The following is a 288,358-nucleotide window of genomic DNA, read 5'->3' as shown; positions in this document are numbered from 1 at the left end:
AAGCAGCCGCCAGGGCAGGACCCCAATGGCCCCACCCTTCTTAGATTATTTATTGCATTTTTTTTGTGAGCAGTGATAAGACAAGTCTGTTCTCATGGCATTCTGCTTGTGAAAACAGGCTGCATAGTTTCCATGCAGGCCCACTGACAGACAAGTCACAGTCAGTGATGGTATAGCAAAATATATTTTATTATTGTGAGAGAGAGCCCCTCGTCCTCACCCAAGTGTGTGTGTGTGTGTGTGTGTGTGTGTGTGTGTGTGTGTGTGTGTGTGTGTGTGTGTGTGTGTGTGTGTGTGTGTGTGTGTGTGTGTGCATGAGTGTTTGAGATGGTGCAGAAGCCCTCTTGTAGGTGCCTGCTTGTTTATTGCATAATCTTTTGTTTGTGTGTTTATCAGTGTCCGTGTGTTTGGGCATGAGTGTGTGTTTTGTTCATGTGTGTGTTTGTGAGCCTGTGTGTTTATGTAAGTGTGTGTGTGTGTGAGACGGTGTAGAAGGCCTGTTGGAGGCGCCTGCTTATTTATAGTGTAATCTGTGTTTGTTTGGAGCCCTGTGATCGACTCCAGGCCTCTGATAAAAGGCCAAGTATCTGCTGCTGCATTCTACTCTTTTCTCGCTTTCTTTCTCTTCAGCCTTTTCCTCTACACTAGACTCAGACTTCAGCCTTTTCTTCTTAATCAGACTTTCCCCATGATCTCTAAGTATTACTCAAAATATTGTGTAAACCTCTTGGAGTAGCGTATTAAATTGGTGTTGGGTTGATGTTTGCTGCACCCGGGTTCCAGTACTGGTCGGACCACCTCCCGAATACGCCCCCTGAAGTTGCTGCAGGATTATGTTATATATGGTAAAATAACAACCCCTCTCTCTCTCTCTCCAGGGGCAGTACCAGCCTTCAGACCTCCTGTGCCCAGAGACGTATGTCTTTGTGCCCATAGAGAGCTGCATCCCAAGCCTGGAGCAGACCCACTACGCCCGCTTCAACCAGGAACCTGACGCAGGTAATGAACACAGCTCCCTACTGTACACTAGGAACACTACCCTACAGCAATCAGCACACTGACCTATCAGTCATTCTTGGTCGGCAATAGCCTCAAGATTAGAGAAGTGGGACAGTAATCGGAGGGTTGTTGATTCGGATCCCCGGGGGAAATATGGCTGGAGTGAGCCGGCAACCGGAGGGTTGCTTTCATCAGAATCTCAGGTGCCATCTACTGCCGTTGTGCCCGTAAGCAAGGCACTAAACCTCTACAACTGGTTGGGGTTGGGAATATCATAAGACATAATAAAAAGCACATTTCCAATTCACGTTGGACAATGTTGCATTCCACACACTGAAAACTGACAACCCACTCATCCAATCATCCCCTTAGACCACGGGTTCCCCAACTTTTTCACTCAGGCCCCCCAGCTATTTTGCGCCCTATAGGCAATATCAAAATGCGTAAAAACGACCTAAGAAATGTGTTAAATTACCAGAGCTTTTCACTTGGCCCATTATATTAGGCTATTGGTTTCTGCCTACAGACAGAATCTAAAACAAGAAGCTCCCACGCTCAGGTCTGTTCAACGCTGGTCCGACCAATCTGATTCCACGCTTCAAGACTGCTTTGATCATGTGGATTGGGATATGTTCCGTACTGCGTCAAACAACAACATTGACGAATACGCTGATTCGGTGAGCGAGTTCATTAGAAAGTGCATTGACGATGTCGTACCCATAGCAAAGATTAAAACATTCCCAAACCAGAAACCGTGGATTGATGGCAGCATTCTTGTGAAACTGAAAGCTTGAACCACTTCTTTTAACTAGGGCAAGGTAACCGGAAACATGACCGAATAAAAACAGTGTAGCTATTCCCTCCGCAAGGCAATGAAACAAGCTAAGCGCCAGTATAGAGTCAAAGTAGAGTCACAATTCAACTGCTCAGACACAAGAGGTACAGTGGGGCAAACAAGTATTTAGTCAGCCACCAATTGTGCAAGTTCTCCCACTTAAAAAGATGAGAGAGGCCTGTAATTTTCATCATAGGTACACTTCAACTATGACAGACAAAATGAGAAAAAAAATCCAGAAAATCACATTGAAGGAGTTTTAATGAATTTATTTGCAAATTATGGTGGAAAATAAGTATTTGGTCAATAACAAAAGTTTCTCAATACTTTGTTATAAACCCTTTGTTGGCAATGACAGAGGTCAAACGTTTTCTGTAAGTCTTCACAAGGTTTTCACACACTGTTGCTGGTATTTTGGCCCATTCCTCCATGCAGATCTCCTCTAGAGCAGTGATGTTGCTGGGGCTGTTGCTGGGCAACACAGACTTTCAACTCCCTCCAAAGATTTTCTATGGGGTTGAGATCTGGAGACTGGCTAGGCCACTCCAGGATCTTGAAATGCTTCTTCCGAAGCCACTCCTTTGTTGCCCGGGCGGTGTGTTTGGGATCATTGTCATGCTGAAAGACCCAGCCACGTTTAATCTTCAATGCCCTTGCTGATGGAAGGAAGTTTTCACTCAAAATCTCACAATACATGGCCCCATTCGCTTCACATTAGGTATGGTGTTCTTTGGATGCAACTCAACATTCTTTGTCCTCCAAACACAACGAGTTGAGTTTTTACCAAAAAGTTATATTTTGATTTCATCTGACCATATGACATTCTCCCAATCTTCTTCTGGATCATCCAAATGCTCTCTAGCAAACTTCAGACGGGCCTGGACATGTACTGGCTTAAGCAGGGGGACACGTCTGGCACTGCAGGATATGAGTCCCTGGCGGCGTAGTGTGTTACTGATGGTAGGCTTTGTTACTTTGGTCCCAGCTGTCTGCAGGTCATTCACTAGGTCCCCCTGTGTGGTTCTGGGATTTTTGATCACCGTTCTTGTGATCATCTTGACCCCACGGAGTGAGATTTTGCGTGGAGCCCCAGATCGAGGGAGATTATCAGTGGTCTTGTATGTCTTCCATTTCCTAATAATTGCTCCCACAGTTGATTTCTTCAAACCAAGCTGCTTACCTATTGCAGATTCAGTCTTTCCAGCCTGGTGCAGGTCTACAATGTTGTTTCTGGTGTCCTTTGACAGCTCTTTGGTCTTGGCCATAGTGGAGTTTGGAATGTGACTGTTTGAGGTTGTGGACAGGTGTATTTTATACTGATAACAAGTTCAAACCGGTGCCATTAATACAGGTAACGAGTGGAGGACAGAGGAGCCTCTTAAAGAAGAAGTTACAGCTCTGTGAGAGCCAGATATCTTGCTTGTTTGTAGGTGACCAAATACTTATTTTCCACCATAATTTGCAAATAAATTCATTAAAAATCCTACAATGTGATTTTCTGGATTTTTTTTCTCATTTTGTCTGTCATAGTTGAAGTGTACCTATAATGAAAATTACAGGAACTCTCTCATCTTTTTAAGTGGGAGAACTTGCACAATTGGTGGCTGACTAAATACTTTTTGCCCCACTGTGTATCACTAGCCACTTTAAACAATGCTACTTAATAATGCTACTTAATATAATGTTTACATACCCTACATTACTCATCTCATATGTATATACTGTACTCTATATCATCTAATGCATCTTTATGTAATACATGTATCACTAGCCACTAACTATGCCACTTTGTTTACATACCCTACATTTCTCATATGTATATACTGTACTCGATACCATCTACAGCATCTTGCCTATGCCGTTCTGTACCATCACTCATTCATATATCTTTATGTAAATATTCTTTATCCCTTTACATGTGTGTGTATAAAGTAGTAGTTTTGGAATTGTTAGGGTAGATTACTCGTTGGTTATTACTGCATTGTCGGAACTAGAAGCACAAGCATTTCGCTACACTCGCATTAACATCTGCTAACCATGTCTATGTGACAAATAAATTCGATTTTGATTTGATTAGGATAGACATTGTTTGAAGAGAGCAGAGTTGGAGAGAGAGCAGACACCTGCACTTTCTCTTGAGCTGCGTTTTGCAGATAGGCTACCTTTTAGGAGAGGAATGATTTTCAGACAGAGATATATGGGTGATGAATATTTATTTCCAGGCAATCTAGAAGTTAATTTCCTTGGAAAGATACCTGTCCCGTACTTCTCCACCCATGCATATAGACTACATGCACGCGCCCCTGATCTCGCATGCCCAAGAGGAGAGGTAGGCCAAAGGCAACTGAACTTGAAGAAGCAAAAAAAAAATGTGCGGACACTTGCACTTGCTCTTTTGGTTTTGCATATAGGACGAAGCCTACCTTTAGGAGCGGGACCATTTGCAGTGCAAACATATAGGCCATTTGATCTCGCATTTACAACTAGGAGATGTAGGCTACTGAACTTGAAGTTGCGAATGCTGAGTGTGTGAATAATGCGAGAAAGAGGTGCTTTTAATACAATAGGTAGTAAGCTAATGCATGCAAAGCAGAAAGATTTAGTTTCCAAATAATCCCAAAGTTGTCTGTCTCACCACCTGCTCCCACCTGCAGCATGTAAAATGCTGACCACACAGTAATCTCTGTCAGGACCCGCAGATCACATGGATATCCCGTGGTAATGCAGCCCACCACATTGGTCCTACTTTAAAAATTAAAAATAAAATACAATTTCAAGCTGTTTTGGATGCGTATGTGCTCGGATGAACCGTGTGTGAACCGAACTGATCCAAGTCTGATCATGCAGTATGTTGAAACCTCTGGGATGGCTCCAGACACGGAGCGGTCCCTGAACCCAGGTCAGTTTGTGTGCTAGCTCAACTGGCTCCACTGTGGTCTGAGAGCTGACACTGTCATTAATGAGGACTCAGGGCTGCGTCCCAAATGGCACCCTGACCTGGGGCCCTGGTAAGAAGTATTGTACTATGTAGGGAAAAGGGTGACATTTGGGATGCAGCCTCAGTGTTATTATTTCCAGAATAATGATATCAGTGATAAAAGCTGGGCCGACCAGGAGGCGTCACGGATGGAAGAGAGCGGTTGGAGAGGAGGAGAAGGAGAGAGAGGGTTCACTGCAGGTAACTGGCTAGTGGGGTACTTAAAAGTACTCTTTCTCTCTCTCACACACACACAGTCCCCTCTCTCTCCCTCTCCAATCTATGTCCTGCTCTGCTGACTGTGCAGTTCTCTACTCTCCTCTGAGTTGTTAGAGTTCTATATCAGCACACACACTTACCCCCACTGCAGTGGCTATAGATATCCTCTCCAAAGCCGTTTAGCTCTTTCATGATGAGCCTGGCTGTGTCTATGAGAATCTCAACTCTACTCACTGATCTGGCTAAGGAAACAAAAATATAGGTGAGATGTTAATCTGTACAGCTAGCAGATCTTTGAGTTTGAGTTTGTCTCCTGTGTGTATAGTAGCCTGCAAGCGGAGAGAAAGAAAAAATAGTTGTTAACCTGTTAAAATCTGATGCCCTTTGGTGGAATTATATTGCAACATATATTGTAAACTACCTTCATTAGATACAGTTGAAGTCGAAAGTTTACATACACTTAGGTTGGAGTCATTAAAACTTGTTTTTCAACCACTCCACACATTTCTTGTTAACAAACTATAGTTTTGGCAAGTCGGTTAGGACATCTACTTTGTGCCTAACACAATTATTTTTTCCAACAATTGTTTACAGACAGATGATTTCACTTATAACTCACTGTATCACAATTCCAGTGGGTCAGAAGTTTACATACACTAAATTGACTGTGCCTTTAAACAGGAACATTCCAGAAAATTATGCCATGGCTTTAGAAGCTTCTGATAGGCTAATTGACATCATTTGAGTCAATTGGAGGTGTACCTGTGGATGTATTTCAAGGCCTACCTTGACATCATGGGAAAATCTAAAGAAATCAGCCAAGACTTCAGAAAAGAAATTGTGGACCTCCACAAGTCTGGTTAATCCCTGGGAGCAATTTCCAAGTGCCTAAAGGTACAATGTTCATGTGTACAAACAATAGCGCACAAGTATAAACACCATGGGACCACGCAGTCGTCATACCGCTCAGGAAGGAGACACGTTCTGTTTAGTTATTTTTGTACCTTTATTTAACTAGGCAAGTCAGTTAAGAACAAATACTTGACAGCCTTGTGGGTTAACTGCCTTGTTCAGGGGCAAAATGAATTATTTTTACCTTGTCAGCTCAGGGATTCAATCTTGCAACATTTTGGTTACTAGTTCAACCAGTAGGTTACTTGCCGCACCAGCATCTTCACAAGGTCCTTTGCTGGTCCATCTCTGTCTCCTAGAGATGAACGTACTTTGTTGTGAAAAGTGCAAATCAATCCCAGAACAACAGCAAAGGACCTTGTGAGGATGCTGGAAGGAAACAGGTACAAAAGTATCTATATCCACAGTTAATATGAGGGTGCTCAGCAAGGAAGAAGCCACTGCTCCAAAACCGCCATAAAAAAGCCAGACTACGGTTTGCAACTGCACATGGGGACAAAGACCGTACTTTTTGGAGAAATGTCCTCTGGTCTGATTAAACAAAAATAGAACTGTTTGGCCATAATGAACATCATTATGTTTGGAGGAAAAAGGGGGAGGCTTGCAAGCTGAAGAACACCATCCCAACCGTGAAACACGGGGGTGGCAGCATCATGTTGTGGGGGTTTTTTTCTGCAGGAGGGACAGGTGCACTTCACAAAATAGATGGCATTATGAGGAAAGGAAAATTATGTGGATAAATTGAAGCAACATCTCAAGAAATCAGTCAGGAAGTTAAAGCTTGGTCGCAAATGGGTCTTCCAAATGGACAATGACCCCAAGCATACTTCCAAAGTTGTGGCAAAATGGCTTAAGGACAACAAAGTCAAGGTATTAGAATGGCCATCACAAAGCCCTGACCTCAACCTTTATAGAAAATAAGTGGGCAGAACTGAAAAAGCATGCGCGAGAAAAGAGGCCTTACAAACCTCACTCAGTTACACCAGCTCTGTCAGGAGGAATGGGCCAAAGTTCACCCAACTTATTGTGGGAAGCTTGTGGAAGGCTACCTCAAACGTTTGTCCCAAGTTCAACAATTTAAAGGCAATGCTACCAAATACTAATTGAGTGTATCTAAATTTCTGACCCACTGGGAATTTGATGAAAGAAATAAAAGCTGAAATAAATCATTCTCTCTACTATTATTCTCTACTATTATTCTTATTTCACATTCTTAGAATAGAGTGGTGATCCTAACTGACCTAAGACATGGCATTTTTACTAGGATTAAATGTCAGCAATTGTGAAAAACCTAGTTTAAATGTATTTGGCTAAGGTGTATGTAAACTTCCAACTTCAACTGTACACTCCATTACCAAAAGTAAGTGGACACCTGCTTGTCTAACATTTTCTGCGGGGACTTGTTTCCATTCAGCCGCAAGAGCATTAGTGAGGTTGGGTACTGATGTTGGGAGATTAGGACTGGCTCGCAGTCTGCTTTCCAATTTATCCCAAAGATGCGTGATGGAGTTGAGGACAGGGCTCTGTGCAGGACAGTCACGTTCTTCTACACCAATCTTAACAAACCATTTTTGTGTGAAACTCACTTTGTGCACGGGGGCATTGTCATGCTGAAACAGGAATGGGCCTTCCCCAAACTGTTGCCACAAAGTTGGAAGCACAGAATCGTCTAGAATGTCATTTTATTCTGTAGCATTAAGAACTAAGGGGCCTAGCCCAAACCACGAAAAACAGCCCCAGACCATTATTCTGCCAAACCCAGATTTGTCCATCGGACTGCCAGATGGTGAAGCGTGATTCATCACTCCAGAGAACGCATTTCCGCTGCTCCAGAGTCCAATGGCGGCGAGCTTTACACCACTCAAGTCGACGCTTGGCATTGTGCTTTGTAATCTTAGTCTTGTGTGTGGCTGCTCGGTCATGGAAACCCATTTTATGAAACTCCCAACGAACAGCTATTGTGCTACGTTGTTTAGAGAGGCAGTTTGGAACTCGGTAGGGAGTGTTGCATCCGAGGACAGACGATTTTTACGCGCTCCAGCACTCGGCGGTCCCATTCTGTGCACTTGTGTGTCCTACCACTTCGCAGCTGAGCTGTTACTCCTAGACATTCAAAACAACAGCACTTACATTTGACGGGGGCAGCTCTAGCCAGACCGAAATTTGACGAACTGACTTGTTGGAAAGGTGGCATCCGATGACAGTGCCACGTTGAAATTCACTGAGCTCTTCAAGTAAGGCCATTCTACTGCCAATGTTTGTCTATGGAGATTGCATGGCTGTGTGCACGATTTTATACACCTGCCAGCAAGTGATGTGGCTGAAAGAGCTGAATCCACTCATTTGAAAGGGTGTCCAATACTTTTGTATACATGGTGTACATTTCGAATGCCAGGTTTCCCGGGAGACAAGTGATTATTCTCTGGATGGAACATTTGTTAAAACACAAGGAAAATATTCAACCCTAGTCTGTAGCTTATTCTTTAGATGCTTGGGGCTACTGGTGAACCATGATGTGCAGACATAATCAAAGTGCCACTGAACTTTAGGGTGCCTGTAGGTTTCCATCCAAGTGGTGACAGATTTTATGTGAACATTATCAAATCTGTATAAAAACAATATGCACATTTCAGGGTTTCCATTAGGAAGATTTGGTGCTCGACAACGTGACCGGGAATATTTTAATTTAGATTCAGATTTAACTTGGCGCAGGCAGCGCCATCATTAAGAAAGGGATATTGACCAAATGAGCCACATTTACTCGTCCTTAAAAACGGCCTATAACAAATTACAAAAACACTATTCCTTGTGTTTCAATCTGTAACATATGCAAAACTTTATATAATATTTTTAGGCTACTTTCCTAAAACAACAATTGAACCTCATGGTTCAGCTGTCTGAGATTTGAGCACTAAATGCATCAGGGCATTGCATGCATAGACCTATAGGCTTGTGTCCACTATATGATTCAGATTCAGAAAACTTTTAAAGTCCTCAGAGACAATTAATCTTGCAGCAGTCATAAAACATATCACATCAAAAAATGTCAAATAAATAGCAAAGGATGTTTACAAACAAATAGGCAGGGTAAGTGCAATTAGTCCAACATTTTAAGTTGCAGAATGGCATTCGAAGTAAAATACTCCTTAACCCTATTTTTTTTAACCTAAGGTAGTCTGTACCTGCAACCAGAGGGAAGGAGCTGGAATTCAGGGTGGAGTGGATGGGAAGAGTCAACCACTATTTTATTCGCCTTATGGAAGGCTCTACTCAGGTCAGTTCTTGCTGTTGCTGCCCCATGATTTTTTCCGCAAGTCCTGACTATCTTGCCCAACCTATTTTTCTGTGCAACCTTGATATTCCAAGCAGTAGGACAGAATGCTCTCAATTCATGATTTATAAAAGAGAACCTTGATGGTTAGATCAACATAAAAAAAAGTGAAGTTTCCATAGGTATAACATTCTCTGATTGGCCTTTCTTAAAAATAGTGTCAGTACACCGATCCCAGGACAGCTTGTTATCAATGACTAGCCCAAAGTATTTGTACTACACTATTTCAATGGGCTCACCTTTATCAGTGATGGTGTGTGCATGGTAGTGTTCCTTCAAAAGTCAATCACCATGTCCTTAGTTTTTGATGTATTCAATATTCGATGGGATGGCTCACACCAGAGAGTAAAATCATTCAGAGCCGTTCTGTGCTCCGTCTCATCCCCTTCGAGAAGACTGACCAAAGCAGTATCATCAGCATATTTGATCAGGTGGGGCCCAGGGAATTGGCTTTGGCAGCTGTCTGGATACAGTAGGTATAGTACTGTTGAAAGAACACTGCCCTGTGGGGTTCCAACCGAAGTAGTACGCACCTCAGAGAGTGTGTTGCCAACTTGTACCTACTGAGATATATAAGTTACGAAGTTGGTGATCCATGTGATAAGCATAGCATCAAGTCCGAAGTCTCCTCTCACTATCTGGGAGGACCAACGGATTGATTGTGTTGAATGCTGATGAGAAATCTGCGAACATGATATGCACATGGGTTGTATGCATGTACACCAGATGTAAGAGCGAGAGGATTGCATCATCTGTCCCTCTCTCTGACCGGTATGCAAATTGGAGGGGTCAAGGGGGTGTCTGGTGGTGTTAATTTATATATGCCTTGATGATCTTTTCAAGAAATTTAATCAAGAGAGGTAAGAGCAACAGGTCTGTAATCATTTGATGCAGATGGATGAGAGGTTTTTGGGACAGGTACAACAATAGGGAAAAAGAGAGCAGAAGACACTGCTCAGCTGGGTAGAACAGTGTTTCAAGACATGACCACTTATGTTGTCAGGCCCTGGACTCTTTCGTGCTCCGGTGCTTTTGAACACTTGTTGTATGACTTCCTCATTGATGACAAGCGTGCTCTCGGTTGCCATGCCATCCTCCGACAGACAGGCCAGGGAACCGGGGGTCGCCCCCTGTTTCAAAGCGGGTGAAGTTGTTTAGTTCATTGGCGGTAGAGGCACAATCTCTCGTCCAGGCAGGGATTGATACGTCGCTTACCTTTGAAGGGGGTGTTTACCATATTCTTAATGCCCAACCAGGCAGAATGAGAGTCTCCATGTGACATTATCTGTTGCACCTTATCCTTGAACTGGCATCTCACCTTTTTTATCTCTTTGTTCACCTTTCTCTGTACCTCTTTTCTTTTGAGTGGATTCCCGGAGGCAAACAGTTGTTTCATCTTGTTAAAAGCACCACTTTCAATTATTTGGTCACCCATGGTTTGTTGTTAAGAAATATACAGTGCATTTGGAAAGTATGGTTTTTAGTTGCTTCTATGCGTGCAGAACAAATTCTCTACTTCCTGTTTTCGTACAGTCTTTCTAAGTACCAGAAAGCTCCACTAGGGGGCTATAAACACCATGGAACACAATGAAAATCGATCTTAACCACCGTAATAAAATAATCTGTTACCTTCTAACAGGATGGCAGCACACTCCCCGCATGGTATAATGAAATTGTGCCACTATGAAATAAAACATGTATTAACAAATAACGTGCTTTTTATTCTCATCTTTTGTCTCTAGGATGCTTCAGAAAGAAGAACAACTATCTCTGAGATTGGTCTCAGAAACAGCTTAGCAGCTCCTTACTTGACAATTTTTAGTTCTACCTTCCTAACCTTTTTGTCAGTACTGGGAAAGGTTTTGACCACAAGCCCGACTGGCCAGTCATTTCTGTGTGCCTGACTGTCTTTCAATAAGACAACATCTCCTACTTTTACATTAGGCTTTTCTGCTGTCCATTTCTGCTTCTCTGCAGCTGGTGTTGTCCGCACCTTCATGGAAGGATCTGGCAACATGAATGAGTCATGCTGTGGCTCGATTGAGAGCTTTCCAGCTTGAGAACCTCTCAAAGCGATGATGAGATGAGCTCCAGAAACCCTAGTGGCGAAGGCAGTGACGTCTGGTCGAATCTCTGCGTGAGGCTCTACAAGGTCAAAATGTATGTTTTCAGGCACACTTGAGTTTGTTTGGGTCAGAAAAGGTGGAATGAGAACCAAGTGGTGTGCTTTAAGAGCACAGCAAGTATGGGCCTGGTTGCATGGTCTGCTGGATTGCTGTCAGTGTTTACATAACACCACTGATCTGGATGGGTAGACTTCCTGATGCGAGTTACCCTATTGGCAACATACACATATAATATTTTGGTGATATTGTGGATGTAACAGATTATCTTACTGTCTGTGTAGAACTTGGCCGCATTTACATCAATGCCCATTTCGTCTCTGATCAGTTCATACATCTCAACAGCTAGCACAGCAGCACACAGTTCTAGGCGTGTGATAGTCATGGCCGGTCAAGGGGCCAATTTTGATTTCCCCATGACAATTCCGAGTCAATAACTCTCAGGTAGGCTACCGCTCCTATGGCTACTGTAGAGGCATCCGAGAAGATGTGCAGTTCTCTTCTTTGAGTGGTAGACATGGAGACTAGGATGTAGGTCCTCTAAATATACATATGTTCCAACTCCATCAAAGATTCCTTCCACATTTTCCATTCCTCTTCTAATTCTGTGGGTAGGGGGACATCCCACTCACTCTGATCAGAAGAGAGTTCTCTGATTAAGGCTTTACCTTGCATTGTTATTGGAGCCACGACCCCAAGGGGGTCATAAAGACTATTCACTATGGACAGGATGCCTCTCCGCGTAAAAGGCTTCTCATTGTGGGACACCTGAAATGAGAAGCTGTATGTTTCCAGGTTCCAGGAAAGTCCCAGGCTCCGTTGAAAGGGGAGAGGATCCACTCCGACGTCCAGATCTTTTAAGTCTTTAGCACGGTCCTCCATATGGAAGGCTTCCATAACTGTTTTGCTATTGGATGCAATCTTGTGTAGTTTCATGTTGGACTCGCTAACATTGCTTGTGTTTTTCTTAGAATGTTGATAGTTTCTTCTGTAGTAGCTACTGATGTCAGCCCATCATCGACGTAGATGTTCCTCACTACATATTGCTTGGGTTCTGACCCGTGTTCCTTCTCACCCTGTAGAGCTGCTCGTCTCATGCAGTATATGGCTACGGCTGATGAAGGGCTGTTCCCAAATACATGGACTTTCATCCTGTACTCATTTATGTTTCTATCTGGGTTGTTGTCTTCATACCAGAGAAACCTTAAGTAATCTCTGTGATCGTCACGTGCAACAAATATCTTACTGTTTTGGTGTACATCTACTGTTAGTGCAATTCAATCCTTGCGGAAGCTCATTAGGACGCCCAAGAGTGTGTTGTTTAACTCTGGACCATTGAGCAGAACGTCGTTAAGTGACACACCTTGAAACTTACCACTGGAGTCAAACACCACTCTTATTTGTTCAGGCTTTTGTGGATCGTAAACACCAAATATTGGCAGATACCAGCGTTCTTTGTCTTCCTCTAGTGGCGGAGAAGGTTCGACTTGGTCGCATCTTTTGCATGAAGTCAATAAAATGACGCTTCATGTCAGGCTTTTGTCTAAAGTCCTGCGAAGTGATGTAAGACAGTTCATGGCCTGCTCCCTGTTATTAGGAAGGTGACGTCTAGTGGGGCGAAAGGGTAGTGGAGCCACCCAGTTGTTTCCATCATCCTGGAAAACCTGTTTGTACATAAAGACCAAGAAGGCATAGTCCTCCACTGATGGTGCTGGTTTACAATCTTGTGTTTTGTCGAACACGGAACATACCAGGCTGTCTGTGTTCAGTTGTGCTTGGATCTATCGAGTGCACTGTAGAGGGAGATGCGTTTCTGAGCTACGCTGTTGTAGTTCTCTTTCACCTGGATGATGTCAGGGCAAGGGCTCAGATAGGATGTGCGATCATTTTGAAGTATGTTTGTCCTGAACACATTAAGACTGGCTGGTCGATGAGCCGTTCCCAGACAGACCTCACCCACGATGACCCACCCGAGGTCGAGTCGCTGTGCATAAGGAGTGTCTTGGGGCCCATTGATTTGCTCTCGTACCTTGTGTACCCTTAAGATGTCTCGTCCTAAGAGTAGGAGGATGGGAGCGTCTGGGTCCACAGCTGGAATTTTGTCCATCACTGGTTGTAGATGGGGATGATACTACGCAATGTCGGGGGAGGGAATCTCCATCCTATCTTCTGGCATCACATCACACTCTATCAGAGTAGGGAGAGTGAGCTGCATGTGTCCATCTATAGACTCCAACATGAAGTTGACGGCTCTCCTGCCTGAAGATCTTTATGGTGTATGGAGAAGAGTTGTCATTGATGTTGAAGAGATTGAAAAACTCTGTCTTGGCCAGAGATTTGTTACTCTGTTCATCAAGCACTACATACATTTTGACAGCTTTCTCTCTTTTCCCAGCTGGATAAGCTTTGACTTGGCATATTTTTTAACATGATCTTGGATTGACTGCCTCACCACAGATCTCGGTACACTTTGAGGTGACAGATATAAGAGCATCGTCACCTTGCACCCCGCCATGCTCTTTCTCTGCTGTAGCGGTGTCTGTATTTGAAGGGGCTGGGCCTGGATGCAGAGCATCAAGATGTCTGTCGCTGTCACACTCAGAGCACTTGATTTACACCTTACAGTCTTTAGCTCTGTGCTGAGTTGACCCACAACATCGAAAACAAATGCCATTCTCTTTGAGATATGATTTGCGCTCATCTAGAGTTTTGTATCTAAACCCACAACACTTTTAAAGAGGATGAGGCTTGTTATGTATTGAGCAGTGATGGTCAGGGCATTCAACCTTTGTCTTACTGGGTTTGTTTTGGTGGTCTGAAGGCTCAGATGACACATCTGTTTTGTATACAGTCACCAGGTGTCTTGCTGCTGTACCTGGCAGGTTTCTCACTTTTCGTAGACACCTGGGTAACTGAGGTGTAGAGGGTGAAACTGGGGTCATTTCTAATTTTCGCCTCGTTCCTGATGAATCTCGAGAAGAACGAGAATGGTGGGAATGCTACATGATAGTCCTCCTTGTATTTGGATCCCTGTGCTATCCATTTTCTTGATCACTTCGGGTGTACCATAGCACTCTTCTAGTCGTTGCCAGACCATGTTAAGCCCTGCTGTTGCATTGAAAATATGGACAGATCTAGTTCTCTTTGCTTGCTCAGACAACTCTGCCCCTAGCCACTTGATAATTAGATCTAACTCTTCCCTGGCTGATAAATTCAAGTCTCTGGTCGCATTGAGAAAGAATGCTTTCCATTCCCAATCATTTTCAGGGCGATCATCAAACTTCAGGAGTCCGAAACTCACCATCGGCGTAGGAGGTACTTGATGAGGTCTGGTGCCACTTTTGACTCAGGGAGGTTCTGTGTGTGTGACTGGAAGTGGGCTTGTTTTCCATTTCCACCATGCTGTTGTTCCTTTCTTTTGAACAGAGAGCCTCTGCTCATGCTCTGTTTGCTACTTTCTTGATTGTGGCATGTAGCTGGGTTAACACTAAGCTCTTGTGTCTTTACTTCAAATGGAAGTTCAGCAAAGTAGGGCCTACCATGTTGTTGCACATACTCACATGTACGTTGGACTGGACTTAAAACCTCTTGATACTACCCATCCCGTGTCCGGGAGAGTAATCATTAACTGACACTAATTAGCATAGCGCAACGGACATAAATATTACTAGAAAATATTCCTATTCATGAAATCACAAGTGAAATATATTGAAACACATCTTAGCCTTTTGTTAATCACCCTGTCGTCTCAGATTTTGAAAATATGCTTTACAGCCAAAGCAAGACAAGCATTTGTGTAAGTTTATCGATAGCCTAGCATAGCATTATGACTAGCTAGCAGCAGGCAACCTGGTCACGAAAATTAGAAAAGCAATCAAATTAAATTGTTTACCTTTGATGAGCTTCTGATGTTTTCACCCAGTTATATAGCAAATGTTCCTTTTTTCCCAAAATATTATTTTTGTAGGCGAAATACCTCCGTTTGTTCTTCACGTTTGGCTGGGAAATCGACCGGAAATTGCGGTCACTACAATAGGAAATATAATCAAGACTTTGACAAGGTTATAAATAATGATTCATAATTAGGGATGGACGATATATTGGTGAGCATATCTGAATCGGATGATATTAGCTAAAAATGGCAACATTGGTATCGGCCCGATGTCTAGTTTAACGCCAACGTTAAAAACCGATGTCAAAGCTGTCGTGCATACCTATATAACGTACATGACGTAATTACACCACGTAAAATTTTGCGCTACACATGCAACACAGCATTCTTTTTTTCTTTCTTTTTCCCCCCTTTTTCTCCCCAATTTTGTGGTATCCAATTGTTAGTAGTTACTATCTTGTCTCATCGCTACAACTCCCGTACAGGCTCGGGAGAGACGAAGGTCGAGAGCCATGCGTCCTCCGAAACACAACCCAACCAAGCCGCTCCTACTTCTTAACACAGCGCGCATCCAACCCAGAAGCCAGCTGCACCAATGTGTTGGAGGAACACCGTGCACCTAGCGACCTGGTCAGCGGGCACTGTGCCCGATCCGCCACAGGAGTCGTTAGTGCGCGATGACACAAGGATATCCCTTCCGGCTAAACCCTCCCTAACCCGGACGATGCTAGGTCAATTGTGCGTCGCCCCATGGACCTCCCGGTCGCGGCCGGCTGCAACAGAGCCTGGGCTCGAACCCAGAGTCTCTGGTGACACAGAGTCTCCGGGGGTGATAAAACCATGGAACACAATGAAACACCATGGAACACAATTTCAGTTCATGAAAATAAATAGCCAGCTAGCTACTTTACCCTGTTGCCCAAAGCTAATGTTATAATCAGCCATCTAGCTTCATCTGGCTAGTGATGCTCGACAGGACCGGTTTATGTGTTGTGAAGCTAGCCACAATAAGGATTAAGCACAATAGTGGAATGTGGCTAATCCTTATTGTGGCTAGCTTCACATAGATGGGTCCTACCACCACTAATCAAATAAGAACTGTCTTATAAATTAGTTATTTTAGATGACTCATAGCTAAATAGTTAGCTAGCTAACTATAGCTACTGAAACAGATTATGTCGTGTTATTTGACACGTCAAATAGTGTTATTTGACGTGTATCTTTTTTGATACGCAAAGACCCAAACTGCGTTCCATAGAAATCCTGGTTGAGAATGAAATGACTGAACAAATGAGCAACGAAACAGCACAGCAAGTAAGTGAAAGAAATAGGTTTTGATTATGTTTTACTGGTAATGGGGACATACGTAAATGCCAACAAAACGCGGCCTGGAGGTGTGTTTTGGGTCATTGTCCTGTAGAAAAACAAATGATGGTCCTAAGTGCAAACCAGATGGAATGGCATATTGCTGCAGCATGCTGTGGTAACCATGCTGGTTAAGTGTGCCTTAAATTTTTAATAAATTACTGACAGTGTCGCCAGCATAGCAGCCCCACACCATCACACATCCTCCATGCTTCATGGTGGGAACCACATATGCGGAGATCATCCGTTCACCTACGCTGCATCTCACAAAGACAGGGCAGTTGGAACCAAAAACTTAGCAGATCAAAGGACAGATGTCCTCCTGTCTAATGTCCATTGCACATGTTTCTTGGCCCATGCAATTCTCCTCTTCTTATTGGTGACCTTTAGTAGTGGGTTCTTTGCAGCAATTTGATCAAGAAAACCTTTGAATCAGTAGGTGTGTCCAAACTTTTGACTTGTAAATCAAATCAAATTTAATTTGCCACATGCGCAGAATAGACCTTACAGTGAAATGCTTACTTACAAGCCCTTAACCAACAATGCTTTAAGAAGTTAAAAAAACAAATAGAAAAAGTGTTAGGTAAAAAATGTAAAATTACAGTAACAAATAATTAAACAGCAGCGAGGCTATATACAGGGGGTACCGGTACAGAGTCAGTGTGCGGGGGCACCGGTTAATCAAGGTAATTGAGGTAATATGTACATGTAGGTAGAGTTAAAGTGACTATGCATAGATAATAAACAGAGAGTAGCAGCAGCGTGAAAGAGAGGTCTGGGTAGCCCTTTGATTAGCTGTTAGCCTGTTGATGCGAGGAGTTCTACTACCAGTCTACCTACCTACGTCATTTCCGGTCACGACTTGCAGACTTGTTTTTGAGTTGCTGTGCGTTTTGTTGCCAACCTGTTTTGCTACCTGACAAATTTACGGTTTTTACTTTTTAATTACCGTTTATATTTTTGTTTTTTCCTACTCAACTTTTTCACTCCGGACGCTTTATCTGGACACGGTTCGTCAGGACCTCCAACAGCCGAAGCTAAGTAGTAACATTAACATGATGCCTTCTAATTGCAGTCGCTGTACTCGCCTTACGGCGAGGATAGCTGTGCTACAAGCCCAGCTTCAGACGCAATCGCTAGGCAAGGGTAATTTCAGTGTAGGAAAGGATGAGACCGCGTCTGTGCCACCAGTAAGTACAGATAGTAGTATAAATCCCCTGGCACAGTCCCCGCAGCCGGACAACTTTCTCACGGTTTCTGGAAGGAAATGCTGTAGGAACGCTCAACCGGTGTCGCTCATTCAGCCGACAGAAACTTTCAACCGGTTTTCCCCATTAAGCAGCGGGTCGGAGTCAGAGGCCGAGTCTTCTCTGGTCTCTACTCCTCCCGTTACGGGGTCTGAGACGCCGAAGCTTCCCACCATTAGCTCTGACAAATTGAAAACTCTAGTCATTGGCGACTCCATTACCCGCAGTATTAGACTTGAGAATCATCCAGCGATCATACACTGTTTACCGGGGGGCAGGGCTACCGACGTTAAGGCTAATCTGAAGATGGTGCTGGCTAAAGCTAAAACTGGCGAGTGTAGAGAGTATAGAGATATTGTTATCCACGTCGGCACCAACGATGTTAGGATGAAACAGTCAGAGATCACCAAGCGCAACATAGCTTCTGCGTGTAAATCAGCTAGAAAGATGTGTCGGCATCGAGTAATTGTCTCTGGCCCCCTCCCAGTTAGGGGGAGTGATGAGCTCTACAGCAGAGTCTCACAACTCAATCGCTGGTTGAAAACTGTTTTCTGCCCCTCCCAAAAGATAGAATTTGTAGATAATTGCCCCTCTTTATGGGACTCACCCACAAACAGGACCAAGCCTGACCTGCTGAGGAGTGACGGACTCCATCCTAGCTGGAGGGGTGCTCTCATTTTATCTACCAACATAGATAGGGCTCTAACTCCTCTAGCTCCACAATGAAATAGGGTGCAGGCCAGGCAGCAGGCTGTTAGCCAGCCTGCCAGCATAGTGGAGTCTGCCACTAGCACAGTCAGTGTAGTCAGCTCAGCTATCACCATTGAGACCGTGTCTGTGCCTCGACCTGGGTTGGGCAAAACTAAACATGGCGGTGTTCGCCTTAGCAATCTCACTAGGATAAAGACCACCTCCATTCCTGTCATTATTGAAAGAGATCATGATACCTCACATCTCAAAATAGGGCTACTTAATGTTAGATCCCTTACTTCAAAGGCAATTATAGTCAATGAACTAATCACTGATCATAATCTTGATGTGATTGGCCTGACTGAAACATGGCTTAAGCCTGATGAATTTACTGTGTTAAATGAGGCCTCACCTCCTGGCTACACTAGTGACCATATCCCCCGTGCATCCCGCAAAGGCGGAGGTGTTGCTAACATTTACGATAGCAAATTTCAATTTACAAAAAAAAAAATGACGTTTTCGTCTTTTGAGCTTCTAGTCATGAAATCTATGCAGCCTACTCAATCACTTTTTATAGCTACTGTTTACAGGCCTCCTGGGCCATATACAGCGTTCCTCACTGAGTTCCCTGAATTCCTATCGGACCTTGTAGTCATAGTAGTCATAGTCATAGATCATATTCATAGTCATAGATAATATTCTAATCTTTGGTGACTTTAATATTCACATGGAAAAGTCCACAGACCCACTCCAAAAGGCTTTCGGAGCCATCATCGACTCAGTGGGTTTTGTCCAACATGTCTCTGGACCCACTCACTGTCACAGTCATACGCTGGACCTAGTTTTGTCCCATGGAATAAATGTTGTGGATCTTAATGTTTTTCCTCATAATCCTGGACTATCGGACCACCATTTTATTACGTTTGCAATTGCAACAAATAATCTGCTCAGACCCCAACCAAGGATCATCAAAAGTCGTGCTATAAATTCACAGACAACACAAAGATTCCTTGATGTCCTTCCAGATTCCCTCTGTCTACCCAAGGACGCCAGAGGACAAAAATCAGTTAACCACTTAACTGAGGAACTCAACTTAACCTTGCGCAATACCCTAGATGCAGTTGCACCCCTAAAAACTAAAAACATTTCTCATAAGAAACTAGCTCCCTGGTACACAGAAAATACCCGAGCTCTGAAGCAAGCTTCCAGAAAATTGGAACGGAAATGGCGCCACACCAAACTGGAAGTCTTCCGACTAGCTTGGAAAGACAGTACTGTGCAGTACCGAAGAGCCCTTACTGCTGCTCGATCATCCTATTTTTCTAACTTAATTGAGGAAAATAAGAACAATCCGAAATTCCTTTTTGATACTGTCGCAAAGCTAACTAAAAAGCAGCATTCCCCAAGAGAGGATGACTTTCACTTTAGCAGTGATAAATTCATGAACTTCTTTGAGGAAAAGATTATGATTATTAGAAAGCAAATTACGGACTCCTCCTTAAATCTGCGTATTCCTTCAAAGCTCAGTTGTCCTGAGTCTGCACAACTCTGCCAGGACCTAGGATCAAGAGAGACGCTCAAGTGTTTTAGTACTATATCTCTTGACACAATGATGAAAATAATCATGGCCTCTAAACCTTCAAGCTGCATACTGGACCCTATTCCAACTAAACTACTGAAAGAGCTGCTTCCTGTGCTTGGCCCTCCTATGTTGAACATAATAAACGGCTCTCTATCCACCGGATGTGTACCAAACTCACTAAAAGTGGCAGTAATAAAGCCTCTCTTGAAAAAGCCAAACCTTGACCCAGAAAATATAAAAAACTATCGGCCTATATCGAATCTTCCATTCCTCTCAAAAATTTTAGAAAAGGCTGTTGCGCAACAACTTCCTGAAGACAAACAATGTATACGAAATGCTTCAGTCTGGTTTTAGACCCCATCATAGCACTGAGACGGCACTTGTGAAGGTGGTAAATGACATTTTAATGGCATCGGACCGAGGCTCTGCATCTGTCCTCGTGCTCCTAGACCTTAGTGCTGCTTTTGATACCATCGATCACCACATTCTTTTGGAGAGATTGGAAACCCAAATTGGTCTACACGGACAAGTTCTGGCCTGGTTTAGATCTTATCTGTCAGAAAGATATCAGTTTGTCTCTGTGAATGGTTTGTCCTCTGACAAATCAACTGTAAATTTCGGTGTTCCTCAAGGTTCCGTTTTAGGACCACTATTGTTTTCACTATATATTTTACCTCTTGGGGATGTCATTCGAAAACATAATGTTAACTTTCACTGCTATGCGGATGACACACAGCTGTACATTTCAATTAAACATGGTGAAGCCCCAAAATTGCCCTTGCTAGAAGAATGTGTTTCAGACATAAGGAAGTGGATGGCTGCAAACTTTCTACTTTTAAACTCGGACAAAACAGAGATGCTTGTTCTAGGTCCCAAGAAACAAAGAGATCTTCTGTTGAATCTGACAATTAATCTTAATGGTTGTACAGTCGTCTCAAATAAAACTGTGAAGGACCTCGGCGTTACTCTGGACCCTGATCTCTCTTTTGAAGAACATATCAAGACCATTTCAAGGACAGCTTTTTTCCATCTACGTAACATTGCAAAAATCAGAAACTTTCTGTCCAAAAATGATGCAGAAAAATTAATCCATGCTTTTGTCACTTCCAGGTTAGACTACTGCAATGCTCTACTTTCCGGCTACCCGGATAAAGCACTAAATAAACTTCAGTTAGTGCTAAATACGGCTGCTAGAATCCTGACTAGAACCAAAAAATTTGATCATATTACTCCAGTGCTAGCCTCTCTACACTGGCTTCCTGTCAAAGCAAGGGCTGATTTCAAGGTTTTACTGCTAACCTACAAAGCATTACATGGGCTTGCTCCTACCTATCTCTCTGATTTGGTCCTGTCGTACATACCTACACGTACGCTACGGTCACAAGACGCAGGCCTCCTAATTGTCCCTAGAATTTTTATGCAAACAGCTGGAGGCAGGGCTTTCTCCTATAGAGCTCCATTTTTATGGAACGGTCTGCCTACCCATGTCAGAGACGCAAACTCGGTCTCAACCTTTAAGTCTCTACTGAAGACTCATCTCTTCAGTGGGTCATATGATTGAGTGTAGTCTCGCCCAGGAGTGGGAGGGTGAACGGAAAGGCTCTGGAGCAACGAACCGCCCTTGCTGTCTCTGCCTGGCCGGTTCCCCTCTTTCCACTGGGATTCTCTGCCTCTAACCCTATTCAGGGGCTGAGTCACTGGCTTTACTGGGGCTCTCTCATGCCGTCCCTGGAGGGGGTGCGTCACCTGAGTGGGCTGAGTCACTGATGTGGTCATCCTGTCTGGGTTGGCGCCCCCCCCCCCCCCCCCTTGGGTTGTGCCGTGGCGGAGGTCTTTGTGGGCTATACTCAGCCTTGTCTCAGGATGGTAAGTTGGTGGTTGAAGATATCCCTCTAGTGTTGTGGGGGCTGTGCTTTGGCAAAGTGGGTGGGGTTATATCCTTCCTGTTTGGCCCTGTCCGGGGGTGTCCTCGGATGGGGCCACAGTGTCTCCTGACCCCTCCTGTCTCAGCCTCCAGTATTTATGCTGCAGTAGTTTATGTGTCGGGGGGCTAGGGTCAGTTTGTTATATCTGGAGTACTTCTCCTGTCCTATTCGGTGTCCTGTGTGAATCTAAGTGTGCGTTCTCTAATTCTCTCCTTCTCTCTTTCTCTCTCTCGGAGGACCTGAGCCCTAGGACCATGCCCCAGGACTACCTGACATGATGACTCCTTGCTGTCCCCAGTCCACCTGGCTGTGCTGCTGCTCCAGTTTCAACTGTTCTGCCTTATTATTATTCGACCATGCTGGTCATTTATGAACATTTGAACATCTTGGCCATGTTCTGTTATAATCTCCACCCGGCACAGCCAGAAGAGGACTGGCCACCCCACATAGCCTGGTTCCTCTCTAGGTTTCTTCCTAGGTTTTGGCCTTTCTAGGGAGTTTTTCCTAGCCACCGTGCTTCTACACCTGCATTGCTTGCTGTTTGGGGTTTTAGGCTGGGTTTATGTACAGCACTTTGAGATATCAGCTGATGTACGAAGGGCTATATAAATAAATTTGATTTGAAATTTGATTTGATTTGAGTTCCTCTAGAGGAACTCCTCCCCCCCGTTCAGCTCAAACCGTGGCGCATGGAACGCAAAAATATTCTTAGAAATATTTAACCTCCACACATTAACAAGTCCAATAGCTCAAATGAAAGATAAAGACCTTGTTCATCTACCCAGCATGTCAGATTTTTAAATGTTTTACGGCGAAAACACACCACATATTTATATTAGACCACCACCGAAACCAAGACAAGCGGCAGCCATTTTGTCCCAGAAAATATAAAATTATAAAAGCAGGATTAAAAAATAAATCATTCACTAACCTTTTGAAAATCTTCATCAGATGACAGTAATAGGACATGTTACACAGTACATTTTTTTTTTTTCAATAATATGCCATATATATCCATAAATGTCCATTTACAATGTGCTCATGTTCAGAAATTACTCAAAAATGCCCGCAGGAAATCTAGGTAGCTCGGCAAGATAACGTAAATAGACATCATAAACTTTGGCTATACATGTTCTACATATAGTTAGAAATAGTTAGCTTCTTTATGCAACCGCTTTGGTACATTTATTTTTAACGTTACAGAAATCGCACACTATTCAATATGCTGAGACGGCGCTCAGATTTAAGCTACATTTCTCCGTAATGTTGGAGTCAACAGAAACACAGATTTAAGCATAAATATTCCCTTACCTTCGATGGTCTTCGTTCAGAATGTTCTGGAAGGGTTCATACTTACCCAATACATCGTTTGGTTTCAAGTCTTGCGTCTTTGTATTAGCTACAGCTAATAACTTCAGCTGAAATGCACCCAAAATGTCCTCTGGTCCGGAAACGTTGCGCATCAAAACTTCTAAATTACATATTATATGTCGACTAAACAGGTCAAACTAAGTGCAGAAGCAAGCTTTATGATGTTTTTAACACACAAAACAAATTTCAATTCAACCGGGCATCGTTTGCTCTTCCCAGGAGTGCTGGAACAAAGGAATGGCTGTGACCAATTCGCGCCCTAACGCACAGGTTTTTTCTCGCGGCACTTACTCAAATCACTCCCATAGGGCCAATTCTCGCGCGATTTGAACGATTAAACGCTCTACAGAATGAGGACATCTAGTGGAAGAGATGGAAAGTGTCCCCAGATCCATAAGTGGTTGGGAAGGGTGGGGGCGATGACGTCAAAGTTGCTCCAACTTTCATGACCACAAAACTAGTTTGGAAGAATGCCTGCCCTGTGAGTTCTGCTATACTTACAGACATAATTCCAACGGTTTTAGAAGCTTTAGAGTGTTTTCTATCCAATAATTATTATTATATGCATATATTAGCAATTTTTGACAATTTTTTTTTCAGTTTACTAGGGGTACCCAATTTCTCCAAAGGGGGCGTAAATCTGCCATGTCCTCAACAAGTTATTAAGGAGTCTTATGTCTAGGGGGTAGAAGATGTTAAGAAGCCTTCGCTCCGGTACCGCTTGCCGTGCGGTAGCAGAGAGAACAGTCTATGACTAGGGTGGCTGGAATCTTTGACAATATTTACACTACAGAGAGGATCCTGGTGCAGCCATAGAACATTTTGAGGATCTGAGGATCCATGCCAAACCACACGGCGAGGTATCTGACCTCCTCCCTATAGACTGTCTCATTGTTGTTGGTTATCAGACCTACCACTGTTGTGTAATTTGGAGTTGTGCCTGGCCAAGCAGTCATGAGTGAACAGGGAGTACAGGAGGAGATTGAGCATGCACCCCTGAGGGGCCCCCATGTTGAGGATCAGCGTGGCGGATGCATTGTTACCTACCCTTACCACCTGGGGTGGCCTGTCAGGAAGTCCAGGATCCAGTTGCAGAGGGAGGTGTCTAGTCCCAGAGTCCTTAGCTTACTGATGAGCTTTGATGAATAGCATTCTCACATAGGTGTTCATTTTGTCCAGGTGGGCAGTGTGGAGTGCAATAGAGATTGCATCATCTGTGGATCTGTTGGGGGCGGTATGCAAGTTGGAGTAGGTCTAGGGTTTCTGGGATAATGGTGTTGATTTGAGCCATGACCAGCCTTTCAAAGCACTTCATGGCTACAGACGTGAGTGCTACGGGTTGGTAGTCATTTCGGCAGGTTACCTTAGTGTTCTTGGGCACAGGGACTATAGTGGTCTGCTTGAAACATGTTGGTATTACAGACTCAAGTCAGGGACAGGTTGAAAATGTCAGTGAAGACACAACGCATGCTCGGAGTACATGTCCTGGTAATGTGTCTGACCCTGTGGCCTTGTAAATGTTGACCTGTTTTAAAGATCTTACTCACATCAGCGTGATCACACAGTCGTCCAGAACAGCTGATGATCTCATGCATGCTTCAGTGTTACTTTCCTCGACGCGAGCATAGAAGTAATTTAGCTCGTCTGGTAGGCTTGTATCATTGGGCAGCTTGTGGTTGTGCTTCCCTTTGTGGTCTGTAATAGTTTGCAAGCCCTGCCACATCCGACTGACGTCGGAGCCGGTGTAGTAGGATTCAATCTTAGTCCTGATACTTTGTATTGACACTTTGTATTTACGCTTTGCCTTGTTTGATGGTTCGTCGGAGGGCATAGCGGGATTTCATGTAAGCTTCCAGGTTAGAGTCCCGCTCTGGTATTGTGCCCATTCTGGTATTGGCACGTGCCCTCCAGACAATAACTTGCAGATACAGTGCAGGTATAGCCTACTACATGATAAGATTATTATGGACAAAAGTGCAATATTTCATTTGTCAAATGGCAGCCAAGCATCAATCATTGTCACCAGAATAAGACCCTTAATATTTATTGAAAGAAGAATCAACCTTATCACTGTGCACTTTCACCACCTTGTGAAGTTCAGCCAAGAGTAGGCTAGAATGTTGTACTCACTTAAAAACAATAATGCAATTATTCATTGCATTGTGGTGTTGTAGGCTAGTTTATTTTATAATTAAAAAAAGATTTAACCTTTATTTAACTAGGCAAGTCAGTTAAGAATAAATTCTTATTTACAATGACGGCCTACCAAAAGGCAAAAGGCTTCCTGCTGGGACAGGGGCCTGGGATTAAAAAAATAATAAACATAAATATAAGACAATACACACATCACAACGAGACACAACACTACATAAAGAGAGACCTAAGGCAATAACAAGGCAGCAACACATGACAACACAGCATGGTAGCAACACAACATGACAACAACATGGTAGCAACACAGCATGAAAGCAGAACAAAAACATGGTAGAAACATTACTGGGCAAAGTCAACAGCACAAAGGTCAAGAAGGTAGAGACAACAATGCATCATACAAAGCAGCCACAACTGTCAGTAAGAGTGTCCATGGTCTTTGAATGAAGAGATTGAGATAAAACTGTGCATTTTGAGTGTTTGTTGCAGCTCGTTCCAGTCGCTAGCTACAGCAAAATGAAAAGAGGAGCGACCCAGGGATGTGTGCGCTTTGGAGACCTTTAACAGAATGTGACTGGCAGAATGGGTGTTGTATGTGGAGAATGGGGGCTGCAGTAGATATCTCAGATAGGGAGGAGTAAGGCCCAAGAGGGTTTTATAAATAAGCATAAACCAGTGGGTTTTGCGACGGGTATACAGAGATGACCAGTTTACAGAGTATAGAGTGCAGTGATGTGTCCTATAAGGAGCATTGGTGGCAAATTTGATGGCCGAATGGTAAAGAACATCTAGCCGCTCAAGAGCACCCTTACCTGCCGATCTATAGATTATGTCTCCGTAATCTAGCATGGGTAGGATGGTCATCTGAATCAGGGTTAGTTTGGCAGCTGGGGTGAAGAGTGATTACGATAGAGGAAACCAAGTCTAGATTTAACTTTAGCCTGCAGCTTTGATATGTGCTGAGAGAAGGACAGTGCACCGTCTAGCCATACTCTAAAGTACTTGTATGCAGTGACTACCTCAAGCTCTAAACCCTCAGAGGTAGTAATAATACCTCTGGGAAGAGGGGCATGACCAAACCACATGACCTTTGATTTGGAGGTGTTCAGAATAAGGTTAAGGGTAGAGCCCACATAGCCTGGTTCCTCTCTAGGTTTCTTCCTAGGTTTTGGCCTTTCTAGGGAGTTTTTCCTAGCCACCGTGCTTCTACAGCTGCATTGCTTGCTGTTTGGGGTTTTGGGCTGGGTTTCTGTACAGCACTTTGAGATATCAGCTGATGTACGAAGGGCTATATAAATAAATTTGATTTGATTTGAACAAGATCAATAGGGGAGATTTTTGAGCTGTGCGTTCATGCTCAATGATGGTGGCCTCTGCTGCCTATCAGCTATTCCTATTTGTTCTTGTCGATTCATATTAAACATTTACCCATCTTTGAAAGTTTTTGTGTGGTATGATTGTGTGGTATGACGAAATATCCACCTACCACTATTGTCACTATGAATAGAGTGATATAGTGCAGTATAGACCGTTAGACTATACAGACCTGTGGTATAGTACAAGTTTGCACACGGAAAAGCAGTGCATAAGGAAGTACCAAAACACCTTGATACAGTGCCTCCAGAAATGTAGGTTATTCTAAAATTGATTAAATATTTTTAAACTCATCATTCTACACACAATACTCTATAATATCAAAGCAAAATCAGGTTGTAAGAAATGTTTTACATAAGCATTCAGACCCTTTTACTCTACTTTGTTGAATCACCTTTGGTAGCAATTACAGCCTCGTGTCTTCTTGGGAATGATGCTACAAGCTTGGCACACCTGTATTTGGGGAGTTTCTCCCATTCTTTTCTGCAGATCCTCTCAAGCTCTATCAGGTTGGATGGGGAGTGTTGCTACACAGCTATTTTCAGGTCTATCCAGAGATGTTCGATTGGGTTCAAGTCCGGGCTCTGGCTGAGCCACTCAAGGACATTCACATTTGTCCCGAAGCCACTCCTGCTTGGTCTTAGCTGTGTGCTTATGGTTGTTGTCATGTTGGAAGGTTAACCTTCGCCCCAGTCTGAGAATCTGCCCCAGAGTGCTCAGGACTTCATCAAGGATCACTCTGTACTTTGTTCCGTTCATCTTTGCCTCAATCCTTACTAGTCTCCCAGTCCCTGCCTCTAAAAAACATCCCCACAGCATGATACTGCCACCACCATGCTTGTGTATGTGACCAATATAGGGATGGTGCCAGGTTTCCTCCAGATGGGATACTTGGCATTCAGACCAAAGAGTTAAATCTTGGTTTCATCAGACCAGACAATCTTGTTTAGGTGCCATTTGGCAAACTCCAAGCAGGCTGTCATGTGCCTTTTACTGAGGAGTGGCTTCTGTCTGGCAACTCTACCATAAAGTCCAGATTGGTCGAGTGCTGCAGAGATGGCTGTCCTTCTAGAAGATTCTCTCCTCTCCATAGAGGCCCTTCTCCCTCGATTGCTCAGTTTGGTGGTTCCAAACTTCTTCAATTTAAGAATGATGGAGGCCACTGTGTTCTTGGGGACCTTCAATGCTGCAGAAATCCGTTGGTACCTTTCCCCAGATCTGTGCCTCGACACAATCCTGTCTCGGAGCTCTACAGACAATTCATTCGACCTCATGGTTTGGTTTTTGCTCTGACAAGCACTGTCAACTTTGGGACCTTATATAGACAGGTGTGTGCATTTCCAAATCATGTCCAATCAATTGAATTGACCACAGGCGGACTCCAATCAAGTTGTAGAAACATCTCAAGGGTGATCAATGGGCATAGGATGCACCCGAGCTCAATTTTGTGTCTCATAGCAAATGGTATCTATACTTTTGTAAATAAGGTATTTGTTTTTTATTTTTAATAAATTTGCAAAAAAATTATAACCTGTTTTCGCTTTGTCATTAGGGGGTATTGTGTGTACATTGCTGATGTTTCTACATTTTAGGTTATGGCTGTAACGTAACAAAATGTGGAAAAAGTCAAGGGGTCTGAATACCGATGGCACTGTGTAGGGCAGGCGCATGCAAGCAGATGAGGAAATTTGGCTATGATGGAAGAAATGATATACTTTAGTAAAACCTGCAAAAGAGTGAATGTGAACCCTGTGCCCAATAAAAAAACACAACTCTCCCCAAAGAAAAAATATGATAGTTTGACAACCCTCCCTTATTTTTTACAAAAATAACTCATTTATTTTACCCAATGGAGGTGCTCAAAACATGGGCAATTCCATAGGAACACGGCCATTTTAAAAGTGCAGGGCTTTTGCAACATTGCCATGCCTTCATTTTTCATCTTACCCGAATATGAAGAGAAAGCGAACAGTGTACTGTTTGTCAAGTTTCTTTGCTGGGGGTCTTCAGAGAGGGGGGACGGTAAGTAGGGGCTAGTGGTAGCGTTGATCTTGGCAGGTGTGTGTGTGTGTGTGTGTGTGTGTGTGTGTACGTACATGAGTGTGTGTGTTTCTGTGTGTGTGAGTGCATACAGGGGCATTCCCCGTGGGTATTTAAGTGTATGCTTTTCTGTGTTTGTGTGTGAACAGTGGATGTGTATGGAGGATGTAATGGAAGAGACACTGTCAGCAGTGCATAGGACCGTTAGTTTAAAAAGGGAAAGGTCTACTCTCTCGAGAGGAGGGTAGGTGATTTGGTGGAGAGAGGGAGGTGAAATGCGGGAAAGGGACACAGGAGAGTGAGCGGGGAGGCATTGAAAGATTGAGAGGAAAAGTGAGGTAGGTAGAGAGAAAGGAGTGTTGGTGTCATTAGAGTGGGAGTGAAAGAGGGAGGGAGCTGGAGAGAGGGAGATGAGAAGTGAGAGTGAGGGAGGTAGAGAGACATGAAAAGTGAGGGAGAGAGATTCATATTTTCCATATCATGATGGTCTTCATCTATAACCGTACACAGTTGTTAAATTACAGTCACAGCCCTAGTTTTAATGGAATAGCCCAAAATGTTTTTTTCAGCTCCGATTTACTCGAGGCATAGTCTATAGGCCTTATTTTTTGTATGTATTCATTCGGATTCACAGTGCGGACCAAACCAAACAGTTCGGTAGGAATACGTGTGCCATTACACCCTTACCCCCTACTCCTACCAGAAGCCACTGCTCAATCCATATGGAAAATGGTAAAGAGTCTGGTGTATTGTCTGTAAGGCAATTCTCTGTAAAAACAAAAACACAGCATTCCATGATGTCCCTCTGAGATTAAAGCCTTGCTCTGTGTGGGGTAAAGGAGAGCTGCTGGGGGATCTCTGGTTGTCAGGATGTGCAGGCTGTAGGCCCTGTCTTATTAATGAAGTTTGTGTGAAGTACTACTCTAAAAGTTTATGCCGATGTGTTGAAACCGACCGCACAGAGAACCTGGGTTTTTCTCTCCCTGACCTTAGGCATGTTTTAAACACTGGGCTCACACACATGAGCGTTCTCTCTCTCTCTCTCTCTCTCTCACACACACACACACATTAGTATATTCACTAGCATGCGACAGACACACACAGTCATGAGCTTATTCACTCGCATGCATACACTGTCATAATCTCTGTTTGCTTGACAGGGACATAGGAAAATTACCCTCTCTACAGGATAAACACTTGTTAGAGTGTGGGACCCTTAAATGGATACTGGCAATGAAGTTCTGTATCTACTTCTCCAGAGTCAGATGAACTTGTGGAAAAAAATGTTGGTCTCTACGTGCTGTTGGAAGGAAGCTGCTAACTAGCCTTAGCGCAATTGCTAAGTAGCATTAGCGTAATGACTTTAAGTCTATGGTAACAGCCTTCTAGCGAACAGTGTACTGTTTGTCAAGTATTCTTTTAAGTGCCGCAGACCAGCGCCAACACACAAACACTCCTCTCTCTCAGCAGAGTGTCTGTGGTCTTGCTGGGCTTTAATTTGTGCTGTTTATTGAAAGCGTGTTTTTGGGTAGTAATGCTTGGCGACATATTGCCAACCCACTTTCAGAGAAGGAGAGACTGAGGCCTTCTTCTTCTCCATTGTTACACGTCCCTGTTTGACAGCAACCAGAATAACAGATTCCCTCTGGAATAACACACACATATGCACGCACACACAGACACTCCTCTCTCTCCATGTGTCTACCTTCCTGTGTCCGGCTCACACCCTCTTATCCGTCTCTCTGTCTCTCTCTGACTGGTTGTCAGAGGCAATTTACTTATGCTCATCACAAATGCCACTAACTCCTAGGTCTGGCTATAACACTAATGCTCTCATCCTGAGTGGATCATTCTATCCCTTCATCCTAAGAGAGATCACTCCTCCTCACCTCTTCTTTCCTCTTCTCTCCAAATCCCCATGTTGGAGTCGAGATGTGAGGGATAGAGAGGATGGATGGAAGTAGTGGGAGAGTCTAAAGCTTAGAGCTGTTTAATTCAGTGAGACGCCTGTTTTTAATCTGGATCTGTGGCACCTCTCTGCCTTATTAACATCCCTTTAGATAGATATTGTACTGATCAACGTTGATGAAACCACATGAAACAGACCCACCCTGGGTCCACAAATCAATCTTGTATATTGCTTTATTGGCCAGGGCTCATTTGAAAGAGATATTCATCTCAATATCACATAAATAAATGGTACATGAATAAAAACTCTGCTGCCTGCAAATTACCCAGCATCCTCTCTGCACCATGGAGGAGCGTGCCAGAGTGTCAAAGTCCCAGAACCCCTCATCTCGTCCTGACCCTCTCACTCCAGAGACACTACTCTCCCCTCTTTACCCCTGACATCTGACCTGGAAGCAGTTTTCCCTCTCTCCCCTGTCAGTGGACGTCCGGTGGCCCGGACGGACCGAGGGTGTTTGGAGCAGCTCAGCAGGCAGGAGCCCTGGAGAAAAAGATTAAGTGAGAGAGAGAGAGAGAGAGAGAGAGAGAGAGAGAGGAATAAATGATGGAAAAGGGAAAGAGACGTGTTTATAAGAGGAGCGGATGTTTGGATTGTCTGACAGATGGGAAGAGCGAGAAAGAGAGACCTGGTCTCCTCTCTCTTGTGACAGCTCTGCTCAGTGTTATTGGCAAGGTTAATTTGGCAGCTAAAAGCCTCTGCCTCTATCCTCCAGCTCTGTTTATGACTGGCTGTCTGAGTCCAAAATGGCAGCCTATTCCCAACATGGTGCACTATCTTTGATAGGGCTCTGGTCAAAAGTAAGGCACTATATAGGCAATAGGATGTCATTTGGGGCAAAGACACTGTTTAGTATTCTCTCTCGTCTCTGCTTTCCTCTGGCAAAATAACTCCATTCTGCTGTCAACACTGTGATAGACAGGCACAGGAATGTCACACAGTGTCCCCGCTAAAATCACTAGCAGAGCTCCATCCGCTTTTCAATGCCAGATAGCATATTGCTAACAGTGCCATAGAGCTCCATCCTGTCCTCAACGCCAGGACCCGTTTAAAAAAAAAAAGTGCTGATCTAGGATCAAGTCCCCACCATGTCCCTATACAGTGGGGTCCGAAATGATTGACACCCTTAATAAAGATGAGCAAAAATGACTGCACAAAATAAATAATTAGAAAATCTGAGCTATATTGTATGCTCAAAAAATAGGGAAATAATTTATTTTATACAGTTATTTTTGGTTTTCTTTATCAAAGCTGTCAATAATTTTCCGAACCCACTGTAATCTGACTCAATATGATCTAAAAAGCTAAACTGATCCTACATCAGCACTCCTACTCTGAGGCCCTTTTTAAATACGGGCTCAGATATGTTTCCAGCTTTAATGTCATGTGCACAAGTACAGTGAAATGCCTTTCTTGGTAGCTCTAAACCAAACAATGCAGTAATCAATATCAATGTAGTACCAATAGATAGATTGATTGCATTGTGTCCTCAGTCAGTCATCCCAAACATGAGCCCCTTTGTCTCATTTTGGGAGAGACGCAGACGTCTCAAGTAGGCACCTGGAAATGCAAATGCGCTACGCTAAATGCTAAATGTACTCGTTAAAACTCAAACGTTCATTAAAACACACATACAGGGTATTGAATTAAAGCTACACTCGTTGTGAATCTAGCCAACAAGTCAGATTTTTAAAATGCTTTTCGGTGAAAGCATGAGAAGCTATTATCTGATAGCATGCAACACCCCAAAATGCCTGAAGACGACGTAAACAAAATAATTAGTGTAGACGGCGCTACACAAAGAAGCAGAAATAAAATATAAAACATTCATTACCTTTGACGAGCTTCTTTCTTGGCACTCCTATATGCCCCATAAACATCACTATTGGGTCTTTTTTTCAATTAAATCGGTCCATATATACCCAAAATAGCCATCTATGGAAACTGTGTAATTCAGAAAAAACATCGTTTCAAAACGCTGCGTCATTTTTTTAAATTAAAAGTTGACGATAAACTTTCACAAAACACTTCGAAATACTTTTGTAATCCAACTTTAGGTATTAGTAAACGTTTATAATCTATCAAAATGATCACGGGGCGATGTGTATTCAATAGCTCCACGTCTTCAAATCATGGTCGAAAATCTCTCCTCCAAAAGATCCTGTCGGAGACCGGAAGAAATGGAATGTCTTTCCTTTGTTTGACTAAGAAATAACTCTCAGGAAAATGACGACAATGACGACATCGTGTGGAATCTGTAGGAATTGCATCCGAGGCCCTATTTAATTTGGTGTCCTTTAAACAATACATGCAAGTGGCACATGGTTATTATTTTCACCTTTCAGTGACCAGTTTCTCTTCCGCTTTTCGATGAAACACACGCTCTGTTATAGTCACAGCCGTGATTTAACCATTTTTAGAAACTTCAGAGTGTTTTCTATCCACACATACTAATCATATGCATATACTATATTCCTGGCACGATTTGCGCGATTTTTAACAGAATGTTCGAAAAAGGAGGGGGTAGACTTAAGAGGATTTATTAATAAAATGAATCTTTCTCAGCAGTGGGGTCCTCCTGGGTCTCCTACAATATAACCCTACATCTTGAATCTGTGTGGCAGTTGATCAAGGTGCTTTCTCCACCATTCAAACAATCCTTCACTGTAATCTTCCATAAGTTCTCTCTTGCGGCCACGTCCAGGGAGGTTGGCTACAGTGGCATAGGCCTTAAACTTCTTGATAACATTACATACGGTGGGAACAAGAACATCAAGGTCTCTGGAGATGGACTTGTAGCCTTGAGACTGTCCATGCTTGGCTACAATCGTGTCTGACCTCAGAAAATTCTCAGATTTTCTTTATTTTCTCCATGCTAATCGGGGTACACAGTGACACAAAACAGGAGAATGAGTCCATTTCTCTATTCAAACTAGTTGAATGAGTGATTTTTATATAGCGGGCACTGGCAACTGACCACAGGTGAGTTCAATTCTAAAGTAAAGGAGAATGACCTGCTTGAAATCAAATTATTTCAAACTATTTCTAGAAGGTGCCAATAATATTGTCCGGTCCATTTTAAGATTTCTTTAGGGAATAAGCTAACATTTAGTAACTTTGGCCCATTCCTCCTGACAGAGCTGGTGTAACTGAGTCAGGTTTGTAGGCCTCCTTACTCGCACCCACTTTTTCAGTTCTGCCCACAAATTGTCTATAGGATTGAGGTCAGGGCTTTGTGATGGCCACTCCAATACCTTGACTCTGTTGTCCTTAAGCCATTTTGCCACAACTTTGGAAGTATGCTTGGGGTCTTGTCCATTTGGAAAACCCATTTGCAACCAAACTTTAACTTCCTGATGTCTTGAGATGTTGCTTCAATTTATCCTCATAATTTTCCACCCTCACGATGCCATCTATTTTGTGAAGTGCACCAGTCCCTCCTGCAGCAAAGCACCCCCACAACGTAATGCTGCCACCCCGGTGCCTCACGGTTGGGATGGTGTTCTTCGGCTTGCAAGCCTCCCCCTTTTTCCTCCAAACATAACAATGGTCATTATGGCCAAACAGTTCTATTTTTGTTTCATCAGACCAGAGGTAATTTCTCCAAAAAGTACGATCTTTGTCTACTTGTGCAGTTGCAAACCGTAGTCTGGCTTTCAGGTTATGTCGATATAGGACTCTTTTTACTGTGGATATCGATACTTTTGTACTTGTTTCCTCCAGCATCTTCACAAGGTCCTTTGCTGTTGTTCTGGGATTGATTTGCACTTTTCGCACCAAAGTATGTTCATCTCTTGGAGACAGAACGTGTCTCTTTCCTCAGCGGTATGACGGCTGCGTGGTCTAAGGGTGTTTATACTTGCGTACTATTGTTTGTACACATAAACTTGGTACCTTCTGGTATTTGGAAATTGCTCCCAAGAATGAACCAGACTTGTGGGGGTCTACAATTTTTTTTCTGAGGTCTTGGATGATTTCATTTGATTTTGCCATGATATAAAGCAAAGAGGCACTGAGTTTGAAGGTAGGCCTTGAAATACATCCACAGGTACACCTCCAATTGACTCAAATTATGTCAATTAGCCTATCAGATGCTTCTAAAGCCATGGCATAATTTTCTGGAATTTTCCAAGCTGTTTAAAGGCACAGTCAACTTAGTGTATGCAAACTTCTGACCCACTGTAATTGTGATACAGTGAATTATAAGTGAAATAATCTGTCTGTAAACAATTGTTGGAAAAATTATTTGTGTCATTCACAAAGTAGATGTCCTAACCGACTTACCAAAACCATAGGTTGTTAATTAACAATACATTTATGGAGTGGTTGAAAAACAAGTTTTAATGACTCCAATCTAAGTAAGTGTATGTACACTTCCAACATCAACTGTGTGTGGATACCAAAATAATTTCTAATTTCAACAGTTTTTTGGAAGAAAAAAGTGAGAGGGTGCTAATATTTTTGGCCATGACTGTATATAGTCTTGGCATGTCATGACTTTTGATAACCTGCCCACTTACTTTTCCACTTGTAGGGCATTAGTGTGATCTAGATACAGAGCCCTAACAATCCTTTAAATCCATTGACAGTCCATGATAAATATTATCAAAGGAGTAGAGAAGGGAGGGTGCCTAATGGCCACTCTGAATGCTTTTTGACTTCTGTCAACATGTGTTTCTTCCACAGCTCAGCACATGTTATTCAATAATATTTCCACTGGGTCATTAGGGAGGCACTGGAATTAGCTCTTGGGCTCCCAATTTCAATTTATTTTGCTCTCCCTCTTATATTTAGAGTGAGACATTGAATTCACAGTTTTGCTTCATGTTTTATTTCAACACTTGGTTTTCCTCTCAGTTTTTTTAAAATCTCCTCTAAAATGCTGATTTGTTGAAATCTACTACATCATCTTCAACTTTTTAAAGAAAAAGAAATCTGCAATATCTCACTAATATGTGTGCCTGTGGCTTCACAAGAGTAAATAAGTTATGTAACATTTTCATATTCACATTAAATTTCACCTTTATTCAACCAGCTAGGCCAGTTGAGACCAAGCTCTCATTTACAACTGCAACCTGGCCAAGATAAAGCAAAGTTTGAGACAAAACAACAACACAGAGTTACACATTAACAAACATACAGTTAATAACACAATAGAAAAAACACAGTGTATGCAAATTTAGATGAGTAGGGAGGTAAGGCAATAAATAGGCCATGGAGGCAAAATAATTACAATTTAGCATTAACACTGGAGTGATAGATGTGCAGATGATGATGCGCAAGCTAACATTTAGTAACTTTGGCCCATTCCTCCTGACAGAGCTGGTGTAACTGAGTCAGGTTTGTAGGCCTCCTTACTCGCACCCACTTTTTCAGTTCTGCCCACAAATTGTCTATAGGATTGAGGTCAGGGCTACTGGGGTTCAAAATAGCAAGAAGATAAGTAACAATATGGGGATGAGGTAGTTGGGTGTGCTATTTACAGATTGGCTGTGTACAGGTACAGTGATCGGTAAGCTGCTCTGACAGCTGATGCTTAGACATAAGAAGCCCGACTGCCAAAACACACCCGAACATGCCAAAATCCTTCTGGGAGAATGGCCTGTGGACAGATGAGACCAAATTAGAGCTTTTTGGTATAGCACACCATCTCTATGTTTACAGAAAACAAAATTAAGTCTTCAAAAAATAACACCTTCACTACAGTCAAACATGGACGCGGTTCAGTGATGTTGTGGGGTTTCCTTGCTGCCTCTGGTACTGGGTGCCTTGAAAATGTGCATGGTATCATGAAATCAGGAGAATATCAAGGCATTTTGGAGCGCAATGTTGGACTCAGTGTTGGAAAGCTGGGTCTCAGTCGAAGGTCATGGGTCTTCCAGCAGGACAATGACCCCAAACACACTTCAAAAAGTGCCCAGGAATGGTTCAAGGCAAAACGCTGGACTGTTCTGAAGTGGCCAGCAATGAGTCCAGATCTAAATCCCATTGAAAACTTCAGGAGAGATCTGAAAACAGCAGTTATGAGAAGGTACCCTTCAAATAGGGGAGAACTGGAGCAGTTTGCACAAGGGGAGTGGGCCAAACTGCCAGTACAGAGATGCAGGAAGCTCATTGATAGCTTTTGGAAGCGCTTGATTGCAGTTATTTTGACCAAAGGTTGTGCTACCAAATATTAAGTCTAGGGTGTCTGTAATTTTGTCATTGCCATTTCTGTTAATTTTCTGATTTTAAATGGATATATTAAAAAAAACTAAGGTTGTGTAATAAAGATTTGTGGAGAAAAAATACTTTGGCAATTTCAAATTATTTTTAGGAAATAGTGTGAGTTACTTAGAAAAGTGCAGGGTGCCAATATTTTAACCCACGACTGTATGATAGTAGTATTTTACGTCTCTCTGTTTGTCTATCTCCCTCTGTCTCATAACTCTTCAGCTGGACAACAGAGATGGGCTTTAGTGGCGCATAGTTGGGTGGATAGTTTGAGAAATTCAGTCACCTGGGCACCACATTGGCCTATCTCTAGCTGGGAGAGTAAAGTAATGAAGAGGGTGGTGGGTTGTTTTTTTCATCTGTTAATTGCAATCATAACTCTCCTGCTTCACTCATGTGTTGCTACGGGGCTGCACCACCTGTGTGGAATCTGTGTTTGTCTCCCTCCTTCTGGCTGGTGCTACAGTACATGAGGCTGAATGGTCAGTCTACACCACAACTTGATAGTGAAATGGCCATTGGTGGTCTACTGATTGATAGACTTATTTAGGCCCTCAAAGTGTGAGGGTTGTACAGTATCGGCCTTATTCCTATAGATACAGTAAGCGTGCACAATTAGACATTTTGCGTATATCATTCATTGATGTCAATGGGGTACTTGCAAAGGGGGAAAAATAGTCAAAGGGTTCCTCAAGTCACTGTTCTTGGACCTCTTGAAATTCTGGATCTAGTTGTATTTCATGTCTCTGAAGTCAGAATATGGCCCTTAATGCGTGTGTAGAAAGGTGAACCCAGGTGACATGATATTCCCCAATGCCCTGTGCCTCCTTTCTGACTGTTGGCACTGCTGTGCGTTAACTGGCAGGAATTACCAACCTCTTCACCCCTTTTTTCCACTCAACTCTCCGAGGACCATTTTTAGCCCTTCGAAAGTTATTACTTTTCAAAACAGTACTTTCCTCAATGGTCTTCGGGGAACTCACTAGCAGCCTTATGACTGAGCACCTAATGAGACTCCTGCCAGGAGCGAGGCATTGTAAACAACCCAAACTCAGACCAATGTGCCTCTGTGTCTCTAGGTTTAAGAGTATGGGGAACTGGGTGTTATGTATGCTCTTGGTGTGATGGTTCCTGGATTCCTGGAATGATTGCCCATGGTCTAACAACCTGTCCATGCCAACAGAGGTGTCTGAGAGAAGGCAGCGAAGTCGAAGGCCCAGTTCTCTGAAACAAGTGTGTTGTGTCTCTGCATTTGGCCATGTCTTGTGATTGGTTTGAGCCTGTTCATAAGGATGTAGTGTTACAGAATGTTCCAGTCCCACTTTAAAGAAACTTAGAAATCATTTTAATAGCATACATAAAATCTTCATAAGCACGACATAAATGCTTCACAAATCTATAAGAGTATGTCATACTTTATAAATAGTGTATAAAGGTCAGTCGGTCAGTCAGTCAGTCAGTCATATACACACACACACACACACACACACACACACACACACACACACACACACACACACACACACACACACACACACACACACACACACACACACACACACACACACACACACACACACACACACGAGACCAGGAGACCAAGTACTGAAGGACCTGGGTCATGCTCTGGTGCTGTACGGACAGTCTTGCCCAAAAACGGAAGGACTCCAACGACGAGACTGAGATAGAGGATCCTGCTATAGCGGGCGTAACCCACCGGGGGCGCCACCACCACCCAGCACCGAGATCCACTTTGCACCAAATACACCTACCAGCAGCAATGTGTCTGTCTGCGGGCGATTCCCTGATCCACCTCTACGCAGACGACACTATTCTATATACTTCCAGCCCGTCCTTGGACACTGTGCTATCTAACCTCCAAACGAGCTTCAATGCCATACAACACTCCTTCCGTGGCCTCCAACTGCTCTTAAACGTTAGTAAAACCAAATGCATGCTTTTCAACCGTTCGCTGCCTGACCAGCATCACCACCCTGGATGGTTCCGACCTTGAATATGTGGACATCTATAAGTACCTAGGTGTCTGGCTAGACTGTAAACTCTCCTTCCAGACTCATATCAAACATCTCCAATCGAAAATCAAATCAAGAATCGGCTTTCTATTCCGCAACAAAGCCTCCTTCACTCACGCCGCCAAACTTACTCTAGTAAAACTGACTATCCTACCGATCCTCGACTTCGGCGATGTCATCTACAAAATAGCTTCCAATACTCTACTCAGCAAACTGGATGCAGTTTATCACAGTGCCATCCATTTTGTTACTAAAGCACCTTATACCACCCACCACTGCGACCTGTATGCTCTAGTCAGCTGGCCCTCGCTACATATTCGTCGCCAGACCCACTGGCTCCAGGTCATCTACAAGTCCATGCTAGGTAAAGCTCCGCCTTATCTCAGTTCACTGGTCACGATGGCAACACCCATCCGTAGCACGCGCTCCAGCAGGTGTATCTCACTGATCATCCCTAAAGCCAACACCTCATTTGGCCGCCTTTCGTTCCAGTTCTCTGCTGCCTGTGACTGGAACGAATTGCAAAAATCGCTGAAGTTGGAGACTTTTATCTCCCTCACCAACTTCAAACATCTGCTATCTGAGCAGTTAACCGATCGCTGCAGCTGTACATAGTCTATCGGTAAATAGCCCACCCATTTTTACCTACCTCATCCCCATACTGTTTTTATTTAGTTACTTTTCTGCTCTTTTGCACACCAATATCTCTACCTGTACATGACCATCTGATCATTTATCACTCCAGTGTTATTAATCTGCAAAATTGTAATTATTCGCCTACCTCCTCATGCCTTTTGCACACAATGTATATAGACTCCCCCTTTTTTTTCTACTGTGTTATTGACTTGTTAATTGTTTACTTACTCCATGTGTAACTTTGTTGTCTGTTCACACTGCTATGCTTTATCTTGGCCAGGTCGCAGTTGCAAATGAGAACTTGTTCTCAACTAGCCTACCTGGTTAAATAAAGGTGAAATAAAAAAAATAAAAAAATAAAATTAGGCACCAAACGGAAGAAAATGGAGTGAAACAGAAAGGGACTTGTCAAATAGGAAGCGCTCGTTTTCATTTTCCATTGCAAAAGGTTTTGGCGATGGACTGCCCTAATGAATACGACTCATGTGTCTCTTTCTGTCCCGCTGTCTTTGTAAGTGTTATCCGTTGCTTCACTCTACAATAGCCTCACAAAGCTTAGCTCTACAACACACAGCACACTCAAGTATATTGCACTCACCTGCCGGCCTGGTCGATGCTATTATATCTGAATCATGTTTGATAATGTCAATTTTAGCCATAATACGAAAGTTTCAGTTTAACAACATTTGTTCTTTATTTAGTTGTGAAGTATCAATACCGTTGATTAAGACTCGGAAGTCTTGATTACAGGGAAGATTCATTTCAGTGTAATTTTGATTTCATGATGTTTGACTTTCACTCTTTCCACACTGAAGCAGCAGTAGCCATCACCTTATGTTACAGCAGGGCCTCCCAACCCAACACGGTATGGTTGTCCTCAGTACTGATTTGGGATCAGATAGGGTGGATATTAGCTGCCAATCCTCACTGCTCTATACTATATGTACTGATCTAGAATCAGTGAAGTTAAGGTGAATCTGAAAGCTTCACTCCTATGTGGATTGGGCTCATACATGCCAGGTCACAAACCACACTGAAATTAACATGGTCTGGTTGTATCCTGTGAAGCAAACATTTCTGTGTGCATGGTATGCTTGTTTTTTCGGTCACTGATTTGTATAGCTTTATTTGCGCTTATTTTATTGATACTATTATTTGGTTTAAAATAAATAAATTATTGCATTTCTTATTTAAGTTTGTCTTTCTAAGTGTAAAGGATGTCACACTGCTTGCTTAGCAAGTACCACTTCCTCCTGATTCGGCTCATACGTGCCCGCGAACTTGGTACCTCTGCCACACAAAACACACGTGGCCGCCCTCCTCAAGCATCTTAGCCAAATGCGCCACCTCAAAAGCTAGCTAATGATGTGACGCAAGCGGGACACTTAAGACTAAGGAGTAAGTTTCACACATCCCCATGTGCTACATGAGAGAATAATGTTACAGACCAGCCTGCAAGGAACCGTAAGAATGTGAGAATGGGGTTTTAGGGGCATTTCCTTGAATGGACAGACAGACACACACACAATCCATTCCAAAGCACACACTGTGAATTCAACCTCATTCCCAAACACAAATAGAAGTGTAAATTTGCACAGACTGACACTGTATAAAACTAACACACACGCACACTCTGATGTAGTCGGGGATTGTTTGATTTGGGCCAGACGACAGGTGTCAGATATGTGAGCTGGCAGAACATGAATGCAAATGGCCTCTAGCCTTCCAAAAGCGTGTCAACTGCAGCCAGCCTAGCAGCTCCAAGCCAGGCCAAAGCAGAGGCAGGCCAGACCCACGTCAGCAGGCTAGCCTCCAGGTCTGAGCTAGGCCCTAGGCTAACACTGGGCCAGGGTTGTGTTCATTAAGGCACAATGTTATAAACATTTTTGCAATAAAAAAAAATAAAAACGTGTGGTGTTATTGGACGAGTCCAGATATTCGCTCCCAGAATCAGTATTTTTTTCTGTTTGGTGCCTAGTGAACACTACCCAGGTCTGAGCCATCCCAGGCAGGAGGATGCACAGACAGGGCCAACACACTCAGCCTGCAGGTCTGATCGAAGTGAACATTCAGAATGTTCAGAATGACAGAATGTTCCTGTCATTCCTGCTGCTGGGACAGTTGATAATTTCTGTTGTATCTTTAACCCTGAGCAACGGCTGGCTGGCCTTCCTATTCACACAGGAGCTTCAGTCAGCCTTGGAGTAATACACACACACACACTAACACGCGTGCACACACAGAGACATACACACACAGAACAGTTGTGTTGTAACCACAGAACCACAGTCGTGAGTTGGATCCTGGACAATATCGATCTGTCTAGCAGGCCTGCTCAGCTCTGGGTATTGTGGTCTCCACAGAGTTCTCCAGAGGCTGTTTCAGCCACCCTGTCTGCAGCCAAGCCTGAAAAACAACCACCTTTCCCACTAAAACGAAAGGTGAAAAACCTAGCATGGTCCCAGATCTGTTGGAGTTGACAAGACAACAAACAGATCTGGAACAAGGCTACAAACTCATCTCTCCTAACAAAACCCTACTACCCTATTGGCCCTGGTCAAAAGTAGTGCTGTCACGGACGTCGTAAGAAGCGGACCAAGGTGCAGCGTTGTGAGCGTACATATTAGAAGATCGCCAACAAAAACAATACAAAACGACCGTGAAGCTTAACAGGGCTCCGATCGCCAACAAAAACAATACAAAACGACCGTGAAGCTTAACAGGGCTCCGATGCCTCTAACAAAGTTAACTACCCACACTGAAAGGAGGGGAAAAAGGGCTACCTAAGTATGATTCCCAATCAGAGACAACGATAGACAGCTGTCCCTGATTGAGAACCATACCCGGCCAAAACATAGAAATAAAGAAACATAGAAAACAAAACATAGAATGCCCACCCCACATCACACCCTGACCTAACCAAATAGAGAAATAAAACGGCTCTCTAAGGTCAGGGAGTGACATAAAGAGAATATAAAGCTATAAAGAGAAGGTCGTGGCTGTGGATCCGACTTTTTCAGGATCTTTAGTCTGCCGGATTAAAGATCCCAAAACTTCTGGCATTCTGCGCATTTGTATATTATATTCTTAATTTTACGTGTAGAGAACAGGCTACTCAGGCGAATGGTGCTAATTTAATAAAGTTACATCAAAGGTGAATCAATGTCTGCAAGATCAAATAATGTTACTATTCTAAGTAACAGAACCAAATATAGCATAGTATAAAGTTACTAAGACAAAAACACCCCCACATTCAATCGTGAATGATAATTCTTCTAATTTTACCGGTGAAAAAAACATGTTGCATCTGCATACCAACCATTTTCATGGAGATATTAATTTAGATCTTCTTGAGTTGTACATTATTGTTTTGAGGTAGCCTAAAGTGTTGTTTTGAATGATGTTCAGTGAGTGAATTTTAGAGCAGATAAACTGTAGCATAGCCTACCTGTGTATTTTCCCTAGTGGGGTGTGCTGTTAAGTTTTGGCCACATGAGTGATTTTGTCACAGTAAAGTTATACTATGCTATTATATTAGGTTCTGTTATGTAGAATACTATCATTATGTGGTCTTGCAGACATTGATTAAGCTTTGATTAAACAAGCACCATTCGCCTGAGAAGCCTGTTCGCTGCGTGTAAAGTAGAGAATATACACATGCACAGGATGTCATCTGCACATGCCAGAAGCTTCCGGATCTTTAGTCCAGTGCACTAAAGATCCGGAAAAAGTTGGATCCACAACCACTCAGTAAAGAGAATAAGGTGCTATTTGGAACACACACACAGACTGTGTTGTTGGGAAGTAGGATAGAGTGACAGGATAATTATCCAGGAAGAGAACACTGGCGCTGACTGTAGCCATATTGGACCCGGTGTTCCTGTCCCACATTAGCCACGCTTACCCACATCCTTCCCTCCCTCAATACCCCATCCCATGTGTGTGTGTCTCTCTGTCTGTGTGTGCATGTGTGTTTCTCTGTCCAAGACACAGACTCACACTCACACTCCTGGGCCTGCCATGAGTTAGTCCTGGTTGGACCACGAGGGCCAATGCCAACACAACGATGTGGGGGCCTCCCCGTCTGTCTAAATACCACCATTTTCTGTTAAATCCACATAACACAGAAAGACAACCTCCTCTATAACTTTTCTAATTATGGTTCAGTCTTTTTAAAATGTATTTAACCAGGCAAGTCAGTTAAGTCAGTTAAGAACAAATTCTTATTTTCAATGACAGCCTAGGAACAGTGGGTGAATGAACTGCCTTGTTCAGGGGCAGAATGACAGATTTTTACCTTGTCAGCTTGGGGATTCAATCTTGCAACCTTTTGGTTACTAGTCCAATGCCCTAACCACTAGGCTACCTGCCGCACCGATTCTCTTTTGAGGAAAGTATATGGGTTGGAAAAGATTGTAAGGTATTTCAATGTCTGTTTGACCGGCAGGGGTTGAATGGAAAGTAATTGGAGTTAAGGCAGTTACTCGTATATTTGGACCACCTACAATTTATCCTGTCCTGCCATAGGGTGCACTATAGATAACCTGTCTATAGACATAGGTTTTATAAAACATCTATAACCTCTATCTGGGTCAATAACCTCAATATGGATCTCATTTTACATAATACATTTAATCACATAACTTATTATCTCCTAAGTCAATTCCAGTGATTCTCTGTCTCTATCTTGTCTAAGAGCCCCGTGCTGTGCCTGACCCATTGCTGAATCCACCCTGAATGGCCTAGTGTAACATGAACTCCTTGTGGATGCTGCTGGTGTTTTTGTTGGGGAAAGTTATTTTCAGTTTATGCCTACTTTGTACCAGACCATGCTATCAAGAAAGTCAAAAGGCCTAGCTGAACATTGCAGCAGCTATATGCAGGTCTGCAGGGCTCCTGTGTTTGGGTTATCCCGCTCCCTTCTCTCTTCTGCAAGTTTGGGACTGATAGTTGTGTTTAGGCATGAAATAAGATGGGAAGGAAATCTATACATTATACAGACCTGGGGGTTTCCCATATTCCAAGTTTGGTCTTTCTTCTCCCTGCATGGAATGAAATGTATTTTTAAAATAGAATGATAAGTTTATTTTATGTGTTTATATTTATTTCATACTGTATGAAATAGAGGCGCAGTGTGATAAGAATACATTCTTCTTTAATTAACGAAGAACACTTAAACTAACAAAACGACCGTGACGCTATGATAAACCGAATGCTGACATGCAACTACACATCAACAATAACCCTCAACATCAAAATGGCAACCTAAATAGGATCCCCAATCAGAGACAATGATAAACAGCTGCCTCTGATTGGGAACCAATTCAGGAACCAATTCAGGCCACCATAGACCTTCATTTGCCTAGACAAACCAAAACTCCATAGATATACAAAAAAACCTAGACAAGACAAAAACACACATACCACCCTCGTCACACCCTGACCTAACCAAAATAATAAAGAAAACAAAAATAACTAAGGTCAGGGCATGACACTATGAGAGTTACATAGCCTTATTCCTGCTAGTATTGTTTATTTTTAAGTAGAATCATTAAGAAAATAAAGAGCCAGCATACTTTTTTATATTTTTATCTTTGTTTTTATGGCATAGTTGTAGTTTAGAATAGGGATTTGTCTTTTCAAAATAAAAGTTGACATTTGAGTGGTCACAAAAGCATCTTAGAGGTCAGCCGTGGGATAGCAGGAGAGCGTGTCATCCACCAGTGAGGTCCTTTAACACGTGCACCTACCCACACACTGTGTACACAGTATGAAAGTCAACCTGGAAATTCCATGGAACATCTGTATAGTTGGCTAAAGAAAAGCTGTCTTTTCACTGATGGCTTCGCAAATGGCACACAGAGATAATGTTTGTAAACAGTATCTCGGTCACTATACTGTTTGGTCTTATTCCCCCTCTTTCTCTTTCTGTCCTCTGGGTTTATCTTAGTCTATTCAGGCTTTCTGGGGACAGTATCTAGTAACTAATCAGTGTGTGTGTGTATTGTCTTCACTCTCTCTGGCCCTCATGTATGTGTGCAGCTTGTTGCATGTTTTGATTGGCTCCCACATTAGGACAGAATGAATGAACAAGTGTGTGTCTGTCGTGTATACATGCATGCGTGTGGGTGGTTGGGTGCGTGTTTGTCTGTCTGTGCGTACAGTACCTGCCTGCGCATATGTATACAGTGTTTGTTCAATCTCGGCCTCCGTGGACGTGTTGGGTTCATGCTTGCAGCATGTTTGTACTGGCAACCCACACCAGCCCCCAGCCACCCAGCGGAAGCTCCCAGGTCAGAGGAAGTGCTGGGCTCCTTTGTGAACAAGGCCCCTGGATTAAGCGTATCACAGCCAAAATGCAGGCCCTTTCTGCTGGGGATTAACAGAGGGACAGGAGGGCGCCCACTCCCCCTGGGGCTCTGTCACACAGATTCAACACACCACTATCAGCATCCTCAGAGCTTGCGGACTCCGGAGCTCGCTGCCTCTATCTGTCTCTCTAGGGTACATGACATGATGAGTGGCTGTATAGTACATAATTATAAAACAGGTGAGTCTAATCCTGAATGCTGATTGGTTAAAAACCACATTCCAGCTGGTGTCTTTTCCACAAGTTAAGTTGCCACCGGCTAAATCTATGACGTTAAAATGCCTATTTACTCTGTTCCATCTGACTGTGCAATCCATTGTCTCATCAGCCCAGCCAGGCAATTTATAAACATGATCTCCACTATAAAAACCATCTAGACATTATTTCCCATTTCTTTTGGACTAACATTTCGTTTTCAACAGCAAAGATTTGTATCTCCGACATTTGTAACATTGTTTCAATATTCAAATTTGATCTCCTGCTGTCCCATAGTAATGAACGAGTCTGGATGAGACAGACAGGCAGCGTTTCTCAGCCAGTCAAAATCATGAATCAGCTGGCATCATTTTTACGGATATATACAAAAAAATATAAATTGAAAAAAGGTCAAATGAAACGCAGGTAATTTGCAGTCTTTCCAGCTTCAGTTTGAAGTGATTGTGTTACAGTAGCTGTGTTGTTGGTTAGCTTCTCTGAACAACAGTGTCCTGACAAGTGAGCACATTTTCTAAGCCAGGCAAAATCGCGCCTCTTATGTATGTGCATCCATGTATCCAAATAAATGTCACGAGAAAACAGCTTATGCAAATGCAGCTACTTTGCTGTTATTCTGGCTGCACTTTTTTAGTATCTGTAAGTTAGCCAAAGTTGTCTAGCTAGAAAACAAGGGATAAGAACGTTGCCAGCCAGTATGTCAATGGAAATTTAGAACAAACGACTGGGTCACGTCCATAGATACGGAACAAAAAAATGAATGACTGGGTGGCATCTCCAGCAACCTTAGATTTGTGTCGGGACTACAGTACCTGTCAAAAGTTTAGACACACCAAGTTCATTAGAGTTATCAGCCTCAGAAACTGCAGCCCAAATAAATGCTTTACAGAGTTCAAGTGACAAACACATCTCAACATCAACTGTTCAGAGGAGACTGCGTGAATCAGGCTTTCATGGTGGAATTGCTGCAAAGAAACCACTACTAAAGGACACCAATAAGAAGATGAGACTTGCATGGGCCAAGAAACACGAGCAACGGACATTAGACCATTGTGGAAATCTCTCCTTTCGTCTAATGAGTCCAAATTTGAGATTTTTGGTTCCAGCGACCCTGTCTTTGAGAGACCTAGAGTAGGTGAACGGATGATCTCCACATGTGTAGTTCCCACCGTGAAGCATGGAGGAGGAGGTGTGTTGGTGTGGGGGTGCTTTGCTGGTGACACTGTCAGTGATTTATTTAGAATTCAAGGTACACTTAACTAGCATGTCTACCACAGCATTCTGCAGCCATACGCCACCCTATCCGGTTTGCGCTTAGTGGGACTATCATTTGTTTTTCAAAAAGACAATGACCGAACACACCTCCAGGCAGTGTAAGGGCTATTTGACCAATAAGGAGAGTTTATGGAGTGCTGCATCAGATGACCTGGCTTCCACAATCACCCGACCTCAACCCAATTAAGATTGTTTGGGATGAGTTGGACCACAGAGTGAAGGAAAAGCAGCCAACAAGTGCTCAGCAATATATATGGGAACTCCTTCAAGACTGTTGGAAAAGCATTCCAGGTGAAGCTGGTTGAGAGAATGCCATGCGTGTGCAAAGCTGTCATTAAGGCAAAGGGTGGCTATTTGAAGAATCTCAAATATAACAGATATTTTTATTTGTTTAACACTTTTTTGGTTGCCTCATGATTCCATGTGTGTTATTTCATAGTTTTGATGTCTTCACTATTATTCTACAATGTAGAAAATAGTAAAAATAAAGAAAAACCATTGAATGAGTAGGTGTTCTAAAACTTCTGACCGGTAGTGTACACAACTTGAAGCAACCACATATTTAGCCATGGAGCAAGTTGGCCAGCAAGCAGCCAATCCTCGACACACCCACAAGTTGTTTATGTATCAAAACCCAGCCCTTTCGCGCCAACTCCAGCAACGGTGCCAATAATTGTGGTTGTAAAAATAGCAAAAATATTTCTGAAACCCCCCCCCCCCCCCCCCCCCGGACACCTATATATCCTTCAAGACTGTTGGAAAAGAGAGAATGAGAGAATACCAAGAGTGTGCAAAGTTCTCATCAAGGCAAAAGGTGACTACTTTGAAGAATCTCAAATATAAAATATATATTTGTTTAACCCTTTTTGGTTCCTACATGATTCCATATGTGTTATTTCATAGTTTTGATGTCTTCACTATTATTCTGCTAAGATATTCTATATCTTGTGGAAGGATGAAATAGTATGAATACATTCATCAAAATAATGTTTTTAATTAAATATGTCAATCATTATTTGAATATGTTGGTAACCCATTGTATAAAAGTGATAATGCATAACAACACCCGTGCCAATATATCCTCCAAACACCGGCTTCTCTGGCATTGTCACTTAATGGGACAATGTTTAAGTGATTTGTCGGAGTGATTACAGAAGCATGGAAAATGCTCTTTGACATGGTGGTAGCGTATCACGTTTATCAATATCAGTGTTAGATTTTAATATTAAGTAGGCAGTTCGAAAAAAAATTGGCCTCTCCCTGGTTTCCTACACTCAGAATAAGCCTACTCATGTACTAAAAAGCATGCTCAGTAGAGAATGTCTATTCAAGTAACATTTTAGTCCAGGGCTAAGCTTAATGTAAGAAAAACTGTCCCTAAGTGTTTTTAGGCTATATTTGTAAAAAGCAGCAGCTTGCTAAAGCAATCATTGCCTTAGTTCCCCAGACAGAGCAAGGTTTATTGATGAGAAAATGTACTGTAACTAGACACATGGCTAGTTCTCTTCTGTGTAGTGAACGTTGGTTAAGATTGTAACTGTGTATGAAAATTGCCCAGCTCCTTAATCAGTGCGCTGTAAAACCATGAAACTAATGTAGAAAAAGAACTAGGGAAAATAAACAACCTTAGTAAGACTGCCACTCGGTTGGCATGGCGACACAGACAATGCCTCCCTGGCTGTAAAATGGTCTCCTTATACGTATCCCGGAGCCCCCTATTTAGAAATCCCTCTCTGCGTCCCCCCTGTATGTTTATCCCTCTCTTTCTCACTCTCCTTTGCCTTTCTCTCTCCTTCTTATAGCTCTCGACCACACTACTCTCTACTTACCCCTCCCTCTCCTCACTCTTCTTTTCTCCTTCCCTCTGGCACAGGGCAGCACACCTCTTTCTCCGGGCAGTCCATACATATTCCCAGTGGCATTATAATACTAATGGGACAGAGTGAATGGACTGAGTTTTAAGGTGGGGGAGATGGGGTCACCAACTACCCGCCTTTCAAATATGTATGCTGTCTCCTCTAAAGAATCTACATCTTTTTGTCAGGCCGAACCTCCTTTAATTTTCCTCATGCTGTTTCTTTCTCTTCCTTCCCCCTCCATACTTTTGCAGAGAAAATATATTTGCAGAAATTGGAGTCTATATTTGAAGAGCTTCCAAATCTTGGACTAGTAAATGCGGCTGTTGTTGTAGAGGGAGTGCTTGGCATTACTGCGGTAACCTGCTGGGTCTGAGGGGGAGCTGGCCCAGGGAACAGAATAGAAAAATGTCTGTATAATTAAGAATATAAAAACTGCTATATTTACAGTTTGCCCAGGTTTACACGGGCCCGGCAGGGCAAGTTAACTTTTAGCAGCACACTGAGTGATTCAGAGGACTGTTTTTCTATGGGAAACCACTTAATGGTGTTTTTCTTTGTTTTGTGAAGTTTTGTTGGAAACAGTGTTACTGTGTAGTCTCCTTATTTATGCAGCGAGACTCCGTTTTTATGCATTTCAGGCTGTGTTGTTTAGCAAGGGTCCTGTGGATGTACACTTTTAGATCATTACCTTCATTGTAAAAAGCAACAAGTGTACAACTCTTCAGTCATGTACATTTAGTTTGTCTACTAAAGACGTACCTCACCCCTGATTCTTTCAATTTTCTCCTTTATTGACACCTCATCTAATGTGGTAAATTCAGCTGGCTTTCATATCTATCCAATATAGCTGACATTTTTCCCACTAATAGCCCATAATAATTTAATAGACAGTTTTTCCAAGAGGCAGCTATTGTTCTACGGATTATGTTTCACTTAAGTAATTTTACAGTATTTCCCTTTTGTAAATTGAAACTCAAAAAATAATCAGAAACTATTAATTCAAAGACTCAATCATGGACACTTACTGACAGTTGTGGCTGCTATTGTTGTCTCTACCTTCTTGCCATTTGTGCTGTTGTCTGTGCCAAATAATGTTTGTACCATGTTTTGTGCTGCTACCATGTTGTTATGTTGTGTTGCTACCATGCTATCTTGTTGTTTTAGGTCACTCTTTATGTTGTGTTGTGTTGTCTCTCTTGTTGTGATGTGTGTTTTGACCTATATTTATATTGTATTTATTTTAATCCCAGGCCCCCGTCCCCGCTGGTGGCCTTTTGGTAGGCTGTCATTGTAAATAACTGACTTGCCTAGTTAAATTAAGAGTAAATAAAAAATAAAATAACATGTGTTTTGTTAACTCAAATCAAAATCACCAGAAAATGTACAGTTTATCTAACCGTTCTATATCATTATGTCATTATAACATCTACCTTAATTATAGTGGAACTATAATCACATGTGCAGTATACATTTCCATCCAAGAAAGTGAGTGAGTGTCACGGCCGTTGCTGGAAGAAGACCAAAGCTTGGTAAGCGTACATATTCCTTTTTATTAGGCTGACGCCGACAAAAACAATACAAAAACAATCGTGACGCTCAAGGGCTATGTGCCACAACAAAAGTTAACTTCCCACAAAGAAAGGAGGGAAAAGGACTACCTAAGTGTGGTTCCCATTCAGAGACAACGATAGACAGCTGTCCTTGATTGAGAACCATACCCGACCAAAACATAGAAATACAAAATCATAGAAAAACAAAACATAGAATGCCCGCCCCACATCACATCCTGACCTAACCAAATAGAGAAATAAAACAGCTCTCTAAGGTCAGGGCGTGACAGTGAGAATGAAATGCATCTAGAGTGGCCAAATTACATGTCATTGGTGCTTGTGGTTTTTGGCACATTGTGTTCAACAACTTTAGGATTCACAACATGATGAACATTATGAAGGTGTTGAGTTTACTAACCCCTAATATACCTATCAAAAGACATGTTGGCATATTGAATGATATAATCATATTTCCTATGTAATAAACCTATTCTATGATACTCCCTCCCCCTTTTCTCTCTCTCCCTCACCCCACTAGTTATTTCCCACTTAGAGAATCCCACAGATGTGTACTGCCATTCCTAATTAGCCACACATTTGAGAAATATCAGAAATGTTTCATGCACCGTTTCTCGGCTCTAGTCCGACATTTATAGGAATGCGAAAGACCAGTAATCATTGGCTCAGAGTTCACAAGGGAGTGTGTGCAAGCCATGGGCATAGTTTGTTTAGCAGGTGGATCTAAGCTTGGGCCCAAGCTACATTTATATGTTATTGTGCCCAACTTTTCACTTACTTTTCTCAAATTGTTTTGGGTTTTGTATGTGTATGTGTTTTTTAAATTATTTATTTGATAATATGACATTCACATTTGAAATGCATTTTGGTCCCTGACATGTGATGTGCTACCCTCTGTTTGAGTTCTCTAATTCACAAACACAGAGGTGAAGGGGTTAGTGAGCAGAATATTTGATCCTTTGTGATACTAATTATTCTACCTCTCTGTCTCTCTCTGTCTTTCTCGTTCTCTCTCTCGTCTCTGTGTCCTCTCCTTTTCACATCCTCTCTCTGGTGCACAAGACTGTACCTCCTGCACCCAGTTGATTATCACCCAGAGATGGGGCAATTAACCATTTGCAGAAATGCTTAGCAAGATAAATACTTTCATTTCTGGCTAACGCCCATTAGGCGCCCCAATGCCCTGGCCCTCAGCAACTGGAGAGGGTGTGGTTATGGCCTGTCTGCCTGGCATGTGTGAGTGGACAGGGGGACAGCTGGGGCTTGTGCGGTAGAGGAGATATTTGTGGGCTATACTCAGCCTTGTCTCAGGGCAGTAAGTTGGTGATCTGTTGATATCCCTCTAGTGGTGTGGGGTCTGTGCTTTGGCAAGGTGGGTCTGGTTATATCCTGCCTGGTTGTCCTATCTGGGGGTATCGTCGGACGGGGCCACAGTGTCCCCCGACCCACCCATCTCAGTCTCCAGTATCTATGCAGCAATAGTCTATGTGCCGGGGGGCTAGGGTCAGTCTGTTATATCTGGTGTAATTCTCCTGTCTTATCTGGTGTCCTGTGTGAATTTCAATATGTTCCCTCATGCCTCAGGACTACCTGACCTAATGACTCCTGGCAGTACCCAGTCCACCTGGTCATGCTGCTGCTCCAGTTTCAACTGTTCTGCCTGCGGCTAGGGAACCCTGACCTGTTCACCGGACGTGCTACCTTGTCCTGGACCTGCTGTTTTCAACTCTCTCTCTTTCTCTCTCTACCGCACCTGCTGTCTCGACCTCTGAATGCTCGTCTATGAAAAGCCAACTGACATTTACTCCTGAGGTACTGACCGGTTGCACCCTCTACAACCATTGCTTATTATTTGTCCCTGCTGGTCATCTATGAATGTTTGAACATCTTGAAGAACAATCTGGCCTTAAATGGCCATTTACTCTTATAATCTCCACCCGGCACAGCCAGAAAAGGACTGGCCACCCCTCAGAGCCTGGTTCTTCTCTAGGTTTCTTCCTAGGTTCCTGCCTTTCTAGGGAGTTTTTTCTAGTCACTGTGCTTCTACATCTGCATTGCTTGCTGTTTGGGGTTTTAGGCTGGGTTTCTGTATAGCACTTTGTGACATCTGCTGATGTAAAGAGAGCTTTCTAAAAACATTTGATTGATTGATTGATTGATTGATGGCACCATGCCCATATCCAAGGGCCTCATCCAAGACCACCACGAAATGGATCCCAACAGAAGCCAGTTCACTTTGGGCAGTGAATAGTAACATCATCACTCCTTGTTTGTATAATAATAGTAGAAGTTACCATGATTTCAGTTAATTACTGACTGAACAGGGAGGGAAACATGGTTCATGGGGCCTAGCTACCTTAAGTGTTTAGTAATTAGTGGGCTATGCTGGTATAGTAACACCCAACAAGCACATACAGAATACTGTATATGCCCACTGATTACACCTCAAATAGGTTTCTAGGTGTGGTTCATGTGGAGAGTTCTGTTTACAACTTGGCACCTGTAAATCCAAACAAATATGGGGCAGCATTTTTTAACTCCCATCTTCATCCCATCTTTCCTCCGGCCTCCAGCCAGTGTGGTTCTTGGACCAAGGCCCATCAGTGGCTCTGAGACTTGATTAGGAGGAGACATGACTACTTTTTCTCCCCCGTCTCCCCTGTCCATTCTGGGTTCGCAGTGTGTGCATGAGGTGACAGGCTTAATTACTTATTACTGGGTATTCCAAACCAAAGCCCATGACTCACAGACCTAACCCAGCCCAGAGGCCTCATACCAACAACTCTCTGTCCTACCTGCTTTGATTCCACCTCCTATCTTGTCTTTTTCTACAATGCTTACCAATATGAGGGTTACAATTACAGTGAAAAGAAAATGTAGTACTGACAGCTACTTGAGTCCAATACCGTGGGTGGAAGCCATTTTGGAAAGATTGATGATTGCTCCCACATAGTTTTCTCTTCTGTTAAGGACATAGGGCCTTCCTTCATTTCAGTGACTGACTGCATTTCTAGACACTTCAGGAGGCAATTTTGGAACAGGGGTTGCTACTAAACAATGACTGCAGCATGAGTGAATAAGTCTTTGTGTGTAGGTTCAGCAGCTAATTGCTCAGGTATGAGGCTGCAGCATCAAAAAAAGCTGTTGGCAAGAGCAGTTTCTCCGAAAATATTCCCCTCCGCTGGTGAGCGAGCAACACCAGCCACAAATCCCTGTCTTGGCCAGCTGACATGCTGAATGTGCAGAAATAGAGGGATGAGCAGACAAGAAGAGAGGGAAATATATAGTGGTCTGTCATGCAAATTAAATGCAGATTCTGTATTTATGGCTTTTTTTATGTTTTTTTTTTTTTTTTCATGTCAAGTGAAAAAAAGGGATATGACAAAATAAACATAGTTGGAGCTGGCAGGTGCCCTTGTTTCATTTGGCGGAATGCAGCCAGTATGGTTACAGCCCGATCATTATCCAGGAATCCTCAGAAGTGCAGAAACAACCCCAAAGCCTTCCTTTCCCTCTCTTCCTTCACTCTTTCTTTCCTTCTCTCATTATCTTCCTCTCTCCTTCCTTTCTCTCTCCCTCTCTGTCATTCCCCCTCTCTCTATTTATCCCCCTCTCTTGCTCTCCCCCTCTCTTTCGTTTTCTGTCTCTGGGGTAATTTAAAGGCAATTGTACAAGCCCTTAACAGAACTGGGCAGTGCAGAGGTGGACTGTGTTTGGGGGTTTGAGTAAAGCTGCTAGTGTTTTAAGTGCGCCACAAAAAATCCTGGGCAAATGTTGGGTTAACATTTATGAGCTCACTGTTAGCCAAAAGCTGAAAAAAGCTAAAACATTAAGAATAATGTAACAAAAACCTGATCTGCAGTATTACGGGAAAGCCGTTTCGGTTCTTGTCGCTTATTATTATGATTTCTAGATGAACAGGGAATTCTAAGGGAATGTGGTGCGTTAGTATGATCCCATTGCGGTCTGGGGCTTAACAGTAAACAGGAGAGGAGAGATGGGCTCTTACAGCACAAACCAATGGAACCAAAACAGTGGTTAAATTAAAAACGTATGTGCAGGAAAACTCCCCAAGTACAGTACTACCTTTGCCATTTTACTTAATCTAGACTGTAGTAGCCGTGTATACTGTAGAGTAGTCAAAGTAGTAGAATCCAGACTGGTCATTCTGCGCGCCCAAGCAGTGAGCGTTTGGGTGTATCTGTAACCGAACAAGTGGGTCTACCATAATATGGACACACACACACACACACACACACACACACACACACACACACACACACACACACACACACACACACACACACACACACACACACACACACACACACACACACACACACACACACACACACACACACACACAGCAGAGGGAACAGCGAGTCTCCACCATATTCCCTACACATAATGTACTACTTTTTCTAATTATGAATAGCCCATTATGTAAATTACTGCCGGTATGATAGTAGACCATTGTGTCATTCTCCTTTCCTTATACACTGAGTGAACACCTTCCTAATATTGAGTTGCACTGGGGTTTTGGTTCCTTTGGTTTGTGCTGTAAGAGCCCATCTCCCCTCTCCTGTTAACTGTAAAGCCCCAGACCACAATGGTGCCATACTAACGCACCACATTCCCTTAGAATTCCCCGTTCGTCTAGAAATCATAATAATAATAAGCGACAAGACCCGAAACGTCTTCCTTTCCCACAATACTGCAGATCAGGGTTTTGTATAATATTCTTATTTTTATTTATTTTTTTCAGCTTTTGGCCAACAGTGTGTCTTGTAAATGTTAACCCAACATTTGTCAGTGATTTTTTTTGTGGCGCACTTAAAACACCAGCAGCTTTACTCAAACCCCCAAACAGTTCCCCTCTACACCGCACCGCAGTTCTGTAGGTGAATTAGAATTGCCTTTAAATTACCTCAAGAGACAGAAAATGAAAGGGGGAGAGTGATGCCATTTGCAACACAGAAACTGAGACATTTGGTTCCCTTTTCCAACCCATGCGTCCTGCGTTAGACTAGCATTTATTGTTGTTAATTCATAACGCTGGAATCCATCTGTCATCACTGATGAGGAAAAGTGATATAGTTCTAATGTCACGCCCTGACCTTAGAGATCCTTTTTATGTCTCTATTTTGGTTTGGTCAGGGCGTGAGTTGGGGTGGGCATTCTATGTTTTTGTTTTCTATGTTTTCTATTTCTGTGTATTTGGCCGGTTGTGGTTCTCAATCAGAGGCAGCTGTCTATCGTTGTCTCTGATTGAGAACCATACTTAGATAGCCTTTTCCCACCTGTGTCTTGTAGCAAGTTGTTTTCTGTTTTTGTGTCTGCACAAAAAATTTCCACCCAGAGAACATGAGTTTGTGTTTTTGAAGCTATCGCCCTCCTTTACATTATCTCATCTCCTGTCAAACCGCCTTCTCTTCTCCTCCTAAGTTTACTCCTAATTCTCCTCAGTTTAATGCAGCTCCTCAAGGTTCTGGCCTTCACAATAGCGTCAGTGCATTACCCTGATGGCTGTCTGGAGCCGGGCCCTGCCTCAGCTGGCTGGGAGGCCCAGGACCAGGCCTCATCTTTCGGCTGGGACACGGGCGAGATGAGGCTGTGGTGCAATAGGCCTGGAGGTGGAGATCGGTGTCTGGAGCCAGACCTTGCCTCTTCTTGCTGTGAGGCCCAGGACCAGGCCAAATCTTGGTTCTGGGAGCCAGGGTCGTGGTGCCATGTGCCTGGAGGTGAGGATGGAAAGTGGGGAAGAGCTGGGAATGGCCTTAATGAGTAGTGCTATACTGACCTTCAACCTTGAGGAGGAAGGGGAAGTAAAGGCAGTTTCTCAATTAATCTTTCCTCAATTCCTAGTATCCTCTCTCCTCACCTCCTTCTCAAAACCTATTGGAAATGAAGGTCAGAGTGGAGGGACCTTCTCCTTTAATATGGTTGATAAGCAGGCCCTCGCCTGGATGTGAGGAATTGCAGAAATAAGAATTGAGAAACAGCCTGACTGAGCGTGACTAAATCAATTTCCCTGCTGCTGTGAAGTGAGTGACTACACAGGGCTGACAGACAGTTTGAAGGGATACATTCATAATTTTTCTATACCCAGGATGTCACCCAGAAAATAGTTTTCTATGGTTCCACAATACTGGGTGGACCTTGCCAGAGGGATATATTACAAAGGAAGCTAGATTTACTCAGAGTTTTCTAAAGCTAGCCAGCTTCAGTTAACTTCACATTCCAGCGCAGGCTTCATCCGTACTATGACGGTGGATATTGCTTGCCCGCCTGCCGCCAACTCTAGCAGACTTGTAACTGTGAGTGCATGTCGCTAACTCTAGCAGGCTTGTAACTGCACGTGCATGTTGCACGAGGCTAGTCGAATGCCGAACTCTTCATTGAGACAATGCTGAAACATCAATCCATGGTTGTGTCAGTGCCACATTTTAATTTGTGCCAAAATCAAAAGTCATCACCTCCTGGTATGGTAATAGCTCACTGCTCAGCATCCGACCGTAAGGTGCTACAGAGGGTAGTGCGTACAGCCCAGTACATCACTGGGGCCAATCTTCCTGCCATCCAGGACCTGTATATTAGGCAGTGTCAGAGGAAGGACCAAAAAATGGTCAAAGACTACAGTCACCCACTCTCTGCTGGCACGCGGTACCAGAGCGCCAAGTGTAGGTCCAAAAGGCTCCTTAACAGCTTCTACCCCCAAGCCATAAGACTACTGAAAAACTAATCAAAATGGTCACCCGGACTATTTACATTGATATTTTTTACTTTAGTTTATTCAGTAAACATTTTCTTAACTTTATTTTCTTAAAGCTGCATTGTTGGTTAAGGGCTTGTATTCGGCGCATGTGACAAATAAAACATTTGACTTGAATCTGATTTAATTGGTCCTCAACTCGCAGCTCAGACACTTCCTTCAGGATAATTGGAGTTAGCCCTGAGTTAGCCTGCCCTGGAGCAGATTAGTTCTGAAGGATTGGTTGCCATAGAAACATACCTGGCTAAAAGTTGAACCACTTTTGTGGTACCTGTTATCCCAAGTTGAATTCAGAGTTGACCAAAGTTACTTCGCTAACTCCTCAAACCTGATTCGTAGTATAGGGCTCTGGCTTCACAGGAGCATCTGTGTCATTTTGCAAGGGGAAGGGTGGCATCAGGGTAGAGATGGGTGATATGGACAAAAAACCATATCGTAATAAATCTACCCATTTTTTGTGACAATGATAAATCAGCGAACAATTACCATAAGTCATTTTGGGGGGAGGTGTTAGAGCTGGGCGTTATGGAGAAAAAGTGATATTGTGATAAATGTAACTACTTTGCTCAACAACAACAAGTACAACAATATATACATTTTGTATGGACAGTTAGGCCTACTTTACATGTTTTAAAATTCCAGTACCAAGTAGGACAACTGAGATAGGAGCCTATGATTCACAAAGTAAGCTATTTCATCTAACATATCCAGGAAATGCATGATTGATATTTTGATGTTAAAATAGGATCCAGAATTATCTGATTTCTTTTTGGCTCTTCAGGGTGGCTCTGGGGGCCAGAAAGGGGGAGAAGATAGAGAGGGAGAGAAAGAGATGCCCATCCCTTCTCTAACGGATTGTCAACTGTCCAGGGTGGGGGGCAGGGATGGGGATGAAGGGGTGGGAGGGGTGTGAAGAGGGTGACTGTTGTCAGTCAGTTGGAGTGACAGACAGGCCGGCTGTGGGAACTAGTGTCATGGGCCACCAGGGGCCATCAGGGGCCTTCATGGTGTAGCATGGCTGCTTTATGTGTTTATCAAACTGCTGACCTCATTGGCCCCACAGACAGGAAGGACACTGGCAGATGAACGGAGAGAACATGGCACTGAGGAGAAGGGGGGCAAAGGGGTGCAGAAGAGGGGGATGGGATGGGAGTGCAGGGTGACTTTGGGGTGCAGAAGGGGGGTGGAAGGAAAGGGGGTACAGCATGGCTTTGGGTTGTAGAATGAGGAGAGGGGAAGGATACAGGGGGGCTATGGGATGCAGAGGGCGGGATGGGAAGGGGGGTGTGGGGTTACAGGGTGGTTCTGGGGCCCAGAAATGGGGAGGGTATACATTATAAGGAAGAAAATGTACTCTCTCTCTATGGTGGATCCTGGGCTTGTAGATAACTGTCTGTCTGTGCTATGGTATGAGTTCTCATACCATAGCACAGTGTTTCTTCCTTCCCCCTCTAACTAGCAGCACTGCTCTAGCATTGAAAACCAGATCATGTATCATTGCAGCAACTGAGCTACTCAACTGAGGCACCCAGAGACAGACAGAATAGATAGTGATGGAGAGAGAGAGAAGGGGAGTTAGCAAGAGGAATGTGCGTGAGAAGGAAAGACGGATGTAGGGAGAGAGGGATGGAGAATCACCGACAGGGTTTTACCTGTATTATGTCAAAGTAGTGCATTATGTAGGGAATATAGGGTGCTCATGTGGTATGCAGACATATTAGCATGTGCAGGTATGCCTGTCCAAAACCAAATTCCAAAACCAAATTCCAATCTCATTCTGGGGGTTATATCCCTCTACAAAACGACCCTAATCCACAGTTTACATACCTCCCTTTTATCCCACAACAGGCTTCAAACAAACCTTACTCTGTCTTGACAGTAAAGTAAGCTTGATCTGATCCAGAACTGCCCACAACTTACTTAAATTGGCTTTACACACTGTAACACAACTATTACACTACCCTAGAATAGTAGGAAGGTATTCCTAATGTTTGGTATACTCAGTGTATATCTCTATGAGTTAATCGTTCTTATGAGGGTAGGGTAGAATCATGGTAAACCAAAGGATAACCAAGATTCTCTGAAGGACTGAGTGGGACACGACTCACTCTATAAAGATATATGTTCCCCATAGAGTGGACTGTTTTGAGCGAGTGACTGGGGTTACATTGCATTACATTGACATTTTTACATGGTTAAAGTGTTGGGCAGTGAGGTTATGAGAATGGGCAGTCTTATATGAAGGTGAACTCTGGCCTCTATATAACGTAAATCAAAGCTGTGAAAGTGAGCTGCTCTGGTATTGTCTGTGTCTGGTTTGTGCTGGTCCATGCAGGGGTGTCTGCAGTCTGGAGTCTAGCCGGTGGAGGGGGAGGCCAGGGGTCCGTCTTGGTGTCTGGGTTCGACGTCCTCCTCTTTCTGGGCCCCTTTTACGACCTGAACAGGCTCAATCCAAGAGAAGGGAGAGCTGGATGAGAAAAAAGCGAGGGAGAGTACATTCCCCATATAGTATATTCTTTAACACGCACAAACACACACGTGTAGTACATGGGGATGTGTGAAACTTACTGCTCAGCCAAGTGTCTCCACTTTCACCAGCGAATAGCTAGCTTTTAGCGTGGCGCCGCTTCAGGAGGGCGGTCACGTGTGCTAGCAAGGCAGAGGTCCCGAGTTGGCGGCGGGTATGTGCTGAATCGGGAGGAAGTGGCACTCGCTAAGAAAACACACAAACACACACACTCGCTACTGATAAAGCAGATATGGAAAGATCTCTCATGATCGCATATCACAAGCCCATGCTGAGTGTAGGCTGAGTCATTTTCCCCCCTGACTGCCACTCGTTCCTCATCCTGCTCTCTCTACTGTCCTTTAACCCATAAGAGTCTAAGCCCTGTCTAAGCCGGGGGACGGCCTTACTGCTATTCGCCCATACAAATGCATTGAATTACAGATTCACTACAGGGAACAACAGATAGTCCCCCCGAAAAACAATCAAGAGGAAGTTTGTTCTGAAGTTTCCTATATATGATAGATTTAGGAAAGATCAGGATTTTTATTTTTATTTTTTTTTAACATGTATTTATCCCCTTAAATTTTACACTAAACAGTCTAAGCCCTGTCTAAGCTGGGGAGGGGGGGGGTCAACTAAGCTATATGGAATTGTTTTAAGAAGGTCATACCAAGGATCATTTTGCTATTTGATTTGAACTTTTTCACATGCGAGTTCAAAATCTCTCTTAACGGTCGTCCCAGCGTGAGTTTTTTTATACACATGATGTCAGAATGCTCTCAGTGTTACAAAATGTGATTGTTACGCAACTGGACAGTAAACACACGCTGCCCTCAAACCAAGGCACTCTGCCTACTAATTATATAATTTCAACTTGTCAAATTCAAATGATTTTTTTACAAGTTTTATTTTCTGATAATAGTTTGAACTAAGCCTCCTCATTAATTCACATAGTAGCCCATTTCACTTTTCCGGACATGTTTGAGGCTTTACTACTGCCCAGACAAACTTCTCTCTTCGACAAGAGCCCAAGCACTTCCCCAGTGTTTCCCAGATCAAGTATGCAGACATTTGTGCATCTCCGTCAGAACTGGCCTTGCACTAACTTTTTACCCCTGGCACATTTTCTGGCTGGCGCCCGCGTTTCCTTCTTTCTGATTTTCCTTACAAATAATAACTTTGGACTTGTGCGCGTTCCTATCAAAGTAAGTTCCTTATTTTCTGTATATGGTATTGCTTCTACTGTAGCATACCATATGGAGTCTATGTATGGAGCATAATGTATTTAGGGTTTTATTCACATTTTCAAGTACTGGTAACAAATTATGCCTTCTGATTCTTGCAGAGAATGTAATGGACACATTTGTGTGTAAAATACTTTTTTGGAGGTTGTACTGATTATGATGAGCTATTTGCCAACTATGTGTGGTGCCATGTTCGTTGACATCATATAATGCATTCTGGTTGTCATGTAAGCGTCTGTCAGACCAAAGATGTTATAACAAAACAAAGTGAATGGATGGTTCACTCGACTGACTTATGGTGCTTTCAAGACAACAGTGAACTCTGAAAAATACCAGGTCAGCTCATGACATCTGCGATCTTCAGGTCGGAAAGTCAAAGCTCTAGAAAGAGGCCCAAGTTGCTGAGTTGGAATTTTGAGTTGGATGACCATTCAAAACAATCTTTCCCAGTTGGAGCTCTTTTTTTCCCCAGAGTTTTCAGTTGTCTTGAACACACTGAAGTCGGAGGTCTGAGATTTCTGAGTTCCCAGTTCTGAAATTACCAGTTGTTTGAACACGGCATCAGGTTGTAACTATGGTACCTCAGGATTGCCAGCTTGAAGGGGCTTTATTTTTATTTAGCTTGTACATTTCTCCTGTGTTTGCCCCTCATTTATTGATAAATCCCCCATCATAGTAATATTTCCTGCATCATATTCCGTAACAATACCTTCCCTCATTTCTACCCCTCATGGACTTGAAAACCCCCCACAAATTAAATTAACCTCAGCACAAACCCATCCAAGATGGTTAAAACCATATCTGGCAACCCTGTTTAGCTTTCGCTCTACAGTTAGGCTTTATTTGGCGTGGTGATCAAAATTTATTTGCTTTGTTGATTTGTCAAAAACTGTAAACGACTTTGTCGTGTGCTCCAGTTCTTGTATACACTGCACTAAGTACATCGAAGATTTGTAATATGCTGAAGTGGCCAAACTAAGTTATTTTTCAGGCAATGGGCGCAGCCATTTAATGCAAATGTGAATCATTGCTAATGTTTAGGAAATATTTCAAATTTCATGAATAAATACAATTTATTGACACTTTTATACTATTACGTGGGGCTTTTATTTTGAAAATGTTATCAATTCTGTAACCCGGAAGTACTTCTTTAGTGTTGCTGATGAGACGCTGATCATATGATGAAATTGCAAATCAAATGTCCAATTATGATGCCACCGGACAGCGAAAAACAAGTAAGTTAACCTTGATTTATTGTCATTTAAATGAGTTTGTAGTAGCTAGTTAAGTGTGAGATGACATACACACGAACGTGACACCGCGTAAGTCAAGCAGTTTACTGGCTGCCTTTCTCCCGGATACCGGAGACTCAAATACCTTTCTCATTTCTGCCATGAATTCCTCCAGATGACCACAAATGGCAGATTGTTGCTCCCAAACTGCCGTAGCCCAGGAGAGCACCCTTCCTTACATTAGCATAATAATATACGCAATCTTCAATTTTTCTGAAGGAAACGAAGATGGATGTACCTCATAAATATGCGAGAAAGAAAACCCTGCCAGGTACCAGGATTCCCTGAATATCGCTCCGGAGGAGGTAAGTGGGGTTCTCGGGGAGCCGGCTGTACAAACTCACCACAGATAGGGAAAAAATTACTGGGTGATTGGGGTTTTTCAGAGGTGGCAGGCTGAGCTAACTCCCCGATTTGCTCCGTAATAGCCTTTAACCCATGGTCGTGGCATTCCGTCAAGGAGCTGAGCCCTTTCAAAAGGCCCTGTAACAACTCCTCATGTCTGGGAGACAGCGTGGCTGAGCTGGTCCAAGTCTGCTGGGTCTGTCATGGCCAGTTCGTACTATCATGACACAAGGAAAGACCCAGATGCAGACACAGGAGGCAGATGGTTGGAGTTTTACAATGTTTAATAAACCAAAAGGAGTAGGCAAGAGAATGGTCGTGGACAGGCAAAAGGTCAAAACTAGATCCAAGTCCAGGAGTTACAGAGTGGCAGACAGGCTCGTGGTCAAGGCAGGCAGAATGGTACGGCAGGCGGGTACAAAGTTCAGAACCAGGCAAAGGTCAAAACCGGGAGGATTATAAAAAGGAGAAATGCAAAAAGCAGGAGAACGGGAAAAACGCTGGTTGACTTGGAAACATACAAGACGAACTGGCACAGAGAGACAGGAAACACAGGGATAAATACACTGGGGAAAATCAGCAACACCTGAACGGGGTGGAGACAATCACAAGGACAGGTGAAACAGATCAGGATGTGACAATTAGGTGTAATGTGACTAACATGACTTCACTTTAGAGCGTATTCCAATCATTCGACCCAACATGTCACCCTTTATAAAGCACATGTTTATATCATTTTTGACATAGTGGGTTATGGCACATTTGACATTGGTGATTATGTCATACAGTTATGGCACATTTATGAACCCTTTATAAAGCATGACGTACGGTTATAGATACTTTGTAACACATTTATGTAGTGCCTATGAAGGCATTATGAAGGCTTTGAAGCCTTTATTGAGCCTTTATAAGCTGAATGTCATTTAAAGCTGGACCGATATTCTTAAATAAGTCTTCCCTTTTGATTTCTATAAAATGTTAAATTGTCTCACTTGCTTAATTTACTTCACTTGCTTGGTGGGATTGGAATTTACATGGACTTTATATCATGATGCTCATCAATAACAAAGTTATCAGAAACAGAGTTCAAGAAAGTAAACAAGTAACATCATTATTAATAGAGTACCACAGAGTCATAATACCCATAAAACCTAGCGGTCAAACAGGGAAATGGTTCCAAACATTTTTCCACCATTAATTTTTTCCCATAGGAGTTTTAGAAACACTTAAAATTAGTTGGGTTTACCTTGGCGCACCGTTTTGATAACGGTGTAAATCCTTCTAGGACAAGGTGACTTTTATCAATATATTCCCCTGTATTTACCCCCCAAAATGAAATGCTAATTAGCTGCTAATGTGGCTACCATAAAGAACTACAAATGCCATGATGATCTGGACGAGACTGACGAATCGAGGCAAAGGTAAGAATCTATGGATTAACTATCTAATGTTAGCTAAATGTAGGAATTAATAAATTGGTTACATTTAATTAAATTGATAATTCTGTGAACTGTCTTGTGCAAGTTTTTTATTGACACAAGTTTTGCATGATGTCTACTTTGATACTGATTAGCATTTTCGAATCTGACAGTATATAGAGTCAAATATATTAATAAAAGTCACCTTGGCCGAGAGAGATTTACATGGTTATCAAAATGTCACACCAGGGTAAGACTACACAAAACACAGCCCTTATTTTAAATGTTTCTAAAATCCCCTTTGGGAAAACTGAATGGTGGAAAAACGATTGGAACCATTTCCCTGTTTGACCGCTAGGTTTTATGGGTATTATGACAGCTCCACTGTGGGGGCTCTATGCCTCAACTACATCAGCCTTATGAAAGTTTCACATTGATCGTTCCACTTCCAAAAGTACAGCGTGGAGACTTCTAGTATTCTCCACAGTAATAAAGGGGGATTGATCAGGTTGTGTCTGATGTAAAGTTAGAGTGTGGTGCGGTTCAGGTTCTTTTGAAGTTTGAGGTTGAAAAGATAATGGTCATCCCCCATGCGTGAGTGTGTGTGTTTGTATCTACTTATGTATGTCTGTATGTTTAAATGCAAGTGTCTGGGATGGGAGGTTGAGGGTAACAGTCTTCATGATCACGGACTGCAGAGCCCACCAGGAACCCCCCCCCCCGGTGGACACATGGCCCCACACCCCCTGACAGACCTCCACACCACAGGGTCACCTTACCCATCAGCCAGCCTGCCTGATACCCAGATGGAAGCTACTCACTCACACACACACACACACACACACACACACACACACGTAACATGCAAAACCCCTCCAATAAGCCAACAACTTACACATCCTATTAATAAACAACTTTACAGCCATAAAACAACATTTCAAATGGGGATATTAAAGTCATTAAGTACATATCGGTAACCAATGGGAACAGACACAAAGAACACATTGCAAGACATTGTAGTGAAAATATAATGTGCGTTCATTCTATTGACCTTGGCACATACAGTATGCAGTAGCATCATCAGTCCTGGAATATCCTTATTTTCTTTAACTCCAGAGGAGTTCAGTTGTAATCGATAGGATTTCTGTTGACAGTGAAAACACAGTGCACATTATACACATTCTATTTCACCACCTGAGACCACAGTGACAACAAGCGCAATCAGAGGATGACTTTGTGCCCTGTGAACACCACCCCCACGTTTGGTCAATGTTTGGTAATTCCTGAGAGATTTCTGGTCAGAAAACTGGTAAAAAGTTTGTCCTATCAGTGTTTTTGTTCAAGGGATGTTATGGTAGATAAAAACATTCCCTGCCTGGCTGCCCATGCCACGCGTGAGTGAATCCACACTTCAATCTGGTTATTGTTTACAGTCAGGGTTGTGGGAGTCACAGAATTTCATCAGCTGGTGACTGTCAAGCAAATAACTGTCGGTCTCATGGTAATTCACTGTTAATTAAGGTAAACACATTTAGCATCTCCTGGCTTCCACACATATAATATGCTATTCTGTTTTTCTTAAATAGAACTTCTTTACACCTGTCTAAGATAAATAATGGATTTATTGTGAAGGTGTAGGCTATATTACATGGATTTATTAGACTTTTTAAAATGTAGATGTTCCAAAGGTCTGCATCAGTGGCTTGTAGGCTGAGTTATGTTAGGTCCTGATCTGGCTGCCAAATTTCTTTGGGCTACAGTTCATTTTATTTTATTGTATGAAGACTACAATTGATTTAGACTACAAGCACTAGCCTATGTCAATATACTATCCCCAATAGTACAAAAGTCAACATATTCCATTCTGTGCGAGAAATGTATATTCCAAACATAGTTTGGGACAGTTGTAGGATAGATCCCAAATTAATACAACCACGAGCATCAAAAAAAAGTTTTTACGCAATGAGGCAGACGCAACAGATCAGAACATTTAGCTTAAAATGTTGATAAACTATTAGGCTATTTCTTCACATTATAAGCGCAGCAATGCGCACATGGCAGTAGGCCATGGGGGTAAGTGCGAATGTGTCACGTTAGTTGAAATGAGCGGACCAAGGCACAGCGTGCATAGAGTTCCACATGTTTATTAAAATGAAACTCACCAACAAAAACAATAAACAGCAAACGAGACGTAACGACTGGAGTGCTCACAGGCACTACACAAAAACAAGATCCCACAAACTAAGGTGGGAAAAAAGGCTGCCTAAGTATGATCCCCAATCAGAGACAAAGACAGCTGGCTCTGATTGGGAAACATACCCGGCCAACAAAGAAATAGAAAAAAAAGAATGCCCACCCAAATCACACCCCGACCTAACCAAATAGAGAAATAAAAAGGCTCTCTAAGGTCAGGGCGTGACAGAATGCTCCATTTGCGGAAAAACACAATTATCAAAAGTGACAGCAAATATGATTATGCATGTAATGCTTTTATTAGAAAGGTGCATTTTTACAGTAAAAATGATCTTGCCAAAACTTTAAACTCACACGCTGCTTATGCATGCCAGTGGCAATGCATGGCAATGCATGGCAATTTTAGCATGTAAATCTTGGTGGGGCAAACAAAATATATATATATACAGTATGCAGTACCTGTCCAAAATTTGGACACCTACTCATTCAAGGGTTTTTCTTAATTGTTTCTATTTTCTACATTATAGAATAATAGTGAAGACAAAAAATATAAAACAACACATATGGAATAATGTAGTAATCAAAAACGTGTTCAACAAATCAAAATATAGTTTATATTTGAGATTCTTCAAAGTGGCCACCCTTTGCCTTGATGACAACTTCACACACTCTTGGCATTCTCTTAACCAGCTTCATGAGATAGTCACCTGGAATGCATTTCAATTAACAGATTGCATTGTTAAGAATTATTTTGTGGAATTTCTTTCCTTTATGCGTTTGAGCCAATCAGTTGTGTTGTGTCAAAGTAGGGGTGGTATACAGAAGATAGCCCTATAAGTCCATATTATGGTAAGAACAGCTCAAATGAGCAAAGAGAAAGGAAAGTCCATCATTACTTTAAGACATGAAGGTCAGTCAATGCGGAACAAGTGCAGTCCCAAAAACCATCAAGCGTTATGATGAAACTGGCTCTCATGAGGACTGCCACAGGAAAGGAACACCCAGTTACCTCTGCTGCAGAGGATTAGTTTATTAAAGTTGCCAGCCTGAGATTGCACTCCAAATAAATGCTTCACAAAGTTCAAGTAACTGACACATCTCAACACCAACTGTTCAGAGGAGACTGTGTGAATCAGGCATTCATGGTCAAATTGCTGCAAAGAAACCACTACTAAAGGACACCAATAATAATAAGAAACTTGCTAGGGCCAAGAAACACGAGAAATTGACATTAGACCGGTGGAAATCTGTCCTTTGGTCTGATGGTATATATATATATATATATATATATATATATTACATTGATTGCAAACTGATATGTGATTCATTTTAATGCCAAAAGAGAAAAAAAGAAAGCTAAACAGGTGGAGCTCTGTAGGCTCCACACCCCTTGTAAAGCGGATTAATGTGCTTAATTTTAAGATGTTATTTGGCCACTTTAGTTGTGATATAAATTTTATCAAAACATATGCCTATGGGCTATGCTACATGAGGTGTGTGACAAATTCAAAAAAGTCGCAAAAAAAGGCATAGTTTCTTATGCTGGGCATCATTCACAAGTGATAATATATAATTCACAAGTGATAGGCTAATATTTGATTTGATTTAATCTTGTCTTTACATTTACTAAATAATATATGTTTGAAATTTGTTTTGATTTAGAATGGACCATTATCATGCACCTGTCTCAAAACAGGGGCAGCGGGAAATAACACATGTCATCTATGCACTTAAACAGCGAATGAAGGACGCTTTTCCAGTGGTTCATTTTCTTGCCAGCCAGGTAGGCTATACTCCTGTTGTAAAGATAAACACTGTTCTTAATATTAGAAAAGTTTAGAAATAAATATAGTAAGCCTAAATAAAGCTGATAGGATCCTCCTCTTTTTAGTAGAGGCCATCACACTATCAACTGGGACAATTGTATAGCCTATAGAAATGTTGCTCAATATGAGTTCATGGGCTCTCATGAAGTGTTTGATTCGATTTCTGATCACATTTGCATTGATGTCAGAGTGATTAGAAGGACAATATAGTGCTGAGTACCAAGCAGTTAGCAAGTTTGGTAGGCTACTAATGACCATCAGCAGCATAATAGCTAGGGAAAGCCTATTACCGTGACTAAATGGTCACGTGGAATCTGACTGCCTTCATGACTCTTGACCGCCGGTGTGGTGGTACTACGGTCACCGCAACAGCCCTATTTACAGATTTATTGATTTGGGCTCTTTGGGTAACGTAAGACAAACAGATCAGTATCATTAGAAAATCAACTTGCGAGAGAACAATTTGGCCACTTCAATTTGAAAACAAAACAGTTAACCCGAAAGTGCCATGTTTTCAAGCCATGTTTGATTTTTGTCGCCTTTCTCCAGTTAAACCTGAGGTCACGTGCCTCTAGCTTTATCTCTTTCTCCCTCTCTTTTCCCCTTATTTTACATTTCATTCTTCTCCTTTAACCTTTCTGATCTCCCCATCCCGGATCCGGGATCGTGAATACAGACTCAAGCTCATTACCATAACGCAACGTTAACTATTCATGAAAATCGCAAATGAAATGAAATAAATATGCCATCTCTCAAGCTTAGCCTTTTGTAAACAACACTGTCATCTCAGATTTTCAAAATATGCTTCTCAACCATAGGAAAACAATAATTTGTGTAAAAGTAGCTAGCTAGCGTAGCATTTAGCGTTAGCATTAGCGTTAGCATCCAGCACACAACATTTCAACAAAAACATAAAAGCCTTCAAATAAAATAATTTACCTTTGAAGAAATTCGGATGTTTTCAATGAGGAGACTCTCAGTTAGATAGCAAATGCTCAGTTTTTCCAAAAAGATTCTTTGTGTATTAGAAATAGCTCCGTTTTGTACATCACATTTGGCTACCAAAAAACCCCGAAAATTCAGTCCTCAAAACGCGAACTTTTTTCCAAATTAACTCCATAATATTGACTGAAAACATGGCAAACGTTGTTTAGAATCAATCCTCAAGGTGTTTTTCACATATATCTTCGATGATATATCGTTCGTGGAAACATGGTTTCTCCTCTTAATCAAATGGAAAAATACTTGCACCTGGCTTTGCGCACCAATTTCGACGCAGGACACCAGGCGGACACTTGGAAAATGTAGTCTCTTATGGTCAATCTTCCAATGATATGCCTACAAATACGTCACAATGCTGCCGACATCTTGGGGAAACGGCAGAAGGTCTAAGCTTATTCCTGTCGCATTCACAGCCATATAAGGAGACATTAGAAAACAGAGCTTCAGAAATTCTGCTCATTTCCTGTTTGACGTTTCATCTTGGTTTCGCCTGTAGAATGAGTTCTGGGGCACTTACAGACAATATCTTTGCAGATTCTGAAACTTCAGAGTGTTTTCTTTCCAAAACTGTCAAGAATATGCATAGTCAAGCATCTTTTCGTGACAAAATATCGCGCCTAAAACGGGAACGTTTTTTATCCAAAAATGAAATAGCGCCCCTAGAGATGCAACAGGACCTGTTTTGGAGACTGGTTTTTGTTCGGAATTTCGGATGACTGACGTGCCCAAAGTAAACTGCCAGTTACTCAGGGCCAGAAGCTAGGATATGCATATACATGGTAGCATTGGATAGAAAACACATGGAGGTTTCTAAAACTGTTAAAATGTCTGTGAGTATAACAGAACTGATATGGCTGGCAAAAACCAGAGGAAAATCCCCCAAAAATGTTTAAGGTCACAGTACATTTCAATGCTTGCGGGATATACAAATAGATAGGACCCAGCTTGCAGTTCCTATGGCTTCCACTAGATGTGAACAGTCTTTATAAAGGGTTTCAGGCTTGTTTCTTGAAAAATAAGCAAGTAGTTGGAAAAACTACAAGGTGTCTCTCATTAGAGATGTAGTCCTGTTGGTGCGTGAATGAGGTGTGCGCTCTTCGTCAATTATCTTCCCTATCGAACATACTATTCTCCGTCTTACATATTATTGTTTATTTAGATATTAGAGTACCTGAGGATTAATTAGAAACATCGTTTGACATGTTTGGACAAACTTTACTGGTAACTTTTTGGATTCATTTGTATGCATGTTGAAATAGTGGATTACTGAGATCATTGGAGCCAACTAAACTGACGTTTTTGGATATAAAGGACTTTACCAAACAAAACAAACATTCATTGTGTAGCTGGGACCCTTAGGATTAAAAACAGAGGAAGATCTTCAAAGGTAAGTGATTTGTTTAATCGCTTTTGGGATTTTGTGACGCCTGTGCTGGTTGAAAAAGTATTTTGGTGTGGGGCGCTGTCCTCAGATAATCGCATGATATGCTTTCGCCATAAAGCCTTTGTGAAATCTGACAACGCGGTTGGATTAACAAGAAGTTAAGCTAAATGATGTATGACACTTGTATTTCCATGAATGTTTAATATTACGATTTCTATTTTTTGAATTTCGCGATCTGCAATTTCACTGGGTGTTGTCGTAGGTGTCCCGCTCGCGGAGCATGCGCCAAAAGAGGTTTTAAATAACTTTACTTGGCTTCCCTTTCTTTTCCTTTTCCCTCCTATACATGTTTTAGGGATGGAGAGATATGGAGACACTTTTACTTTGAGCCTCACTTTTACTAAAAACAAGCAGGTAGAACTCTAAACTGTGACCCTCCACCACTCTCTATTCTCTATTCCATGAGTTATTTAACCTTTATTTAACTAGGCAAGTCAGTTAAGAAAAATGTCTTATTTACAATGACAGCCTACAACAGCCAAACCCAGACGACTCTGGGCCAATTGTGCACCGCCTTATGGGACTCCCAATCACATCCAGTTGTGATACAGTCTGTATTTGAACCAGGGTGTCTGTAGTGTTGCCTCAAGCACTGAGATGTAGTGCCTTAGATCGCTGCACTACTCGGGAGCCCCTATTTATAACACAGAGCACGGCCAAGCGGTGCAGTGCAACTGGGAACACTAAATTGGAATGGAAAATATCAAAGTGAGTTTTTTATTATTACTAAAATAGATACAGGGTATGTTCAGGTGCAATAGCCTTCCCCTTCCTTTGTCCCTTTACCTCTACTCTTTCTGCCCTTTCCTTTTTCTTGCCATTTCTTCCATTCCTCCTGACTGAACGCACATGCACAAGTGCGCACATGCACAAGCGCACACAGACACACACACACACACACACACACACACACACACACACACACACACACACACACACACACACACACACACACACACACACACCATCAGCACCTCTCTCTCAGTTTGATGTGAAGCATCATGGGCTGTTCTGTGGTGTGGCCAGTTGTTTGTTGTCACAGTAAATTACTCTGACACACTGGAGGAGTGACAGCTCTCACTCGGTGGGTCCTGGCCAGGGGGAGGAGGGTTGAGGAAGGGGAGGGATGAGTGAGGGGTAGTGGTGCTCTCGCAACCTTAACTGCAGGGAGGCCAGAGGGGAGAGGGAGGTAGAGGGGTAGAGGAAGGGAGAGAGAGAGAGTCGGTCAATGTGAAAGTGGCTGTTCTCAGGGATTCATTTACAAGGTGTTTCTCCTTGACTTTCACTGCCAACAGTAATTACTAAACCTGGTGCTTTTCCCACACTGGTAGACTGACTCCTATGTGATTTATGTTTATCCATTACAGTATGGCTTTATGGAATCAAATTAATGAAAGTTAGAGATACAGTGTAATTATGGTACAGTATATCAGCTTTAAGATATATGTTTCCTATAGAAATTGAAATTCCAAATGTATGACAAAACGTAATGTTTTATGTTTCATTGCTTTGATATGAACATGTGTAATTCAATTGCTACTCAAATAGTTTGGAATGTAGTCCTGGTAAAGTAGAACAGTAGGACAGGTGTGCTATGTTCTTGAGACATTTATACATTTTATTATTTGAAGGGTCAATCTGCAATTGGTACATCAATTGTTTGACTTTTTCAATATTTACACACAACCATTGATTATTGAACAATAAATGCCTGATGAGATTAGTGCAATTGTTGTATCCCATCAGAAACGAAAATATATGCTTGTCTACTCAATTGTTTGTAAACAATGTAATTGTAAACAAACACCATTTAGCCTCTGAATATGGTTAAAATTTTTATCTATGAATTTGAGAGTAGGTCCATTTTTCCGCCTCAATTCCTCATCTTTTTACCAAATCAGTGGCAGGATGGTGGCTTTGTCGTTGTTTGAACCGCAGATGGCCCCTTTAATAACCAATCGGAAAGTATTCACACCCCTTGACTTTTTACAGACTTTGTTACATTACAGCCTTATTCTAAAATTGATTACATTGTTTTTCCCCCCTCATCAATCCACACAATACCACATAATGACAAAGCAAAACAGGTTTTTAGACATTTTGCAAGAAGAAAGAAATCAAATTTATATAAGTATTCAGACCATTTACACAGTACTTTGTTGAAGCACCTTTGGCAGCGATTACAGCCTCAAGTCTTCTAGGGTATGACGCTACAAGCTTGGCACGCCTGTATTTGGGGAGTTTCTCCCATTCCTTTCTACAGAGCCTCTCAAGCTCTGTCAGGTGGGATGGGGAGCGTTGCTGCACAGCTATTTTCAGGTCTCTCCAGAGATGTTGGATCAGGTTCAAGTCTGGGCTCTGGCTGGGCCACTCAAGGACATTCAGAGACTTATCCCGACGCCACTCCAGCGTTATCTTGGCTGTATGCTTAGGATCGTTGTCCTGTTAGAAGGTGAACCTTCACCCCAGTCTAAGGTCCTGAGCATTCTGGAGCAGGTTTTTATCAAGGATCTCTCTGTACTTGTCTTGGTTAATCTTTGCCTCGATCCTTACTAGTCTCCTAGTGCCTGCCGCAGAAAAATATCCCCACGGCATGATGCTGCCACCACCATGCTTCACCGTAGGGAAGGTGCCAGGTTTCGTCCAGATGTGACGCTTGGCATTGAGGCCAGAGAATCTTGTTTCTCATAGTCTGAGCGTCTTTAGCTGCCTTTTGGCAAACTCCAAGTGGGCTGTTGTGTCTTTTACTGAGTCGTGGCTTCTTTCTGGCCACTACCAAAAAGGCCTGTTTGGTGTAGTGCTGCAGAGATGGTTGTCCTTCTAGAAGGTTCTCCCATCTCCACAGAGGAACTCTAGAGCTCTGTCAGAGTGACCATAGGGTTCTTGGTCACCTCCCTGATCAGTTTGGTCAGTTCCAAACTTCTTACATTCAAGAAATATGGAGGCCACTGTGTTCTTGGGGATCTTCAATGCTGCAGAAATGTTGTGGTACCCTTCCCCAGATCTGTACCTCGACACAATCCTGTTTCGGAGCTCTACGGACAATTCCTTCGACCTTCCTGTCTTGATTTTTGTTCTGACATGCACTGTCAACTGTGGGACCTTATATAGACAGGTGTGTGCCTTTCCAAATCATGTCAAGTTGTAAAAACATCTCAAGGATGATCAATGGAAACAGTATGCACCTGAGCTCAATTTTAAGTCTCATAGCAAAGAGTCTGAATACTTAGTGGTAAGAAAAAGTATTTGAACCCTTTGGAATTACCTGGATTTCTGTATAAATTGCTCTTCAATTGAGAGAATTTAATTTAAACATTCACAGTGTAGGCTGGAAAAAGTATGTGAACCCATAGGCTAATGACATCTCCAAACGCTAATTGGAGTCAGGAGTCAGCTAACCTGGAGTCCAATCAATGAGACACGATTGGAGATGTTGGTCAGAACTGCCTTGCCCTATTAAAAATACTCACAAAATTTGAGTTTGCTATTCACAAGAAGCATTGCTTGATGTAAACCCTGCCTCGAACAAAAGAGATCTCAGAAGACCTAAGATTAAGAATTGTTGACTTGCATAAAGCTGGAAAGGGTTACAAAAGTATCTCTAAAAGCCTTGATGTTCATCAGTTCACACTAAGACAAATTGTCTTTCAATGGAGAAAGTTGAGCACTGTTGCTACTCTTCCTAGGAGTGGCCGTCCTGCAAAGATGACTGCAAGAGCACAGCACAGAATACTCAATGAGGTTAAGAAGAATCCTAGTGTCAGCTAAAGACTTACAGAGTCTACGATATGTAAAACAAGAATTGTGTTCATGGGAGGACACCATGGAAGAAGCCACTGCTGTCCAAAAAAAGCATTGCTGCACATCTGAAGTTTGCAAAAGTGCACCTGGATGTTCCACAGCGCTACTGGCAAAATATTCTGTGGACAGATGAAACTACAGTTGGATTGTTTGGAGGGAACACACAACACTGTGTGGAGAAAAAAGGGCACAGCACACCAACATCAAAACCTCATTCCAACCGTAAAGTATGGTGGAGGGAGCTTCATGGTTTGGGGCTGCTTTGCTGCCTCAGGGCATGGACAGCTTGCTAACATCAACGGAAAAATGAATTCCTAAGTTTATCAAGACATTTTGCAGGAAAATGTTAGGCTATCTGTCCACCAATTGAAGCTCAACAGAAGTTGGGTGATGCAACAGGACAACGACCCAAAACACAGAAGTAAATCAGAATGGCTTCAACAGAAGAAAATACGCCTTCTGGAGTGGCCCAGTCAGTTCTGACCTCAACCTGATTGACAGGCTGTGGCATGACCTCAAGAAAGCAGTTCACTCCAGACACCCCAAGAATATTGCTGAACTGAAACAGTTTTGTAAAGAGGAATGGTGCAAAATTCCTCCTGACCAATTAATGCAGAAATCCAGGTATTTATAAAGGGGTCACAGACTTATCAAATCAAATGTTATTTGTCACATACACATGCTTAGCAGATGTTAATGCGAGTGTAGCGAAATGCTTGTGATTCTAGTTCCGACAATGCAGCAATAACCAACGAGTAATCTAACCTAACAATTCCACAACTACTACCTTATACACACACATGTAAAGGGATAAAGAATATGTACATAAAGATATATGAATGAGTGATGGTACAGAATGGCATAGGCAAGATGCAGTAGATGGTATAGAGTACAGTATATACATATGAGATGAGTAATGTAGGGTATATAAACATAAAGTGGCATAGTTTAAAGTGGCTAGTAATACATGTATTACATAAAGATGGCAAGATGCTGCCATCAATCCACGGTTTCTGGTTAGGGAATGTTTTAATCGTTGCTATGGGAACGACATCTTCAACGCACGTTCTAATGAACTCGCACACCGAATCAGCGTATTCGTCAATATTGTTATCTGACGCAATACGAAACATGTACCAGTCCACGTGATGGAAGCAGTCTTTCAGCTTGGTCGGACCAGCGTTGGACAGACCTCAGCGTGGGAGCCTCTTGTTTTAGTTTCTGTCTGTAGGCAGGGATCAACAAAATGGAGTCGTGGTCAGCTTTTCCGAAAGGAGGGCGGGGCAGGGCCTTATATGCGTCGCGGAAGTTAGAGTAACAATGATCCAAGGTTTTTCCACCCCTGGTTGCGCAATCGATATGCTGATAAAATTTAGGGAGTCTTGTTTTCAGATTAGCTTTGTTAAAATCCCCAGCTACAATGAATGCAGCCTCCGGATAAATGGATTCCAGTTTGCAAAGAGTCAAATAAAGTTAGTTCAGAGCCATCGATGTGTCTGCTTGGGGGGGGGGGGGGGGGGGATATATACGGCTGTGATTATAATCGAAGAGAATTCTCTTGGTAGATAATGCGGTCTACATTTGCGTGTGAGGAATTCTAAATCAGGCGAACAGAAGGATTTGAGTTCCTGTATGTTTCTTTCATCACACCATGTCTCGTTAGCCATAAGGCATACGCCCCCGCCCCTCTTCTTACCAGAAAGATGTTTGTTTCTGTCGGCGCGATGCGTGGAGAAACCCGCTGGCTGCACCGCCTCCGATAGCGTCTCTCCAGTGAGCCATGTTTCCGTGAAGCAAAGAACGTTACAGTCTCTGATGTCCCTCTGGAATGCTACCCTTGCTCGGATTTCATCAACCTTGTTGTCAAGAGACTGGACATTGGCGAGAAGAATGCTAGGGAGTGGTGCACGATGTGCCCGTCTCCGGAGACTGACCAGAAGACCGCCTCGCCCCAGAAGACCGTGACTCAACCCACTCAGGTGATGCACCCCCCCCAGGGACGGTATGAGAGAGCCCCAGTAAGCCAGTGACCCAGTCCCTGTAATAGGGTTAGAGGCAGAGAATCCCAGTGGAAAGAGGGGAACTGGCCAGGCAGAGACAGCAAGGGCGGTTCGTTGCTCCAGAGCCTTTCCGTTCACCTTCCCACTCCTGGGACAGACTACACTAAATCATATGACCCACTGAAGAGATGAGTCTTCAGTAAAGACTTAAAGGTTGAGACCGAGTTTGCGTCTCTGACATGGGTAGGCAGACCATTCCATAAAAATGGAGCTCTATAGGAGAAAGCCGTGCCTCCAGCTGTTTGCTAAGAAATTCTAGGGACAATTAAGAGGCCTGCGTCTTGTGACCGTAGCGTACGTGTAGGTATGTACGGCAGGACCAAATCAGAGAGATAGGTAGGAGCACGCCCATGTAATGCTTTGTAGGTTAGCAGTAAAACCTTGAAATCAGCCCTTGCTTTGACAGGAAGCCAGTGTAGGGAGGCTAGCACTGGAGTAATATGATCAATTTTTTGGGTTCTAGTCAGGATTCTAGCAGCCGTATTTAGCACTAACTGAAGTTTATTTAGTGCTTTATCCGGGTAGCCGGAAAGTAGAGCATTGCAGTAGTCTAACCTAGAAGTGACAAAAGCATGGATTAATTTTTCTGCATCATTTTTGGACAGAAAGTTTCTGATTTTTGCAATATTACGTAGATGGAAAAAGCTGTGCTTGAAATGGTCTTGATATGTTCTTCAAAAGAACGATCAGGGTCCAGAGTAACGCCGAGGTCCTTCACAGTTTTATTTGAGACGACTGTACAACCATTAAGATTAGTTGTCAGATTCAACAGAAGATCTCTTTGTTTCTTGGGACCTAGAACAAGCATCTCTGTTTTGTCCGAGTTTAAAAGTAGAAAGTTTGCTGCCATCCACTTCCTTATGTCTGAAACACATGCTTCTAGCGAGGGCAATTTTCGGGCTTCACCATGTTTCATTGAAATGTACAGCTGTGTGTCATCCGCATAGCAGTGAAAGTTAACATTATGTTTTCAAATGACATCCCCAAGAGGTAAAATATATAGTGAAAACAATAGTGGTCCTAAAACGGAACCTTGAGGAACACCGAAATTTACAGTTGATTTGTCAGAGGACAAACCATTCACAGAGACAAACTGATATCTTTCCGACAGATAAGATCTAAACCAGGCCAGAACTTGTCCGTGTAGACCAATTTGGGTTTCCAATCTCTCCAAAAGAATGTGTTGATCGATGGTATCAAAAGCAGCACCAAGGCCTTGGAGGTCAAAAGGTCATATACCACCTTCACAAGTGCAGTCTCAGTGCTATGATGGAGTCTAAAACCAGACTGAAGCATTTTGTTTACATTATTTGTCTTCAGGAAGGCAGTGAGTTGCTGCGCAACAGCCTTTTCTAAAATTTTTGAGAGGAATGGAAGATCCGATATAGGCCGATAGTTTTTTATATTTTCTGGGTCAAGGTTTGGCTTTTTCAAGAGAGGCTTTATTACTGGCACTTTTAGTGAGTTTGGTACACATCCGGTGGATAGAGAGCCGTTTATTATGTTCAACATAGGAGGGCCAAGCACAGGAAGCAGCTCATCCCCATACTGTTTATATTTATTTACTTTTCTGCTCTTTTGCACACCATCTCTACCTGTACATGACCATCTGATCATTTATCACTCCAGTGTTAATCTGCAAAATTGTAATTATTCGCCTACCTCCTCATGCCTTTTGCACACAATGTACATAGACTCCCTTTTTTATTTTTTTTCTACTGTGTTATTGACTTGTTAACTGTTTACTCCATGTGTAACTCTCTGTTGTCTGTTCACACTGCTATGCTTTATCTTGGCCAGGTCGCAGTTGTAAATCAGAACTTGTTCTCAACTAGCCTACCTGGTTAAATATAGGTGAAATAAATAAAAATAAATAAAAAGGATGCTCTCAATTGTGCATCTGTAGAGGTTTGTGAGTGCTTTTGGTGACAAGCCAAATTTCTTCAGCCTCCTGAGGTTGAAGAGGCGCTGCTGTGCCTTCTTCACAACGCTGTCTGTGTGGGCGGACCAATTCAGTTTGTCCGTGATGTGTACACTGAGGAACTTAAAACTTATTACCCTCTCCACTACTGTCCTGTCGATGTGGATAGGGGGGTGCTCCCTCTGCTGTTTCCTGAAGTCCACAATCATCTCCTTTGTTTTGTTGATGTTGAGTGTGAGGTTATTTTCCTGACACCACACTCCTAGGGCCCTCACCTTTCCCTGTAGGCCGTCTCGTCGTTGTTGGTAATCAAGCCTACCACTGTAGTGTCGTCCGCAAACTTGATGATTGAGTTGGAGGCATGCATGGCCACGCAGTCTTGGGTGAACAGGGAGTACAGGAGAGGGCTCAGAATGCACCCTTGTGGGGCCCCAAGTGTTGAGGATCAGCGGGGTGGAGATGTTGTTGCCTACCCTCACCACCTGGGGGCGGCCCGTCAGGAAGTCCAGTACCCAGTTGCACAGGGCGGGGTCGAGACCCAGGGAGCTTGATGACGAGTTTGGAGGGTACTATGGTGTTAAATGGTGTTAAATGCTGAGTTATAGTCGATGAACAGCATTCTCACATAGGTATTCCTCTTGTCCAGATGGGTTAGGGCAGTGTGCAGTGTGGTTGAGATTGCATCGTCTGTGGACCTATTGGGGCGGTAAGCAAATTGGAGTGGATCTAGGGTTTCAGGTAGGGTGGAGGTGATATGGTCCTTGACTAGTCTCTCAAAGCACTTCATGATGACGGAAGTGAGTGCTACGGGGCGGTAGTCATTTAGCTCAGTTACCTTAGCTTTCTTAGGAACAGGAACAATGGTGGCCCTCTTGAAGCATGTGGGAACAGCAGACTGGTATAAGGTTTGATTGAATATGTCCGTAAACACACCAGCCAGCTGGTCTGCGCATGCTCTGAGGACACGGCTGGGTATGCCGTCTGGACCTGCAGCCTTGCGAGGGTTAACACGTTTAAATGTTTTACTCACGTCGGCTGCAGTGAAGGAGAGCCCGCAGGTTTTGGTAGCGGGCAGTGTCAGTGGCACTGTATTGTCCTCAAAGCGAGCAAAAAAGTTATTTAGTCTGTCTGGGAACAAGACATCCTGGTCCGCGACGGGGCTGGTTTTCTTTTTGTAATCCGTGATTGACTGTAGACCCTGCCACATACCTCTTTTGTCTGAGCAGTTGAATTGCGACTCTACTTTGTCTCTATACTGACACTTAGCTGGTTTGATTGCCTTGCGGAGGGAATAGCTACACTGTTTGTATTCGGTCATGTTTCCGGTCACTTTCCCTGGTTAAAAGCAGTGGTTCACGCTTTCAGTTTCGTGCGAATGCTGCCATCAATCCACGGTTTCTAGTTTGGGAATGTTTTAATCGTTGCTGTGGGTATAACATCGCCAATGCACTTTCTAATGAACTCGCTCACCGAATCAGCGTATTCGTCAATGTTGTTGTTGGACGCAATGTGGAACATATCCCAAAGCACGTGATCGAAGCAGTCTTGAAGAATGAAATCAGATTGGTCGGACCAGCGTTGAACAGACCTGAGCGCGGGAGCTTCTTGTTTTAGTTTCTGTCTGTAGGCTGGAAGCAACAAAATGGAGTCGTGGTCAGCTTTTCCAAAGGGCGGGGCAGGGCCTTAAATGCGCCGCGGAAGTTAGAATAAAAATGATCCAGGGTTTTACCAGCCCTGGTAGCACAATCAATATGCTGATAGAATTGAGGGAGTTTTGTTTTCAGATTAGCCTTGTTAAAATCCCCAGCTACAATGAATGCAGCCTCAGGATATGTGGTTTCCAGTTTACATAGAGTCAAATCAAGTTTGTTCAGGGCCATCGATGTGTCTGCTTGGGGGGGAATATACAGTATACAGCTGTGATTATAATCGAAGAGAATTCTCTTTGTAGATAATGCGGTAAACCTTTGATTGTGAGGAATTCTAAGTTAGGTGAACAGAAGGACTTGAGTTCCTGTATGTTGTTATGATCACACCACGTCTCGTTAATCATAAGGCATACCCCCCCGCCCCTCTTCTTACCAGAAAGATGCTTGTTTCTGTCGGCGCGATGCGTGAAGAAACCAGCTGGCTGCACCGACTCCGTTACCGTCTCTCGAGAGAGCCATGTTTTCGTGAAGCAAAGAACGTTACAGTCTCTGATGTCTCTCTGGAATGCTACCCTTGCTAGGATTTCATTGGCGAGTAGTGTGCTAGGGAGTGGTGTGCAATGTGCCCGTCTCCGGAGCCTGACCAGAAGACCGCTTCGTTTGCCCCTTTTACGGCGTCGTTGTTTTGGGTCGCCGGCTGGGATCCGATCCATTGTCCTGGTTGGAAGGCAAAACACAGGATCCGCTTTGGTGAATTGACGTTGCTCTTATATACAGTAGTTCCTCCCTACTGTATGTAATGAAACCTAAGATTACCTGGGGTACCAATGTAAGAAATAACATGTAAAAAAATAAAATACTGCATAGTTTCCTAGGAACGCGAAGTGAGGCGGCCATCTCTGTCGTCGCCACTGTATGCCACCGTATGTAAATAAGATATTTCTGTTTTAAATGTTTCATAAATGTGCAAACATTTCTAAAAATCTGTTTTTGCTTTGTCATTATGGGGTATTGTGTGTAACGTTACAAAATGTGAAAAAGTTAAGGTGTCTGAATACTTTCCGAAGGCACTGTATCCCGAGATTATGACACTTGAACAGATTCCCGATGGGAGATTGCATTTGTGTCTTCCATGAAAAAACATGTTTATATGACCAAGTACATTAATGGGGTAAACCTACTCTAACAGTATGTATTAGGCTGTTGGAAAAGTTTGAATCCCATCAAATGTGAGTACGTCTGATGTTGATGTACAGTAGATCAATACATTTACAGTAGCAGGCGTCGGCGTGTGTATGCTAAAAAGCCTTGTTAGGTCCAATTAGATATTGAACGTCCTCTCACTGTCAACTGCGTTCATTTTCAGCAAACTTAACATGTGTAAATATTTGTATAAACATACGATTCAACAACTGAGACATAAACTGAACAAGTTCCACAGACATGTGACCAACAGAAATTGAATAATGTGTCCCTAAACAAAGGGGGTGGGGTCAAAATCAAAAGTAACAGTTAGTATCTGGTGTGGCCACCAGCTGCATTAAGTACTGCAGTGCATCTCCTCCTCATGGACTGCACCAGATTTGCCAGTTCTTGCTGTGAGATGTTACCCCACTCTTCCACCAAGGCACCTGCAAGTTCCCGGATATTTCTGGGTGGAATGGCCCTAGCCCTCACCTTCCGATCCAACAGGTCCCAGACATGCTCAATGGGATTGCGATCCGGGCTCTTCACTGGCCATGGCAGAACACTGACATTCCTGTCTTGCAGGAAATCCCGCACAGAACAAGCAGTATGGCTGGTGATATTGTCATGCTGGAGGGTCATGTCAGGATGAGGCTGTAGGAAGGGTACCACATGACAGTACAGGCGTCGGTGTAACACTCATTCATTCAACGATAAATGCAAATCCGACCATCACCCCTGGTGAGACAAAACAGCAACTCGCCAGTGAAGAGCACTTTTTGCCAGTCCTGTCTGGTCCAGCGAAGGTGGGCTTGTGCACATAGACAATGTTGTTGCTGGTGATGTCTGGTGAGGACCTGCCTTACAACAGGCCTACAAGCCCTCAGTCCAGCCTCTCTCAGCCTATTGCGAGACAGTCTGAGCACTGATGGAGGGATTGTTTCAAGGACAGCTTTTTTCCATATGTAACATTGCAAAAATCAGAAACTTTCTGTCCAAAAATTATGCAGAAAAATGTATCCATGCTTTTGTCACTTCTAGGTTAGACTACTGCAATGCTCTACTTTCCAACTACCTGGATAAAGCACTAAATAAACTTCAGTTAGTGCTAAACACGGCAGAGGGGCTGAGTCACTGGCTTACTGGTGCTCTTCCATGCCATCCCTAGGAGGGGTGCGTCACTTGAGTGGGTTGAGTCACAGTAGTTTATGTGTCGGGGGGCTTGGGTCAGTCTGTAATATCTTGATTATTTCTCCTGTCTTATCCGGTGTCCTGTGTGAATTTAAGTATGATCTCTCTAATTCTCTTTCTTTCTTTCTTTCTCTCGGAGGACCTGAACCCTCGGACCATGCCTCAGGACTACCTGGCCTGATGACTCCTTGCTGTTTCCAGTCTACCTGACCGTGCTGCTGCTCCAGTTTCAACTGTTCTGCCTGCGGCTATGGAACCCTGACCTGTTCACCGGACATGCTCCTGTCCCAGACCTGCTGTTTTCAACTCTCTAGAGACAGCAGGAGCGGTATAGATACTCTGAATGATCGGCTATGAAAAGCCAAGTGACATTTACTCCTGAGGTGCTGACCTGTTGCACCCTCGACATCCACTGTGATTATTATTATTTGACCCTGCTGGTCATCTATGAACATTTCAAAATCTTGGCCATGTTCTGTTATAATCTACACTCGGCACAGACAGAAGAGGACTGGCCACCCCTCATAGCCTGGTTCCTCTCTAGGTTTCTTCCTAGGTTTTGGTCTTTCTAGGGAGTTTTTCCTAGACACTGTGCTTCTGCACCTGCATTGCTTGCTGTTTGGGAATTTAGGCTGGGTTTCTGTACAGCACTTTGAGATATCAGCTGATGTAAGAAGGGCTTTATATATAAATTAAATTTGATTGTGCGTTCCTGGTGTAACTCGGGCAGCTGTTGTTGCCGTCATGTACCTGTTCCGCAGGTGTGATGTTTGGATGTACCGATCCTGTGCAGGTGTTGTTACATGTGGTCTGCCACTGCGTGGACGATCAGCTGTCTGTCCTGTCTCCCTGTAGCGCTGTCTTAGGCGTCTCACAGTATGGACATTGCAATTTATTGCCCTGGCCACATCTGCAGTCCTCATGTCTCCTTGCAGCATGCCTTAGGCACGTTCACGCAGATGAGCAGGGACCCTGGGCATCTTACTTTCGGTGTTAGTAGAAAGGCCTCTTTAGTGTCCTAAGTTTCCATAACTGTGACCTTAATTGCCTACCGTCTGTAAGCTGTTAGTGTCTTAATGACCGTTCCACAGGTGCATGTTCATTAATTGTTCATGATTCATTGAACAAGCATGGGTAAAAGTGTTTAAACCCTTTACAATGAAGATCTGTGAAGTTATTTGGATTTTTACGAATTATCTTTGAAAGACAGAGTGCTGAAAAAGGGACGTTTCTTTTCATGCTGAGTTCATAAGATTAAGGTATAATTACTGTATGTGGTTTAATAGCCTGTTGAAATGTTGAATGTCAATGATCGTGACAGAATCATTAATTCCCAAGCAAAATAAAACATTTTGTCTCCTACTCAGCTATAGAAGGTTGTAGCGCAGCCTCTGAATGTCATAGAGACAACCTAAATATATCCCATATGATATAGATCGCTTTCAGGTCCATAAAAACATTTTTCAAAATCTTGTTTACTTAAGATTTTGAAAAATGTTTTCCTGGACCTGAGTATATAAAGTGATCTATTTGTTTGTCTCTTTTTTTGTATAAATACTATTTTTTTTGTATTTTTTTTAAAATGTCTGCATTGAGGCAAGTCTGACAGATCACACAGACCAGTTTTAGCGGTCATCTGTTATTTGAAACAAATCCAGGGAGATGGAGAGAGTTTGCAGGCTGCGCAGCAGGGCTAGCTTGTGTGTGTTTGGTGTAACTATACTTAATAATGGCAACACAATTTGCTTACTGCGGCATGCATAGTTCAGCGCATTGCACAAGTAGGCCTACGGCAAGTATTTTTTTCTAGACCACAAAAAAACAACAATCATATTCAAGACAAATATGCTGAAGACCGGCAAGCATTCCTCCGCGGACCGGTGCCGGAGAAAGGCTATGGTCTATACTATTGAAACCACACTAGGCGCACTTGATATTACATGCCCAGCATGGAATCAGGGAAGAGGAGCATCATCGGGCACACATGAGATACTATAATAAGCAACTAATTCTCAAACCCTGAGCAATATGACATTTAATTGATTACAAATGACATGAACCTCCTCTAGACCAAGTGAACAAAAATACTAAACCCTCCCCCTGACTGAAATTAAAAAAGCATGACTCTCCCCCATTTTCCCCCAGGTAAGTATTGTGTACATTTCTACCACTTCCTAACTAGTCATCTAGCTAGCTAAGTTACAAAGCTAGCTTAGGTAACGTTTAAACGTTGATAGCATATCGGAGCTTTGTTACGGCCATATTTTCATGATTTTGTTGAAAATAGTAGAATATAAACACTTTGTGTTTCAGTTATTTGAAAACAAACAATGCATTCACCTGCAACTATGGGTTCTGAAAAGCCGTATCTTTTCCGTATTGTTTACTGTGTTTTTCGGTAAGGGAAGTTTAACTATAGATTTTCTTTCCGAAAATGGCTTGCAAACTATTTCATAAGATATCGCTACACCACCCAATAAGATATACAGCTAGCTAGTTTGGAAAGACCTTCAGTCATTGTAACCAAAGATTTACATTCCCTTTTTATCTGGGTTGTGTAACATTAGCTAGTTAGAAAATTATCTAACTAGCTATCTAGTTAATGTTAGGTCACAGACAACTAACTAACTAGCCAAGTTAGCTTGTTGACTAATGTTAGCTACAGACTTGCAACCTTCAGCAATGCGACATCACTAGTGCTTGCTAGTTAGTGTTTTATTTAACCAGGCAAGTCAGTTAAGAACAAATTCTTATTTACAATGACAGCCTAGGAACAGGTGGGTTAACTGCCTTGTTCAGGGGCAGAACAACAGATTTTTACCTTGTCAGCTTGGGGATTCAATTTAGCAACCTTTCGGTTACTGGCCCAACACTCTAACCACTAGGGTACCTGCCATTACAGACTTGCCAGATGATATTAACTTAAAATAGTTTTTGCCTGTTAGCTAGCAGCTTAACATCTAGGCAAAAATAGAAGGGTTAGTTAAAAATATATTTATTCTAGGTCCTGAAAGTTCTAATGAAAGTTCTATCAAGTTATAACGCTAGCTACAGAGACAGTTATTTAGTTAAATAGATAGCTAGCTATGACTATGCCAGAATTAGTCATATTTGGCTAAACATTGTTGCATTGACCTAGCTGGGCAACTCCAGTCCTCGGGGCCTGGTTGGTGACACACTTTTATCCCTGCTAACACATCTAACTCCAATAGTCAACTATCACGATTACTTCAATTTGGATGGAATGCCTAGTTTAATCTGGGCTGGTGAAAATGTATGACAAACCAAGAGTGGGTGAAAGTTCCTCCACAGCGACGTGAAAGACTGATCAACAACTACAGGAAACATTTAGTTGGAGTCATTGCAGCTAAAAGGTGGCACAGCCAGTTATTGAGTATAGAGGGACAATTATTTTTTCACACAGGGGCATTGGGTGTTGCATAACTTTGTTTATAAAATAAATGAAATAAGTATGTAATGGTTGTGTTATTTGTTAGCAGATCTTCAAACAAAACCTATGTTTCAGTATCAGAAATATGCAAAAGTAGATCAAATTAGAAAGGGGGCAAATACTTTTTCACAGCACTGAACATGTGCATGAAACTACAACTTTCATTTTAATCTTCTACATTCTGTTGTCATTTCCGGTCACAACTTGTTTACGTGCTGCTGTGTTTACGTGCTGACTTCTTTACGTGCTGCTGGGAGGTTTGTTGCTACTTTGCTACCTGCAAACTTTACAATCTTTTTTTTATTTTTTTTATTCCCTACGCTTAACTTTTTTCATTCAACTTTTTCACCCTGGACGCTTTATCAGGAAATGGTTCTACAGGACCTCCACCAGCCAAAGCTAAGTAATAACATTAACATTATGACATCTAATTTCAGTCGCTGTACAGGACAATATACAGGATAACTATCAATAAGTACAGATAGTAGTATAAATCCACTCACACAGTCCCCGCAGCCGGACAATTCTCTGACTTCTGGAAGGAAATGCTGTTGGAATGCTCAACTGGCATCGCTCATTCAGCTGACAAACTTTCAACCGGTTCTCCTCATTAAGCAACGAGTTGGAGTCAGAGGCCGAGCCTTCTCTGGGCTCTCCTTTACCCGTTACGAGGTCTGAGCCGCCGAAGCCTTCCACCATTAGCTCTGACAAATTGAAAACCCTAGTTATTGGCGACTCCATTACCCGTAGTATTAGACTTTTAAAAGAATCATCCAGTGATCATTCACTGTTTACTAGGGGGCAGGGCTACCGACGTAAAGGCTAGTCTGAAGATGAGGCTGGCTGTCACGAGTCCGACCGAGGGTGGTTTCCCTTCCCGGGCGGGTGGCGCCTGGCGGTCGTCGTCACCGGCCTATTAGCTGCCACTGATTGTCTTTCCTCCCCCTCCTTGTATGTTTATTGGTAGCACCTATTTATGAATGATTTGTTTGTCTTTATTAGACAGCCGGCCCGCCTGGCTGTTGTGCGGGATTATTCATTGTAAACCTTCGGCTCTGTTGTAGAGGTACGTGTTAGTGCCTGGTCGTGCATTTTCAGTTGTACATTTTCATTGTGGTGCGTTGGTGCTATTAAAGAAGCACATCATTGCACTCTCTGTCTCCTGCGTTTGACTCCACACCCACGACACCCGGAGCATTACAGAATCCCGCACCAGCAAATTGAATGGAGTCAGCAGGAGCAGCAGCCAACCCTCTCCCATCGATGGAGGAACGGGTTCTCCACCACACCACCGTCCTCCATCGGATCGGATCCGCGATGGATCAAGTGATGGAGAGAATGGACCGATGGGAGAGGAGTGGTCTCCTCTCTCCACCTTCGGCACCCCCGGCTCCGGACTCCCCATCTCCCGACTGCAGCACGGCGGCGGGTTGCCAGGGGTTTTTGCTTCAGCTGGAGCTATACCTGGCCACCGTCAGACCCACTCCCTCGGGAGCGGAGAGGGTGAGTGTCCTCATCTCCTGCCTCACGGGTCGTGCTCTGGAGTGGGCGAACGCAGTCTGGAATGGCCCAGACTCAGCGCGGGAGCACTCCCCAGAGTTTTCCCGCCGCTTCCGTGCTGTGTTTGATCACCCTCTAGACGGCCGAGCGGTGGGAGAACGACTATTTCATCTCAGGCAGGAGAGGAGGAGCGCCCAGGATTACGCGCTGGAGTTCCGGACCTTGGCAGCAGGATCTGGGTGGAACGACAGGGCCCTTAAGGACCACTACAGGTGTAGTCTCCGAGAGGACGTCCACCGGGAGTTAGCGTGTCGGGACACCGCTCTGTCACTGGATCAGCTGATTGACATGTCCATTCGACTGGACAATCTGCTGGCTGCCCGCGGGCGTTCAGAGAGGGTCCTGTGCGTTCCACCACCCAGCCCCTCCGCTCCCATTCCAATGGAGTTGGGAGGGGCTGTGCCGAGGGATACCGGAGGAGGAGGCCTCCCCTGCACCAACTGTGGTCGGAGAGGACACACGTCTGATCGGTGCTGGGGGGGTCCGTCTGGGAGTAGAGATGGCAGGCGGAACGCTTCTCGGTCACCCCAGGTGAGTCAGCATCAAACTCACCCAGAACCCCCTGTTGGCCACATGTTTGTCTTAACCTTTTTTCTTCACTTTTTTCCCTCTTCCCAGCATAGGGCGCTAGTCGATTCAGGCGCAGCTGGGAACTTTATGGATCGCGGACTCGCCCTTAAGTTAGGGGTTCCGCTGGTGCCGATAGATTCTCCTTTCCCCGTGCACTCCCTAGATAGCCGGCCATTAGGGTCAGGGATGGTCAGGGAGACCACGGTCCCACTGGACATGGTGACGCAGGGGAATCATAGGGAGCGTATCAGTTTTTTTATTATTGATTCGCCTGCGTTTCCAGTGGTGCTGGGGATTCCCTGGCTGGCCCGGCACAATCCTAAAATTTTGTGGAGACAGGGGGTTCTCCAGGGATGGTCAGAGGAGGGTTTCTGGAAGGTGTTTGGGAGTTTCCATCGGTGCCACGTCGGTGGAGAGTCCAGACCAGGGTTCCACGGTGTGCATTCCCCCCGAGTATGCCGATTTGGCAATCGCTTTCAGTAAAGTGAAAGCGACTAAATTACCACCTTATCGACCGGGAAGGGATTGTACGATAGATCTCCAGGTAGACGCTGCGCTTCCCAAGAGTCACGTGTACCCGCTGTCCCAGGAGGAGACGTTGGCAATGGAGACATATGTCACGGAGTCGCTGGGACAGTGGTCCATTCGGCCCTCCATCTCACCCGTCTCCTCAAGTTTCTTTTTTGTGAGGAAAAAGGAGGGAGGTTTGCGTCCGTGTATTGATTATAGAGGTCTAAACGCCATCACAGTGGAGTCGCCGAAGCCTCTCATCGCTACGGCGGTGGAATCATTCCACGGAGCGCAGTTCTTCACAAAACTGGATCTCAGGAGCGCGTATAGTCTGGTGCATATTCGGAAGGGAGACGAGTGGAAAACCGCATTTAGTATCACATCAGGCCACTATGAGTACCTCGTCATGCCGTATGGGTTAAAGAATGCTCCAGACGTTTTTCAATCCGTTTTAGACGAGATTCTCAGGGACCTGTGTGGGCAGGGAGTGGTTGTTTAAATCGATGACATTCTGATCTACTCGGCCACTCACACTGCGCATGTGTCTCTGGTGCGCAAGGTGCTTGGTAGACTGCTGGAGCATGACCTATACGTCAAGGCTGAGAAATGCGTGTTCTCTAAACGAGCCGTCTCTTTTCTGGGTTATCGCATTTCCACCTCTGGGGTAGTGATGGAGGGCGACCGCATTAGGGCCGTGCGTAATTGGCCGACTCCGACCACGGTAAAGGAGGTGCAGCGGTTTTTGGGTTTTGCCAACTACTACCGGAGGTTTATCCGGGGTTTTGGCCAGATAGCGGCTCCCATTACCTCACTGCTGAAGGGGGGCCCGGTGCGGTTGCAGTGGTCAGCAGAGGCGGACGGAGCATTCAACAAGTTGAAGGCGCTGTTCACTGATGCACCCGTGTTGGCGCATCCGGACCCCTCTCTAGCATTCATAGTGGATGTCCGTCGTCCGAGGCTGGGGTGGGTGCCGTGCTATCACAGCGCTCGGGTACGCCACCAAAACTCCGCCCCTGCGCTTTCTTCTCAAGGAAGCTCAGCCCAGCGCAGTGTAACTATGATGTGGGGGACCGGGAGTAGCTAGCGGTGGTTAGAGCTCTGAAGGTGTGGAGACACTGGCTTGAGGGGGCTAAGCACCCTAGCAGCTAGGAGACTTAACCCACGTCAGGCAAGGTGGGCCATATTCTTCACCCGGTTCCGGTTTACTTTGTCTTATAGACCGGGCTCCCAGAACGTAAAGGCTGACGCACTGTCCTGCCTTTACGACACGGAGGATGGGTCCACCGAACCTACTCCCATCCTTCCCGCCTCAAAACTGGTAGCACCAGTGGTAAGGGAGGTGGACTCGGACATCGAGCGGGCGTTACGGGCGGAACCCGCGCCTCCTCAGAGTCCAGCGGGGCGAAGGTACGTGCCCCTTGGTGTTCAGGACAAACTGATTCGGTGGGCTCACGTCCTACCCTCCTCGGGTCACCCTGGGGTGACGAGGACAGTGGGGAGCCTTCAGGGGAGGTATTGGTGGCCTACTTTGGCTTAGGACGTTAAGGGTTATGTCTCCTCCTGTTCAGTGTGCGCCCAGAGTAAGGCTCCTAGGCACCTTTCTAGAGGGAAGTTACAACCCCTCCCCGTTCCACAGCGGCCATGGTCACATCTGTCCATAGATTTCCTGACCGATCTTCCACTGTCTCAGGGGAACACCACGGTTCTAGTGATTGTGGATCGGTTCTCTAAGTCCTACCGTCTCCTCCCGTTGCCCGGTATCCCTACAGCCCTACAGACTGCGGAGGCGTTATTCACCCATGTCTTTCGGCACTACGGGGTGTCGGAGGACATCGTTTCTGATCGGGGCCCCCAATTCACGTCTCGGGTATGGAGGGCGTTCATGGAACGTTTGGGTGTCTCTGTCAGCCTGACCTCCGGTTATCACCCCGAGAGCAATGGGCAGGTGGAGAGAGTGAACCAGGAGGTGGGTAGGTTTCTGCGGTCGTATTGCCAGGATCGGCCAGGGGAGTGGGCACGATACATTCCCTGGGCTGAAATGGCTAAGAACTCACTACGCCACTCCTCTACTAACGTGTCCCCTTTTCAGTGTGTGTTGGGGTACCAGCCGGTCCTGGCACCATGACATCCGAGCCAGACCGAGGCTCCTGCGGTGGAGGAATGGGTACAGCGCTCCAAGGAGACCTGGAGGGCCGTCCAGGAATCGCTACAACAAGCGAGTGGACGGCAGAAGAGGAGTGCTGACCGCCACCGCAGTGAGGCCCCCGTGTTTGTACGGGGGGACAGGGTCTGGCTCTCGACCTGAAACCTACCTCTCCGCTTGCCCTGCCGGAAGCTGGGTCCGCAGTGTGTAGAGCCCTTTAAAGTCCTGAGGAGAATAAACGAGGTGTGTTATCGATTACAACTCCCTTCCTATTATCGTATTAACCCCTCGTTTCATGTGTCTCTCCTCAGGCCGGTGGTAGCTGGTCCCCTACAGGACAGTGAGGTGCCGGAGGTCCCTCAGAGGGGTCCCCGGCGTATACGATTCGGGCCATTCTGGACTCAAGACGCCGGGTGAGGGGCCTGTAGTACCTCGTGGACTGGGAGGGGTACGGCCCGGAGGAGAGGTGCTGGGTACCGGTGGGGGACATCTTGGATCCAGCCATGTTGAGGGATTTCCATCGCCTCCATCCGGATCGCCCTGCACCTCCTCCTCCGGGGCGACCTCGAGGCCTGGTCGTGCATTTTCAGTTGTACATTTTCATTCCCTGTGTTTGGGGCCGTTACTATTGTGAGCACCCTGTTGTTGCTATTAAACATCATTGCACTCGCTGTCTCCTGCGTTTGACTCCACACCCACGACACCCGGAGCATTACACTGGCTAAGGTTAAAACTGGCGAGTGTATGTGTAGTCAGGACAGCTATCCCCATTGACACTGTGTCTGTGCCTCGATCTAGGTTGGGCAAAACTAAACATGGCGGTGTTCGCCTTAGCAATCTCACTGGAATAAAGACCTCATCAATTCCTGTCATTATTGAAAGAGATTGTGATATCTCACATCTCAAAATAGGGCTACTTAATGTTAGATCCCTTACTCATGAAAAAAAGAATGGGCTCTAAACCATCAAGCTGCATACTGGACAATATTCCAACTAAACTACTGAAAGAGCGGCTCCCTAAACGGCTCCCTATCCACCAGATGTGTATCAAACTCACTAAAAGTGGCTTTGAAAAAGCCAAACTTTGAAATTATAAAAAACTATCGGCCTATATTGAATCTCCCATTCCTCTCTAAAATTTTTAAAAACCTGATGAGCAGCAACTCACTGTCTTCCTGAAGACAAACAATGTATACGCAACGCTTCAGTCTGGTTTTAGACCCCATCACAGCACTAAGACTGCACTCGTGAAGGTGGTAAATAACCTTTTAATGGCGTCAGACCAAGGCCCTGCATCTGTTCTCGTGCTACTAGACCTGAGTGCTGCTTTTGACACCATCAATCACCACATTATTTTGGAAACCCAAATTGGTCAAGTTCTGGCCTGGTTTAGATCGTATCTGTCAGAAGGATATCAGTTTGTCTCTGTGGATGGTTTGTCCTCTCGCAAATCAATTGTATGTTTCGGTGTTCCTCAAGGTTCCGTTTTTGGACCACTATTGTTTTCACTATATATTTTGCCTCTGGTGATGTCATTCGAAAACATAATGTTAACTTCACTGCTATGTGGATGATACACAGCTGTACATTTCGATTAAACATGTTGAGGCCCCAAAATTGCTCTCCCTAGAAACCTGTGTTTCAGACATAAGGAAGTGGAAGTGGAGCAAATGTTTTACTTTTAAACTCGGACAAAACAGAGATGCTAGTTCTAGGTCACAAGAAACAGAGAGGTTTTATGTTGGATCTGACAATTAATCTTGATGATTGTACAGTCGTCTAAAATTAAAACTGTGAAGGACCTCGGCGTTACTCTGGACCCTGATCTCGCTTTAGACGAACATATCAAGACTATTTCAAGGACAGCTTTTTTCTATCTATGTAACACTGCAAAAATCTGAAGCTTTCTGTACAATAATTATGCAGAAAAGTTAATCCATGCTTTTTCACTTCTAGAGTAGACTACTGCAATGCTCTACTTTCCAGCTACCCGGATAAAGCACTAAATAAACTTCAGTTTGTGCTAAACACGGTTACTAGAATCTTGACTAGAACCAAAAAATGTGATCATATTACTCAAGTGCTAGCCTCTTTACACTGTATTTCTGTTAAGGCAAGGGCTGATTTCAAGGTTTTACTGCTAACCTACAAAGCATTACATGGGCTTGCTCCTACCTATCTTTACGAGGCTAGCACTTGAGTAATATGGTCACAAGATGCAGGCCTTATTGTCCCTATAATTGCTAAGCAAAAAGCTGGAAGCAGAGTTTTCTCCTATAGAGCTCAATTTTTATCGAATGGTCTGCTTATCCATGTGAGAGACGCAGACTCGGTCTTGACCTTTAAGTCTTTATTGAAGAATAATTTCTTCAGTAAGTCCTATGATTGAGTGTAGTCTGGCCCAGGAGTGTGATGGGGAATGGAAAGGCACTGTAGCGAAGAACCACCCTTGCTGTCTCTGCCTGGCAGGTTCCCCTCTCTCCACGGGGATTCTCTGCCTCTAACCCTATTATGGGGGTTGAGTCACTGGCTTACTGGTGCTCTTCCATGCCGTCCCTAGAATGGGTGCGTCACTTGAGTAGGTTGAGCCACTGATGTGATCTTCCTGTTAGGTTTGGCAACCCCCTCGGGTTCGTGCCATGGTGGAGATCTTCTTTGGCAAAGTGGGTGGAGTTATGCCCTGCCTGGTTGTCCCTGTCCGGGGGTATTGTCGGGCGTCGCCACAGTGTGTCCCGACCCCTTCTGTCTCAGCCTACAGTATTTATGCTGCAATAGTTTATGTGTCAGGGGGCTAGGGTCAGTCTGTTAAATCTGGAGTATTCCTCCTGTCTTATCCGGTGTCCTGTGTGAATTTAAGTATGCTCCCTCTAATTCTTTCTCTCTCCCTCCCCTCCCCTCCCAGGGCACCTGAGCCCTGGGACCATGCCTAAGGACTACCTGGCCTGATGACTCCTTGCTGTCCCCAGTCCACCGGGTCGTGCTGCTCCTCCAGTTTCAACTGTTCTGCCTGAGGCTATGGAACCCTGATCAGAAGAGGACTGGCCACCCCTCAAAGACTGGTTCCTCTCTATGTTTCTTCCTAGGTTCCTGCCTTTCTAGGGAGTTCCTAGCCACCGTGCTTCTACATCTGTATTGCTTGCTGTTTGGGGTTTAAGGCTGGGTTTCTGTATAGCACTTTGTGACATTGGCTGATGTAAAAAGTGCTTTATAAATACATTTGATTGATTGATTTCCAACAATTCATGATTGTAGCGAAGTTATCATTATCTTAAGCATTTGTGTGCTACAGAAACACACTTGACTTCTCTCTGTATGTATTTTCTTTTCTGCACGTTCTACTTTCTCCGGACAAGGCCCTAATTCTTGCGACGGTGCAAAAGAGGCAGATGAGCCGGCATCCTGATGAGACTACTTTGTCATGCAAATAAAATCCTCTACCTTCCATTCTGTTGGCGAACGTACAGTCACTAGAGAACAAACTGGATAAGCTCTGTTTGAGACTATTCTATCAACGGGACCTGAAGAAATGTAATATTGTATGTTTCAAAGAGTGCTGCTTTCAAGGAGCGGGCCTCTAATCCTGACACTTATAAGAAATCCCGCTATGACCTCAGATGAGCCTTCAACAGACAAAACGCCAATACAGGACTAAGATTGAATCCTACTGCTCTGAAGCTCATCGGATGTGGCAGGGCTTGCAAACTTTCACAGAATACAAAGGGAAACCCAGCCACGAATTGACTAGTGATGCGAGCCTACCAGACGAGCTAAATGCCTTCTATGCTCGCTTCTGCACTAGCAACAATGAACCATGCATGAAAGCGCCAGTTTTTTCCGGACACCTGTGTGATCTCGCTCTCCGTAGCCGATGTGAGTAAGCTCTTTCAACAGGTTAACATCCACAAGCCACAGTGTCAGACAGATTACCAGAAGGCATCCTCAGAGAATGCGCTGACCAGCTGCAAGTGTTTTTACTTACATTTTCAACCTCTCCCTGACCCAGTCTGTAATACCTACATGTTTCAAGCAGACCACCATAATCCCTGTGCCCAAAAAAGCCAGGGTAACTTGTCGAAATGACTATCGCCCCGAAGCACTCACATTTGTAGCCGTGAAATGCTTTGAAAGGCTGGTCATTGCTCACATCAACACCATCCCCCAGACACGCATACCACCTCATCAGATCCACAGATGATGCAATCTCTATTGCACTCCACACTGCCCTCTCCCACCTGGACAAGAGGAACACCTACAGGAACACCAATTCCCCCCACTGTAACACAGTAGTATGTTAGCCAGCAATACACAATATGGGTTTCAGTAGATAACTAAAGTTAGCTAGGTGGCTTGCAGGAAAAATAACTTACACCGTATTTGTCATCTGCCCTCTTGGTGCTGTCATCGGCTGTAGCTGAGCTTCTAACGTTAGCTAATTCCAACTCTTTGTTTTGAATTCTCCACACTATTTTCCAGTTGAAACATGTTAGGTTGAATGCCACCATGTAGCTATATATGTAGCTATACCATGTAGCTATATATATTTTTCATTGCATTCTTTTTAAAATTTTTCCTTAACCTCAACTTCAAAATACTCTCCTGCTACCCGCCTCACCCAATGTGGTGTGGATCTGTTTTTTTCTAAAGTATTTATATTTACCTCCAAACTGGATTACCTCAACTGAAGCTAGCTAGCTAACTAGCACGAGGAGGCAAAAACAGACTCTTCCCCCATCACAACGTCCCTCTAAGGCCTTATGCTAGCTTGCTAGGCCCGGCCTGCTAACTGATAGCTTGCTAGCACCGGCCTGCTAACTGTCTGAATCGCCGTGTCCCCAGCCAGTCCAGCAACTCACTGGACCCATACGATCACTTGGCTACACATGCCTTTCCCTAACATCAATATGCCTTGTCCATTACTGTCCTGGTTAGTGATGACTGTCTTATTTCACTGTAGAGCCCTGCTCAATATGCCTTAAGCAACCATGTTGTTCCACCTCGCACTTATGCGATGACCTATATCTCTCTCTTCCTTACTCAATGCCTAGGTTTACCTCCAATGTACTCTCTTCCTACCATACCTTTGTCTGTACATTATGCCTTGAATCTATGCTATCGTGCCCAGAAACCTCCTTTTATCTGTACCCTTATATAGCCTTGATCCGTACCCTTATCCTACTTCTCCTCTGTTCCTCTGGTGATGTAGAGGTTAAACCAGGACCTGAAGTGCCTAGCTCCACTCCTACTCCCCAGGTGCTCTCATTTGTTGACTTCTGGAACCGTAAAAGCCTTGGTTTCATGCATGTTAACATTAGAAGCCTACTCCCTAAATTTGCTTTATTCACTGCTTTAGCACATTCTGCCAGCCCGGATGTCTTAGCCGTGTCTGAATCCTGGCTTAGGAAAACCACCAAAAAGACTGAAATTTCCATCTCTAACTATAACAATTCCGCCAAGATAGAACTGCCAAAGGGGGCGGTGTTGCAATATACTGCAGAGATAGCCTGCAGAGTTCTATCTACTATCCAGGTCTGTACCAAAACAATTCAAGCTTCTACTTCTAAAAATGCACCTTTCCAGAAACAAGTCTCTCACCATTGCCGCTTGCTATAGACCACCCTCTTCCCCCAGCTGTTTCCTGGACATCATATGTGAATTGATTGCTCCCCATCTAGCTTCTGAGCTTGTGCTGCTATGTGACCTAAACTGGGACATGCGTAATACCCCGGCCATCCTACAATCTAAACTTGATGCCCTCAATCTCACACAAATTATCAAGGAACCTACCAGGTACAACCCCAAATTAGAGGTCGAACGATTAATCGCAATGGCCGATTAATTAGGGACGATTTCAAGTTTTCATAACAATCGGAAATCGGTATATTTGGACACCGATTTTTATTTATTTATTGTTTTACACCTTTATTTAACTGGGCAAGTCAGTTAAGAACACATTTTTATTTTTAATGACGGCCAAAGGAACGGTGGGTTAACTGCCTTGTTCAGGGGCAGAGCGACAGATTTTTACCTTGTCAGCTCGGGGATTCAATCTTGCAACCTTACGGTTAACTAGTCCAACGCTCTAACCACCTGCTTTACATTGCACTCCATGAGGAGCCTGCCTGTTACGCAAATGCAGTAAGAAGCCAAGGTAAGTTGCTAGCAAGCATTAAACTTATCTTATAAAAACAATCAATCAACCAACAATCATAATCACTAGTTAACTACACATGGTTGCTGATATTACTCGTTTATCTAGCGTGTCCTGCGTTGCATATAATCGATGCGGTGCACATTCGCGAAAAAAGGACTGTCGTTGCTCCAACGTGTACTTAACTATAAACACCAATGCCTTTCTTAAAATCAATACACAAGTATATATTTTTAAACCTGCGTATTTAGGTAATATTGCCTGCTAACATGAATTTCTTTTAACTAGGGAAATTGTGTCACTTCTCTTGCAACAGAGTCAGGGTATATGCAGCAGTTTGGGCCGCCTGGCTCGTTGCAAACTGTGTGAAGATTATTTCTTCCTAACAAAGACAGACAACTTCGCCAAACGGGGGATGATTTAACAAAATCGCATTTGCGAAAAAAGCACAATCGTTGCCCGACTGTACCTAACCATAAACATCAATGCCTTTCTTTAAATCAATACAAAGAAGTATATATTTTTAAACCTGCATATTTAGCTAAAAGATATCCAGGTTAGCAGACAATATTAACCCGGTGAAATTGTGACACTTCTCTTGCGTTCATTGCACGCAGAGTCAGTGTATATGCAACAGTTTGGGCCGCCTAATTTGCCAGAATTGTATGTAATTATGACATAACATTGAAGGTTGTGCAATGTAACAGGAATATTTAGACTTATGGATGCCACCCGTTAGATGAAATACAGAAATGCTCCGTATTTCACTGAAAGAATAAACGTTTTGTTTTCGAGATGATAGTTTCCGGATTCTACCATATTAATGACCTAAGGCTCGTATTTCTGTGTATTAATATGTTATAATTAAGTCTATGATTTGATAGAGCAGTCTGACTGAGCGATGGTAGGCACCAGCAGGCTCGTAAGGATTCATTCAAACAGCACTTCCGTGCATTTTGACAGCAGCTCTTTGCAATGCTTCAAGCATTTTGCTGTTTATGACTTCAAGCCTATCAACTCCCGAGATTAGGCTGGTGTAACCAATGTGAAATGGCTAGCTAGTTAGCGGGGTGCGCGCTAATAGAGTTTCAAAAGTCACTTGCTCTGAGACTTGGAGTAGTTGTTCCCCTTGCTCTGCATGGGTAACGCTGCTTCGAGGGTGGCTGTTGTCGATGTGTTCCTGGTTCGAGCCCAGGTAGGAGCGAGGAGAGGGAGGGACGGAAGCTATACGGTTACACTGGCAATATTAAAGTGCCTATAAGAACATGCAATCGTCAAAGGTATATGAAATACAAATGGTATAGAGAGAAATTGTCCTATAATAACTACAACCTAAAACTTCTTACCTGAGAATATTGAAGACTCATGTTAAAAGGAACCACCAGCTTTCATATGTTCTCATGTTCTCAGCAAGGAACTTTAGCTTTCTTACATGGCACATATTGCATTTTTACTTTCTTCTCCAACACTTTGTTTTTGCATTATTTAAACCAAATTGAACATGTTTCATTATTTATTTGAGGCTAAATTTATTTTATTGATGTATTATATTAAGTTAAAATAAGTGTTCATTCAGTATTGTTGTAATTGTCATTATTACAAATAAATAAATAAAAATTGGCCGATTTAATCAGTATCGGCTTTTTTTGATCCTCCAATAATCGCTATCGGCGTTGAAAAATGATATTCGGTCGACCTCTACCCCAAATCCGTAAACATGGGCACCCTCATAGATATCATCCTAACTAACTCGCCCTTCAAATACACCTCTTCTGTTTTCAACCAAGATCTCAGCAATCACTGCCTCATTGCCTGCATCCGTAATGGGTCTGCGGTCAAACGACCAACCCTCATCACTGTCAAGCGCTCACTAAAACACTTCTGAAAACAGGCCTTTCTAATTGACCTGGCCGGGGTATCCTGGAATGACATTGACCTCATCCCGTCAGTAGAGGATGCCTGGTTATTCTTTAAAAGTGCCTTCCTCACCATCTTAAATAAGCATGCTCCATTCCAAAAAATTGGAACTAGGAATAGATATAGCCCTTGGTTCACTCCATACCTGTCTGCCCTTGACCAGCACAAAAACATCCTGTGGCGTTCTGCATTAGCATTAAATAGCCCCCGTGATATGCAACTTTTTAGGGAAGTTAGGAACCAATATACACAGGCAGTTAGGAAAGCTAAGGCCAGCTTTTTCAAACAGAAATTTGCATCCTGTAGTACAACTCAAAAAAGTTCTGGGACACTGTAAAGTCCATGGAGAATAAGAGCACCTCCTCCCAGCTGCCCACTGCACTGAGCCTAGGAAACACTGTCATTACCGATAAATCCACAGTAATTGAGAATTTCAATAAGCATTTTTCTACGGCTGGCCATGCTTTCCACCTGGCTACCCCTACCCCAGTCATCAGCCCTGCGCTCCCCACAGCAACTCGCACAAACCTCCCCCTCTTTTTCTTCACCCAAATCCAGATAGCTGATGTTCTGAAAGAGCTGCAAAATCTGGACCCCTACAAATCAGCCGGGATAGACAATCTGGACCCTCTCTTTCTAAAATTATCTGCCAAAATTATTGCAACCCCTATTACTAGCCTGTTCAACCTCTCTTTCGTATCGTCTGAGATTCCCATAAATTGGAAATTGGAAAGCTGCCGTGGTCATCCCCCTCTTCAAAGGGGGAGAGACTTTAGACCCAAACTGCTACAGACCTATATCTATTCTACCCTGCCTTTCTAAGGTCTTTGAAAGCCAAGTTAACAAACAGATTACCGACCATTTCGAATCTCACCGTACCTTCTCCGCTATGCAATCTGGTTTCAGAGCTGGTCATGGGTGCACCTCAGCCACGCTCAAGGTCCTAAACGACAGCATAACCGCCATCGATAAGAGACATTACGGTGCAGTCGTACTCATCGACCTGACTAAGGCTTTCAACTCTGTCAAACACAAAATTCTTATTGGCAGACTCAACAGCCTTGGTTTCTCAAGTGATTGCCTCGCTTGGTTCACCAACAACATCTCCGATAGAGTTCAGTATTTCAAATCGGAGGACCTGTTGTCCAGACCTCTGGCAGTCTCTTTGGGGGTGCCACAGGGTTCAATTCTCGGGCCGACTCTCTTCTCTGTATACATCAATGATTCTCTGATCTACCACTACGCAGAAGACACAATTCTGTTGGACACTGTGTTAACTAACCTCCAGATGAGCTTCAATGCCATACAACTCTCCTTCTGTGGCCTCCAACTGCTCTTATATGCAAGTAAAACTAAATGCATGCTCTTCAACCGATCGCTGCCAGCAGCTGCCCGCCTGTCCAGCATCACTACTCTGGACGGTTCTGACTTAGAATCTGTGGACAACTACAAATACCTAGGTGTCTGGTTAGACTGTAAACTCTCCTTCCAGACTCACATTGAACATCTCCAATCCAAAATTAAACATAGAATCGGCTTCCTATATTGCAACAAAGCATCCTTCACTCATGCTGCCAAACATACCCTCGTAAAACTGACCATCCTACCGATCCTCGAATTTGGCGATGTCATTTACAAAAAAGCCTCCAACACTCTACTCAACAAATTGGATGCAGTCTACCACAGTGCCATCCGTTTTGTCACCAAAGCCTCATATACAACCCACCACTGCGACCTGTATGATCTCGTTGGCTGGCCCTCGCTTCATACTCGTCGCCAAACCCACTGGCTCCAGGTCATCTACAAGTCTCTGCTAGTTAAAGCCCCGCCTTATCTCAGCTCACTGGTCACCATAGCAGCATCCACCCGTAGCACGTGTTCCAGCAGGTATATCTCACTGGTCACCCCCAAAGCCAATGCTTCCTTTGGCTGCCTCTCCTTCCAGTTCTCTGCTGCCAATGACTGGAACGAACAGCAAATAATTCTGAAGCTGGAGACTCTTACCGCCCTCACTAGCTTTAAGCACCAGCTCTCAGAGCAGCTCACAGATCACTGCACCTGTACATAGCTCATCTCTAAATAGCCCATCCAATCTACCTCATCCCCATACTGTATTTATTTATTTATCTTGCTCCTTTGCACCCCAGTATCTCAACTTGCACATTCATATTCTGCACATCCTACCATCCCAGTGTTTAATTGCTATATTGTAATTACTTTGCCATGGCCTATTTATTGCCTTACCTATCTTATCCTACCTCATTTGCACATGCTGTATATAGATTTTTCTACTGTATTATTGATTGTATGTTTGTTTATTCCATGTGTTGTTGTATGTTTCAAACTGCTTTGCTTTATCTTGGCCAGGTCGCAGTTGCAAATGAGAACTTGTTCTCAACTAGCCTACCTGGTTAAATAAAGGTGAAATAAAATACATAAATAAATACATTTAAATAAAGCCTGCCTGGGGAAAGGATGGGGGCCAGAGCACAATGCACCACCAAACACAAGTTGTAGTATTTAAGAGATTGGAAAAAATGTGTCTGCTTGTATATTTAGCATTGAATCAGCCCATAAGAACATCGCTGAAAGAAGTCCAATGGCTCTATCGAACAAGGACAACCATATCTACATCCACAAAAATGTATAGTGCGATCAGTATAACATAGAGCCTTCGCGAAATGTCACAAAGCAGGACTACATGCATTTTTAGATCTCGCCCTCCCCCATCAAAACACCAGAAGCCGTCATAGGGTGTATCTTTCAGCCGCGAAGTCCTGACCTGCCTTCCTCCTGGGAAATTATGTGTGAAACACTCTCACTGTCCTCTCACTGTCCTAGAAATGCCTCAGAAATTATGAAAATAAGCCAAGATTCCCTCAGAGAGGAATTCTCCTTTAAAGAACAGGAGATTGCAGTATATACAGGTCAGTGCCAGGAACGTATTCAATGTGTAGGGATACTGGAGTGGGTGACTTAGGTACAGTGCATTCGTAAACCATTCAGATGTCTTAACTTTTTCCACATTTTGTTATGTTATAGCCTTATTCTTAACTGCTGAATGTCCTCATCAATCTACACACAATACCCCATAATGACAAACCGAAAACAGGTTTTAGAAATGTTTGCAAATGTATTAAAAATATAAACAGAAATACCTTATTTTTTATTTTGACCCCCTTTTACATGATATCCAATTGCGATCCAATTACGATCTTGTCTCATCGCTGCAACTCCCCAACAGGCTCGGGAGAGGCGAAGGTCGAGTCATGCGTCCTCCGAAACATGACCTGCCAAACGCACCAATGTGTTGGAGGAAACACGTTCAACTGACGACCGAAGTCAGCTTGCAAGCTTCTGGCCCGCCACAAGGAGTCTCTGTTACGATGCAAATCAGGAATTAAATTGATTGGACATGATTTGGAAAGACAAACACCTGTCTATATAAGGTCCCACAGTTGTCAATGCATGTCAGAGTAAAAACCAAGCCATGAGGTTGAAGGAATTGTCCGTAAAGCTACGAGACAGGGTTGTGTCGAGGCACAGATCTGGGGCAGCATTGAAGGTTCCCAAGAACACAATGGCCTCCATCATTCTTAAATGGAAGAAGTTTGGAATCACCAAGGGCTGGCCGTCCGGCCAAACTGAGCAATTGGGGGGGAAGGGCCTTGGTAAGGGAGGTGACCAAGAACCCGATGGTCACTCTGACAGAGCTCCAGAGTTCCTCTGTGGAGATGGAAGAACCTTCCAGAAGGACAACATCTCTGCAGCACTCCACCAATCAGGCCTTTACGGAAGCCACTCCTCAGTAAAAGGCACATGACAGCCCACTTGGAGTTTGTCAAAAGGCACCTAAAGGACTCTTAGACCATGAAAACAAGATTCTCTGGTCTGATTAAATCCACATTAAACTCTTTGGCCTGAATGCCAAGCATCACAGCTGAAGGAAACCTTGCACCATCCCTATGGTGAAGCATGGTGGCAGCATGATGCTGTGTGGATGTTTTTCAGCGGAAGGGACTGGGAGACTAGTCTTGATCGAGGGAAAGATGAACGGAAAAGTACAGATGATGAATACCTGCTCCAGAGGACTCAGGTCCTCAGACTGGGGTGAAGGTTCCCCTTACAACAAGACAACAACCCTAAGCACCCAGCCAATACAACGCAGGAGTGGCTTCAGGACAAGTTGCTGAATATCCTTGAGTGGCCATGCCAGAGCCCAGACTTGAACCTGATCCAACAGAGACCTGGAGAGACCTGAAAATAGCTGTGCTGCAATGCTCTCCATCCAACCTGACAGCTTGAGAGGATCTGCAGAGAATAATGGGAGAAACTCCCCAAATACAGGTGTGCCAAGCTTTTTGCATCATACCCAAGAAGACTCAAGACTGTAATTGCTGCCAAAGGTGCTGTTTCGGTGTTTTATTTTTGATACATTTGCAAAAATGTCTAAAAACCTGTTTTCGCTTTGTTATTATGGGGTATTGTCTGTATATTGATGAGGGAATAAAAAAAAAATCAATTTTAAAATAAAGCTTTAACGTAACAAAATGTGTAAAAGGTATGGGGGTCTGAGTACCTTCCGATTGCACTGTACAGTAGCTGGATAGGTTAGTAACAATGGCTAGCTTTCAATAAATTGGCTAAATGGTCAACAGAGTTATCTCTTCATATAATCAAGACAAACTATATCTGTTCCTCTTCATTAGAAAGCAGCTCGCGTTTTCACAAGAGGGTGTATTTACAACGTAGATAGAAGCAGGCCATCGGCTGCCTTTATCACAAGGGGTATGAACGGGAGATCAGATCAACTGTTTAGTAGTTGGCAAATTTGCCTGAGCGGCTAAGTGTTGAAATATACCTCTTATGAGAAAATGTGCAAGATTTGAAGGTGCCAAAAAATGTTATAGATATCATAACAGCGTTTTACTGTCATATAGTTATACAAAAAATCTGCTCCTCCCGCGATGGGGATCGATCAACTTCATGTTTTAAACCTCTATGGGATCTGTGTCCCTAAACCAGGATGGTTGTTGCTAATGTGACTAGAATGACGTTGTATACAACAGCCAACTTTCCGGGACATAGACATGTCTTATATGGGCAGAAATCTTAAAATCTAACTGCAGTGTCCAATTAACAGTAGCTATTACAGTAAAAAAATATCATGCTATTGTTTGAGGAGAGTGCACAACAACAAAAAACGTTTATCACTGCAACTGGTTTGATACATTCAGTAATCTTGCTCTGATTTGTCATCTTGAGGGTCCCAGAGATAAAATGTAGCATAGTTTTGTTTGATAAATGTTCAAATGTAGGAACTGAGGTCTACAGTTTGACCCACCACTCACGCCCTGACCATGGAGAGCCCTCTATGGTGTTTTAGGTCAGGGCGTGACTAGGGGGGATTCTAGATATTATTTTTCTATGTTGGTGTGTGTGTATGGTTCCCAATTGGAGGCAGCTGATAATCGTTGCCTCTAATTGGAGAGAATACGTAGTGTGTCCTTTTTCCCACCTGCTATGTGGGATATTGTTTTGTATGAGTGCCTATGTGCACTACGTATTTCACGATCGTCATATCTTTGTTGTTTTGGAAGTTTCACTATAATTAAAATGTGGAACTCTACTCACGCTGCGCCTTGGTCTAATTATTTGTCTAGATGTATAAGCTAATGATCCATCATGTATGACATTCCTTGGAGTGTGTAAACGTAAATTTTTTATTACCATAGCATTTTTGAAAGTTCTCTATAGTTATGTACTTGAAAATTTATCAATTGACCAATTCGGGGCATTTGGGCAAACTCCTGGCAGACTTGATACAACATATTGTGCAGTACTGTAATTATTCACTGGATCAGTCTGAAACTTTGCACACACACACATTGCTTCCATCTGGTGGCCAAAATCTAAATTACACCTAGACTCCTATCTGAAAGTGTGGACTTTCTCGTGCATTCCAAATATGATGATTTCTTTTTTGAAAACGCATGTTTTTTTGTTTGTATTATATTTTACCAGATCTAATGTGTTCTCATACATTAATTTCACATTTCCACCAACTTCAAAGTGTTTCCTTTCAAAAGCTATCAAGAATATGATTAACCTTGCTTCAGGTCCTGAGCTATAGGCAGTTAGATTTGGGCATGTCATTTTAGGCGAAAATTAAAGAAAATGGTACGATCCTTATTAAGGCTTCGGTCCACCACCTAATTAGGGACAGGAAGACAATAGCGAACTAGTAGCACATGGGCCCAACCAAGGCAATAGCCTAAGAAACCCAACATGATGAAATTTCATTCAAAACTACATGCTGTTCAAAAGGTGGTGAAAATTGAAAGTTCCAAATAGGGTTAGGTGAAGGAACAGGGAAGTTTGCTTGAATCACTTCCTTGTCGTTCTTGTATTGGGAGTAAACTGCAGCAGAACTCTTTCTCACCCCTTCTCCTCTAACTTCTCCCCCTCTTTGTTTCGAACCAAGCTGTCACCTTCATCTCTCTGATGGCTTTACTGCAATAGCGAGTGAAAGGGGGGGAAAAACAGAGATAGAGAACGCTCCATTCACAGCACACCACCTCGCTTTTGGTAACAGCCTTATTAGCTGCTCTATTCATCCTGAACATGGGAGGGTTCCTTCCTATAAACACACATTCTACTCACTACTGGAAGAGAACAAAAAATTACTTTAGGGAGAGATTAGTAGTCCTCTGCCTCCCTCCTTTCCTCCCTCCCTTCATCTCTCTCTCTATTCCACTCCACTCAATTGAATTCACAGGGCTTTATTGGCATGGGAAACATGTGTTTACATTGCCAATGCAAGTGAAATAGATAATAAACAAAAGAGAATTAAACAATAAAAATCAACAGTAAACATTACACTCACAAAGGTTCTAAAGGAATAGAGACATTTAAAATATCATATTATGGCTATATACAATGTGCAAATAGATAAAGTACAAAAGGGAAAATAAATAAACATAAATATGGGTTGCATTCACAATGGTGTTTGTTCTTCACTGGTTGCCATTTTCTTGTGGCAACAGGTCACAAATCATGCTACTGTGGTATTTCACCCAATAGATATGGGAGTTTATCAAACTTGGATTTGTTTTAGAATTCTTTGTTGGTCTGTTTAATCTGAGGGAAATATGTGTCGTTAAGGAAGTGCAGCTCAGTTTCCAACTCTCTTTCAGGGCCCCTTGAAATGGGGGAGGGGGGGGCTCATCTCATACAAAACACTGTACCCGAACCCTGTGAGAATGATAGGCAATAGACAACAAGCCTACTGCTCCCGTATGTCAACATTATTCATTATATACAACATGGTAATAAGACATGCATTCCCTATTGCTATTCTACATATGACTTGTGCGCATCAGGTGTTGTGTCCGCACGGGGGCGTAGTTACTGCAAGTTGCGCCAAGCCAACGAGGGGTAGAGGAGAACCCCTATTACCTATACAGTACAACGTTTGTAGTGAGCTCCGTAGGTTGACCTCTCTCTCTCTCCTTCGGCGTACAGAGCAAGGAAGGCTCGTAGTTTCTTTCTAGGCAAAAGCGTAGAAAGAGGGAGACACTGAGGTTTGATTGGCGGAGGAATTCAGAGCCAGGAAACGGATCGAATTTCAGGGGGGAGTGATACCCACTGGAGTGAGGGAGGAGGGGGTTGTGTGTGTGTGTGTGTGAGGACGTAAGGAGCAGAACAACTCTTCTAAAACCCGACAAAGCGTCTGAGGACAGTACTACTATGATTTTCGGGGAAGAAGACGTTCTGCCGTGAGAGATCATACATTTATGGATTCTTCTTTTTGGAATGTATATATATTTTTTTACGCATTACTTCTTCATAAAGTACATAGGCCCTTCGTTTGGATGAAGAGTGCGCTCGCGGTGGAACGCTGACATGTTTTGAGTTGAAGAAACTGTATGAACTTGCTGAATAAGAAAAGTTTTGGAGACGTAACGTTAGCTAGCTAACTATTTCAAGTTATTTTCAAGGATGTATGCATTTCAATTCAACATTTTTCAAGTGCAATGGAACACCAGTAATTTCGGGATTTAAGAGTCTCGCCAGTGATCTGAGTTGTCGCTCGTTGGATTTGAGGGTAATAAAAAATCGTTTCTTGGCATTTTTGGTAATGTGAAGAGAAGTCGCTCCGTGAGGACTATAGGGTACACGCCTCCTGCCTTTTCCGTGCATGCGACTCGGAGGTCTTTCAGACTTCGTAGTTATTCGTGGTAAGTATTCTGGCAGTTTTATTGTGGGCATAGATTTCAAATAGTTATTGTTCTATTCGTCCTAGAATAATGGAGAATATAGCTAATTTGTAATGTTTCCAAGTTTTAGAAATCTTTATGGGGAGCCACACAAATGGGGAGCCACACAAATGATCATCACGCGCATGCAACGTGATTTATTGTTAATAACTTTTTAAAATCATGAGAGATTAACCTAATTTGTTATTCTAAAGAGTTGTGAAATTACACATGTTATGCATAGGCTACTTTAATAGCGAACTTGATTTGACAGTCGAATACATTGCTAATATAATGTAGGCCTACTCCTTTTCTACAACGAAACAAGAGCTCGTTTTTGCCATTTCTGAAAAATATAATATTTTTCATTCAATAACAGCTGCCTTTATGGCAACGTTTACCATGTCTTCCCCTCAATTACAAAAATACAATTCAAGCAATGGTTGCAGCACCCATGAGTGTTCATTAACAACACTGTTTTGGTTATTTATTACTTTGCTTAATTTTCTACATTGCATTTATGGTGCCAATTACAATTAACCCGTTGTGTTTTTACAAATGATTTGAATATCAATAGGAATTCAATCAGCGGAATAAATGTTATTCAGAAGCCTTGGTTTACACGGGGGCCAGGAAAACGTGTGGATATGCATATAAGGAAAAGCCCTCATGAGTCCGAACTTGTTGTTGGACGTCATGTTGTTGACAGCACAACTCATAAAGCGTTTGTCAAAGCTATAGGCTATACACTGGATAGATCTACAACAGCTAAATCACCAAAAGTAGGCTAGACCTAGGCGAATTGTCGATGCAAAAGATTGCCCATGAATTGTCAGTTACCTTGCTCCGCTGGCCTACAGTGTCCATTTCCCTTTGCTTTGCAATAGACTATTGAGAAACAAAATAGACGGCTTATCGATTTGTAAGTAAACCATCATCCTAAAACAAGGTAGCCTGCCCACTCTAGCCTGGTCCAATCACGTTGCACGAGAGGGATGCATTCAGGCCACAGGCAACATCCCATGATGTAATGCCCGGGTCATTAGAGGGTTGTTACTGGTTACCACAGTCACAAAGTCTAAATGATCTATTTCTTAAAAATTAATGAAAGTCAAAATTAGATTTTTTTGTCTTCATTTAAGGTTATGGTTAGTAGTAAGGTTAGCAGTGTGGTTCGGGTTTGGTTAGCAGACTAAACTCAATTCCACATGTAAGTTGAGCAGCGACTAGAGTAGGCATACTGGAGTTCTAACGTTTTTATAAAAAACTAGGATTTCAGCACTCTAAAGAATTCGGGCTATTCTGGATTTCAGCACCCAAATAAATGTGGGCTATTCTTTGGGTGCTGAAATCTGTAGATTTTTGTTAAAATCTTAATTTTATGTGATGTTGGAGCTCCAGTCCACATTAGTCGCTGCTCAAATCCATTGTAAATCGTGGACTTGAGTATAGCCGGCTAGGATTAGGTTTAAAATCAGATATTAAGAAGATAAATTGTAAAAATAGGCAGGGTTTAGCCATAACTATGACTTTAAACCCAACCCTAAAGATGAGTGAAAACCAAAATGAGCTTTTTGGTCTTCATTTAAGGTTAGGGTAAGACATGAGGTTAGCAGCTTGGTTAGGGTTAGGTTAGCCGACTAAACTCAACTCCACGATTTACAATGGCGTTGAGCGGCGACGAGTGTGGGCAAACTGGAGTTCCAATGTCTTTATAAAAAAAAACGGATTTCAGCACCCCAACATCCAAAGAAATGCAGGCTATAAATACGTAGTTTTTAGTGTCGTCGGAGTTCCAGTCCACCCTTTACTCAACTCCATCGTAAATCGTGGAATTGAGTTTAGTCGGCTAGAGTTAGCTTAAAAATATTATTTTAAGTAGAGAAATTGTAGAAATAGGCCGGGGTTTAGCCATAATTATGACTTTGTGGCTGTGGTAACTAGTGACAACCTCATTAGAGATGAACCAGAATCTATAGACACCTTTCAAAGTTTCTGTGTACATGTCAAATTATACACTACCCTTCAAAAGTTTGGGGTCACTTAGAAATGCCCTTTTTTTTGCCCATTAAAATAACATCAAATTGATCAGAAATACAGTGTAGACATTGTTACTGTTGTTAATGGCAGCTTCATTAAATAGTACCCGCAAAACACCAGTCTCAATGTCAACAGTGAAGAGGCGACTTCGGGATGATGGCCATCTAGGCAGAGTTGCAAAGAAAAAGCCATATCTCAGACTGGCCAATAAAAATAAAATATTAAGATGGGCAAAATAACACAGAGTCTGGAGAGAGGAACTCTGCCTAGAAGGCCAGCATCCCGGAGTCGCCTCTTCACTGTTGACGTTGAGACTGGTGTTTTGCGGGTACTATTTAATGAAGCTGCCAGTTGAGGACTTGTGAGGCTTCTGTTTCTCAAACTAGACACTCTAATGTACTTGTCCTCTTGCTCAGTTGTGCACCGGGGCCTCCCACTACTCATTCTATTCTGGTTAGCGCCAGTTTGCGCTGTTCTGTGAAGGGAGTAGTACACAGTGTTGTACTAGATCTTCATTTTCTTGGCAATTTCTTTCATGGAATAGCCTTCATTTCTCAGAACAAGAATAGACTGACAAGTTTCAGAAGAAAGTTATTTGTTTCTGGCCATTTTAAGCCTGTAATCGAACCCACAAATGCTGATGCTCCAGATACTTTGCTAGTCAAAAGAAGGCCATTGCTTCAGTTTTATTGCTTCTTTAATCAGGACAACCGTTTTTAGCTGTGCTAACATACTTGCAAAAGGGTTTTCTAATGATCAATTAGCCTTTTAAAATGATCAACTTGGATTAGCTAACACAACGTGCCATTGGAACACGGGAGTGATGGTTGCTGATAATTGGCCTCTGTACGCCTATGTAGATATTCCATTAAAAATCAGTTGCTTCCAGCTACAATAGTAATTTACAACATTAACAATGTCTACACTGTATTTTGGATTACTTTGATGTTATTTTAATGGACTAAAAATGTGTTTTTCTTTCAAAAACAAGGACATTTCTAAAGTGACTACAAACTTTTGAAAGGTAGTATATGTATCTTCCTGGGTAAACCAATCAATAGATCGCAGCTGTAGCAGAAGGCACTACAGGGGTCTCGGTGCAGCCGGCTCCAAACCTCCAGAGACTGTTAAATCGGAATGCACCACCACAGATTTCTGGCCAATAGATTGATGTGTCCTTGTGTATTCCATTTCAATTATGAAATGCATAATCATAGGGCTACAATTAAGTTAATTTATTTAGCAACTGATAAGTATGCATATTCTTGAATAAATCGACTTCAAATGGAAAGCAACAGGTTGCGCACAAGGATAAGACATATACTATCAGTATTGGATGATTTGATTATTGATTGTTGCCTGCTCTCTCGGATCAGAAGACAGTGATGTTTGGTTTTATTTGATATTCCACAGCTGGACATTTTCAGTTATAATAATAATAATAATAACCACAATAACAATAATAATAATTGTGTTAGTGAAATGGTAATAACTACAGTACCTACATAGCCTAGTGATACATGTTTTTTCTTAATAACTAACAAAGTCTATTCAATGTGGATTCTCTGAGAAACTGTTTATATATGTAAAACTTCACTTCAATGTGATCAAATCAAATCAAATGTTATTTGTCACATGCGCCGAATACAACAGGTAGACCTTACAGTGAAATGCTTACTTACCATCCCTTAGCCAACAATGCAATTAAAATAAATAAAAAATACCTGAAAGAATAAGAATTAAAAGTAACAAATAATTAAAGAGCAGCAGTAAAATAACAATAGCGAGACTATATACAGGGGGTACCAGTACAGAGTCAATGTGCGGGGGCACCAGTTAGTTGAGGTAGTTGAGGTAGTATGTACATGTAGGTAGAGTTATTAAAGTGATTATGCATAGATCATAACAGAGTAGCAGCAGCGTAAAAGAGGGGGGTGGGGCAATGCAAATAGTCTGGGTAGCTATTTGATTAGATGTTCAGGAGTCTTGTGGCTTGGGGGTAGGAGCTGTTTAGATGCCTCTTGGACCTAGACTTGGCGCTCCGGTACCGCTTGCCATGCGGTAGCAGAGAGAAGAGTCTATGACTAGGGTGGCTGGAGTCTTTGACAATTTTTAGGGCTTTCCTCTGACACCGCCTGTTATAGAGGAGCTGGATGGCAGTAAGCTTGGGCACAGTGATATACTGGGCCATACGCACTACCCTCCAGAGAGGGAATTATTTTTGTCTTGCCCTCTTCACGACTGTCTTGGTGTGCTTGGATCATGTTAGTTTGTTGGTGATGTAGACACCAAGGAACTTGAAGCTCTTAACCTGCTCCACTACTGCCACGTCCTTTTCCTGTAGTCCACAATCATTTCAGCCTTAGAATGCAAGCATCAAATCCACTCAATAGAAATGCTACATACTCATGCGGCGTCTGTTGTAATTGTGAACGTGAGGATTTGCGACAATGGGTTGGAAGTAAAGGTAGGTGTAGTGTGGTTGTGTGCTGAGCTGAGGTGCATCAGAGCTTTGGTATGTCTGTGGCAAGGCTTGTTTGACAGCATTTTGTGACACTCTCTCTCCCTCTCTCATACCCACTCTTTCTATACGTGCTATTTGAATAGGTGAGACAGGTAAGAAAAAGAGACAAGAGAGTTTAGCAGAGTATAGTATACAGACGTAGGATCTTAATTTGAGTCAATTTGCTACAGCAGGAAAATAATCCTGCATCAACAGGAAATGTGGATTATAATGAATGGACATTTTTTGTAGGGGTTGGTATATTTTTTGTTAGGCCAAATCAAGTCTGACATTTTAAAGTGGAAATTACAAACTTTAGAAGCCTTTTTAAACCTTGAATACACTACAAGTTTACATTTTCAAATTAAGATTCTACATCTGTGGTGTAAATGCAGAATTGCTTCATTTTCTACGTCCATACAAATTTTCCTCTTTTGGTTTTCTCCCTCTTCTCCCTCATCCTTTCCCCCCACATTATAAAATAATGTAATCCCTACCTACCTTTCCCTTCAATCTATTCCTACCTACCTACCTACCTACCTACCTACCTACCTACCTACCTACCTACCTACCTACCACTCTTTTCCCAACTTTCTTGTCCCGCCCACAGCGTTTCCTCAGCCCAGGTGATTGGGGGAATTCACAGTGAGTGACAGGCCACACAGCCTGCAGTTGATGATTGGGTGGAGCCCTTCAGATGGGATCAGTGTCCAGGGGGAGGCGGAGCCTGAGGAGGGGGGGATGGGGGGGGGACTTGCCCTCCTCTAACAGGATGGCCTCGTGGGCCTGGCTGCTCACCGCCGTCCTGCTGTCCCTAGTGATGGCTACTGTGGAGAGGCCACCGTACACTGTCGCCAAGGAAGAGGCTACACTAGAACCTGAAGGTAAGACACTGGCTCCTCATTGGCTGTATTATTTACTTTGTCGCCCCTAGCGTAGATACTGATCTAAGGTCTGTTTAGAGGTATCCCCCTTCAATGGTTACGGTTAAGATTTGGGAAAGGTGAGCTGATCCTATACTGAACAAACATATAAACGCAACATGCAACAATTTCAAGGATTTTACTGAGTTGCAGTTCTAATGAGGAAATCAGTCAATTGAAATCAATTCATTAGGCACCAATCTATGGATTTCACATGACTGAAAATACAGATATGCATCTGTTGGTCATAGATACCTACTGTAATTAAAAATGGGCTTCACAATGGGCTTCAGGATCTCGTCACAGTATTTCTGTGTATTCAAATTGCCATCAATAAAATGCAATTGTGTTCATTGTCTGTAGGTTATGCCTGCCCATACCATAACAGCCACTATGGGGGCATTCTGTTCACAATGTTGACATCAGCAAACCGCTCACCCACACAACGCCATACATGCGGTCTGTGGTTGTGAGGCCGGTTGGACATACCAAATTCTCTAAAACGACATTGGAGGCGGTTTATGGTAGAGAAATTAATGTTCCATTTTCTGGCAACAGCTCTGGTGGACATTCCTGCAGCCAGCATGCCAATTGCACGCTCCCTCAAAACTGGAGTTACTTGTGGCATTCTGTTGTGTGACAAAACTGCACATTTTAGAGTGGCCTTTTATTGTTGTTTTATTGTCCCCAGCACAAGGTGCACCTGTGTAATGATCATGCTGTTTAATCAGCTTCTTGATATGCCACACCTGTCAGGTGGATGGTTTATCTTGGCAAAGGAGAAATGCTCACTAACAGGGATGTAACAAATTTCTGCACAAAATTTGAGAGAAATAAGCTTACTGCATGGAACATTTCTGGGCTCTTTTATTTCAGCTCAGGAGGTAATGTTGCTGTAAGACTCGCCTTGGCCCTCTAGCTCTTGTATTGTACCACTTATTGTACACTGTTAGGGTGATAGTTGTGGTTCAGGGTGGAGAGGAGTAGGGCTGGCACTTTTGAGTTGTACTCTCCAATTGATTTGACCTAATCCCTTTATACTTGTGGGAATTGGCCTATATGGATAAGGTTAAATTGAAATGTTTGTTACAGAATAAATATGAAAAGCATTTGCACAACCATGGTAGCGATTGAAAGGGAACAGTTTAGAGATTTTTGGAAGTTATTAGAGCAAAGCTGAGGGCACAAAAGTTCACCTGACACAAGACTGAATCCAAACATTACAATGTTGATTTTATGTGAATTTTACATTTACAGTACTTTTCACATTTGTTGATTACGAAATCTGAAAATACTCTGGATAAATTCAGTTACATGATAAGAATATTCCTGGAAAATGTTAGGTTGGTGCAACAAAAGACAAAAATAGGACAAGGGTTTGAGTGAGAGGACTAACTTGTGTCTCCAAGTGGCCACACACCTCTCCAACATATATAGAGTTTCCAAGTAATTTCAATGCATTTTTATGACTATAATGTGCTTTTGTCTAGCTCTCCTAGCTGTGCCTTAAGGAACTAGTATATGTATTCGTTTTTTTGGAACACAACCCTGCACCCCCACCCTCACACAAATACTTTTGTTGTTTACGCAATCCAAAAACGGTCCATTATAAATCTCAATCTGAGTCAGGTGGGCATAATTTGAAGAGTGTTCTATTGCCAACATGACTAGCTAAGTTATAAAATATGATATTATAGTGTTAGGCTTTCACAATGCAATTCAGGGAAACAGATCATCATTTTGGTGGGCATAGAAAGGAGTAATGAGTGCATTCAGGTGCATGTGCCACTGCAAATTTTCTTCACAATAGACAAACAGGCTCATTCTGTTCAGAACAACCAAGGGTATGACACCATGTCATCTTGTAAATGTACATCAAACATAGTGATCATAAACTTTGAAGTAAAGTGCACATTTGGACTCACGGGTGTTTGGCTTGCTTGTATGACATCAAAGCGATATTTATTATAATCCTCAATGTCTCATCTTTCGAAACACATAGTCTTCTTAGTTTACAGCATTTGCCTCACTCAGACAACAAAAAATGAGCAAAAGTTGCCAAATTAGCGGGAGGATGGGGGCAATTTCTTGTCGTGCGAGGTGCTCAAGTTCAGAACGGCTGTAGGTCAAAACCCATACAGCGCTGTGAAGTGCAACGCCGGAGCTCTGATGTCATGTATAGTGTGTTACTGTACAGCCTCTAAGTTACAATTTAGCCGTTTATCAGTGCCCAATATATGCCATTTTCAACCTGTATATGGATATGACTGTAAAGGGTTACACGTACCCTCACCCTCACAATACCATATATCCACAGTCTTTTGGATTAATTAGAAAGAAAACATGTGGAACAGAGATATTGGGGCATTAAGAAAATCACTGTAAAAACTGTTAAAACCCTGTGGATTGATGAGGAATTGAAAAATGGTATGGCTGAGTGAGATGAGGCGAAGGGAATGGCAAAAAGTCTGGCTGTACAACCGATTGGCAAACATACTGCAAATTGAGAAAACGGAATAAAAAGAAGAATAAACTAAACTATGAAACAAAGATAAAGGACTTAAAGAATGATAGTAAAAAGTTTTGAAGCACCTTCAATTACATTTTGGGGAAAAAGGCAAACTCAGCTCCATCATTCATTGAATCAGATGGCTCATTCATTACAAAACCGACTGATATTGCCAACTACTTTAATGATTTTTTAATTGTCAAGATTAGCAAATTTAGGCATGACATGTCAGAAACAAACGCTGACACTACACATCCATGTATATCTGACCAAATTATGAAAGACAAGAATTCCGTAAAGTGAGTGTGGAAGAGGTGAAAAGATTATTGTTGTCTATCAACAATGACAAGCCACTGGGATCTGACAATTTGGATGGAAAATTACTGAGGATAATAGCGGACGAGATTGCCACTCTTATTTGCTATATCTTCAATTTAAGCCTACTAGAAAGTGTGTGTCCTTAGGCCTGGAGGGAAGCAAAAGTCATTCCGCTACCAACAAGCAGTAAAAACCCCTTTACTGGCTCAAATAGCCGACCAATCAGCCCGTTACCAACCTTTAGTAAAGTTTTGGAAAACCTGTGTTTGACCAGATACAATGCTTTTTTACAGTAAATAAATTGCCAACAGACTTTCAGCATAGTTATAGGGAAGGCAATTCAACACGCACAGTACTTACACAAATGACTGATGATTGGTTTGATGATAAAAATATTGTGGGGGCTGTTTTGTTAGACTTCAGTGCTGCTTTTGACATTATCAATCATAGTCTGCTGCTTGAAAAACGTATGTGTTATGGCTTTACTCCCCCTGCTATATTGTCGATGAAGAGTTACCTGTCTAACAAAGCACAGATGGTGTTCTTAATGAAAGCCTCTCCAACATAATCCTGGTAGAATCAGGAATTCCCCAGGGCAGCTGTCTAGGCCCCTTACTTTTTTCAATCTTTACTTACGAAATGCCACTGGCATTTGAGTAAAGCCAGTGTGTCTATGTATGCGGATAACTCAACACTATACACGTCAGCTACTACAACGAGGAGAAGTGTGTCCATAATAAAGCGCTACTCTACCTTCTTAACAGCACTATCAACAAGGCAGGTCCTACAGGCTCTAGTTTTGTCGCACCTTGACTACTGTTCAGTCATGTGGTCAGGTGCCACAAAGAGGCACAGTTAGCACTGCGATGCAGTGCCTTAGACCACTGCGACACTTGGGAGACCCAGGAACGTTTTTTAAGAGTATTTGCGCATATTGGACTTTTCCTGACTTTTCCTTCAGATAGGGGAGATTACGGAGAATTTGGGAAGTTATGTGACGGGGGATTAAGTGGGCTGAACCTGGGGGTTCACATGATGAGGTATCAACAGGGCAGGGGTCGGAGGCTTGTTTTAGAAAGCATCCCCAATATCTGATTCCAGATCAGTTTTTGTCAGCTGACCCTGGTCAACCACAGGGGTAATATTCCAAGGTGGTGATGTTTGTGTGTGTGTGTGTGTGTATTGTGTGCACCAGTAAATGTAGAATCTATTTTGGCATTTGTGTATTTTTCATTGGATTTATTTGGCCATTTGAAAACACATTCCAGCCACACAAAATGTAAATCACTACATTTTAAACCACCAAAGATTGCACAACTTATTTCTATTGGGGTCATATGAGAGTGAATCATTCGTCTCTCTTGCTATGATTGGTTGTGGTTGCGGCAGTGTCCCGCCCATCACCTGTACAGACATAAACAGAGGAACATGAAAAGAGGTGTCTCTTTTCCTCTCTTAGTTACCCCCAGAGGTTGTCTTGTCAGTAGTGTTCCCTAGCCCCACCCCCTCTGAACCCCGGAGCTCCCTGGGGCCACAAGTGCCTAAACCACTGTCTTTCTCTGCCTCTCTGGGAGGGGAGTGGTAATTGTCATAGATTGCATATCAGTGTTACCGCTTGCTTTGAACGAGGAATGAACCCATGATAGCTCTGCTGCTTGTTTCTTTACCTCCCACTGAAGAAGGCTTTTAAATGAAACGTCTGTGTATCCCTTGACTTACTTTTATTTAAGCCCTTTGCTCTTATAGGGAGCATGAGCTGTTGACGAATGTTCTCCATCTCACTCCGAAGGTCCTACATGCTATCTCTGATGCAGTGAGATACATTTTTTATAAAAAAATGAAGCTTTAAACAAAAAAAATTGTGTGTGGAGTACGGAACCATTACCTTGAAAAAAAATACAATATATTCATTATATTTCTATGGTCCTCACTGAGGGTTAGTCAGGCTAAGTCAATGTAAATATGCATGGACACGTCAAGCTATTGTCATGAAAAGCACGCCATTGTGATTCGTTTTGATTGATTGCTACTCATTATGATAGCAAAATGACCTTTCAGCTAGTGATATACTGTAGGACTCCAACCTGTAAGGCTAGTATAGCAGGGAGGAACATTCTGATACCCTGTGCTACAGTAGTTTGGAGTAGTAGAAGATTGCTACTGCTCTCTAAAATCAATGTTCAGTTATTCAGTTGCATAGTGATGGCCCGTTCAATTTGAATAAGAAGAACCAGATGTTATTGCATGTAAGTGGGTGGTTACATGAGAAGAGATAGTGGTCATAGGACTCAAACTTAGTGATATCTTAACAACAGAATTATCCAGGTTGTAAAAGTATCAGCCTTCCTGCCTCTGGTCTGTTAATGACATGTTGTGTGTTTGTGTGAATCTCTACATGCGTGTGTACGTGTGAGCGTGCATGTGCCTGCATGTCTGCGTGTGTGCATGTTTCTGTGTTTGTTTGTGTGTCAGTGGCTATGAAGCTAAACTCTCCCACTAAACAATGTGGCATGCAGTTAGACTGATAGCTTCTTCTATGCAATGGACTTTTATAGGCCCCTGCTTGCCTGCCATTAGGCCTAGTTACTGTTAAAAAATGTTTTACCTTTATTTAATGAGGCAAGTCAGTTAAGAACAAATTCTTATTTACAATGACAGACTACCGGGGAACAGTGGGTTAACTGCCTTGTTCAGGGGCAAAATGACAGATTTAAAAAAAAATTGTCAGCTCAGGGATTCGGTCCAGCAACCTTTCAGTTACTGACCCACACTCTAACCACTAGGCTACCTGCTTTTGAAGTGTATTAACGTTATATGGACTGTTGTTTCCCTTGGCCGATGCAGCAAAAAATGCCTTCTTGTCAATCCTCCACTACCTGTCTGATGAGGGTTGGTGGTGGTATGTGTGTGTGCCTGGCGGGTACCGAATGCTCGGCCGGAGGGCCGTTGCCATGGACGCCACTGGAAGGCAGTTGGCAGAGCACTGCATTGTCATGACAATAAAGCTTGATGGAATTTTAATTTGAAAGGAAATAATGGAGAATTAGACTAGAGAGAGGGAAATAAGAATGGTTCAGAGAGTGGACACAGAAAGAGGGGTGAGTATGCATTCTATAGTATAGCTTGTGAGGTGTGTGTGCATGCTTATGTATGTGTGTGTGTACACTTGTTTATTATGACTTTTAGTCCTCCCACTCACTCCTCTTTCTTCACTCCTCTCCTCTCACTCATTTGGGGCAGCAGGTAGTGTTGGACTAGTAACCGAAAGGTTGCTAGATCAAATCCCTGAGCTGACAAGGTAAAAATATGTTGTTCTACCCTTGGACAAGGCAGTTTAACCCATTGTTTTTAGGCCGTCATTGTAAATAAGAATTTGTTCTTAACTGACTTGCCTAGTTAAATAAAGGTTACAAAAATGGCAGAGAAGAGTTAGCTAGTTCAGCACATGTCAAAGCTGCAGGCTAAAGTAATTGCTCCTCTTTCTCCCGAGCTGCCAAACTAACCCTGATTCAGATGACCATGCTAGATTATGGAGACATCATTTATTGATCGGCAGGTAAGGGTGCTCTCGAGCGGCTAGATGTTCTTTACCATTCGGCCACCAATGCTCCTTATATGCTCCTCATCACTCCTCTGTAAACTGGTCATCTCTGTATACCTGTCGCAAGACCCACTGTTTGTTGCTTATTTATAAAACCCTCTTAGGCCTCACTCCCCCTATCTGAGGTATCTACTGCAGGCCTCATCCTCCACATACAACACCTGTTCTGCCAGTCACATTCTGTTAAAGGCCCCCAAAGCACACACATCCCTTGGTCGCTCCTCTTTTCAGTTTGCTGCAGCTAGCGACTGGAACAAGCTGCAAAACAAAACTGGACAGTTTTATCTCAATCTCTTCATTCAAAGACTCAATCATGGACACTTACTGACTGTTGTGGCTGCTTTGTGTGATGTATTGTTGTCTTTACCTTCTTGCCCTTTGTGCTGTTGTCTGTGCCCAATAATGTTTGTACCATGTTTTGTGCTGCTACCATGTTGATGTTATGTTGTGTCGCTACCATGATGTGTTGTCATGTGTTGCTGCCTTGCTATGTTGTTGTCTTAGGTCTCTCTTTATGTAGTGTTGTCTCTCTTGTCGTGATGTGTGTTTTGTCCTATATTTTATTTATTTTTAATTTGGAATCACAGCCGTCATTGTAAATAAGAATTTGTTCTTAAAATAAGAAATAGTTACTGCAGTGTCTGTTTTTATGATCACACACATCTTTATGTACGCAACAAAAAATGTTGGCAGAAAGTTTTCATGCTAAAGTTATCTGGTTTTCATCTCTGTTTGAAATTTATATTTCTCCCTCTTTCTCCCGGTGACAGTTATTATCAGCATGTCTATCAGGTGTCACAGACTGTCACTGTCTCAAACCTTTTTATTCACTCCTCTCCTCTCACTAAACTACAGGAGAGAGAAATGGCAGAGAAGAGCTAGCTAGTTTTACAGCGTGCCTGTTTTTATGATCACACACTTAGAAAAAAAAATATTTGAAAGATCACACTGCTCTTTATGTACGCAACTCATGCTCCTTAGATAATGTTACTGTTGGTGCTTAGTCTGCTCACAGACATGACACAGTTTGACAGATGGAGTGAGAAAGATAGGCAGCTAGATAGACAAGTGTGTTCTGGTGTGAGAATTGGTTGCAGCCTCTTGCCACAGTCCCTCATAGAGCATAATTCCCTCTTGCCAGGATGGTGTGAATTAATAGAGGAGAGGAGTGATAGCCACGCTGATAATAACTGTCACAGAGAGAGAGGGAGAGTTGAATTTAATTGAATTGAGAGGGAGAGACAAAAACCAGCCAAATTTAGCATTCAAACTTTTTGCTTACTTTTTTTCTATATCTGAAAGGTATTGCCTGTGACAAAGCCTGTACATTTATTTCCGTCAACTGACCTAGTTATGATTTCGGCTTTGTGTTTAAAAGTCCCACCAAATTCCCAGTATGAATGTCGCCTTTCATCTTACCGTCTTTGGCATGCATTACATGATGACCATTCTATTGTTATTGTCCGACATCAAACTTATCCTTGTAGTCAGTCCATGGGCCAGAGCAAAAGTTTGGCCACTTTGGGGTGGCAAAGGTTTGATGGTATTATATTGTTCCCTGCAAGCCCCTGATCAAATTGATATCTGATATCTTCTCCCAAAATGTTATAAATCGTGTTGTATGGTAGTCTATTCAATAGAATCTTTGCAGGCTGATAAAGAAAGGTTGAGACATGTTGGAATGTTCACATGCTCATTGAAATTGACTGTGAAACAACGATAAAACATTCTGTTTGGTTGATCTCATCTTAAAAACCATGGGATTTGGCACATTTTTGCCACCAGAACTAATGATTTACTGCTCCCGCTTCTCCTCTCTGGCGCTGGAGGCCGCCCATTACGTGCATCAGCACTCATTGGACTCACCTGGTCTCCTTTACTTTGTTGATTGCCCCTCTATATCTGTCTGCTCCTCAGTTTGTTCCCCGTGTCAGTATCGATGTCGTTACATTTGTTTCTTGTCCGTTTTCCATTAAATGTTCACTCCATGTACTTGCTTCTCGTCTCCAGGATCGGTCCTTACACTGACTCATCATTGAAACAACAGTGTTACAAATCACAGAACTACATATTTGTTTTAGGGAAATTGGTCATACTGGGAAATAATAGAAGAACAAGAGATCCAGATCTGGTAGAGTATCGGCTTTATAGTTGCCACCTTTAATAGTCTTTCGTAAAGCAATACTCAGCATGGTAAATGAAAGGTGTGCTCTGTCATTTGTTGAATTGTCCCAGCAAGTTAACACAAAGATTTAGGTAAGCACAAGTCATCATTTATTTTTAAATGAGCTGGGGCACACCCAGAAAAATAGTTTGTGTGGAGGTGCTTACTAACGGTGAATATTCCTCAGGGTGAGGAATGCACAGTTTATGCCAAAACGTTGGTTAATACCAATTAAATTGCTGGGAGATTATACATGGAGCGTGCAACTTTCTTTATTTTGATAGTTTAAAGCTAATCCAAGTTGATCATTTTAAAAGGCTAATTGATCCTAGAAAACCCTTTTGCAATTATGTTAGCACAGCTGAAACCTGATTAAAGAAGCAATAAAACTGCCCTTCTTCGACTAGTTGAGTATCTGGAGCATCAGCAGTTGTGGGTTCGATTACAGGCTCAAAATGGCCAGAAACAAAGAACTTTCTTCGGAAACTTGTCAGTCTATTCATGTTCTGAGAGATGATGGCTTTTCTATTTGAGAAATTGTGTGTGTACCCAAATCTAACTGACTTTAGCTCAGGCCCTGAAGCAAGGATATGCATATTCTTGATACCATTTGAAAGGAAAGACTGAAGTTTGTGGAAATGTGAAAGGAATGTAGGACAATATAACACATTAGATCTGATAAAAGATAATACAAGGAAAAAAACTACAGTTTTTTTGTATTGTTTTGTACCTTTATCTTTGAAATGCAAGAGGAAGGCCATATTGTATTATTCCAGCCCAGTGACAGCCCATATTTTGGCCACTAGATGGCAGCAGTGTATGCGCAAAGCGTTAGACTGTTCAAAATTGCCCAAGACTGCCCAAATGTGCCTATTTGTTTATTAATAACTTTTCAAAAGTTCAAAGCTCTCCTCAAACAATAGCATTGTATTATTTCACTGTAATAGCTACTGTAGATTGGACAGTGCAGTTAGATCAACAAGAATTTAATCTTTCTGCCAATATCAGATATGTCTATGTACTGGGAAATGTTCTTGTTACTTACAACCTCATGCTAATTGCATTAGCCTACGTCAGCTCAACCGTCCCGTGGATGGGACACCGATCCCAAAGAAGTTTTAAATAATACCCGCAAAACACCCGTCTCAACATCAACAGTGAAGAGGCGACTCCAGGATGCCATATCTCAGACTAGCCAATAAAATGAAAAGATTAAGATGGGCAAAAGAACACAGACACTAAGAATCTAAGTTTGAGATCATTTTTAAAAATGCTGGAAGAGTGCTTGACAACATCTGTCAAGCATGGTGGAGGCAATCTGATGGTCTGGGGATGCTTTGGTGGTGGTAAAGTGGGAGATTTGTACAGGGTAAAAGAGATCTTGAAGAAGGAAGGCTATCACTCCATCTTGCAACGCCATGCCATACCCTGTGGACGGAGCTTAATTGAAGCCAATTTCCTCCTACAACAGGACAATGACTCAAAGCACAGCTCCAAACTATGCAATAACTATTTTGGGAAGAAGCAGTCAGCTGGTATTGTGTCTATAATGTAGTGGCCAGCACAGTCACCGGATCTCAACCCTATTGAGATGTTGTGGGAGCAGCTTGACCGTAAGAAGTGCCCATCAAGCCAATCTAACTTGTGGGAGGTGCTTCAGGAAGCATGAGGTGAAATCTCTTCAGATTACCTCAACAAATTGACAACTAGGATGTCAAAGGTCTGCAAGGCCATAATTGCTGCAAATGTACTTTGATGAAAGCAAAGTTTGAAGGACACAATTATTATTTCAATTAAAAATCATTATTTATAACCTTGTCAACGTCTTGACTATATTTCCTATTTTGCAACTCATTTGATTTGCATTTCATTTAATTTGCAGCTATATTTCCTATTTTGCAACTCATTTCCTATTTTGCAACTCACTCATTTCTTGTCTGTAGCCTTGTGTACTTAATCGATGTCTACTATAGTAGCCACTAGTAGAGCAGAAATAGAATGTATTTTTCTACTTTAAGATGTTTTTTTCCCAAGAGCAATATTTAGAAGTTGAAGTCAGAAGTTTACATACACCTTAGCCAAATACATTTAAACTTTCACAATTCCTGACATTTAATCCCAGTAAAAATTCCCTGTTTTAGGTCAGTTAGGATCACCACTTTATTTTAAGAATGTGAAATGTCGGAGTAATAGTGGAGAGAATGATTTATTTCAGCTTTTATTTCTTTCATCACATTCCCAGTGGGTCAGAAGTTGACATATACTCAATTAGTATTTGGTAGCATTGCCTTTAAATTGTTTAACTTGGGTCAAATGTTTTGGGGAGCCTTCCACAAGCTTCCCACAATAAGTTGTGTGAATTCTGTCCCATTCCTCCAGACAGAGCTGGTGTTACTGAGTCAGGTTTGTAGGCCTCCTTGCTCTCACACACTTTTTCAGTTCTGCCCACAAATGTTCAATAGGACTCAGGTCAAGGCTTTGTGATGGCCCCTCCAATAGACTTTGTTGTCCTTAAGCCATTTTTCAACTTTGGAAGTATGCTTGGGGTCATTGTCCGTTTGGAAGACCCATTTGTGACGAAGCTTTAACTTCCTGACTGATGTCTTGAGATGTTTCTTCAATATATCCACATAATTTTCCTACCTCATGATACCATCTATTTTGTGAAATGCACCAGTCCCTCCTGCAGCAAAGCACCCCCACAACATGATGCTGCCACCCCCGTGCTTCACAGTTGGGATGGTGTTCTTCGGCTTGTAACCATCCCCCTTTTCCCTCTAAACATCCCTCTAAAGATGGTCATTATGGCCAAACAGTTCTATTTTTGTTTCATCAGACCAGAGGACATTTCTCCAAAAAGTACGATCTTTGTCCCCATCTGCAGTTGCAAACCGTAGTCTGGCTTTTTTTATGGTGGTTTTGAAACAGTGGCTTCTTCCTTGCTGAGCAGCCTTTCAGGTTATGTCGATATAGAACTAATTTTACTGTGGATATAAATACTTTTGTACCTGTTTCCTCCAGCATCTTCACTAAATCCTTTGCTGTTGTTCTGGGATTGATTTGCACCGTATTATGTTTAACTCTAGGAGACAGAATGTGTCTCCTTCCTCAGCGGTATGACAGCTGCGTGGTCCCATGGTGTTTATACTTGCGTAATATTGTTTGTACAGATGAACGTGGTACCTTTAAGCGTTTGGAAATTGCTCCCAAGAATGAGCCAGACTTGTGGAGGTCCACATTTTTTTCCTGAGGTCTTGGCTGATTTCTTTTGATTTTCCCATGAGCAAAGAGGCACTGAGTTTGAAGGTAGGCCTTGAAATACATCCACAGGTACACCTCCAATTGACTAAGATTATGTCAATTAGCCTATCAGAAGCTTCTAAAGCCATGACATAATTGTCAGGAATTTTCCAAGCTGTTTAAAGGCACAGTCAATTTAGTGTATGTAAACGTTTGACCCACTAGAATTGTGATACAGTGAATTATAAGTGAAATAATCTGTCTGGTAACAATTGTTGGAAAAATGACTTGTGTCATGCACAAAGTAGATGTCCTAACCGACTTGACAAAACTGTCGTTTGTTAACAAGAAATTTGTGGAGTGGTTGAAAAACGAGTTTTAATGATTCCAACCTCCAAGTATGTGAACTTCCGACTTCAACTGTATGAAGGCTGTTATGGCTAACTGCAATAATAGTGTATTGTTTTTTCTCAATACTTAAGTGTCATTTGTAGTAAAGTCTAGGCAACAAATAACATTGGATTGTGTTCTTTACATTTTTTAGCTGTGAGATAGGTTCACTTTATCAACTTTTTATTTTACACGCAGACTGAGCATGTAGATCATATTCTTTGTTGTTTAATTAGTTAAAACCTGTATTTCCCCCTAGCAGGGATTTTTTGCATGTTTCAGGGCAACAAAAAAAGTGTCACCTATTTGGGCCCTCACCAGTTTTCATCCCTGGTCTATATACAGTGGGGCAAAAAAGTATTTAGTCAGCCACCAATTGTGCAAGTTCTCCAACTTAAAAAGATGAGAGGCCTGTAATTTTCATCATAGGTACACTTCAACTATGACAGACAAAATGAGATTTTTTTTCTCCAGAAAATCACATTGTAGGATTTTTTATGAATTTATTTGCAAATTCTGGTGGAAAATAAGTATTTGGTCAATAACAAAAGTTTATCTCAATACTTTGTTATATACCCTTTGTTGGCAATGACAGAGGTCAAACGTTTTCTGTAAGTCTTCACAAGGTTTTCACACACTGTTGCTGGTATTTTGGCCCATTCCTCCATGCAGATCTCCTCTAGAGCAGTGATGTTTTGGGGCTGTTGCTGGGCAACACAGACTTTCAACTCCCTCCAAAGATTTTCTATTGGGGTTGAGATCTGGAGACTGGCTAGGCCACTCCAGGACCGTGAAATGCTTCTTACGAAGCCACTCCTTCGTTGCCCGGGCAGTGTGTTTGGGATCATTGTCATGCTGAAAGACCCAGCCACATTTCATCTTCAATGCCCTTGCTGATGGAAGGAGGTTTTCACGCAAAATCTCACGATACATGGCCCCATTCATTCTTTCCTTTACACGGATCAGTCGTCCTGGTTCCTTTGCAGAAAAACAGCCCCAAAGCATGATGTTTCCAACCCCATGCTTCACAGTAGGTATGGTGTTCTTTGGATGCAACTCAGCATTCTTTGTACTCCAAACACGAAGAGTTGAGTTTTTACCAAATGTTCTATTTTGGTTTCATCTGACCATATGACATTCTCCCAATCTTCTTCTGGATCATCCAAATGCTCTCTAGCAAACTTCAGATGGGCCTGGACATGTACTGGCTAAAGAAGGGGGACACGTCTGGCACTGCAGGATTTGAGTCCCTGGCGGCGTAGTGTGTTACTGATGGTAGGCTTTGTTACTTTGGTCCCAGCTCTCTGCAGGTCATTCACTAGGTCCCCCCGTGTGGTTCTGGGATTTTTGCTCACCGTTCTTGTGATCATCTTGACCCCACGAAGTGAGATTTTGCGTGGAGCCCCAGATCGAGGGAGATTATCAGTGGTCTTGTATGTCTTCCATTTCCTAATAATTGCTCCCACAGTTGATTTCTTCAAACCAAGCTGCTTACCTATTGCAGATTCAGTCTTCCCAGCCTGGTGCAGGTCTACAATTTTGTTTCTGGTGTCCTTTGACAGCTCTTTGGTCTTGGCCATAGTGGAGTTTGTAGTGTGACTGTTTGAGGTTGTGGACAGGTGTCTTTTATACTGATAACAAGTTCAAACAGGTGCCATTAATTCAGGTAACGAGTGGAGGACAGAGGAGCCTCTTAAAGAAGAAGTTACAGGTCTGAGAGCCAGAAATCTTGCTTGTTTGTAGGTGACCAAATACTTATTTTCCACCATAATTTGCAAATAAATTCATTGCCATGTGATTTTCTGGATTTTTTTCCCTCATTTTGTCTGTCATAGTTGAAGTGTACCTATGATGAAAATTACAGGCCTCTCTCATATTTTTAAGTGGTAGAACTTGCACAATTGGTGGCTGACTAAATACTTTTTTGCCCCACTGTATATGAGACATTACTTAGTATTTTCATATTTTAGTATACGCTTTAATGTCTCACAAAAACAAGCGTATCTCTGTGAAATGTTAACGGAGCACTGAGCATATACCAATCTTTCTATATTCAAAGCCTTTTACATTTATTTCAGCTTGTGTCATGTTAATTTAGCTTTTTGTGACCCGCGCAAAAACTTTGAAGATGATGACCACAAAATGTAAAATCCTCAAACGTTGCTTTGAGAAACCTGCACCGCTTTGTCATATAAATGCTAAAATTGTGTGCTAGTATTGCATTTTAGAACCCCGTTCCCCCCGTCACCCCAAGATGAAAGGGTTTGACCACTAAAGTTTTAGGCAAATTTGTATACATGCTCAAACCGTTCAATAGTTAGGCTATCCATATTACCAGAGTTTATATTCTTTCTATTTCTATGGCGAATTTGCGCCCGTAATTTAGATAATGCATTGATATATAGATGTGCAATTTAGATAATTAATTGAAAGCTAGCTAGCTTGCTGAAATGATAATAATAAGAATATCTCTATTTGTTCATGTATGTGTGCATATCCAAATATGAATGACGTCTGGAATCGTCGGATTATCAAACGGCAAGAGTCAGAAAAATGTCAAACCTCAACATGTCAAGGGGTCGTATAAGCAGGGTTTAGCTGAGACTCATCTCTTGACAGGTAGGCTGGTAGTAAGCTTGGGCAGTATACCGTATACCGGGGTATTTGGAAATAGCCATGGGATGGTTTTTCAGTACCGTCAATACCTTTGAAATGTTTTTCAATACATGTTTATATTTGTAGCTAAATATCGGCAGTCAACTTGTGCAATAGGTTAGGAGATAAAACAGATTGTGTTCTTCATTTCACATGTCACATTATTTTGCATTATGAAGCTTACCGTAGTTCCCCAGAGCAGTTGAGCTAGTCACATGTTTGTAAATAGCACAACAGGAGAAAGCGTTTTATATTGAAAGTAAAGTTGTGTTTTTTTTGCTTCAATAGTTATCGGATGTGCAACTATAGTTTTCCTTCACAGAAAATACATTAGAGCAACACATTCCGCAGAAAATAGCTTCATTGTCGTCAGATGACAACAGAAGTGCAACACTATTTGGCTGACAGCCACACTAGTAAATGAGACAATGAAAAAACTATGCATGGCCATCATATTTCTAATGTTTATCATAGAAAGAATGCAACCAGCTACATTTCCTAATGTTTTGCTTAAAGTTAATCTTGCATTTTACCAGAGAAAAGTAGGCTGGCTACACCAAGAAAAGTACAAGAGAAGTAGCTACACATCAGTCAGAGCGCTGTATTTTGATAGAATGCCCATTCGTGAATTCTCATCCAAGTGGAGAAGTGCAACTGAAGGCAAAAATGTGTTTGATGCTGTGCAGAAATCACGATAAGAAGCATTTTTGATCTGCATTCACGAAACGCAGCAAAATATTTGTAATGTGTTTTATATTTTTTTGATGGGGAGAATGGGAGGGAGATTTGACTGTGGTAGGTATGGAGAGAGGTGTCTAGGTAGAAGATGAGTTCATATCAGAACACATCCTCCTGTGGTGTAGAGGGAGGAGGATGAGCTGAAAAGTATGCAGTGGTAGTTTTCAAACCCTCAACCTCCACTGAGATGCTGCATTGTAACAAAGTCCATGGCCACAATCTGCTGTGTGGGTTATGGTTAGATAATTTGGAGTGCGTGTGTTTCGAGGTGTAAGTGGGATTGGCCTCATGGTTCCCATGAGTATTTGTGAATCCTGAAGGTGTCAACAGGTTTAGGGATGGGTCAGGGTCAGGTCAACAGAGTCATTGGAGGATGAAAAGGAGGTGAAAGAGAAGAATGAGAGAGGAGAGACATTGATGAAGATGGACATATGTACACACAGCAGAGAAGAGAGATACAACACCTCAAAGTAACACTTAAGCATACCTTTCCAAGTGTTCACCATTTGGAGTTATTTAACAATGTCCTGCCCCACCCCCCATTCTGTGTGTGATAGATGGTGCCTGTCATAGTATATGGCCATCCCCTCTCAGTTCTGTGTATATTAGCTTTCTGTACACCCCTTCTCTCTCACCTGTGTTGATAGAGGCCTCGCTCCCGAACTGAGCGCCAGGCCTGTATCAGGCCTAGTGGAAGGCAACAGGAACAGCTCTTTCCACAGGCTTTGATCACACAATGGAGGGAAACGCAGAGTCAATAACAATGCAATTAAAGTAGTATGGAAAACTATGTAGAGAAATAAACAAAGGTGGTGAATATAGCCCCCATCAATCAACATACACACTCCTCCTCAGACCATGCACAGTGGGTGGTGGGTGGAGACGGATGGCTTAATTATTTCCGGAGTGAAGGAAAGAGGAAAAGAATATCGCAGTACCGGAACTATACCTGTGTGGGGCAATGTGCCCGGAGGGAGCGCTTAGAGCACACACGTTCTGGCATGGCCGGCTGCCTGCAAGTGGCATTAACTTTCTCTTCCTGCTCAGGGGTGGGAGTTAATGTAACACACACAATGAAGGTGGAATGTACTTAGGGAGGTTTGCTGAGATACAGGAACGGTTGGGAGTGCCTCTGTACTATGCCTCTAATTATTACGGTACAGTCAGCCAAATGTGGACTGTCTAAGACACGTTAGCCACGTACAATATTTATTTTATGGAAAACAAGCGCACACACAATATTGCAATAAACAATCCAAAAATCTTGCACCTCTGCCAGGGTTTGTTTTTGTAATGAAGTGTTGAAATCTGTAGACTGAGTGTGTCAAATCAAGGCAGAGGTTAGAGACTAGATTTACCATGGTTGTAGAGAGAGAGGGCTGGAAAACAGAGTAACCTTTGGTTAGGTCTTCTGTCTTACTGTCCAAAAACAAGACAGGAAAAGAAAGAGTGCTCCCTCTAAAACAGCTTTCACCCTTTCCTGTCTGGATTTTCTTTCTGATAGGTGTAGGGGATTGAAAAAATACACTGAAAAAAAATATAAACGCAACATGCAACAATTTCAAAGATTTTACTCAGTTACAGTTCAATCAGGAAATCATTCAATTAAAAAAAAAAATCATTAGGCCCTAATCTATGGATTTCACATGACTGGGAACACAGATATGCATCTGTTGGCCACCGATACATTTAAAAAAAGGTAGGGGCGTGGATCAGAAAACCAGTCAGTATCTGGTGTGACCACCATTTGCCTCAAGGAGCTCAACACATCTCCTTCGCATAGAGTTGATCAGGCTGTTGATTGTGCCTGTGGAATGTTGTCCCACTCCTCTTCAGTGGCTGTGCGAAGTTGCTGTGTATTGTCGGGAACTGGAACATGCTGTCATACACGTTGGTGAGTAGGCAGGCCATGAAACAACTGGGATATTTTCAGCTTCCAGGAAATGTGTACATGGGGCCAAGCATTATCTTGCTGAAACATGAGGTGATGGCGGCGGTTGCATGGCACGGAAAATGGGCCTGAGGATCTCGCCTCTGTGTATTCAAATTGCTGTCAATACCATAACCCCACCGCCACCATGGGGCACTCTGTTCACAACGTTGACATCAGCAACCCGCACAACAACATACAGTACACGCTGTCTGCCATCTGCCTGGTACAGTTGAAACAGGGATTCATCTGTGAAGAGCACACTTCTCCAGCATGCCAGTAGCCATCGAAGGTGAGCATTTGCTCACTGAAATCGGTTACGATGCCAAACTGCAGTCAGGTCACTACCCTGCTGAAGATGATGAGCATGCAGTCTTCCCTGAGACAGTTTGTGCAGAAATTCATCAGTTTTAAATCCACAGTTTCATCAGCTGTCTGAGTGGCTGGTCTCAGACAATTCTGCAGGAATTGCCGTTTGGACGTACTGCCAAATTCTCTAAAACTATATTGGAGGTGGCTTATGGTAGAGAAATTAACATTAAATTATCTGGCAACAGCTCTGGTGGACATTCCTGCAGTCAGCATGGCAATTTCTTTTTCCCTCAACTTGAGACATGTGTTTCATTGTGTTGTGACAAAACTGCACATTTTAGTGGCTTTTTATTTTCCAGAGCACAAGGTGTAATGATCATGCTGTTCAATCAGCTTCTTGATATGCCACACCTGTCAGGTGGATGGATTATCTTGGCAAAGGATAAATACTCACTAACAGGGATGTAAACAAATTTGTGCACAACATTTTAGAGAAATTAGCTTTTTGTTCGTATGGATCAATTCTGGGATCTTTTATTTCAGTTCATGAAACATGGGACCAACACTTTACATGTTGCGTTCATATTTTTATTCAGTGTATATCTTGTTATTTTGGAGGTACCTGTCTTTCTCTGCTGTACTCACACTGGCTGGTATTTGTGCTGAAAGGGAGAGGGTCTGTTTATCTGTCTGTCCACTGATTGGTTGTTATTCTCACAGGCTCTGCCTCCACCTCCACGCCACTGTCCACTCTCTACCCTCTGCTTTGAGCCATAACTGCATGCTTTACGCATGAAAACACAACCCAACACTAAAGATAATGTTTAGGGTGTGTCCTGAATGAGGGTTGTCATGTTAATATATGGTTTTAAGATTAAACAGTTTGGGCCTCCTCTCTCTCTGTATCACTCCACTTGGCTTTACATTGATTTAAGTGCATCCATGGGGTTATGTGGTGTTTAAAAAAATATTTCTTACACTATTGCTTGTTTCTTCCTCTTCCACCTTTCTCCCTGTCTTTCTTCCCTCCTTTCTGTGCACACCCCTCCTCGGCCTCCCCCTCCCTTTTCTTTGCTCTGCAGAGCCTCCGACCAAATACCAAATCTCTAAGCCCACCGTGTGCTCGGTGCACCCGGGGGAATTGCTGAAGCTCAACTGCCCTCTGCCCGGGGAGGTGGGGACCATCACCTGGACTAAGGATGGTTCCTCTCTGGGGGTCAACAACCGCACCCTGATAGAGCGGGAGGTGCTGCAGATCCGCGACGCCTCGCCCAAGGACTCGGGCCTGTACGCTTGCAGCACCGTGGGCCCTCAGGGCAGTGACACACTCTGCTTCATAGTGAACGTCACAGGTGAGTCAGGGAGCCAGGCAGGAAGCAGGACAGGGGATAACCAGTCAGGGCAGGGAGCAACCAAAAAGCCAGGGCTGGGAGAAACGAGCCAGCCAACCAGCCTGCAAGGGCAGGACAGGGACAGACAAAGGTAGAGTTGGTCATAGTGTAGGTCCTACACTCTTAGAAAAAAAGGTGCTAAGTAGAACCATATAGGGTTCTTCGGTTTGTCTCCATAGGGGAACCCTTTTGGTGCTAGGTAGAACCCTTTGCCGAAGGCTCTACCTAGAATCCTATATCCTATATCTACCTAGAATCCTGTTCTTCATAGAACTCTCTGTAAAGTGTAATAGCTAGGATTCCCTATAAAGGGTTCTTCGTAGAACCCTCTACAAATAATTCTACCAAGAACCCTTTTATCCTCTATAGGTTCTTCCTAGAACCCTCCATGAACTGTTCTACCATTATTTGCATATTTTTTTCATGACAATACAGTATATCATAAGGCATTTCTTTCAGGGCCTAGTGATATCCTAACACAGCGAATGGAAACTCCTGATTTACAGTCACATTGTTAGTTGTTAGTCACATTATGCTGGCTTGCAAAGTGATGTGTAATTCCTATTGGAATCCAGCCAGTGAGTGAGGCTACCCAACAATTGGACATTTTAATCACCTGCAACCTGCATTTGGAATGACAGCCAGGGTGGCGTAAATTAGGGTTTCATATTTTCCCCGTTATTTTACAAATGTTCCATCCCAAGAATAAATCAGTTTTCTTCCGGGTGACCTGGTGTTTCCTGCCAAAACCGGAAGTGTCATTCTAAAGCATTTAAACCATATAAATATGTCTGGGTTTGATTAGAGCTTTGATCAGCATGACATTTCAAGCCTGATACTACCTGAGCCCTACATTAGACATTTTATGAGCCCTACATTAAAGACATTTTATTTGTATTTATTTTTTATTTAACCTTTATTTAACCAGCTAGGCTAGTTGAGAACAAGTTCTCATTTACAACTGCGACCTGGCGAAGATAAAGCAAAGCAGTGCGACACAAACAACAACACAGAGTTACTCATGGAATAAACAAACATATAATCAATAACACAATACAAAAGTCTATATTTAGTGTGTGCAAATGAAGTAAGATTAGGGAGGTAAGGCAATAAATAGGCCATAGTGGCGAAATAATTACAATTTAGCATTTAAACACGAGTGATAATGTGCAGAAGATGAATGTGCAAGTAGAGATACTGGGGTGCAAAGGAGCAAAACAATTATAACAGTATGGGGATGAGGTAGTTGGATGGGCTATTTACAGATGGGCTATTTACAGATGGGCTATGTGCAAGTGATCTGTGAGCTGTTCTGACAGCTTGTGCTTAAAGTTAGAGAGGGAGATATGAGTCTCCAGCTTCAGTGATTTTTGCAATTCGTTCCAGTAATTGGCAGCAGAGAACTGGAAGGAAAAGCAGCCAAAGTAGGAATTGACTTCGGGGGTGACCAGTGAAATATACCTGCTGGAGCACGTGCTACGGGTGGGTGCTGCTATGGTGACCAGTGAGCTGAGATAAGGCGGGGCTTTACCTAGAAAATACTTATAGATGACCTGGAAACGGGTTTGGTGACGAATATGTAGCGAGGGCCAGCCAATGAGAGCATACAGGTCGCAGTGGTGGGTAGTATATGAGGCTTTGGTGACAAAACGGATGGCACTGTGATCGACTGCATCCAATTTGTTGAGTAGCGTGTTGGGAGGCTATTTTGTAAATGACATTGCCGAAGTCAAGAATCGGTAGGATAGTCAGTTTTACGAGGGTATGTTTGGCAGCATGAGTGAAGGATGCTTTGTTGCAAAATAGGAAGCCAATTCTAGATTTAATTTGGGATTGGAGATGCTTAATGTGAGTCTGGAAGGAGAGTTTACAGTCTAACCAGACACCTAGGTATTTGTAGTTGTCCAGAGTAGTGATGCTGGGTGGGTGGGCAGGTGTGGGCAGCGATCGGTTGAAGAGCATGCATTTAGTTTTACTTGCATTTAAGAGCAGTTGGAGCTATGGAAGGAGAGTTGTATGGCATTGAAGTTCGTCTCGAGGTTAGTTAACAGTGTCCAAAGAAGGGCCAGAAGGTTACAGAATGGTGTCTTCCACGTAGAGGTGGATCAGAGATTCACCAGCAGCAAGAGCGACATCATTGATGTATACAGAGAAAAGAGTCGGCCTGAGATTTGAACCCTGTGGCACCCCCATAGAGACTGCCAGAGGTCTGGACAACAGGCCCTCCGATTTGACAAACTGAACTCTGTCTGAGAAGTAGTTGGTGAACCAGGCGAGGCAGTCATTTGAGAAACCAAGGCTGTTGAAACCAAGTCCAGGTAGCCATTTGATTACCTGTTCAGGAGTCTTTTGGCTTGGGGGTAAAAACTGTTGAAGCCTTTTTGTCCTAGACTTGGCACTCCGGTACCGCTTGCTATGCGGTAGTAGAGAGAACAGTCTATTACTGGGGTGGCTGGAGTCTTTGACAATTTTTAGGGCCTTCCTCTGACACTGCCTGGCGTAGAGGTCCTGGATGGTAGGCAGCTTAGCCTCAGAGATGTACTGGGCCTACCCTCTGTAGTGCCTTGCGGTCGGAGCCCAAGCAATTGCCGTACCAGGCAGTGATGCAACCAGTCAGGATTCTCTCGATGTTGCAGCTGTAGAACCTTTTGAGGATCTGAAGACCCATGCCAAATAGTTTTTAGTTTCCTGAGGGGGAATAGGCATTGTTGTGCCCTCTTACGACTGTCTTGGTGTGTTTGGATAATTCTAGTTTGTTGTTGATGTGGACACCAAGGAACTTGAAGCTCTCAACCTGCTCCACTACAGCCCCCTGTCACAAGAAAAAAAGTTACATGCATTTTGAGCTATGCTCCTACTGAGATGCGCTGTCTGTCCCCACCCTGATCGTTGATGATTGATCATGCAGATAGCAGAGAGAAGGCCATAGAGAAGCCAGATTTAGACATCACATAATTTAGCAGTTCCATTTGAAGTCATGCTGTTGATAGAAATAATTTATGATAATTTACCAGTTTCTCGCAGTTATTTATCCTGGGAAAAGGGAGTGGGTTTGGGCGGTAAATCTTGCTAACCTGTTTCCTGGTATTCATCCCTAAACATTGATTATTGATGCTACCTAAATCATTAAAACTGGAACCATCTCACTGGTATATTATGTCCAACTACTAAACTATGAAATAACACATATGTACACAATCATGTAGTAACTAAAAAAGTGTTGAACAAATCAAAATATATTTTAGATTTGAGATTCTTCAAAGTAGCCACCCTTTGCCCTGATGACAGCTTGGAAATACTTTTGACATTCTCTCAACCAGCTTCATGAGGTAGTCACCTGGAATGCATTTCAATTAACAGGTGTGCCTTGTTAAAAGTTCATTTGTGGAAATTGATGACAGCTTTGCACACTCTTGGCATTCTCTCAACCAGCTTTATGAGGAATGCTTTTCAAACAATCTTGAAGGAGTTCACACATATGCTGATCACTTGTTGGCTGCTTTTCCAAACCATCTAAATTGGGTTCAGGTCAGGTGATTGTGTAGGAAAGTCCATCTGATGCAGCACTCCTTCACTCTCCTTCTATGTCAAATAACCCTTACACAGCCTGGAGGTGTGTATTGGGCTATTGTCCTGTTGAAAAACAAATGATAGTGCCACCTAGCGCAAACCAGATGGGATGGCTCATCGGTACAGAATGCTGTGGTAACCATGCTGGTTAAGTGTGCCTTGAATTCTAAATCAATCACAGACAGTGTCACCAGCAAAGCACCCTCACACCATCACACCTCCTCCAGGCTTCACGGTGGGAACCACAAATGCGGAGATCATTCGTTCACCTACTCTGCGTCTTACAAAGACACGGCGGTTGGAACCAAAACCTAAAATGTAGACTTATCAGACAAAAGGACAGATTTCCCACCGGTCTCATGTCCATTGCTCATGTTTCTTGGCCCAAGCAAGTCTCTTTTTCTTATTGGTGTCCTTAAGTAGTGGTTTCTTTGCAGTAATTCGACCATGAATGCCTGATTCACGTAGTCTCCTCTGAACAGTTGATGTTGAGATGTGTCTGTTACTTGAACTATGTGAAACATTAATTAGGGCTGCAATTTCTGAGGCTGGTAACTCTAATGAACTTATCCTCTGCAGCAGAGGTGACTCTGGCTCTTCCTTTCCTGTGGCGGTTCTCATGAGAGTCAGTTTCATCATAGCATTTGATGGTTTTTGCGACTGCACTTGAAGAAACTTTCAAAGTTCTTGACATTTTCCGTATTGACTGACCTTAATGTCTTAAAGTAATGATGGACTGTCGTTTCTCTTTGCTTATTTGAGCTGTTCGTTCTTTCCATACTGTGGACTTGGTCTTTTACCACATTTTGTATACCACCACTACATTGTCACAATGCAACTGATTGGCTCAAACGCATTAAAAAGGAAATACATTTCACAAATTAACTTTTGCATTCCAGGTGACAACCTCATGAAGCTGGTTAACTTCTTGGTGACAGGGGGCAGTATTTTCACATCCGGATGAAATACATGCCCAAATTCAACTGCCTGCTACTCATCCCCAGAAGATAAGATATGCACATTATTAGTAGATTTGGATAGAAAATAATCTGAAGTTTCTAAAACTGTTTGCATCATGTCTGTGAGTATAACAGGACTTATGTAGCAGGCGAAACCCAGAGGAAAAACCATTCAGGTTTTTTTTGTTTTTGAGGTCACTCTTTTCAATGGGTTTCATTGGGAATCCAGATTTCTAAGGGACCTTCTTGCTGTTCCTACCGCTTCCACTGGATGTCTCCAGTCTTTAGAAATTGGTTGAGGTTTTTCCTTTGTGTAATGAAGAAGTAGCTCTGTTCAAAACGAGGTTCACTTCAAGTGTACTGTTTGTTAGAGGCGCGTGACCAGAAAGGTAGCGTCAGTTTGTTTTCTTCCGGTATTGAACACAGATCATCCTGTCTTCAATTTGATCAATTATTTACTTTAAAAAATACCTAAAGTTGAGATATGTTGTAGTCACGTTGCTCAAGTTGGAACCAGTGTTTTTCTGGATGAAATGCGCCAAATAAATGGACGTTTTGGATATATATCGACAGAATTAATCGAACAAAAGGACCATTTGTGATATTTATGGGACATATTGGAGTGCCAACAAAAGAAGCTCATCAAAAGTAAGGCATGATTTATATTTTTATTTCTGCGTTTTGTGTCGCGCCTGCAGGGTTGAAATATGTGTTCTCTCTTTGTTTACGGAGGTGCTACCCTCAGATAATAGCATTGTTTGCTTTCGCCTAAAAGCCTTTTTGAAATCTGACATGTTGGCTGGATTCACAACACGTGTAGCTTTAATTTGGTATCTTACATGTGTGATTTCATGAAAGTTAGATTTTTATAGTAATTCATTTGAATTTGGCGCTCTGCATTTTCACTGATATCCCAGAGAGGTTAAGAGAATGCCAAGATTGTGCAAAGCTGTCATCAAGGCAAAGGGTGGCTAGTTTGAAGAATCTCAAATATAACATACATTTTGATTTGTTTAACACTCTTTTGGTTACTACATGATTCTATGTGTTATTTCATAGTTTTGATGTCTTCACTATTATTCTACAATGTAGAAAATAGTGATAATAAAGAAAAACCCTTGAATGAGTAGGTTTGTCTAAACTTTTGACTGGGGCTGTATGGGATTCATCAACCAATCAATATACATGCAAAAACACAGATATTGAAGCAATCAATTATTAAAATCAACTTGCAATAGAGCATGTTGGGAAATATGTTAATCATGGGCTTGTTCTTTTTATACAGAAAATACTGACACAGGAGGCAGATGGTTCGAGTCTTACAATATTTATTATTCCAATAGGGGAAGGCAAGAGAATGGTTGTGGACAGGCAAGAGGGTCAAAACCAGTACAGAGTCCAAAAGGTACTGAAGGGCAGAATCAAGGTCAGGCCAGGCAGGATGATCAGGCAGGAGGGAAACAAGTCCAGAGTCAGGCAGGGGTCAAAATTGAAAGGACTATCAAAAAGAGACTAGAAAAAGGAGTATTGACTAAACATGCAAGACGAACTTGCACAGAGAGACAGGAAACACAGGAATAGATACACTGGGGAAAAGAAGCAACACCTGGAGGGGGTGGAGATAATAACAAGGACAGGTGAAACTGATCAGGGTGTGACAGAAATAAATAAATCATGGTAAAGATATTAACTATGTCAGTACTGTACATGTAAAATTATTACAAACAAACATATTCCGAGATAGGTACAGTTTTAAACACTCACACATATCACCCCCCATTTTCGTTTTATCCAATTGGTAGTTGCCATCTTGTCTCATTGCTGCAACTCCCATACGGACTCGGGAGAGGCGAAGGTCAAGAGCCGTGCGTCCTCCGAATCGCAACCCAACCAAGCCGCACTGCTTCTTGACACAATGCCCACTTAACCTGTAGTGACGCCCAGCCCGTGAACGGGATCGTTATCATCATCTGACAATAATTAGCATAACGCAACAGACATAAATCTTCCTAGAAAATCTTCCTATTCATGAAAATCACAAGTGAAATATATTGGAACACAGCTTAGCCTTTTGTTAATCACCCTGTCATCTCAGATTTTCAAAATGTGCTTTACAGCCAAAGCTAGACAAGCATTTGTGTAAGTTTATCATAGCCTAGCATAGCATTATGCCCTGCTAGCAGCAGGCAACATTTTCACGAAAATAAGAAAAGCAATCAAATTAAATAATTTACCTTTGAAGAACTTCAGATGTTTTCACTCACGAGACTCCCAGTTAGATAGCAAATGTTTCTTTTTTCCAAAAATATTATTTTTGTAGGCGAAATAGCTCCGTTTGTTCTTCACGTTTGGCTGAGAAATCGACCGGAAAATGCGGTCACTACAACGCCAAACTTTTTTCAAAATTAGCTCCATAATATCGACAGAAACATGGCAAACGTTGTTTAGAATCAATCCTCAAGGTGTTTTTCAGATATCTATTCGATAATATATCCACCAAGACAATTGGTTTCTCATTAGAAGCGATTGGAATAATGGCTACCTCTGTACTTTACGCAAGATTTTCTGCGGGAGCCATCATGTGACCACTTGCTCAATGTAGCCTCTTACGGCTATTCTTCAACATAAATGCGTAAAAATACGTCACAATGCTGTAGACACCTTGGGGAATACGTAGAAAGCATAAGCTCATTTGTAGCCCATTCACAGCCATATAAGGAGTCATTGGCATGCAGCGCTTTCAAAATATGGGGCACTTCCTGGTTGGATTTTTATCTGGGTTTCGCCTGTAACATCAGTTCTGTTATACTCACAGACAATATCTTTGCAGTTTTGGAAACGTCAGTTTTCTATCCAAAGCTGTCAATTATATGCATAGTCTAGCATCTTGTCGTGACAAAATATCCCGTTTAAAACGGGAACGTTTTTTATCCAAAAATGAAATACCGCCCCCAGAGTTTCAAGAGGTTAACCCGGAATCCGGCCGCACCAATGTGTCGGAGGAAACACCGTACACCTGGCGACCGTGTCAGCGTGCACTGCACCCGGCCGCCACAGGAGTCACTAGTGCATGATGGGATAAGGACATCACTGCTGGCCAAACCCTCCCCTAACCCAGAGGATGCCGGGCCAATTGTGCTCCGCCCAGTGGGTCTCCCGGTCACAGCTGGCTGCGACAGAGCCTTGACTCAAACCCAGAATCTCTGGTGACACAGCTAGAATTGCAATGCAGTGCTTTAGACCACTGCGTCACTTTTTTATTACTACTACTACAATCTGTTCTTATGACGAAACTGAAAAATACCAAGTTGTGTAGAAAGTAAACATCTGCACCTCAAAAGTGCCAAGTGTGCTTATGTCTACATAATGAGGATGTCGGGGAAAAAATTGCAACTTCTGACTTTCTGGTCTAGCGTTTCATGACAACGGAATACACTGCCCAGCCTTACATAATTAGAAAGATGAGATTATCCTGATAAAAAAAATTGAAATATACACATTGCGAGATATTTGACCCAATGTACCAACATGCCTCTCCGTAGGAAAACAATGGGCGGAGCTCAGCAGTCCAAGGACAAAAGGTATTTCGGGGCAAGCGTTTGATGACAACGGAATACACTGCCCAGCCTTACATAATTAGAAAGAGGAGATTCTCATGATTTAAAATGGGTGTCCAATTAAAATAAATCTAAATATACACATTGAGATATTTGTCGAAATAGACAGACATACCTATATTTCCCGATTTGAAACAATGGGACGACCTCAGTTCCATGAGTAATTTTTTGTTGTTTACATTTTAACTACCAGAAACGTGGGCAGGTCTCATTGCCAACAATAGCAAAGCAGGCATTGTGACGTAGCACTATAGGCTGGGAACAGAACGTTCGGAAGGCGAGTTGGTACCACGGGGCACAATATAGCTAATATAGGAGCTGGCAGGGTGAAAAATGCCCCAAAAATAATGCCTGTTTTTTCATGATTACTTCAAACTTATGGCAAGCAGGTGGGACATATGGTAATATTATGAAACTGGGCACACGGCTGATGCAATGAACTAGTTTTTAATCAGAAAAAAGCATTGTTAAACATTTCATGTGTCCAGCCTACTACATCCCTGATCTTTTGAGGTTGTGATGCTTTTTTAATAGGGTGGTAGTTGGGGAATGGCCATGGAAGGGTTGTGGAATGGTCATGTAGTTGTAGTTATTCAACTTTTCTTACAAACGTCAGTGACTCTCATGCTGTTCTTGATTGCATATGATTAGTGATTTTGTGAACAGTGTAAACGTCAATATTACATCACCTGATTCTGCCACCTCACCTAAACACGTGTGTGTGTGTGTGTGTGTGTGTGTGTGTGTGTGTGTGTGTGTGTGTGTGTGTGTGTGTGTGTGTGTGTGTGTGTGTGTGTGTGTGTGTGTGTGTGTAGCAGTGTATGTGTATGGCTGGAGCTGTGTTGAGAGGTGGCAGAGATGGTAGGAAATAACCGTGGTCATCTCTACAGATGCCATCTCGTCTGGGGACGATGAAGACGACACAGAGCGATCAGAGGACGTGGGGGTGGACGGAGAGCAGATAAGTGAGTATGGGCATAGTATTGTGAGACAGTGTGGGAACAGGGCAGGAGAGGCAGTGACCGTTGTCTTCTGTAGTGGGGGCATTGAGGCAATATGTGAACTAAGTTGTTGTTTTTTGGGGTTGTTTTTACCTGCATTGTTATATAATAACACTGTTGTGGATCTGAAGGACATGGCTTGGCCTTTCGACCATCAGGTCAAATGCCGTCATGACCAAAGTTACTATACTCCTAAATGTTTGTCTTTTTGTGTGTTGTGTGCACAGTGTTACTAAATCTCTTAGTTTCATTAGTTCAAATCTGCAATGAGATCTCAGCTGTACTGTAGCATTCCTGTATATGTAGTAAGTCTGAGAGTGTGTGCTGGGAATGTGTATATGTGTGTGTGTGATGTTTGTAAGCCTATCTCTCCCAGGCCTTTTAGGCGCTCCAGGGAAGAGGAATTCCTAACATTCCTCCTGTAGCCTGCATCTCTCAGGTAGTCAGGCCCCAAGGAGCGAGTCAGCTGGACTCATCCATTATGGAATGCTCCCATCTGGACTGGGTTAGGGACCTGATGGGAGATGGGCTCTGTGTGTGTGTCACAGGCTGAAGGCTTCCATATCTTGTTAAAATTTAAACACGCACCGTCCCTCACAGTGGGTTCAACTCCCCCACTTTGCACCGACTACAATTGCCTGAAATCCATTAAATATGTCATCTAGGAACTCTGTAAGGAGAGGAAAATAGAGAGAAGGGGGAAAAAATGTTTCTGGTGGTAATAAGCTGATTGAAAGCAAAGTAAAAACTGTTCTGGCAGCTCGGTTGAATTTTCTCCTGGTGTTTTTTTTCTAAGAATTCAAAACCGGAATATTAAAAAAGAGAGGCGGAAGAGAAAAAATAGGGGACGGTTGAGGCCTTTTAACTACAGCGTTCTGGTTTGGATCAGCACCAGCACTTCTCTGTGTATGCTAACGCTGTAGAGCGCTGGCCCCCGGCCCACTTTTGGAGGGGTGTTGTGGAGGCTTTTTTTGGGAAAGAAGGAAGGAGAAGGGGGGGTCTGAGCATTGTGCTTGGGGCCGTTCTAATGCCCAATGGGTTAGGTTTCAGTGTCTGTCTCAGCTCGTACTCTGTACACTTTGATTCCACTTTCTTAAAAAGAGATTGAACAACAACACAGTCACAACCAGGCCCCCCCTAAAACACTGGGAGAAAAAGTTATGGGTGAAGATGTACCGCCTACCCAGCGTCAGCGGAGGTTGGCTGTGATTGGAGGAGACGAGCAAGGCATATGGAAGGATCATGGAGAAGGCTTTGTTTTTTCGGGGCAGCTTTGGCGTCAGGGGGAGGTCAGAGTGGATGTGGGGTTCCACGCTTGTTGGTTTTGTTGTTCTAACGCATTCTCTGGCCTGTTAAGGAGATCATCTTTAATTGCTCCCGTTTGTCTTCGTTTGAAACATCTGTAGGGTACAATTTACAAGCTTTTAATAGTCTATCATTAGCTGCTTTATGTTTGTCCTAGATATACAGTATATGTAGCTCTAGTACCAGCTCTACAGTATGGGGCAAATGTACAAGTAATACTATCATTTGACACTTATGTTTGTGCCGCATTCCTCATGCTGAACGTACAGCACATTCTTGTTTTGGAGTTACATAGATAACCTGAGCTAACCCCAGACTGCCACAGAGTAAATAGTAAGAGAAGCTGTCCATTCAGAGAGCTTAAGGGGCCATAGGGGGGCCACACAGGGTGCTAGGGGCCACAGAGGGGTCTTAGGGGCCACAGCAGTTGGCCAGTGAGAGTTTGGCCTCATCTGGACAGAGGTTGGGGGGTCTTTGAAGTCTCGCTACCACCGGACGACGGGAGCATGGGAAACAGACCTGGTCACCTTTCACTATCATGTACCGTGCTCATCATCAGACACAGCTGCTGCCACTCCGGGGTCAGAGTTCACCTGAGAGAGACGAACTCCCGAACGAGGGCAGTCGCCACCCTAACCTGTCTGACTGTGTCTGTAGGTAGGAGTGTTGAAAGAGAAAATAAGATGGCGAGAAATAGGGGGACAGAGTGAGAAGGAAATTGGCTTAAAAGAACCTAACTAGTCTAATTATAGTGTGTTGCTTCATCCTGGAAGGAAGAGCATGGTTTACTTCTTCTGTATCAAAGTATGTGTGTACTGTCCGGTTTGTATGCCAGAGAAAATTATGGGAGGTGACCGACTCTGATAGTATTCTGATTGAACTCTGGTGGGCGGGAGAGAGGAGTGGGAAGAGGGAGAGGGGCTAAAACAGGGAGGGAGGGGTGGAAAGAGAAGGACATAGGCCCAAGAAGGCTAAAGGAGTGTCTAACGGCTGCAGTAACCCTGGAGTGTTCCCCCTCTTCTCTCTACTCCTGTAATAGAGATATAGGAAGTGATGGTGGGGACATTGGTTGTGAAATTTCTCTTCTTTCTGAGTGCATCTGCTTATGCAATCACTCTCCCAGGTGCCGAGAGAGAGAAATGGGGAGGCAGGGGGTAGAGAGAAGATAACGTGTGTGTGTGAGAGAGGGGGGGGCTTCAGGGAACTACAGAAAATGAGATATATGGGGTGAACGAGCTGCAGTTACAGTATGTAGGCCAGACAGAAAAGGGGTGTTACTAACTTCCTATACGTCCCTGTGGGAGTGTATTTGAATGAAGGAGCATGATCGATCATTGTGTGGGTAACTTACCCTTTACAAACCAAACATTTCTCACCCACAACAAATGTGAAATGATCTTTCTCCCTTCTGGAACATAATGATTATTCATGGATGATAAATATCCCTTCTTCCCAACAGCCATATCTTCCCGATAACAGGCTAAATATTGTAATTGGAAGAAGTGGTAAAAAAAGCGCTAACTGCAACTAGATAAAATGGATGTGATGGTCTAGTTACCCACTTGGTAACGTGTCCTGCAACCTTCAAAAGAAAACATTTATGTTTGAGTATTAAGTGTTTCCAGTGTGAACTGTAGTTTCTCCCTAAATGGCACCATATTCCCTATTTATTACAATCCTTTTGACTAGGGCCCATAGGGAATAGGGTGCCATTTGGGACATAGCCTGTGACCACCTCCCTCACTCTTTCTCACTACCTGCTATAGTTGTAGTAATCCATGTTGTTCAGGCTTTGGACTGAAACTGTTAATCAACGGAGCTCTGCTGCTCAACCATGTTTCCCATACAGTGTTTCTGTTGAAAGTGAGCAAAGTTACTCTCACAAATATAAGTAAGACTTATTTTACAGCATGGTTTAAGCTGATATGGTTTTAACTAATAAACAATGTGGTAACAATGAACACTTTCTGGTACTGTCTGGTACTTCCCTAATATAATATATGTTACTGTGTTGTTATAGATGGACAAAATCTAATTTGAGATTTTGACTAAACAAAAAACCTGATTGGTCATCTCTTTTCTTTAGGGGCGCCCTATTGGACGATGCTGGAGAAGATGGAAAAAAGGCTACATGCTGTACCTGCTGCCAACACAGTCAAGTTTCGCTGTGCTGCCGGGGGCAACCCACGTCCTAAGATGCGCTGGCTGAAGAACAGCCGACCATTCCGACAGGAGGACCGCATGGGCGGGTACAAGGTACGAGAGAGAACCCAGCACTGCAGCATGCTGGGACATGGAGTTTCTCATGACTAGCGCATTGAAATTAGTCTATAATCAAATGTTTCATTCAAGTTTACTTTTGTGACTGTTTAGAAAGGACTTTCAATGCATTTTTTTGCGTCTTGATTTTGAGGCAGACTGTTGCCCTTCCATTTTGGCTCTACTGCTACTACAGTTGAGCTGCGCAGCCTAGTTAAAGTTTACGGTGTGGCTGTGGAGCCGACTTTCTGAACCCCTTTTCCCGACATCTAAAGGTCCTGAAGCTTCTTCACATGTGCAGGATTCTCTACTTTACGCACGGTCTCTGACGAATGTTGCTTGTTTAATAAAGTTGATCAAAGTCTGCAAGAACACATCATGAAAGTATACAACATAACCAAATATAATCGCATAACGTTACTGTAATACAAAAAACACTACCTCTTTTCTTAAGAGATTTTAGGATGATTGTGCGAATGTTTGCGTCTTTCTTTCGAATAGTTGCATGTTCAACTCAGCGTGCACCACTGAACAAAATATGTGCTTTGATCAACAAAAAAACAACACTGTAGGATACTTCGAAACCATGTCAATAACTAGGGCTCGGAATTGCCAGGGACCTCACAATATGATATTATCACGATACTTAGGTGCCGATATGTGTTGTGATTCTCATGATTCTATATATATATACAGTGCCTTGCGAAAGTATTCGGCCCCCTTGAACTTTGCGACCTTTTGCCACATTTCAGGCTTCAAACATAAAGAAATAAAACTGTATTTTTTTGTGAAGAATCAACAACAAGTGGGACACAATCATGAAGTGGAACGACATTTATTGGATATTTCAAACTTTTTTAACAAATCAAAAACTGAAAAATTGGGCGTGCAAAATTATTCAGCCCCTTTACTTTTAGTGCAGCAAACTCTCTCCAGAAGTTCAGTGAGGATCTCTGAATGATCCAATGTTGACCTAAATGACTAATGATGATAAATACAATCCACCTGTGTGTAATCAAGTCTCCGTATAAATGCACCTGCACTGTGATAGTCTCAGAGGTCCGTTAAAAGCGCAGAGAGCATCATGAAGAACAAGGAACACACCAGGCAGGTCCGAGATACTGTTGTGAAGAAGTTTAAAGCCGGATTTGGATACAAAAAGATTTCCCAAGCTTTAAACATCCCAAGGAGCACTGTGCAAGCGATAATATTGAAATGGAAGGAGTATCAGACCACTGCAAATCTACCAAGACCTGGCCGTCCCTCTAAACTTTCAGCTTATACAAGGAGAAGACTGATCAGAGATGCAGCCAAGAGGCCCATGATCACTCTGGATGAACTGCAGAGATCTACAGCTGAGGTGGGAGACTCTGTCCATAGGACAACAATCAGTCGTATATTGCACAAATCTGGCCTTATGGAAGAGTGGCAAGAAGAAAGCCATTTCTTAAAGATATCCATAAAAAGTGTTGTTTAAAGTTTGCCAAAAGCCACCTGGGAGACACACCAAACATGTGGAAGAAGGTGCTCTGGTCAGATGAAACCAAAATTGAACTTTTTGGCAACAATGCAAAACGTTATGTTTGGCGTAAAAGCAACACAGCTGAACACACCATCCCCACTGTCAAACATGGTGGTGGCAGCATCATGGTTTGGGCCTGCTTTTCTTCAGCAGGGACAGGGAAGATGGTTAAAATTGATGGGAAGATGGATGGAGCCAAATACAGGACCATTCTGGAAGAAAACCTGAAGGAGTCTGCAAAAGACCTGAGACTGGGACGGAGATTTGTCTTCCAACAAGACAATGATCCAAAACATAACGCAAAATCTACAATGGAATGGTTCAATAATAAACATATCCAGGTGTTAGAATGGCCAAGTCAAAGTCCAGACCTGAATCCAATCGAGAATCTGTGGAAAGAACTGAAAACTGCTGTTCACAAATGCTCTCCATCCAACCTCACTGAGCTCGAGCTGTTTTGCAAGGAGGAATGGGAAAAAATGTCAGTCTCTCGATGTGCAAAACTGATAGAGACATACCCCAAGCGACTTACAGCTGTAATCCCAGCAAAAGGTGGCGCTACAAAGTATTAACTTAAGGGGGCTGAATAATTTTGCACGCCCAATTTTTCAGTTTTTGATTTGTTAAAAAAGTTTGAAATATCCAATAAATGTCGTTCCACTTCATGATTGTGTCCCACTTGTTGTTGATTCTTCACAAAAAAATACAGTTTTATATCTTTATGTTTGAAGCCTGAAATGTGGCAAAAGGTCGCAAAGTTCAAGGGGGCCGAATACTTTCGCAAGGCACTGTATATTGCGATTCAATGTTCCAAACATATTGCCCAACATATGTCTGCTGCAGAGGTACAAGACAGTGCCATGAAAAAACTATCAGTCAAGGAAATAAGTGCTGAAAACTAATTAGCTCCCTATTTAAAAAAAAAGAAGAAGATTGAAAATAAGAAAAAGAAGAAAAAAAGTTTTGGTGCAGGGACAGCCAACTAAGTCAAAAATAATATTGAGATATTGTCAAAATGATACGATACAATATGTCATAAAAAATAATATCCCGATATGTAACTATCTTTCCCCCCCCCGCATGACAATCGATAACTCAAGAAGATGAATATCCCCATGAAACTGGTTCAGATCAAATGGTTGAAATGCAGGTGCGACATGGAAGATTCACCGGTAAAACTTTATCATTCACGATTGGCAGTGAGAAATGTGAAGGGAGGGTGACCCCAAAAAATTGGTGTGTAAGGTAAAGCCAGTGATTTGGATCATCAGCTCTGGGGAAAAGGGATCCGGCGGGATGGGACGGTTACCTATGGATCCGCAGCCTCGGCCTAAAGTTGAACAGAAGGGACCAGTCTATGTTCTAAGAAACCATGCACTTCGCCCAACTGCTGTTTGCACATTCTGCAAACTCAAACAATGTAAACACAATAATGTAACAAACAAACAATGTAAATCCAGCCGCTGTCTCCGATTTCAAAAAGGCTTTATGGCGAAAGCACACCATGCGATTATGTTAACTTGTTATGGCTGCAATCCCTATATTGGGATAAGTGTCATCAACAACCGCTGAATAGCATAGCGCTACATACGATCAATATTACTATAAATATTTATATTCATGAAATCACAAGTGCAATATAGGAAAACACAGTTTAGCCTTTTGTTAATCCACCTGTCGTGTCAGATTTTGAAATTATGCTTTACAGCAAAAGCAATTCAAGCGTTTGTAAGTTTATCGGTCGCACGATAAAACATTAAGTACACTTAGCATCAAGTAGCTCGGTCACAAATCAGAAAAGCAATCAAATTAATAGTTTACCTTTGATCTTCGGATGTTTTCACTCACGAGACTCCCAGTTACAGAACAAATGTTCCTTTTGTTCCATAAAGATTATTTTTAGATCCAAAATACCTCCGTTTGTTTGTCGCGTTATGTTCAGAAATCCACAGGAAAGAGCGGTCACGACAACGCAAGACGAAAATTCCAAATAGTTTCCGTAATGTCCACAGAAACATGTCAAACGTTTTTTATAATCAATCCTTAGGTTGTTTTTAAAATATATAATCGATCATATATCAACCGCAAATGTCTTTCACAGTAGGACAGGGGAAAACGTCTGCCCAAATTCTGTTGCGCGATTTAAACTCATGTGACCACTTGACGCAAAATAAAAGCCTGAAACTATGTCTGAAGACTGACACCTTGAGGAAGCGATAGGAAAAGGAATCTGGTTCATATCCCTTTAAATCCAGCAAAGGGAGGCTATGGAACATGGAGTTTTCAAAATAGAAGCCACTTCCTGTTTTGATTTTCCTCAGGGTTTTGCCTGCAATATCAGTTCTGTTATACTCAGACAATATTTTGACAGTTTTGGAAACTTCAGAGTTTTCTATTCAATACTAATAATAATACGCATATATTAGCAACTGAGACTGAGGAGTGGCCGTTTACAATGGGCACCTTTTCATCCAAGCGACTTAATACTGCCCCTGCAGCCGTAAAAAGTTAAGTCGGCGCCTAGCCACAGAAAACCATACAGCCATTTTCCAACCAAGGAGAGCTGTCACAAAAGTTAAAATTAATCACTTACCTTTGATTATCTTCATCTGATGGCACTCCCAGGTCTCCATGTTAGACAAATGTTTGTTTTGTTCTATAAATTTAATCTTTATGTCCAAATACCTCCTTTTTGTTCGCACGTTTAGTCCAGTAATCCAAATGCACAAAGTGCGGGCACAAAGTACAGACGAAAAGTCAAAAAATTTCCATTAAAGTTCGTAGAAACATGTCAAACGATGTGTATATAATCCATCTTTAGGATATTTTTTATCATACATTTTCAATAATACTTAGAAAAATTATTTATAGAAATAGCATTTTAAATGCTCACTTACCTTTGATGATCTTCATCAGAATGCATTCCCAGGAATCCCAGTTCCACCATAAATGTTTGATTTTGTTCGATGATGTCCATCAGTTATGTCCAAATATCTTCTTTTGTTAGGGCGTTTGGTAAACAAATCCAAAAGCGCGTTCAGGTCGCGCCGAACGTCGGACGAAAAGTTCAAATGGTTCCTTTACAGCCCATAGAAACATGCCAAACTAAGTATGGAATCAATCTTTAGGATGTTTTTAACATAAAACTTAATTAATGTTCCAACCGGACAATTCCTTCATCTGTACAAATGAAGTGGAACGTACAGTGGGGCAAAAAAAGTATTTAGTCAGCCACCAATTGTGCAAGTTCTCCCACTTAAAAAGATGAGGCCTGTAATTTTCGTCATAGGTACACTTCAACTATGACAGACAAAATGAGAAGAAAAATTCTCCAGAAAATCACATTGTAGGATTTTGTGCACGCTATTCATCCAAAAGTGAAGCGTCATACCCAATAGACTCGAGGATGCAATTGCTGCCAAAGGTGCTACAACACAGTACTGAGTAAAGGGTCTGAATACTTATGTAAATGTGATATATATATATATATATATATATATATATATATTTTATGTATATAAATTAGCACAAATTTCTGTAAACTGTTTTTGTTTTTATGGGGTATTGTTTGTAGATCGATGAAGAAAGAAAACAATTTAATACACTTTAGAATAAGGTTGTAACGTAACAAAATGTGGAAAAAGTCAAGGGGTCTGAATGCTTTCCGAAAGCACTGTATATAAAAATGCTTTCGCTGAATACGATAATACGATTGGGGAATCATCCAATCTATTGAAATCAAATCAAACATTTTTGAAAGTGCAATTAAAAGTCACATTACACTTTACAGTGATGGATTCATTTGCAAGTTATCTATTGTGTTGGGATGTAATAGGGAAGGAAAAAGTGTGACACATGTAGTTAATGGGTGATAGTTTACGAGGAAACACAGCCATCTCTTCATGGGAAGTTCCGGAGAATGTTTCCCCTTGGCTTTAATTCTGCAGAAAGTCTCATTCTAATAAACACGGTATTCAGTCGAACACTTTCTCCTCACTATCTTTAGTGACAGTTCTGTAAACACACACAAACACGCACACACACACACATACTGCACGCACACACACACACACACACACACATACACACAAACACACTCCAATTGACTTGTCCATGCAAAACAAGTGCCCTAATAAAAGACAGAATTTCTAGTGTTTTCTCTGTAAGTAGTAAAAAGTAGAATATTTAGAATCTACAGGGTTTTCACTAGTGTTCTAAGGAGTAGAGGTGGTAAGTAGTAGCTTAGGGAGAGCACAGTGAAATTCCTTGGGTGGGGGTAGCAGCTCACCTTAGGACCAGTCTGTCACTCCCTGTAATATTGTTTTTCACCATGATGCGCTCGTGAGAATAGACCTGACTGCCCGTCACTCACTGAGCCTCCTCACTTACTCTCTCTGGCCTTCCATCAATCCGCAGTTTGCATTGGTTTGGATGTTCCTTTGTGAGATTCACATTAATGGGTTGGATTTCCCTTTCAGGTGCGTCACCAGCACTGGACCCTGATCATGGAGAGTGTGGTTCCATCCGACAAGGGCAACTACACTTGCCTGGTGGAGAACGCATATGGCACCATCAACCACACCTACACCCTGGATGTAGTGGGTGAGTACTGCACTGGGCCTGCCTGGGATAGAGGGAGGGATGGGGGGGTTAATAATAACATCTGCAATTTGACAACTTGTTGGCTCCGGGATTTGAACCAGCAACTTTTCGGTTACTGGCCTAATGGTCTAACCTCGAGGCTACCTGCCGACTCCAACTAAACGTTACTTGTTTGGGGAAGGGGTGGGGTTGAGGGTTATTGCTGGCTGTTTGATCCCCAGGTGCATGCTACTACGCTGTATGTAAGTACAGAGAAGGAATGCTGCCAAGATGTGCCAGGTCTGTTTCTATGGGCAGAATTGATACATGTATTGTATGTAGGCAGGGCCCTGGCCCAATAAAAAATCAAATCAAATTTGATTTGTCAAATGCGCCGAATACAACAGGTGTAGTAGGCCTTACCGTGAAATGCTTACTTACAAGCCCTTAACAATGCAGTTCAAGAAATAGAGGTAAGAAAATATTTACTAAATAAACTAAAATAAAAAGTAAGACCATAAAATAATAATAACGAGGCTATATACAGGGGGTACCGGTACCAAGTCAATGTGCGGGGGTACAGGTTAGTTGCGGTAATTTGTACATGTAGTGACTGCATAGATAATAACCAGCGAGTAGCAGCAGTGTAAAAGCAAAGGGTGGGGGTCAATGTAAATAGTCTGGATGGCTATTTGATTAATTGTTCAGCAGTCTGATGGCTTAGGGGTAAAAGTCTCCAACTTCAGCGATTTTTGCAATTCGTTCCAGTCACAGGCAGCAGAGAACTGGAACGAAAGGCGGCCAAATGAGGTGTTGGCTTTAGGGATGATCAGTGAGATACACCTGCTGGAGCGCGTGCCTCGGGTGGGTGTTGCCATCGTGACCAGTGAACTGAGATAAGGCGGAGCTTTACCTAGCATGGACTTGTAGATGACCTGGAGCCAGTGGGTCTGGCGACAAATATGTAGCGAGGGCCAGCCGACTAGAGCATACGGGTCGCAGTGGTGGGTGGTATAAGGTGCTTTAGTAACAAAACGGATGGCACTGTGATAGACTGCATCCAGTTTGCCGAGTAGAGTGTTGGAAGCTATTTTGTAGATGACATCGCCGAAGTCGAGGATCGGTAGGATAGTCAGTTTTACTAAGGTAAGTTTGGCGGCGTGAGTGAAGGAGGCTTTGTTGCGAAATAGAAAGCCGACTATAGATTTGATTTTAGATTGGAGATGTTTGATATGAGTCTGGAAGGAGAGTTTACAGTCTAGCCAGACACCTAGGTACTTATAGATGTCCACATATTCAACGTCGTTCATTCAGCCTTTAGTAGCAGCCAATGTGTGATGTTCAATGTAGACCTTTGACTTTTGAAAAAAACATTCAGAGCTTGACATTAAACTGTTAATCCACTTGTCCTTCAGACAAGGTGACTGAAAATGTTGTGTTTGATACAAGACACCACTTTACAAAATAAAATGCATTATTATTCGCATACCATTATTACAGAGAATTAATGCTACCCTCTGCCTATTGGCTACTTAGCTTATTCAAGCTTGTCTCAAAATACAACACTGCCCCGTTAAGACAAACAAAATGCTCTTTACCTGACTTGCTTTTTAAAGATGTCGAGAAATGTACACATTTTGTGCTCTCGTAGGAAGCAACCACTTACCTATTTCTGACTGCAAATTATCTATAACTGGGCTCACTAACTAGCAAAGGATATTAACAAAATGTGTGCACACGAGGCTACATAAAGCTCTCGCTTTGATTTCAAAACAAGTGCATCTACTCACGACTGCTCATGCTGTAGAACAGTCCAGTTCAAAGTGAACGGCCCAGATCCATATATGGCAATGGTCTATGTGATATAATCCTACTGCAGCTCTGATTGGTTATGCTGCACGCGTGTCAATGCAATAAAATCCTACTCCAATGCGTTCTGCCTACATCCAATTATCTTGCATAGTTAGTTTTGTTATGGAATTTTGCATTGAAAGTGGCTAATATTGTCACAGTAAAGGGACACGTTGATAGTGTTAAATAACAGGGACAAGTCTACAAAGTTGAGTGAAGATCATTCACGTTGAGTGAAGTTCATTCTCGCATGCGCGCAGCTTAGAGGGAACATTGGTCAGCAGTATTACAAGGGGACAAAGCAAGTTCAAACCTAACTCACTCAACCCCTTTACTCTGACCTTTGGAGCAAACAAGACTAGAGTGTGTGTGTTGTGTTCAATGTATTATGTAGAGCACTGGTCATCTTGCTAAATAAACTAGCAGGAGGGTGGGGGAGAAGAGGGGGTTAAATCAGAGGGGTTGGGTTAGTCAAATGTCAGATAAATGTGTGTACACTGTATATATTGCGTGCCTGTGTGTGTTTTTCCCTGCTGAGTTATTCAACAATCTACTCTTATGAATATGGGTCTGTGTCCCAGACTGAGACCCATCTCTCTCTGTGTGTGTGTGTGTGTGTGTGTGTGTGTGTGTGTGTGTGTGTGTGTGTGTGTGTGTGTGTGTGTGTGTGTGTGTGTGTGTGTGTGTGTGTGTGTGTGTGTGTGTGTGTGTGTGTGTGTGTGTGTGTGTGTGATGGCTGTGACAGTCATGGAATTTTGGATGATGGTTATTGCTCAGCCAAATGATCTTGGTCACTGTTATAACCATACAAATGTATATATTTTTTAAAGAACTACATTTTCTCCTCTCCTCCGCTCCTGACTGCATGTGCTGCCATAGAAATAGAATATGATATTCATTACGTTTCTACACTCTTAGAAAAAAAGGTTATCTAGAAGCTAAAAGGGTTCTTTGGCTGTCCCCATAGGAGAACCCTTCGAAGAGCACTTTTTAGTTCCAAGTAGAACCATTTTGGTTCTATGTAGAACACTTTTGGGTTCCATGTAAAACCCTTACAGAGGGGTTCTACATGGAACCCAAAAGGGTTCTACTATGGGGACAGCCAAATAACCCTTTTGGAACCCCTTTTTCTAAGAGTGTATGTGCTGCTGGAGGGAGGGGGCATTGCCTAGGCAACCAAAGACCCGTTTGCTACAACAATTTGCTTGTTTCACGTTTGCTATATACCTTACTTGTTTCCGCAAGGAGCAACAACGTTTCATCACGTTGTTAAGTGTCCATGTTACTACCGAAACAGACTCAACTGCATGAATGTCCAGCAGCAACACCTACAGTCAGCTGTTCATTCCACAATAAATAAATATATACACTGAGTGTACAAGACATTAGGAACACCTTCCTAATATTGAGTTGCACCCCTTTTTGCCCTCAGAACAGTCTCAATTCATCAGGGCATGGACTCTAGTTGGCTGGATCTTCTTTGGGTGGTGGACCATTCTTGATACACATGGGAAACTGTTGAGCGTGAAACACAGCCGGGTTGCAGTTCTTGACACACTCAAACCAGTGCGCCTGGCACCTACTACCATACCTTGTTCAAAGTGACTTAAATATGTTGTCTTGCCCTTTCACCTTCTGAATGGCACACATACACAATCCATGTGTCAATTGTTTCAAGGCTTAAAAATCCTCCTTTAACATCTCCTCCCCTTCATCTACGCTGATTGAAGTGGATTTAACAGGTGACATCAATAAGGGATCGTTGCTTTCACCTGGATTAAACTGGTTAGTCATGTCATGGAAAGAGCATGTGTTCCTAATATTTTGACTGGTACTGTATATACAGTACCAGTCAAACATTTGGACACACCTACTCATTCAAGGGTTTTTCTTTACATTGTAGAATAGTAGTGAAGACATCACAACTATGAAATAACACAAAGAATCATGTAGTAACCTAAAAAACCCTGAAAGAGTATACAGTGCCTTGCAAAAGTATTCGGCCCCCTTGAACTTTGCGACCTTTTGCCACATTTCAGGCTTCAAACATAAAGATATAAAACTGTATTTGGGACACAATCATGAAGTGGAACGACATTTATTGGATATTTCAAACTTTTTTAACAAATCAAAAACTGAAAAATTGGGCGTGCAAAATTATTCAGCCCCTTTACTTTTAGTGCAGCAAACTCTCTCCAGAAGTTCAGTGAGGATCTCTGAATGATCCAATGTTGACCTAAATGACTAATGATGATAAATACAATCCACCTGTGTGTAATCAAGTCTCCGTATAAATGCACCTGCACTGTGATAGTCTCAGAGGTCCGTTAAAAGCGCAGAGAGCATCATGAAGAACAAGGAACACACCAGGCAGGTCCGAGATACTGTTGTGAAGAAGTTTAAAGCCGGATTTGGATACAAAAAGATTTCCCAAGCTTTAAACATCCCAAGGAGCACTGTGCAAGCGATAATATTGAAATGGAAGGAGTATCAGACCACTGCAAATCTACCAAGACCTGGCCGTCCATCTAAACTTTCAGCTCATACAAGGAGAAGACTGATCAGAGATGCAGCCAAGAGGCCCATGATCACTCTGGATGAACTGCAGAGATCTACAGCTGAGGTGGGAGACTGTCCATAGGACAACAATCAGTCGTATATTGCACAAATCTGGCCTTTATGGAAGAGTGGCAAGAAGAAAGCCATTTCTTAAAGATATCCATAAAAAGTGTCGTTTAAAGTTTGCCACAAGCCACCTGGGAGACACACCAAACATGTGGAAGAAGGTGCTCTGGTCAGATGAAACCAAAATTTAACTTTTTGGCAACAATGCAAAACGTTATGTTTGGCGTAAAATCAACATAGCTGAACACACCATCCCCACTGTCAAACATGGTGGTGGCAGCATCATGGATTGGGCCTGCTTTTCTTCAGCAGGGACAGGGAAGATGGTTAAAATTGATGGGAAGATGGATGGAGCCAAATACAGGACCATTCTAGAAGAAAACCTGATGGAGTCTGCAAAAGACCTGAGACTGGGACGGAGATTTGTCTTCCAACAAGACAATGATCCAAAACATAAAGCAAAATCTACAATGGAATGGTTCAAAAATAAACATATCCAGGTGTTAGAATGGCCAAGTCAAAGTCCAGACCTGAATCCAATCGAGAATCTGTGGAAAGAACTGAAAACTGCTGTTCACAAATGCTCTCCATCCAACCTCACTGAGCTCGAGCTGTTTTGCAAGGAGGAATGGGAAAACATTTCAGTCTCTCGATGTGCAAAACTGATAGAGACATACCCCAAGCGACTTACAGCTGTAATCGCAGCAAAAGATGGCGCTACAAAGTATTAACTTAAGTGGTTAAGGGTGCTGAATGATTTTGCACGCCCAATTTTTCAGTTTTTGATTTGTTAAAAAAGTTTGAAATATCCAATAAATGTCGTTCCACTTCATGATTGTGTCCCACTTGTTGTTGATTCTTCACAAAAAAATACAGTTTTATATCTTTATGTTTGAAGCCTGAAATGTGGCAAAAGGTCGCAAAGTCAAGGGGGCCGAATACTTTCGCAAGGCACTGTATATATATTTTTTATGACAGTTATTTTATTTTCATGACAGTCTTCATCCATAACTGTCATGCATTCATCCTGCAACACTAACTCAAAAAAGTTATTGGACACTGTAAAATCCATGCAGAAAAAGAACACCTCCTCCCCGCTGCCCACTGCACTGAAGATAGGAAACACTGTCGCCACTGATAAATCCACCATAATTGAGAATTTCAATAAGCATTTTTCTACGGCTGGCCATGCTTTCCACCTGGCTACTCCTACCCTGGTCAACAGCACTGCACCCCCCACAGCAACTTGCCCAAGCCTTCCCCATTTCTCCTTCTCCCAAATCCAGTCAGCTGATGTTCTGAAAGAGTTGCAAAATCTGGACCCCTACAAATCAGCCGGGCTAGACAATCTGGACCCTTTCTTTCTAAAATGATCTGCCGAAATTGTTGCTACCCCTATTACTAGCCTGTTCAACCTCTCTTTCGTATCGTCTGAGATTCCCAAAGATTGGAAAGCAGCTGCGGTCATCCCCCTCTTCAAAGGGGGGGACACTCTTGACCCAAACTGCTACAGACCTATATCTATCCTACCTTGCCTTTCTAAGGTCTTTGAAAGCCAAGTCAACAAACAGATTACCGACCATTTCGAATCTCACCATACCTTCTCTGCTATGCAATCTGGTTTCAGAGCTGGTCATGGGTGCACCTCAGCCACGCTCAAGGTCCTAAACAATATCTTAACCGCCATCGATAACAAACATTACTGTGCAGCCGTATTCATTGATCTGGCCAAGGCTTTCGACTCTGTCAATCACCACATCCTCATCGGCAGACTCGACAGCCTTGGTTTCTCAAATGATTGCCTCGCCTGGTTCACCAACTACTTCTCTGATAGAGTTCAGTGTGTCAAATCGGAGGGTCTGCTGTCCGGACCTCTGGCAGTCTCCATGGGGGTGCCACAGGGTTCAGTTCTTGGACCGACTCTGTATACATCAGCTCACCAGCTCTTGCTGCTGGTGAGTCTCTGATCCACCTCTACGCAGACGACACCATTCTGTATACTTCTGGCCCTTCTTTGGACACTGTGTTAACAACCCTCCAGGAAAGCTTCAATGCCATACAACTCTCCTTCCGTGGCCTCCAATTGCTCTTAAATACAAGTAAAACTAAATGCATGCTCTTCAACCGATCGCTGCCTGCACCTGCCCGCCTGTCCAACATCTCTATTCTGGACGGCTCTGACTTAGAATACGTGGACAACTACAAATACCTAGGTGTCTGGTTAGACCGTCAACTCTCCTTCCAGACCCACATCAAACATCTCCAATCCAAAGTTAAATCTAGAATTGGCTTCCTATTTCGCAACTAAGCATCCTTCACTCATGCTGCCAAACATACCCTTGTAAAACTGACCATCCTACCAATCCTCGACTTCGGCGATGTCATTTACAAAATAGCCTCCAATACCCTACTCAACAAATTAGATGCAGTCTATCACAGTGCAATCCGTTTTGTCACCAAAGCCCCATATACTACCCACCATTGCGACCTGTACGCTCTCGTTGGCTGGCCCTCACTTCATACTCGTCGCCAAACCCACTGGCTCCATGTCATCTACAAGACCCTGCTAGGTAAAGTCCCCCCTTATCTCAGCTCGCTGGTCACCATAGCATCACCCACCTGTAGCACGCGCTCCAGCAGGTACATCTCTCTGGTCACCCCCAAAACCAATTATTTCTTTGGCCGTCTCTCCTTCCAGTTCTCTGCTGCCAACAACCCCTCCCTGACCCCCAGGGCCCTGTGTGTCAAGCCGCCAGGCTACCCAGAGTTTAGTGGTGCACTGGAACGAACTACAAAAATCTCTGAAACTGGAAACACTTATCTCCCTCACTAGGTTTAAGCACCAACTGTCAGAGCAGCTCACAGATTACTGCACCTGTACATAGCCCACCTATAATTTAGCCCAAACAACTACCTCTTTCCTTACTGTATTTATTTTATTTATTTATTTATTTTGCTCCTTTGCACCCCATTGTTTTTATTTCTACTTTGTACATTCTTCCACTGCAAAAAAAAATTCTGTCAGTGTCTCCATGGTAATAAAGGGCAATGTTCACAAAACTATTAGACAAGAGATGGAATCCTGAGTGTAAATACCCTCAAATACCTCACTGTTGTAGCCTCCAGATGCGCGTGCACACACACACACACACACACACAAACACACACACACACACACACACACACACACACACACACACACACACACACACACACACACACACACACTCGCCCTTCCAGGCCCCCTTGCTATGGGATTAACTAAAGCTCTCCTTCAGACTCTCTCTGTTTCTGTTTTTTGTTCTGTTTTATTGCTCAGCAGTAAACCCTTTTTATGTCCGGCTCCAGACTAACCTCCCCCCCACAACCTCTTGCTTAATTTTACTGAATTTTACTGTTTAATAGAGTGTGAGAAGGGGTGTAGACAGAAAGAGAAATGGAGGGGGAGAGTGTCTGGAAGGCAGTTCTTATCGTGCTTTTGGGCCCAAATGACCAACAGGATCAGACATTAACAACAAAGCTAGACACGCCTTTTCTGGCTGAAACTGTCCACGGGCGCGGGGGAGGGCCTCCCAGACAAACACACATACATGCAGTGCACACACACACTCACTCACAGCCTGCTCACCCACAGGGGTACCCAGTCACCCCGCGGGCACTTTGTTTATGCCCAGCCCCCTCCACTTTTCTTTCACTCCTTCTTCACTTTCTTCCCCTGGTCCGGGCCTGGCCCTATCCCCCTCCGATCAACAACCCCTCCCTGACCCCCAGGGCCCTGTGTGTCAAGCCGCCAGGCTACCCAGAGTTTAGTGGTGCAGCTTAGACGCCACAGAAGTCTGTCCCTTTCCTCAACTCCCAGCAGCCATAAGTACTTTACTAATGACTTAATTGATAAATAGATTTTTGTATTTGATTCGGGTGAGTGGATCGGGATAATAAAAGAGCAGAGTGGGTGTGTGTGTGTACAGTATGTGTCAGGTCTTGTTCTCTCCATAAATGCAAGGATAGCATGGTGTCTATAACATATATGGATAGTACGTCATAGTCACCATGCTGTCCATGCAGTTATGGATAGATCCACACCTGACATATGCTATACATGCAAACAACCATATATGTCACAGAAACACTCGAGTCACAAACATACATTTCACAGAAACACTTGAGTCAGTGTGGTCAGAGAGCAGACTGGTGAATAAGTCATCAGTTGCAACGCCAAGCAGCCATCAAGACTACATGATGACTTCAGGCAAGTTCCACATGAGTCCGCTAAACCACTAACACACATGCACGCGCACACATACACACACATACGCATACATGCACAAACACACACACGCGAGGGATGGAAGGAGGAGGGTAGAGAGACAATAAACACGGCGAGTCCAAGGAATGCGTAGGGAGGAGGGAGAGTGAGAGGAGGGAGGGGTGGGAATCATCTGATCTGACAGAGAGAGAGAGAGAGAGAGTAGCCATTTGGCCTTCTGATGGACAGAGGAACAGCACGGAGGAAGATTACTATTGGCAAAACTCTTGACAGACTGACACACAGTGTATGAAAGTTGTCTCTCTACCTTTCTTTTTTTATTCACCCTCTTCACCCCTCTTTCTTTCTCTTTTCACTCTGTCTGTTGAGCTCCCTTTATTCGCTATATTATTTTCCCACCCCTCCTCTCTTTTCTCCGCCACCCACTTACAGTGCCTTGCGAAAGTATTCGGCCCCCTTGAACTTTGCGACCTTTTGCCACATTTCAGGCTTCAAACATAAAGATATAAAACTGTATTTTTTTGTGAAGAATCAACAACAAGTGGGACACAATCATGAAGTAGAACGACATTTATTGGATATTTCAAACTTTTTTAACAAATTAAAAACTGAAAAATTGGGCGTGCAAAATTATTCAGCCCCCTTAAGTTAATACTTTGTAGCGCCACCTTTTGCTGCGATTACAGCTGTAAGTCGCTTGGGGTATGTCTATCAGTTTTGCACATCGAGAGACTGACATTTTTTTCCATTCCTCCTTGCAAAACAGCTCGAGCTCAGTGAGGTTGGATGGAGAGCATTTGTGAACAGCAGTTTTCAGTTCTTTCCACAGATTCTCGATTGGATTCAGGTCTGGACTTTGACTTGGCCATTCTAACACCTGGATATGTTTATTTTTGAACCATTCCATTGTAGATTTTGCTTTATGTTTTGGATCATTGTCTTGTTGGAAGACAAATCTCCGTCCCAGTCTCAGGTCTTTTGCAGACTCCATCAGGTTTTCTTCCAGAATGGTCCTGTATTTGGCTCCATTCATCTTCCCATCAATTTTAACCATCTTCCCTGTCCCTGCTGAAGAAAAGCAGGCCCAAACCATGATGCTGCCACCACCATGTTTGACAGTGGGGATGGTGTGTTCAGCTGTGTTGCTTTTACGCCAAACATAACGTTTTGCATTGTTGCCAAAAAGTAAAATTTTGGTTTCATCTGACCAGAGCACCTTCTTCCACATGTTTGGTGTGTCTCCCAGGTGGCTTGTGGCAAACTTTAAACAACACTTTTTATGGATATCTTTAAGAAATGGCTTTCTTCTTGCCACTCTTCCATAAAGGCCAGATTTGTGCAATATACGACTGATTGTTGTCCTATGGACAGTCTCCCACCTCAGCTGTAGATCTCTGCAGTTCATCCAGAGTGATCATGGGCCTCTTGGCTGCATCTCTGATGAGTCTTCTCCTTGTATGAGCTGAAAGTTTAGAGGGACGGCCAGGTCTTGGTAGATTTGCAGTGGTCTGATACTCCTTCCATTTCAATATTATCGCTTGCACAGTGCTCCTTGGGATGTTTAAAGCTTGGGAAATCTTTTTGTATCCATATCCGGTTTTAAACTTCTTCACAACAGTATCTCGGACCTGCCTGGTGTGTTCCTTGTTCTTCATGATGCTCTCTGCGCTTTTAACGGACCTCTGAGACTATCACAGTGCAGGTGCATTTATACGGAGACTTGATTACACACAGGTGGATTGTATTTATCATCATTAGTCATTTAGGTCAACATTGGATCATTCAGAGATCCTCACTGAACTTCTGGAGAGAGTTTGCTGCACTGAAAGTAAAGGGGCTGAATAATTTTGCACGCCCAATTTTTCAGTTTTTGATTTGTTAAAAAAGTTTGAAATATCCAATAAATGTCGTTCCACTTCATGATTGTGTCCCACTTGTTGTTGATTCTTCACAAAAAAATACAGTTTTATATCTTTATGTTTGAAGCCTGAAATGTGGCAAAAGGTCGCAAAGTTCAAGGGGGCCGAATACTTTCGCAAGGCACTGTATAAGCCCTCATTCTTCTTCATTCTAAGCCCGCCTTTTTCCATCTACGTAACATTGCAAAAATCAGAAACTTTCTGTCCAAAAATGATGCAGAAAAATTAATCCATGCTTTTGTCACTTCTAGGTTAGACTACTGCAATGCTCTACTTTCCGGCTACCCGGATAACGCACTAAATAAACTTCAGTTAGTGCTAAATACGGCTGCTAGAATCCTGACTAGAACCAAAAAATTTGATCATATTACTCCAGTGCTAGCCTCCCTACACTGGCTTCCTGTCAAGGCAAGGGCTGATTTCAAGGTTTTACTGCTAACCTACAAAGCATTACATGGGGTTGCTCCTACCTATCTCTCTGATTTGGTCCTGCCGTACATACCTACACGTACGCTACGGTCACAAGACGCAGGCCTCCTAATTGTCCCTAGAATTTCTAAGCAAACAGCTGGAGGCAGGGCTTTCTCCTATAGAGCTCCATTTTTATGGAATGGTCTGCCTACCCATGTAAGAGACGCAAACTCGGTCTCAACCTTTAAGTCTTTACTGAAGACTCATCTCTTCAGTGCGTCATATGATTGAGTGTAGTCTGGCCCAGGAGTGGGAAGGTGAACGGAAAGGCTCTGGAGCAACGAACCGCCCTTGCTGTCTCTGCCTGGCCGGTTCCCTTCTTTCCACTGGGATTCTCTGCCTCTAACCCTATTACAGGGGCTGAGTCACTGGCTTACTGGGGCTCTTTCATACCGTCCCTGGGAGGGGTGTGTCACTTGAGTGGGTTGAGTCACTGATGTGATCTTCCTGTCTGGGTTGGCCGTGGCGGAGATCTTTGTGGGCTATACTCGGCCTTGTCTCAGGATGGTAAGTTGGTGGTTGAAGAAATCCCTCTAGTGGTGTGGGGGCTGTGCTTTGGCAAAGTGGGTGGGGTTATATCCTTCCTGTTTGGCCCTGTCCGGGGGTGTCCTCGGATGGGGCCACAGTGTCTCCTGACCCCTCCTGTCTCAGCCTCCAGTATTTATGCTGCAGTAGTTTATGTGTCGGGGGGTCAGTTTGTTATATCTGGAGTACTTCTCCTGTCCTATTCGGTGTCCTGTGTGAATTTAAGTGTGCTCTCTCTAATTCTCTCTTTTTCTCTTTCTTTCTCTCTCTCGGAGGACCTGAGCCCTAGGACCATGCCTCAGGACTACCTGACATGATGACTCCTTGCTGTCCCCAGTCCACCTGGCCGTGCTGCTGCTCCAGTTTGAACTGTTCTGCCTTATTATTATTGGACCATGCCGATCATTTATGAACATTTGAAGATCTTGGCCATGTTCTGTTATAATCTCCACCCGGCACAGCCAGAAGAGGACTGGCCACCCCACATAGCCTGGTTCCTCTCTAGGTTTCTTCCTAGGTTTTGTCCTTTTCCTAGCCACCGTGCTTCTACACCTGCATTGCTTGTTGTTTGGGGTTTTAGGCTTGGTTTCTGTACAGCACTTTGAGATATCAGCTGATGTACGAAGGGCTATATAAATAAATTTGATTTTGATTTGATTTGATTCTTTAACCCATCCAGTTCCCCTCAGGCCTCAAACCACCCCACCTGACTCTCCGAACCCTCACCCCCAAGTATTCTGTGCTCGTTTTCAGTTCCTTAGACAAAGTGAAGTCTGTGTCCTAATGCTTATTCCTAAGGTACCCAGTGGTGATCTAGCTTAGTTGATCAATTGGCTGTCATTGATATTAGAAATACAAATCTGTCTTTTACCAAGGGGTGTATGGGTCAAGGTTGGGGTTTTAAATGGCCAATGGCGATGTCTCATGCACAAACTAACTCACCATAACACATCTCCCCTTTTCTCTCTCCATCTTAGAACGGTCCCCTCATAGACCCATTCTCCAGGCAGGGCTGCCAGCCAACACCAGTGTGAATGTAGGGGAGGACGCACGCTTCGTGTGTAAGGTGTACAGTGATGCTCAGCCCCACATCCAGTGGCTGCAGCACATCCAGAAGAATGGTAGTCGCACCGGCCCAGATGGACACCCCTACGTCCGTGTACTGAAGGTACGTTCCAGCCCTCCCTGGCCCCTCATTGGCTGTTTTGACCTGATCAGTGAAAATGATTGGTTCCTCTTTCTTGTGACATCTGATTACCTGATTGACACTCTCAGTTTTTCACGTATTCTTTTTCTTCAAAGTGTAGGCTAATAATTTTTTTGTTTTCAGGTAACTTTTTTGCCATTTATAAAAAGAGCATTTTTGTTACTATCACATCTGTCTCTCTCCTTTACGAAGAATAATAAATATCCCTTTTCCCTCTATACTACTGGAACACTGGCTGTATTCCTGTCTGGGTGGCGGCTCCTGTAACCTCCTTTCCCTGCACCGAGGTGCAGATGTGACAGTAACAGGCCTGTGTTTTGTTTTGTCCCCCTGCTGCCGTGTACGTGTGTGTGTGTGTTTGGTTGTTTGTGTATGCGTATGCGTGCACATGTGTGTGTGTGTGCGTGTTGCTCACACACCTCAGCGCTCAGGCATCAATAGCTCGGATGTGGAGGTGCTCACGCTCACCAACGTAACTGAGGAGGACGCTGGAGAGTATACCTGTAAAGTCTCCAATTATATAGGGGAGGTCAACCAGTCGGGCTGGCTGACGGTCATCCCAGGTAACCGCTGACCCCTGATCCTTGACCTCTGTTGACCACCTCCCGTGTGGTCTCTTTGGGCCTGTCACTGACCCGGTTCGGTGTGGTGGTCTTAGTTCTTGCTGGGTTGTGGACTGACTGATCCTTTCTACTGTAACTACTGACTGTGACTGTACAGCCATGGAAATGCCTACTGTACCTGCACACTCACACTATCCTGCTATGTCCATCTCAGACCTTTCAACTCTGTTTCTCTCTCTCTTCTTCTCCCTGAATGGTGTGATGTGTAAGGGCATAGGTGATTGCCTTCCTCTTCTGTGGTTGTGTGTACTGTGCATGCCCAGGCCTGGTGTGGATACGATTGGGCTCTGGTGTTGTGGGTGAAGGGTATTTTTATCACGTGTTTTGGTGTATTGTGTCTGCTATTATTTCTTGTGGTACAAGGTGCTCTTCCTGTTTGTTTTGAAGACCCTCCCTCGCTGGACCCTCCTTCCCTTCTCTGGAAGCTCCTGCCATCTACTCTCTCTCTCTATAGATGGGACGACCGTTCTCCTCCCAGCTATGGACACCATCCAGCTACTCCTCTCTCATGGTGTTGTGGGTCTAATTGTTACCTCTGCGTTTCCTCCTCTTCTCTCCTCTCTGCTATTTTTTCCCCCTCCATTGCTACTCTCACTCCTTCCCTTTATCTTACTTTCTTCCTACTCACCCCTTAAATATAATTTATCCTTTTAACGTCCACCCTCCCTTTCTCATCCTCCATCCATGTCTCTTCCTCTTCTTTCTCCTCCATCCCTGTCTCTTCCTCTTCTTTCTCCTCCATCCATGTCTCTTCCTCTTCTTTCTCCTCCATCCATGTCTCTTCCTCTTCTTTCTCCTCCATCCATGTCTCTTCCTCTTCTTTCTCCTCCATCCCTGTCTCTTCCTTATACTTCTCCTCCACCCCTCCTCTCCCATCGACCTGCCCCTTCTCTTTCTCCTCTTCCTCCCTTTCTTCTTCTACCCTTCCTCTCTCATCCTCCTCCTCCACAACTACTCCTAACCCTCTCCCAGACCGCAGGTGTAAACACCACGGACAAGGAGATTGAAGTCCTCTACCTCCCCAATGTCACTTACGAGGATGCTGGGGAGTATACCTGCTTGGCGGGTAATTCTATTGGGATCTCCTATCACACTGCTTGGTTGACGGTGCTTCCAGGTATATACACTCATATACTGCCCTCCCTTTCCCCTCACTCTCTCTCACCCTCTCTCAATGTCATTCGCTAACGGTTTTAAACGTTCGGTCAATAAAGTTATTTTGATGATTTCTATGGGAAGAAGGGAGAAGTGAAAAGCTCCTTTGGAGTGAAAGACACACAAACTCAACAAAATAACAAAATATCAGAATACAATGATGAACTTACAGTCAACAACAGCTTATTATAACCCGACTTCTCCGAATGGCTCGAGTGTCTCGTTACTCAAGAGGAGGGTTGCCTCTCTCTCCCCCTCCCTCATCTCTCTCCCTCTCTCCCCTGGTTCTCGGGGAAAGTATGTTGGTGCTACGTACATTTTGGCTCGGACTGCAAGTTTTTACAGAAGAAGGGTGTCTGTCTGTCTTGGTGATTCTGTCTGTCGGTGTCAGTGGCTTCTCTGTCATTTCCTGAGAATTAATAAAAACTCCCTTATGGCTTCACGTCTTTCCTGACTCTGATAATTGATTGCCTTTTTATTATTTCTCCTTGAGATAATAAAAAAGAATGTCACAGCTGGAATACTCACGGCTTGACTTTCTCAATTATCAGGGCCAATATTTTTAAATGTATTCAATATATTTGATATAGTGTGTGTGTGTTTAAATTAGGTATGTCAGAGTTAATCAGTTAACTTGATTTTAGTGCACACTTTTTTTTTTATTGTGATTAATCAGATTGTATGAAAGTGTTCAAAATCAACTGAAAACATGAAAATACATAATATATATACTGCTAAAAACAATGTTGTCTCCAAAACAAGTTGACATTGAGGTTAAAGAAGGTGTGCTTTATCAAAGAAGGTGTGTTTTATTAATTTACTTAATTTTTATAACCATTATTTTGGGATAAATCAAGACGTCATTATTCTTGTAATGCTTTTTGTATAAACAATCTTAAATTACATCTTAATTGGAGCGAATTCTGAATTTGCGATGAATCAAATTGTCATACGATTAACTCGATTAGAACATTTTATCGTTTGGCAGTCCTAGTTTAAATGTATGTGTATCCCCCTGTGTCTGCACGATTGTGTGTGTGTCTTTTAAATGTGTGTCTGTGTGAGTGTGTCTGTGTTCCTCATGTCTGCACTGACAAACATCCATATATTTAGCATGGGGTCATTGACACCCTTGATAAAGATTTGCAAAAATAACTGTATAAAATAACTAATTCAAATACTGAGCTATATTATTTTATACTAATACAATTGCTCAGAGAAAGAGATTTTATTTTCTGCTTATGTATTCTCATTTTGACTGCAAACCCACCACTTGTGTCCATGGCCAAAGAGCTCTATTTTCATGCCCTCTGACCAAAGCACCGGTTTCAATCCAAGTGCCAATGCCGTTTAGCAAACTCCAGGCATTTACATATGTTGGATGACATGAAAATAGAGCTCTTTGGCCACGCACACCAGTGGTGTGTTTGGCGTCGAAATGAGAATGCATGAACAGAAAAGAACGCCATACCTACTGTAAAATATGGTGGTGGTTCTGGCGCTATTTTGCTTCCACTGGTCTTGGGGCCTTTAAGGTCAACGGCATCATGAACTTTACCCAGCACCAGGACATTTTAGCCAAATACCTGGTGTCCTCCCCCAGGAGGCTGAGACTTGGCCGCAAATGGATCTTTCAGCAAGACAATAACCCCAATAACACTTCAAAGTCCATAAAGAAATGGTTCTATAGCAGTGGAGGCTGCTGTGGGGAGGAGGGGTCATACGTGGTTTCCAGCCACATGGAAACCACGTATGATACCAACCATTGATTGCATTCCAGCCATAATTATGAGCCGTCCTCCCCTCAGCAGCCTCCACTGTTCTATAGCTAGGTTTCCATCCAAATAGCGACAGATTTTCATGCTAATATAACAAAAACACATAAACAATATGCGCATTTTCCCACCAGAGATGTGTTTCCATCCAATTGACTTGTTGACGGTAAAAGGCTGTGCTTGATGACGTAGTGCACATAAAAATAACATAAAAATAATAATACTAGGTTAAATTCCCATGTACCGAATAAAACATACAAGTTAAATGGGTTTCCATAGCATTTTCAACTCTACTGATGGTTTTGTCACAAAAAAACATTTCTTATATAGCAAATGTGCCCACTCTGGTCTTGACACGTGCACTCGATATAGAACAGCTCGCTTGTATAGCCTACATGATGAGATTATTATGAGGGAAAAAAAGCAACTATCAAGCTCATCACAGTGCAGTTTCACCACCCTGTGAAGTTCATCATAACTTATTTCATCTGTAGCATAATAAACTGCATGCTTTCCCGAGTGAGAGGACCATATAATCTCGTGACTCCAAGTTTGATAAGATGGTTATTATTATATCGATATTTGCGCATAAAGGCATTTCCACTTCCATTTCTTGCATAATACATTTTACCGACACAAAAAGATCCCACCTTGTCTAACATATTTTGTTTTGTTGACATTTGGAAGGTTTACCAACAAATTTTGATCATGCCTGTCGTGACATTTTTTTATCCAACATAAAAAGGTTGGCTGGAAACCTGGTTATTTGCCACAAAATCAACATTTTGCAATGGCCACCTGTCTCTGGATTTGAAACCCATTTTCAAGTCCATAAACTTAGACAAAGGATATCAAGCATCTGGAAGGATTCTGTATGGAGTAATGGTCTAAGATCCCTCCCAACGTGTTCAACTCATAAAGCATTTTAGAAAATGTCTCAGTGCCATTATCCTCACGAGGTGAGCTATTGAAAGGTATTAAAAACAGACTCCTACCTTTTTGAGAAAAAAAATATGTTACTGTTAAACAATCTCTTTCTCTGAGCATTTATATTCATATAGAAGAATAGAGTTTCCAAAATGTTTGGAGCATACAATGTACACTGTTTCAAATATTTATTTTATACAATAATTTTTTCTCATCTTTATCAAGGATATCAATAATTTCGAACCCCACTGTATATACCAAACACAGTTAAAGTCCATATAAATAGAACACTTATGCTCATTCCTTAGAGGTTCAGTTCAGGCAACAGAGTTGGCCAACATTAATACATCTACATGTATGTAGGGTGGGTGAGATGTCTGGACTCTGGACATTAAATGAGATGGATGATAGCACTTAATCTCCTGTAATCCACAACATGAACAGACAGCAGGTACAAAAATCCCCTCATTGCCCTCCCAGATAATAGCCTTGCTTTGTCTCTGAACAAAATACTATTATTATGCATAGTTGCTTTACCCCTATTTACATGTACATATTACTTCAATTACCTCAACTAACTTGTACCCCCGCACATTGATTCGGTACCCCCTGTATATATAGCCTTGTTATTGTTATTTTATTATGTTACTTTTTTTCAACTTTAGTTTATTTAGTAAATATTTTCTCAACTCTTATTTTCCTTAAAACTGCATTGTTGGTTAAGGGCTTGTCAATGTGCTGGTCCAGCAATGGGCTTGTCAAAGCATTTCACGATGTATTCGGGGGATGAACATTGTTCTTTGATTGGATTTAATTTCTTGGCGAATAGTATCTTTAATTTATTGCCCTAGTCCCCATGTATCTGCTCTGGTGGCGCCTGCATAGCTCTTTCTGCCTTCTGTGTTGCGCTGTGGTTTTTGGACCAGGTGATACGAAGCCGACTGGAGAAAGGTTCCTACATGTTACTTCCCCCTGGCTGCACAGTACAAGGGCATTGTTTGTAGCCATGGGTGGATGACATGCATTATGGAACAGGCTGTGGTCCTATAGCCACACAGAGACAGACCCAGACCCATTTCCTACAGACAGGAAGCTCAGGCCATATATTGCCACAAAGGGCACCACTCACTTGTTTGCAGTCTGATTTGAAGCGTGTGTGTCAAAGGGTGCGTGTATCCAGATGAGAGAGGGAGGGAGAACGTGTGTGCGTGCATGTATGTGTATTTGAGAGAGTGTGTCTTCACCCTGCGTGTGTGTGGTGTGTCAAGTCACCCTGAATGTAGGCACTTAGTACAGCCCCCTGCTTGAGCTCAGTGTATTTACCTCGTAAAAATAGAATCAGAATGATTATATTTCTATGGTTTAGCCCCTCTTCTTAGATCAATTCCATTTTCTGTCTGTCCTAGATGGGCAGTAGATGGTTGTGTGAAGAAGAGAGAGTAGAGGGAGGGAGATGGAGAGAGAAACATGTGTGCGTCTTTCTCATTATTTATGTTTTGTTTGTCTATCTAGCAATGACATGTGTGTGTGTGTGTGCGTGTGTGTCGTTTCCATGGCATGTGTTCAGTTCATACATGTGCGTCTATCAGATGTGTCCATGTCTTTTTTGTTTAAGTGTCTGTGTGCCCACGTCCGTGTGTTTGTGTACATTATGTCATGAGTCAGTATGTGCTTCTACGTTCCACTTTCTATCCCTCCCTGACACTCTCCCCTCGCATCCCTTCTGATCCCCAAACAGCCAATAAGGAAGAGACAGTGACGGGTCTGACATCACCTGACTACGTGGAGATAGCCATATACTGCATCGGGGTGTTCCTGATTGCCTGTATGGTGGTCATCGTGGTGGTGTGCCGGATGAGAAATACGACTAAGAAGCCTGACTTCGGGAACCAGCCAGCAGTCCACAAACTCAGCAAGCAGATACCTCTGCGTCGCCAGGTAACAGAAAGTAGATAAGGGGTTTCCAAGGCATTTAACACCCATAAAAAGACAAACTCCACACACACATGCATTTATACATAATTCTCTTTTCACACTATTGTGCTGACCCAAACCAAACTGTTTGGGATTTTATTTTTTCATGGTTTCAGCTACTATGGTGGATGTGTAACCAGGCCAGCACAGTACAGCTTGGCTTGGTTCAGGTTCAGCAGTGTGAAAAGCCCCATATACTCCATCTTAAATAAAAACAACAGAAAATAGTCCAAGGTTTACCTACCAAGAGCAGAAAACACCCAAAAAGTTCCACCGCATTTTGTATTCCCGACATAGATCAATTGGGTTACTGGGACTCTGATTTGAGAACCCAGTTAATTTAGCTGTTCAGGGGAAGTGGATTTTAATAAGACTACTGTAACTAATACATCGCACTGCTTGAGGTGCTATGCATCAGTTAACTCCACTGAAAGACAGCTAGCTACAGTGCATGGTGTCTGAGCATGTTGGCACTGCTCTCCAGCACCTCTAGCTCCTGTTCTAGCTCCTCTACCTCTCTGTGAGTGATGCTTTTCCCTCAAGGGGAAAACAAACTCCAAGAGGTACAAAAAGTGATGGATTACATTCCTGCGAGAGATGGGTGGTTCCAGTGTCAAGGTAAGGTTGGAGCAGAAAGGAGAGAAGAGCCCTGAGGACAATGATAAACGGACACATTCATCAGATAGAACGTTACTCTAGCACTGAGATGTGATCACTAATGATCCCTAACATGCATTAACTTGCTTTTTAAAAAGCATGAAGAATATGTTGATTTGCACAGTATCAATATAATTTAAAGCCCATGTAATGAGGCATTTGATCTTTAGATTTTTTTTCATCACACAGACATGTGTGCGCCCACACACACCTACCCACCTACACTCCTGGTCCTCACAGTAATAGTAATACAAACACACACACATGCCTATCCCTGCCATTTCTTATTTGACCAGTGTATCTAGGCTCAGGTGATCAGCCAATCTGTCGTCTCCTACAGGTGTCAAATGACTCCAGCTCCTCGATGAACTCCAGCACCCCATTGGTCCGCATCACCACACGACGCAGCTCAGCCGGCCATGACGACCCCATCCCAGAGTACGACCTCCCAGAGGACCCACGCTGGGAGTTTTCCAGAGACAGGTGATGGGCAGGGACGGGAACAGGGGTAGGAATAGGAAAGGGGGAGGTAAAGGATGTAGCGGGGAGGGGTCAGTGTACAAGGGTGTCATTGATCTCAACAGTATGGCCACATTTCAGGCCGCCTACATAGTAGTCACTCACCAAACCTCAGAACATCTCTGTTTCATAATTTTCTTTCAATTCGCAAGAGGCTGAATGTGTCTCACTGGAGAAGCATCCAAGTGAACGAAACAGCACCCCTCTTTCTCAGTATTTGTAGCCCATCTATCTGATGCTGTCTGATCAAAAAGAGTGACATTGTTGCCGCCCGTAGCATTGAATGTAAGAGAAGGCAGCGAGCATTTGGCCTCCTTTGATGATAAAAAAAATTATAATTATAATAGCCAGTTAGCGTTGAGCTAAACTGAGTGAGCTCAACTGTGAATGTTCCTGGCGCACTAAAAAAGTGTCAAGGGTAGCCAGTTTGGATTTGACTTCAGAACAATCACATCAAAAGCAGAACGGCATTTATAGCAAAAAAAATGGAATAGTTGCATCTCATTGTGTCGTTGTCCTCCGGTGGCTAGCTAGCTAAAACTATCCCTTTTCCTAAATTAGCTATGGATGGAGATAGGGATTTGGACTTGTGGTTTTACTTCATTCTCCGTACCGGCCAATGATTATAAATGGCGATTCTGATCCAACCATAAATTCATACATTGTGCCCCTGGCCTGAGAGGATGGAAGTAGCTAGATCTAATAGGCTAATGTTAGCTAGCTGGCCTGGCACATAGATGGCCATGAAAGGAAGATAGGCTAGCGAGCAAGCATTTTAGCCAGGTAGCCTAGGACAACAAAAACTTCAAGCGTATACAAAAACTTCAAGCGTGTACTTAGCCAACAAGAGATGATCAGTTATTGGCGTTTCTCTACAAGTAGGGTGAGTCAACATGTTTTTTCTACTTGCACGCACACACAAACACACAAATCAGTACCATGGACAGCCACATCATATTTAGCTTACATTGATTGGACTAAGTTGTTTTTGGTGTCTTTCCACTATATTAAACTAAGCAGACAGTTGAAGTCGGAAGTTTACTAACACTTAGGATTTGAGTCATTAAAAGTCGTTTTTCAACCACTCCACAAATTTCTTGTTAACAAACTATAGTTTTGGCAAGTTGGTTAGGACATCAACTTCGTGCATGACACAAGTAATTTTTCCAGCAATTGTTTACAGAAAGATTATTTCACTAATAATTCACTAAATTGACATTGACAGTTCACATACACTAAATTGACTGTGCCTTTAATTAAACAGCTTGGAAAATTTCAGAAAGTTATGTAATGGCTTTAGAAGCTTCTGATAGGCTAATTGACATCATTTGAGTCAATTGGAGGTGTACCTGTGGATGTATTTCAAGGCCTGCCTTCGAACTCGGTGCCTCTTTGCTTGACATCATGGGGAAATCAAAATAAATTATCCAAGACCTCAGAAAAAAAAGTCTGGTTCATCCTTGGGAGCAATTTCCAAACGCCAGAAGGTACAAACAATAGTACCCAAGTATAAACACCATGGGCCCACGCAGCCGTCATACCGCTGAGGAAGGAGACGTGTTCTTTCTCCTATAGATGACCGTGCTTTGGTGCGAAAATCAAATCAATTGAGTTGCAAATCAATCCCAGAACAGCAGCAAAGGACCTCGTGAAGATGCTGAAGGAAACCGGTACAAAAGTATCTATATCCACAGTGAAACGAGTCCTATATCGACATAACCTGAAAGGCCACTCAGCAAGGAAGAAGCCACTGCTCCAAAACCGCCATAAAAAAAGCCAGACTACAGTTTGCAACTGCACATGGGGACAAAGATTGTACTTTTTGGAGGAATGTCCTCTGGTCTGATGAAACAAAAATAGAACTGTTTGGCCATAATGACCATTGTTATGTTTGGAGGGAAAATGGGGAGGCTTGCAAGCCAAAGAACACCATCCCAACCGTGAAGCACGGGGTTGGCAGCATCATGTTGTGGGGGTGCTTTGCTGCAGGAGGGACTGGTGCACTTCCAAAATAGATTGCATGGGGAAGGAAAATTATGTGGGTATATTGAAGCAATATCTCAATACATCAGTCAGGAAGTTAATTGCAAATGGGTCTTCCAAATGGACAATGACCCCAAGCGTACTTCCAAAGTTGGGACAAAATGGCTTAAGGACAACAAATTCAAGGTATTGGAATGGCCATCACAAAGCCCTGACCTCAATCCTATAGAAAATTTGTGGGCAAAACTGAAAAAGCGTGTGCGAGCAAGGAGGCCTACAAACTTGACTCAGTTACACCAGCTCTGTCAGGAGGAATAGGCCAAAATGCACCCAAAGTATTGTGGGAAGCTTTAGGAAGGCTACCCAAAACATTTGACCAAAGTTAATCAATTTAAAGGCATTGCTACTAAATACTAATTGTGTATGTAAACTTCTGACGCACTGGGAATGTGATGAAATAAATAAATAATTCTCTCTACTATTATTCGGACATTTCACATTCTTAAAATGAAGTGGTGATCCTAACTGACCTAAAACAGGGAATTTTTACTAGGATTACATTTCAGGAATTGTGAAAGTTGAGTTTAAATGTATTTGGCTAAGGTGTATGTAAACTTCCGACTTCAACTGTAGGTGATTTGATAATGTTGAAGTTGAAATGGTGCTGGAATAGTGAAGGCAGCTCTTTTCGACTTGAGGTAACTCTCCGTGGTTCTAAATCAATGGTTGTTTTGTAGTCCAAAAATATCAGAAACAATTTGCTTGACCATGCTGTAAGTTATGTAACTGTTTGTTACATGCAAAATGCTTTGAGGACTTGCTCGCTGGGTTTGTGATGAAACAAAGGTGTGGTTGAATTTATTCTGCTACTGTGTCTTCTTATTGTCTCGGCTTTCGGCCTACAGTATATATAATATGAACTAACAGGTTATAGAGCAAACAACCAAATTATCACAACACATAGGCTACTGGACTGCAATATAGAGTAAGTGTCTTTCACATTTTTGTTATGCAACTGTTTCACCGACCCCCTGGAATGCGGCCTATGGCTTTCTCAGGTATTTCTCTGAGAATCGGTGAGGCAATGGGTGAGGCCCAAGATTAACTGCATACTGCTGTAAGCTGCAGTCGGTGAGGTTTTTGCTCAGTTTGGAATGTATTTCTACCTAACACACCATCAGTGGGTCTGTAAAATCCAGAATCATCCGGTTTTCAGGAGAAAAGCAGAGAAGAGGCGAAGCCTGAAAACCGTATGCTTCCGGTTTCCTTCGACCCCACTCAGGCGTTTATTTTACGTCTGCTACTTTAGGTTATCGAACTTCAAACAAACCCAGAAATTAATCCAGTGCAGTGTCCCAGTTGTCAGAGATTGTGGCAGTGATTTCACACTAGCTCTTTCAAGTGAAAGTGTGAATGTTGCTAATTACTTTGTCTCCTAACTAGATGCATTGTAGTAGCATGTACCCCCTTATCATGAATGACAACGTTAGCTAATATTTGGCTAACTGATTGTGTATGCAGGCTATTACATGAGGTACTAGTGTTGTCTGGTAAAATATACCATTAAGCACCATTGAACATGGTCTGTGATCTGTAATGATTAACCAGTGAGTAATGACTGTTGCTGTGATAAAAAATGTCACTGTACCAGAGTAGTGTTCATTAGGCAGCAAACAGAAGAAAATTTACTTAAGAAACACACACAATAAGAATCACACATTTTTCTTTTCCATGTTTAAAAACTTTGGTCTCTACTGAACATGACCCAGGGTGGCCATTGGCACCCAGCCCTTTCCGTATCGCTTACACAGACCAATGAGTCATTTCTCAGTGCTACACTGTACCAGGGTCCTGTTCATTAGGCACCAAACAGAAGGAAACAGACTGAAATCGTAAGGAACTACCTGGAAGTGTCCAATGAGAAAAGCATATTTTCGATTAATGTTGCACTTTTCCTTTTTGCCTACTGAACAGGACCGTGTGTGTGTGTGTGTGTGTGTGTGTGTGTGTGTGTGTGTCATGGCTGTAATCTGTGTTTGTGCTGTGACTGTTTGCTTTGCCTCACACCAGGGGAGTTAGTCCCTACTACGAGTTGAACTAGTGGCCTCAGTCAGTTTCAGTGGAAAGTGTCAGGCTGAAGGCCACAACAGACTTATACAAAGTGATTTTGCTTCGGTGAGGTCTCTTGTTGTTAAGCAATGGGGAAACCCCAGACAGTAAAACTCTTGGGTTATTAATATGCTTCTGCCTGTGGTGTTTCGCCATGCCATGTTTTTGTGAAGATTTAACAGTAGGCGATCAAAAGCATTCAACATGTCTCCTTGGCATGCTCAATTAAGCCCCTACTGTTAAATATAGTATGTCTCTCGTTCATCTCTGTCTCCTCTCCGACTCTCCTCGTCTGTCATTCCCAAGTGCCTCGGGGGCCGTGGTGGAGATGCGGAACACTCAGGAATGCTAACGTTTGTGCTGGCATGGAAGAGAAAATAACATTGATTATGTGTGGTGGGCCAGGGCAGAAAGGGTGCCATTGAGCTAGGGGTGGTGGGGGGCATCTGTGTGGACAGACTAGGGATTGTGTTACTCTGATGGCGTGCTGGCCTTAGGCCCCGGAGCCAGTGTGAATGTTTACACAACCTCAAGACTGGGCCACAGGGGCAGGCCACCGCCTGTCAATCAAACTAGGACCAATCCATTACCAAAGGATCAGTGAGCAGAGAGGTGTTGTGACCATGAGTGATAGTGGTGTGGGAAGTGTGGGACTGGGTCTAAGTGTGTGTGCGTGCGTGCACATGCCCATGTGAGTGTGTATAAAGGAGAGCTATTACAAATTCTGTGTGTAGCTATACAGCTGTTTGAACTATTCTTCTAACCTCTCCCTCTCCTCCTCTACAGGTTAACTCTGGGCAAGCCACTGGGCGAGGGCTGCTTTGGCCAGGTGGTGATGGCCGAAGCATTGGGCATTGATAAGGACAAGCCCAAGGAGGCCGTCACAGTGGCTGTGAAGATGCTGAAAGGTAAAGTACATTCAGAAAGTATTCAGACCCCTTGACATTTTGTTACTTTACAGCCTTATTCTAAAATGGATTAAATTGTTTTTTTTTTTCTATCTATACACATTACCCCATAATGACAAAGCAAAACAGGTTCAGAAATATTTGCTAATTTATAAAAAATAAAAGCCTGAAATATCACAATTACATAAGTATTCAGAGGTCTTACTTAGTACTTTGTTGAAGCACCTTTGGCAGCGATTACAGCCTAGAGTCTTCTTTGGTATGATGCTACAACCTTGGCACACCTGTATTTGGGGAGTTTCTCCCATTCTCCTCTGCAGAACGTCTCAAGCTCTGTCAGATTGCATGGGGAGCGTCGCTGCACAGCTATTTTCAGGTCTCTCCAGAGATGTTAGATCGGGTTCAAGTCCGGGCTCTGGCTGGGCCACTCAAGGACATTCAGAGACTTGTCCAGAAGCCACTCCTGGGTTGTCTTGGCTGTGTTCTTAGGATCGTTGTCCTGTTAGAAGGTGAACCTTCGCCCCTGTTTGAGATCTTGAGCTCTCTGGAGCAGGTTTTCATGATCTCTCTGTACTCTCTGTGCTCTGTTCATCTTTACCTCGATTGTGACTAGTCTCCCAGTCCCTGCCGCTGAAAAACATCCCCACAGCATGATGCTGCCACCACCAAGCTTCTCCGTAGGGATAGTATTGGCCAGGTGATGAGAGTGACACTTGGCTATCAGGCCAAAGAGTTCAATCTTGGTTTCATCAGACCAGAGAATCTTGTTTCTCATGGTTTCTCATGGTTTCTTTAGGTGCCTTTTGGCAAACCCCAAGTGGGCTATCATGTGCCTTTTACTGAGGAGTGCCTTCTGTCTGGCCACTCTACATAAAGGCCTGATTGGTAGAGTGCTGCATAGGTGGTTGTCCTTCTGGAAGGTTATCCCATCTCCACAGAGGAACTCTGGAGCTCTGTCAGAATGACCATCGGGTTCTTGGTCACCTCCCTGACCAAGGCCCTTCTCCCCTGATTGCTCAGTTTGGCCAGGTGGCCAGCTTGGTGGTTCCAAACTTCTTCCATTTAAGAATGATGGAGGCCACTGTGTTCTTGGGAACCTTCTGTGCTGTAGAAATGTTTTGGTACCCATCCCCAAGATCTGTGCCTCGACACAATCCTGTCTCTGAGCTCTATGGACAATTCCTACGACTTCATGGCTGTGTATTTGCTCTGACATGCACTGTCAACTGTGGGACCTTATATAGACAGGTGTGTGCCTTTCCAAATCATGTCCAATCAATTAAATTTACCACAGGTGGACTCCTAGTTGTAGAAACATCTCAAGGATGTTGAAATGGAAACAGGAGTCTCGAGCCTCATAGCAAAGGGTCTAAATACTTATGTAAATAAGGTATTTATTGCAAAACATGTCTAAAAAACTGTTTTTGTTTTGTCATTATGGGGTATTGTGTGTATATTGATGAGGGGGAAAAAATGATGTAATACATTTTAGAATATGGCTTTAACGTAACAAAATGTGGAAAAATTAAAGGGGTATAAATACTTTCCGGATGCACTGTACATGTGAGTTTTTCCCTCAATTTGTATCTGTGCGTGTGTTTGTGCGTTTACCACTGTGCGTGTGTCCCTCCCTCAGTAAAGCCTACGGGATCTTAGTATTGACACAGTGTATCCCTAGCCGTGTGACACACTGCCCTGCTAGCTGTAAAGCCACTGGCTCTAGTTTGGGGTATATGTTGTGGCTGGGCGTGTGTGTCTGTGTACGGGGGTGTGTTTACTTACAGTATGTATTATTTCTTATTTACACTACATACCACTGCACACCTGGCTGTGTGTGCAAGTACACCATCAGGCTTGGGGGAATAATGGATTACATGAACTCCATTACAACTGACTGATTCCAAAAATCAGACAGACTTTGCTTTTTAAAACCTCTTAAGGGAAAGTAATGTAAAAGTTACTGAAAGTAATCAGATTATGTTCCTGAGTTTGGGTAATCCAAAAGATATGTTACTGATTACGATAATTACATTAAAAAAGTAACCTATCCAACCGTGTACACTACATACACGAACACCTGCTCGCCGTACATCTCATTCCAAAATCATGGGCATTAATATGGAGTTGGTCCCCCCTTTGCTGCTGTAACAGCCTCCACTCTTCGAGGAAGGCTTTTCACTAGATGTTGTAACATTGCTGTGGGGACTTGCTTCCATTCAGCCAAAAGAGCATTTGTGGGGTCGGGCACTGATGTTGGGCGATTAGGCCTGGCTTGCAGTCAGCGTTCCAATTCATCCTAAAGGTGTTAGATGGGGTTGAGGTCAGGGCTCTGTGCAGGCCAGTCAAAGTTCTTCCACACCGATCTCGACAAACCATTTCTGTATGGACCTCGGTTTGTGTGCAAGGGCATTCTCATGCGAAAACAGGAAAGGACCTTCTCCAAACTGTTGCCACAAAGTTGGAAGCACAGAATCTTTTAGAATCTTTTAGAATGTCATTGTATGCTGTAGCATTTAGATTTATCTTCACTGGAACTAAGTGGCCTAGCCCAAACCATGAAAAACAGACCCAGATCATTATTCCTCCTTCACCAAACTTTACAGTTGGCACTATGCATTCGGTCAGGTAGCGTTCCACAGGCATCCGCCAAACCCAGATTTGTCCGTCGGACTGCCAGATGGTGAAGCGTGATTCATCACATCATAGTCCAATAGCCCCAAGCTTTACACCACTCCAGCCGACCCTTGGCATTGTGCATGGTGATTTTAGGCTTGTGTGTGGCTGCTCGGCCATGGAAACTCATTTCATGAAGCTCCCGACTAACAGTTCTTGTGCTGACGTTGCTTCCAGAGACAGTTTGGAACTCGATAATGAGTGTTGCAACACAGGACAGAGTATTTTTACGTATTACGCGCTTCAGCACTCAGTGGTTCTGTTGTGTGAGCTTGTCTGGCCTACCACTTCGCGGCTGAGCCGTTGTTTCTCTGAGCCATTTCCACTTCACAATAACAGCACTTAGTTGACGGGGCCAAATTTAGCAGGGCAGAAATCTGACGAACTGACTTGTTGTCACTGAGATTTTCAGTAAGGTCATTCCACTGACAATGTTTGTCTATGGAGATTGCATGGCTGTGTGCTCGATTTTATACACCTGTCAGCAACGGCTGTGGCTGAAATAGCCAAATCCACTAATTTGAAGGGGTGTCCACATACTTTTGTGTATATATATATATATATATATACTGTATATATAGTGTACATACAAACCTGCCTGTATGTCACTGAATGTGCGTGTGTACCTGAACCCAAAATCTAGGTGTGTGTGTACCATAAAAGGTTCTGTGTAATGGATGCCTACAGCGCGTATTTGATGCACAAAGATATAGTCACTCGGTGGACATTCAATGTTGCCATTAAATCATACATAATCAAATAACATTGGAAATTGGCTAGATTTGTTCCTACCTACCTAAGGATTCATTTGATAGCCCCATGTCTCACACACAGACCAAATTGAAACTTGCATTTTTAAGATGTTTGCTGTTTGGTGAAAACATTGTATAAAGTAAACATTATGACTCTGGGGCTGGTGATCAATAACGGTAGGTCACAGGCAGAAAAATAAGTTCATCCTCGTGTAGGTAGCAGCCATCTTGAAATGAAGTCATCGGCTCGGCCTGCCCTTGTAAATTCATATGCCCATATTTGGTAGTAGGTCACACCAAAGATTTGAAGGCACCGATCAATAGCCAAGATAGCTTTCCGCAGACACCCTACTTTTCCAAACTGAATTGAATAAATAAAAAATCTAATAGGGTCCCCAAATATGGGGACTTTACATTTTAAAGTAACTGAGCGAGACAGGACCATCCAGGGAGGGATAGTTAACAGGTAATGATGCTGACAAATGAATGCAGCCTATAACATTGCGCATGTGTCTGTAATTAATGAATATGTATTTTCTGTCCTCTATAATGACCCATTGTTCATCCCTCCTCCTTCCCCCCTCCAGACGATGCTACAGAAAAGGACCTGTCTGATCTGGTGTCAGAGATGGAGATGATGAAGATGATCGGTAAACACAAGAACATTATCAACCTGCTAGGGGCCTGTACACAAGATGGTGAGTACAAGGGACTCTACCATAACTTACTCTGTACCTCTCCCATACATCTACAGTGGTGGCCAAAAGTTTAGAATGGCACAAATATTAATTTCCACAAAGTTTGCTGCTTCAGTGTCTTTAGTTATTTTTTGTCAGATGTCACTATGGAATACTGAAGTATTTCAGTAAATTACAAGCATTTCATAAGTGATAAAGGCTTTTATTGACAATTACATAAAGTTGATGCAAAGAGTCAATATTTGCAGTGTTGACCCTTCTTTTTCACGACCTCTGCAATCCGCCCTGGCATGCTGTCAATTAACTTCTGGGCCAAATTAACTTCGGGGCCAAATCCTGACTGATGGCAGCGTATTCTTGCATAATAAATGTTTGGAGTTTGTCAGAATTTGTGGGTTTTTGTTTGTCCACCCGCCTCTTGAGGATTGACCACAAGTTCTCAATGGGATTAAGGTCTGGGGAGTTTCCTGGTCTTGGACCCAAAATATCTATGTTTTGTTCCCCGAGTCACTTAGTTATCACTTTTGCCTTATGGCAAGGTGCTCCATCATGCTGTAAAACACATTGTTCGTCACCAAACTGTTCCTGGATGGTTGGGAGAAGTTGCTCTCTGAGGATGTGTTGGTACCATTCTTTATTCATGGCTATGTTAGGAAAAATTGTAAGTGAGCCCACTCCCTTAGCTGAGAAGCAACCCCACACATGAATGGTCTCGGGATGCTTTACTGTTGGCATGACACAGGACTGATGGTAGTGCTCACCATGTCTTCTCCGGACAAGCTTTTTTCCGGCTGCACCAAACAATTAGAAAGGGGATTCCTCAGAGGAAATTACTTTACCCCAGTCCTCAGCAGTCCAATCCCTGTACCTTTTGCAGAATATCAGTCTGTCCCTGATGTTTTTCCTGGAGAGAAGTGGCTTCTTTGCTGCCAATCTTGTGGCTTCTTTGCTGCCCTTCCTCTGTCAAACACGTGACGGCACGTGTTTGACAGAGGAAGAACAATGATTCCAAGCACCACCCTCCTTTTGAAGCTTCCATTCTGTTATTCAAACGCAATAGCATGACAGAGTGAACTCCAGCCCTGTCCTCGTCAACACTCACACCTGTGTTAACTTCTCTAGGGTAGGGGGCAGCTTTGGATGGAAAGCATGCCAGCTTTCTACTCAGGCCCAGAAGATAGGATATGCATATAATTAGTAGATTTGGATAGAAAACACTCTAAAGTTTCCAAAACTGTTAAAAGAATGTGAGTATAACAGAACTGATTTGGCAGGCGAAAACCTGAGAAATCCATTCAGGAAGTAGTTTTTTTTTCTGTAGTTTTCTATTCAATGCCATTACAGTATCCATTGACTTAGGACTCAAATTGCAGTTCCTGTGCATTCCACTAGATGTCAACAGTCTTTAGAAATTGTTTCAGGTTTGTATTCTGAAAAATGAGGGAGTAAGAGCAGTCTGAATGAGTGGACCCTGCCGTGTCAGAGCTTTTTCATGCGCGTGACCAGAGAGAGTGCCAGAGACATTTTTTCTTGTTTACCTTTTATATTGACAACGTTATTGTCCGGTTGAAATATTATAGATTATTTAGGCTAAAAACAACCTGAGGATTGAATATAAACATTGTTTGACATGTTTCTATGAACTTTATGGATATAAAGTGGATTATCGAACAAAATAAAAATGTATTGAATACATTAATGTCTTCTGAGTGCACCCATATGAAGATTATCAAAGGTAAGGGATTCATTTTATCTCTATTTCTGACTTGTGTAACTCTTCTACTTGGCTGGTTACTGTTTGTAATAATTTCTCTGCTGGGCTATGTTCTCAAATAATCGTACGGTATGCTTTCAGCGTAGAGCATTTTTTAAATCTGGTTGGATTCACAAGAAGTTAATCTTTAAACCAATGTCAAATAGTTGTATATTTTCTGAATTTTTATGAGTATGCCTGTATTTGAATTTGGCGCACTGCAATCTCACTGGATGTTGGCCAGGTGGTACGCTAGCGTCCTGGAGAGGTTAACGAGAGAATCACTGACATGATGTCAGCTGGTCTTTTTGTAGCAGGGCTGAAATGCAGTGGACATTTTGAGGGGGATTCAGTTCATTTGCAAGGCAATTAATTGCAATTCATCTGATCACTCTTCATAATATTCTGGAGGACATGTAAATTGCCATCATACAAACTGAGGCAGCAGACTTTGTGAAAATTTATATGTGTCATTCTCAAAACTTTTGGCCACGACTGTACTATGAATATGGTGTTGAATATCAGAACTGAATCTACAGCCGTATTTTATCCACACACACGACAAAACCTCTCCCACCATATATTTGTCATGTTTGACTGTCATTCACAAATTGTCAGCATTCAAGTTTTCAAGATAACATCCTGATACCGATAATCCCTGATTGACTCGTTCCTTCAATACTCAAGATTCATCCCTCCCCCCCAATTTGTAAAGCAGTGATCAGTCAGTGTGGAGTCCTAAATGTGTGCATGTGTCCTCTCTCTCTTTCTGTCTGTGTCTCTTCTTCTCTCTGTGACAGGCCCTCTATATGTGATAGTGGAGTATGCCTCTAAAGGGAACCTGAGGGAGTATCTACGTGCCCGCAGGCCCCCTGGCATGGAATACTCCTACGATATTACCCGCTGCTCAGATGAACAGCTCACCTTCAAGGACTTGGTCTCCTGTACCTACCAGGTGGCACGGGGCATGGAATATCTGGCCTCACAGAAGGTACACACACACACACAAACACACATACAACATGTTCAGTCTCACCATTCTGCTTGGTAGACACACTTCCTTGGCATTGCACTGGGTCCTTGTGACTAGGGCTTTAGCCATGGTGGTTGTGTAAAAAGTGTGTGTTTATCAATATTGTCTCCTAAAAACACATCTCTAGCCACCTGTCCAAATCTCAGCATTGTCTCTCTCTCTCACACAAAGCCTCTCTGTATGGACAACTGAAGAATAGCGTTTTCACAACGCATTCACAACTGGCAATGGGCACTATAGCCAAACACTCCATCACGCTCCTGCTTACTAGAGAAATGTGACAGAGCCTAGAGCATACAATAACACAGTATGCTAACACACTCGCATGCATACATACACACGCATACACACATGCACCTAAACACACATGCACAGGAGACATAAACATCTAGGTGCACAAACAACTTCTACCATGTATCTGTCATGAATCTTCCTCCAATTCAGGCATGTTTGTCGTGCATGTATTTTGTCGTCATGTTATATTAGGCAGCGTGTGTTACTTTAACTTTTTCACGCATAAGTTCCAAATATCTCTAACAGTCGCCCCAGGGTGAGTTTGTTTTTATGCACGTGATGTCAGAATGCACTCACTGTTCCAAAATGTGATTATTACGGAACAGGACAATTAACCTGCGCTGCCTTCAAACAAAAATAACTTGTCACTTTCAAGCTATTTTCTTACTTAAGTTCTTCTTTAAGTTTTATTTTATAACAACAGTTTGAATTGTGGTGTGTTCTACCTCCTAATTAATTGAAGTTCTGGTGACAAATCATGCATTCTGATTATTGCGTAGATTGTAATGGACATCAAATCAAATTCTATTGGTCACATACACATGGTTAGCAGATGTTAATGCGAGTGTAGCGAAATGCTTGTGCTTCTAGTTCCGACAGTGCAGTAATATCTAACAAGTAATCTATCAATTTCCCAACAACTACCTAATACACACAAATCTAAAGGGGTGAATGAGAATATGTACATATAAATATATGGATGAGCGATGGCCGAGCGGCATAGGCAAGGTGCAGTAGATGGCATAAACACAGTAAATACATATGATATGAGTGATGTAAGATATGTAAACATTATTAAATAGGCATTTTTTAAAGTGGCATTGTTTAAAGTGTCTAGTGATCCATGTATTAATGTGGCCACTGATTTGAGTCTCTATGTAGGCAGCAGCATCTTTGAGGTAGTGATTGCTGTTTAGCAGTCTGATGGCCTTGAGACAGAAGCTGTTTTTCAGTCTCTCGGTCCCAGCTTTGATGCACCTGTACTGACCTCTCCTTCTGGATGGTAGCAATGTGAACAGGCAGTGGCTCGATGGTTGTTGACCTTGATGATCTTTTTGGCCTTCCTGTGTCATCGGGTGCTGTAGGTGTCATGGAGGGCAGGTAGTTTTCCCCTGTGATGCGTTGTGCAGACCCTCTGGAGAGCCTTGCGGTTGAGGGCAGTTGCCGCCCCAAGCTGTGATACAGCCCGACAGGATACTCTCGATTGTGCATCTGTAAAAGTTTGTCAGGGTTTTAGGTGACAAACCACATTTTAGGTGACAAACCACCCTCCTGAGGCTGTCTGTGTGGGTGGACCATTTCAGTTTGTATGAGATGTGAACTTAAAACTTTCCACTTTCTCCACTGCTGTCCCTTCGATGTGGATAGGGGGGTGCTCCATCTGCTGTTTCCTGAAGTCCACGATCATCTCCTTTGTTTTGTTGACGTTGATTGAGAGGTTGTTTTCCTGACACCACACTCCGAGTGCCCTCACCTCCTATTTGTAGGCTGTCTCGTTATTGTTGCTAATCAAGCCCACTACTGTTGTGTCTTCTGCAAACTTGATGATTGAGTTGTAGGTGTGCATGGCCACGCAGTCCTGGGTGAACAGGGAGTAGGGAGCTGAGCACTCACCCTTGTGGTTCCCCAGTGTTGAGGGTCAGCGAAGTGGAGATGTTGTTTCTTACCTTCACCACATCTATGATGTGTGTAAAATACTTTTTGAAGGTTGTACTGATTATGATGAGCTAATGCTAAGCTATTTGCCAGCTATGTGTGGGGCCATATTTGTTGACATTATACAATGCATTCTGGGTGTCACTTCAACGTCTGTCAGACCAAAGGTGTTATAACAAAATGAGATGAAGGAATGGTGTTTTGCTCAGTTATTTCAATCAATGGAGAACTCACCCGTTATGTGATGAATTGTAAGGAGTAATTTCTATTAGCATGTTGTGGTTTCTGTCAGCCGAGAGTTAGCTAAATATGACCGCATGCGTTACCTCAATCTTTCCTCAATTAGCGCTAGGACTAATGTAGCCTACATTTTCCAGTTTGAATGATTGTGTTATGCTGTTGCTACTTCTGTGAATGTTTAAACATTGCATCCAAAAATAAACTGGTGAAATTCAGGACATAACTTTCTGAGGACTGTGTTTGTGCAAAATGTTTCTGAGAAAAAGCAGTGTTGCCAGCTGAAACACTGACTGTTGCGTCAATCGAAACTGGATGTCCTAAATAAGCGGTCTAATCACACCGGTTTGAGTGTATGCTGCAGGGATCACTGTAGAATGATCACACACGTTTGTTGGTACTTGTCAAATTAAATATGTTTCTGGTTCATTACACTTACCATACACATACATAGTATAACATTTTTAGCATAGCTTACTTATGTTTCTATTGAAGTTTAAGTTCTCGTTCTCAATTTCATCTATATCTCCATCCACCCTGTCCCATTTTCTCTACTTCTCTCCATCCAGTGTATACATAGAGACCTAGCAGCGAGAAACGTCCTGGTCACAGAGAGCAACTTCATGAAGATTGCTGACTTTGGCCTGGCTAGGGACGTCCACAACATCGATTACTATAAAAAGACAACTAACGTGAGTACTTGGGGGGGGGGGGGGGGGGGGGGGGGCACTTGAGGAGTGTATACTGTGTCGTGTGTTCTGTAATGTTGTGAGGGGGTGTATGTGACAGTCAACTCCATTTCAATTGATTAATTCATGAAGTAAACCGATATTCCTTAAGGAAAATTTGAATTTCAGTTTACTTTCTGTATTGTGTAAGTTGAGCCTCCCTCCGTCCTTCTCAGTCTTGGCAGAGACAGGAGGTAGACTGATTCCTTCATCCCGCTCCCACTGCTTTTCATACCACGCACGCCTGCTCCCACTGACTTCTTGTTCGATTCCCACCCGCTCCAGCAAGAACTGGTCCCGAACCCAGCCGTCATACTGCATTGTTATTGTAGGTCAGGGTGGATTACATTCTGGCCAATTACATTCTGCCGTGGGCCAATTTTTCCTTGAGTGGATGGTCGGGGGCCGGAACATAGTTATAAATAATTTGTACACTGCAAATTGATTAGCAGCGATTAGCAGACCTGCCAACATGCAAGCATTTTGCGTACCAACTACGTAACTCTCTGTCCATGTACGTAGGTACGAGATCCGAGTTAAAAGTATGCAGAAATGAAAAGGGCCTGATATATATATATATATATATATATATATATATATATATATATATATATATATATATATATTTTACATTTTAATAAAAAATTAATCCACTGAATAAATCTAACATCCCGATTCTCGAGCTGCAACACACAGACATGTACGGAGTTTGTGTCAACGGACATAGAGATCAATACATCATTATTCGACGTAGTTACCCAGTGCCTGCCCCTCCTCCTGTTTGCTGTGATGCTGAGTTCGCTGACTGTCAGCTGCACGTAAACACATAACACATAGACAAATCCATTTTCGACTCTGCCTGAAAAAACTCTGCGTCATGTTAGGGTTCACTCGTTCAGACTGGTCTTACTCCCTCATTTATAAGAATACAAGCCTGAAACGATTTCTAAAGGCTGTTGATATCTAGTGGAAGGCATAGGAACAGCAAATGGAGTCCTAAGTCAATGGATACTGTAATGGCATTGAATAGAAAACTACAAAACCAAAAAAATAACTACTTCCTGAATGGATTTTTCTCAGGTTTTCACCTGCTCAATCAGTTCTGTTATACTCACAGACACTATTTTAACAGTTTTGGAAACTTTAGTGTTTTCTATCCAAATCTGCCAGTTATATGCATATCATATCTTCTCTGCCCGAGGAGCAGGCCGTTTAATTTGGGCGTGCTTTTCATCCAAAATTCCGAATGCTGCCCCCTACCCTAGAGAGGTTAACAAAGTATAGTTTTAGCAAGTCGGTTAGGACATCTACTTTGTGCATGACACAAGTCATTTTTCCAACAATTGTTTACTGACAGATTATTTCACTGTCTCACCATTCCAGTGGGTCACAATTTGAGATTCTTCAAAGTAGCCACGCTTTGCCTTGATGACAGCTTTGCACACTCTTGGCATTATCTTAAGCAGCTTCACCTGGAATGGTTTTCCAACAGTCTTGAAGGAGTGCCATCATAAGTTCCAGCCCATGATGGCACCAGCAGACCAGTCAATAACGGGATTGTATCGCTGGAGCCAAGAGAATCCCAATACCACGGGAACCTGAGGCTTAGAGCAGGAATTGGATTGTCTCTCTGTGGTTCCCTGACACCTGTAGGTTGATGGGGGTGGTATTGTGGATGACCCAGTCTATAATGCCCGTCCAGTGCTCTAACATCCATGGGAATGGAGAGAGGCTGAGTGGGGATGCCCAGCTCGGACGACAGGGTAGCGTCCATAAAGCTCTCATTGGCCCCAGAGTCGATGAGTACCCGGAGAGATTTAGATTGGTTCCCCCACAGCAAAATGGCATGAAAAGGGGTGCGAGTAAGGGGAGAGGAAAAGTTCTCCGTATGGCCCACCAGAGTACTCGCTCCTACCGGTGAGCCTGGTCTTTTAGTGGACAGGTGGAGAAGAAATTACCAGTAGTCCCGCAATACAGGCAGCCTAACTCTGCCTAGTTGCATTGGCTCGGGAAGAGGTTAATCGGCAGACTTCTGAGACTCGACGGAACTCGGGTAGCCTCGGGTTCTCTCGGCAACGACTCCATCGAGGACTTCCGGGATGCCTCGGAGGTGAGGTTGAATCCTTGGGCGGGCAAAATCAAATCTCCTCTTCTTCGTAGTTTCCGGGCTGCAAGCTCGTTCTTTACTTCCTCTGAAACTCCGTGCAGGAGCATGTCGAACAGCGCTTCCGGGTTCCAGGCATGTGCGGAAATCCACCGCATTGTCTGCCACACTGCAGGAGTCTTGCCGAAGCTGGAGTAACTTCTGGGCAGCCTCTGTCCCGGACAATGGAGCATCAAAAACTTTATTTACCTCCGCCACAAACTCCTCCAGACATAAGCATTCGACCAACTGTTGTTCCCATAGTGCCGAAGGCCAGGCGAGAGCACTCGCGGACATTAGCGTGATGAAGTACGCTATCTTAGAGCAGGGGAAGGAGGAGGGCTGCAGCTCAATGATGTCTGCTGGGTTAGTCAAGGTCAGTTCGTACTATTACGTTCTAGGGAAGACCCAGATGCAGACGGTGTCGAAGTAACATACGTTTATTACTAGAACAGCGGGCAGTCAAAACGACAGGTCAAGGGCAGGCAGAGGTCGGTAATCCAGATCAGAGTCCAAAGGATACAGAACGGCAGGCAGGCTCAGGGTCAGGGCTGGCAATATACTGCCCCCTACCCAAGAGAGATTAAGCACATTTTTACTCTTGAACTGATTTAGGCTTGCCACAACAAAACAGCTTCTCATTTATTTGAATTTTTTACATTTCTAAAAACATAATTCCACTTTGACATTATTTGACAGTATTGTGTGTAGATCAGTTACACAACACCTCAATTTAATCCATTTTATATTCAGGCTGTAACACAACAAAAAGTGGAATGTGTTTATACTTTGTGATGGCACTGTAGATAATGAATGGCCTACAAAACAGAAAGACAAAATGGTTTTGAAATAATCTTGCAAAACTTCAATATAGGAGCGGGACAATTTGAAGGCAGGCACAAATAAATGTGTTATCAATATTTATATACAGTCAAAGTTGGAACCTAAACTACAGCCTATCATATTTAGGAAGTTAATCTCCACGGAAAGACCATTGCGCGTGCTTCTCATCCATTCATACAGCATACAGGTTTCATTGAGACCAAACACAGGCACATTTGATCTCCCACGCCCAACACAATAGAGAAGAGCTAGGTTATAGAACTTGAAGCAAAATTATCCTTTGAGAGTTTGTAAATATTGCGACAAAGAGCTGTTTTTAATACAATAGATAAGAAAGACAACTGTGCTAAATAATCTGTGGGACCCAAAAATATTTTAATCCCAAAGTTATCTGTCTGACCACTCTCTCCCACCCACAGCATGAAAAATGCTGACCACACCGCCAGCAGCTCTCTAACTGGAGGTTCCCAGACCATCAGTGAATGCAGTGCTTCTATAGAGGCTCTGCACTAGTTTGTGCCTCCTCTCTTGTTCCTTCACTTCCATAGCCACTTGTCCAAACAGACCAAGAGATGGAGAGACACTGAAATAGAGGGAGAGCAACAGAGTGCTTGACATCTCCATAGCAGACCCCCAGTAGCATTCATCTGATTCCCACTGTAGAGCACATCCTCCTTTAGTATGCATGGCTGTCTTTTCATTACACACTGAGAGCCTAGCCTAGTTGAAAACAACAAGAACCACAAAAACAACCAACCACAACACAGCATGAGCCATAGACAATGGGAAATGGTGATGATGACGATAATCACCAATCCACCAGTCTTAACAATACTATGTTCTAGTCTTGGATAAATTAGACTTATTTCAGAAGGCCTAATAAAAAGGTAGGGGCAGAACTAAAGTTAATCATAATCATGATTATCATCTGCCCCTACCTTTCTATTACCCATTCTAAAATAATTTATCCTACACTGCAACTTCAGTATGCATGAATGTATTTGACCCTGCTTGTCACTTGCTATCCATGCTGCAGTGTTTAATGACATGCAGAAATAAACTGTCTTTATCTGCAACCCAGTTTATTTGCTAACTGCTGTAAACGTATGACAGTACCTCTGGGAATTCCCTATTGGTATTCCCAGATCTAATGAGATTCTTGGGAATACCAGGAACCTGGAAGAGTGCATGAATTAAAAGATGCTGATTAGCCAATAAATATTGGTCATGAAATACCCTATGTCTGACTGTGTATAGATATTTCAATGTTACCTTTTTGACCTTGACCTATTGACCTGTGTGTATGTGTCCTCCTCAGGGTCGTCTCCCGGTGAAGTGGATGGCTCCAGAGGCACTGTTTGACCGTGTGTACACTCACCAGAGTGATGTGTAAGTACTGTACCTTGATTTTACTCTCTTACACACACAATTCGCTTACTGTTTTAGAAAGAGCAACTCAGCCTAGACTGTGTTCATTAGGCACCCAACGTAAGAAAACTGTTAAAACTCAGCCGTTTTAAAAAGTTTTCCATTGTGTGCCCTAATGAACACGACCCTGGCCTATACACTGGCTGTAGCTTTCTGATGCAAATTTTGCAGTGAGACTGAGGGTGTAAGAGGTTGGGATGGTGGTGGAGGAAGGGGTACAGGAGTTTAGTGAGGTGATTTGGTGGTGGCGGAGTTAGGGGGTGCAGGGGGATTTGTTTGGGGGGTGGGGTGTGTACTGGCCGGTCTGTGGCGAAAGGGAAAGTTTCACATATGGCCTGATGCTGTTACTAATCTGCCCGTCTTCAAAGCCTCTGGAAGGGGCCAGAGCCCACCTCCCCCTGCCCTGCACTCCAATTCAATTGTATTTATAAAGCCCTTATTACATCAGCAGATGTCACAACACAAAGTGCTCATAATGAAACCCAGCATAAAACCCCAAAGGGCAAGTAATGAGGATATCAGGGGATATGCAAAAATCAAATTTCCAATTCAAATCAAATAAATGTTATTGGTCACGTACATTTATTTTGCAGATGTTATGTTTCTAGCTGCAACAGAGCAGTAATACCTAACAATTAAAAACAATACACACAATTAATGCTTGACATTCAGGTACATTTGCCAATGGCACACCGAGCCATTGCCAACTGAAAGTTACTGTCCCGTATGAAAATAATTCTGTCCTGGGTCAAGATCTGGCAGAAAAGCGGATGATGCACACGTAATTTCAATAGCAGGTGATTTTATCTTTAATACGGGCTGAGAAAGTAGCCTACAGCATTCATACAGACATTGACAAGTCAAATTCAAGGACCTTCAGGGACCTTGTAATTTTCATGGACCTACATTTTATATTGAATTGTTGTAATAGCCTTTAGAAAAAAATCGCCCCCCAAAATGTTTGCAAAAAAGTATGCATTACCACATAGAGAATAATGCATGTTTTATTAAGCCTTCCCAATGGCATTATGCGTTGACATTACAAAAAAAAAATGATATTGGAACATCTTTCTTAACGCTTTCCTACCCCTACCGCTGTCGGTCTTCAGTGAGCTGCTTCACGCAACACTCTCAAGCTAGGCTATGTGTGCGGGGTCCGTGTGATAAATAATCGACATACGAACTAACAGCTTCAGGAATTCATCGGTTTCTTTATTAAATTATATAGCCTAAATTATACAATTATTAAAAATTATTTTAATGTGTTTGTATCCGGGGCACTGTCCTCAGATAATCGCATGGTGTGCTTTTGCAGTAAAGCCTTTTTCAAATCTGACACAGCGGCTGGATTAACAAGAAGTTACACTTTATTTTGATGTATAACACATATTTTCAAGAATGTTAAATATATGAATTTACTATTTTTGAATTTCGCACACTGCAATTTCACCGGATGTTGGCTAGGTGGAACACTACCGTCCAACCAGAAACCGTGGATTGATGGCAGCATTTGCGCAAAACTGAAAGCGCAAACCCCTGCTTTTAATCAGGGCAAGGCGACCGGAAACATGACCAAATACAAACAGTTTCCCTCCAAGTTTCCCTCCAAGGCAATCAAACAAGCTAAGCGTCAGTATAGAGACAAAGTAGAGTCGCAATTCAATGGCTCAGACACGAGAGGTATGTGGCAGGGTCTACAATCTACAGTCAATCACGGACTACAAAACCCAGCCTCGTCGCGGTCCCCGATGTCTTGTTCCCAGACAAACTAAACAACTTTGCTCGCTTTGAGGACAATACAGTGCCACTGACACAGCCTGCTACCAAAACCTGTGGGCTCTCCTTCACTGCAGCCAACGTGAGAACAACATTTAAACGTGTTAAGGCTTCCGGCCCAGACGGCATCCCTAGCCGGGTCCTCAGAGCATGCGCAGACCAGCAGGCTGGTGTGCTTACGGACATATTCAATCAATCCCTATCCCAGTCTGCTGTTCCAACAAGCTTCATGAGGGCCACCATTGTTCCTGTTCCCAAGAAAGCTAAGGTATCTGAGCTAAACTACTATCGCCCCGTAGCATTCACTTCCATCATCATGAAGTGCTTTGAGAGATTAGTCAAGGATCATATCACCTCCACCCTACCTGGCACCCTAGACCCACTCCAATTTGCTTACCGCCCCAATAGGTCCATAGACGACGCAATCGCAATCACACTGCACACTGCCCTAACCCATCTGGACAAGAGGAATACCTATGTAAGAATGCTGTTCATTGACTACAGCTCAGTATTTGACACCATAGTACCCTCCAAACTCGTCATTAAGCTCGAGCTCCTGGGTCTCGACCCCTCCCTGTGCAACTGGTCCTGGACTTTCTGACGGGACGTCCCCGGGTGGTGAGGGTAGGAAACAACATCTCCACCCCACTGATCCTCAACACTGAGGCCCCACAAGGTTGCGTTCTCAGCCCTTTCCTGTACTCCCTGTTCACCCATGACTGCGTGGCCATGCACGCCTCCAACTCAATCATCAAGTTTGCAGATGACACTACAGTGGTAGGCTTGATTACCAACAACAACGAGACGGCCTACAGGGAGGAGGTGAGGGCCCTCGGAGTGTGGTGTCAGGAAAATAACCTCACACTCAACGTCAACAAAACAAAGGAGATGATCGTGGACTTCAGGAAACAGCCGAGGGAGCACCCCCCTATCCACATCGACGGTAGCAGTGGAGAAGGTGGAAGGTTTCAAGTTCCTTGGCGTAGACATCGCGGACAAACTGAAATTGTCCACCCACACAGACAGCGTGGTGAAGAAGGCGCAACAAAAAACACTCTCAAACTTTTACAGATGCACAATCGAGAGCATCCTGTCGGGCTGTATCACCTCCTGGTACGGCAACTGCTCTGCCCACAACCATAAGGCTCTCCAGAGGGTAGTGAGGTCTGCACAACGCATCACCGGGGGTAAACTACCTGCCCTCCAGGACATCTACACTACCCGATGTCACAGGAAGGCCAAAAAGATAATCAAGGACAACAACCACCCGAGCCACTGCCTGTTCACCCCACTATCATCCAAAAGGCGAGGTCGGCACAGGGTCATCAAAGCTGGGACCGAGAGACTGAAAAACAGCTTCTTTCAAGGCCATCGGATTGTTAAACAGCCATCACTAACATTGAGTGGTTGCAGCCAACATACTGACTCAAATCTCTACTGTACTCTATACTGCATCTTGCCTATGTCTTTCGGCCATCGCTCATCCATATATTTATATGTACATATTCTTACTCATTCCTTTACACTTGTGTGTAAAGGGTAGTTGTCAGAATTGTTAGATTACTTGTTAGATATTACTGCATGGTTGGAACTAGAAGCACAAGCATTTCGCTACGCTACCATTAACATCTGCTAACCATGTGTATGTGACCAATAAAATTGGATTTGACTTGATTATAGTTTTGCCAAGTCGGTTAGGATATCTACGTTGTGCATCACACAAGTAATTTTCACAACAATTGTTTACAGACAGATTATTTCACTTATAATTCACTATCACAATCCCAGTGGGTCAGAAGTTGACATACCCTAAGTTGACTGTGCCTTTAAACAGCTTTGAAAATTTCAGAAAATTAGAAGCTCCTGATAGGCTAATTGACATCATTTGAGTCAATTGGAGGTGTGCCTGTGGATGTATTTCAAGGCCTACTTTCAAACTCCGTGCCTCTTTGCTTGACATCATGGGAAAATCTAAAGAAATCTGTCAAGTTCATCCTTGAGAGAAATTTCCAAACACCTGAAGGTACCGCATTCATCTGTACAAACAATAGTACATAAGTATAAACACCATGTGACCAAGCAGCCGTCAAACCACTTAGGAAGGAGACGCGTTCTGTCTCCTAGAGATGAATGTACTTTGGTGTGAAAAGTGCAAATCAATTCTAGAACAACAGCAAAGGACCTTGTGAAGATGCTGGAGGAAACAGGTACAAAAGTATCTATATCAACAGTAAAACTAATCCTATAGATATAACCTGAAAGGCCGCAAGCAAGTTAGAAGCCACAACTCCAAAAGCGCCATAAAAAAGCTAGACAACGGTTTGCAACTGCACATGGGGACAAAGATCATACTTTTTGGAGAAATGTCCTCTGGTCTGATGAAACAAAAATAGAACTGTTTGTCCATAATGACCATCGTTATGTTTGGAGGAAAAGGGGGAGCTAAAGAACACCATCCCAACCGTGACGCACGATGGTGGCAGCATCATGTTGTGGGGGTGCTTTGCTGCAGGAGGGACTGGTGCACTTCAAAATAGATAACATGATGAGGAAGCAAAATTATGTGGATATATTGAAGCAACATCTCAAGACATCAGTCAGGAAGGTAAAGCTTGGTCACAAATGGATCTTCCAAATGGACAATGACCCCAAGCATACTTCCAAAATTGTGGCAAAATGGCTTAACCTCTCTAGGGTAGGTGAGACGGTAGCGTCCCACCTCTTCAACAGACAGTGAAACTGCAGGGCGCCAAATTCAAAACACAGAAATCCCATAATTAAAATTCCTCAAACATACATGTATTTTACACCATTTTAAAGATACACTTGTTGTAAATGTCCGATATCACAGTGTCCGATATCAAAAAGGCTTTACGACGAAAGCAAACCAAACGATTATGTTAGGTGAGTGCCTATTCACAGAAAGCACAGCCATTTTTCCAGACATAGAGAGGATTTACAAAAAGCAGAAATTTAGATAAAATTAACCACTAACCTTTGATAATCTTCATCAGACACTCATAGGACTTCATGTTACAAAATACATGTATGTTTTGTTTGGTAAAGTTCATATTTATATCCAAAAATCTGAGTTTACATTGGTGCCTTACGTTCAGAAGTTCCAAAACATCCTTTGATTTTGCAAAGAGCCACATCAATTTACAGGAATACTCATAATAAACATTGCTAAAAGATACAACTGTTATGCATGGAATTTTAGATGCACTTAATGTAACTGCTGTGTCAGATTTCAAAAAAGCTTTACGGAAAAAGCAAACCATGCAATAATCTGAGTCGGCGCTCAGAGCCCAATCAAGACACAAATATATCCGCCATATTATGCAGTCAACAAAAGTCATAAATAGCATTATAAATCTTCACTTACCTTTGCTGATCTTCATCGGAATGCACTCCCAGGACTCCCACTTCCACAAGAAATGTTTGTTTTGTTCGGTAATGTCCATAATTTATGTCTAAATAGTTACTTTTGTTAGCGCGTTTGGTAAACAAATCCAAAGTCACGAAGCTCATTCACTAAAAGCAGACGATGTCAAAAAGTTCCGTAACAGTCAGTAGTAACATGTCAAACGATGTATTGAATCATTTTTTAGGATGTATTTAAAATAAATATTCAATAATGTTCCAACCGGAGAATTCCATTGTCTTCAGAAGTGCGATGGAACAGAGCTCCCTCATGTGAACGCGCATGGTCAGAGCATGGTCTACTCATGGCAGACCTTACTCATTCCCTTCTCCTTCGGCCCCACTTCACAGTAGAAGCATCAGACAAGGTTCTAAAGACTGTTGACATCTAGTGGAAGCCTTAGGAAGTGCAACACTACCAATTTCCCACTATCTTCAATAGGAGCTGAGTTGAAAATCGAACAACCTCAGATTTCCCACTTCCTGGTTGGATTTTTTCTCAGGTTTTTGCCTGCCATATGAGTTCTGTTATACTCACAGACATCATTCAAACAGTTTTAGAAACTTCAGTGGTTTATATCCAAATCTAATAATAATATGCATATTCTATCTTTTATGGCTTTGTAGCAGGCCGTTTACTCTGGGCATGCAGGGTGGCCTAGTGATTAGAGTGTTGGACTAGTTTACCGAAAGGTTGCAAGTTCAAATCCCGAGCTGACAAGGTACAAATCTGTCGTTCTGCCCCTGAACAGGCAGTTAACCCACTGTTCCTAGGCCGTCATTGAAAATAAGAATTTGTTCTTAACTGACTTGCCTAGTTAAATAAAGGTAAAATAAAATAAAATGCTTTTCATCCGGACGTGAAAATACCGCCCCCTACCAAAGAAGTTAAGGACATCAAGGTATTGGAGTGGCCATCACAAAGCCCCGACCTCAATCCTATAGAAAATGTGTGGGTAGAACTGAAAAAGTGTGTGCGAGCAAGGAGGCCTACAAACCTGACTCAGTTACACCAGCTCTGTCAGGAGGAATGGGCCAAAATTCACCCAACTTATTGTGGGAAGCTTGTGGAAGGCTACCCAAAACATTTGACACAAGTTAAACAATTTAAAGGCAATGCTTCCAAATACCAATTGAGTGTATGTAAACGTCTGACCCACTGGGAATGTGATGAAATAAATAAATAATACTCTGCTATTAATCTGACATTTCACATTCTTAAAATAAAGTGGTGATCCTAACTGACCTAAGACAGGGAATTTTTTACAAAGACTAAATGTCAGGAATTGTGAAAAACTGAGTTTAAATGTGGTTGGCTAAGGTGTATGTAAACTTCTGACTTCAACTGTATCTACATGGGCAGTGGAATGACAATAGGTGAGCGATGGATACAAAGTGCCATTGAATGGAGCAAAGGGATGTGTTAACAAACAGAGAGATGTAGAGATAGAAAGAGGGAACAAACGCAGGGCCAGTTATGTCAACAGATCGATGGAGAGATAACCACAGGAGCAAATAAAAGATCACAGTGTCTTTGTATTGTGTTGTGGCCTCTTTGGGTCACTAAGGTAGGCGTGTTGGTGTGTGTGTGTGTATGCCTCCATTCCCTGTGGGTGCTATAATATACTCTTTGTTGCTCCCAACACACACACTGCCATGAAGAGTCATTGATTATTTATTTTTTATTTAACCTTTATTTATCTAGGCGAGTCACTTTTATAAAAAGTCACTTAAAATTTTTTTTCTTATTTACAATGACGGCCTACCACGGCCAAACCCGGACGACGCTGGGCCAATTGTGCGCCGCCCTATGGGACTCCCAAACATGGCCGGTTGTGATACAGCCTGGAATCGAACCAGGATCTGTAGTGACGCCTCTAGCACTGAGATGCAGTGCCTTAGACCGCTGCGCCACTCTGAACCCTAAATTAATGTTAGGGTGAACATTTATAGAGAATGGTTAGCGGAATCAATTAATTCCATTGATTCCATTAATTATGGAATCAATGGGATGATATAGTTACCCTTCAACCCTTTGTTTCTCTGAGAGGTAGCAGTTGAAATCGTGTAAAAAAAAAAAAAAGTAATACTTCATTGCCATCAATTGTTATCACTTGTATGTATGTATGTATGTATGTATGTATGTATGTATGTATTTATGTATGTATGTATCAATGGATGCATAACATGATAATAGTAATGAAAGCATTAATGTTGAATATGTGCGTTTGTGTTTTTCTTCCCAGCTGGTCATTTGGGGTGCTGATGTGGGAGATCTTCACCCTGGGGGGTTCTCCGTACCCTGGTATCCCCGTAGAGGAGCTCTTCAAGCTGTTGAAAGAGGGCCATCGTATGGACAAGCCTGGCAACTGCACCAATGAGCTGTATAATACTATTTGATTCACTTTATCTCATATATACACACACACATATATATGCAGGCAGACACACACACGCACAAATGTGCACACTCACACACACACACAATTGTGCACACACACACAAACCCTACTGGGGTCCCCACCCTCACCCCATCTCCATCAGATCCATGATCCTACACAGCTGGCCTGGGCCTGTATCAATGTTGTCATTCACAATGGGCCCATTCCAGTTACACAGCACATAATGTCACTGACTGCACCGGTATTGTCAGGCCTAATGGTCTCACGCTGTACTGGAAACAGTGAAATCTACAGTGGAGACAGACAGACCTAGGATAGGATTGGTATTGGCGTGCATTTGTCTTAAACGGAGAGTGCAGAGAGGAGTGTGCAGAGAAATAGAACCAGCATAGCTATGTGTTTGGATTGGCTGGTTCATACCTTGACACCTAGGCTCAGATAAATTAGTCTTTATCATCTCACCCACTTTTGACAGGCAATTGGACAATGATTTTAGAAATGTGCATCAGTCTGTTGAATGGGTGGCATGGCATGTGTTTTGGAAAGAAAAACAATGAAGTACTTTTACTAACCGTTCATACTACTTGTTTCTCTTTCTTCTCTCTCTCTCAGGTACATGATGATGAAAGACTGTTGGCATGCCATCTCCTCCCACCGGCCCACCTTCAAGCAGCTGGTGGAGGATCTAGATCGCATCCTCACCCTGGCCACGAATGAGGTGAGGGCACAAACCAGAGTCATTCCGCTTCACCTTTTCATATCTAGAATCTGGAGCCAGAGCAATTCACTTTCCTCCAGAGTTGGGGTCAATTCCCTTTCAATTCAGGAAGTAAACTTTTTTTCTGTTGAAAAGCATTGAGTAAACATGGAATTGGAATTTCAGTTTACTTCCTGAATTGACTGAATTTAAAAGGAGTTGACCCCAACCCTGCTGACCTTGTATTCTTGGAAGTGCTTGGTCAATGAGAAGTATGATGTAAAAGCATGTCAGGCTTCTCTCCTAAAAGCTTAGAAAAAGGTGCACACTATACAGGCTCACGGACACTCCAATTGCCAGGGCAAGCAAAGTTGATCAACACTTTTTTTAACCAAGAATGTTGAAAAGCATTAGAAGGATCCTGCGTTGGCTGACACATGACCTTAACAATGACCAGAAAATGGCTGCTTGATTCAAACCAGGCCCCCGAGCTGTGGCCATGGCCCACTGATGTTGCCAAATCATCAAAAGATACTCTGAGCTATTCCTCGCCTCAGAATAATGGCTTGTGTTTCTTTCCGTTCCCCTCCTGTTGTGTGTGATATCCATGCGCGGGCCTGAAGAGGGGCTGTGGATGGAAATATGTCAGGGCTTGTCTGGCTTCAGACTGGGCCGCCATAGATTATGCCAAAAGCTCCAACTTCAGTGTTTCAGTGTTTGAACTTTTGAAATGTAATAAAGCGCCTTCCTTTTTTTAAAACCGCTCTTTAGTAATGTGAGACGCCTTGTGTTGAGCTGAGAAATGGAAGCCAGCACTCGTTTTTATAAGAATGCTCAAACACCAACAACGCTTCTCTTCTTCCTCCCCACTCACTCTCAACTATTTCTTAATCACAACTATTCCAATAACTGACACAAAAGACAAGAGAAAAAGGAGAGAGGAGGGTGCAGGGATGAAGATGAAAAGAGCAAAAACAACTGCAAAATGTTTGTTCAAGTTTTTTTTACAACTAACATTAGAGATTCTCCAGTACTTTTGTGCCAATTTTTTTGAAAATAAACTTAAGAGCCAAAAATTATCCCCGAAAATGGTTACTATGTCACATATGTGCACATATATGCACCATGTCATTGCTCTCTCTTCTCACTCTGCTGTGTGTGCATCTTGCTAGCTGCCACTCAAATGGCCAGGAGCTGAAGCTCATTGGCTAGAACTCGAATTGCAAGTGGGCTGGCACACATGGGGGGAAAATGTAGGGAAAATGGCACAGCACAGCTTCCAGAAAAACCCTTGCTTTCAAATGTTGTGGCTAATTGAGGTAAAACAGTAATTCTGATCATAGATTATGGATCTATGAACTACAGATTGGCACATCCAGCTCAAAGCAAGAGGTTTAAAAAATACTTAGTAGTTGCCAAAGTTACGGAGCATGTCTTTAATAACAACATTTACGTTTATCTTTTCCTTGGCTTTTGGGATATTTTTTTTCAGTCATTCTCCTACTACACTCAAACCCACGTTCCAATTTCAGATGTCAGGTTTGTTCTAATTGTGCTGGGTAGTGCCGTGAAGCAGAGCGGTATGGATGAAGCCCAGGGTTGGGTATCCCTCGCACAGTCTCTCTCTCTCTCTGCCCCCCCCCCCCCCCTTCTCAGTTTGAAACACTCTCTGGTCTCTTATCTTTTTCTCTCTCTCTCGCTGTCTCTGGTCTTCCCTCTCCGGTTTCTCTTTCTCTCTGGACTCCACACCCTCTCTCTACCTCTCTCTCCCCCTTTCTCACTGGTCTCTTTTATCTCTCTGGTCTTCCCCCTCTCTTTCTTTCTTGTTCTCTCGTTCACTTTCGCTCGCTCTCTCTGTCTGGGTGTTCTTCCTCGCCCGCCCAGACACATTGAACCATTTTATACTGAGACTAACAGCAACCAGGTCAGCATTGCTCTATGTGAACTGTGCTGGACAGTTCCCCTCTCTCTAGCCCACGCCCCATTTATGAAGTATTATTCATCCACATATTTTCATACGGATCCGGTATCAAATCGTTTGCTCTCCTGGCGCCAACATTTTTCATAAATCCGTCCAGCGTGATTTGGGAATAGTTTATATTTTGCATAAATAAAATAATGAAAATGATACTCTCCACATGTCCATCACTGTCCTCCTGAAACTGTCTTCATGCCTGTCTCTATTTCAGTATTTTCCATTTGTCTCTCTCTCTCCGCTCTCTCACTCCTCTAAACCTGTGAGTGTAACAGTTCTACCTTCTCACCCTGTCTGTGTATAGGAGTATCTGGACCTGTGTGCCCCAGCCGAGCAGTATTCTCCCAGCTTCCAGGACACACACAGCTCCTGTTCCTCCGGTGACGACTCCGTGTTCTCCCATGACCCCCTGCCAGACCAGCCCTGCCTCCCCAAGTACCAGCACATCAATGGAGGCATCAAAACATGAGCCCTCCCCTCCTCAATCCCCCCCATCCAGCTCCAGCCTGACCTGCCCCCCCCCCCCCCCCCCCACAAAGCGACATTTCCATAGAGAGAAAATTAGATATACCCCCACCACCAACCCCACAAACCTCCTGGCCCCCAACCCCCCTCTGGCTCCAAATGGACTAACGGACCCAGATGGGACTGGGCTGGTGGTAGTGCTGCTTTTAGAACTGAACACACACACACACATTTGCACACACATTCATACACATGTTCAAGGTCTTAAGAAGAGGACCGGGACCCTTCATCAGTGTTCCTCTTGTCTGACTGAATGAATATCTGTTCCCAAGGGTCCACCTCCTCTCCTCTCTTGCCGTTTTATTTGTTCCGGTTGTTTTCTACTAGAGTTTGGAATTTACTATTTTTGCGTTTCATGATTCCATTCCGTTGGCTGGCATTCCAAGACTTTTGCTTGTTCCCAGAGGGAAAATATGGACCGTAATGAACGGAAAAAACAAGGGACTCAAAAAGAGGACGACAAAATAGGAAACTGAAAGGACTGAAAGAAAGAATCAACTAACAAAAACAGATGAATAGGAGAAGAGCGCATACAGACAGACACTGCCTCTTCTTTATATTTTGTAATATTGTCTTGTTTCTTTATACTTTCTCTTGATAAGTCCACACACTTATTATTATTATGGAGAAAAATAATATACAGTATATAGGGCTGGGTATATTTGTAAATATATTCAAATATGTATAAATATATATTATATATTTACAGTGAATTATTTTTTGTATGGACTCCAGAATTATCCCCCCTCTCCCCTCCTCCCTCATTGGGTTTGAGACTGGTGTGTCATCACCCAGGTTATGTTTCTGTTCACTTGTGTTCTTTTAAACACAACACACACAAATATAGGCATGCACACACATACGCACACACACAAAACACACACACTCTCATTCAATGACACAGTGGAGTATTGGCTTTCAGGGAAAGAGGTAGCTTGTTAATTTATTGAATTTTTTTTTACGAAAAAATAAAATAAAAAATAAAATAGAAATAGTATTAAAGATATGCTATTAATGATGCTGATATTAAATAATAAATAATCCATTATGTTTATTATCGTAATTTAAAATTCTCTTTCAGAGGTAACAGAAACAAAAGCTATTTTTAGTAGTGTACTGTACATTTTGTCTGCTAATCCCTTATGTAGATAATGCAGATTCTATCCAGTCATTTTACTCTTAGGTTTGCATTCGAAACTATATGATTTCTGGATATTTATATATGATTGAAAATAAAAATTATTTTGGAACCACCCACTAGCAATCTGTAAGATTCCAAATTCACACCAGAGGGTTCAAAGTTGAAAAACAAAGTATTAAATCATTCAAGTATTTTTTTTTCTACTGGACCAAGTTTAAGATGTTCTTTGCTAGTGTTCTTGACACATTTGCAAAATTAAAGATGGAAAAACAAGTGTGTTGATTTCTATTTTGTGTAATCACACTATTCAGTCAAACGTTACTAGTTTCTTCTATCTTGTCATGTCCTTGAGAGAGAAAAGAGGTCTGAGAATGGCTATATTTATTATCAATTTAATTGATAATGGCTGTGTTCATATAGTTAATGGCACTGTATTCTTATAAGCAAAGAAATAGCATTAATAGCAACATACAGCAAGACAATGGCATAAAAAAACTGAGTTAAAGTATCACCAAATTAATTCAGCTTTCATTAAAATATATGATAATTTTGCCTGCCAGTCTATAGGAGGGGTGGGGGAATGATGTGTCTAGTTGTAGGGCCTGGAATGAAGTTAGGAATATTGCCCAGAACAGGGTTCGCTGGAGGTGCACTATTGAGGCCCTTTGCTCCTCTAGGAGCTAAAAGGAATAAGGGCTCGATTCAATCTGTATCGCGGAAGATCTGTGGTTTGGCACGATTTAAATGTATAAATGCAATGTTCCTGCGTTCACAGAGACTACATTCACGGTACATGCTGCATATATCGCCTCAATTGGAAATTACCTTTAAATTTCAATCTCACTATATTATTCATTTTTATTTAACTAGGCAAGTCAGTTAAGAACAAATTCTTATATTACAATGACAACCTACCCCGGCCAAATCTTCCCCTAACAATACCGCGGATCTTCCGCGATATGGATTGAAACAAGCCCTAAGTCAAGTCAAGTTGGAAGGCCAGCGATTAAGAGTAGACATTTACAATTACATTCTTTAGAGTAAAACTTAATTCCCTCACCCTTAGTAACCACGTGTTGACTTGTCTTGCTCTGAGAATCTCAGAGTGCACTGCACCCTCACCCCTGTGACTCGATGGCTCCTTCTTCCACTCAACGTGTTCTCTCATGCCCCTGTAACCTGAGAGGGCTTGGAGGGAAAAGTGGGGAAAAACATTTAGCTTTTTCCACCGAATAGAGGGAAACACCGAAAGGCCAAGAAGAGCCCTGTAGGATTGGAGGAGAGAAAAAGTGGCAGAGTTTAACCACAGAGCCGAACGCCCTTAATTATGGGGTGTAGAGAAAGAAAGAAAGGCGGTGGTGTTGGCCGGCTATCCACGCTGGCTTTAGCTCACTTATCAGCACCAGGGCTCAGCCGCTCTCCATTGTCCTGTGGGCTGGCTATACACAGTCCTGGAGAGGCCAGGGTGGGGTGAACACACTCCAATGAGGAGGTTGCATATTGAGACTGGAGAAAGTTTAGAGTGCTCCCTATACAGTTCAATGCTACCCATAATGACATTTTTTTCTCCCGAAGTTAGTGACTGAGATTGAAAGAAGTTGTTATTTTAAGACCACACACACAGATAAAGTATACAGACATTTCCTTGCAATGTATATACTACGCAGTTACTGTACCTTTAGTTTCTTCCCACAGCCTCTGCATGGAGCTCCATGAGTGGCAAACGAGACTAATGTACCTTTCGAAAAACACAATTCTAGAACTGTACATTATTTTATAATATTATTCGGAACATTCTGTGAATTTATTGATATCACATGTATTATTTTGGTGAGGTATTCATATATTGTTTTGTTAAACTGCATCCCAGGGATGATTACAAAATAGGACTTTCTGGTTTAGAGATTATCTTAAATGCTGACCACCACACCCAGGCAAAGTGTTGGCTATCCCATAGAGGGGGCTACAATATTAGCCTTGGCCAACTTCTACGGAGACAAGGCGGCAGCCATTGGCAACCTATGGGCAATAAGGGTCCAATTCAGACTCAGGAAATGTATGCCTTTCCTACTCACTTCCCAGTAGTTGGTATTCAGACTTAATGCAGGCGCATAATGCGGTCTTCAGATGTCACTACCTTGCGCGCATTGGATACATTTAATTATACTGCTGAAATCCCTCCCACTTGCTAGCAAACAGACTTTATCATGGAATTTTTATCATGGGTAATCAGGGCATTTATCGTTAGCCATCCCTTTAAATACAGTTTAATTTGAATTTTGTCAATACATTGAGAGAACGGCTTCAGAATATAGGGGTAGATGAAAGAAAGCCATCTAAATAAACTCAGGACCCTGTCTTTCAAAGATAATTTGTAAAAATCCAAATAACTTCACAGATCTTCATTGTAAAGGGTTCAATGAACCATAAACAATTAATGAACATGCACCTGTGGAACGGACGTTAAGACACTAACAGCTTACAGACGGTAGGCAATTAAGGTCACAGTTATGAAAACTTAGGACACTAAAAGAGGTCTTTCTACTGACTCTGAAAAACCCCAAAGAAAGATGCCCAGGGTCCCTGCTCATGCCTTAGGCATGCTGCAAGGAGCCATGAGGACTGCAGATGTGGCCAGGGCAATAAATTGCAATGTCCGTACTGAGGGACGTCTAAGATAGCGCTACAGGGAGACAGGATGGATAGCTGACCATCCTTACAGTGGCAAACTACGTGTAACAACACCTGCACAGGATCAGTACATCCGAACATCACAACTGCGGGACAGGTACAGGATGGCAACAACAGCTGCCCAAGTTACACCAAGAACCTACAATCCCTCCATCAGTGCTGACTGTCCACAATAGGCTGAGAGAGGCTGGACTGAGGGCTTGTAGGCCTGTTGTAAGGCAGGTCCTCACCAGACACCACCAGCAACAACGTTGCCTATGGGCACAAACCCACCTTTGCTGGACCAGACAGGACTGGCAAAAAGTGCTCTTCACTGATGAGTTGCGGTTTTGTCTCACCAGGAGTGATGGTCGGATTCACGTTTATCACCGAAGGAATGAGCATTATACGGAGGCCTGTCTCTGGAGTGGGATCGTTTTGGAGGTGGAGGGTCCGTCATGGTCTGGGGCGGTGTGTCACAGTATCATCGAACTGAGCTTGTTGTCATTGCAAGCAATCTCAACGCTGTCAGAACCCCACTACGAATCCAGTCAGGCCATCCTGCACCCTCAACAGAGTTTGATCTTGGTCGGAACAGCCGACTTGTACCGTCTTTCAATGAAAAGGAGGTGGACATATATATTTTACTGAGTGGATTGACACATTCCTAAAATGGCCGTGAGACATTTGGTCACTGCTCCTCCACAAGTGTTCTTGTGGGATAGGCTCAAAGTATATGCCGCTTCATCTCTTGACCAGAGTCCAGATTATGACACTGTTGAAGCTGCTCTCAAATTGGGTTTACGAGTTGGTCCCAGAGGCATACAGACAACAGTTCCGTAAATTACGAAAGACGGAATCTGTGCTGCTGTGTGGGTTGTTGCTAACGTTACGTTGCTTTCTGCCAACTTAGTTATTTACTTTTACATTTTAAATAATCGTTTTATCTTCCCTTGCTCTACTTTTTTCATTCAACTCTTTTATCCCAGACGCTTTATCTGGACATGGTTCTATAGGACCTCCACCAGCTGAAGCTAAGTAGTAACATTAAGCCATCTAATTGCAGTCATAATATACAGGAGAACTATCACCTTATGGTGAGGATGCCGTGCTGCAGGCCCAGCTTCAGATGCAATCGTTAGATAAGGGTAATTTAAGTGTAGGAAAGGATGAAAGAGTCTGTGCCATCAATAAGTACCGATAGTTGTATAAATCCCCTCGCAGACAGACAATTTTTCATAGCTTCTGGAAGGAAATGCTCATTCAGCCGACAAACTTTCAACCAGTTCTCCCCATTAAGCAACGAGTTGGAGTCAGAAGCCGAGCCTTCTCTGGTCTCTCCTCCACCCGTTACGGGGTCTGAGCCGCAGAAGCCTCCCACCTTTAGCTCTGATAAATTGAAAACCCTAGTCATTGGCGACACCATTATCCACAGTATTAGACTTAAAATGAATCATCCAGCGATCATACACTTTTTACCCGGGGGCAGGGCTATCGACGTAAAGTCAAATCCGATGATGCTGGCTAAAGCTAAAACTGGCAAGTGTAGACTATAGGGATATTGTTATCCATGTCGGCACCAACGATTTTAGGATGAAACAATCAGAGGTCACCAAGCGCAACATAGCTTCAGCATGTGAAACAGCTAGAAATATCATTGAGTAATTGTCTCTGGCCCCCTCCCAATTAGGGGGAGTGATGAACTCCACAGCAGTCTCTCGCAACTCAATTGCTGGTTGAAAACAGTTTTCTGCCCCTCCCAAAAGACAGAATTTGTAAATAATTGGCCCTCTTTCTGGGACTCACCCGCAAACAGCACCATGCCTGGCCTGCTGAGGGGTGCTCTCATCTTATCTATGTACATAGGCAGGGCTCAAACACCTCTAGCTCTACAATGAGATTCGGTGCAAGCCAGGCAACAGGCTGTTAGCACATTTCCATTTACCAAAAAAAATACTGTGTTTGCCTTTTGAGCTTCTAGTCATAATCTATGCACCTACTCAATCACGTTTTTATAGCTACTGTTTACAGACCTCCTGGGCCTTATATAGCGTTCCTCACTGAGTTCCCTGAATTCCTAATATTCAAATTTTACTTTGACTTTAATATTCAAATGGAAAAGTCCACAGACCCACTCCAAAATACTTTCGGAGCCATCAGACTCAGTGGGTTTTGTCAAACATGTCTCCGGACCAACTCACTGCCACAGTCAAACTCTGGACCTAGTTCTGTCTCATGGAATAAATATTGTGGATCTTAATGTTAGTCCAGAATATGAGGAAAATCTGACCACCATTTTATTACGTTTGCAATCGCAACAAATAATCTGCTTAGACCCCAACTAAGGATCATCAAAAGCTGTGCTATAAATTCTCGGACAACCCAAAGAGTCCTAGATACCCTTCCAGTGTATACAAAAGCTTCAGTCTGGTTTTAGACCCCATCATAGCACTGAGACTGCACTCGTGAAGGTGGTAAATGACCTTTTTTAATTGCGTAAAGGCTCTGCATCTGTCCTCGTGCTACTAGACCTTAGTGCTGCTTTTGACACCGTCAATCACCATTCTTTTGGAAACCCAATCTGGTCTACACGTACAAGTTCTGGCCTGGTTTAAATCTTATCTGTCAAAGATATCAGTGTCTCTGTGGATGGTTTGTCCTCTGACACATCAATTAGTTTGTAAGTTTGTGTTCCTCAAGGTTCTGTTTTAGGACCACTATTGTTTTCACTATATATTTTACCTCTTGGTGATGTCATTCGGAAACATGGTGTTACCTTTCACTGCTATGAAGACGATACACAGTTGTACATTTTGATGAAACATGGTGTAGCCCCAAAAGTGCCCTCCCTGGAAGGCTGTGTTTCAGACATAAGGAAGTAGATGGCAGCATATTTTTTACTTTTAAAACTCGGACAAAACAGAGATGCTAGTTCTAGGTCCCAAGAAACAAAGATCTAATGTTGGATCTGATAATTAATCTTGATAGTTGTACAGTCTCAAATAAAACTGAAGGACCTCGGCGTTACTCTGGACCCTGATCTCTTTTGACGAACATTTCAAGACTATTTCACTATCTTTTTTTCCATCTACGTAACATTGCAAAAATCTGAAACTCTGTCTAAAAATGATAACGAAAAGTTGATCCACGCTGTTTTTTTAAATGTATCGGTTATTTTACGAGGTAAATTGACTGAGAACACATTCTCATTTACAGCAATGACCTGGGGAATAATTACAGGGGAGAGGAGGGGGATGAATGAGACAAATGTAAACTGGGGATGATTAGGTGACCGTGATGGTTTGAGAGCCAGATTGGGAATTTAGCCAGGACCCCGGGGTTAACACCGCTACGATAAGTGCCATGGGATCTTTAACCTCTAGCACTTAGCCATCCCGGATCCGGGATCGTGAATACAGCCTCAAGCTCATTACCATAACACAACGTTAACTATTCATGAAAATCGCAAATGAAATGAAATAAATATTCTAGCTCTCAAGCTTAGCCTTTTGTTAACAACACTGTCATCTCAGATTTTCAAAATATGCTTCTCAGCCATAGGAAAACAATCATTTGTGTAACAGTAGCTAGCTAGCGTAGCATTTAGCGTTAGCATTCAGCAGGCAACATTTTCACAAAAACCAGAAAAGCATTCAAATGAAATCATTTACCTTTGAAGAACTTCAGATGTTTTCAATGAGGAGACTCTGTTAGATAGCAAATGTTCAGTTTTTCCTGAAAGATTATTTGTTTAGGAGAAATCGCTCCGTTTGGCTACCAAAAAAAAAACGAAAATCCAGTCATCAAAACGCCAAACTTTTTTCCAAATTAACTCCATAATATCGACTGAAACATGGCAAACGTTGTTTAGAACCAATCCTCAAGGTGTTTTTCACATATCTCTTCGATGATATATCGTTCGTTGAAGTGTGCTTTCTGTTCTGAATCCCAGGAGAAAATGCCCGCAGCTGAAGATTACGCACCAATTTAGACAAAGGACACCGGGCGGACCCCTGGAAAATGTAGTCTCTTATGGCCAATCTTCCAATGATATGCCTACAAATACGTCACAATGCTGCAGACATCTTGAAGAAACGACAGAAAGGGCAGGCTCGTTCCTGGTGCATTCATAGCCATATAAGGAGACAATGGAAAACAGAGCCTCAGAAATTTTGCTCATTTCCTGTTTGAAGTTTCATCTTGGTTTCGCCTGTAGCATGAGTTCTGTGGCACTCACAGACAATATCTTTGCAGTTTTGGAAACGTCAGACTGTTTTCTTTTCAAAGCTGTCAATTATATGCATGGTCGAGCATCTTTTCGTGACAAAATATTGCGCTTAAAACGGGCACGTTTTTTTTATCCAATAATGAAATAGCGCCCCCATAGACTCAACAACGTCCCATCCGGACAGGATGACCACATCAGTGAATCAACCCACTCAGGTGATGCACCCCCTCCAGGGACGTCATGAGAGAGCCCCAGTAAGCCAGTGACTCAGCCCCTGTAATAGGGTTAGAGGCAGAGAATCCCAGTGGAAAGAGGGGAACCGGCCAGGCAGAGACAGCAAGGGCGGTTCGTTGCTCCAGAGCCTTTCCGTTCACCTTCCCACTCCTGGTCCAGACTACACTCAATCATATGACCCACTGAAGAGATGAGTCTTCAGTAAAGACTTAAAGTTTGAGACCGAGTTTGCGTCTCTGACATGGGTAGGCAGACCGTTCCATAAAAATGGAGCTCTATAAGAGAAAGCCCTGCCTCCAGCTGTTTGCTTAGAAATTCTAGGGACAATTAGGAGGCCTGTGTCTTGTGACCGTAGCGTACGTGTAGGTATGTACGGCAGGACCAAATCAGAGAGATAGGTAGGAGCAAGCCCATGTAATGCTTTGTAGGTTAGCAGTAAAATCTTGAAATCAGCCCTTGCTTTGACAGGCAGCCAGTGTAGAGAGGCTAGCACTGGAGTAATATGATAAAACATTTTTGGTTCTAGTCAGGATTCTAGCAGCCGTATTTAGCACTAACTGAAGTTTATTTAGTGCTTTATCCGGGTAGCCGGAAAGTAGAGCATTGCAGTAGTCTAACCTAGAAGTGATAAAAGCATGGATACATTTTTCTGCATCATTTTTGGACAGAAAGTTTCTGATTTTTGCAATGTTACGTAGATGGAAAAAAGCTGTCCTTGAAATGGTCTTGATATGTTCTTCAAAAGAGAGATCAGGGTCCAAAGTAACGCCGAGGTCCTTCACAGTTTTATTTGAGACGACTGTACAACCATTAAGATTAATTGTCAGATTCAACAGAAGATCTCTTTGTTTCTTGGGACCTAGAACAAGCATCTCTGTTTTGTCTGAGTTTAAAAGTAGAACGTTTGCAGCCATCCACTTCCTTATATCTGAAACACATGCTTCTAGCAAGGGCAATTTTGGGGCTTCACCGTGTTTCATTGAAATGTACAGCTGTGTGTCATCCGCATAGCAGTGAAAGTTAACATTATGTTTTCGAATGACATCCCCAAGAGGTAAAATATATAGTGAAAACAATAGTGGTCCTAAAACGGAACCTTGAGGAACGGCAAAATTTACAGTTGATTTGTCAGAGGACAAACCATTCACAGAGACAAACTGATATCTTTCCGACAGATAAGATCTAAACCAGGCCAGAAGTTGTCCATGTAGACCAATTTGGGTTTCCAATCTCTCCAAAAGAATGTGGTGATCGAAGGTATCAAAAGCAGCACTAAGGTCTAGGAGCACGAGGACAGATGCAGAGCCTCGGTCCGATGCCATTAAAATGTAATTTACCACCTTCACAAGTGCCGTCTCAGCGCTATGATGGGGTCTAAAACCAGACTGAAGCATTTCGTATACATTGTTTGTCTTCAGGAAGGCAGTGAGTTGCTGCGCAACAGCCTTTTCTAAAATTTTTGAGAGGAATGGAAGATTCGATATAGGCCGATAGTTTTTTATATTTTCTGGGTCAGGTTTGGCTTTTTCAAGAGAGGCTTTATTACTGCCACTTTTAGTGATTTTGGTACACATCCGGTGGATAGAGAGCCGTTTATTATGTTCAACATAGGAGGGCCAAGCACAGGAAGCAGCTCTTTCAGTAGTTTAGTTGGAATAGGGTCCAGTATGCAGCTTGAAGGTTTAGAGGCCATGATTATTTTCATAATTGTGTCAAGAGATATAGTACTAAAACACTTGAGCGTCTCTCTTGATCCTAGGTCCTGGCAGAGTTGTGCAGACTCAGGACAACCGAGCTTTGAAGGAATACGCAGATTTAAAGAGGAGTCCGTAATTTGCTTTCTAATAATCATAATCTTTTCCTCAAAGAAGTTCATGAATTTATCACTGCTAAAGTGAAAGTCATCCTCTCTTGGGGAATGCTGCTTTTTAGTTAGCTTTGCGACAGTATCAAAAAGGAATTTCGGATTGTTCTTATTTTCCTCAATTAACTTAGAAAAATAGGATGACCAAGCAGCAGTAAGGGCTCTTCGGTACTGCACAGTACTGTCTTTCCAAGCTAGTCGGAAGACTTCCAGTTTGGTGTGGCGCCATTTCCGTTCCAATTTTCTGGAAGCTTGCTTCAGAGCTCGGGTATTTTCTGTGTACCAGGGAGCTAGTTTCTTATGAGAAATGTTTTTAGTTTTTAGGGGTGCAACTGCATCTAGGGTATTGCGCAAGGTTAAATTGAGTTCCTCAGTTAGGTTGTTAACTGATTTTTGTCCTCTGGCGTCCTTGGGTAGACAGAGGGAATCTGGAAGGACATCAAGGAATCTTTGTGTTGTCTGTGAATTTATAGCACGACTTTTGATGTTCCTTGGTTAGGGTCTGAGCAGATTATTTGTTGCAATTGCAAACGTAATAAAATGGTGGTCCGATAGTCCAGGATTATGAGGAAAAACATTAAGATCCACAACATTTATTCCATGGGACAAAACTAGGTCCAGCGTATGACTGTGACAGTGAGTGGGTCCAGAGACATGTTGGACAAAACCCACTGAGTCGATGATGGCTCCGAAAGCCTTTTGGAGTGGGTCTGTGGACTTTTCCATGTGAATTTTCATACACAGTATTTTAATTGTAATAAATTAAGACTTTATTGTATTAATCTCCTATTTGCATATTGGATGTAATTAACTGGTCTAAAAAATGAATTAGTTCATTGAAGACTCATCGCTTCAGTAGGCCCTACGATTGAGTGTAGTCTGGCCCAGGGGTGTGACGGTGTACGGAAAGACACTGGAGAGACAAACCGCCCTTGCTGTCTCTGCCTGGCCGGTTCCCATCACTCCACTGGGATTCTCTACATCTAACCCTACTACGGGGGCTGAGTCACTGGCTTATTGGTACTCTTACATGCCGTCCCTAGGAGGGGTGTGTCACTTGAGTGGGTCGAGTCACCTTTGTGGGCTATACTCAGCCCTGTCTCAGGGTAGTAAATTGGTGCTTTGAAGATATCCCTCCAGTGGTGTGGGGGGCTGTGCTTTGGCAAGTGGGTGGGGTTGACCCAATGTGGGTCCTTTGAGCTTGCTGAGAGAGAGGTTGTTGCAGGGCAACACCTTCAACCACCATTGCAGGCTTATAATCTGGATTACATTACCACATCAGAGCGCAGGAGAAAAACTAGGCTGTGTCGCGTCAACATGTTGAAACCATACTTCACCCGCTACGATTTGGCGGCAAAGTCAGTGGAAACCGGTAGTGATGTTCTCCGTCTGGCCACTGCTGTCACCAATGGCTATAGTCTTCCTCAAGGGTACGAGGAAAACCCAATACACCCTGTGCTGGTTGAACGGTTGAGTACCTCGGAGATTCTAGAAAACCTTGATGACTTTTTTGCACACTTGTCTCCAGAGGAAAAAGGTGACATTGTTGCACTGCTTTTAGAATATCAGGGTTTATTCTCAGATATGCCAACCCAGACAAATGTACTAGTGCTGTCACAAAGGAATGACACTGAATTTACAAAGCAGGTACAGGGAAAAACATTGGAAATAAAACGGACATGGAACGAGACAGTAACAGCATCAGCTGGAGTTTCTTTTTAATCCAATATCGCTGATGCACATGATGCAGGGCACCCTGGCGCCCTAGAGCGCCAGGGGGGACGAGCAGGAGAGAGCACCCAGGCTCTCATGCTCCTGCCGGTTCGTTGGGCTCCCACGCGCCAACCGGCTTGCCCAGCGCCCATGTCTCGGTCGGTTCGCCCAGGTGGGACGCCAGGTGGTGCCCCAAGGGAGGAGGGGGGAGTACTGTCACATCTGCGCCCGCTCTTCCCCCCCTGGCGCTCGAGGGTGCCAGGCTGCCCTGCATCACGCACACCTGCCTTCGGTCGTCATGTGCTTCAGCGATATTGGATTCACCTAGACTTACTCATCACCTGTTTGTCAGTTCCCCTTTTCTGTTCCCTGCTGATGCATTAATTGTTTTCCATGACCCGCTGAGGCATGGAAGCCAGACAATATGGCTGAGGCAAGACGCCTGTCGATCCTGCTACAGCGAGGCAGCCCGACGATCCGGTGTAGAGTGACGTACGATGGGAAGCCGTCGAGCCAACCGATGCAAGGAAACCTCTCGAGCCAGCCAGAGCGTGAAAACCCGACGGGCTGGCTTAGGCACCCCCGGTTCCATTGGTGGCGGAATCTACCCCCACTTCACCAACAAAAAACAAACAAAAAAACTCCTGGACTGGCTGGGCAAACAAGAACTGACAATTTGGCTGAGGCCCGACGTGGGATGGGCGCCATCCTAGCCAACCGAGGCAAGGAAACCTCTCGAGCCAGCCAGGGCGTGAGAGCCCGACGGGCTTGCTTAGGCATCCCCGGTTCCATCGGTGGCGACCCAGAGCCAATGCCACCATACCAACCGGAATGCCAGTACTCCCTGATGCTTTGTGTGATGGCTGCTGTATTCTGTCACATGGATGACGCTGGAGAGACGAAGCAGGTACGTGGAGAAAACATTTAATATAGAACGGACAACGAACGAGACAGTAACAGCATCGGCAAACGGGTAACACAGACAAAAAAAATTACGCATCAGCAGGGAACAGAGCAGGGGAACTGACAAATATAGGGGAGGTAATAAACAGGTGATGAGTGAGTCCAGGTGACTCAATATCGCTGATGCGCGTGATGAGGGAAGGCAGGTGTGAGTAATGGTGATGGCAGGAGTGCGTGATGCAGGTCAGCCTGGCGCTCTCGCTCAATGCCGTTTCTAAGGCAGACTCATACCCTTTGCACAAGATTGATGATTGTGTGGAACGTGTTGGATCTGCTAAGTACGTTAGCAAGTTTCATCTGCTGAAGGCAAATAGTTGTCTACTTTTGTCACTCCTGATGGTTTGTTTTCCACTCCCGTTTGGGTTACGAAATGCCGGAGTAACGTTTCAAATGTTGCAGAAGTCCGACCAGTCCTGGAAAAAGTGGAGGCCGTCGATCAATAATAATAATAATACTCTTACTAAAAATGTTCTTTAATTTACAAAATATAGAATATATGAGAATAGAAAGGTTCAGAAACATCACAGCACAGTTGAAAAATATGTGGCAAATAGAAATCAAAACTGCATGGTGTTCCGAGATAGACTGGAGGGGTTGAGTGGAGCTGAAGGATGGGACTAAAAACAATCAAAAGACAACTATTGTAAAATAAGTATAAACCTAATTAGAAGTAGAAACCTAAGTGTTGTCCATTAGTTTTCTCCAATAAGGGGAGGCTTGGTAGGGTTAGTGGAAATGATGCAGACAATTACATTGATGGAAGCCACAATCTATCTGCAATAGTAACATTTAGTGGGCCCTCATGGTGGGTGTGTCTTAGGTTCCAGTTGTTGCTAGTCAACTTTCAGTGGATACCCCTATGAGTGTCTTTTCAGAACTCCTCCTAAAACCCTGTCTGTTTCGTTTTGGCTGTTGGTCAGTGACTCTTAGTCCCCTTTCTGTTTGAAGCGACAATTTTTGATTTTCTTGCTGGGGAACGTAACGAGTACAATCCATTAAATATTGGAAGGTGGAATAAAAAGTACAATAGGGGTTGAACAATGGTACTCTAATTCTACCCTAATCTTCACTAATCATGGAACTGTATGACAACGGTCCAGTCATCCTGAACCATGCTCCAGGTTTAAACTGCAATGTGTGGTCTGTGTTCCATAATGATTCAAATAGGCTTCAAGTCCCAAATTATTACGCATTAGCCTAATGTGATCAACTATTGCTAGCAATCTTCGGGTACAACTATGTGACAGAAGAAAGGTAAAGAAAATTTAATGATTTAAAATGTAGGCTACAAATGGAAGGATAACTAACACTAAAGTGACAGTTATAAATGTATGTATTATTGGCAGTGGTCATTGGTATTGGCTAATATTTTACAAATTGTAAAATAAAGCCCCGGAATATACTTAATCTTCTAAAGCGCATAAATCAACTCGTCAGGTTCTGGGCTACAGAAGCATATAGCTTGGGTCTCAGAATTTTACCCCTGCAAATTATGAGGGCATACAGTTAAAAAATTAGAAAATAGTGGAAAAGGGGTCACAATACGTCATATTGATATGATTTTCAGTTTGCTTTCATATGACTGGTTTCCCATTTGTCTCCAGAGATCATAAGGGAAAATCATCTAAAAACAATTGCCATGTGTATTTACAATCTCTTCTCCAAACGGGATTATTAATTTAACTAGCTCTTATCAATGTATAAATTACAGTGCATGGAGAATTCTGTTTTTTCTATCGGAAAAAAATAAAGTAGATGCTTTTTCAGCTTGGAATCATCAGGTTCGCTCTACGTTATTCATGGTTCCCTTGCACGTGAATGTGGAATTATTAGGGAATTAAGTTAAGGTCAGAATATGGCATATCTGTCACAGGAGGCTGCTGAGGGGAGAATGGCACATAATAATATCCAGAACCGCGCAAATGGAATGGCATCAAATAACAGGAAACCATGTATTGATACCATTCCAGTCATTACCACCATCCCATTCTCCTTAATTAAGGTGCCACCAACTTCCTGTGGTATCGGTACAGTCATGGCCAAAAGTTTTGAGAATGACACAAATATTAAATTTTCACAAAGTCTGCTGCCTCAGTTTGTATGATGGCAATTTGCATATACTTCAGAATGTTATGAAGAGTGATCAGATGAATTGCAAATAATTGCAAAGTCCCTCTTTGCCATGCAAATGAACTGAATCCCCAAAGAACATTTCCACTGCATTTCAGGGATACTCTCGTTAACACAGGTGTGAGTGTTGACAAGGACAAGGCTGGAGATCACTCTGTCATGCTGATTGAGTTCGAATAACAGACTGGAAGCTTCAAAAGGAGTCATTGTTTGGAATCATTGTTCTTCCTCTGTCAAACATGGTTACCTGCAAGGAAACACATGCTGTTGCTTTGCACAAAAAAGGGCTTCACAGGCAAGGATATTGCTGCCAGTAAGATGGCACCTAAATCAACCATTTATCGGATCATCAAGAACTTCAAGGAGAGCGGTTCAATTGTTGTGACGAAGGCTTCAGGGCGCCCAAGAAAGTCCAGCAAGCGCCAGGACTAGAGGTCGACCGATTAATCGGAATGGCCGATTAATTGGGGCCGATTTCAAGTTTTCATAACAATCGGAAATCGGTATTTTTGGACACTGATTTGGCCGATTTAAATATATAGATATTTTTTTTACACCTTTTATTTAATCTTGATTTAACTAGGCAAGTCAGTTAAGAACACATTCTATTTTCAATGACGGCCTGGGAACGGTGGGTTAACCACCTCGTTCAGGGCAGTACGACATATTTTCACCTTGTCAGCTCGGGGGATTCAATCTTGCAACCTTACAGTTAACTAGTCCAACGCTCTAACCACCTGCCTCTCATTGCACTCCACGAGGAGACTGCCTGTTATTATGCGAATGCAGTAAGCCAAGGTAAGTTTCTAGCTAGCATTAAACTTATCTTATAAAAAAAAATCAATCAAGCATAATCACTAGTTAACTACACATGGTTGATGATATTACTAGTTTATCTAACGTGTCCTGCGTTGAATATAATCGATGCGGTGCGTATCATTGCTCCAATGTGTACCTAAACATGAGCATCAAATCCAGGTTAGCAGGCAATAATAACCAGGTGAAATTGTGTCACTTCTCTTGCATTCATTGCATGCTGAGTCAGTGTATATGCAACAGTTTGGGCCACCTAATTTGCCAGAATTTTACGTAATTATGACATAAATTGAAGGTTGTGCAATGTAACAGGAACGGTTCCCTATTTCACTGAAAGAATAAACGTTTTGTTTTCGAGATGATAGTTTCCGGATTCGACCATTCGGCCAAGGCTCATATTTCTGTGTGTTATGTTATAACTAAGTCTATGATTTGATAGAGCAGTCTGACTGAGCGGTGGTAGGCAGCAGCAGGCTTGTAAGCATTCATTCAAACAGCACTTTCGTGCGTTTTGCCAGCAACCCTTCGTTGTGAGTTTATGACTTCAAGCCTATAAACTCCAAAAATTAGGCTGGTGTAACAGATATGAAATGGCTAGCTAGATAGCGTGGAGCACACTAATAGCGTTTCAAACGTCACTCACTCTGAAACTTGGAGTGGTTGTTTATTTGATTGGTTGTTATTTATTTGAGGCTAAATAGATTTTATTGATGTATTATATTATGTTAAAATAAGTGTTCATTCAGAATTGTTGTAATTGTCATTATTAAAAATAAAATTAAAAAAACGTCAGATTAATCGGTATCGGCTTTTTTTGGTCTCCAATAGTCGGTATCGGTATCGGTATCATAATATGTCGACCTCTAGCCAGGACCATCTCCTAAAGTTGATTCAGCTGTGGGATCGGAGCACCCCTGTACAGAGCTTGCTCAGGAATGTCAGCACGCAGGTGTGAGTGCATCTGCACGCACAGTGAGGCGAAGACTTTTGGAGGATGGCCTGGTGTCAAGAAGGGCAGCAAAGAAGCCACTTTCTGCAAAAGGTAAAGGTATTGGACTGCTGAGGACTGGGGTAGAGTTATTTCCTCTGAGGAATCCCCTTTCCAATTGTTTGGTGCAGCCGGAAAAAAAGCTTGTCTGGAGAAGACAAGGTGAGCGCTACCATCAGTCCTGTGTCATGCCAACAGTAAAGCTTGAGACCATTCATGTGTGGGGTTGCTTCTCAGCTAAGGGAGTGGGCTCACTCACAATTGTGCCTAACACAGCCATGAATAAAGAATGGTACCAACACATCCTCCGAGAGCAACTTCTCCCAACCCTCCAGGAACAGTTTGGTGACGAACAATGTGTTTTACAGCATGATGGAGCACCTTGCCATAAGGCAAAAGTCATCGGGATCAAAACATCGATATTTTGGGTCCAAGGCCAGGAAACTCCCCAGACCTTAATTCCATTGAGAACTTGTGGTCAATCCTCAAGAGGCGGGTGGACAAACAAAAACTCACAAATTCTGACAAACTCCAAGCATTGAATATGCAAGAATGGGCTTGCATTAGCCCAGCAGTTAATTGACAGCATGCCAGGGCAGATTGCAGAGGTTATGAAAAAGAAGGGTCAACACTGCAAATATTGACTCTTTGCATCAACTTCATGTAATTGTCAATTAAAGCCTTTGACACTTGTGAAATGCTTGTAATTATATGTCAGTATTCCATAGTAACATCTGATAAATATTGAGTCTCTGAAGCAGCAAACTCATTGAACATTGTAAAATCTTTACCCTAGACTTGAAGTTGACTTGAAGTTTAACTCGTTACTTTTTTACCACCAGTGACCACCAATCCCTCCCTACAGAGAATGAAATGAGGGTCCCATTATGTAGCATAATTGTGTTATAAATCAGTCCCCCTGCATTTTGATTGTTTCATTGGCTCTCCAACCTAAACCGCTGCTACTTAGCTTTTCTATGTATAGTGGATTCGGAAAGTATTCAGACCACTTCCCTTTTTCCACATTTTTGTTACGTTACAGCCGTTTTCTAAAATGTATAAAACATTTTCCAGATCAATCTACACAATACCCCATAAATACAAAGCAAAAACAGGTTTTTAGAATTTTTACAGTGTATAAACATTTTATTTACATAAGTATTCAGCCCCTTTGCTTTGAGACTCAAAATTGAGCATAGGTGGATCCTGTTTCCATTAATCATCCTTGATGTTTCTACAACTTGATTGGAGTCCACCTGTGGTAAATTCAATTGATTGGACATGATTTGGAAAGGTGTGCACACACCCGTCTATATAAGGTCCCACAGTTGACAGCGTACGTCAGAGCAAAAACCAAGCCATGAGGTCGATGGAATATTCCATAGAGCTCTGAGACAGGATTGTGTCGAGGCACAGATCTGGGGAAGGATATCAAAACATTTCTGCAGCATTGAAGGTCCCCAAGAACACAATGGCCTCCATTCTTAACTTCTTATGGCTGCAGGGGCACTATTGAGTAGCTTGGATGAAAGGTGCCCAGAGTAAACGGCCTGTTCCTCAGTTTCAGTTGCTAATATATGCATATTATTATTAATATTGGATAGAAAACACTCTGAAGAGTATAACTAAACTCATATGGTAGGAAAAAACCTGAGAACAAATCCAAACAGGAAGTGAGAAATCTGAGGTTGGTATTTATTCAACCCATTCCCTATTGAAATCCCCTTGGGATATGAATGAAGATGCACTTCCTAGGGCTTCCACTATATGTCAACCGTCTATAGAAATTTGAATGAGGCTTCTACTGTGTTGTGGGACTGAATGAGAATGAGTCAGACTACTGGCAGAGAGCCAGTCCCAGGTCACGCGCATACCGCATGACATCTTCCTGCATTCTGTTCCTCCTCAAGACACAAAGGAATTCTCCGGTTGGAACTTTATGGAAGATTTATGATAAAAACATCCTAATGATTGATTCTGTAGTTAGTTTGAAATGTTTCTTCTACCTGTAAAATACCTTTTTGAAGATTATGTCCGAAAAAATGGTCGACCAGCACCAGCATTTGGATAGGTGTACCAAACGCGCTAACAAAAGTAGCTACTTGGATATAATCGAACAAATCAAGCATTTATTGTGACCTGGGATTCCTGAGAGTGCATTCTGATGAAGATCATCAAAGGTAAGGGAATATTTAGCATGTAATTTATGGTGACTACAACATGGCGGCTAATTTGACTTGATTGTTCTGAGCGCCGTCTCAGATTATTGCATGGTTTGCTTTTTTCGTAAAAAATCTGACACAGCTGTTGCATTAAGGACAGGTATATCTTGTATTATCTACATTTATGATGAGTATTTCTGTTGAATCGATGTGGCTATGCAAAATCACTGGATGTTTTTGGAATTAGTGAATGTAATGCGCCAATGTAAACTCAGATTTTTTTATATAAATATGAACTTTTTCAAACAAAACATACATGTATTGTGTAACATGAAGTCCTATGAGTGATGAAGATCATCAAAGGTTAGTGATTCATGTCAGTGATTCATTTTATCTCTATTTGTGCTTTTTGTGACTCCTCTCTTTGGCTGGGAAAATGGCTGTTTTTATTGTGGTTTGGTGGTGACCTAACATAATCGTTTGTGGTGCTTTCGCTGTAAAGCCTATTTGAAATCGGACACTGTGGTGGGATTAACAACAAGACTACCTTTAAAACGGTATAAGATACATCTATTTTTGAGGAATTATGAGATTTCTGTTGTTTTGAATTTGGAGCCCTGCACTTTCACTGGCTGTTGTCATATCATCTCGTTAACGGGATTGCAGCCCAAATTAAATGGAAGAAGTTTGGATCCACCTAGCTGGCCGCCCAGCCAAACTGAGCAATCGGGGAGAAGGGCCTTGGTCAGGGAGGTGACCAAGAACCCGATGGGCACTCTGACAGAGTTCTTCCTCTGTGGAGATGGGAGAACCTTCCAGAAGGACAACCATCTTTGCAGCACTCCACCAATTAGGCCTTTATGGTTGTGGCCAGACGGAAGCCACTCCTCAGTAAAAAGCACATGACAGCCCGCTTGGAATTTGCCAAAAGGCACCTAAAGGACTCTGACCATGAGAAACAAGATTCTCTGGTCTGATGAAACCAAGATTGAACTCTTTTGGACTGAATGCCAAGCGTCACGTTTGGAGGAAACCTGGAACCATCCCTACGGTGAAGCGTGGTGGCAGCATCATGCTGTGGGGACTGGGTGACTAGTCAGGATCCAGGGGAAGATGAATGGAGCAAAGTACAGAGCCATCCTTGATGAAAACCTGCTTAGGACCTCAGACTGGGGTGAAGGTTCACCTTCCAAAAGGACAACAACCCTAAGCACACAGCCAAGACAATGCAGGTGTGGCTTCAGGACAACTCTCTGAATGTCCTTGAGTGGCCCAGCCAGAGCCCGGACTTGAACTCAATCATACATCTCTGGAGAGACGTGAAAATACTGTAGCTGTGCAGCAACACTCCCCATCCAACCTGACAGAGCTTGAGAGGATCTGCAGAGAAGAATGGGACAAACTCCCCAAATACAGGTGTTTCAAGCTTGTAGCATCATACCCAAGAAGACTCGAGGCTGTAATCACTGCCAAAGGTGCTTCAACAAAGTACTGAGTAAAGGGTCTGTATACTTACGTAAGACTTTTTATACATTTGCAAAAATTTCTAGACCCGTTTTTGCTTTGTCATTATTTAATACATTTTTGAATCAGGCTGTAACATAACACAATGTGGAAAAAGTCAAGGGGTCTGAATACCTTCCGAATGCACTATATATAACAGTTGACCAATGGGACTGCCGTATGGTCTATCCAAACGTACCATTTGTATTAAAGAAAAGATAATGACTGGTTCAACGCTGGGTCAATGGCTACAGAAGGAAGGGAGGGCTCTAGTTGTTTTAGGGTTTGCAAGGCACCGTGTCTGGTTCTTCATGGAAGTGTAAACAAATCGACTGTGATGGTGGGAGAGTGCATGTGTGTGGTTTGTTGCCAATTGGGGTCCTCCATTACATTTGCTAATGGCACAATTGTGACGGAGCAGTTGTAATTCAGAAGACTAAAAGGCCTTACAGTTTCATCAGCTGCGGTCTTTGGTATCACTTGAGAACTATACAGTTTGAAGTAAAATAATAATCTCCATGAAAATATACTGAACAAAAATATAAATGCAACATGTAAAGTGTTGGTCCCATGAGCTAAAATCCCAAATCCCTGAAATATTCCATATGCATAAAAAGCTTATTTCTCACATTTTTTTTGCACAAATTTTGTGTTAATTTCTCTACCATAACGCGCCTCCAACTCCGTTTTAGAGAATTTGGCAGTAAGTCTTCCCGGCCTCACAATCGCAGACCATGTGTAACCACGCCAGCCCAGGATCTCTACATCTAGCTTCTTCACTTGCGGCATTGTCTGACTCCAGCCAACCGGACACCTGATGAAACTGTGGGTTTGCAGAACCTAATCATTTCTACAAAATCTGTCAGAAACCATCTTAGGGAAGCTCATCTGCGTGTTCGTTGTCCTCCCCAGTGTCTTCACCTGATTGCAAGTCGGCATCGTAACCGACTTCAGTGGGAAAATGCTCTTCTTCGTTGGGCGCTGGCTTGCTGCAGATGTGTGCTCTTTAAGGATGAATCCCGGATTCAACTGTATCGGGCAGATGGCGTTGTGTGGGCGAGCGGTTTCCTGATGACAAAGTTGTGAACAGAGTGCCCCGTGGTGGTGGCGTTATGTTATGGGCAGGCAGAAGCTATGGACAACGAACACAATTGCATTTTATCGTTGGCAATTTGAATGGACAGAGGTGCCTTGACGAGATTCTAAGGCGTGACATTCAGCCACTATCATCTCATGCTTCAGCATGATAATACACAACCCCCAGGATCTGTACACAATTCCTGGAAGCTATAAATGTCCCAGCTCTTCCATGGCCTGCATACTCACCAGACATGTCACCCATTGAGCATGTCTGGGATGCTCTGGATAGACGTGTACGAAAGCGTATTCCGGTATCCGGCAACTTCGCACAGCCATTGAAGTGGGACAACATTCCACAGGCCACAATCAACAACCTGATCAACTCTATGCAAAGGAGATGTTGCGCTGCATGAGGCAATTGGTGGTCACACCATATACTGACTGGTTTTCTGATCCACGCCCATATCTTTTTTTTAAGGTATCTGTGACCAACAGATGTACGTCTGTATTCCCAGTCATGCGAAATACATAGCTTAGAGGTAATGGATTTATTTCAATTGACTTATGTCCTTATGAACTAACTCAGTAAAATCTTTTGAAATTGTTGCATGTTGCGTTTCATATTTTTGTTAAGTCTGTCAGCACCTAAATAGAGTGCCTTCAAAAAGTATTCATACCCCTTGACTTATTCCCCATTTTGTTGTTACAGCATGAATTCAAAATGGATTCAATATTTTTCTCACCTTCTACTCACAATACCCCATAATGATAAACAAATTTTTATAAATGCTTGCACATTTATTGAATATGAAATACAGATATTTCCATTTACATAATTATTCACACACCTACGTCCATATGTGTTAGAATCACCTTTGGCAGCGATTACAGCTGTGAGCATGTCTCAGCTTTGCACACCTTAATTTGTACAATATTATTTTACAAATTCTAGTTCTGTCAAGTTGGTTGTTGATCACAGCCATTTTCAAGCAGGTTTAAGTCAAAACTGTAACTATGCCATTCAGGAACAGTGTTTATTTGGCCTTGTGTTTTAGGTTATTTTCCTGCTGAAAAGTGAATTTGTCTCCCATTGTCTGTTGAAAAGCAGACTAAGCCAGGTTTTCCTTCAGGATTTTGCCTGTGTTTAGCTCTATTACGTTTCTTTTTATCCATAACTCCCCAGTCCTTGCCAATGACAAGCATACTCACAACATGATGCAGTCTCCACCATGCTTAAAAATATAAAGAGTGGTACTCAGTGATGTGTTTTGATTTGCCCCAAACATAATGTTTGTCTCCAGGACATGAAGTTAATTTCTTTGCCATATTTTTTTTCACAGTGCCCTATCCCTCAAAGCTCATAATTTAAGCTTGAGGCCCCGGGTCTGAACCCTGCCCTGTCCAACTGGGTCCTGGACTTCCTGATGGCCCGCCCCAGATGGAGAAGGTAGGAAACAAAAACTCTACTTCGCTGATCCTCAACACTGGGGCCCCACAAGGATGCGTGCTCAGCCCCCTCCTGTACTCCCTGTTCACCCATGACTGCATGGACACGCACGCCTCCAACTCAATCATCAAATTTGCAGAAGACACTTTAGTAGACTTGATTTCTAACAATGACGAGACAGCCTACAGCGAGGAGGTGAGGGCCCTGTGAGTGTGGTGCCAGGAAAGTAACCTCTCATCCAACAAAACAAAGGAGAGGTAACACCCCCCCTCTACCAGAAGGGGGCAGAGCATGCATCCTTCTGTGGCCCCAGTGTTGAGGATTCACAACCTTAAGAAATTTCTTCTTAACTGGCATTTTTTCTATAGACTATAGACTTAAGAAGAAAGTTAAGCAAAGTTGCTATTCCTCAACAAAGTTATTGGAAATGTTAAGGTTTCTCTTAACTTTTTTTCTAAGGAAGAAACGTAAGAAGAAATGGGATTCTTGAAAATAATGCTTTAGGATTTCTTCTTGGAATTTTACTTAACTTTAGGACAGCTAAACCCTCGCCTTGAGACGAATGGCTACTTTTGTAACCAATAATGTTTTCTTGCGCCACAGAAACAGTTGGCTACCGGATATTTAAATACAGCAAGAATACAAATTTAACACGCATTATCTAGCTAGCTAGTAATTAACAATATATTAATATTCTAGAAGTGTTAAATAGCTAGCGCGTCAATTTGCAAAGAAGAATTTGGCAAACTTAGCTAATGATGTTAACGTTAGCTATGTTAGCTAGCTAATGTAGCTAACTAACTTACCAGTCGTGCAGCCCCTCTACCACCATCTCTATGATGGATGACACCTTCTCCTCAAGCTTGTCCACATGAATAAACACTTCTTTTTTACGGCGTCACTGTCCCTCGGCCACTCTCGCCCATCCTCTCTTTTTGGTCTCTGCAGTGAACCTGCAGTCATCAACGGTCCCCAACAGCAACTTTTTCCTGGCTGCTATTTCTTCCACCATCACTTCAAGCTCTTGTTTACTGAAGTTTTTATTGCGCTTTCCTTGGTTATACATTTTTTGTTTGATGTACAGTAGCTAACATGAGTGATGGTTATAATATACACTGCTCAAAAAAATAAAGGGAACACTAAAATAACACATCCTAGATCTGAATGAATGAAATGTTCTTATTAAATACTTTTTTCTTTACATAGTTGAATGTGCTGACAACAAAATCACACAAAAATTATCAATGGAAATCAAATTTATCAACCCTTGGAGGTCTGGATTTGGAGTCACACTCAAAATTAAAGTGGAATACCACACTACAGGCTGATCCAACTTTGATGTAATGTCCTTAAAACAAGTCAAAATGAGGCTCAGTAGTGTGTGTGGCCTCCACGTACCTGTATGACCTCCCTACAACGCCTGGGTATGCTCCTGATGAGGTGGCGGATGGTCTCCTGAGTGATCTCCTCCCAGACCTGGACTAAAGCATCCGCCAACTCCTGGACAGTCTGTGGTGCAACGTGGCGTTGGTGGATGGAGCAAGACATGATGTCCCAGATGTGCTCAATTGGATTCAGGTCTGGGGAACTTGCGGGCCAGTCCATAGCATCAATGCCTTCCTCTTGCAGGAACTGCTGACACACTCCAGCCACATGAGGTCTAGCATTGTCTGGCATTAGGAGGAACCCAGGGCCAACCGCACCAGCATATGGTCTCACAAGGGGTCTGAGGATCTCATCTCGGTACCTAATGGCAGTCAGGCTACCTCTGGCGAGCACATGGGGGGCTGTGCGGCACCCCAAAGAAATGCCACCCCACACCATGACTGACCCACCGCCAAACCGGTCATGCTGGAGAATGTTGCAGGCAGCAGAACATTCTCCACGGCGTCTGTCACGTCTGTCACATGTGCTCAGTGTGAACCTGCTTTCATCTGTGAAAAGCACAGGGCGCCAGTGGAGAATTTGTCAATCTTGGTGTTCTCTGGCAAATGCCAAACGTCCTGCACGGTGTTGGGCTGTAAGCACAACCCCCACCTGTGGACGTCGGGCCCTCATACCACCCTCATGGAGTCTGTTTCTGACCGTTTGAGCAGACACATGCACATTTGTGGCCTGCTGGAGGTCATTTTGCAGGGCTCCTCCTGCTCCTCCCTGCACAAAGGCAGAGGTAGTGGTCCTGCTGCTGGGTTGTTGCCCTCCTACCGCCTCCTCCACGTCTCCTGATGTACTGGCCTGTCTCCTGGTAGCGCCTCCATGCTCTGCACACTACGCTGACAGACACAGCAAACCTTCTTGCCACAGCTCGCATTGATGTGCCATCCTGGATGAGCTGCACTACCTGAGCCACTTGTGTGGGTTGTAGACTCCGTCTCATGCTACCACTAGAGTGAAAGCACCGCTAGTATTCAAAAGCGACCAAAACATCAGCCAGGAAGCATTGGGGGTGTCTTGCTAATTGCCTATATTTTCCATCTGTTGTCTATTCCATTTGCACAACAGCATGTGAAATTTATTGTTTATTATAATTTTTTTTGAGCAGTGTATATTTTTTCATTTGTGTGTAAAGGGTTTGCAAGCCAAATAAATAAAAAAATTATATATATATATATACACAGTGCCTTGCGAAAGTATTCGGCCCCCTTGAACTTTGCGACCTTTTGCCACATTTCAGGCTTCAAACATAAAGATATAAAACTGTATTTTTTTGTGAAGAATCAACAACAAGTGGGACACAATCATGAAGTGGAACGACATTTATTGGATATTTCAAACTTTTTTAACAAATCAAAAACTGAAAAATTGGGCGTGCAAAATTATTCAGCCCCCTTAAGTTAATACTTTGTAGCGCCACCTTTTGCTGGGATTACAGCTGTAAGTCGCTTGGGGTATGTCTCTATCAGTTTTGCACATCGAGAGACTGACATTTTTTCCCATTCCTCCTTGCAAAACAGCTCGAGCTCAGTGAGGTTGGATGGAGAGCATTTGTGAACAGCAGTTTTCAGTTCTTTCCACAGATTCTCGATTGGATTCAGGTCTGGACTTTGACTTGGCCATTCTAACACCTGGATATGTTTATTATTGAACCATTCCATTGTAGATTTTGCGTTATGTTTTGGATCATTGTCTTGTTGGAAGACAAATCTCCGTCCCAGTCTCAGGTCTTTTGCAGACTCCGTCAGGTTTTCTTCCAGAATGGTCCTGTATTTGGCTCCATCCATCTTCCCATCAATTTTAACCATCTTCCCTGTCCCTGCTGAAGAAAAGCAGGCCCAAACCATGATGCTGCCACCACCATGTTTGACAGTGGGGATGGTGTGTTCAGCTGTGTTGCTTTTACGCCAAACATAACGTTTTGCATTGTTGCCAAAAAGTTCAATTTTGGTTTCATCTGACCAGAGCACCTTCTTCCACATGTTTGGTGTGTCTCCCAGGTGGCTTTTGGCAAACTTTAAACAACACTTTTTATGGATATCTTTAAGAAATGGCTTTCTTCTTGCCACTCTTCCATAAGGCCAGATTTGTGCAATATACGACTGATTGTTGTCCTATGGACAGAGTCTCCCACCTCAGCTGTAGATCTCTGCAGTTCATCCAGAGTGATCATGGGCCTCTTGGCTGCATCTCTGATCAGTCTTCTCCTTGTATGAGCTGAAAGTTTAGAGGGACGGCCAGGTCTTGGTAGATTTGCAGTGGTCTGATACTCCTTCCATTTCAATATTATCGCTTGCACAGTGCTCCTTGGGATGTTTAAAGCTTGGGAAATCTTTTTGTATCCAAATCCGGCTTTAAACTTCTTCACAACAGTATCTCGGACCTGCCTAGTGTGTTCCTTGTTCTTCATGATGCTCTCTGCGCTTTTAACGGACCTCTGAGACTATCACAGTGCAGGTGCATTTATACGGAGACTTGATTACACACAGGTGGATTGTATTTATCATCATTAGTCATTTAGGTCAACATTGGATCATTCAGAGATCCTCACTGAACTTCTGGAGAGAGTTTGCTGCACTGAAAGTAAAGGGGCTGAATAATTTTGCACGCCCAATTTTTCAGTTTTTGATTTGTTAAAAAAGTTTGAAATATCCAATAAATGTCGTTCCACTTCATGATTGTGTCCCACTTGTTGTTGATTCTTCACAAAAAAATACAGTTTATATCTTTATGTTTGAAGCCTGAAATGTGGCAAAAGGTCGCAAAGTTCAAGGGGGCTGAATACTTTCGCAAGGCACTGTATATATAATATTCGAGACAAAGCAAAAAAATACATGTCATAAAATTTAAATATCAACACTTTTATTGTGGGCCAAATCCTATCATCCCTGTCACATAGACGTATTTATTGGTTTCAAGCACGTCACTAATGCCACATAAGAAGATATTTAGTTCTTAAGAAAGATTTATGAATTTCTAAGAACATTTTGAGGAATTGCATTTACGAACTATCTAATGAACTTATTTTTTTGTTAAGCAGATCCTTAACTTTTTTCGCAAGTAATGCTTCATGAATCCGGCCCCAACACCCAGTTGCACAGTGCAGGGTTCAGACCCAGGGCTTTGAGTTTAAATTATGAGCTTTGAGGGAACTATTGTAACGATGTTTGTCTGAGGAAGAAGGAGTAGACCAAAGCGCAGCGTGGTACGTGTTCATATTTCCTTTAATTAACTGAACACCAAATACAAAAGAACAAGAGAATAAATGAAAATCCCGTATGGTGCAAACACTGAAACGGAAAACTACTCACAACCCATGGTGTGAAAACAGGCTGCTTAAGTATGTTTCTCAATCAGAGACAACGATTGACAGCTGCCTCTGTTTGGGAACCATACCAGGCCAAACACCTAGAAATATAACACACAGAAGCAAAACATAGAATGCCCACCCCAACTCACGCCCTGACAAAACTAAAATAGAGACATAAATAAGGAACTAAGGTCAGGACGAGACAACTACGGTGTTGAATGCCAAGCTATAATCAATGAACAGCATTCTTACATAGGTATTCCTCTTGTCCAGATGGGATAAGGCAGTGTGCAATGCGATGGCGATTGCATTGTCTGTGTACCTATTGGGGCGGTTAGCAAATTGAAGTGGGTCTAGGGTGACACGTGGAGGTGATATGATCCTTGACTCGTCTCTCAAAGCACTTCATGATGACAGTCGTCAGTGCTACAGGGCGATAGTCATTTAGTTCAGTTACCTTTGCTTTATTGTGCAAAGGTTTCATCAAGGCAAAGGGTGGCTACTTTGAAGAATCTCAAATAAATTATAAAATATATTTTGATTTGAACACTTTTTTTGGTTACTACATGATTCCATATGTGTTATTTCATAGTTATGTCTTCACTATTATTCTATAATGTAGAAAATAGTATACTTATCGGTAAACTCAACAGCCTTGGTTTCTCAAATTACTGCATCGCCTGGTTCACCAACTACTTCTCAGACAGAGTTCAGTGTGTCAAATCGGTGGGCCTGTTGTGCGGACATCTATCAGTCTCTATGGAGGTTCAATTCTCGGGCCAACTCTTCTCTGTATACATCAATGATGTCGCTCTTGCTGCTGGTGATTCTCTGATCCACCTCTATGCAAAAGACACTATTCTGTATACTTCTGGACCTTCTTTGGACACTGTTAACTAACCTCCAGACGAGCTTCAAAGCCATACAACTCTCCTTCCGTGGCCTCCAACTGCTCTTAAATGCAAGTAAAACTAAATGCATGCTCTTCAACCGATCGCTGCCCACACCTGCCCGCCCGTCCAGCATCACCACTCTGGAAAATTACAAATACCTAGGTGTCTGGTTTGACTGTAAACTCTCCTTCCAGACTCACAAACCTGTAATGGCAAGGCGATCCCAGAGGGGAACTCCACCCCCCCATTCAGCTGAAAAGGTGGCTCAGGGAATTCAAAACTATTCTTTAGAAGTATTTAACTTGCACACATTAACAAGTCCAATACAGCAAATGAAAGATAAACATCTTGTTCATCTACCCATCATCTCCGATGTTTAAAATATTTTACAGCGAAAACACAACATATATTTATGTTAGACCACCTACAAAATCAAAGGAAAAACGCAGCCATTTTTTCCAACCAAAGATAGAGTCACAAAAGCAGGATTAGAGATAAAATGAATAACTAACCTTTTGAAAATCTTCATCAGATGACACTCATATGACATGTTACACAATACATTTATGTTTTGTTCGACAATATGCATATTTATATCCACAAATCTCGGTTTACATTGACGCCATGTTCAGAAATGCCTCCAAAATATCCAGAGGAATTATAGAAAGCTACGCCAGATAACAGAAATACTCATCATAAACTTTGACTAAAGATACATGTTCTACATATAATTAAAGATACACTGGTTCTTAATGCAACCGCTGTGGCAGATTTTTTAAAAACGTTACGGAAAAAGCCTACCATGCAATAATCTGAGACAGCGCTCAGACGTAAAAGTATTTCTCCGCCATGTTGGAGTCAACAGAAATACGAAATTACATCATAAATATTCCCTTACCTTTGATGATCTTTCATCAGAATGCAGTGCAAGGAGTCCTAGTTCCACAAATCGTTTTTTTTCCATAATGTCCAATACTAGTGTCCAATTAGCTGCATTTGCTACCACTTTCAGCTCACGTGCCCAAAAACTGACGCTGGTCCAAGACAACTCGCACGAAAACTTCAAAAAGATATATTCCAGGTCGAATAAACTGGTCAAACTAAGTAGAGAATCAATCTTCAGGATGTTATTTTCATATATATCCAATAACGTTCCAACCGGATCATACGTTTTCAGCTGCAGCCAAATGGAACGATGGTGGCACCCACAGAGAAATGCGCCACAGGAAAATGTAATTCTGTCGGGACTATTTTCCCTCATTCGGTCAAAGTTCACACCAAAAGCTCCATTCCACTTTCTACTCAATGAGGACATCTAGTGGAAGGCGATAGAAGTGCTACCATATCCATATATTGTTGGGAAAGGAGGGGGCGACGATGTCAAAGTTGACCCACATTCAGAATTTAACTTCTTGTTTGGAAGATTGCCTGCCTTATGAGTTCTGTTATACTCACAGACATAATTTAAACAGTTTTAGAAACTTCAGAGTGGTTTCTATCCAATAGTAATAATAATATGCATATATTAGCCATCAAGGACAGAGTAGGATGCAGTTCACTATGGGCACGCAATTCATCCAAAGTGAAAATACTGCTATACCTCAACAAGTTTTAAGCATCTCCGATCCAAAATTAAATCTAGAATCGGCTTCCTATTTCGCAACAAACATGCTGCCAAACATACCCTTGTAAAACTGACTATCCTACTTTGGCGATGTTGGATGCAGTCTATCACAGTGCCATCCATTTTGTCACCAAAGCCCCTTTTTTTTTGTACCTTTATTTAACTAGGCAAGTCAGTTAAGAACAAATTCTTATTTTCAATGATGGCCTCGGAACAGTGGGTTAACTGCCTGTTCAGGAGTAGAACGATAGATTTGTACCTTGTCAGCTCGGAGATTTGAACTTGCAATCTTTCGGGTTACTAGTCCAACACTCTAACCACTAGGCTGCCCTGCCGCCCCATATACTACTCACCACTGCGATCTGTATGCTCTCGTTGACTGGCCCTTGCTGCAAATTCATCGCCAAACCCACTGGCTCCAGGTCACCTATGAGTCTTTGCTAGGTAAAGCCCCACCTTATCTCAGCTCACTGGTCACCATAGCAGCACCCACCCGTAGCACGTGCTCCAGCAGGTATATTTCACTGGTCACCCCCAAAGCCTATTCCTCCTTTGGACGCCTTTCCTTCCAGTTCTCTGCTGCCAATGCCTGGAACGAATCATAAATCACTGAAACTGGAGACTCATATCTCCCTCACTAGCGTTAAGCATCAGCTGTCAGAGCAGCTTACCGATCACTGCACTTGTACATAGCCCATCTGTAAATAGGTCATCCATCTACCTCATCTCCATATTGTTAATTATTTTTATTTCTTTTTTTGCTCCTTTGCACCCCAGTATCTCTACTTGCACATTCATCTTCTGCACATCTATCACTCCAGTATTTAATTGCTAAAATACTTCGCCACTACGGCCTATTTATTGCCTTACCTCCCTAATCTTACTTAATTTGCACACGCTGTATATAGATTTATTTTCCTATTGTGTTATTGACTGTACGTTTGTTTATTCCATGTGTAACTCTGCGTTGTTTGGGTCGCACTCTGTCACGTTCTGACCGTAGTTCCTTTGTTTTGTCTTTGTTTTAATTGGTCAGGGCGTGAGTTGGGTGGGCAGTCTGTGTGTTTTTCTATGTTGCGGTTTTGAGTTCGGCCTAGTATGGTTCTCAATCTGAGGCAGCTGTCAATCGTTGTCCCTGATTGATAAACATAGCCTGGGTTTCACTTTTGAGTTGTGGGTGTTTGTTTCCGTATGAGTGTTTGTTGCCACACGGTACTGTTTCGATTTTCGTTCACGTTTATTGTTTTGTATTTCATAGTGTTCAGTTTATGTCTTAAAATAAACGTTATAGACACTTACCACGCTGCGCATTGGTCCTCCGATCCTTCTCGCTACTCTTTGAGGAGGAGGAGGAGGAGGAAGAATGCCGTTACACACTGCTTTGCTCCATCTTGGCCAGGTTGCAGTTGTAAATGAGAACTCAACTGGCTTTCCTGGTTAAATAAAGGTGAAAGAAAATAAAAATAAAGGAAAAACCCTTGAATGAGTAGGTGTGTCCAAACTTTTGTACATACGTTGTTCAACTAAGTGTAGAAGTAGCCTATGACAAATTATTTGAAATTAAATGAACAGTGAAATGATGTATACACATGACTAGAAAGACAAAGGAATAACGTAAGGCAAGTTTAAAATGGAAGAAAATGAAAAGGGGACTATAGAAACAAGGAGGAGTGGATCAGCAGTTAGTGAGGTGTTTGCACATGCTCAAATGCTTCATTGTGTGTGTGGGTTTGCCCCCAGCTTTGTCAGGCTGACTGTTTCTATAATCCAAATGATTGATTGCCATAACAATGCCATGGTGATAGACGTGGGATATAAATCACGGTGTATAACCCTCCTACATACATCTCTTTTTCCAAGCTAACAAGCAGCCCAGTGTTTCTCTCAATACTACAGCTGCTCATTTAACATAGGCGTCTCTTTCTCCCAGTCAATTTCAAATATGTTTCAAAGTTATCTCTCTCTCTCTCTCGCTCTGTCCCCTGAAAGCCTAGGTACTGTTTCTTCTTTCCCAGGGTAGTTGTGTGTTGCTGATTATTTTGAGGTCAGGTAAAGAGAATGCCTCTGAATGTCTTGGCCTGTGTTCCAAATGCCACCCATTTCCCTATATGGTGCACAGCTTTTGATCAGAGCCCTGTGGCTTGGCCTATGGGCCTTGGTCAAAAGTAGTGCACTATAAAGGGAATAGGGTGCAATTTGGGACACACACCAACTATATACAGTAGGGAGGAGGTAATTAAAGAAAAACGTTCCCTCAGTACCTACCCGCCCGCCCTGCTCCAACTGAAACCTGCTCTGTCTTGCCCAGGCAAGAGGTAATTACAGTTTGACTTAAATGCTCACCTTCAAGCTCTTCACTTAATTCTCTCTCTCTCTCTTCATCTCTCCCTTTCTTGCCAAGAGTCAAAATGTGTAACTTTGTGGAATGTTACTTTTTTAAATCATAGACAATAAAGGGTTGGGAGAGATCAATACAGTAGTTCTGACATGTAAAAAAGCAAACAGTGCAAGCAGCGCTGGAAGCTATGCTTAGAGATAACCTTAACATTTATTTTAAGGTTATTAATAAGATCCATGTTAACGGCTCCTGAGTGCTGCAGCGGTCTAAGGCACTGCAACCCTGGTTCGATTCCAGGCTGTACCACAACCAGCCGTGATTGGGCGGCGCACAATTGGCCCAGCGTCGTCCGGGTTAGGGTTTGGCCAGGGTAGACCGTCATTGTAAGTAAGAATTTGTTCTTAACTGACTTGCCTACTTAAATAAAGGTTAAAGATGACTACTACATATGTCTCAAAGGTGTGTGTATGAAAAGTAAAGCAAAGCTGCTGTTGTAATGAAACAGTATGTTTATTTGCACAAACCATTAGGAACAGAGGTTCTCTTTTCTAAACATTGTTGTACAGTATTCAAACATACATCTTACAGCATATCCATATTTTCATTTGTGTCTGTGGCCCTTCAGCCAGAGAGTTAGGGGGGAAAATATGAATGTGAAATCCTGAACCTCAGCCCATTTTTCTGCACTGAAAGCATTCCCTCCCAGGCTTTATGAGGTGACTGGACCCTGGCTGAGGGGAGAGAGGGTGAACGGGCCCCTGAAAAGGTACTTTGTGCAGGGCTATACTCTGGCCAGCTCAACTCCATCAGAGGTTGTGGTTCTAGGACAGATGCCAGGTGCTCAGACCCCCTCCGCTGGCACCAGCGGAGCCACCATCTGGGCCAAGGGGGTGATGGGTTGGTCCTCCCTGAGCAGGTCCGTCCACACCGAATCCAATCCTCCAGTCCTTCAATCCTCCAGTCCTTCAACCCTGCATTTCCATTCCCATGGGAGGTTCCAGACTTCGAGAATGCTCCACGCGGATCTTACAGTGCCTTGCAAAAGTATTCATCCCCCTTGGTGTATTTCCTATTTTGTTGCATTACAACCTTTAATTTTATTTTTATTTGGATTTCATGTAACGGACATAGACAAAATAGTCCAAATTGGTGAAATGAAAATAAAAAAAATTACTTGCTTAAAAAAACTAACAAAAAACGGAAAACTGGTGCGTGTGTATGTATTCAACCACTTTGCTATGAAGCCCCTAAATAAGATCTGGTGCAACCAATTACCTTCAGAAGTCACACAATTGGTTAAATGAAGTCCAATATAAGTGTCACATGATCTGTCAGTGTATATATCCACCTGTTCTGAAAGACCCCAGAGTCTGCAACACCACTAAGCAAGGGGCACCACCAAGCAAGCGGCACCATGAAGACCAAGGAGCTCTCCAAATAGGTCGGGGACAAAGTTGTGGAGAAGTACAAATAAGGGTTGGGTTATAATAAAATGTCTGAATCTTTGAACATCCCACGGAGCACCATTAAATCCATTATTAAAAAAGTTGAACGATTATGTCACCACAACAAACCTGCCAAGAGAGGGCCGCCCACCAAAACGGACCAGGCAACGAGGGCATTAATCAAGTAAAGCAACAAAGAAATCAAAGATAATGCTGAAGGAGCTGCAAAGCTCCATAGCGGAGATTAAAGTATTTGTCCATAGTACACTCCACAGAGCTGGGCTTTATGGAAGAGTGGCCAGAAAAAAAGCTATTGCTTAAAGAAGAAAATAAGCAAACACATTTGGTGTTCGCCAAAAGGCATGTGGGAGACTCCCCAAACATATGGAAGAAGGTACTCTGGTCAGACGAGAGGAAAATGTCTGGTGCAAACCCAACACCTCTCATCACCCCAAGAACACCACCCTCACAGTGAAGCATATTGGTGGCAGCATCATGCTGTGGGGATGTTTTCATAGGCAGGGACTGGGAAACTGGTCAGAATTGAAGGAATGATGGATGGTGCTAAATATAGGGAAATTCTTCCAGAGATTTGAGATTGGAACGGAGGTTCACCTTCCAGCAGGACAATGACCCTAAGCATTCTGCTAAAGCAACACTCGAGTGGTTTAGGGGGAAACATTTAAATGTCTTGGAATGGCCTAGTCGAAGCCCAGACCTCAATCCAATTGAGAATATGTGCTATGACTTGAAGATTGCTATACACCAGTGGAACCCATCCAAGGTGAAGGAGCTAGAGCAGTTTTGCCTTGAAGAATGGGCAAAAATCCCAGTGACTAGATGTACCAAGCTTATAGAGACATACCCCAAGAGACTTGCAGAGGCATGTTGTGAAAATGAAATGATACAAACAAAAAAAAATCTATTTGAATTCCAGGTGGTAAAGGCAACAAAATAGGAAAAATTCCAAGGGGGATGAATACTTTCGCAAGCCACTGTAGAACACTTGAACCTGACCCATGCACACATTTCGAATTCATTAATTGTATTTCTGTAACCATACATAGGTGATGTTCCAATAGGTTCTATGCAAGGTATTGGGCATGCATTCTGAGTTTTGGTTCGGTAAAATAAAGTAAAAAAAAACAACTCAATATGACATGGCAGGGGAATGATTATGTTCGGTGACTCGTTTCAACTCAGGTTCCTCCAATTTGGCTGTCTGCTGCTATATCCCACATCTGAATATTACAAAAGCAAGTGGGAAGATTCAGTATCATCAAATGTGATTTATAATTTTTTATTCAATGCTTGCCTTGGATGTCAACATTGTGGGCGAGCTGAGGAGCTCAATGATCTGCGCACCACTTGGTCGAGAAATGCTGCAAACACAATTAGGCCTGCTTCCCAAATGGCACCCTATTCCCTATATAGTGCACTACTTTTGACCATAGCCCATAGTGGTGCAGTTGTCTTGATGTTCTCTGAGTGGAGGCCCACTGTCTTGACTTTGAAAACACATGTACTAGACCATTAGAGAAGTAGTGAAGTGGATCCTAAGACTAGCTGATAACTTGAGTGAAGTGAAGTGAAGTGAAGAGGAAAGAAACACACATAGCTATTCTGTGGACTTTGCCTAACTCCCTGGAATTCTTGGAGACAGCCCAAGCCAAACAAATTAAAGGACAAAATGTTTTTAATTTAACCTCTGTCACGCAAAAACATCACTAAGCTCAGTCCCTCTCTTCTGGAACGGACTCCATACTTTATCCTGTTCCTGGGAGCAGAGCCTTTGTCCTGAATCCTAGAAGAGAGAGAGGGTAGAAGAAAACAAACAGAAGATAGAATGAGAGAAAGTCAAGCATTACGATCTTTTAATTTATTTAAGGCAAGCAAGAAACACTTATGTCAGGCTAACCATAACTGGTTGAATGAATGAACGATTCATTCTAGTTTAAATGAATTAATATTGTTGCCCATTGCCAAATCATGGTTGAGTTAACAAAACCTCTCTCTATGTAGCTGTGAAATGGCTAGCTAGTTAGTGACATCATTGATTGACCAAACTGTATTTCACACCTTGTGATGTATGAGGGGGGAGTGTCCGGAAGTAATCAAATTAGGTAATTTGGTTGTAAACATCCGGCTTGTGGGGGACTGATTTGGGGGTTGGTAATTAGGTTGTTCTCCTGTGGCTGTGGACTTTAGTTATGATAATTAAGACTCTTTAAATTAGGTTTGTGTGGGTGTTGTCTGTGATTGATGTCTGTTTATATCAAATGACATAATGTCCGGTAGAACCTGACCCGGGAGTTGTGACTTATGATCTCAGATGTTAAATCTGTGACTAGGGACTGATTTCTACAGAAGGGTATTTGTACTTACAAGAACAATGTTACACAAATTAACATATGTAACATGTAAAAGGTTATCAGATTAAATTTGTAAGGTATTATATCCACTGATGCTGCAAACAACACTTTTCAAGAAGTTACATTGGTGATGGAAAATGTCTGATATTCAAAGACATACATCATCACTTGTGCAATATGTCACATTGCAGTCAGTGAAGCTTATGATAGGAACTCAGTCCTGCCAGTGATCAAATGACAGGTCTTAATCAAATCAAATTTTATTTGTCATATACACGTGTTTAGCATATATTGCAGTTGTAGCGAAATGCTTGTGATTCTAGCTCTAACAGTGCAGTAATATCTAACAATACATACTATCTAAAGTTAAGGAATGGAATTAAGAATATATAAATATTTGGATGAGCAATGTCAGAGCGGCATAGACTAACATACAGTAGAATAGGACAGAATACAGTATATGAGATGAGTAACGCAAAATATGCAAACATTATTAAAGTGACTAGTGTTCCAATTATTAAAGTGGCCAATGATTTCAAGTCTATGTATTTAGGGAAGCAGCCTCTAATGTGCTAGCTATTTAAAAGTCTGATGGCCTTGAGATAGAAGCTATTTTTCAGTCTCTCGGTCCCAGCTTTGACGCACCTCTATTGACCTCGCTTTCTGGATGATAGCAGGGTGAACAGGTAGTGGATCGGGTGGTTGTTGTCCTTGATCATCTTTTTGGCCTTCCTGTGGTTGTTGTCCTTGATGATTTTATTGGCTTTCCTGTGACATCAAGGGGTGCTGTAGGTGTCCTGGAGGGCAGGTAGTTTGTCCCCAATGATGCGTTGGGCAGACCGCACCACTCTGGAGAGCACCAAAGTTGCAGTTGCCCTACCAGGGGGTGATACAGAACAACAGGATGCTCTCAATTGTGCATCTTTAAAAGTTTGAGGGTTTTGGGTGCCAAGCCAAATTTCTTCAGCCTCCTGTGGTTGAAGAGGCGCTGTTGCGCCTTCACCACACTCTCTTTGGGTGGACCATTTCGGGTTGTCTGTGATATGTACGCCAACGAACTTGAAGTTGTCCACCTTCTCCGCTGCGGTCTTGTCAATGTGGATAGGAAGTCCACGATCAGCTCCTTTGTTTTGTTGACGTTAGGTGAGAGGTTATTTTCCTGGCACCACACTCCCAGGGCCCGCACCACCTCGCTGTAGGCTGTCTCGTCATTGTTTGTAATCAGGCCTACTGTTATGTCATCTGCAAACTTGATGATTGAGTTTGAGGCTTGCGTGGCCACGCAGTCATGGGTGAACAGGAAGTACAAGAGGGGGCTGAGCACACATCCTTGTGTGGCCTCAGTGTTGAAGATTAGCGAAGTGGAGGTATTGTTTCCTACCTTCACCACCTGGGGGCAGCCCATCAGGAAGTCCAGGTCCCAGTTGCACAAGGCGGGGTTCAGACGCAGGGCCTCGAACTTAATGATGAGCTCTGAGGGTACAGTGGTGTTGAATGATGCGCTAGAGTCAATGAACAGCATTCTTATATAGGTATTCCTCTTGTCCAGATGGGATAGGGCAGTGTGCAGTGTGATGGCGATTACATTGTCTGTGGATCTGTTGGGGCGGTAAGAACATTTAAGTGGGTCTAGGGTGTCAGTTAAGGCAGAGGTGATATGATCCTTGACTAGTCTCTCAAGCACTTCATTATGACAGAAGTGAGTGCTACAGGGCGATAGTCATTTAGTTCAGTTACCTTTACTTTCATGGGTACAGGAACAATGGTTGCCATCTTGAAGCATGTGGGGACAATAGACTGGGATAGGGAGAGATTGAATATGTCCATAAACACTCCAGCCTGCTGGTCTACGCATGCTCTGAGAAAGCGGCTAGGGATGCCGTCTGGGCCGGCAGCCTTGTGAGGGTTGACACGTTTAAATGTCTTGCTCATGTCGGCCACGGAGAAGGCGAGCACACAGTCCTTTGTAGCGTGCCGAGTCGGTGGCACAGTGTTATCCTCAAAGTGGGCGAAGAAGTTTAGCTTGACCAGAAGCAAGGCGTCGGGGCCGCGACGTGACTGGTTTTCCTTTGTAGTCCGTGATTTTCTGTAGACCCACTTCTTGTGTCTGAGCCATTGAATTGCGACTCCACACTGATGTTTTGCCTGTTTGATTGCCTTACGGAGGGAATATCTACACTGTTTGTATTTGGCCATATTCCCAGTCACCTTGCCATGGTTAAATGCGATGGTTCGCACTTTCAGTTTTGCGCGAATGCTGCCATCTATCCACAGTTTCTGGTTAGGGTAGGTTTTAATAGTCACAGTGGGTACAACATCTCCTATACACTTCCTGATAAACTCAGTCACTGTATCAGCATATGTGTCTGTTGTTTTCTGAGGCTACATATCCCAGTCCGCGTGATTAAAACAATCTTGAAGCGTGGATTCCGATTGGTCAGACCAGCATTGAATAGTCCTTAGCACAGGTACTTCCTGGAGCAAAATCGAGTCGTGATCAGATTTGCCGACGGGAGGGCTTTGTAGGCATCCCGGAAGTTGAAGTACAGTGCCTTGCGAAAGTATTCGCCCCCCTTGAACTTTACGACCTTTTGCCACATTTCAGGCTTCAAACATAAAGATATAAAACTGTATTTTTTTGTGAAGAATCAACAACAAGTGGGACACAATCATGAAGTGGAACGACATTTATTGGATATTTCAAACTTTTTTAACAAATCAAAAACTGAAATATTGGGCATGCAAAATTATTCAGCCCCCTTAAGTTAATACTTTGTAGCGCCACCTTTTGCTGCGATTACAGCTGTAAGTCGCTTGGGGTATGTCTCTATCAGTTTTGCACATCGAGAGACTGACATTTTTTCCCATTCCTCCTTGCAAAACAGCTCGAGCTCAGTGAGGTTGGATGGAGAGCATTTGTGAACAGCAGTTTTCAGTTCTTTCCACAGATTCTCGATTGGATTCAGGTCTGGACTTTGACTTGGCCATTCTAACACCTGGATATGTTTATTTTTGAACCATTCCATTGTAGATTTTGCTTTATGTTTTGGATCATTGTCTTGTTGGAAGACAAATCTCCGTCCCAGTCGCAGGTCTTTTGCAGACTCCTTCAGGTTTTCTTCCAGAATGGTCCTGTATTTGGCTCCATCCATCTTCCCATCAATTTTAACCATCTTCCCTGTCCCTGCTGAAGAAAAGCAGGCCCAAACCATGATGCTGCCACCACCATGTTTGACAGTGGGGATGGTGTGTTCAGCTGTGTTGCTTTTACGCCAAACATAACGTTTTGCATTGTTGCCAAAAAGTTAAATTTTGGTTTCATCTGACCAGAGCACCTTCTTCCACATGTTTGGTGTGTCTCCCAGGTGGCTTGTGGCAAACTTTAAACGACACTTTTTATGGATATCTTTAAGAAATGGCTTTCTTCTTGCCACTCTTCCATAAAGGCCAGATTTGTGCAATATACGACTGATTGTTGTCCTATGGACAGAGACTCCCACCTCAGCTGTAGATCTCTGCAGTTCATCCAGAGTGATCATGGGCCTCTTGGCTGCATCTCTGATCAGTCTTCTCCTTGTATGAACTGAAAGTTTAGAGGGACGGCCAGGTCTTGGTAGATTTGCAGTGGTCTGATACTCCTTCCATTTCAATATTATCGCTTGCACAGTGCTCCTTGGGATGTTTAAAGCTTGGGAAATCTTTTTGTATCCAAATCCGACTTTAAACTTCTTCACAACAGTATCTCGGACCTGCCTGGTGTGTTCCTTGTTCTTCATGATGCTCTCTGCGCTTTTGATGGACCTCTGAGACTATCACAGTGCAGGTGCATTTATACGGAGACTTGATTACACACAGGTGGATTGTATTTATCATCATTAGTCATTTAGGTCAACATTGGATCATTCAGAGATCCTCACTGAACTTCTGGGGAGAGTTTGCTGCACTGAAAGTAAAGGGGCTGAATAATTTTGCACGCCCAATTTTTCAGTTTTTGATTTGTTAAAAAAGTTTGAAATATCCAATAAATGTCGTTCCACTTCATGATTGTGTCCCACTTGTTGTTGATTCTTCACAAAAAAATACAGTTTTATATCTTTATGTTTGAAGCCTGAAATGTGGCAAAAGGTCGCAAAGTTCAAGGGGGCCGAATACTTTCGCAAGGCACTGTAGCAGTGGTTGAGTGTTTTAGTAGATTACTCCAGTCAATGTGTTCGGTAACGTTTTCCTCAAATTTGCTTTGTTAAAATCTCCAGCTACAATAAATGCGGCCTCAAGATATGCGATTTCCAGTTTACATAAAGTCCAGTGAAGATCTTTGAGGGCCATCGTGGTATTGGCTTGAGGGGTAATATACACGGCTGTGACTATAACCGAAGATAATTCTCTTGGGAGGTAATACGGTCGGCATTTGGATAAGGTATTCTAGGTCGGGTGAACAAAAGGACTTGCGTTCCTGCATGTTATCACAATCACACCATGAGTAGTCAACCATGAAACATACACCCCTGCCCTTCTTCCCAGAGATATTTATTCCTGTCTGTGCAATGAACTGAGAACCCAACTGGCTGAATGGACTCAGACAGTATATCCCGAGAGAGCCATGTTTCCATGAAACAGTATGTTACAATCCCCGATGTCTTTTTGGAAGGAAATTCTTATCCCTGAGCTCATCAACTTTATTATCTAGAGACTGAATATTAGAAAGTAATATACTCGGAAGCGGTGGGTGGTGTGCGCGCCTCCTGAGTCGGACAAAAGGTCCGCTCTGAGAACCTGTTTTCCGCTGGGCGAGTTTTGGAACAGCCTCTAGGATCAGTTCAATTGTGTTTAAGCGATCCTTTGTGATCTTAAAAATCTGATCTAATAATATTTTAATAGTGCTACTGGTATTTGTATACACATATCCTTACATGCATTTTACCTTTTACCCTACATGCATTTTATCATTAATCAATTCTACGTGAACCCATATTTAGAGGTTATCAACATTAGTACCATCAGACAATATCCAGTTTAACATGTCACCCCCTTTTTCCCCATTTACATCTACCACCCAGACTCTCAACCAGGCTACAGCTACAAGTCCAGACACACCACTCCATATTTACAAAGGGGACTAGAGAGGGCCTGTCTTGTCTTAAAAACACAGTGAGTCAACAATGTTTACGCAGATTTGAACCTTTGCAATGGCTTCTGGGGTGATCTACTGTGTCCCGTGAGTGAAAAGACTGTTCAAAAAAGTATGCCAAACTCCCCTGTATCAATTATTTAACTCACCACCATTACCAGGAATACAACTTTCCTGAACCCGATCCTTTATTTGTATCTCCCAGGGCAATTGAACATCATTCTGTCCACCAATGTGGCATACATCAGTTTTCTAGTATTAAGGATTATATTTTTTATCCATTGCACTAATATTAGTAATTTAAATACAGGTTGCAGTAGCTTGGTGGTAGTTGAACTGAATTTGTAATCTTGGTAGTGTTTTCAGTAGTTAATTATTTTTTTCCCCATGTAGCGGTGTAGATAACTACTGAAACTACACACTACTTTTTTTATTGCAACAATAAAATGTGTGAAGTAGGAAAGAATTTCCTTTATCTTTCGGCATCAGAGCTGCCAAATTTTCACACTTGACTCCAGAGTGAACTGTTCTTGCAATTTGTAGTCTATGACATATCTGATATGATAATGTATCACAAAGTACTTGATGTAGTGTTACTTTTCCTAAGTAACTTTAAGTCAAATATATTTTTCTTAACCTAACCTTAACTTCTTCCAGTGTGAAGTAATTTGTAGTTTGGTAACTATATTACATGACTCTCTCACAGACCTTCTCAAAGGCTCTCAACTTATCATACTTAATTCCCTGCTGATGGTTGATGGGCTCCTCATTGTATTCAAAATGGTTGGGTATGTTCAGGCCCCAGAACATTCACACCTACCCAAATGAATCAACAAGCAGTTATCTAAACTTCACAGAGCCTTGGAAGGTAACAGAAAAGGAACACAGATTAAGGTTATTTATGAAATGTATTTATATTACCGATATGATATCCACATTGTATCAAAAGATGTCGATATATATCGATATAGATTTTCCATATCCATCCCAAATACTAGTCAATTTAAATCTTCTCACATACTGTTGTTGCTGATGTGATACATTTTTTCCCGAACAAATTTAAGACGGGAGGAAAGCAAATTGTAGCTAGCTTTCAGGTCACGCGCCTCTATCTAGTACACTTCAAGTTACCCTCGTTCAAGATGGCTGTACTTCTTAATTACACAAAGGAAAAACCCCAACCAATTTCTAAAGACTGTTGACATCCAGTGGAAGCGATAGGAACTGCAAGAAGGTCCCTTAGAAATCTGGATTCCCTTGAAAAGACAGAGACCTCAAAAAAAAAATCTGAATGGTTTGTCCTCGGGCTTTCGGCTGCTAAATAAGTTCTGTTATACTCAGAGACATGATTCAAACAGTTTTAGAAACTTCAAAGTGTTTTCTATCCAAATCTACTAATATGCATATCTTATCTTCTGGGGATGAGTAGCAGGCAGTTGAATTTGGGCATGCATTTCATCCGGTCGTGAACACACCAAGAAGTTAACAAGAAATTTGTGGAGTGGTTGAAAAACGAGTTTTATTGACTCCAACCTAAGTGTATGTAAACTTCCGACTTCAACTGTGGATGGTATCAGATATCATTAGGATAGTGTGAACAAATTGTAGAATTTGTATGTAGAATAGGATATTACTTACTTACATTTAACATTTTGTAGGATTAAGGCCTAGATTCAAACATGATCAAATGTTAACTGGCGATAGCCAACACCCACATAGCTGATGTTTTGGCTGTCAAATAGGGGAGCAGCCACCTTTATTTAACTAGGCAAGTCAGTTAAGAACAAATTCTTATTTTCAATGACGGCCTAGGAACAGTGGGTTAACTGCCTGTTCAGGGGCAGAATGACAGATTTGTAGCTTGTCAGCTCGGAGGTTTGAACTTTCAACCTTCTGGTTACTAGTCCAGCGCTCTAACCACTAGGCTACCCAGCCGCCCCTCTTGATCATAGTCACAAAGCCTCATCCGTCCCACTCGCATTAGAAGTTCAGAAAGATAAAGGCTATATAGGAAAAAATTAAATTGAAAATCATTCAATGAAATAATGATGATTTCAATCAGCCTAATCGAGGAGTAGATTACATCTCACATTAGTGTCTGAACTTGTAAACAAGGCTGCATGGGATTTCTCTTACTACGACTCTGTGCAGCCATTGGCAATGTCTGCTTTAGGTATAATGCCATGAGCCACTTATGGATTTGACAGCTCTAACGCAGTTCCACCTCCGACACCGCCAAAACAACCCCTACGCATATGTCGTCTAAAGCGGACCTGATTGAATAGAGTCCTAAATCTCTTTGGATGTACAGTCAGGTCCAACATTATTGGCACCATTGACAAAGGGTTTACAATAGCTACAAAAGAGATTTTGTTTATCAAGTTTTTTTTTCTTAAAATTATTGGCACCCCTGTTTTCAATACCTTTCAATACGGATAATGGCCCTGGGCCGTTTTCTCAAATGTTTTAAGATAGGAGAGCTCATTTAAAAAATAATAATAATAATTTCACCTTTATTTAGCCAGGTAGGCTAGTTGAGAACAAGTTCTCATGTACAACTCTGACTTGGCCAAGATAAAGCAAAGCAGTGCGACACAAACAACAACAGAGTTACTGTTGAAGGAATTCTAAATTCCTCTGTATTCCTCTGTATTCCCAATTAGAATTAAATACTCTGTCAATGCATTAGAAGGGTTTGTAAGACCCTAATATTTTATAAGAATGGACAGAGCCCCAGTCTTAAAAGTCAGGTAACAGCGTTTAATTCAAGAGAGTAAATCAAATCAAATCATCAGCTGATATCTCAAAGTGCTGTACAGAAACCCAGCCTAAAACCCCAAACAGCAAGCAATGCAGGTGTAGAAGCACGTACTGGTTACATACACATTTTTCCACAGGTTATAAACTGAAAATGACGTCAGCGTTTTCTAAATGTTCTATCTCTTCATGACACCAGTAGAGAGGCCCTATAGTTCTCGAGCCTTCCCTCCTCGCCTGAAGCCAAGGTCAGTCAGTGTAAATCAGCATTCTAGACAGTCTGGAGATAGTCCGTCCCTGCCATCTGGAGATAGTTCATTCATTTGTACAAAGGAACAGACCGTCATTGTTACTAAACTCTTGACCACATTCACTTCAGTACTGGGATCAGATAAGAAAATACATACATATACAGTACCATAATTGTATTCTGATTAGTACACCCTGATTGAAATGTATACATAATTAGTCATTATAGATAAAAATTCCCTTAACACATCCACCCTTTGATTAAATATTATACATGTACATCCAATCACACATGTTGTAATCACACAATATTGTAATATTAAAAAGCCTATTTCTATTTTTATTAGAGATATTTCTTGTCATTTAAACATCACCTAAACCTAGCCCCATACTTGCATTCGCCATAACTGTTTCTGAGGCCTACATCAGAATCATAACTCTTCTTATCAGGATTTTTGTTACAATCTTCATTAAAAAACAGTCTAATATTGAGACGGGATACAACCTAGCCTCCCTAAAAATCAAAAATGGTCTCATCAAATATAAATTCCCCACAAATAAAAGATCCAGATTCGTCCACTTCCTCTGTAGAGATGCATTCAGTCCTCCACGGGTCAGAACCTGGAATCGGCCCATACCGCACCATCTGTTGTGTCATCGATTTCTCCAGAGTCCTGGAAATAAGGCCTCGCACACAGGGAATTAGACAACAGCCCCCCAAAACTAGACAGTCACACAGGTGAATGTAGCCCATAATACAGTGATCATAATATTTTTTTCCCATTTTCCCCACATACTATAAAACCCAATTAGTCAGAGAAGTATCCCCCCCAGAGTTTTCTGCCAAACCGTGAGCCAGGGTGGTCAAACCAGCTGAGGCTTCGGGCACTAAGTCGTCCGGAGCTGTGTTATTTGGGATGTAAGCACAAACATGGTCCTGATAATCACGCATACTTCTCCCTTTTCAGCCATTAACATATCGAATGCAATTCTATTCTGCCAAGCCATCCAGCTGGTTGCTTCAGTCTGTTCTGCAAAACCTTTAATAGCAACTCTGGTATACTTGTTAAAGCGCTGTTGATTATCATAAATATAATTAATCCAGTCCACGTTCTTATTGAGAGTAGACCCCCCGGAAATGCTTAACTCTAATCCTGCTAGGATCTGATTTCTTGCTTTGACTCATCTGGCACCCCCCCTGGAACCCTAATGTTATCAATGTATACTTAGTCAATAAGAGACCGGGATGGATTAGCTCTTTTCTCCCATTTGGCTATACTTCATGTCTTGGTGTTGAATGAGTGTGAAAGGCATTACAATGGATCATAATCCTGTCCAATCTGTCGGTAAAACCTCGCCCTGACATCATTTCCCAAGAGTACTGTACCGGGCCAAACGGTAATAATCTCCTCCGGTCACTGTAAAGGGAGGAACCTGGAACCTGATTTAAATAGTGCAAATCAATACAACTGTCATTATCTGGCATTCCTGCTTTCATGAACAGCTTTACCATACCGGCCTAAACTCCTCTACCCAGAACAGTACTAGGGTGTCGACCAAGACCTGGTCATATCCATACCACAACCCTAGATCCTCCTTCATTTCTGTTTAAAGGGTTAAGCGTATCTTTATGCAATACATCCCTCTCTCCTGATTACAGTCAAAAACTCTCATCTTCACTCTACTCTACCTTCTTCCATACTGGGTGAGTGGATTCATATAGCCCTCTCTCTCCAAATGAGCTCTGACCTGTGTCCACGATCAATATGGGAACCTGCACCGATATATGCCATAATGGCTCAGAGTCCTAGACTGCCATGTAGTTAGAGACTCCATTTTGGTCTACATAAAACTCCATTGAGAGATCCTTCCCAACCTCTACTCTAACTTCCTGTCTACCCAGATCTAGGGATCTCTTATGCTTATTTTGGAACAAAATCCTCATCGTCTAAACCATGGGTCAAATTACCACTCTCCGCACACTCAAGTAGGACGTGCTGTATCAGGAATATGTCACCCACGATAAAACAGCTCAGATGAACAGCTTCCATGTGAAGCCCCACCCTCTCCCTGAAAACACATCACATAGCAAGAGCCAGACACATCTTCACTTCTATGAACAACAACAGGGATGAAAAGACAGGGAGGGTTTTTTTGTTCAAGAGATGGCCCCTGGAATTCTGTTAATTCCAGTTCTCCTCTCGAACACTGTTTATTGTTCGACAGTGTAAATGTGTCTTACCCTCCCGCCGTGCGATATGAATCCGGTTAGCTCTTTCAGCTAGCTGTCACCAGGAGTCCTTGGTATGGTCCCCCCAACAAGCCTCTGGGACTGGATTGAGTGACTTCACCTGTAGTTCACCTGTAATGCATAAAATCCTGGACATACAGGCTTGGTTAACAAACAGTTTCTCATATGTTTTATCTGATAGCTAAAAAATGTTTTTATTTATTTTTTATTATTAGTTTCTTATCCAATAGGCCACTAACTTACCCATCCCCCTTTTGATACCTGGCTCTGCCCAGGTATCAACCTTATATACCCTAAATAATGTCTTAGGTAGGATTAGTAAATTATCCTTATTTTTTGACATTATCATGTATGTCCAATTCTCTCTTGGGCATCCATTCATCCCAATCCCGTATCAATTCTATGTCCAGTGGCTTATCTAGTTTAAGAAGTATCTGTGCTATTTATATATTTTCTTAAATATATATATTTACCGATTTCAACAGTAATTCCTTTCTCTGCTATTTCTCAAAATGCCACTAAGCGTCTCACTGTTTGACTATCTAAAATCATTGATTTTAGAAAAAACATGTCTATAAGTGGCCATCTCTAAAGTCCTTACATTTCCTTAATCAATCTATCTTAATCCTTACAATAATCCTAAATCACCACAGATGTCCTATATTCCTGTCAAATGTAATAATATTTAAAAGACCTCCTAATGGTTACCAGAGACTGAACAAATGCTAACCATATCGAAATCCTTCCTACACTTTACAAGCTCTTAACTTCAGGGTTCCGCAGTATTCTGACAATAACATGGAATTTAATATATGTTGCATAGGGTGGAATACCTTATCTACAGTAATTTATCACCCCTATTTATTCTCAATGATAAATATAACTATTTTCTGTTGTAATATCAAATCCATAATAGCCAATTCAAAAACTTCACAGCTAATATTGTAAATCAGCTTCAGTGATTCAAACAATAATTCTAAACCCCAAACTAAACTCCATTATAACTAATTTACCTTAAAATTAGTAACCCAACTGACCACAATTCATTATACAAATGGCTCTCCCCCGGGGCTGATCAGACCCCAAAAGATAGCCACGATAAGGTCAAAAGGTCATACCATATTAGACATAAAGAACCCTTTATCCTTAAAATAAAAATAATCACCTGTGTAATTAAAACCCATAAAATAAAAACTTATAAGGTTCCATATGTGAGCGTCCTCTTTAAAATACCTTTGCACTAAAACAAATAGTTCTAACAATTGTTTTATGTGTATGTATTTGCAGACCTTTTTCAATTTGGACGTTTTTGGCCGCTCTCTCCCCCACTCTCCCCAAAATTATAATCCCAGGAGGCTTCTAAAAGTGAGACACAACACGCCTAACTAGCCTTCACTATGCTACTTCGATTCAGAAACTCAATAAGTGAACTATAACTAAACCTAATGATAATTCCCCTTTGACTCAAATCATTAATCATAAGTTTTTTAAACATCGTCTACGTATATGTTTACTTAAATGAACATGCTACCCTTAGATACAATTAACCCGATAACATTATTATCCAATGTATTACTTTTTCCCTCTGCCGCAAATGTCGTACATTTCTTAGTGTAAGAAATCCGTAATTTAATCCCAGATATTTAATAAAAATGCATTCGCATTCTCCCATGGCTCCTTTAATTGACTTATTTTAGATAACTTCCATCCGTCCCGGAATGAAGAATCCTACTTATACACGCCAGAATACAATGTTTACCTAAATTAAATCAAACCCCAAAATTGACCATAACCAATAAACAAATAAACAAACCACTTTTATCAGCTAAAAACAAACTATACGAAAACTCATTACTATAATGCTTCAGATGGCAAAATTACTCAGAGATCTCACGTTTACATATGTTAGTTCCTCAAGGAAAAAATAAACTCTATTGCCCCTGTTACAGATGTCTACGTATCAGGGGCAAAGCTTGAATAGCCAAATTCAACCTAGCTAATTTCCCGAAACATATGCAGTTATGTTTTTCGATCGAGGTTGCTTTTCAAACTTTAAATATCCTAACATGGTTCCACACTATGGAAACAGTGCTCAAATTCACTAGTGTTAAATAAACAATCAAACCTGGAATCGATAACCATCAGAATCCATTGTCACAATGTTTTACGATTCCGACATCCAGTCTCCCTCTCTCATAGCCTAATTCAATCCAAATAAACGCCACAAATCTTATGATGCCTATCTAACGTATCAGCTGCTAGTTTTTAGCATCTTTCCTAAATATCCTGGCGACTCTCAAATTACTTTAAAAAATGTATTAGGTAAGTTTTATCAACTTCTGAAAAGTGACTCGAACCACTAATGCACACATTAACAGACAAACAATTTTCTCCGTTACCCCCAGTCACAACGTAATTTCCGTGGCAACCAAAAGTGCTTTGCGAGTGACGTCATCAACAAGCGCTCAACCTCAGCCCAATGAATTTAAATAACTGTTGTTTGATAAACCAAACCTAATTTATCACATCTGTTCGAATTTTGAATTATAATTTACAATCAATTTTAGTCTATCGGTTTCAAAGCTGAAATACTGTACCTTGGTGTCCCGCTATTAAAATGATTGTGTTTCCCTGCCAATAATTATATTATTGTAATTGTCTGTAGTCGCAAAACTTCGACACCGGGAATTCCCAGAAAATCGTCCTAATCGTCCTTCCATTCAGGTTCTTTGTCTAAGTCAGATTTTGGACGCCTCCCTTCCATTCTCTTTGTTCTCCTATAACGATAATCTCCCGCTAGTTTCCAAAACTTCTTTTGAGGAATTTCTAAACATCCTTACGTTACTTAGCTATGGTATTTAATCACTTGTCTATGCCTTTCTATATTTGTTTTCCTTCTAATGTTCGTGTATTTCTATGAATCTGCAATTTCCCGTTACTAAACCACTTTTGTTCCTTTTCTGGCTGACTATGTGTGTGTCTCTTTTATGGAAATCTTATCAATAGCTTTGACTTTTGAATCAGATATTAGGTCTTACCTTACAACTATAAGCCCAGGGTTTGTAAATCCCTAGTTAATATCTAATTTTCCGGTTGTGTCCGAGGGCTCTTAAAGAACGCTAATAATCGTTATCTCACGCCACTAATTGTTAGGCTTCCCTCGCGCATGGAACTTTCCTGTCTATAGATTTGGATTTTATCCCATTCCTTTAGATTTAGGTTCCCTCTCCTCCTTATTTGGATATTTCAGTAGTATTAGTTGAATCGGAACGATGATCAATACTGCCACAATTCAAGTGACCAATCCAGTTATCTTGCGCATTCCCTTCCTGCACATTACCACAGGTTATTTTTTAACCTGCTTCAGTGTATATCGGTTATACAAAACCCAGTGTATGTTGGTCATACAAAACCCTGTGGGAATAGCAAAGCTCCCATTATTGATGAATTCTGAAAATTTTAGAACATCAATCAAAGAACTCAAATCCCCCCAGAATTGAGAATAAAGGCTACTGACCTGCTGCCGACTGGGAAACGCACTGTTTGTTTGAATCTGTCACCGTATCTGCCATGTGGGTTCACACACCGGGCCTGTTTTTAACCTCAATTCAGAAGTCAGGTCTTTTTTTATTTTTTATTAACGTGCACGTTTTTTTCCGGCGTATGACCTCCAGATGGCAGATTTTTAGATCCCGGCTTCGAAGGACCAATTGTTGATGGAATTCTAAATTCCTCTGTATTATTTCCCAATCAGAATGAAATACTCTGTCAATGCATTCAAAGGGTTTGTAAGACCCTAATATTTTATAAGAATGGACAGAGCCCCGGTCTTAAAAGTCAGGTAACAGCGTTTAATTCAAGAGAGTGCTGGTTACATACACATTTTTCCACAGGTTATAAACTGAAAATGACGTCAGCGTTTTCTAAATGTTCTATCTCTTCATGACACTAGTAGAGAGGCCCTATAGTTCTCAAGCCTTCCCTCCTCGCCTGAAGCCAAGGTCAGTCAGTGTAAATCAGCATTCTAGACAGTCTGGAGATAGTCCGTCCCTGCCATCTGGAGATAGTTCATTCATTTGTACAAAGGAACAGACCGTCATTGTTACTAAACTCTTGACCACATTCACTTCAGTACTGGGATCAGATAAGAAAATTCATACATATACAGTACCATAATTGTATTCTGATTAGTACACCCTGATTGAAATGTATACATAATTAGTCATTATAGATAAAAATTCCCTTAACAGTTACACATGGAATAAACAAACATGCAGTCAAAAATACAATATAAAGGAGAAAAATAAATAACAGTATGGGGATGAGGTAGTTGGATGGACTATTTACAGGTGAAGTGATCTGTGAGCTGCTCAGACAGCTGTTGCTTAAAGCTAGTGAGTAAGATATGAGTCTCCAGCTTCAGGGATTGTTGGAAGACATCTTACACCATTACTCCATACAGAATCTTTCCAGATCCTTGATACCTTCCATCTGCACTTATGGACTACCCTCTTCAATTAAAAATGGTTTTCAATGGGGTTCAAGTTCAGATACTGAGATGGCCATTGCAATTGGTCAATTAACCATTTATAGCCCCGTAACATCAAAGATCTACCATATCGTTTCTGCATAAGCATCTTTCTTTCAACGCAAAACCCAACACTGGTGTGCATGGCCAAAGAGCTCTATTTTATTTTTAACTTTTTTTATTTCTATTGGCTCTCAGGACTATTAATATTCTTATGGAACTAGTAAAACAGAGAGCAATATGTTGACGGATAAGGTTAAAATATGTATGGACCGTCGCTGTCAGAAGAAACTGTCACATCTGCTCCTGCCACGCCCTCTACTGCTCATCCTGTGTCTCCTTGACCTGCCACCACTCCCCCAGTGCTCTCTCTCTCCCTCTCCCTCTGTGATTGTGTGGGCAGAGACAGGTGTGCTGGATTCAGAGCAGATCCCCACCTAGCTGCAACATGTTCCATAATCAAGACCTCTACAAATACTCAGTCCTGCCACTTTCACACTGCCAGATCGTAATCTCTGCTCAGTCAGTTCATGTTTCTAGCCATTTGTTCCTGTTGTGCCTGTTTTCACTTACCTGACGTTGTTTTCCTCTCCCCTACAGTTCTGCCCGCTCTGACTCTGGTCCCTGTCTCCAGTCCGACTTCTCGCTAGTCCTGCTACTCTGTCCTAGATTCCCCACTCTACGCTCTCTTGGAGTCCCCTCCTGACCTGCTTACTCTGTCCCAACACCTCTCGCTCCAGCCTCAGCCTCCGCACCTGGTTTCCGGCAACCAGTCCGAGCTTCCACTGGCCTGCACTCAATCTTCCCCCCATGTTTCAATAAATACCTTGGTTATCTCATCCCAGTCTCCTTGTCTGAGTCTGCTCTTGGGTTAATCTGTTCCGCTCCGAGTGACAGAAACCGTGTACGTTTCAGGAAATGAAAAAAATGCCTTATTTGTACATTTATTTACATACAAACACAGAAGTTATTTTGAATACATTTGTTTGGTCCTAGAATCATGACATTTTCTGAGTACACAAATGTTAAGATTTTCTTCTGTCAGTGACAATGATGCTATAACCCAGAGAGGTACACATGGCCAAGAGTATGTGGACAGCTGCTCATCGAACATCTGATTCCAAAATCATGGGCTTTCCACTAGATGTTGGAACATTGCTGTGTGGACTTGCTGTGTGGACTTGCTTCCATTCAGCCACAAGAGCATTAGTGAGGTTGGGCATGGATGTTGGGCGATTAGACCTGGCCCGCAGTTGCTGTTCCAATTCATCCCAACGGTGTTTAATGGAGTTGAGGTCAGGGTTCTGTGCAGGCCAGTTAAGGTCTTCCACACTGATCTCGACAAACCATTTCTGCATGGACCTCACTTTGTGCACGGGGCATTGTTATGTTGAAATGGGAAAGGGCTTTCCCCAAACTGTTGCCACAAAGTTGGAAGCACAGAATCGTCTAGAATGTCATTGTTTGCTGTAAGAGTTTACCTTCACTGGAACTAAGGGGCCTAGCAAGAACCATGACAAACAGCCCCAGACCCTTATTCCACGTCCAGGTTGTCAGATTGACAGATGGTAAAGCATGATTCATAAATCCGGAGAATGCATTTCCACTGCTCCAGAGTCCAATGCCGGTGAGCTTTACTCCACTGCATTCAACGCTTGGCATTGATCGTAGACTTGTGTGCGGCTGCTCGGCCATGGAAACCCATTTCATGAGGCTCCCGACAAACAGTTATTGTGCTGCTGTTGCCTCCAGAGGTAATTTGTAACTCGGTAATGAGTGTTGCAACCAAGACCAGACAATTTTTACAAACTTCAGCACCCAACCATCCCATTCTGTGAGCTTGTGTGGCCTACCACTTCACGGGCTAAGTCATTGTTGCGCCAAAAACTTTTCCACTTCACAATAACAGCACTCACCGGGGCATCTCTCAGGACAGAAATTTTACGAACTGACTTGTTGGAAAGGTGGCATCCTATGACAATGCCAATGTCACTGAGCTCTTCAATAAGGTAATTCTACTGCCAATGTTTGTCTATGGAGATTGTATGGCTGTGTGTTTGATTTTATACACCGGTCATTGACGGGTGTGTCTGAAATAGCCAAATCCACGAATTTGAAGGGGTGTATGTTTGTCCAGGTTGTATAGATAAGCATGACAGATGACATGTTGAGTTGTAACAGAGGAGGGGAGGGGATATGATTGGTGTCTCTAGGGAGTGACTAAACTTTTAAAAGGAAGAAACTACTATGCTTCTGATGTACTGGACCCCTCCAATCAGCCCCTCCGATCACATAAAAGTACTGTAAGGTATACCACAGACAAGGGGCATGTCGTGACTTTAACATTATTCTGAAGACTTATTTATCTAATTACCTAAATATGTTTAATTGTTACCTGATTTAAATTAATCATGTAACAATTAACTCAGAGTGGTTCTTCAAAGAGTTACCATCTCCCAAATTAAACTATCACATTTAAACAGTCAACATATACATCATAACCTTATCATTATTCTGAACAGTCGTAACCTCCTTGCATATACAAAAAACAGAGCCTCACTTATGATTCAGTACTACACAAATTGCTTTAATTATTTATTTACTAGTTAAAGGATAACACAGGATAAACATACACACTTATTACGTTAAAAACGGGTCCCTAACGGATTGACAACAATATGGCCGCTTGATACAAAAGACATTGAGAGGGCGAGAGAGGGACAGATACTTAATGTTGGTACATTTAGAAACTTTTCTTACATAACATAATCCTATACTTTACACACGAACCGCTGCCCGCTTGGAGTAAGAAATCATGAATGTATTTACACGGCGAACCAAGGCATTTCACGTATGTCTTCTTTCTAACCGGGCCTTAGAAAGGGGTTTGGGCCATTTCGCGGCACGCTTGTAAGGCTCTGATTGTCCAAAAGTGTTCCAACAAGTCTTCTACTGTTGTTCTCCTCTGCAGTTGTCTGGTGAGTTGTCATGTAGTCCTGAACAGAACTACAGAGTTTATTCTCCTTCCATTCACTCTGGAAGATGCTTCTTTGAAGATATGATAGCCAGTCATGTCAATGCTTCCCAGTGGTTTGATAAGAGTAGCATAAAACGATGGTTTGATCAGAATAGTGTAGTGGTTCCACTTAAATTTACTTTGAAGATGCTTTACTTAGGACAGCTAATCAGCCATACCAGTGAATGTCCGGGAGGGGAGTTTAGCGTCTCTACCTCGTATTGAGATTCAGAGTTCAGACAACTTTAAATGTAAGCTGCAGGTCTGTTTTTTTCTTAACCCATCATTTTATATAGTTTGTTCAAAAGGGGGTGGTTCCATCAGGCTAAAAAGCTCTCTGACCTCACTCAGGGGCATTACTTGTCACTGTGTTTATCTTATGGAAAACAATTGATCTCTTATAGCTTCGGAAATCACATCCCTCTCTTAACTAAACACTCAATTTTTCATGCACAACGCATAGGATGGACACTTCATACATGTAGTGGGTATACTTTCCAAGTTACAATATTTCCTTTATAACATTTTAATTACATCACAAAATAACAAACAAAATGACAGTGTTCCATAGATCACCTCTGACCATTCCCCACGTTCTATGTTATAGAAATATTGTTCCAGTATTCGCTTCAGAATGTGTTCGAGTTTCAGTGGGAAAAGGTCTGTTGAAACAAAGGACATTCCTTGGGTGAACCTTGGAGAGGGAGAACTGAATGTTCACTCCTTGATTTAGAACAGGGCGTGAGTTGTTAATAACCATCACCAGTTCTTTCCTCCCCCTCAATCCACAACAAGAATGACCACGGGTGTCCTGGTGTTCTGATGTCCTGTGGATCATTGTGACAGTCCCCCTGTTGTGCTTTACCCTGGTAAGATTTCTGCAAGCTGCAGACCCCACAAGAATGGCCATGGGATGTCCTAGTTGTGCATCGTCGTTCTGGACCTATCGTCTGGTTGTCCAGGCTGGTGGATCTAGGCAGTAACTTAGACAGACGTTAATAACGCACAACACTCAAGCAATACATCATTACATTTCTTCCCCAAATGAGCGGCATGGTGGAACTGGTGGTCATCTGGGGAACTTGTTTGTGGCAGTATCACTTATTAAGTGTCAAATAAAAAAATGAAGAATAAAACAAGCAAAAACATAAACAAAATATAGTTACCTCACCTTAATAATCTAATTGGACTTTCCTCTATATGTCCCTGCTTGTGGTTACATGACTCTATCATGATGTAGCCTTATGTCATGACTAGGGAGGCTCTACTTGAAGATGTGTGGCTTAAGGCGAACTCTAAAATGGCAACTTCAGTGCCGAGTCTTACATTGGTGACACTACAGGCTTGACCTAGCAAACTCTGGGGAAGAGGCTTGGCATGCTGTGGATGGATCACCTGAGAGGTTTTCAGGATCTATTGCCAATTTTCCAAAGATCGAGATTGATTCCGTCCCACAGGTGATCCTAGCATAAGACCTCATCAGGTCTTCCAATGCACGTGTGTGCCTGTGTACATAGTAGGTGCACACACCAAGAGCAATGTGACCAAGGATGATGGTAGTAGTCAGGATACTATACGGCACTGTCCAAGAGTGGGTGAAATAACAATCTTTCGGCTTATAGTCAGTCGGTCAACTAAAAGTGCCTCATCCAGTATGCTAAGGCCAAAAGTAATTCTGCCCTTGTACTGAATTTGAATGGTTGGCGATAACTCAAGGGAACGTTTAGCAAAAGCATCAGGCATTTCAATATCTGTGTCTATCCTGTCGTGGAAATTTGGTATAGGGCTAGGTCATCTATGTGAATAATCGCCCCCTCTGGTACCTTTAACAAGTCTGATTGGGGAGTTTCAGTCATTGCGTTTGTACGTCATAGTGGCAGACGTGAAAAGGGTGTCAACCAGCCATTGATTCCCTACCACCAATTGTGTGCTGGTGACTCGGATTGGACTGCCATAGAAGCTCATCAGTCTTTGTTGGTAATCCTGTTGACCGCTGCTATTAAAAAATGTATTGTATAGTGGAGCTGCAAGTGTGGCTCTCCACTTTATGGACGATCAAGTTTTTGAAATCAGTGAAATTAGAGTATGATAACTAAAGAGATGGAGGAAAGACCTGTCTCCAGATTTCATCTTCAAACTAAGGGCAACAGTGGACTGGCATTCCTGACAGGGAGACACGTCCATGCACAATGATGTTTCTCAAATGACTGCCTTTTCTGGTTCACCAATTCCTTCTCATATTGAGTTCAGTGTGTCAAATCAGAGGGCCTGCCTCTGGCAGTCTCTATCGGGGTAACACAGGGTTCAATTCTCAGGCCAACTCTTTTCTCTGTATATATCAATGATGTCGCTCTTGCTGCGGCTGATTCCTTGTTCCATCTCTATGCAGACGACACCATTCTGTATACATCTGACCCTTCTTTGGACACCTCCAAACGAGCTTCATTGCCATACAACACTCCTTCCGTGGCCTCCAACTGCTCTTAAACGCTAGTAAACCTAAATGCATGCTTTTCAACCGATCACTGCCCTCACCTGCCCGCCCTACTACCATCACTACTCAGTTCTGACTTAGAATATGTGGACAACTACAAATACCTAGGTGTCTGGATACTGTAAACTCTCCTTCCAGACTCATATTTAGCATCTCCAATCCAAAACTAAATCTAGAATCGGCTTAATATTTCACAACAAACTATCCTTTACTCACGCTTCCAAACATACCCTCGTAAAACTGACTATCCTACCGATCCTTGACTTCGGCGATGTAATTTACAAAATAGCCTCCAACACTCTACTCAGCAAACTGGATGCAGTCTATCACAGTGCCATGCGTTTTGTCACCAAAGCCCCATATACTACCCACCACTGCGACCTGTATGCTCTCGTTGGCTGGTCCTCGCTACATATTCGTCGCCAGACCCACCGGCTCCAGGTCATCTATAAGTCTTTGCTAGGTAAAGCTCCGCCTTATCTCAGCTTACTGGTCACCATAACAACTCCCACCCGTAGCACGCTCTCCAGCAGGTATATCTCACTGGACATCCCAAAAACCAACACCTCCTTCGGCCACCTTTCCTTCCAGTTCTCTGCTACCAATGACTGGAACGAATTGCAAAAATCGCTGAAGTTGGAGACTCATATCTCCCTCACTAACTTTAAGCATCAGCTTATCTTAACCTATCTGAGCAGCTCACCGATCGCTGCAGTTGTGCACAGCCCATCTGTAAATAGCCTATCCAACTACCTACCTCATCCTCATATTGTTTTATTTACTTTTTTTGCTCTTTTGCACACCGGTATTTCTACTTGCACATCAACATCTGCACATCTATCACTCCAGTGTTCATTTGCTAAATTGTAATTACTTCGCTACTATGGCCTATTTATTGCCTTACCTCCTTACTCCATTTGCACACACTGTATAACTTTGTTGCACTGCTTTGCTTTATCTTGGCCAGGTCGCAGTTGTAATTGAGAACTTGTTCTCAACTGGCCTACCTGGTTAAATAAAGGAGTAATAAAAATAAATAAATGTATACAGGTAAAATAGTATAGCGTTAGCTATACCAGTAGGTCATCTACAAGTGTGAAGTGCTGTTTAGTTGCGTACAGCAAACTCAAGACGTGTGAGCCTGCCAAAGCCAATTCGGTCACTGGGTGATTGATGGCTTTCTTTCAAAGTGGTGAGGGTCTCAATTTGGTGTTGGGGTCTCAATTTGGGGTCTCAATTTTGTGTTGCATTGCTACCAGGTCACCATTCTGGAATGAATAGGTTAGCAACACGTTATGTTTGTGCGAAGATGTTTCCTGCGGTGCTACATGGCTATGCGTGACCGCAAACACCATGGGGGCACCGGTGATCAGTGTATCCCGAGCATCAAGGAGTACTGTGAATTGCACAAGATTTTGCCGTGCTATCGGCATGGTCGTTGCCAAGTTTGTCACAACCAGGTGATTTGGAGTGTCCCTTGACATTCTTCCAATACACCTGTTTGTCGTGTTTGGTTATTATCTTGTCACAAGCTGTGATGAGCTTTGTTCTTCACTTTCTTGCCACTTGAAGTAGTCATGTGCTTTTGTTACCAAATGGCAAGTGGCATGAGCTGAGTCTGGAATAGTTTGAGTCGATGCAGATGATCTGACAAGTCATATTTCACTGCAGTTTGCAGGGTGATAAGTACACCAGCCACTTCTGAATACTGGCTGGTCTTGTTGCTTAGCTGAAATTGAAGTGGTTTGCAAGGATTGGCCTTGTGCCATACCAATCCCACACCAGCTTGCAAGTGGTCTAGATCATGGTAAGAACAGCCATCAATGAATGCCATCAGCATGCCAAGACATGTTCTCTTCGAAGTAGTGATGGGTTAGAAGGCAACGGCGGAGCTACGTCACACAGGGGAGGTTTGAAGTTGGTGTCATCATCACCACAGCTTTGACAAACCGCCGAAGGCAGATCTTATGTCACTTTTGCGTAGTTTACTACTACATCATGGCTCTGCAGTGTCATTAGCCAAGTCACTATGCTGCTGTTGTGTACAGCTCCCTCCCGGAGTCGTTGGCTCGTCAGAAAAGTCACAGGCTGGTGACATGTTTGTATGATCACTTTTTGTTCACCAACGTAACTGGTGAAGATCTTGACTGCCCAGACTGTTGACAGCAGCTCTTTTTCACAGTCTGAGTATTTATGTATAGCAAGGTTGAGTGTTTTGCTCGCGTAAGCAACCACATGTCTGTCTCGGTCATATTTTTAGTACAACCTAGCACTAAGGCAGTGCTCTGAGAAACCTACTTCCAAAAATAACATATTGTCTTTGTTGGGGTATACCAGGCAGGGCCTCACAAAGCAGTTTTTTTAAGGAAGTCATAGCTTCGTCCTGAGTGGCATCCCAAACTAACGGGGTATCTTTCTGCAGAAGACAGGTCAAAGGCTTTGACAAATCGGCATAATGTTCGATGAACTGATGGGAGTAATTACATCCTTCCAAGAAGCTGCACACCTCATGAAGGATATGTGTTTTTGATGTTGCGGACTGCCTGGATTCTGCTAAATTGTGTCAGAATGCCTTCAGCACCCACCAAAAGTCCGACATAGTTTACTTTGGTCCTGCACCACTCTCCTTTCATGAATGATTGCCATTGCTAGCTAAAACTGTTGCCTAACAACAAACATCTTACGATAATTTGTAAGAAAATCATTCAATCTGAAGATATTGTTGAGGAATTGCACTTTTTTTCCCGCATAGTGTTTTGTGAATCTGGGCTATGTGGTGTAGTGGAGGCGATACACAGGTGCCACGTGCCGTATACCCACTTTTTTCAGTGGGCATTGCGTATACTCACTTCTATCAAAGTAGTGTAGTGGAGGTATACAATTTATCAATGATGTACAACAAGAGAAATCATGCACAAAGGAGCCTACATAATCGCAAAGCACGTGAAATATATTCACATGTGCGCCGCACACATAGCCTAGTTTCAGCAGAAGATCATCTGCAGGTAGCAAGAGCACACAGCTCTCAACTGGTTTTGTCATGGAGCAGCTCACAGAAGAATGTAATCCGTAGCCGGTAGGTAGGAAAGACATTTAAATTTATGATATTTACCAGTAAATGTTAACCAGGTATTAAAAAGTTTAGTCCGAAGTCTTGGTTAGTAGGCTATTTGTGATGTTCCGTCATCATGCAAAGTTTGCGTCAGGAGCGTAGGGATGAGTGGGTCTGGGTGGACACAGGCCCAACCCAATCAGATTGAGCAAAACCAAAAACACATTATTACAAATACATTATTTCAAAAAACAGTTCCATGATGATCATTTGAAACAACCCTTCCTGCAGTCAATAACCAAAGTCGCCTCTTTGGCGGAATGTAATTAATATTTTTAATCTCATAGTTAATCAAGATTACAAAAAAACGGACAAATCTGGTGTTTCTATGTCAAACAGTTTTGTTATATTTCAGTCTTCTTTGATGTATATAAAGTGTAATATTGGGATGCAAACCATTTAATATATATATATATTTTTCTTCAACTCTATATCTGACATGGTACAGGTGTCCATGTCAAGCCCTCAACCATGTGTGTGAGGTGTATACTTTTGTTTCAAAGTAGATTTGGTTAAGAATACCAAGAATCACCTCTGATTTAGCCCAATGCAGTAAAATGTTAACTTCTTGTTGAAAGTAGTTCTTGAAAAGGGAGAAGCTAACAAATTAGCAACAACATCCTTTTTGATAACACCTGCTGCAGCCACTGCAAACTAGCCTACAACAAAAGATTGCTAGCTAGACCATGGAAATCTACTGCTTGCTTTTGAGAAGGCAGAAGTTTCCATACAGTTTCTGTAAAAACTTTCTCTCCCATTTACAAGTCAAAATGTGTGTGGTTGATTCCACAGTCACTCAAAACTGTTGCCCTAATACAGTTGAATGACAGATGCTTTCTATCTAGCTTCTGATGGCCTAACCGATGGCTGACTTAGCTAACTAGATTTATCTCCCCAGAGACTACTAAAGGATATTTTATTCTCTTCAGTGTTAATCCTTTTATTTCCACCAAAAACTGAAGGGATTAAATCAGAACATCATTGGGCCTCCCAAGTGGTGCAGCGGTCTAAGGCACTGCATCACAGTGCTAGAGGTGTTACTACAGACCTGGGTTCGATCCCGGGCTGTATCACAACCGGCTGTGATCGGAAGTCCCATAGGGCGGTGCACAATTTACCCAGGGTTTGGTCGGGGGGGCTTTACTTGGCTCATCACGCTTTAGTGACTTCTTGTGGTGCCTCCGTGGCCTCTTTAGAGCGGCGACCCTCGCCGTCGACCTCGGACTGGGGACCCAAGCCACGGGTCCCCGAATGGAAGGGCAATTCCTGCAGCGCCGGACAGGCGATTCTGGCAGCTGACGGGAGACTCTGTTCTTAAGGACAGACTCGAGACTCTGGCAGCTCAGGACAGACGGGAGACTCTGACAGCGCTGGGCAGGAGGAAGCTGGTTCGATGCTCAGGTATATCGTGTTTCCACTCTAACCTGGCCGATACGAGGCGCTGCTATGTACCGCACCGGGCTATGCCTGCGCACCGGGAACACCGTGCACCTCACGGCATAACACGGTGCCTGCCCGGTCCCCCTCTCTCCACGGTAAGCACGGGGAGATGGCGCAGGTGCCCCCGCCAATACATTTTTGGGGCTGTCTCTCGGGCTTCCAAACGCACTGCCGTGCTGCCTCCTCATACCACTGCCTCTCGGCTTTTGCTGCCTCCAGCTCTGCATTGGGGAGGCGATACTCTCCCGGCTGCACCCAGGGTCCCTTGCCATCCACAATCTCCTCCCATGTCCAGGACTCTGGAGATCGCTGCTGCTGCCTGTTACCACCCTGCTTTGTCCTTTGGTGGTGGGTGATTCTGACGAAGAGGAGCAGTAGGATGGATCAGAGGACCAATGCGCAGTGTGGTAAGTGTCCATATTGTTTAACTTCTTATGGTATAGGGGACGCTTGCGTCCCACTCTGCCAAAAGCCAGGGAAAATGCAGCGCGGCAAATTCAAATAAATGATATAAAAATCTAACTTTCATTAAATCACACATGTAAAATACTAAATTAAAGCTACACTCGTTGTGAATCCAGCCCAGATGTCAGATTTTAAAAAGGCTTTTCGGCGAAAGCATAGGAAGATATTATCTGATGATAGCACAACAGTAAACAAACAGGGTAGCATATTTCAACCCTGCAGGCGCTACACAAAACGCAGAAATAAAATATAAAACATGCCTTACCTTTGACGAGCTTCTTTTGTTGGCACTCCAATATGTCCCATAAACATCACAATTGGTCCTTTTGTTCAATTAATTCCGTCCATATATATCCAAAATATCCATTTATTTGGCGCGTTTGATCCAGAACGAAACAGCTTCCAAATTGCGCAACGTCACTAGAAAATATCTCAAAAATTGCCTGTAAACTTTGCTAAAACATTTCAAACTACTTTTGTAATACAACTTTAGGTATTTTTAAACGTTAATAATCTATCAAATTGAAGAAGAGAATTCTGAACAGACAGAGACCTAAAAAAAAAAATCTGAACGGTTAGTCCTCGTGGTTTTGCCTGCTACATAAGTTATGTTATACTCACAGACATGATTCAAACAGTTTTAGAAACTCCAGAGTGTTTTCTATCCAAATCTACTAATAATATGCATATCTTATATTCTTGGAGGATTGACTCAATCTATAAGCCTAGGACAATAGTGAAACTGGTAGAAGTATAGCCCCCTAAGAAGTATAGCCCCCTATACCTTTAGAAGTTAATAAGAATAATCAACACCGAACAAAACATTAAACAACAACGTGAATTAACAAAACCGAAACAGTTCCGTGTGGAACAAATACTGACACGGAAAATAATCACCCACAACTCAAAAGTGAAACCAGGCTACCTAAGTATGGTTCTCAATCAGGGACAACGATTGACAGCTGCCTCTGATTGAGAACCATACCAGGCCAAACACAAAATTCCCAAAACATAGAAAAAGGAACATAGACAACCCACCCAACTCACACCCTGACCATACTAAAACAAAGACATAACATCATAACTAAGGTCAGAACGTGACAATTCCATAATATTCTTAAGATATGTGTTGACTAAATATAAGCAGTAAGTGATGTTTGCTAAATGATCAAATTGATTGTGCAGTCATATAGCCTCGGCACCTACATAAAGCTGAGTGACTCACTCATTCATGACTTTGGATCAAAATCAATAAATACAAACATTCTTTCTGATAGTCTGGAAGTGGAAAATAGAAGTGATTATAAAAAGTCACGACTGTACAATTGATCGCTAGGTTTGGTCTCAAATAAGCACTGTCTGTGAAGAACATTTAACTAAAATAAGTGGAGAGTCATGTGGAGAGCGACCTGTTTTTAAATTATAGGAGCAAAAAATATGACATTTTATTTGGAATGGCAAGCCAGACAAAATTTAAGGGCCTATTGTCTCACACCATGTTCAAGAATGTCCTTTTTCCCTTTATTCAGATTACAACCGCTCATTTTCGGTTATTTGACAACGAAATCATCACCAAAATATTGTTATTTTTAAACTTGAAACATAGATTATGAACTCTGCAAATAACGTTTTCAGTCCGAGAATGGAAATGGTAAATTACTAATTAATACATTAATTCAATACATTGCTTGTACTGTAGGCTTGGCAGAGTTTACGGATTAATGTTTGCAGTTGATGCTAAACAAGTTGGATTGGGTTTAAATTAGGAAACCTAAATGTTGATATACTGTTGGCCTACAGTTGGTGTCGTAGATCTTTTATTTTACTTTTATTTTACTACATGAAGGTCTATTTACTTTACTGGCGTCTTGACCCAGTTTATGCCCTCAATTGCAATGCAAACCCGGGCGGCAGTGTGTTTTGGAACCTTTTCCAAATAACCTTTTTCCGGCTGAGACAGTTTTCATCAAGCCAGTTTCTTTCTGTGGTGCTACCCATTCCAGGGTTAGGACTGTAACCACCAGAGGACTTGAAAATGAGCCGGAGCTGAGAGGATTAGGTTCCAGTGCATTTTCTTAAAAACATGCAAATAGCCTATCAATGTGTAGGCATACTGTGTAATAAAATCGATAATTGTGTACTAAAAACATGAATGTGTTTTTTCAGAGCAGACAACCATGCCGACAACTATCCATGGAGATCAGTGGACAAAAGGCTGGACATGGTTCCACACAATACCAACTGGGATGGATCCCGAGGCAAATGTGGCTTTTTCATCAACATCTTTTGGCTTCGGTAATAAAATAATGATAAAAATACCCTTTCAAAATGCAGATGTTTATTTCGTTATGGATTCATAATGAATTACTATGGGAATAAATATCACTGAATGTCAGAAATTTTGGAACAAAGTAGGATAATGAAGGTAAGCAAATTGTTCCTTACTGGAAAATACTATTTCAAAATTAATGAAGAGGCAAGGAGGAAAAATGTTTTCAAACACTTGTTTTTCACAAGGGCTAATAGCAGGACAATAAACACGATGTGGTCCCAAAAAACATCTGTCTGACATAGGGTCCAGGATATATCTTGATACACACACAGTAATGCGGGTTAATGAGTTCCGAGAGCCAATCTGTTATTCAACGATTAGTTTAATAGCCCAGCTACTGGATGTGTGAAAATCCCCCCAACAAGCAATACCCTACCCAGCATGTGGTGAACTATTTCAGCACCGTTTCATGCTGCTCTGAGACAAGCAAGACGACTTAATAAACATTTGAAGTTTTTTTTATTAACTCTACATAATAATTATGTAAAAGCTTTCAAATGCATTAATTAATTAATTCACTTTAGCCGACATGTTATGGTTCATGGGGCGGCAGGCGGCCTAGTGGTTAGAGCTTTGGACTAGTAACCGAAAGGTTGCAAGATCGAATCCCTGAGCTGACAAGGTAAAACATCTGTCGTTCTGCCCCTGAACAAGGCAGTTAACCTTGTCATTGAAAATAAGAATTAGTTATTAACTGACTTGCCTAGTTAAATAAAGGTATAATTAAAAAAAGGATTGACTCAATCTATAAGCCCAGGACAATAGTAAAACTGGTAATAAGATACACTACAAGAAAGGGAACACATATAAACTCAACAAAAAAAGAAACACGCCTTTTTCAGGACCCTGTCTTTCAAAGTTCATTCATAAAAATCCAAATAACTTCACAGATATTTATTGTAAAGGGTTTAATCACTGTTTCCCATGCTTGTTCAATGAACCATAAACAATTAATGAATTACATTTTCCTCAACAATCTACACACAATACCTCATAATGACAAAGCAAAAACATTGTTGTTACAAATGTTTGAAAATGTATTAAGGAGAAATAATTCCGTAAGTATCCCGACCTTTTGCAACGAGACTCGAAATTGAGCTCAGGGACATCCTGTTTCCATTGATCATCCTTGAGGTGGAATTATTGTAATCAAAAGGAGAGGCTTAAGATTTCTTCAAAACAATCAAACTTTATTATTTGATTACTGCATTAAATGGGGCTGGTCGGTAATCACCCCTGGATGTGATCACTGAGAACTCAACGAGCTGGTTTGAGCCACAGACTTTTAGAGCAAAGTCCATCTGTATCTGCTGTAAAAACATGATAACTCATTGTGTAGAGACCAGTGTCTGGCCCCCCAACTCTATACTGGAGCCATCTCTCCCTGGTACTGCATAGAACAGAAACATGAACTCATGCTCTGGAATGCGGTATCCCCAAAGACATCGTAAATCTTCCAGAGGCCCATCCTCAGTAGAACACACAGATGAGCATTCTAACAACCCCTTATTCTGTTGCATAAAACAACCATTTGATACAATAACAGCATTATAAAAATATTGTAATTTCCCCCATAGAGTCTACGCAAGGTAATTTCAATTCATTGGACATGATTTGGAAAGGCACACACCTGTCTATAATGTCCCACAGTTGACAATGCATGTCAGAGCAAACACCAAGCCATGAGGTCGATGGAATTGTCCGTAGAGCTCCGAGATAGGATTGTGTCAAGGCACAGATCTGGGGAAGGATACCAAAAAAATTGCATTGAAGGTCACCAAGAACACAGTGGCCTCCATCATTCTTAAATGGAATATGTTTGGAACCTCCAAGACTCTTCCTAGAGCTGACCGCCCAGGCCAAACTGAGCAATCAGAGGATAAGGGCCTTGGTCAGGGATGTAACCAAGAACCCGATGGTCACTCTGACAGAACTCCAGAGTTCCTCTGTGGAGATGGGAGAACCTTCCAGAAGGACAACCATCTCTGCATGGTAGAGTGGTCAGATGGATGTCACTCCTCAGTAAAAGTCAAAAGACAGCCCACTTAGAGTTTGCCAAAAGGCACCTAAAGTATCTCAGACCATGAGAAACAAGATTCTCTGTGTTGAGGAAACACTTTGGCCTGAATGCCAACCGTCACGTCTGGAGAAATATGGCATCATCGCTACAGTAAAGCATGGTGGTGGCAGCACCATGCTGTGGGGATGTTTTTCAGCGGTAGGGACAGGGAGACTAGTCAGGTTTGAGGGAAAGATGATCGGAGCAAAGTACAGAGAGATCATTGATGAAAACCTGCTCCAGAGCACTCAGGATCTCAGACTGGTGTGAAGGTTCACCTACTAACAGGACAACGACCGTAAGCACACAGCCAAGACAATGCAGCAGTGGCTTCGGGACAAGTCACTGAATGTCCTTGAGTGGCCCAGTTAGAGCCCGGACTTGAACCCAATTTAACATCGCTGGAGAGACCTGAAAGTAGCTGTGCAACAGTGATCTCCATCCAACCTTTTAATTTTTTTACATTTCTATTTTATATAACCAGGTAGGCCAGTTGGGAACAAGGTCTCATTTACAACTGCGACCTGGCCATGATGAAGCAAAGCAGTGCGATACAAACAACAACCGAGTTACACATGGACTAAACAAAACGTACAGTCAATAACACAATAGGGAAAAAAAGTCTATATACAGTGTTTGCAAATGGAGGAAAGGCAATAAATAGGCCGTAGTGGCAAAGTAATTACAATTTAGCAATTAAACACTGGAGTGATAGATGTGCAGAAGATGAATGTGCAAGTAGAGATACTGGGGTGCAAAGGAGCAAAAACATAATTAAACAAATAACAATATGGGGATGAGGTAGTTGGATGGGCTATGTACAGATGCAGTTATCCGTGAGCTGCTCCGACAGCTGATGCTTAAAGTTAGAAGGAGAACTGGAAGGAAAGGCGGCCAAATGAGGAATAGGCTTTGGGGGAGACCAGTGACATATACCTGCTGAAGCACGTGCTACGGGTGGGTGCTGCTATGTTGACCAGTGAGCTGAGATAAGGCAGAGCTTAACCTAGCAACAATCTATTGACGACCTAGAGCCAGTGGGTTTGGCGACAAATTTGAAGCAAGGGCCAGCCAACGAGAGCATACAAGTCGCAGTGGTGGGTAGTATATGGGGCTTTGGTGACAAAACGGATGGCACTGTGATAGACTGCATCCAATTTGTATGGATGTTTGGGTATGTTTGGCAGCATGAGTGAAGGATGCTTTGTTGAGAAATAGGAAGCAAATTCTAGATTTGATTTTGGATTGGAGATGCTTAATGTGAGTCTGGAAGGAGAGCTTACAGTCTAACCAGACACCTAGGTATTTGTAATTGTCCACATATTCTAAGTCAGAACCTTCCAGAGTAGTGATGCTGGACGAACGGGCGGGCAGGTGCGGGCAGCGATCGATTGAAGAGCTTGCATTTAAGAGCAGTCGGAGGTCATGACATGGAAGGAGAGTTGTATGGCATTGACGCTCGTCAACACAGTGTCCAAAGAAGGGCCAGAAGTATACAGAATGGTGTTATCTGCGTAGAGGTGGACCAGAGAATCACCAACAGCAAGATCGATCACATTGATGTATGCAGAGAAAAGAGTCTGCCTGAGAATTGAACCCTGTGGGACCCCCCAATAGAGACTGCCAGAGGTTCGGACAACAGGCCCTCCGATTTGACACACTGAACTCTGTCTGAGAAGTAGTTGGTGAACCAGGCAAAGCAGTCATTTGAAAAACCAAGGATGTTGTGTCTGCCAATAAGAATGTGGTGACTGACAGAGTCGCCTTGGCCAGGTCGATGAAGACGGCTGCACAGCATTGTCTTTTATTGATGGCGGTTATGATATCGTTTAGGACCTTGAGCGTGGCTGAGGTGCACCCATTGACCAGCTCGGAAACCAGATTGCATAGCGTAGAAGGTACGGTGGGATTTGAAATGGTTGGATATCTGTTTGTTAACTTCGCTTTCGAAGATCTTAGAAAGGCAGGGTAGAATAGATATAGGTCTGTAACAGTTTGGGTCAAGAGTGTCTCCCCCTTTGAAGAGGGGGATGACCCCGGCAGCTTTCCAATCTTTGGGGATCTCAGACGATACGCAAAAAGAGGTTGAACAGGCTAGTAATAAGAGTTGCAACAATTACGACAGATCATTTTAGAAAGAGAGGGTACACGTTGTCTAGCCCAGCTGATTTGTAGCGGCCCAGATTTTGTAACTCTTACAGAACATCAGGAGAATTGGGCAAGTTGCTGTGGAGGGTGCAGGGCTGTTGACCGGGGTAGTGGTAGCCAAAAAATGCTTATTGAAATTCTCAATTATCGTGGATTTATCGGTGGTGACAAGGTTTCCTAGCCTCAGTACCAGTGGGCAGCTGGGAGGTGGTGCTCTTATTCTCCATGGACAGTGTCCCAGAACTTTTTGGAGTTTTTGCTACAGGGTGCAAATTTCTGTTTGAAAAAGCTATCCTTTGCTTTCCTAACTGCCGTGTACATTGGTTCCTAACTTTCCCAAAAAGTTGCATATTGCGAGGGCTATTCGATGCTAATGCAGTACACCACAGGATGTTTTTGTGCTGGTCAAGGGCAGTCAGGACTGGAATGAACCAAGGGCTATATCTGTTCTTAGTTCCTGGTTCAAAATGTATTTTTAAAAAATGTACTTTTTTTGGCAGAGCTTGAGAAGGTCTGCAGAGAAGAATGAGAGAAACTCCTCAAATACAGGTGTGCCAAGCTTGTAGAGTCATAACAAAGAAGACTCAAGGCCCTATTTGCTGGTAAAGGTGACCCATTTCAGGAAACTAGGTGTATGTCACGGGTCAATACTTCATAGGAGAGCCGTTTGAACGTAAACTTAGTGGGCTGGACATGCCGAGAGATGACTGATGAGTAAAAACTAATGTGATAAAGCAATCTATATACAACACCCCATAATGACTAAGGAAAAACACGTTTTTAAATTTTAGAAGTTAAATGTATCACATTTACATAAGTATTTGGACCCAGTACTTTGTTGAAGCACCTTTGGCAGCAATTACATCCTCATGTATACTTGGGTATAACGCTACAAGCTTGAAACACATGTAATTGGGGAGGTTCTCCCATTCTTCTCTGCAGATCCTCTCAAGCTCTGCCAGGTTGGATGGGGAGAGTCGCTGCACAGCTATTTTCAGGTCTCTCCAGAGATGTTCGATCGGGTTCAAGTCAAGGCTCTAACTTGGCCACTCAAGGACATTCAGAGACATTTCCCGAAGCTACACCTGCATTGTCTTGGCTTTGTGCTTAGGGTCGTTGTCCTGTTGGAAGGTGAACATTCGCCCAAGGTCCTGAGCGCTCTGGAGCAGGTTTTCATCAATGATCTCTCTGTACTTTAGATCTGTTCATCTTTCCCTCGATCCTGACTAGTCTCCCAGTCCCTGCCACTGGAAAACATCCCCACAGCATCATGCTGCCATCACCACGCTTCACGGTAGTGATGGTGCCAGGGTTCCACCAGACGTGATGCTTGGCTTGGCCAAAGTGTTCCATCTTTATTTCATCAGACCAGAGCATCTTGTTTCTCATGATCTGATTCCTTTTTTGGCAAACTCCAAGCGTGCTGAGGAGTGGCTTCCGTCTGGCCTGATTTGGTGGAGTGCTGCAGAGATGGTTGTCCATGTCTGCAGAGTGACCATCGGGTTCTTGGTCACCTCCCTGATAAAGGCCGATCTTCCCCAGTTACGCAGTTTGGCCGGGAGTTCAGCTCTAGGAAAAGTCTTGGTGGTTCCAAACTTCTTCCATTTAAGAAAGATGGAGGCCACTGTGTTCTTGGGGACCATCAATGCTGCAGAAACATTTTGATACCCTTCACCAGATCTGTGCCTCGACACAATCATGTCTCGGAACTGTACAGGCAATTCCTTCCACATCATGGCTTGGTTTTTGCTCTGAAAATCATTGGCAACTGTGGGACCTTATATTGACAGGTGAGTGCCTTCCCAAATCATGTCCAATCTATTGAAATTACCACAGGTGGACTTCAGTCAAGTTGTAGAAAGATCAAGGTTTATCAATGGGAACAGGATGCACCTGAGCTCAATTTATTTAGAGTCTCATAGCAATGTGTCTGAATTACTTACAGTTGAAGTCGGAAGTTTACAAACACCTTAGCCAAATACATTTAAACTCAGTTTCACAATTCCTGACATTTAATTCTAGTAAAAATGTCCTGACAGTTAGGATCACCACTTTATTTTAAGAATGTGAATTATCAGAATAATAAGAGTGATTTATTACAGCTTTTATTTCTTTCATCACATTCCCAGTGGGTCAGAAGTTACATACACTCAATTAGTATTTAGTAGCATCACCTTTAAATTGTTTAACTTGGGTGAAATGTTTCGGGTAGCCTTCCACAAGCTTCCCACAATAATTTGGCTGAATTTGGGCTCAATCCTCCTGACAGAGCTGGTGTAACTGAGTCAGGTTTTTAGGCCTCCTTGCTCGCCACACTTTCAGTTCTGCCCACACATTTTCTATAGGAGGAAGTCAGGGCTTTGTGATGCCCACTCCAATACTTTATCTTTGTTGACCTTAAGCCATTTTCCACAACTTTGGAAGTATGCTTGGGTCATTGTTCATTTGGAAGACCCATTTGTGATCGAGCTTTAACTTCCGGACTGATGTCTTGAAATGTTGCTTCAATATATCCACATAATTTCCCTTCCTCATTATGCAATCTATTTTTTGAAGTGCACCAGTCCCTCCTGCAGCAAAGCACCCCCACAACATAATGCTAACACCCCTGTGCTTCACGGTTGGGATGCTGTTCTTTGGCTTGCAAGCCTCCCCCTTTTTCCTCCAAACGTAACGATGGTCATTATGGCCAAACAGTTCTATTTTTGTTTCATCAGACCAGATGACATTTCTCCAAAAAGTACAATCATTGTTCTAATGTGCAGTTGCAAAAAAGTGGCTTTTTTTATGGCGATTTTGGAGCAGTGGCTTCTTCCTTGCTGAGCGGCCTTTCATGTTTTTAGATATAGGGCTCGTTTTACTGTGGATATACAGTGGGGAGAACAAGTATTTGAAACACTGCCAATTTTGCAGGTTGTCCTACTTACAAAGCATGTAGAGGTCTGTAATTTTTATCATAGGTACACTTCAACTGTGAGAGACAGAATCTAAAACAAATATCCAAATGACAGTATGATTTTTAAGTAATTAATTTGCATTTCATTGCATGACATAAGTATTTGATACATCAGAAAAGCAGAACTTAATATTTGGTACAGAAACCTGTGTTTGCAATTACAGAGATCATATGTTTCCTATAGTTCTTGACCAGGTTTGCACACACTGCAGCAGGGATTTTGGCCCACTCCTCCATACAGACCTTCTCCAGATCCTTAAGGTTTCAGGGCTGTCACTGGGCAATACAGACTTTCAGCTCCTTCCAAAGATTTTCCATTGGGTTCAGGTATGGAGACTGGCTAGGCCACTCCAGGGCTCAAGTTGTCATTCCTCCAGCCACAGACAAACATCGAAACCATTGGTCAATATAATCAGCCGTTCAGAACTCAGGAGTTACACACACAGTGGAGGAGAGAAGGGCCTCCCCATTCCCCAGCCTCTTGGTTGCAGGCAGTACAGTGCCATACACACACTCCGGAACAGGTAATGGGACCAGTCTATTTCTATGAGTGTATATATAGCCTTGCGTGTGATGCATGACGGCACCTAGCACTGCCCCACCTGCTCTAATTCTCCCACCATCTGAGAGGTCATATTGGAGTGTGTGCCCCCTTCAACGTACTGAATGCTCTAAACAGAGACCCTAGGTCCTTATTCCCAACAACCCTCCCGGTCCGATCCGCAACTCCCACCCTCGACCCTACACACCCATTAAAATCTGACACCAGAAGACAAATTACAAACAGCATTCAAGCCTCCGGCAGATGTTTTGATGAGAAACCCATATTGGAGTTTGAGCCTGAAGTATGAAAAGGATGAGAAATAAACTGTTGTCAGATAAAGACAGCAGTTGTGGAACACACCACCAGTCGAGTGCAACCTCTCGGCATCAACCATATGGTGGCACTTACTTGAACCCCCTTTTCAGCACTGCATTGTTTAATTTCACATGCGCCTGTTACAGAGGGGAATATATTTGTTTATTCCTCTAATGGAATTTGGTTTTGTTGAATAGATAAATGTTTACATCCATAAAAGAAAATAAATAAATCACTTTTATGATGATTTCTCAACTCAAAACAATGCAGAAGGATTCTCTAAACAGTATACATTGAGTGAAGGAGTTCATTTATTACAAATTACAGTTGTTTAGTCTCATTTTAGTTTCTCAGGTGATGTCATTGTATGTGTCTTTGTTTCATTTGAACGTAATCATCTTGTGGGATTTATTTTATTCATCATTGTTCTCAGATCTGCATCCATTTATAAATACATAAAATGTTTAAGGTTAGTTTCCCATACACTGATTAAGCTCAGTCCTGCACTAAAAAGCATACTCAATGGAAATTCTCCACTGAAATTAAAGTTGAACAAGTCAGACAAAAGACATCACCATCCTATTTTAGATGCATTTAAAAGTTACTCCACCTGGAATTACCAAAAACAAGAGAGCTTTCCTCACCCACTTTGGCTGAATATGAGAAAATGACAACAAGGTCCAGTGACCTTAGAGGAGAACTATATTATATGGGCCCTGGTCAAATGTATTGTGCTAAAAATGGAATAGGATGCCATTTGGGATGCAGCCATACACTTCCCACTGGGCACATTTAATTTAAATGACGTGGACACAACGTTGATTCAACCAGTGTGTGCCCAGTGGGTTAGAACCACAGAGGACAACAATGATCTCCTATTCACGTTTCCTCACAATATTGTTTTGAACGTTCGTTTTAGGACTGATGCCCAGTTGAGCATTCTACAGTCTCAATAGGTGCTGTTGAAGATTGTTTAAAATGCATTTCTTGAAGCAATCAGTAGAGATAAAGAGGATCAAGTTTTTTTAAAGTATATTGTAAGGCTTGAGACAATTGAGACATGGATTGTGTATGTGTGCCATTCAGAGGGTGAATGGGCAAGACAAAATATTTACATGTCTTTCAACGGGGCATGGTAGTAGGTGTCAGGGGTACCAGTTTGTGTCAAGAACTGCAACGCTGCTGGGTTTTTTACGCTCAACAGTTTCCCGTGTGTAGCAAGATTGATTTTAGATGCAGTATAACTTAAGATAGCTAACGTAAACTCACCCCATTCCGTACAAATGTGCGTAACTGCAACATTCAAACGAGGCTACAAAGAAAACTAATGGGACTGTAGCGACTGTGTTGACTTCAAAATCGGGGGTGTGAACTAGGTTTCTATTCAAGCTTTGATCGACATGATAAGGACTCTATAGTATTGGAGAAAAGTTGAAAAAACGGACCCTCCGTTACATCGGGACGTGTCATGTGGTAACATACAGCACGCATAAAGCAACTATTTCTGTCTTACAATCTCTCTCCACCAGGTGTAGCACTTCTCTCATCCTTTAAAAACAAGAAATGGACAGTGATGGGGTAAGGGGGGAATACCTAGTCATTTTTTCCATCATCATTGCATGCAATCATCATTCTCAAAGCTGTTGTTTACTTCTAAGATCACTTTAGCACCACCCTAAAAACCCGATTCAAATTCGACAAACCTTCAAATAGGTATGTAATGACACATTTTATAAAAACTCTTTATAGCGTTTTATTTACATTTTAGAGGCGATAAGGTGATAAGTTGGACAGATCGAGTGAAAAAAAGCTATTTTCCCACACGTGATCTCTCCTTTTTAACTATCACACATTAGTTTAGCTTACACACCCGCCATTTAAAAAAAGACCCGACAGGGCTCATTGTCTGCTTGAATTATGCAGAAACAGGCAGCGTTTAGGACATGTAATTGATTCTGTTGGAAAGGGGAGAAATTGTGCTTTACAATGGTATTGACATTACAGTTGATCTGGAAGTATTACGTTTTTGGGGCGCTAAAATAAGGGCAATTGTACGGAACAAGGCGATGTACGAGCTTACGTGAGTTTACGTTAGCTAATCAGAGGGGAGATCACTGAAATTTTAGCTAGCTAACGTTAGTGTTGCTAGCTATTTCTGTCTGACTTTAAAGTAAACTTGACAACATCATGATGATAAAGTTATTTTTTGACTAATTATTTGCCTACTTGCAATGTCATCATTTCCAGGCCACTATAGTGTAATTTTGACGAAACAGTCATTAGCCCCTGTTAAGACTAAGCATTAACCATCAATATGCTGCGGCATCTGTAGAATGTAGATAACAATGGCAACAACATGAACAAGTTACGTAGGTGCAACCCATGAATAGTCATCTCCAAGGGCCAGGAACAATAAGCCCATTTTAGACTGACCAGTGTTGTGAGTGGGAACGATTGTCAGGGGTGAGGAGGTGTGAGGAGGGGTGGAAAATTAATATGGGCTCTGTAATCATCGCAATAACCACCAAGGCAGGAATGTGGATGAGAAGGACTTTGAGGCATTGTAAGAGTGACAGAAAGCGAGACTGCGCATGTGCGCATGTGTGTGAGTGTGTACTCATGGGAGGTGAAAATGCAGTATGTAATGAGAAAGGAGGGTCTGTTTGAGGTTAGAGAGAATACCTTCCATTACTAAAGAAAAGGGGAAAGGTCTGTAGTTATTGTTGATGGATGGTGTGATAAATGAGAGGATGGGTCTTAGGTCCCTGGGAGGAAAAGTAAGGGATGAAGAAGAGAAGTGTAGTTTAGAGAGGTGTTCTCATCTCTCTCTCACCTCTGTGATGTAATGTCTACCTCTCATAGAATGACCTTACTGATCGGTATGAGCCATAACACCTGGTCCGAATAGTATTGTCGACATTTAAAAATGTATTTGATGTAAAGGTGCCTGGAAGAGCCCACCGGCGGAACAGTTCCAGTTGAATCCTGGCGTCCAAGCTTGGCGTCCCCACTCAAGAACTTCCCTGTATTTAGCACCATCCTTCAATTCTGACCAGTTTCCCAGTCCCTGCTGATGAAAAACTTCCCCACAGACATAGCATTTTCCTTGATGGCCAAAAAGCTCAATTTCAGTCTCATCTGACCAGAGTACCTTCTTCCATATGTTTGGGGAGTCTCCCACGTGCCTTTTGGCAAACACCAAATGTGTTGGCTTACTTTTTTCTTTAAGCAATGGCTTAATATATGCACGCAACTCTTTAAGTTGAAGTTTTTTTATAATTTTTTGAAACAATTTTTTTTTTAAATTTCACTTTCCCAATTTGGACTGTTTTGTGTATGTCCACTACATGAACTCTAAATAAAATTGTAATGCAACAAAATAGGAAAAATGCCAAGGGGGATGAATACTTTTGCAAGGCACTGAAGTTATTTTTGGCCATCCTTTAGTCCAAATGTCATTCCTGTTTGTAAACTTTTTTGCAAATGTAAACTTTCTTTGAAAATGTATGAATATTACATATTCTAATATAATGTAAAAATCACTTTAATTAAAAATGAAAAGCTGAAATGTCTTGAGTCAATAACTATTCAACCCCTTTGTTATGGCAAGCCTGTCACATCCTGATCTGTTTCACCTATCTTTGTGCTTGTCTCCACCCCCCTCCAGGTATCACCCATCTTCCCCATTACGCCAAGTGTATTTACAGTTGAAGTCGGAAGTTTACATACACCTTAGCCAAATACATTGAAACTCAGTCTTTCACAATTCCTGACATTTAATCCTTGTAAAAATTCCCTTTCTTAGATCAGTTTGGATCACCACTTTATTTTAAGAATGTAAAATATCAGAATAATAGTAGTGATTTATTTCAGCTTTTATTACTTTCATCGCATTCCCAGTGCGTCAGAAGTTTACTTCCACTCAATTAGTATTTGGTAGCATTGCCTTTAAATTGTTTAACTTGGGTTAAACGTTTCGGGTAGCCTTCCATAAGTGTCCCAAAATAAGTTGGGTGAATTTTGGCCATTCCTCCTGACAGAGCTGGTGTAACTGAGTCAGGTTTGTAGGCCTCCTTGCGCGCACACGCGTTTTCAGTTCTGCCCACAAATATTCTAAAGGATTGAGGTTGGGCTTTGTGAATGGCCACTTCAATTACTTTGACTTTGTTGTCCTTAAGCCATTTTGCCACAACTTTGGAAGTGTGCTTGGGGTCATTGTCCATTTGGAAGCTTTAACTTCCTGACTGATGTCTTGAGATGTTGCTTCAATATATCCATTTAATTTTCCTACCATCTATTTTGCGAAGTGCACCAGTCCCTCCTGCAGCAAAGCACCCCCACAACATGATGCTGCCACCCCCGTGCCTCACGGTTGGGATGGTGTTCTTCGGCTTGCAAGCCTCCCCCTTTTGCCTCCAAACGTAACGATGGTCATTATGGCCAAGCAGTTAAATTTTTGTTTCATCAGATCAGAGGACATTTCTCCAAAAAGTCTTTGTCCCCATGTGCAGTTGCAAACCGTAGTCTGGCTTTTTATGGCGATTTTGGAGCAGTGGCTTCTTCCTTGCTGAGCGGCCTTTCAGGTTATGTCGATATAGGACTCGTTTTACTGTGGATATGGATACTTTTGCACCTGTTTCCTCCATTATCTTCACAAGGTCCTTTGCTGGTGTTCTGGGATTGATCTGCACTTTTCAACAACAAAGTACGTTCATCTCTAGGAGACAGAACGAGTCTCCTTCCTGAGCGGTATGAAGGATGCATGGTCCCATGGTGTTTATACTTGTGTACTATTGTTTGTACAGATAAACGTGGTACCTTCAGGCATTTGGAAATTGCTCCCAAGGATGAACCAGACTTGTAGAGCTCTACAATTTTTTTTCGGAGGTCTTGGCTGATTTCTTTTGATTTCCCCATGATGTCAAGCAAAGAGGCACTGAGTTTGAAGGTAGGCCTTGAAATACATCCACAGGTACACCTCCAATTGACTGAAATTATGTCAATTAGTACATCAGAAGCTTCTAAAGGCATGACATCGTTTTATGGAATTTTCCAAGCTGTTTAAAAGCACAGTCAACTTAGTGTATGTACATTTCTGACCCACTGGAATCGTAATACAGTGAATTAACAATCGTTTGTGGTGCTTTCGCCGTAAATCCTATTTGAAATCGGACACTGTGGTGGGATTAACAACAAGAATACCTTTAAAATGGTATAAAATACATGTATGTTTGAGGACTTTTAATTATGAGATTCCTGTTGTTTTGAATTTGGCACCCTGCACTTTCAGTGGCTGTTGACATATCATCCCGGTAACGGGATTGCAGCCCAAAGAGGTTTTAAACAATTGTTGGAAAAATTACTTGTGTCATACACAAAGTAGATGTCTTAAAATATATAATCGATAATATATCAACAGCAACTGTCTTATTCAGTAGGAGAGGGAAAGGCAATGGCTGCCCAAACTCTGCTGGCACCCGGCCATACAATGACTCGATGTTATCTTTCTCGCTCATTTTTCAAAATATAAGCCTGAAACTATGTCTAAAGACTGTTGACACCTTGAGGAAGCGATAGGAAAAGGAATCTGGTTGATATCCCTTTAAAAGGAGCGAAGGCAGGCTATGGAACATGGAGTTTTCAGTTCTGTTATACTCACAGACAATATTTTGACAGTTTTGGAAACTTTAGAGTGTTTTCTATCCTAATCTGTCAATTATATGCATATTCTAGCATCTGGTCCTGAGAAATAGGCCGTTTACTTTGGGAACATTATTTTTCCAAGCATAAAAATAGTGCCCCCTAGGTTCAAGACTAGGTTCATGTCAAATTATGTTTGGATATGGGCATCTGTTTTTGATGTTTGGAAAAATTGCACCTTTGGGGGGCTACTGAGCACCCCATGGCCACCAGGGAATTGGGATTGCACAAATATGTCGGATTCACATGTAGTGGTTAATTTCTTTACTATCAGATGAGGAGAGACAAACGTATCACACAAGTCAGAGTTATACTTAAGCTAATTCTTTATTCCCTTATTAATTAGGAAGCAGGTCAATAAAACACACATACAGTGGGGCAGAAAAGTATTTAGTCAGCCACCAATTGTGCAAGTTCTCCCACTTTAAAAGATGAGAGAGGCCTGTAATTTTCATCATAGGTACACTTCAACTATGACAGACCACATGAGGAAAAAAATACAGAAAATAACATTGTAGGATTTTTAATGAATTTATTTGCAAATTATGATGGAAAATAAGTATTTGGTCACCTACAAACAAGCAAGATTTCTGGCTCTCACAGACCTATAACTTCTTCTTTAAGAGACTCCTCTGTCCTCCACTCGTTACCTGTATTAATGGCACCTGTTTGAACTTGTTATCAGTATAAAAGACACCTGTCCACAACCTCAAACAGTCACACTCCAAACTCCACTATGGCCAAGACCAAAGAGCTGTCAAAGGACAACAGAAACAAAATTGTAGACCTGCACCAGGCTGGGAAGACTGAATCTGCAATAGGTAAGCAGCTTGGTTTGAAGAAATCAACTGTGGGAGCAATTATTAGGAAATGGAAGACATACAAGACCACTGATAATCTCCCTCGATCTGGAGCTCCACACAAGATCTCACCCCGTGGGGTCAAAATGATCACAAGAACGGTGAGCAAAAATCCACACGGGGGGACCTAGTGAATGACCTGCAGAGAGCTGGGACCAAAGTAACAAAGCCTACCATCAGTAACACACTACGCCGCCAGGGACTCAAATCCTGCAGTGCCAGACGTGTCCCCCTGCTTAAGCCAGTACATGTCCAGGCCCGTCTGAAGTTTGCTAGAGAGCATTTGGATGATCCAGAAGAAGATTGGGAGAATGTCATATGGTCAAATGAAACGAAAATCAAACTTTTTGGTAAAAACTCAACTCGTCGTGTTTGGAGGACAAAGAATACTGAGTTGCATCCAAAGAAACATCATACCTACTGTGAAGCATGATGGTGGAAACATGGGGCTGTTTTCTGCAAGGGGACCAGGATGACTGACCCATGTAAAGGAAAGAATGAATGGGGCCATGTGTCGTGAGATTTTGAGTGAAAACCTCCTTCCATCAGCAAGGGCATTGAAGATGAAACGTGGCTGGGTCTTTCAGCATGACAATGATCCCAAACACACCGCCTGGGCAACGGAGTGGCTTCGTAAGAAGCATTTCAAGGTCCTGGAGTGGCCTAGCCAGTCTCCAGATTTCAACCCCATAGAAAATCTTTGAAGGGAGTTGAAAGTCCGTGTTGCCCAGCAACAGCCCCAAAACATCACTGCACTAGAGGAGATCTGCATGGAGGAATGGGCCAAAATACCAGCAACAGTGTGTGAAAACCTTGTGAAGACTTACAGAAAACGTTTGACCTCTGTCATTGCCAACAAAGGGTATATAACAAAGTATTGAGATAAACTTTTGTTATTGACCAAATACTTATTTTCCACCATAATTTGCAAATAAATTCATAAAAAATCCTTCAATGTGATTTTCTGGATTTTTTTCCCTCATTTTGCCCCACTATATATAAAGTGAATCGATTGAGTGCTCTACGATAATGATGGCTGGTCGACAAATCACCCTCAGATGATTCGTTGATAGCCCTGAGACAACAGTACAAAGGTATTTTATAGCCAAGTGACAACCCCTTCAGGCTACATGACAAACAACAGATGTATGGAATTGGTCACGAGGTTAAGATTTGTATGAGAGACGAAGGTCTGGCCTTGGAGTTATCTCTCCCTGGTACCTTATAGAACAGAAACATTAACTCATACTCTAGAATGCGGAATCACCCAAAGACATCGTAAATCTTCCAGAAGCCCATTCTCAGTAGAACACATATCAAATCAAATTTATTTATATAGCCCTTCTTACATCAGCTGATATCTCAAAGTGCTGTACAAAAAGCACGGTGGCTGGGAAAAACTCCCTAGAAAGGCCATAACCTAGGAAGAAACCTAGAGAGGAACCAGGCTATGAGGGGTGGCCAGTCCTCTTCTGGCTGTGCCGGGTGGAGATTATAACAGAACATGGCCAAGATGTTCTAATGTTCATAAATGACCAGTATGGTCAAATAATAATTACAGTAGTTGTCGAGGGTGCAGCAAGTCAGCACCTCGAGTAAATGTCAGTTGGCTTTTCATAGCCGATCATTAAGAGTATCTCTTCCGCTCCTGCTGTCTCTAGAGAGTTGAAAACAGCAGGTCTAGGACAAGTAGCACATCCGGTGAACAGGTCAGGGTTCCATAACCGCAGGCAGAACAGTTGAAACATGAGCAGCAGCACGACCAGGTGGACTGAGGACAGCAAGGGTCAGGAGACACTGTGGCCCCATCCGATGATACCCCCAGACAGGGCCAACAGAAATAATATAACCCCACCCACTTTGCCAAAACACAGCCCCCACACCACTAGAGGGATATCTTCAAGCACCAACTTACCATCCTGAGACAAGGCCGAGTATAGCCCACAAAGATCTCTGCCATGGCCGCCAAACCAGACAGGAAGATCACGTCAGTGACTCAACCCACTCAAGTGACGCACCCCTCCTAGGGACGGCATGAAAGAGCACCAGTAAGCCAGTGACTCAGCCCCTGTAATAGGGTTAGAGACAGAGAATCCCAGTGGAGAGAGGGGAACCGGCCAGGCAGAGACAGCAAGGGCGGTTCGTTGCTCTAGAGCCTTTCCGTCCACCTTCACACTCCTGGGCCAGACTACACTCAATCATATGACCCACTGAAGAGATGAGTCTTTAGTAAAGGCGACTAGCATACCCGTATCCGGGAGCATAATCATAGCCTCAAACGTATTAGCATAACGCAACTTTTCCTATTCATGAAAATCGCAAATGAAATGAAATAAATATATTCAAACACAAGCTTAGCCTTTTGTTAACAACACTGTTATCTCAGATTTTCACAATATGCGTTACAGCCAACGCTAGACAAGCATTTGTGTAAGTTTAGCATGGCATAATGCTATGCTAGGCTCTGCTGGCAGCAGGCAACATTTTCACGAAAATAAGAAAAGCAACCAAATTAAATCATTTACCTTTGAAGAAGTTCAGATGCTTTCACTCAGGAGACTTCCAGTTAGATAGCAAATGTTCCTTTTTTTTTGTAGGCGAAAAAGCTCCCATTTGTTCATCAGTTTTGGCTGAGAAATCGACCGAAAAATACTTAAACTATAACGCCAGACTTTTTTCAAAATTTGCTCCATAATATCGACAGAAACATGGCAAACGTTGTTTAGGATCCATCCTCAATGTGTTTTTAACATATATATTCGATAATATATCCGTCGAGGCAATTGTTTTCTCATAAGAAGAGATTTTCTCCAGGAGGCACCATGTGACCACTCGTCAAATATGGTCCCTTACAGCTATTCTCCAATGGAAATGCCTAAAAAGACGTCACAATGCTGTAGACACCTTGGGGAATGCGTGGAAAACGTAAGCTAATTCGTAGCTCATTCACAGCCATATAAGGAGTCATTGGCATGAGGCGGTTTCAAAAAATGCGGCTCTTCCTGATTGGATTTTTATCTGGGTTTCGCCTGTAACATCAGTTCTGTGGCACTCACAGACAATATCTTTGAAGTTTTGGAAACGTCAGAGTGTTTTCTTTCCAAAGCTGTCAATTATATGCATAGTTGAGCATCTTTTCGTGTCAAAATATCTTGTTTAAAACGGGAACGTTTTTCATCCAAAAATTAAAATAGTGCCCCCTATATCCAACTGGTTAAAGGTTGAGACAGAGTCTCCGTCTCTCACATGGGTAGGCAGACCATTCCATAAAAATGGAGATCTATAGGAGAAAGCCCTGCCTCCAGCTGTTTGCTTAGAAATTCTAGGGACAATTAGGAGGCCTGCGTCTTGTGATCATAGCGTACGTGTAGGTATTTACGGCAGGACCAAATCAGAAAGATAGGTAGGAGCAAGCCCATATAATGCTTTGTAGGTAAGCAGTGAAACTTTGAAATCAGCCCTTGCCTTAACTTCTTATGGCTGCAGGGGCAGTATTGAGTAGCTTGGATGAAAGGTGCCCTAATCAAACGGCCTGCTTCTCAGTCATAGTTGCTAATATTTGCATAATATTATCAGTATTGGATAGAAAACACTCTGAAGTTTCTAAAACTGTTTGAATTATGTCTGTGAGTATAACAGAACACATATAGCAGACAAAAACCTGAGAAATTCCACTTCCTTTTTTTTCTTTCTGGAGGTGGCATATTGTCAACCAAGGTCTCATTGAAATGACAGCGAGATATGGATGAGCTCTCACTTCCTACGCCTTCCACTAGATGTCAGCAGTCAACAGAACTTTGTCTGATGACTCTAATGTGAAGGGGGGTCGTGTAAGGTCCTGGGTGTCGTGAGGGTGAAATCAGGCGCAGGAAAGCAGAGTTCAATAAAGTGCTTCTTTAATGCACACACGGAGAACTACGGTCATTCTACTTACGGGTGCTCAAACCAAATGGGAAACGAAAACAGTCTAGCACTAAATACACGAACATGTACATCTAATGCAAACACCAGGGTTACAATAATCAATCCCGCACAAAGAACCAGGCGGGCTGACTAATAAAGCCTCACTAATTATAACCAACTCAAAACAGGTGACCTCAATAAACACATAAGGAGGGGGAGAAAATAATCAGTGGCAGCTAGTAGGCCGGCGACGACGACCGCCAAGCGCCACCGAACTGGAAAGGGAGCCACCTTCGGTCGGAGTCGTGACAGGTCGATTGACACAGGAAATAGTCACCACAGCCATGAGTGGACCATGCGTTCACCAGGCGTGTTCACAGGGGAAGGACTTGCGTTCCACCGCTCATCTGAAGTAATTCTAATTCTCCGGTTGGAACGTTATTCAAGATATATGTAAACAACATTCTAAAGATTGATTCAGAACATCGTTTGACATGTTTCTACTGACTGTTACGGAACCTTTGGACATTTCGTCACGTTATAGTGGACACGCTTTGTGACTTTGGAATTGTTTACCAAACGCACTAACCAAAGTAGCTAATTGGACATAAATAATGGACATTTTCGAACAAATCAAGCATTTATTGTGGACCTGCGATTTCTAGGACTGCATTCTGAGGAAGTTCATCAAAGGTAAGGAAACATTTATCATGTATTTTCTGGTTTCTGTTGACTCCAACATGGAGGCTAATTTGGCTACTGTTCTGAGTGCCGTCTCAGATTATTGCATGAGTTGCTTTTTCCGTAAACCCTTTTTGAAATCTGACACAGCGGTTGCATTAAGGAGAGGTATATCTATAATTCCATGTATAACTTGTATTATCATCTACATTTATGATGAGTATTTCTGTTGAAACGATGTGGCTATGCAAAATCACTTGATGTTTTTGGAACTAGTGAATCTAACATGCCAATGTAAACTCCGATTTTTTTACATAAATATGAACTTTATCAAACAAAACATGCATGTATTGTGTAACATGAAGTCCTATCAGTGTCATCTGTTGAAGATAATTCAAGGTTAGTGATTAATTTTATCTTTATTTATGCTTTTTGTGAATGCTTTATTTTGCCGGAAAATGGCTGTGTTTATTGTGGTTCGGTGGAGACCTAACATAATCGCTTGTAGTGCTTTCGCTGAAGAGCCTATTTGAAATCGGACTCTTTGGTGGGATTAACATACCTTATAAGACACATGTATGTTTTAGGAATTGTAATTATGAGATTTCTGTGGTTTGAATTTGGCGCCCTCTATTTTCACTGGTAGTTGTCATATCGATCCCGATATCGGGATTGCAGCCATAACAAGTTAACAGGAAGCCAGTGTAGGGAGGCTAGCACAGGAGTAATTTGATCACATTTTTTGGTTCTAGTAAGGATTCTAGCAGCCGTGTTTAGCACTAACTGGTTTATTTAGTGCTTTATCCGGGTAGCCGGAAAGTAGAGCATTGCAGGAGTCTAATCTAGAAGTAACAAAAGCATTGATAGATTTTTCTGCATCATTTTTGGACAGAAAGTTTCTGATTTTTGCAATGTTATGTAGATGGAAAAAAGCTGTCCTTGAAACAGTCTTGATATGTTCGTCAAAAGAGAGATCAGGGTCCAGAGTAACGCCGAGGTCCTTCACAGTTTTATTTGAGACGACTGTACAACCATCAAGATTAATTGTCAGATTCAACAGAAGATCTCTTTGTTTCTTGGGACCTAGAACAAGGATCTCTGTTTTGTCCGAGTTTAAAAACCTTTTTGGGATAGGGGGCAGCATTGTCACTTTTGGATGAAGAGCGTGCCCAGAGCAAACTGCCTCCTACTCTGTCCCAGATGCTAATATATTCATATTATTAGTATTGGATAGAAAACAGTCTGAAGTTTCTAAAACTGTTTGAATGATGTCTGTGAGTATAACAGAACTCAAATGGTAGGTGAAAACCTGAGATTTTGGGTTTTTCAAAGCTTGTAAACTGAGATTTCTGGATATAAATATGCACATTATCGAACAAAACATACATGTATTGTGTAACATGATGTCCTATGAGTGTTATCTGATGAAGATCATCAAAGGTTAGTGATTAATTTGATCTATATTTCTGCTTTTTGTGACTCCTCTTTTTGTCTGGAAAAATGTCTGTGTTTTTTGGACTTGGCTATGACCTAACATAATCATATCTTGTGCTTTCAATGGGTAGATCAACAAGATGTTTATCTTTCATTTGCTATATTGAACTTGATAATGTGGGAAAGTTACATATTTCTAAAACATATTTTTGAATTTCGCACACTGCTTTTTCAGTGGAATGTTGTGGAGGGGTTCCGCTAGCGGAACGCTTGCCCTAGAAAGGTTAAAAGTAGAAAGTTTGCAGCCATCCACTTCCTTATGTCTTAAACACAGGCTTCTAGCAAGGGCAATTTTGGTGCATAGATTTCATGACTAGAAGTTCAAAAGACGAAAACGCATTATTTTTTTTGTAAATTGAAATTTGCTACCGTAAATGTTAGCAACACCCCGCCTTTGCGGGATGCATGGGGGATATGGTCACTAGTGTAACCAGGAGGTGAGGCCTCATTTAAGGCCAATCACATCAAGATTATGATCAGTGATTAGTTCACTGATCAAGTGAGTGATCTAACATTAAGTAGCCCTATTTTTAGATGTGCGGTATAACGATCTATTTCAATAATGGCAGGAATGGAGGAGGTATTTATCCTAGTGAGATTGCTAAGGCGAGCACCGCCATGTTTAGTTTTGCCCAACCTAGGTCGAGGCACAGACACGGTCACAATGGGGTTAGCTGAGCTGCCTACACTGACTGTGCTAGTGGCAGACTCCACTAAGCTGTCAGGCTGGCTAACAGCCTGCTGCCTGGCCTGCACCCTATATTTCATTGTGGAGCTAGAGGGGTTAGAGCCCTGTCCATGTTGGTAGATAAGATGAGAGCACCCCTCCAGCTAGGATGGAGTCCGTCACTCCTCAGCAGGCCAGGCTTGGTCCTGTTTGTGGGTGAGTCCCAGAAAGAGGGCCAATTATCTACAAATTCTATCTTTTGGGAGGGGCAGAAAACAGTTTTCAACCAGCGATTGAGTTGTGAGACTCTGCTGTATAGCTCATCACTCCCCCTAACTGGGAGGGGGCCAGAGACAATTTCTCAATGCCGACACATCTTTCTAGCTGATTTACACGCTGAAGCTATCCTACAGCATTTCCTTCCAGAAGCCATGAGAAAGTTGTCCGGCTGCGGGGACCGTGCGAGGGGATTTTTACTAATGTTACTATCTGTACTTACTGGTGGCACAGATGCTGTTTCATCCTTTCCTACACTGAAATGACCCTTGCCTAACGATTGTATCTGAAGCTGGGCTTGCTGCACAGCTATCCTCGCCGGAAGGCGATCGTTCTCCTGTATATTATGAGTACAGCGACTGCAATTAGAAGGCATCATGTTAATGTTACTACTTAGCTTCGGCTGTTGGAGGTCCTGATGAACCATGTCCAGATAAAGCGTCCAGAGTGAAAAAGTTGAATGAGGGAATAACTAAAAATATAAGCAGTAATTAAAAAGTAAAAACCGTAAAGTTGTCAGGTAGCAAAGTAAGCTTGGCAACAAAACGCACAGCAACACAGTAAACAAGTCTGCAAGTTGTGACCGGAAATTACAAGCAGTGTATTCTCTGTGTATTCTCTTATACAGATGAGCATTCTAATAACCCCTTGTTCTGTTGCATAAAACAACAATTTGATGCAATAACAGCATTATAACATAATCTTGTAATTTCTTCACCATACACGCCAAATATATTTTCGACCAAGCCACAAGTCTGAGCTACCAAAAACATTCCATGACCAGACATGGCTTATCAAAACAGAATATTTTCTATGGGTGTATAGAGCTTCATGGCAGAAAATAAGTGTATGTATGTAAATAAATAAAAAAAACTGTTTTATATTGATATTGGAGAACCTCGTAAATATACTATTTAAACATTCTACACCCTTTATATGACCATTCAACCCCTATACCCATTATCTAACTCCAAAAAGTTCTGGGACACCTCAT

At 42.6% G+C, this 288,358-nt stretch overlaps 1 protein-coding gene and 1 long non-coding RNA gene across 15 annotated transcripts; one reads left to right on the top strand and one right to left on the bottom strand.

Moving 5' to 3' along the window:
* Positions 1-57,587: 57,587 nt before the first annotated feature.
* On the bottom strand, positions 57,588-108,493 carry LOC110491812 (uncharacterized). Of its 2 annotated transcripts, none has more exons than XR_005036504.2 (3): positions 108,416-108,493; positions 60,507-60,651; positions 57,588-60,405 (listed from the first exon to the last, which is right to left on the bottom strand). It is a non-coding gene; the product is annotated as an uncharacterized LOC110491812 (long non-coding RNA). The 2 variants fall into 2 exon arrangements; XR_002468906.3 differs by having other exon boundaries at positions 57,588-60,374.
* LOC110491806 (fibroblast growth factor receptor 2) lies at positions 106,782-203,048 on the top strand. Of its 13 annotated transcripts, none has more exons than XM_090202536.1 (18): positions 106,782-107,557; positions 112,729-113,002; positions 131,981-132,250; positions 141,326-141,400; positions 144,828-144,997; positions 151,001-151,124; positions 163,739-163,929; positions 165,564-165,708; positions 170,187-170,393; positions 171,421-171,562; positions 176,477-176,598; positions 180,611-180,721; positions 183,275-183,465; positions 186,264-186,386; positions 190,727-190,797; positions 198,282-198,419; positions 199,050-199,155; positions 201,414-203,048. In XM_090202536.1, exons 2-18 carry the CDS (start codon positions 112,816-112,818, stop codon positions 201,576-201,578), a joined length of 2,538 nt encoding a protein of 845 aa, XP_090058662.1. In that variant the 5' UTR covers positions 106,782-107,557; positions 112,729-112,815; the 3' UTR covers positions 201,579-203,048. The 13 variants fall into 13 exon arrangements, with proteins under 13 accessions (XP_090058662.1, XP_090058664.1, XP_090058667.1 ...); XM_090202538.1 differs by lacking the exon at positions 165,564-165,708 and adding an exon at positions 164,393-164,531; XM_021565571.3 differs by having other exon boundaries at positions 106,784-107,557; positions 170,187-170,386; positions 171,420-171,562.
* The last annotated feature ends 85,310 nt before the right edge of the window (positions 203,049-288,358 follow it).

The sequence above is a fragment of the Oncorhynchus mykiss genome, chromosome 16 (genome assembly GCF_057628025.1).
Source record: "Oncorhynchus mykiss isolate SJ-2025 chromosome 16, ASM5762802v1, whole genome shotgun sequence".
NCBI classification, from domain to species: domain Eukaryota; kingdom Metazoa; phylum Chordata; class Actinopteri; order Salmoniformes; family Salmonidae; genus Oncorhynchus; species Oncorhynchus mykiss.
Note: the sequence above shows the minus strand (reverse complement) of the source record. Positions and strands in the feature narration are given on the sequence as shown.

What these genes read in the sequence shown, in the direction of transcription:
- LOC110491806 (XM_090202536.1), top strand. Translation starts at nt 112,816, where the DNA reads ATGGGATCAGTGTCCAGGGGGAGGCGGAGCCTGAGGAGGGGGGGATGG. An exon ending in GGCTGTGAAGATGCTGAAAG is followed by an intron (nt 176,599 to 180,610) that starts GTAAAGTACATT and finishes TCCCCCCTCCAG; the next exon opens with ACGATGCTACAGAAAAGGAC. An exon ending in TACACTCACCAGAGTGATGT is followed by an intron (nt 190,798 to 198,281) that starts GTAAGTACTGTA and finishes TTTTCTTCCCAG; the next exon opens with CTGGTCATTTGGGGTGCTGA.